At 41.4% G+C, this 223,816-nt stretch overlaps 4 protein-coding genes across 7 annotated transcripts; 2 read left to right on the plus strand and 2 right to left on the minus strand.

Annotated features, from left to right (window-relative positions):
- The first annotated feature begins 16,384 nt into the window (after nt 1-16,384).
- aldh1a3 (aldehyde dehydrogenase 1 family, member A3) lies at nt 16,385-41,619 on the plus strand. The gene is made up of 13 exons (XM_071489137.1): nt 16,385-16,542; nt 16,679-16,783; nt 17,195-17,335; nt 20,329-20,458; nt 24,181-24,242; nt 30,371-30,499; nt 32,330-32,443; nt 33,525-33,627; nt 34,995-35,179; nt 35,476-35,640; nt 38,208-38,365; nt 39,679-39,753; nt 39,854-41,619. Exons 1-13 carry the CDS (start codon nt 16,450-16,452, stop codon nt 39,921-39,923), a joined length of 1,530 nt encoding a protein of 509 aa, XP_071345238.1. The 5' UTR covers nt 16,385-16,449; the 3' UTR covers nt 39,924-41,619.
- A 4,147-nt stretch (nt 41,620-45,766) lies between these two features.
- lrrk1 (leucine-rich repeat kinase 1) lies at nt 45,767-127,722 on the plus strand. 4 transcript variants are annotated; one of them, XM_071488373.1, is made up of 38 exons: nt 45,767-45,895; nt 49,700-49,844; nt 62,843-63,033; nt 68,146-68,317; nt 68,683-68,862; nt 74,110-74,246; nt 76,531-76,757; nt 76,850-76,977; nt 77,686-77,849; nt 78,421-78,558; nt 80,580-80,692; nt 81,802-81,872; nt 84,469-84,598; nt 85,730-85,842; nt 87,527-87,741; nt 89,017-89,181; nt 90,998-91,170; nt 91,366-91,486; nt 91,876-92,035; nt 93,282-93,460; nt 93,590-93,687; nt 95,154-95,325; nt 95,419-95,594; nt 96,275-96,414; nt 98,794-99,091; nt 104,422-104,591; nt 105,773-105,970; nt 106,063-106,202; nt 106,497-106,634; nt 113,475-113,669; nt 114,697-114,848; nt 115,568-115,685; nt 116,258-116,374; nt 117,573-117,770; nt 117,915-118,129; nt 120,311-120,754; nt 121,910-122,011; nt 125,253-127,722. In XM_071488373.1, exons 2-38 carry the CDS (start codon nt 49,775-49,777, stop codon nt 125,428-125,430), a joined length of 6,096 nt encoding a protein of 2,031 aa, XP_071344474.1. In that variant the 5' UTR covers nt 45,767-45,895; nt 49,700-49,774; the 3' UTR covers nt 125,431-127,722. The 4 variants fall into 4 exon arrangements, with proteins under 4 accessions (XP_071344474.1, XP_071344472.1, XP_071344475.1 ...); XM_071488371.1 differs by lacking the exon at nt 45,767-45,895 and adding an exon at nt 46,078-46,241; XM_071488374.1 differs by lacking the exons at nt 45,767-45,895; nt 49,700-49,844; nt 62,843-63,033 and having other exon boundaries at nt 68,151-68,317; nt 68,736-68,862.
- Nucleotides 127,723-141,593: 13,871 nt separating this feature from the next.
- On the minus strand, nt 141,594-208,170 carry chsy1 (chondroitin sulfate synthase 1). The gene is made up of 3 exons (XM_071488067.1): nt 207,387-208,170; nt 203,691-204,186; nt 141,594-144,764 (listed from the first exon to the last, which is right to left on the minus strand). The coding sequence occupies exons 1-3, from the start codon at nt 207,695-207,697 to the stop codon at nt 143,172-143,174; spliced, it is 2,400 nt and encodes a 799-aa protein (XP_071344168.1). The 5' UTR covers nt 207,698-208,170; the 3' UTR covers nt 141,594-143,171.
- A 2,632-nt stretch (nt 208,171-210,802) lies between these two features.
- Nucleotides 210,803-217,877, minus strand: selenos (selenoprotein S). The gene is made up of 6 exons (XM_071488069.1): nt 217,602-217,877; nt 216,752-216,874; nt 214,084-214,190; nt 213,901-213,990; nt 213,102-213,174; nt 210,803-212,781 (listed from the first exon to the last, which is right to left on the minus strand). Exons 1-6 carry the CDS (start codon nt 217,696-217,698, stop codon nt 212,702-212,704), a joined length of 570 nt encoding a protein of 189 aa, XP_071344170.1. The 5' UTR covers nt 217,699-217,877; the 3' UTR covers nt 210,803-212,701.
- Nucleotides 217,878-223,816: the final 5,939 nt, after the last annotated feature.

A 223,816-nucleotide genomic window follows, 5' to 3' on the forward strand; every position in this document is an offset into this window, starting at 1 on the left:
ACAAGACATGGAGACAGGACAAAAACCAACATGACCTCACCGCGGTGTGACAGAACCCCCCCTTCTAGGGCCGACACCTGACGGACCAGGCAACTCTGGATGGCTCCTATAAAAGTCCTCAATAAGGGAAGGGTCGTCTATATAACTCCGTGGAATCCACTGTCTCTCCTCTGGACCGTACCCCTCCCAGTCCACCAAAAACTGTTTTCCCCGGCCTCTGTTGCGCACAGCTAACAGTCTCTTCACTCTATAAAGTGGACTCCCATCAGCTGCTTCCAGAGGCGGTGGGGGCTTGGTGGCCGGGACCATGGAACTCTCCTTAGCGGGCTTGACCTGACTGACGTGAAAAGTGGGGTGGACACGGAGGGTCCTGGGCAGACGGAGACGGATGGCAGCTGGACTGATGACCTTGGTGATGGGGAAAGGACCCACGAACCGCGGGGCCAGCTTCCTAGAGGGAACCTTGAGGTGAAGATCCCTGGCTGACAACCACACTCTCTGCCCGGGCCGATACTCTGGTGCGGGACGGCGTTTTTGGTCCGCTGCCCTTTTGACTCTGTCCCCCTGACGGATGAGCACCTGGCGGGCAGCGGCCCAGATGCGGTGGCAGCGACGAACCAGGGCGTGGGCGGAGGGAACCGACACTTCTGGCTCCAAGTCAGAAAACACAGGAGGCTGGTAGCCATAGGCACACTTGAAGGGGGAGAAACCAGTGGCCGAGGTGGGCAAAGAATTGTGGGCAAATTCCACCCAGACCAGGTAGGTGCTCCACAAAGTCGGGTTCTGGGAAACCAGGCATCGGAGGCCAGTTTCCAGCTGCTGGTTGAGGCGTTCGGTCTGGCCGTTGGCCTCTGGGTGATATCCGGACGTCAGACTCGCAGTGGCACCGATGAGTCGACAGAACTCCCTCCAGAACCGGGAAACGAATTGGGGCCCCCGGTCAGACACGACGTCCTTAGGAAAACCATGGATCCTGAAAATGTTCTGCATCATAATTACAGCAGTTTCCTTAGCTGAGGGCAGCTTGGGCAAAGCGATGAAATGTGCCATCTTGGAAAAGCGGTCCACCACAGTCAGGACTGTGGTATTACCTTTCGAGACCGGGAGTCCCGTGATGAAGTCCATAGAGATGTCTGACCACGGTCTGGAGGGGATCGGCAAAGGTTGCAGGAGTCCCATGCGTGACCCGGAGGACGATTTGTTGCGAGCACAGACCGAACAAGCCTCGATGTACTCCCGGACCCCCGCCTCCATCGAAGGCCACCAGAACCGTTGGGAGATGGCGAACATGGTTCTCCGGACTCCCGGATGGCAGGTGAGCAGCGAGGTGTGAGCCCAATGAATTACCCGTGGGCGCAATTCAACAGGGACAAACAAACGATGTTCTGGGCACCCACTGGGCGGAGGCGTCTCACCATTCGCTTGCTTCACCTCCTGTTCTATCTGCCAAGTAACCACTCCAACCACACGGTTAAGTGGGAGGATGGGTTCTGGTTCCTTGGCAACAGGCTCCGGGTCGTAGACGCGTGACAGGGCGTCTGGTTTGACATTCCGGGACCCCGGCCTGTAAGACAACGTGAAGCAAAAACGGTTAAAAAACAATGCCCACCTGGCCTGGCGTGAATTTAGTCTCTTGGCCTGTCTGATATACTCAAGATTCTTGTGATCGGTCCACACAATGAACGGATGCTGGGCCCCCTCCAGCCAGTGTCTCCACTCCTCCAAGGCGACCTTGACCGCCAGCAGTTCCCGGTTGCCAACGTCATAGTTCCTTTCCGCGGAACTCAATCGCCGGGACAGAAAGGCGCAGGGATGCATCTTGCCATCCACCTCTGATCGCTGAGACAGGATTGCCCCGATCCCTACATTAGATGCATCAACCTCCACCACGAATTGACGCTGTGGATCCGGCAAGGTGAGAATGGGCGCAGAGGTGAAGCGGCGCTTGAGGGCCTGGAACGCCTCCTCCGCCTCCGGGGTCCAGATGAATCGAACCTGGGGAGAGGTCAGAGAGTGGAGAGGAGCAGCTATTGCGCTAAAGCCCCTGATAAACCGCCTGTAGAAGTTAGCAAACCCCAGGAACTGCTGAACCTTCTTGCGGCTATCCGGCGTCGGCCACTCGGCCACAGCGCTCACTTTAGCCGGATCCATCTGCACCCTTCCAGGGGCTACAATGAAGCCCAGGAAGGAGATGGTATCGGCATGGAACTCGCTCTTCTCAGCTTTGACATACAGGTGATTGTCAAGAAGACGCTTAAGGACTCGGTTAACATGTTGTTTATGAGTGTCAAGGTCTGGTGAGTAGATTAATATGTCATCCAAATAGACGTAGACAAACTGGTCGAGAAAGTCTCTGAGCACATCGTTGATCATGGCCTGAAAGACAGCAGGGGCATTAGTGAGGCCGAAAGGCATGACTAGATATTCATAGTGGCCGCTGGGAGTATTAAACCCAGTCTTCCATTCGTCCCCCTCCCTTATTCGAACTAGGTGGTAAGCGTTGCGTAGATCAAGCTTAGTAAAAATCGTGGCCTGCTGAAGCTGATCAAACACAGACGACATTAAAGGGAGTGGATAGCGATTCTTTATTGTAATGTCATTGAGGGGGCTGTAATCAATACATGGTCTTAAGGACCCATCCTTTTTGCTCACAAAAAAGAAACCGGCTCCAGCAGGTGATGAGGACGGGCGGATGAGCCCTGCCTTCAGTGACGACTCAATATAGTCTTTCATGGCTTGACGTTCGGGCCCTGACACTGAGTACAGACGCCCCTTGGGAATGGTGGAGCCGGGGATAAGCTCGATGGCGCAATCATACGGACGATGCGGTGGAAGTGACGTGGCCTTGACCTTGTTAAAAACCTCCCTGAGATGGTGGTAGCAGGCAGGTACGGAGGTCAGATCCGGGTACTGGGACTCTATGTCAGGAGGAACAGAAATACTGTTCATAACTGTGGTAGCCTGTCCAAGAGTCTGGTCCCTCAGGCACTTCCCCTTACAGTCTTCCCCCCACCCCAGGATCTTGCCCGTAGGCCAGTCAATGTGGGGGTTGTGGCTGACGAGCCATGGATGTCCCAGTACCAGTGTGCGTGCAGGTGAGTGATACAGGTAAAAATTTATCAGTTCAGAGTGATTGTCTAAGGTAAGGGCCACCGGTTCTGTGACGTCTGTAACAGTGAACAGTTCGGTACCATTCAAGGCCCTAGCCTTAATGGGTTGTGAGAGGGCCTTGGTCTTCAGCCCCAACCTCTTTGCTAACTCCCAGTCCATAAGACTTTCATCAGCCCCAGAGTCAATTAAAACATCCAATTCAAGGACTGTGGTGTTGTGTGTTACCTTGACAGAGGTCAAACTACGTGGAGCAGACCCAGAAGCTGTGGATTGGCGCCTCACCTGATCTGCCTTAACCGGGCAGGCGGCCACAAGGTGTCCGGGCTCCCCACAGTAGAAGCACCGCCCCTCCTTGAGGCGGCGTTGTCGTTCCGCCTGAGTGAGCCGGGCCCTGCCCAGCTGCATGGGCTCCTCATCTCCAGCAGGAGGAAACTGCCAGCGCTGATCTGATGATGTTCGGCCGGGACCAGACCAGGGAACAGCGGGGATGTGCTGTGAGCGGTCTGGCAACCGCTGGCACCCTCTCCGGAGAGCCTCAAATTCCCGAAGGCGGTTATCAGTTCGGACCGCGAGAGCGATGAGGGAGTCCAGGTCCGGCGGCAGGTCTAGGGGCAGCAGACGCTCTTGAACGGGGTCAGCCAGCCCCTTCAGGAAGACGTCGTAGAGGGCCATGGCGTTCCACCCACTCTCCGCAGCCAAGGTCCGGAAGCGTATGGCGTAGTCACATACGGACTCTTGCCCTTGCCTCAACCCACTCAGCTCTCTTGCCTTTTCCCGTTCAGTAGAGACCGGGTCGAAGGTCTTATGAAGGGCCTCCTTGAAGTCCTGGAGGGAGCTGCAGAGCGGGGACCCCCTTGCCCACTCTGCCGTGGCCCACGCCCTCGCCCTTCCCGCCAGGTGGGAAATCATAAAAGCAATCCTGGCTCGGTCTGTGGGAAATGCGTTGGGGGAGAGTTCAAAATGCATTTCACAGTCCACAAGGAATGACTTACATTGTCCTAGTTCTCCTGAGAATCGCTCAGGAGCTGCCAGCCAGGCACCAGCTCCGGCGTAGGCGATGGTGGGAGCGGGCGGGGGTTCGGGCGCAGCAGACACAGTCTCCGTCTTCTGAGGGTGACTGAGGAACTGCTCCATCCGCTCGGTGAGCTGCCCTAGCTGGGCAGAAACGACAGCCTTGAAGTCCTCATGGCTATGGGCGAGGCCACTGACTCCCTGGCCCAGAGCAGCCACCTGCTCATCCTGACGGGCGAGGCGAGCTCCCTGTGCCCGAAGAGCCGCAGTTAGTTGCTCGGATCCTGCTGCGTCCATTCTGGCCAGTGTGTACTGTCACGACCGGGCAAGGACTCTGGACGCAGGTGCAGGATGGTTTCAAAAAAGGTCTTTATTTTTAAATCAGGCTCAGCAAACAAAAAACGCTCCTGAAAACTGGAGGGACAAAAAATCAAGGAACTAGAAATAAAACCAAAAGGAACAAGATAGCGATAGGATTCTGCGCTGTGGAAGGCTAGATCGTTGTGAATGATTGTCGACATAAACGACACACTGGCACCAGACAAGGGGAGACGCAGACTCTTAAACACATGGTAATAGGGGACAGGTGGAAACAATCAAACAATCAAACCAAGACACACAAGGGAGGGCAAGTGACCTGAAACGAGAGGAGGATTACTCTTTCAAAATAAAACAGGAAATGACAAGACAAGACATGGAGACAGGACAAAAACCAACATGACCTCACCGCGGTGTGACACTCTTAGTTTAACAACCAATTTCCTAGAGGAGCAGGTCTGACTTTCTTCCCCAGCTGTGCAGTTAAATAACTGAGATGCCATCAGGTAGGAAAGTTAATCTAGTGGCCATTATAAAAAGTGATGAGAGATTCTATATCTAAGCCCCTTTTGTTTAATACTGTTCATGAATGAACTTGCAAATTGGTCTGATCTGAAAACACAAAGCACTCTCTCACTCCTTCTAACAGACCGGGTAAGTGGCTGGAGTGATGTGAATTGGTGAGAAACAGCCAGGAGTAAGAATCTCTCTCTGACATCAAAAGGCTGCCATCTCACTTCTGTCAGCTTAGGTAGGGAGGGATGACAGAAGGCTGCTAGGCAGACACATATCCCTCTGCAAGCTGAGCCCACAGAGCACTCTGCGCTGAATGGATGTTGATGCTGAGACCTGCACCGGTGATAGAGCAAAAGAAAGCTGAGAAAATGTCAACAGTTTTCCATCCCAGCAAGTGAATTCTGGTCCCAAAAATCACTACCTGCAACATTTTGTTCAATTAAAACCTAAAAATCTTCTTGATATATTTGAATGATACACTTTGTGCATATGCAATTAATTTTCTGCAGGACTATCCACTGCTACCTTTTGGTTTTCAGTTGTATGTCTTATATTCAAGGATGGAAACCTCTCTCTGACCATCAGCTGCACATTCACTAAGGACTGTATTAATGTAGCTACACATTTTTTATCATGTAGATTTTCACGTATGAGGAATTTGCTTTGATGTTTTAGTGTAAAACAATAAACATAGTACGAAAAAAAAAATAGAAAGAAAGATCAAAAAGTCAGGTAAATATATATATTTTTTTTTTTCACTGAAATATTTACAATAGAAATGTGAAGAAAAAAAATGATGCATACAGTGTGCAGTAGGAATGGGGGAATGTGCAATATGTCACTGTACAATACAAGAATATATATGAGAAATTTAATCAAAGGATGGAATCCGGGGAGGGGGGCAGTCATTGTCAGTGGGGGAAAATGCCACTGTATTCAAGAATGTATACATTACACATTATGATTTCAACACATTAAATGTGTGTTCATCTTGTCTGCAAGAGCAAGTTATGTCCACATTCACTGCCAACACATGAAGCTGTGTAATGTTCTGATAGTGCAGTAAAAAGCATGAAGAAGGAGGTGAGGGCGTCGTATCAAGCATTTGTTTTGGATCCCAGGGAAACATCCCACCTTATTCTACACGTCAGGAATGTATGAGGTGTAGTTGGCAAAACCCTTTAGTTGTTGCATGGACCAATAAACTGAGCCAGCAGATTAATATACAGAGTACACAGACAGATAAACCTTGCACAGAGGTCAATAACCTCAAGGGGACAAAATGTTTTTGTAAACAATATATCAGCCAAGCTCCATTCATGGGACATCTCACCTTCAAAATACAAGGTTAAGATCGTTTTAAAGAAGGGTAACAAGTTATTTATAGCCACTATTTAAAAGCATATATTAATAATGTTAGAAAAATAGAATCCGTATCCTTGCCTGCACACTGTGTCTAATAGACACTATATGTTTGATTATTGATACTACATTCATATGTGAAGATAAAGTTCAAGTCAGGAGAAGTATTTCACAATATAACTATCAAAAATCAAAGTTTACTCTATTTTCTGATTGTCAGTGCATTTTTATTTTGTGCATATTTATACTTTCCTATGTATCTTTATTTAAAAGCTCAGTGTCTATTCAGATAACTGTGATTCAGTTTTTGTTCAATTCAAGCTCAAGTCTTATCATTATGTGTAGTTTTTGATTAAGTCTCAGAAGTTGAATCAAGTGTTACATTTATCCAGAGTCGTAGGAGGTGGTCACGGTCAGTGGCTGACAAACAGAACGCAGAACTTTAACAGCAAGCAGGGACCGGTCAAAAGGCAAGAGGGCACAGGTTTACTTTTATTTCACCCAAAACATTTCAAAAATATAAATGAATCAAATTATGTAGTTATGGTAAACAACTTAGCTCTTTAAAGTTATAATATGTAACTTTTCTGCATTCATATGTCTAAAAATGAATGCACCTATATTATATTTTTTTTTAGTTAGGTACTTAGATCATCCCAAATGTTTCCAGCAATCCCCAAACCAGAGAAATAATGATTTTAATCATGGTAACACTCCGTGTCATTTGGTCTCCCATCTATCATGTCATATCCCCTTTGTGCATGCATCAGTGTTTTGCTTGAAAGATCCCTAGTGGCAAAAGTTATATACTGTGTGTTTTAAAAGAGGTCAACCAAACGGAAATCTACTCAAAAAAAATACTGCCAACAAAACAGAACCTTAACTTTTGACCTAACAAAATGAGACAGGAGGGAAACATATATACTGGCTGATCAACCTATTTGGTCCGGCCATCACACACCACAGACATGTTCTGTGTGAAAGCTTTCCCCAGCCTTTCCTAACTGCTGTGAGTGTCCACACATTACCATGGAAACATTTAATAATGGTGCACACACTACGCATATATTCTGCAAACAATACATTTTCAATGAACATTTTACTTATAGGTTGTATCAACGAATCAATGAATCCCCTCCCAACTGGAGTTCCCCAAGGATCGGTACTGGGACCCCTCCTCTTTGCAATATATATACCACCTCCATGGGTCCAATTATCCACTTGCATGGCTTCTCATATCATTGCTATGCAGATGACGCCCACCTATACCTGTCGTTGATGCCAGACGAATGATCTCGGCCCTTCTCTCTGAAATATCCACATGGATGAAGGAATGCCACTTTCAACTAAACTCCTACTCATCCCAGCCAAGCAGTCTCTCCATCACAGTATCAATATCAAAATCTGCACCCATCTACTTGAACTCAATCAAACAACCTGATGCTCCTTCTCAATTACTGCATTCCTCCAAGGAGTGTTGTCTGGCATTGCCATCCCTGCACACAAGGCAACCTCAGCCCAGACTGTATTCATCTGTGGTTCCCTGACGGGGAAACAAGCTACCAGCTGCTATCAGAGAAGGGTCATCCTTCTCTTTCTTCAATAATCTCTAGGAGACTCATCTTTTCCAAGACCACCTCCTATCCCAACATACTTCCTATCACCTTTCGGTGCACTTGATCCCCTTGCAATTATTAAATATATGTAGTACTTGTGCCAAGCTCTCCTACTGCACTGAAGCTTTAGTGATGTCCCTCACTTGTAAGCTTTTGGATAAAAGCATCTGACACATGAGTAAATGTAAATGTGACAGTAATTGTCATCATTGTAGTTGTAGGAGACAGTGTTGAGTGTTTTGAAGCCATATTAAAATTACCCCTTCCTCCTACTCCTGCTTATTATCTTACAAACTTAAATTCTGGACAACTTTCAAACAAATTACACTTACTGCAAGTGCAAATCTAACACAGGGCACTGTTATTGTAAATGTTCACAGTTATGACTGCAACACTTTCCTCGTGTTCACTGGCAGCAGTGAGGCTCGTGTAATTGGGACCGTCCCCCGGTCCATATTTTGGTACTGTAACAGACTATAAGCTTCTGCCTGAGTTGTGCTCTTTTTTCTATCTTGTATATTTTGCAACAAGTGGAGGAGCAGTGCGTTCTCATCACGGTCTGAAAAGAGCCTTTGTTTGGCTCTGAACACCTGGACAGAGTTATCTCAGCAGTTCAGACTCTCCCTCCCTCCCTCTCTCCTTCTCTCTCTCTCTCTCTTCTCTCTATCTGTCATTCTTTTTCAATCTGAATTGTTCTCACCCCCCACCCCCTCTCTGTTTTACGCTGTGTGTGTGTGTGTGTGTGTGTGTGTGTGTGTGTGTGTGTGTCCAACTGCAGCAGTGTAACTCAAAGTGCAGACAAATAACAGACAGGCATGGGAAAGTGCTTTAAGTTTACAGGGAAAGCGGCACAAGGTAAGAGGGATATTTACAGTCCAGGCCATTTTATCATATCTAAGGTTAAGACTGATCCCAGACCAGGCCCAAGAGAGTCTCAGTTAAATGATGACAGGGATCAGGATAGTCAGGAGTCCTGCTCAAGGACTTAAGTTTTAGTTTTAACCATGATGCTTTTGAATTTAAAATACTTGTTGGTTTAAAGTAAATGTATACAGTATTGATTTGTACCCCTGCCTAAATAAACTTGTTTCTGAGAATTAATCATTTGTGCCCTGAAGTAATGGTCTCAGCTGCTTCAGCTGCAACTTAAATTGCAGTGTTGGGGAAGCTACTTTGAAAATGTAGCTTTGCAAGCTACCAATTACTTCACACTGGAAGAAGTTAAACTACAGCATAGCTACACAAGGTAGAAATCTAATTGGGTTAAGTAAGACTACTAAGAAAAAGTATGTAAAAATGTATCAAATTGACAATGTACATGTGATATGAAATTATAACAAAATATAATACAAAAAAGGCACATACAATTTTGTTGCTGTTCCTGTTCTCAGGTCATACATGAACCAGAAAATAAAAGACCCCAGTGTTTATGGGAAATAGCTGGAGCATCAACTTTGGTTTTGTAAACAGTAACTCTGGTCATGGTGACTCTTCCTCAGGCTGACATTCAGGAGGTTTATCCATGCTGACGTTGTCGCTGTGTGAGCGCTGAGCAACGCCAGCTCTTGGTACTGTATGTGGTGGTGGATGGCAGACAAATGCATTGTGACAGTATGTCTTCACAGCGGAATCACTATGTACACGTGAATGTAGCTGAACTACCAACAAACTATAGTAAAATGTTGTTCAACTACTGGTTTAATTAGTTCAGTACTCCCCAACACTGTTAAGTTGTTTGTCTAAATCATTTGAATTACAATGGATTTTATTTTGAGGCTGTACTTTGTCTTGGTGTTGTATCAGAGTGCATTATTGTATCATTCGTTCCTTTAGATGAATGAGAAAAAACATCAAAGTAAAACACCACATCAAACTACAAGCTAAAAAATGAAATATATGCATTTTGTTCAGTGCAGAGGAAAAAAATAAATGATAAAAAATAACATACAGAGGTTGTGCAACTTTACAGATGTTCTGTATTCAGTTGTCATGGCTTGTAGGTGTTGTAATTATGATATAATATATACATATATGATAGTGTGTTTTGTCAGTATTATTTTTATTGCTCATCTTCCCCTGGCTTGTCTCTTGTGTCATATTCGCCCGTATTGACCATGTACACTTTGTCTTTATACACTGTATTAAAGCTAAAACACAGACAGTGAGAATTAAACTGGGTGTGCAGGATCTGCTTGTGCTTCTCTTCAGAAAACAGAACAAACAGGGTCTGAACATCAAGTATAAGTCTTCTGCAGTTGTTTGCGGTGTACAATGAAAGAAGTGTGTGTATGCAAGCAGCCTCATCCCCACTTTAATAACCAGATACAGTCCACTACAGTTCTTTATTACTGAGGACAGTTTTAGAGCTCATCACAGTGAGCTGTGTGAGGGCGTGGGATGGTTTCTCTCAGTGACAGAGGGGGAAGACACTGCCTCCTCCTCTTTGTTTATGAGACATTGTTGAGCTCCTACCTCACTTCTCTTGAGGACTCATCAAACATCCTCACAGGAACTTTTATCCCTTCAGATAAATTATCAACCTTTTTTATTTTTTCACCAAACAAAAAGACATTTTGAAACTGGTTTGTTTCTGTGGGTTATTCTAAGCCCATGTTAGATGATGTGGTGGCTGTGCAGTGTTCCTGCAATGTCTGATTCATAAAATTGGTTATAATTTATTGTTGTTGTATGTCCTTTTTGGCAGACGTCTTTGTTATTCATTTGTTTTCATTATTTCCACACCTGCCAGCTGTTATTTGTTATTATTTTATTTTATCATTTTATGCGTTATTATTATCATTTGTTATTATTTGACTTTTCATCATCTTATTGGTTTAGCAATGTGGTTGTTATCATAGATTGTCTATCTACCTGTATGAATGTGATTATATTCTATTATCTGTCATTATGTTTTCTATGATAGTTTGATATATGGTTTTGTCCAACTTGTATGTTTTAGTAGTTTTATACTTTTAGTAGTATAGTTTCGTTTTAGCACCACATAAAGCTTGGTCATGTGACCATGATGCATGTGAAAAACACATGTAATTTACCATCATGTATAATGTCCCTTATTTGCTTTGATGTGCTGTATTAATTTGCTGCTAAAACACCACAGTTTGCTCACTTTAGTTTTCTTATATCTTGTCTCTAGTTTCATTTCATCTGTGACTGAAACAAATGTTAGATGATCCTGTGTCTGTACCGTGAAATGCTACTTAACCAATAACTATTATCAACAAGACATAATGCTGCAATTAGCTATCTGATTCTAATTGTCCTTGAAGCCTGCTGATGGGAGAACACTTGACCACCATTAGAAGGTGTGCAGTGCCAATTAGCCTGAGCAGTCAAGCCTGGAGGAAGAGGTCACCTGCCTCCACTTTCCCACGACAGGATGCTCTCCCAACTCTCCCTCAGCCAGAGGAGTGAATGTTCTTTATATACACACCAAGTGATCACATACCTTGTGTCTGTGTTCAGGACGGGCCATATGAAATCTACAGAGGCAGGATGTGCAAAGGTCCGCTGCAGAAGTTAGACTGGATTTACTCCACAGTATCACACGATGGACCAAATTTTCATTATTTTTACCTCGTCCACCAAAAATAACAACTTCTTTTAGTTTTTGTTAGATTTCAGAAATTCTTTTCACTCAGTCTGGTGTGAGAGCATAAAATTGTCTTTTCCTCAAAGATTTTACATCAATGAAAAAATGCATCTAACACAAATGTATTAGAAATTATGTACAAACAATACAGCAGTACTACAAAGCAACACCTTACAATATTACTTATTATGTACAATAATAAGTAATAATATATATGATAATACATAGGTTACCCTTTTTATATTACCTTATAGGTAATCGTCTCATGTTCTGTATTTTTTATATTCAAACCAACCCTGTATGAATCCCACTAACTGAGCCACACTGTTGCATCTCGTCACTTGTACAACCACCGAAAAGTTGGGAAGCTGTGTAAAATGTGAATAAAAACAGAATGTGATGATGTGCAAATCATGTAAACTCATATTTAATTGAAAATAGAACAAAGACAACATATCAAATGTTGAAACTGAGAAATGTTATTGTTTTATGAAAAATATCTGCTCAGTTTGAATTTGGTGCCACCAACACATTTCAGAAAAATAGGGACGGGGTCATGTTTACCACTGTGTTCATCACCTCTTCTTTTAACAACACCCTGTAAACGTTTGGCAGCTGAGGAGATCAGCTGCTGGACTTTTGAAAGTGAAATGTCCCATTCGTGTCCGATACAGGATTTCAGCTGCTCAACAGTTCGGGGTCTCCTTTGTCATATTTTTCATTTCATGATGCTCCAGATGTTTTCAGTGGGTTCAGGTCTGGACTGTGCAAACTGCCCAAGCCATGGGCATTAATGCCCCCCCACACCATCACAGATTCTGGCTTTTGAACTGTGCACTGATAAAAAGCTGGATGGTTCCTCTCCTCTGTAGCCTGGAGGACACAGCATCCATGATTTCCAAAAAGAATGAGAAATTCTGATTCATCAGACCACAGGACAGTTTTCCATTTCACCTCAGACCATCTTAGATGAGCTCGGGCCCAGAGAAGTCAGAGATGTTTCTGGATCATGGTTAGATTTGGTTTCTTCTTTGTATGAAGATGAAGATCGTTTCAGATTTCTCTGGTTTCTCTGAATCTTTTAATGACATTATGAACCGTAGATGCTCTTTGCAGTTTTACATTGAGGAACATTTTTCTTAAACTGTTGCACTATTTGCCCGTACAGTCTTTCACAGAGTGGTGAACCTCTCCCCATCTTCACTGCACAGAGACTCTGCCTCTCTGGAGCCTCTTTTGGTGGCATCAAATTCAAATTGAGCAAATATTTTTCATAAATCAATAAAATTTCAGCATTTCAACATTTGATATGTTGTCTTTGTTCTATTTTCAATTAAATATGGGTTTACATGATTTGCAAATCATCACATTCTGTTTTTATTTATATTTTACACAGTGTCCCAACTTGGAACAGGGTTGTATATCAGAGAAGTACTTCGTCCTGGGAACTTCCTTCTGTTAGAGCAACATTTGATAATAAAGCGTTTGGTTGTTTTAGGAAATTACTGAGCCTTTTTTAATAAAACTATATATTGCTGAGGCATTTTTGAAGATGTTCATCTTCAGTAGGAACCGATGGGCCTGGTGCTGAGCATCATAGACAGTCGAGGGAAATCAGAGGGTCCTGACTCATTGTTAGTTTGAAAATGAGAAAATTATCCTTTAATGATTTAGAAGAATCACTGTCACAGTCAGATACTTCTTGTCTCCCTCTGCCTGATACTCTTAAAAACACTTGTGGAGACAGTGTGGATGTGTGCTTGGTCTGCCCTGTTGATCTGTCACTTGCAGTTAATCCCTCAACTGTTCGATAAAACCAGCTCATCCCTTCAGAGCAGGTTCCTGATTATTTGCATGGGTCTGGGCCCATGCTTTGCATTTCACACGCACACACATCATATCCTCTCGCTCCCTCTCTCTCTCCCTCGCTCTCTCTCTCTCTCTCTCTGGGTCTCCCTCCTTTCAGTCAATCCCTTTGAGTCTCTCTCTCTCATTATAAAGTGTTAGAAACTTGCTGAAGTGAGAAATGAGCCTGTGAAAGCTCGTTGTCCTAATTAAACTTTGACATAAAGAGTGACAAGAAGCGATGAAGGGGAAACAATAGCAGACTGTGTATGAGTGCAAGTCTGGAGCAAGCAAGCAGCTTTGTCCCCAAGAACAAAAGCATTTGTTTGCATGTGTTCAGCTCCATTCAACTTCACCAGGCCCAGGTGCAAAAACCAACTTTGCGAGAACATCACAACTGATAACACCTTTGCAAGGCTGATGAACAGGCTGCAGTCAGTCCAAGTAGGCCGACAGCAGCAGATCAAAGCTGCTGTGTTGCGATGTAAATATTGTGCAGCAGAATGAATTCAGTCTAATTGCTTTCATTGCCTAGACTGGACACAGCCAAATAATTCAGCTATGAAATTTTTACTCTTGACTCTCTTTGCTATTTGAGAGATCTCACACACACACACACACACACACACCTCCTGAATGCATGCTCAGCCGTATTCCCACCAGTAAGAGTGAAAATTAAAATGCACTGCCTTTATTCAACATCCTCATTACTGGAGATGATAGCTATTACTACAGCAAAGTTCAGTCTGAGGAGGCACAAACCATGGACCAGCGACCAGCTGCTGGGGCATGTGGGGGAACAGGCATGATATGCGATGGCCCTATGGAACTTAAAGGTAGATGTCCATGTGTTTTTTGATTATAAAGCAGGTCTAGGTTCTATATTAATTCTGTGAAAGTATCAAAGCCTCAGTCCACAGAGAAATGTACACAGCCTGTATTCAGAAACTGAGCCTTAAAACCAGTCGTCAGGACTTCTGGAACTTTGTGATGTCACAACAGAGCAGTCACTGCTCTCAGCCATGCCCCAAGCCCTGCCCACCTGGACCCGCTGGCCAGACTTGCAGTTATTTGTCTCAGAGTGGGCTATTTATCTGAAATCTGCTCTATTGTTATTAAATCACTCAGAAAACTGACCTGTTGTTACCAGAGCTCCAGAGAGAAGGCTGAGAGAAGAGATGTAAAACTACGCTGAGGTGGTTTTTGGTTCTTAAAACCACAAATACAGTGCATCCGGAAAGTATTCACAGCGCTTCACTTTTTCCACATTTTGTTATGTTACAGCCACATTCCAAAGTGGATTAAATTCATTTTTTACTTCAAAATTCTACACACAATACCCCATAATGACAAAGTGAAAAAGGTTTGCTTGAAATTTTTGCAAATATATTAAAAATAAAAAACAAAAAAAAATCACATGTACATAAGTATTCACAGCCTCTGCCATGACACTCACAACTGAGCTCAGGTGCATCCTGTTTCCACTGATGATCCTTCAGGTGTTTCTACAACTTGACTGGAGTCCACCAGTGGTAAAGTCAGTTGATTGGACATGATTTGGAAAGGCACACACCTGTCTATACAAGGTTCCATAGTTGACAGTGTGTGTCAGAGCACAAACCAAGCCATGAAGTCCAAGGAATTGTCTGTAGACGATGATGAGCACAGTGGCCTCCATCATCTGTAAATGGAAGAAGTTTGGAACCACCAGAGCTGGCCGCCCGGCCAATCTGAGCATTCGGGCCAGAAGGGCCTTAGTCAGGGAGGTGACTGATGGTCACTCTGACAGTGCTCCAGCGTTGCTCTGTGGAGAGAGGAGAACCTTCCAGAAGGACAACCATTTCTGCAGCACTCCACCAATCAGGCCTGTAAGGTAGAGTGGCCAGACGGAAGCCACTCCCCAGTAAAAGGCACATGACAGCCCACCTGGAGTTTGCCAAAAGGCACCTGAAGGACTCTCAGACCATGAAAAACAAAATTCTCCGGTCTGATGAAACAAAGCTTGAACTCTTTGGCCTGAATGCCAAGCGTCATGTCTGGAGGAAACCAGGCACCGCTCATCACCTGGCCAATACCATCCCTACAGTGAAGCATGGTGGTGGCAGCATCATGCTGTGGGGATGTTTTTCGGCAGCAGGAACTGGGAGACTAGTCAGGGTCAAGGGAAAGATGAATGCAGCAATGTACAGAGACATCCTTGATGATAACCTGCTCCACAGCGCTCTGGACCTCGGACTGGGGCAAAGGTTCATCTTCCAACAGGACAACGACCCTAAGTTGAGAGGTTCTGCAAAGAAGAATGGGAGAACCTGCCCAAAAATAGGTGTTCCAAGCTCGTAGCATCATACTCAAAAAGACTTCAGGCTGTAATTGCTGCCAAAGGTGCTTCAACAAAGTATTGAGCAAAGGCTGTGAATACATATGTACATGTTATATTTTTGTTTTTTATTTTTAATAAATTTGCAGAAGTTTCAAGCAAACCTTTTTCACTTTGTCATTATGGGGCATTGTGTGTAGAATTTTGAGGTAAAAAATGAATTTAATCCACTTTGGAATAAGGCTGTAACATAACAAAATGTGGAAAAAGTGAAGTGCTGTGAATACTTTCCGGATGTACTGTATATGGATATCAACTCTTCAATAAATATCTGCACCAGAAAAGTGTAAAATATGGGACCCGGGCACCCTCACAGGTGTGTGGGGTCCCTGACTTGGCTGGTTGGACCTGTCTTGACCAGCATCATCTAAGAGAGAGAGGTCATAATGTGTTGGCTCATCAGTAAATAAAGGAAGAAGGTGACATGAAGTAATCCTAGTCGTGCCACACAGCCACACTATTTACATAGCATTATTAATACACATGATACATGTTGCAGGATGTTTCCAAGGTGCCGCGAAAACAAGATTCCCCTCAGATAAGGGCCCTTGATATTTGATAGGGGCGGAGTTGGGCTCTCCTCAACCGCTGTGTGAGGAGGGAGGAGTCCCACGTTCTTATAAAAAACCAGTGGAAGAGTTGACACTGTTGGGTACACGGAGCCGTCAGCGCACTGACCTAGAATGGCACAGAACGGAATAACAGAGAACGGAGAGAGTGAAGGAATCCCAGCTCTGCCTCAGCCCGCCAAGGTCCAGGAGATCAGACACACCAAGGTAATAACCCGGGTGCAGCTGCTGCAGTGAGTGACAGCAGTCACAGCTTTTACCCTCACTGTGTTTTTAACTGTGGTGATGTTAGAAACCATGTGTCAGGTGTGGAGGCATCACAAACACTCTCCACTCTCCACAGATTTTCATCGACAATGAATGGCACACATCCTGCACAGGGAGGACTTTCCCCACTTTCAACCCAGCCACAGGTGTCAGGATCTGTGATGTGGAGGAAGCAGACAAAGTAAGACGGCATTATTTTAGATATATATAACATTAATAATAATAAATAATTAAACATGGTGCATGCTGACCACATTAACATGAATTGTTGCTTTACCGCTTTGGCTCCAAATGTTTGGGTTTTTTTTTTCTTCTGCCAAACTTCATTTTAAAATCTGGTAATTTAAGGTGTTGTGTCTAGTATAAGGGATATCTGTGGATTACATGCATAAGAACTTCATAAAATACATGAGAACTACAAAAATGGGCCAATATGTAATCTGTAGGCCTACAGTAGATAGTAAAATATATTTGACAGTAGACTTCACGCTGCTTTACACCGCGGGGCATTTTTGATAAAGAAAGGCAACGTCTCCTAAAGAAATGTAAGTCTCCTATCATTACCACCTAATTTCTTCATTTCTCCGTGCAGGAGGATGTGGACAAGGCCGTAGCGGCGGCCAAAGCGGCCATGCAGAGGGGCTCTCTGTGGCGGAGAGTGGACGCGTCCAGCCGGGGGAGGCTGCTGCACAAACTGGCCGACTTGATGGAGAGGGACCGGCTGCTGCTGGCGGTGGGTTCATTGCTCCCGGTCTACCGCAGTTTCATGTGTCCTGCAGCTGCTGCGTAAACAGCGAGGAACAAGCGCGTCTGAGTGGATCGTAGGATGCGAACAGTTCAGCTCCACATTCAGCGACTTCAGTACAGTTCTACCTCCATAAAAAGCAGCGGATTGTGGAAAAGTAGATTTTGCCTTGAGAACATGATGGACGTGAACAGTTCAAGATTTACAGATTCATTTTAAACTGGTACTGTTACAGACGCGCTGCTCAGTGTATCATCCTCAGTTTAATGATCCTGAAGATAAAAAAGTTAATTGATAAAAATAAAAAAATTAAATACATTTTTAATTATTGAGCTCGAGGTCCATCATTACATTGACTTCTAACTAATTATTAATTAATTACAAATTTATAAACTTATGAACTTATAACATTTAAAATGATATATCGATATTATGTGATTATGAATTGGACAGTGTCACAGTGACAACATGTTACTGACTGACCATGATACACAACATAGGCTGATTTTGTTAGGCAGCAAGTACCAGGCTGACTACAGAAACCTGCCCTGATGCCCAGCAGCTGAAAAAGTACCCTAATAAGTATTCAGTTCCTGGTATCTCCACCCCTGAGCACAAGTACCTAAAAGACTTTTATTTTTATTTTACCAAGGTAAAAGCTCAGGAGCATTACAAGCAACATACACTTAAAGCATCAAAGGTATAAGTCATCATTGTGTAGCAGACTGGCCCCTGTCAGAGAGATATTATCTACTGTATTATGGTTGAGAGTATTTTATACATTTTACTGTATAACAAATCATTATATTTTACAATCATTAGAGATTAAAAAAATCTTAATTAAATAGCTAGAGTAACTGGAGCCATCAGATAAATGTAGCAGAGTAAAAAGGACGTTGCAACATCTCCCTCTGAAATGGACTGAAGTAGAAATAGCATTGAGCAGCACAGTAAAGTAAACTGTATTTTGGTGTTTGCAGAACTTCAGTAAATGAAATTTCTCTCCAACTCTGCTGATTTCTTTCTAGAGAGAATAAACTCATTGTCAGATGAGGACAAACTCTGTGCAGTCAGATAATGACCGGTCCCTAACTCAGTCTGTATGTTTCCACTGAATGACAGTAACACTGGCTGCAGTTCCTGCGTCTGTGCTTCAGATATTATTCATAACAATAGATCTTAATTATAGAAACAAGCTCTGTTTCATGATTAGCAAATCTATGGGATTTTCCTGCAGCTGTCCGTGTGCTGTCATGACAGTGACTTATTCATATCAGGGACTGGTCTATATTATTGCATGACATCATGACACTGTGGCCCCACCCCAGTCTCTCTCTTTCTGTCTGTAATGACTGCTGGATGTTACTCTGCCTCCCTTTCAGATATTGTTTGGAATGAAATCCCCGTTGCTGTGCCTTGCTCACTCTGTGTAGCTGCCAGCTTGCAGTAAGACTTAGATCTGTAAATGAACCCTTACAGATGTGAGTGAAGTAATAATACCAGATTGCATGTGACTGCTAATTGCAAACATGCTCTGGAGTGGTAGTGTGCAGGGTATGGCTAATTACACTAAACTCCCAGCTATGTTTGAGGAAATAAGGTCCAGATTTGGGCCATTTAAAGGTACAGTAAAGTGGTACAGTGGTTTCAGTGTCAGCTTGAGCCGCAGAGCTTCACTTTCTTCTCATTTTTCCTTTTACAATGAAATAAGACTAACTCCAGTAACTGTGGTATATAGGTTGGAAAGGAGTGCAGTACACAACATGGTGTAACTCATGTCTGACAGATTCAAACATCATTATTCTATATCATAATCAATTATGAACTCAGTTTTGCTTGTCTCGGCTTATTTCCATGTATTTACCAGGACACCGTACACTGCAGTGGACCGCTGTGGCCGACATCCCACTGCACCACCCTTGGCTCCGCAGAGAAATGACCTCGCCAGCTATTTCAGGCTCATACAACTCACTGCCTTTGTTAGGCCCTAAATTAATTCACCATTATTATAGTGATTATTATTATTATATCTGGAACCAACAGGCATAACATCATATTAAATTCCTGGTAATAAAAGTGTTTGCCGATGGCCAGCAGTAACTTTATGGGCAACCTGCACTGTGCAAGAAGAGGCCTGGGAGGAACCATAGATTATAGATATTTATTCAAAGATTACTCTGCTTTATTACAATTTTTGCTCTTATTTTATATTGTTTTGTCCAACATTTCGATCATATGATAACACTGTACTCCCCGAGGTAATGAGTTCTGTAACACATCACTGCAGTGCAGTCTGAGCAGTCAGATGGTCAGAGAGACTGAAACAAAGCGACAGTTTATCTTGATAATCTAAATCACTTCATTTGGAAGTCACAGTGAAACTGATGCTAATCAAAATTGTGTGTTCGGCTACAGTGAGTACAGTGGTTCAAGGTTAAAGGAGGAAGTAGATTGCAAACTGTGAGGGACATTTCTAACAGAGACATTGTGTAATAATTTTGCTGTTGGCAAATAAGTTTTATTAACCTGGGAGTTTGTTTCCAACAGTGGTTTCCAACCTGCTGGTTTAATTCATTTTATTTTTGTTATTTTTGACTTTTCTCAACACTGTATTTTTTGCTTCTTCAGCCCTCTAAAATTATTCAAATCAAACAATATTGAGATGGTAAAGTCACCCTAGTTGAACGACTCACAAATCATAGAAGTTGAAGATGCTTCGTCTTTAGAGATAACTGGCAGAAATCTTGTCCATTAATTGGAGTATGAGGACAAATTACTGAGAGGAATAATGGTGAAAACTACAGAAATAAGAATCAAGTTTTAATAAATTATAATAACTGTTTAAGTCAAAGCTAGACAATCATCCTGAAGAATTTCTATTTTAAGTGAGACCCCTGCAACATCTGCAGTTACATGTCTTTAGTTCAGATTTCAGGTTTTTCATGTATTGAACCATGAAGCTTCTTTTCCTGACTCCTCAGACTCTGGAGACTCTGGACACAGGGAAGCCTTTCCTGCAGTCCTTCTTCATTGACCTGGAGGGCAGCATCAAAACCCTTCGTTACTACGCAGGCTGGGCCGACAAGATCCACGGCAAGAGTCTGCCTGTAGGTGAGTGTGTGCGTCTTCTTCTTTTAACTGTCAGGGATTCAACAAACAAAACCCTCATCCAACAAAGATCCTGTGTGGTTTCAGAAAGGCTTTGGCCAGTGTGGTTCTACAGGGAGGACAGCTCAATTTACAATCTCTGTAGCTGTGCATGTAAACCTGGAAAAATACCTGACTAGACCGTGGGTTCATGTGAATGAGTGAAATCTGAGCCATTAACAAACAGCTTTATCGTTTGAAATATTTGCATGTGTTCTGACAGATGCACATGAGCCTGAAGCACACAGCTGAAATGCCTCTTGATAGTTTGTAATGTAGTTTCCAGATCGTGTCTCACACACAATTCCAACATCACAGGATAATCTGTAGTGAAAACCAATTATAGCAGTTGCAGAGCTTAGTGAGTGTCAGGGGTTTTTTTTTTATTGTTGCTACACTAATTTGACAGTAATTTGATAGAATGAATTTGTGCTCTCAAATTAATAAAACGTGCACATAAATTAGTCATTTGTTCTCCTGAATTACTTCATTCCTGGCATCACAAGTTAATTAAATTGTATTGTCAAATTGCTGTTGTGTTAATGTAGCAGCAGGAAGTGAAGTTAAAGCTGTTAGCAGCAGTCTTTATTTCTGTTGTGGAGCCTTTAATTACTCAATTCATTTATTCACTTGTTTATTCTATTTTACATTTGAAAGCAAAAATGGTTAAATTTGAGCTCACAATTTAATTTGTCTGCACATTTTGAAATGAACTTCATAAAAAATAATGGAAATTTTCTATCCATGATTAAATAAGATAATTAAAAGTGGCACTTATAGTGATTTTAAGTGCACAAGATGAAACATAGGGGTAGTTTTTGCACATGTCAGGGAATCCATGACCAGTTCACCACTGGGAAACAAGTTAATTACGATAGAGCAAGTGACTTGGCATGGCTCAGGCTTGTCCTGAGCCGTGGGTGGTTTCTCATTCAGCCTCTTAATACTTCCCCCTCCTGTCAGAGCCTACTTTGCGTCTCCCCTGCCTCTGCAGGACAGCAGATAGACAAAACAGGCTTGCCTTTTCCTCCCGATTAGATCCCAATAGAGTGGTGAGAGACAAACAGCATGGCGGGACAAAAGGAAGAGGAAGAGGCTGAGATAGTGATCAGTGAGGTGCAACAGTCTGTGAGGATTAGCAATCAGTGCTGGCTCAACGCCTCGCCAAAGCAGCAGCCACTCAGCCACTAAGCTCCACTTTTATACTGGAGTAGTCTCACTACAACTACCGTCACTGTTCTGTAGTGGAAACGTCAATGATGATCAAAACCCTCTCCTTCGTTCTTAATTTGCTCACTATCAGCTGACTAGTTCATTGACTTAAAAATAAGTAACACAACAAATGTACCTGGCAGGTGAGCACCACCTCCAGCCTGCTACAACAGTAGATATAAAGATAGCATTAACTGACAGACTATCTTTATACCGACTGCTGGTGGGCACAACAAGAAGTTCAAAATAAGAGCCGACAGGTGCAGTCAAATGTAACAGTGCATTTCCAGTCAGAACTCTTAGAAATAATGACTCAGCCACTGAGGAAACCCATCACTAGACACCACTGGAGACAGGTATAATATTTTCACTTTTCATTTCACTTATTCTTCTTACCAGAAGAATTAATGTCATGCTGACAGTGGCTGAATCATCAGGACTGCAGACATGAGAAGTGGCTGCTTTCATTTTCTATTTTACAGAAATTGAAATTTCCACATAAGCTTAATAAGCTTAGCTCATTCTCAAAGAAAAAAGAATACTATGATAAGGAAAAAGAAGAAGAGTTTAGTTTAGTTTGCAGTGGTTTACTTGATTTACCATCAACATTAAAAAAGCAGAAAAAGCAAAAAACACTTGAGAGGATCAGGTGGCCCAGGTGACCACAAACTACCAATAAACCAACACAACAAACACCAATGTTATCATGGGTAAAATCACTTTAAGACAAACAACAATAGTCTGTGATAAAACACAGAACTTATTGTGATTTTAATGTGCAAAGGGAACTTATTCTAATTATGGTGCTGCAGAATCTAAAGAAGCAGGGAATGGATAAGTTTATATTAAACCACAGGTGGTCTTTGAAATACTCAGGAGCTTTGTTATAAATAAGATGTACCAGACTGAGTTATAGGTTTAGGACTCAAATGTGCAAAGTTAATCTGTTTCAGTTTCTGTTTGGGTTGGCTGGTGTGTTCAGAGCCAGCAGAGTTAACATTTTCTGTATCAATTAATTCAACTTCTCTGTTGTTCACTTCCTCCTGGCTCTTTAATCCCCTGATCTCTGCACTCACACGATTGTCTAACATTGTAGAGAAGTAACCGAAGAAAGAAATCAGACCATCCAGGACAACACTGGTCCAACTTCTTTATCCGAATATAACATTTTCTAAAAAGACAACTCTGACCTAAATGCACCTTTAGTAATCTTTATTTTGCGCTCCTTAATAGAAAAAGCCAAAATGACTGAATCAGCTGATAAAATCTTTTTTTTCACCTATAGAGTATGAATATATAATACAAATATATAATGAATAACAAAAACAGTTGGGGGCCTTGACCACAAACCTCAACCCACTGAAATCTGTGGGTTAAATATAGAGTCGACCGTTTCAGTGCTGACAAACACACAGAACTAATTGCCGCCAAGCTTCTTGTGAATCTTATGTATCGTGGCCCCCCTCAGCAGGGTCTGAATGAGGACTGTCCTCCCCTCGGAGGGGGCTGCGGCTGAACATGAACTCACCCAGTGACTCAAAGATAAAGGAGGCAGGAGATGAGTCCTGCTGTGGGGGAGTCACCCGCTCTGTGATCAGTCACACGGGAAACTAGAGAAGGTCAGGGTGCTCAGCCTCTGACACGTCCATGCACAGCGTTGATCTCACCGTCAGCATTGTTGGTGCAGTCTAAAAGGATTAGCGTGAAAACAGCTCAACAATACAAGAGAAATACTGCACTTGTACAGTAAAAATAAAAAGTTAAAGAGCTCAGTGTAACCGAGCGACAATTATTCACTTGATTTTCTTTAAGAAACATGCTTAATGTTTTTTCTTACACACTTCCTGCTTTCCTTACTTTCACTCCAGCCATCATGTGAAATTCCTTAGTTGAAGAAAAGGGCATTAAAGAGCCAACAAGTCCTCCTAATTAAACGACACACAATGATGATATCTCTCTGCGTCTTCTAACACATTACAAATCCATCAAATGAATCCATTTAAAGATGTGACAGTGGTACAGTTGAGGTTTGGGGTCAAATTACTTCTTAAGAAACCTTCTCAACATTGTTACAATGATAAACACTTGGTTAAAGTTAATGGAAAAATGTGGTTAAAAAAAAAAACAACAGGAAGAGAACAGCAGTCGACCTCCTTCATCATGACTCCTGTGGGAGTGGAGGGCTTTGTCACTTGAATGCAAACATGTCGTTTACTTTCAGAACTTTACACCCCCTCAACATTTTTTTTTTTTTGCTGACCTTAAGTGGTTTGACTTTCCACCTTGCTGCTGTACAAGTGCACTCCAGGACTCTGTGACATCACTGTTGGGTCCAGTTACAGGTGAAACAGAGGACGTCTCTGACCAACCAAACCTTCCCACACCCACCAGTGATGCTGTTTGTGACCTCTCAGTCCTCTCTCACTTGTCATGTAGTTTATCAAACTGATTGTGCTGTTTTGTTTTTTTTTCAGATGAAAGCTTCATGTGTTTAACTAAACACGAGCCGGTTGGTGTATGTGGAGCCATCATTCCTGTAAGTCAACATAGTGTATAATAGGAATTCATTACTGTTCATATTACCTTTGCCTCGGTGTGACAAACAACACATTATATTGCTGTTGGTGTGTGTGTGTGTGTGTGTGTGGGCCTGTAGTTCTCATGTTGTGGGGACATAAATCTGTTTATACATTGTGGGGATTCAATTTCCTCTTGGGACTAAAATCAAGTCCTCACATGTAAATCACTGAGTTTTAGGATGAAGTCTGGTTCAAAGTTCAGATAAGTTCAGGTTTAGGTTTAAGCGATAGTTCAGGTTATTAAACGTGACGTTGTGTGACAGAAAAAAGCCAATATCAGTTTAAATGTAGACTTTATTTATCAATATTTTTGCTGCTTTATTTTGCCGTCAAAGAGCCCTTTACCTTGGAACTACGTTTTTTTCAACCATTGAACTACCATATTCCTATAACACAAGCATGGTTGAAAAAATGTAAACTCTTTAGAATTAAGTGTATGCCTCAACCAATACTAGTTTTTTTCGGTGGCCATTTTCCAAAAGTTTTCTTGCTTTCTCCTGGTTGCTTCTCTAATCTAGTAGCATTCTGATCTGAATCTACTACAGGTTACACTGACTGTGTATAAGTACTTCACACAACCCCACGTCAAAAAATCCAAAGTATCACTTTAAGGTTATGGCAAAGGTTGAGGTTAGATGAGAAGTGGTTATGGTTAAGTCTGCCATATGAAATGAAATGAAAGTCAGTGTAACGTCCTCTGAAGTGATGAAAACAAGTGTGTGCGTATGTGTGTGTGTTGTTATTCTGCAGTGGAGATCCAGTAAAAGGTGCCTGAGGACGTCTGATTCTGCTGTAATACAATCTGTTCTTAATAAGCCTTTTAAAAATCGACTTTATAACCTGAGGACACAGAATCCAACACACTGCTGTGATGCCAACTTCTTTCTGCTTACTGTATATCCACATATGGATCATAATCATCATACATGTGTTTTTAAGTATGTCATCAGAGAGTTAAAGGCATGCTCTGACATTCTGGAAAAACCATTATTCTTGTCTGCTGTCTTCTCCACAGTCAGAGAATATGGATATCTGTTTCATCCTTGTAGATCAGTGCAGAGATAGAGCCAAGCCCCAGGAGTGGAGCCGGCTGTGTGGCAATGTTGGCACAGCCTCAGACACATGACACCCTGGGACCCAGAAAAACTTTTTGCCATATACATCCATTCCAAGAGAAATTTTTTCTGATCGTGATACACATTCGGAATTACTCGTTAAATTTTGGAAATTTGAAACATTAGGTTAAAAAATATGGGAATTAATTTTTTTTGGCAAATCTAGCTCTCACTGGAATGACTGGACTGCTGTGTTTGGATTCATGATCCATTGTTGTATACATCCATGGACTGGTCCTGGAGACTTAGCTTAGCAAAAAGACTTTAACAAGGGGAAATTGCTTACATAGATCAGTCAAACATGTGAATGGTATTATTTAGTATCTTGTCTGTTTAATACATGTAAAACATTGTGGTTTTACGAGCTGTGTTCACTGACTGCAGGCAGGTTTGTGTTCTGTCCTAACCTGAAAATGAGAGTGTTGGAGCTGCCTGAAGGTGTATTTTTTAATAATAATTCAAACTTGGGTGGACGGATGGGTCAGCAAAGTGTGTGACACCGCTAAGCTCAGTACCAGAACTGACCCATTACCCACAATTATGTCTAAATCAAATCTGGACCCAACCAGTTAATGCCAGTCCCACAGCCTGACCCGTAATGTTAATTAAAGACAGAGGCTACACAGCCACTTACTTTAAAACTCATCCAGGTTGTATTTGAGCTGTGCGTGCACGATGACTGCTCTGAGTTTGTCTTATTTTATGTAATGTGCTGTTGTACACAGATGTGCAAAGCACTTGTTCAATCAGCTCGCACTTCTTGATGTAATGCAAACTGACCCACAGATAACTGATTTTGATCTGTCCCAGTGTCCAATGTAACATTTGATCCCCACTGGCCTGAAACGCCCATAAATCGGAGTTTTACTGGCCCGTTGTATATCTTCACTGGCCCAGCAGCCAAAAACTGAAAATAACTAACTAAATAACTTTTTAATACTCTTTTTTGCCCCATAATTTTATGATTTAATAATTATAGGGGCCCTATACTTACAGTAAAAAGACATTTAAATTATTCCCTTACACTACAAGACATTAGGTAAATATTTACATAATCAATGCAGACATGCAGCTGCAGACACCACAGACACTTAGTTTTTCTTATTATACTTCTCTCTACTCCACTTTCAGTTGACTTGGAGGAGCAATGCACAGTTTGTGTCCTTGTGGCTGTGCAAACTGGCACAAACTAGTCTGTACAGACACACAAATATGCATGCACCCCCTGATGATGAAATTTACGTAACGCAGAGCCCAGCGCACCCCTGCGTGCTCGTGAAAATGGAAAATAGAAACAGATATTTGAGACGAAACCCTCAATAACAGTCATGTTTTGGGTCTAAACACTACAATGAGCACAGTAGTTCTGAGCTTTAATTTGCCTTCGACACATCAATGATATGTCCCACGTCCACTCTGTTCTGATCAGTTCCATCAGCAGTGACTGGTCCTTTGGGCTGTCGCTCATGTTTCCACAGTGACACTGTGTTGTTATCAGTCAGCTGCATTCTCAGTTCTGCAGTGGTGATGAATTGAGGAACACAGCACAGCTTTAGACTTGGTAAAATTATGCTTTATTTTGATGTCTGTTTTTTGTTTTTATATTTATTTAACCAGCTGCCCACCCACATTTAGATCATTCTGACCTTCACCTGTACCTGTGAATTAATATAAATGTATTTTCGTGGTTTGTCTGACCTGGCACAGGACTCCGCTCCAAGATGGTGCCCATACATTCCAGTGACAGTTCACCCACTGCATATGTCAAATAAATAGCTCTGTGCACTGCATATGTTCATTAGAGTCTCTACAACCTTGCCTCTATTGGAATGACATCATACTCATAGAAATAGTTTTTTTTTTGCTGTGGAGAAACTTTTGCAAATATAATATTAAATCATAACTGATCTTGTGCACAGTTCAAGGTGTCCTGTCTAGAGTTTTACAGACATCTATGCGGATTTTTTTTTTTTTTTTTTTTGGGTTGCAGGGGATTTTCATGTTGCTGTACCACAGTTCTCCACTGGGACAAATTAGCATCAAGGCTGAGTTGCTGCACTATATCCAGCTCTATTAATCGATTCATGTTGGACACAGAGATAAAACAGAGGAAAACCTTTCTGACACTGCATGGACACAAGTGTATTTACCCAACTCACAGTGTTCCTTTAATGCAGCAGGGCCCTTAAATGTCAGCATGTTTTAGTTTTAAGTGAATGACTCTATTATATACACTGCTAACATCTCTGGCTTTCCTGGAACTACATTAAGTCTTAACTGGAATCAATACAGACTGACCTTAACTTTCCAGAAAAACAGTAATCATAAATGTGTACTACACAGGCAACTGCACTCATTTAACAGCACTGTCTGGACGAGAGGATGAAATGAAACCGTGTGTACCAGAAACCTTATCTTAATCTTTGCTCTACCTAAACAAGACCTCCTCGCCGCTAATCCCTTTAGGGCTGTTCTTACAGGATCACACAGCCGCAATGCTGTACTTCTTGGATTTACTTTCACACATTGGAATCTATGTTTTTTTCCCTTGATAATAACTTCATCAGATTCAGGGTGGGGCAGTGTTTGGTGTTTTGCCGTATTGTGTTTCACTTTGTCGTAGATCCAGACAGACACATGAGCATAATTTCGACATCATGACAGAATACAGCCATTCAGTTTTTATCTCTGAGCATAAGCCTATAACCTCGAATGTTGCTTTGGCAACAAAGGAACAAAACGGCTGTTGTTTGACATGGGAGATTATATCATAAAAGTGAAATTTATACTGAAGAACGTTATGTAATTACTGAAAGTACTGTTGGCACACACGCCACATGAGTCATTGTCAGAGGAAAACAGGAAACCTTTCTCCCGACTTGTGATCCCAAGATCCCTTAATGGCACTGAGTGTTTCCAAAGTGTTGTAAAAGTTAACAATGCCTAAACAATAAACATGCAGCACTCACATATATTGCTGTCTAATTTGGGTTTGAGTGCCCAATTATTTGTCCATTGGTTTCCAACATGGAAATGAGCAACTGGAAAATAAATGTCCTCTTTTTCGGACTTCATTTACTTTGAATATTCTCCAGTCCTGGTACTTTAGAGCTCATTTTATTGTCTTGTATATTCTCTCCACCAACATCCAAGTGATAAAGTGGATTTAACTGGGAAAACCAAAGTACTGATGATGTGTGTGTTTCTTGGATTAACTGTGCCTCTCATGTAGTTGTTATTATTTCCATTGGAGATAGATTATAACAGAGTCACAGAAATAAGCTACTGTTTACATCAAAAACTAACTCTAGGCTCTTCCATCCTCCATGTACACAAAATGAAAGAATGATTTGGTTGTAGCTACCAGAAATGGCACCTGTCTACTGCTTTGCTTAAGTTTTCCATGTAGCCAAGGCTACATGTCCAAACGGACAAAGCAGGCAACTGCCCAGTGCCCAGGTTCACTGTAAAGCAATTGGTCTGTGGTACTATGATCACTTGTAACAGGAATCCATCCATCCACTTTCCTCTGCTTATCCATGCCCTGGTAGCAATAGCAGCAAGCTAGGCAAGGTAACCAAAAAGCCCCTCTCAAAGTTTTCTCAGGCTGGACTGGATAGATTACCCAACCGGTCGAGGCAGATGGCCACCCACCCAGAGCCCGGTTCTGCCTGAGGTTTCTGTCTCTTAAAGGAAGTTTTTCCTTGCCGCTGTCGCCAAGTGCTCTTGGTGGGAATTGTTGGGTCTCTTTTTTTCCTGTACTTTATAGAGAAAGTCTTGATCTCCTCCAACTGGAAAGTGCCTTGAGATAACTTCTGTTGTGATTTGGCGCTATATAAATAAAACTTGACTTGATTTGATAATCCTTTCAATGTGTTCTGGGTCTGTATCAGGGTCTCCTCCAAAGAAATCTCTAAAGGAATTCATCCAGGAGGTGTCCTTACCGGAATCACCTCAAGAACTCTCAATGTGAGAGAGCAGAGGTTTCTACTCCTATATCCTTCTGGATGTCCAAACTCCTCACCCTGTCCCTCAGGTGGGACCCAGTCACCCTGCTAAACAATTTAGCTGCCATTATCATTCACTTTTTCACCACTTTTTACCCAGAGCTCATGACACTGCCTCAAAACCCCAAGGATCCAGAGATATCCTTCTTAGGTTCTTGCAAGAATCTGGATCATATCTGGAGCATATCTGGAGATTTTTTTTTATATGACATTTTGCTTTGAACATGTCCAGTCCAGATTTCATCATATATGGGTCATAGTTTGAAATATCTCGGCAACCACATCTCTGGATTCTGGGGTATTTTGCGCAGTGTAACCTGAGGTGAGGATTGGACCCGATAAACTGGTAAAAGACTGTCTTCATCGCAACATTCTGGTACAATGCCTGCACCATTGCACAAATAAGGGTATTACAGATATTAATGAAGTGGGCTAGTGACCATAAAGTCGCAGAGTCTATTCCTGGACTGGCAGGATAAAGCTGAATGAGGATAGTAAACCACTGAGGTACCCTTGAGTGAGGCCCTAACCCTAACTACCCTAGTTGAGCTGCTCAGTGGTCAGCAAATCAGACTTCTTGGAACCTGCTGGTTTTCAGATGTGAATGTGTGAGTGTCAGGGTGTTGGATTTCAGCAACACTTCCCTGAATAAATGAAAGGTTTTGTAAACAAGGGAAATTTGTCACAATTATTTCCATACTATTAGGGGCTTATAGTATTAATTTATCTAATTTATGGCCCTTACATCCACTAACCCCACTGATTGTCTAAACCATATTCTGTTACTAAACCATGTCATAAAAAGCACATTATATATCCTGATGTTGTACATCTGACCTCAAGGCTTATCTAGCAGTGGTCAATTGAATGAAAGAGAGAGTGCTCCACCATGATGACGATTTGCCCTGCTGTGCCACACATTCAAAAAGTCTTGGCTAACATTTGTTCTTTTGTTTGTTTTAGTGGAATTTTCCTCTGCTGATGTTCACATGGAAGATAGCGCCTGCCCTGAGCTGTGGAAACACAGTGGTCATCAAGCCAGCAGAGCAGACCCCCCTCACGGCCCTCCACATTGGATCGCTCATCAAAGAGGTCTGATGTTAGGCTCAGCATGTACAGTGGGATTGATCCAAGATGTGGGCTTAGACAGGTTTAGACTTTAAACCTCTGATAGTCCTCAGATTCTGGGCCCGTATTCTTATAGAAAATCCTGTTTCTGAGTGATTAGCCCACTCTGCCTGTGTTATGTATTGGTTGTGACTATACTGAGTGGGGAGACACTCTGGACCTGAACAACTCAACTGTGGTTTCTAAAGTGTGGGTAGGAGACTCCCAAAGGTCCCTGTCCTTCTCTAGCCATAATTACAGTTTAAGAAAGGACCAATTTGACTGTTGCAGTGGTAGGTTTTCACAGGTTTCTTAATCCAATCCATCATCTGTTAACTTCTTCAGCACATAAAACTTACAGGCTTAGTTTTCAGTCTGATCTTTTCTTTTCAGACTTAATCCATACTGTATAACATTTAGAAAAACAGATTCCTTAATCCTTTATAATCTGTTTTTGTTGGCCTAGAGGTAGTAACATTTAGATATGAAATACAGGACTCAGCTTGTAAAATCCCAACCATAAGTTTTAGTTGTAGAATGTTAACTCCTCCATACGTCCCTGAAATCCTCTAATTCCTTGAAAAAATAGAGAAGACATGACATCATTCTCCTCAATGGCAGATACAGTCCTGGTAATCTGTTGTTGTACAGAAATACTAAAATTAGAAATATCAATATGTTACAATTACAATTATGTCTTAATTCAAACTCAGTAATCATCTAGGGCAAAGCCTTACAATGATATCGAGCAGATACAAAATAACGAAGATACAAAATAAAAGAAGAACAATCAATTAAAACAAACATAAAAATGCAATTAATAAATTACAAACTACAAAATCAAGCATAGCAGGAAGTTAAAAGGTTTGAGATGATGGATTTAAAATGACCAAAAGGTACCAACAAATTGATTTGTAAACAAATTGAGTTCCAGGTGGATGGTGCAAAGAAGACAAAAGCAGTTCTCCTAAGCTCAGTATGAACTCAAGGGACATGGAGCATAAGCCAGGCATTAGTCCTGGTGTAATGTGGTCCAGTGGATGAAATTATAATGGAAGTAATATATGAAGGCAGCTTTCTAATAAGAGCATAGTAAATACACAAATACATATTCAAATCACACTTCTCAGAGAGAGAAGAGCTTTTTGTACAGGATGCAGTGATGAGTGTTATAACTATCAGCAGTAATGAACCTGAGAGCAGAATGGGGAACGGCAAGTTTTTACAACATTTACACATCTCCCTCAGAGATCAACACACTTCAACTTAAAGGATAACTCAGACACTTAAAACCTTTTTTACAATGTTTTTGGGTGTAAATAACTGATGAGAAAAATGTTTTCAATCTGTGCTCTGCTGAGCCACAGATGCATATCACGAAACAGCTGCTGCAATAAACAACAGCGTATTTGATCAGTGTGAGTATACGTCTGCTGTAGTGCTTGTTTTTCCCGCTGACAGGTACAGATTGTTATCATAAGTGTCTGACAGCATTATGGACAGGATTCCTACAGAGATAAACCTTTTTGGTGAAGAATAGGATCCTTGTTTAACCAGAAACAGCCTTTTTGTCACGACTGTTGCTGTTACTGTCAGTGGAGTCTGCTGGATTTGAACAGAGCGATAAAATGGCTGTTTCTGGCAAAGCAAAAAGGATCTTAGGATTCAAAATGTCAACACAAGCACTTCTGGCGTCACTGACTTATGGGGTTAAATGTTTTTTAACTTCACATGTGGGGTCTTTTGGGACATTAAATCAGACATACTATTACAGTGATTCCCGTTACTAACGTGCTCTCTGTGTTGCTGTTTCAGGCGGGCTTCCCTCCTGGAGTTGTGAACATCATTCCAGGGTTTGGTCCCACAGCAGGAGCAGCCATCGCCAGCCACATGGATGTTGACAAAGTGGCATTCACTGGCTCTACAGAGGTATGTTAATATATACGTAATCATCATTTTGATGAATGATAAAAGAGAAATAGTCTCACATACTTTGGTCTTAATATATAATCCAGCAGCCATCTGAATGATGATGTGCTGCTCTTAACGAGATCAGACCAGTTTTCTATCTATTTCTTTGTTCTTAAGCAAAACAAGTTTTAGTAGAAAACTGTAAAGTTAATATTTGACTATGTGATGCAGCCATTTATTCAGAGTTGGTTGTGTTGGTGAGTTATGATTTAAACAAGCTGGGAAAGCCACATAAAATAGCTTTTAATGTTAAACATTACAAGACATGTCCTTCCCTCCATCCTAATATTGATACTCACACTGCTCTGGTTTTAAATGAAGCAGTACAGTACACAAGTTGAAGAAGCCACAGTGTCTGTGTTTGACCAGTCAGTATTAGACATCCCTTAAAATCCACCTCAATAGTTCCAGCAGAGACTCTTTTTTTAGATCTGGAACCATTGTAGCGGAGCTAAATTCAGTCCTTGGATCCTCGGACTGAGACATAAGTAAAGTTCTTGAGTTCCCCAAAAGGTTCTTGATCCCTTCCTACCATGAAAAGACCCTTTTGAATGCAAAATACAATAAAAACTACATGTAACACTTTATACTCTATGTCAGATGCTGGTACATCTTTATTGAGCTGTAACTTGTTGAATTTTAGCTCATGAAAATCTAATTTGCCATCAGGTCATTTACAAAGATGTAGATGAACCATGCTGTAAAAAAAATTCCAAAAAAAATTCTTAAAATGAAATGAAAAAATGAGTAGTGTGAGCTAGACAGAGTAAGCTGTAAGATGGAGTTTCCCTAAATTTGTATGACAAAGTCTACTTGACTTTGTCATACAAATTTAGGGAAAGGACCCTGATTATTCGTATTTCTCAATGAAAAATCAGTTTCATTGGGAAATATGGTCAATGATTTCATCAGCATGTTAGTTAAAAAGAGATACCCATCAGTATATTCAAACTCTCTTGTTTTGTTACAAAGTTTATGTCAGTGAGTTCATTTTTTCAATATTACCCATAATGCATTAAGGTATGACTCCTGACTGCAGGTCGGCCAACTGATCAAAGAAGCAGCCGCCAAAAGTAATCTGAAGAGAGTGACTCTGGAGCTGGGAGGGAAGAACCCCTGCATCCTGTTTGCTGACTGTGACTGTAAGTGAACCTGGTCTCTCTCTCTCTCTCTCTCTCTCTCTGTCTCGTTTGATGAATGAAATGCAGCTTCAAACTGTTTTATAATTTCAGGATGAGTCACAGTATGACCGGCTGTATGATCACGTCACAGCCTTGAATTTACTTCACTACTGAACTATGAAGCCTGATGCTATCATCACACAACCACACTGTGTGGTGAAGATGTCGCTGACTGTCGCACTATTAAAAAACTGTAACGTGTAGCTGAGTGCTAGGTCACCAGGGGACGGCAGAGAAGCCACCAGGCTTCAGTTGCTGTGCTGCTGACAGTCCTGTCATTACAGAGCAGCAGCAGGGGAAACCGTAGCCGAGTGAACTGACCAGTACGACACATCCACAGTTTGTTGGGCTGATAAACACTCTGCTGTCATATCCTTTAAACAGCACCTGTTAAAATATCTACTATCTACTTCTACTTTATCTACTTTACAGTCCCAGGTTCAGTTTTGTGTCTTGGTGTTATTGCTTTCCTTGCTAAATATGGATAACTACAAACAACCCTCATGTTGTATGAAATACAATGGTATGGAAGTATTTTACAGCAGAACGATGTTCTGAGGTAAATGTGATGCTGCCAGGGTCAAGTTTTTCTCATACTGAAAGTCCAGTGTCTGGAATTATTCACCCCGAGTCTGCACATGACAACTAAGACATTATTAAGGTCAGGGCTGTAGACACCACTGATCACACTGAGGCAGATCCTCAGTTTTTTTTTTCTGGGAATATGAGAGGACTTAGTGGCCTTAGTGGAAGAGAGTATAAAAACCAAACAAAAATAAGAATTAACCAGTCAAGTTACAGGAAACATGGTCATAATCGCCTCCTTTGTTCCTGGGTTGTGGCTGGAATGTCAACTCTTCATCATTTTATCGACATTTGTGTTAAATTGTGTCATAATTAATGAATTATTGAGCTATGGATTTTGTGAGGTCACAATGACCTTGAACTTTGACCTTTGACCACCAAAATCTAATTAGTTCAGGCTTGTGAACATTTGTATCAAATTTGAAGAAATTCCCTTATGTGGTTCCTGAGATGTCACATTCATGAGAATGTATCGGACAGACTGTCATTCCACTCTCTGTCCCCATTCCCCTCACTCTACACTGTCTTGTCTAATAAAGGTGTAAAATGCCCCGAAAAAAGATGTCAATTACAACCTTTATTAACTCATCGTCAGTCGCTGACAGGCACCGAACATCACAGACTGATGACTCATGAAAATCAAAACTTTTAATACAATGTCAGAGCTGTTCTTAGTTTTTGCTCTTATTAAATGTGTATCCGCGCGCGTGTGTGTGTGTGTGTGTATGTGTGTGTATCTACAGTGCAGCTGGCTGTGGAGGAAACCCAGAAAGGAGCCTTTTATAACCAGGGTCAGTGCTGCACAGCTGCATCACGTGTGTTTGTGGAGGAAAGTATTCATGAAGAGTTTGTGCGCCGCAGCATCGAAAAAGCAAAGAAGATTGTCATAGGAGACCCACTGGACCCCCAGACGTCACAGGGGCCACAGGTAGGAATACACAAAGTCATAGAGCACTACACCAAAAACTTATTTGTGAACATGACAATGACATATTATTCTATTATAAAAATATCAACTCAAGTCTAATATTGAAATACTTTTAGTGCTATACACCCACTTTACTCTACAGAGATTTTTAGATCACTTAGTTCAACTGGACAAACAGAAATGAAACTGACTCTGTTTAAGGATGGAAAACAAGTACATTTCCCCAAATTTGAAATTGTTCCTGTGTTATTAAACTATCTCCTTCCCTTATCCTGTCTGCCTGGCACTGGCTGCAGATTGACCGACAGCAGTTTGACAAGATTATGGATCTGATTGAAAGTGGGAAGAAGGAAGGAGCCAAGCTGGAGTATGGAGGAGCGGCTGTGGGTGAGAAGAGCCTCTTCATTCAACCCACCATCTTCTCCGGGGTCAAAGACCATATGCGCATCGCCAAGGAAGAGGTTACAACTTGATTCAGTACATTACAAATGAACCTGACACAGACAGGGTGGGGGTGGGGGGGCAGGGTCAGTGTGTGAAAGTGAAGCCTGACACCCTGTGGATCTGTGCTGTCATTACATCACAGACAGAGCAGGGAGCCAGGCTGCTGAACACATAGCAAACACTTTAGACAAAGAATAACATGGGTCACAGTTTTAGTTCTATGGACACCTGTTCCAACATTTAAAATTATAAGACAAGTCTACTTAATAATTAACCTTATAATTTCAAATTATTATCATAATTTTGACTTGAGCCTTTTTTTAATTTTATCATTCCTTTTCTTAATCTTTTTGGGTGTAACCCTGTAGTAACTACTCCAGTAGTTATACAGTATTTGTACACTGTCTCAAGTTATGGAACATGTGATTATTCTGTAATTTAGATTACCTTATATCTCAGATATAAAACGTATAAAAAGAACAACTACCCACTGTCACTGTCACTGTATATGAGGACTGTCCTGCAAAAAACAAGCCCATAGGTCGTCTGTGCAGCAGGTTATTAAGACCTATAGTTACATTTTGTTGCTAGGCGACATCTAGTGGTTGTAGTAATTATGACAGGAGCAAAGGGAAAAGTGTGGTGTTTATATATAGTTTAAGTTTATAGACCGACAAAGTCCTCATCAGGAGGAGGATGGGTCAACAAAACACAGGAATATGACACAGGACAGCGGTGTTGGAAAGGGTTGGAGGGTTGGAAAAAAGCGACCCGTATATGTTGTTGGTGCTCAGGTTGGAGGCCTTGTTGTGTATATGCCAATGCCATCGCTGCTCAGCAGGCACTGGACATCAATGTAACGTCAGAAATATGGTGCACTTGTTGGACATTGGACATTCAATTTTTGGTTGAAAATGAAAATCAGGTTGACAGCAAAATCAAGTGGCAACCCACTGTGACATCACCTATTGGTTTGCAAACAACTATTTTGAAGCCTTGAGTTTGTACTTGGTTTTTTGAAACCAGAAGAAACCATATTTGGAGGAGAAGGTGGAGCTGTGGAGTGAGGGGTGGATCTGACCTGCTCTGTCCTCTATCCTGATTGTCAGGCAGGTCGCTGTGTGTTACAGGCTGTCAATCACACAATAGCCCCGCCCTAATACATATCGTACTTTAAATTCTATTTTCCTCCATAATTTAAAAAATGAACATCATTTTGTATTGAAGGAGACTTGAAACTAGAGATTGAGACCATAAACTCATTAGGAAAACATTTACTGAGGTAATAAATCAAGTGAGAAGTAGAGACATTTTCCCATAGACTTCAATACAATCAGACTTGTTTTTACCACCAGTTGAGTCGCCCCCCAGTGGTTATTGGCGAGAATGCCGTTTTAAGGCTCTTCTGATTGGCTTCACTTTTCAGACCTGGAGTCTACGTCCAGGTTTATATACAGTCTACAGTCTATACAATCAAAATTAAACATTGTCTAATTTACATTGTGACATTTCAGAGACATTGGATTTTGTTCATGACAAGAATGTTGGTATTTTATATGTCAAGATGGCTTTGACATGAGAGCTCGACAGTTCATTTTGCATTAGGTCCAGAGGTGGTATATAAAGAGAAAGAGAGAAAAACAGAGGGCTGAGAACAGAGCCTTGGGGTGCTCCATATTTCACGTCTGAGAATACTGATGTAGTGTTATAGGAAACACACAGTGTTCTTTCAGATAAGTGACACTTACGAACCTCATGAGAGCCTGGCCAGAGGCACCAGATTGGTTTTCCAGTCAGTCTAGGAGCACACAATGTTCTTTGGTGTCAAAAGCTGCATTGAGGTTGAAATTTCAAGTGCAACGTTTAGATTATATCTTTATTTTTAAACCTTCACATAACAAGTGTGATTAACCTGTCAAATAGATCCTGTCTAATATTAACCTGAAAATAAAAAAATTTCCATTTTCTAAAAAGGTTGCGTAAAGTTCTAGAGAAGCTCTGTAGCAGCTCTTCAACAGCTAACCAAACAAACCAAATGAGCCATTAAGAATCATTATGTGCTCAGACAAATAACATCAATAAATAACATTTTCCATTACATACTGTACAAACCTGAACATACTCATTTGAGCTGTTCAAGAAAGGTAAAATCTGTCACTTTAGTTACTTTCAGGAACTACTACACATCTGATCCTCTGCTGATCCTTCTCTTGTAGATATGATAATACTATTATGTAAATGCATTAGTATTATGAGCTGTGCTTTCCTCACAGGATATCATTACAACTAATGGGCTGACAATGGTTCTGTTGTATGTATTCTAATAAATAATGGAAATAATAATGTTAATACATTTGTGCAAAAGCACATCTGTCCTACAGCAAAGAATTGTAGGATTGTTTCATGCTGGACTGTACAGTTCTTCCTATATTTATTTTTTAACAAGTCAAATTGTTCTTTACTCAGTTTTTTATATTTTATTTTTTATGTTTTCTGTTTTATATGGATGGCAGGGAGATAAACAAACAAAAAAAAGAATTTTATTGCACAGGGTGAACTACTGCTGATGTCTCTCCCCTCTCAGATCTTTGGTCCGGTGCTGTGTATATTCAGCTTTAAGAGCCAACAGGAGGCCATAGAGAGAGCAAACAGCTCACAATATGGCCTGGTGTCAGCTGTCTTCACAACAAGTATGGACAGAGCTCTGTCTGTGTCTGCAGCCCTGGAGACTGGCACTGTCTGGTAAGTCCCAGTTCACAGTCACTTCCCTTCACTGGCTCCCTATTACATATAGAGTCCAGTTCTCACTCTTACATACAGAGCACTGCACCATCAAGCCCCTGCATATTAAACTGATGTACTCCATCCTACCCATCAGCTCACTCTCACAGGTCAAATAAGTCAGATCCACTGCCTGTTCCACACACCAGTTTTAAGACTTGTAGTGATCGAGCTTTTGAGGCCACAGCAGCCAGGTAGTGGAGTGGTCTACCTGCACCTTTAGTGTTTGCTGATTGTGTGGAGTCATTTAAAAAACGCTTATTAAAGACTTATCTGTTTAAAGAGCCTTTCAGATAAACTGTGCATATTTTACTGGATACTCTACTGTATCTCTGTGTCATATGTTTTCTATGAATCTGCACTTTCATCTTAATTGTTTATGGTTCTGTAAAGCACTTATATGACTCAGTATAGTATTTTCTTATCTGTGTTATTGGATACATGTTATTGGATACATGTGTTATTGGACATCCCTGTGTTGTGTGTTTTATATGTTTTTTTGCAGTTTGACTGATCTTCACTGTTTTTGGCTGTGTATAGAACTTTGTGACTCATGTCTGTGAAAAGTGAAATATGATAAACTTTACTTAATCACAGTCCTGACACCAGAGGAATTCTGGACAGACATTTATTTATCTGTTTATTTTTCATTAAAAATCACATTTATGTTTTATTTCAATAACATTATTGCATACAATTAAAAATTCAGCTGATAAAGTAAATGTTGTGAATGACCGTTATACAAGATCCACAACGATTTCAATCTTCTTTTCTTGCTTAACAGTTTCTGTTACATATGTTCACATCACAACCATCATGTACATTAGAAACACAACAAACTAGAGAGATAAAGGACAGGGAGGGTGACTGCCCCTGACTCTCGCAACCAGCTCTGTAGTAAAGGATACACAATGTTTCACTCCTAAGTCAAGGGTTTGGTTACAGGACTGTCCATGTAATTAATCCATTTATCAGCTGTAAGGAAACAGCAAATTAGACTCCACAGCATGTGAAAACCATGAGAATCAAATAAGATGCTGAATTTCCATCCAAAACCAAAAGTTACAGCTGACATGGAGGTGGCAGAACCTCAGTGAAATGAGTAGGAGGCGGTGTGCAACTATCCTAACTTATCTGGGCACTAGCCCACCAAGATACAATATGTTAATTAGCGGCCTTCAGAGGTGCCAGTACTGCTAGGTGCATTTTTATGCTGAGCTAAAGGTAGTGGCAATGACCTCTCTCTCTCTCTTTCTTTCTCTCTCTCACTCAAGGATAAACTGCTATAACGCCCTTCATGCCCAGACACCCTTTGGAGGGTATAAGATGTCAGGCATTGGACGAGAGCTGTAAGAGCCATCGCTGTTTCTTCACATTTCATAATCTTCAATCATACGTGTCCACTGTATGTTCCCTAACCTGCCTCGTGTGTTGTCTCTGTGCCCTCAGTGGAGAGTACGCTCTGGCTGAGTACTCGGAGGTGAAAGCAGTGACCATCAAGCTGAGTGAAACCATCTGAGGAGAACCGGGAAAATCCAGTGCTCTGCACTTCCCCTCACACCAGGCCACAACACAGTTCTCTACAACACCCACACTCCCCTCTGTCTGTCTTGTTTCAGTCATGCTCATGATATTGACATTAGGGTTAGTTCAGTTTATCACTCTGTCTATACATTAAATCAGAGCCCTGAAGAAGTCATTGTTTCTTCACTTTACACTGTAGGTGAGGATAAAGTTTTACTGAGCAGTTTCAGTAACTTCAGTTTATAAAACTGGTAATGTTCTATTTTGCAGGTTCATATTTTCCAACATTTACCAGACATAAGTGTGTTTTGATGCTACACTAACTATCTGGGAAATAAAGATAGTGTTGAGCGGCAACATCAAATAAACTAATAATTAATTCCAAGAAACTGCCATCTTAACCCACAGTGCACAACAGGTCAGCTGAATATGCACAAATGTAAAATTTGTCTACAGCCAAGTATACAATGCAACATATATAAAGAATAAGTTTCTAATAATAAATTAATAATGATTGAATACATACTTGGCTTTAAAAGGGGCAGTTCTTTGAATAAAATTCAAATTTTACCTATAGTTGGTATGAAATTACAGAGTAATAAAAAATACGGTGGCCCTGAGAGCTCAATGCACTGCAACTTAAGAAAACACCTGGAAACACTTCCATTGTGTGGTGCGTATTTGCAGCACATTCATGTTGTGTTTGTTTGTGTATTGTCTGTTTGCATGTTTTTTCTAAGTTGCAGTGTGTTGAGCTCTCAGGGCCACTGTAGAAAATACAAATACTAAAAAGATACAACAGAACATCATTTAACAAAAAGCGCAAACATTCAGGATCACTTGTTGGGACATTTTTAGAGGTTCCGGCTACATTTCATGGCAGATAGAATTTACTCACTTGTTTTGGACACCTTGGTCTGTCTCTGGCTATCCAATGACACAGCATCCACTCTGGTGTTGGAGCTGGTGTTGCCAGAAAGCTAATGTTGTCTGTGTCTGCTGACCATTCACTCTAGTGTCCAGGGTCCTTGCTATGTCATTGATGTAGTGTTCCTGTCCTGTTCCTTGCAGTATACTGCTAAGATCCACCCTTGTATCCATTGTCATTAATTAATCAGTGTTTCTTTTAGCTGGAAAGTTTTAAGTGTCCAGTGTAACTTCATTCATTATCGACCCCTGAGCAGAACTCAATGAGTGAGGAGATTACAGCCTGTCTCTGAAGTTGTTTTCTGTCCTGTCAGCTGTCTGGGTCATCCCTCAAAAGAGTGTTCAAAAATACTTAAGTAGTTACAATGACACATGTATTGTCAAGCCCTTAAAGCAGCTTTATTACACAAATGCACAACACATAGTGATTATACAACAAATATAGAATTTGCATAAGAATTTAATTCGTCAGTTGTGTTTGTTCATCAAATCTCCCGAGGTGGGACAATGTGTGTTTCTAATTGTGAGCGCTGATTCTAACCTGGTGTGATTTAATATGACTGTTCTCTCTGCTGAGGAGAATGTGCCTTCTCTTTCAAATGTTGGAAGGAACTCTGTGTATACAGTATATATATAACCAACGTGTGTTTGAGTGTTTGTTTATTATCACATATGGAGAATGAGTCTATCTCCACCTTTTCTCACATTAGTTTTGTATTTAAATAGAAATTCTGAATAAAGAAAATCAAATATACGAATATAAATGTGTCATTGTTTGCAACTGGTCTGTAGGAATATATCTTTTATACAGAAAAACCCTTTAATGCACTTTTTCAGTGTCTGCACACACAAAGGGATTTTGGGGAAAGGTGAAGAACTTAAATGTGTCATGAAATTACACACTTTTTTAAATTTAATGTCTATTTTTATTACCAAGATAATGTAGCGAAGACCAGTGCCACATCCCACATTATTTACACCAGTGAACAGTGTATTTAAATGGTGGCTATTCAGGGCTAAAAGATCAGAAGAAATTGCCTCATTGGAGAAATTTTGCCATAACTTAGGTTTGAATATTATCACAGAACAAAGCAGCTCATGTAGCATTTCACTAATAATTCAGTGAAACTTGGAATTTTTACAGAGTTAACAAAATGAACTAATTAAGATGTTTTGAAACTCATGTTTATAGGTTATCAATTTACATTGCAATGCTCCAATTACAAGTCTACAAGTCTTCTGAAGCACTTCCTTTAGAATATGAAAATCATATTCATAGTGAGGTCAGTGGCCATTCAAGTTAGATTTAAAGAAATTTAAAGTGATGAGATCTCAGAGACAGTAGCCTGCTAGTTACTCTGATCCCAGTTCACAGCAGAGATCCAACCACATGTGTCTATCAGTGCTTCTAGGACTGACAGGATCATTTCCCTCGTTTCAATTCTAGAAACAAGACTAGCTATGAAACTAGTTTAGGGCTGGACTATGTCATCTGACCATGGTGTTGTTCAGTTATAGCCGACATTAGCATTTTACTTCTGATTGTATTTATGCTTCAAAAATCATGAAGTGGTGTTCACTCAAAACGTGCAAGTATCACCAACTTTTGTTTGTCACAGATCTTATTTTCTGCCATAATCCAAAAGCCAATGATCTGAGTGTTGTGGAGGGAACCAGGGTGATGCTAATTTCTGGGTTGGCCTACAAAAATACTTCATCCTTGCAGCACTCTGTGATGTAACTTTGTCCCTTTGTAGATGTAGCACTGGCCATCTGAAAAGGGACATGGCAAATTTATATACAAAAAATAAAAATAAATAAAGGATAATAATATAACGTAACCTTGTAGGTCCCCAACAAACAGATCGCACACAAGAAAAACCACTGTTGATCTGATATTTTGTAAAACACCAAGTGAATATTCAAATTTCAGATTAATCCAGTTGTCTTGGACAGATCACAACATTATGTGGATGACAAAATTTACCAAAGTGCCAAAGCAATAGCAATAAGGAGAGGCCTCAAGCACAAACACAAACTAGAAGATTATCAGAGAGACTTGGCTGCTATCCCATGGGACCTTGTGCATCTTGAAGAAAATATTGATTGTGCACTTGACCGTTTTACTAAGCTTTTTAATGACATTATAGGTTATCATGCTTCAATAAGGAAAAATACAATTAAAGTTAGACTATCTTGTTGGATTGAACAAGAACCTAAGAGAGTAATGTGCAGCTCCAGACTGGATTCTGATTTTATGTTATATAGAAAATGCTGAAATGTTGTGGTAAAGTTAAATTGCCAGAAAAAGATACCTTATAAGGCAAAAGCATTTGAAGGAGTTGTAAATAAATCAAAACATGCCAGGAATACGGAATAGGGTTTACTTAGTGTGTGAAAACATGTATGTCCTGTCAGTACTGATATATGGACAAATCTAAACTAAACCAGGAGATAGCATTAATTTTGGAACAAAGAAACAAGATATGTCTAATGTGAAGACTTTCAGAGATATTTTCAGACATAGTGGAGAAAACGCTGACCTCACTTTCTGAAGATAAATCCACAGGACAAGATCTAGTTGATCACTTGAATCATTCAAACTTATTGCTCTGTTCATTGCAAGACATATTGAGCACAGGAGACAGCAATTCATTTTACTGCAATAACCGTCCAACCAGTCTTCTCTCATCACTGAGTAAAATTACAGTGATGGAAATACATGAAAGACGATCATCTTCTAACCTCATGTCAACATGCAAACTGTCGGAGTGTGCACCCGTTGAGAAATGTACATATATATATATGTAATGCTGCCATATAAGCCACCTAAGGGCTGTGATATTAATATCACATAGATCCTATGGATATATGAGGATTATAACATTATACCTATAGTAAAATTTGTTGGCAATATGTACAAATATTAAAAATACAATATATACCTATATGACAATATATATTTAATCTATATGAGAAGGTTTATTAAAATAACATAAATATAAGAATTCAATATGCTTACGTGTGTATTTCTTATTAATTTCTCAACAATTAATCTCCCCATTCTGAGAAAGTGGTCTCAGACATTTGGACGCTACTGTATATAATATCAACATATATTGACATGTCTACAATATAAGCATACATACATAGACATATATATTTGTTGTGATTTCGAGTTTTTTCAATTTCTAACACATTTTTAATATACTTTTTACATATACAGTGCATCCGGAAGGTGCATCACATATACATATGTATTCACAGCCTTTGCTCAATACTTTGTTGAAGAACCTTTGGCAGCAATTACAGCCTGAAGTCTTTTTGAGTATGATGCTACAAGCTTGGCACACCTATTTTTGGGCAGTTTCTCCCATTCTTCTTTGCAGAACCTCTCAAGCTCCATCAGGTTGGATGGGGACTGTTGGTGCACAGCCATTTTCAGATCTCTCCATAGATGTTTAATCGGGTTCAAGTCTGGGCTCTGGCTGGGCCACTCAAGGACATTCACAGAGTTGTCCCAAAGCCACTCCTTTGTTATCTTGGCTGTGTGCTTGGGGTCGTTGTCCTGTTGGAGGATGAACCTTTGCCCCAGTCCGAGGTCCAGAGTGCTCTGGAGCAGGTTATCATCAAGGATGTCTCTGTACATTGTTTCATTCATCTTTCCCTTGACCCTGACTAGTCTCCCAGTTCCTGCTGCTGAAAAACATCCCCACAGCATGATGCTGCCACCACCATGCTTCACTGTAGGGATGGTATTGGCCAGGTGATGAGTGGTGCCTGGTTTCCTTCAGACATGACGCTTGGCATTCAGGCCAAAGAGTTCAAGCTTTGTTTCATCAGACCTGAGAATTTTGTTTCTCATGGTCTGAGAGTCCTTCAGGTGCCTTTTGGCGAACTCCAGGCAGGCTGTCATGTGCCTTTTACTGAGGAGTGGCTTCCGTCTGGCCACTCTGCCATACAGGCCTGATTGGTGGAGTGCTGCAGAAATGGTTGTCCTTCTGGAAGGTTCTCCTCTCTCCACAGAGCAACGCTGGAGCACTGTCAGAGTGACCATCGGGTTCTTAGCCACCTCCCTGACTAAGGCCCTTCTGGCCCGATCGCTCAGATTGGTCAGGCGGCCAGCTCTAGGAAGAGTCCTGGTGGTTCCAAACTTCTTCCATTTACGGATGATGGAGGCCACTGTGCTCACTGGGACCTTCAATGCTGCAGACATTTTTCTGTACCCTTCCCCAGATCTGTACCTCGATACAATCCTGTCTCGGAGGTCTACAGACAATTCCTTGGACTTCATGGCTTGGTTTGTGCTCTAACATGCACTGTCAGCTATGGGACCTTATATAGACATATGTGTGCCTTTCCAAATCATGTCCAATCAACTGAATTTACCACAGGTGGACTCCAGTCAAGTTGTAGAAACACCTGAAGGATCATCAGTGGAAACAGGAGGCACCTGAGCTCCATTTTGAGTGTCATGGCAGAGGCTGTGAATACTTATGTACATGTGATGTTTTTTGTTTTTTATTTTTAATATATTTGCAAAAATTTCAAGCAAACTTTTTCACTTTGTCATTATGGGGTATTGCGTGTAGAATTTTCAGGTAAAAAAGGCTGTAACATAACAAAATGTGGAAAAAGTGAAGTGCTGTGAATACTTTCCAGGTGCACTGTATGATTTTATTTTAAATGTTCATATGTTCATAATTCATATATAGAAATCAATTATATGTATATTACATCACATTTGCATATGGGCCAGGCAGCAGGAATCAGGAATAATATCAACAGGCTAAGAACCCTGAGTCCACTGTTTACTGACTGTACAACATGAACAAATCCTGAAGTCCCGAAGACAACATTGTCTTCGGCATTCTTCGGCGTACAGGCTGCACTTCGGCGTGTATACGGGAAGTGTGGAGGAAGCGGGTCTGTGCGAGTGCGAGAGCTGGTAACGGCAGCAGCCGAGTCGAGTCGAGTCGAGTCGAGTATTGTGCGCGTCTTTTGGCCTGAACGGTCTCTGCAGCCAGTACAACAGTGACGGTAAGAGGCGATAAGGGGGTAAACACGTATTAGTCGGTCAGCACCTGCTAGAAGGCTAAAGTTTTAGCCAGTGTTGGACTAGACTGAGGGCACCCGGGTGTTTTCTGGAGGAAGCTCGGTTTGTCTGGAACTCGCTGAACTAGCGGTAGAAAAGATTACTTCGTTCACTTTGGGACAGCACGGACTTTACAAAGCGTGCGCATGGATTGGAAAGTTTGCATCGTGGAATCAGGAAGTCCAGTGAAATGTTCGTGTCACACAGTGAAGCAGTAATCCGTGTCTGCTCCTGAGGACCCACAGCTTTCCAAACCGTCCCGTGGTGCTGGCTGGAGCCCTCAGGCCCGCGGTGAGTTGGCTGGTGAAAAGCGTTGTGTCCGGATATTTAGTCCAGAGTTTCAGCCGCAGCGATGAGCGCAACTGCTCTTCACGTCTTGCTTTGTTAGATTTGCGACGTGACGTTGTCATCAAAGGAAAAACAAACCATTCATCTAAGCAATAAGTTTTTCCTTAATTGTGCATAAATAAGGTTGGGACTTATAACTCAGTATATTTTCCACACTGTCTTTTTTTTATTCTAGCATCATTAAAATCCAGAGAGAATCACTGACTTTAAAAACGTGTCAAGTTTTCAGAATAAGTTCCAGACTGCTGCATGGCGCAGCAGCCCACTCACCATCTCACTGTCCTGTGAAGTGAGATGAAGACATAGGAATAAAATCCACATAATGGGTAAAGCTGTATTTTGTGAATTAAGGGATTTTTGCATCAGCTAATAGCAGTGAGCTGAGTGTGGACTGACACTGGGCGACAGGCAGGAGACATTTAGAGTCTCAGAGGCGCAGTTTTGAAAATGTCACTTCCACACCCACTATACTGTCATGCCTCCCCCTGATACTGGCATACTAGGCTGTATGACATTTCTATCCAAAATACACACACACACACACACACACAGTTTGTGTTTAGGTGTGGGTGGATGAAGCACAGATGAAGATCTAGGCTATGTTTAAAAGAGAAAGCTGAATAAACAATACACTTATGCGCTTAACACATCTTATTCTGCAGATAATTACAATTATTTGATCATGAACTTTGACATTTATAAATGAATGTCTCATACTTATGTCTTCCTGACCTGCTGTTATTGATGCCATTTATTTTCTTGTCCCCACCAGTTTTGAGAGTGAATGCACAACAGAGGTTGTGGACACAGCTGATGTGGCTTCAATGGTCAGGAGCTGAATGGCCACTCTTATTTAGGCATGTACAGTCCAAACCATAACTATTTGGAAAATTACATAGGTTTTGTTCTTCAGGCTCTGTGCTTCAGCCTACTACATACTACATTCAAGTCAGCTATAATTTGAGTATGTTCACATCAGCACTTGAAGAACTGTGTGAGATACAGCTCTGTTAACACAGAGTCCCCACATTGCAAGGCTTCAAAGGTAATTGGACACTTGGCTCACATGTGGTTCAGAGGTGGATGAAAGCTGTCATTTAGATTGAAGTGGATTTTTTTCTGTCATTGTGAGGAGGTAAAGAGGGGACCATGCAAGTGAAGGCGATAATAACAAGGTTTCAAAAAAAAAAGAGAGTGGTATCAAAGGTTGACTCACCAAAATCAACAGTTGAGTACGTTCTGAAAAAGGAGGTGTGCATAGGAAAACTAGACAACTGCAAATGAGCTGCCAGACCAAAGTCTTTAGAATGACCAGAAAATCATTTGGATGGTGAGGAAAGACCCATTTATGATGGCAAAGCAAGTCAAGAATGTTCTCCAGGATCTAGGTGGACATGTTTCTTTGTCAATAATACTTTGTGACCATAACCTCAGTGGATTCAGTACAAGAAGCAAACCTCTGTCCAGCTGCAGTTAGCAAGAGGAAGAAACTGTTAGAGTTCTCCAACAAAGGTCTGTGTTCTCATGCAACACAATGTGGACAAAGTGTGGAGGAAAAAAAAAAGGAACAGCTCATGACCCAAAGCCACCATCTCATCTGTCAAACAGGGTGGAGGTTCAGCTACATGTATGGCTGTTAATGGAACCATTGCACTGGCGTTTATTGACGATTTCACTGCTGACAGATGCAGTGAGATGAATGTAGACATGTACAGCAGCATTCTGTGCTCAGATTCAGCCAACTACATCAAAACTCACTGGACAACATTTCACCATTCACCAGGACAACGATTCTGAACATATGACAGAAGCAACCCAAGAGCATTTTAGGGTGAAGAGGTGGATCCTTTACTGGCTGGGTCAGCGACCTCATCTCAGTCTGAGCAGAGGAGGAGACCACGACAAGCAAGAGCTGAAGGAGGCTGCGGTGAAGGTCTGGGGAGAGCATCACCGGGGACGATACAAAGTGTGTGCTGATGTCTGTGGGTCGAAAACTTGAGGCAGGTGTTGACTGCAAAGGATTTACCACAAAATATTAAATATGAGCATTTTGTTTGATTTCATCTCTGTCCATTTAGCTTTGGACCACTAAACGTTGTGCTGTATCTCACACAGTTCTTTCAGTAGTGATGTGAAGATCCTCAAATTAAAGCTGAGACACACACCCAGACGAACAATAAATATGTAACTGTCCAAATACTTATTGTCTGGACTGTCCGGAATATGCAGAGTGGGAGAGGCTGAGTTTAGTCTGCACTGGTCCTCCTCCTCTTCAAATAAAACTCACAGAGAGTATGAGCAGCATTTTGTTCTTACACATTGGAGTCGTCAGGCAGAGCAGTGGCAACAGGATGTTTCTGTGTTCCCTTTTCCTTGAAAAGTCTCTGAGTTCCTAAATTACTGTGTCTAGAAATGTGACGTACGGCCTTCTGCTATAGCCTTTCCCTCGCTCGTCTGTTGTGGATGATAAGAAATATTTCGTTTTAGTTAGCACTTTTCAGCGTCTTTCCTGCCTAGGCATCGCATCAGGAGCCTCAGTTTCTGCTGTGTCAGCTTGAGTGGTGGCGTTTCAAATTATCTTTGTCTCATGTCTCATATCTCACGTGGTACGCGCCCTAACCACTCCGCCATCAGTTGCTTCATGCTGCTCAGGACACCATCAACATAAGCATAAGCAGCTTCCAGGGTCTAGATTTTACTGCTGGAGGGCATTTGAGGCAACTGTGGTTTCCATGAACACAGGTGATGTGGTTTCCAAGCATAGGATGAATTCTGAGAGTTTCTGTGGTTTAAGGATCCAAGGATTTGGAGTCATTTTTCGCAGATACTGCGTGGTGTTTTTAGAGAGCTGGCAACGAAGGTTAGCTACAATTTAAAAAAATAAAAAAATAAATAAAAATCCAAAAAGTACAAGCTCAACTCTCTACTGTCCTCTAAAACAAGATTCAAGCAATGTGTCCAGAAGTGGAAATACAGTGCCACTGATGCTGGATGTCTTCTGCCTGCAGGTGGTTTTGTCTTCAGTGCATTCATCTCTAAGTTTTTAATCTGCTCCTGTGTTGTGCACTGTAAATTGATGGATGGATGGATTATAGATAGAATGAGTGTACAGTTCTATTGTCAGACAAACTGAGCAGAAAATAGAATACTAGTACAACCTAATGGACCCCAACATGTAAGCTCTGCAGTAAATCCTTCCTGTATGAAACGTGACAGTTCAGTGTTTACCTCCTCAGGGGGGTGGTGATTTCAGTCCAGTTTGTGTTCATGCATATCCAATGAAATATCAGTACAGCTCATCAGTTACTCAACACTTTTCAAGATCGAGATCGTACCATTTGGGCTGTACAGATAATTTGTCTGTATTTCTAGTTCATCACTGCCGCTTTGTTTGTGTGCAGGCTGACCGCTGAATACATGCCTCCTCACTGTGAAGGACCCCAGCTCTGATAGCGGTTATTCAGTGACCGGTAGGAATGTCCTACTGGTCTGTTGGCCTTCCCCAGGACTCTGGAGACACTCACAGCAACATGGAGCAACAAAGTGGTGAGTGATCCTCCTGCATCTCATCCATCCCTCTCTGAATGCTGTTACTGCGCCTTGCTTTCTTGCTGTGGCGTTTGAGGCGTCAGGCAGGTTCAGGAAGGACGTGGCTGCAAACTGAAATGTATTGAGGAGTGGGATGACTGCAGCTCTGCTTAAATTTAGCAAAAACAGAACTGAAACTGTGATTGTTGAGAGTTACAGGCCTTATCTGTTACTGTCTGAGTGTATGTATGCACCAAAGTGTTCTCACTAACTCACAGAGAAAGTTTTATTTTTAGCCTCATAAAACTTCCAGTGCCACTTCTTTGCAGTACAGTTGTGTTGTTCTGAAAATGACAATGCTGTCAATGATAGCTGGTGATGGATTAAAGCAGGAGGTGGAGCAGTGGAGTAGATTAGATTACAGTAGGTTTACTATATCTTTTTTTCCTAGCAAAAGCGGAAGCTGCTGTGATCTGCCATTATATTTTGTCTTTTGACTTCCTGTCTACGCCAGGAGGTAGGGACATGTCTTGCATTGGTTCACTTTTTCTGGCTGTGTCCATTAAGGCTGAACGATATACAAAACGAAAAACAAAAATCCTATTGCGATTATCTTAACAGCTGCAATTTTAGTGGGAATATTTGAATTTCATTTTCACTAAAAAGAATATAAAATGTTAATGATGTGATTTTTTTTTTCTTGCGAGCGTGTTCCCTTACATCTGGCCAGTATGAGGCTAGGCTAGGACGTTATTATAATTTTATGTTTTGACACGTTCTACCTTTATCCAAAGCTTGTGGCTTCTTTGATTTGGATATTGCACTTGGCCATATTGTGATTTCAATATTTTGATGAATTTTTCAGCCCTAGTGACCATCTTGTTCCTGTATTTTAACATGTAGTAGTAGTAGCAGTAACCAGGGCTGAGGTGGGCCAACAGAAAAGCCGCAGTTCCACTAATGACCACCAGAGTCTGGCTCCAACAGTGAGTCAGTCCCCACAGACTCCCATGTTCAAATGTCCAACTTTACAGCAGAAATAAACATGTTTACAGCCTGGGACAAAAACTGTTCTGGTCTCTAGAGCTAATTTCCTCCTCACCTGTTTACATTTTATTGAGACTTAAAGTTATGTGTAATTGAGGGGAGTGGCCGCTTTGACTGACAGGTGGATGAGCAGATGCCACAGACCAGCATGCACTGAAGTCTCAGCTCCACCTACCTCTTTGCCCATTTTATTGATTAGACGGGAGTGAGGGGCGGAGACAGGCACTGCGATGGTGACGACAGAGCAGCTCACTCTGAGCTTCAAAGTCGCTCCTCAGGAACCTGTGGGTGAAGTCACGAAAGCTACATCCTTGTTTATTTACAGTCTGTGGGAACACATATTGTTTAAGGTTTCCAGAGCTGGTAGACTGAGAGACCTTCTTCCACATCCGTCTTACAAACATCCACTGCTCATCACCTCAGAACTCCTGCACGGTGTCGGATCAACTTGATCTTTCTCCAGTTGTCTGTTGACTTCTGGTCAATGACATTTCACCTCTTCCCAGCGTGCTGTGAGGGGTTTTGGTCTTGTGTTCATTGACAACTGATGTTTAACAGTTTCTGGTGTTCATTCAAGTCTTTCAGGCTCTTGTCCAGGATGCTGATGTGAACTGTCACATGTTAAAGTCATGGTGATTGAAAACAATAGTAGTTACTGGACATACCTGCTGTTGCTTCGAGCGGGGTGCCTCGGGCATGGTCTGAGGAAGGGCGACATCATGGACACGGTGTCGTCACCGGGTGTGGTAATAACACTTCGGTGGGTGGTGCTCGAGCTGCAGGACGAGGCTCATTTTTGGTTTTTCTCTTGCACAGTCAGTTGCTGGCATTTAGGGGTCAACTAATGAAGCCCATTAGAGGGAGAAGCACGAATGAAAAAGGAACAGGAGTTACTGCATGTAACTTCAGTTCTATGAGTATCTGCGTAAAACTCTAAATCTACATTGGTGCTCTCATGAGTATTTCTGGCTGGGACACATGGGAAAAAAAATCCCAGTTTGACAGACTGATGGAACATTTTCTCACCCAGTGCAATGGTGTGGCTCCCTGCTGTGTTTTAATATTTTCTGGAGGTCATTTATAGGGCTGAAAATTTTGATTTATTGATTAGTTGATCGTCAAAAACCCCCCAAAAAACTACCGTATTTTCCGCACTATAGGGCGCACTGGATTATAAGGCGCACTGTCAATAAATGGTCTATTTTCGAACTTTTTTCATATATAAAGCGCACTGGACTATAAGGCGCATTAAGCGAAACAAAACAGTCAGATAAGTCGAACTTTATTAAACGCGTTCACAATAACTCCCAACCTTGTTCAGTTGTAACACGTAAAAAAAAGCACAGTCTGATACCGCTAAATCAAACGTTAGCGTATTCACAATAACTCCTTATAGGTCCTTATACACACACACTGTAATATTATGGTGAAGCACAGTATGTATTACTCCGCGACGCTCCTGACTACGATAGCCGTAATGCTGCAAGCGGTGCGGCTTTGTAGTTTACCAAAGTCGTACTAAAACATTTTGACAGAGCGCCGTGAGCGCCGTGTACCACACAAAATCGCTTCGAGGTCAGTAAGCACAACCAGAATTTATCCATATATAAGGCGCTCTGGATTATAAGGCGCACTGTCGTTTTTTGAGAGAATTAAAGGTCTTTAAGTGCGCCTTATAGTCCGGAAAATACGGTAAGCAAATATTTTGATAATCGATTGATCATTTCAGTTGTTCTAAAAACTGTGAAAAATGCGACACTGTTCTCAGCTTCCCAAACGGCAGGACTTCCATTTATAATAATGATAAGTGATTATCCTACACCTGAATGTCAAAGGAAACGAGACGTCACCCTGGATCCTGTGAAGTTGTGATTGGCATTTGTTTTCACTATTTCTGACATTTAGTAGAGCAACAATTCATTGAAAAAAAATTATTGCCACAATGATCAATAATAAAAATAATGGTAATTGCAGAGAGAGAGAGAAAGAAAGTGTCCTTGCGTGGGAAAGCAAGAGGAAAAAAAGAAGAAACTAACTTAAATTTGAATAAGAAATTGAAATTTGAAAATTTATTTCCATATTTGATTAACTGAGTCATTTATCAACCAAAAATGCGAATCATTATCTTGCTGCTTGGTCGTTTGTTTGCAGCTCCGTTAATGTCCTCCATCACTTTTATATCATAGTAAACTGATTATCTTTAGGTTTTTGACTTTTGGTGTCTGTTGACATCACTGTGGATCTGCCAACTGTGATGGGAATTTTCCTCCATGATCAATCTAATAATGGATCCACAGAACAGTGTGATAGATCAAAGCAGAGACGGAGCGAGGGAGAGAGAGACAGGAAGCTCAGAGTCTGGTGTGGCTCTTACACAAAGGAGCATCATTCCCTGCTCCCTCTCCCTGCTACCTCCCCCCCTCCTCCTGTTACACTACCTCCCTCTCCCTGCCTCCCCCGTCCTCAGCTCGTCAGAGGGTTAGAGAGGAGGGAGATCATCCAGGATGCGTGAGGATGCTGGGCAGAAGCCGTACAGCAGTTGAAGGGAAACCATGAAAAGAGAACAATAAGCTTTATATGTGATGGTGGCAAGAGGAGGAGGGGGATCCGCTGTTCCACTGTAAGCAGGTTAGTGGGGGAGAGGAGCAGGGGGGCAGAGCTACATGGTGACTGGAGGCTTGTTTATATGCTGCACATGTAGGACTGACTGAGCCTTACAGCTACTCTGCACTGAGCTCTGGCTACGGCAGCAGTCCACTGACATCATATCTGGATCAGCCAGTGTGGTGTGAAGATGAGACAGATCTGATGACTTCTACACTGTGGAGCTCAACACCGCAGCAGGCGTCGTTTATGAGAATCCCTTCACCTGGTTTTGATGCATACTCATATGAATACATGTCACTCGTGCTCATGTGTATGTATTACACTAGCTTATAATGGAGGAGGTTTTTTTTTTAAACGTTGCTTCAGATGCTTCAAGAAGAAATTTCACATTTCAAAGAGAAATGACAGATGGTATAATTTGTCCACTGGCCAGGAGAGAGACACTACTGCTGGTTGTTGGACCCAAGGCGGCGGCCAAATATTTTGCTCGTGTGCCTCCTCTGAATCATTCACCATGATTAAATCACACAAGCTTGCCACTGTAACAGGACAAAATAATAGGGAGCAGTTATGGCTGCATCCACACAACTTTACTACTGTGCCTCCAGGCGATATTTCATCCCAATAACAACCCAGTATCATGTTTCAGCAGCTACAGAAATCTCATCTTGCATATTAACAGAGCGGACTGTAGGCTAAAGGCTAAAGTAGCTTTACATTCTCAAGTCTGTCTTGAAACAACACATACATGCCACACTTACATTGAAAAAGTTCTTGGTCTTATCAGTTTTAAACCCGCCTCCTGACAGATGTTGGATCGACCAGTCAGCATGTTTGACTTGCAGGTCTGCACAGTGCTTTGTGGAGATTTAAGAGATGGGCTCATCAGCTCCTCTGAGAGCCTCTGTGAGCTACTGTTACACATGACAGCAGCTGTCTCTCTCTCTTTCTGCTGCTGCTGCATACCGCTGGTCTACACTGAAGAAAATGAAGGTAGCAATGACAGTGGTTTGGTTTGCTGGATAAAAGTGTGTTGATATTTATAAAGATTTAAATTCTGGTTGATTTAGTGAAACAAGAGGTTACTGGTCAATATCCATAATCAATAATCTGCCATCAGGCCAAATGCAGCTATGATCTGATCTCATGCAGCACGTTGAGTGAGTTGTCTTCTACACAGTAGCAGGACGCAGTGAAAGGAGTTGGTTTCCTTTATGAGCAGTTGGAGTTGTGCAGCCTGTCGCTTCCTGCTCTCTGTCTAACAGCTCACTGTGGCTGCTCCTTCTTGTCCCATTACTCCTTCGTAATTTTGGAAATACAGTTGCTAAACATTGTGATAAACGCATTGCCTTTCCTGTTACTGCTTCACAATAAAAGCCACACTGTGTTTTGCCAGTGGAATGCTTTTAATGTTAACCAGCCACAGTCTTGAACTGGTGTTGTACGACATGATGCCTGCCTGAGTATCTGGATACACTGAAACAGTATCACAACCAAAACCTAAAACAAATAAAGTTCTTTGCTAGTTTATGTAGATTATAAACTACTTTTTTATTCTCATTTATTGTAATTTCTTAAATCTAATTTGACTAAATAGAAAACTAGTTAATACACTCAGTATAGCGCAGGTAAAAAAAAAAAAAAATCGCACTGGTTTGTCTTATATTTGAGTTAATGATATAATTTTGGATCAACATTCACAACCATTACACTCTTTGAATTCTTTGAACACGTTGACATGTCTGTCACGAGATGCTTGGCCAAGTTGGACGTGTTCCCTCCCTTGGTCTGTGTGGGTTGAAAACATCTGACGGACAGACTTGGTGGTGACCATGTGCTCGTCCTGGCTGTCGCCTGTGAAATCTAGAAAATGTCAGATTTTGTTTTCTCTTTGCTCTGTCAACAAGCTGTGAACTGTCGACAAGAGCATTTGTGTTTGTGGCCATTGTTTTGTCACCATGAAAGCAGAAAACAGTTTGCTGTCCACTTTGCTTGCAGGCAGTGGAACGTCCCACACTCTGTCCCCCGTCCCAAATCGACTCAACTGAAATACAGCACTCATTAAAACAGTTATTCCTCAAGTATCTGTGCTGATCAAACTGTTTTAAACAGCAGGGTATGGTGATACCTTTCTAGTGTCGTTATACTGTGCAGTACTATATTGAACGTTGGGTTAGCATTAGCAGTAACTTAATACAGCTCTGATTCAGCCTGAGCAGGATGAACACTGAGCAGTGAGGCTGTTATTGATGAGTTAAATCTGCACTGTTCCTGTGACTCCCCTCACTCACGGCAGGTAGTTGGAATCCAGCACGGTAATGGTGGATTCTGCCACTAATATTGAGAACTAATCACAGAATGGAAATACGCTCAGTGGCTACTGAACAAAAAGACATTTTTTTACACATGTAACTTGTAAAAAGTGATGTGATTTATGTAAAACAGGCACCATCCTTTTACAGAACTACGTAGTGTAAGTGATCCCTCAACTGCAGCGTTTGTTTAAAAGAGGAAGCCTGTGGTGTTGTCTGTGGCCTTTAGGATCACTGGGTCAGCAGGCACAGACAAGGAGACAAAGAGCGTTTTGTATGTGTGAGAACCATCTGACTTAACAAAGCAAGTCAGACACATACCTTATACCTCCTCAGCAGTAGAATGGCTCCACTGGTTTGATCCCATTACAGGGTCAGTCCATTGTGTTCTTCACCTGTGGCTGATTCTCCTGTGCAGCAGACTGAAGGGAAAAACAGTTTGTCAGCTGCCATAGCTTTAGTGTGACAGCTGATTGAGTTGGCTTGATGTATGTGATGTTGCCACCAGTGCGTGTTTTGCCCAGTTGGACTGAACAGAGTCCACAGTGGATGTGAAACTGGTTCCTTCTTGTGGTCCAGCACTGACGGAGGGAAAGTGAAAGTTAATAAATGTTTGGTGTCGGGAGGATCAAGGTGGAAATTCCACTGAAAGCTTCACACTGTCACTGATGGCCCATAATCATCGAGGCAAGACTCATTGCTGTTTTTCTTAAAAACATTAATATTTTTTTGGCATTTGTGCTTTTACATTTACATTTATTCATTTAGCAGATTATTTTATCCAAAGCGACTTACAAGTGAGGTTCAAAACTGCAGCTTCAGTGCAGTAGACCTTGATGTAGGTACTAAGTACTAAATCTGTTCAGTAAGTGCAAGAAGATCAGGTGAAGAAGTTCACCAAAAGTGCATAGTGAGTGCTAGTTCTGCATGTCAGGGTTATGTTAGAGTCCCTTTTCCAATTAAATGTGTCTGAAACTAAAGACATGATAATCATCTTGAGTCCAGTACTGACCAGCATCAGAGGTGGACAGAACTGGAGCTGAAATGATTCCTTGAGAAACTTGATTAATTTGATTAATAAAAGTAATTGAGGCAAATTCTTCGCATTGAAGCTTCATTTTAATCCACATGATGGCTCAGTTACTGGTTTCATGCTAAATCACAGTAGAAATGGCAGACGGTTAATATTACCATTAAAATTTTAATTATCACTATAACTGTTTATTACTGTGGTTGATTACTGTGGTTAATTTAACTCATGTTAGGTTCTGTAGCACCAACCAGCAACAGTCTCCCAGATGCATGTGTGGCAAACAATGTGAGTTTGTTTTGTGTCAGTTGTTGCTCTGGAGATTTTTCAGCCTCTAAAACCTTATTACACCAAAGTTAGTGAGTAAAAGTGTTTTTTTTTTTAAAATGTGAGTTTAAAAAAAAGGGCCGTTGTCTCCTCCTGTCTCGGCCAGATGAGTTTACCCTTGTGTTCTGAGCGATGTCATCACAGCACACAGACTCAGGAGAGAAAGACTGAGCTGGGTTTAGTTTTGACAGATATTGATGCAGTTTAATTAATAAAGATGTTTTTTTTCTGAAAAGGGGACCAATTAGTCGTTAGTTTTAAGAGACCTGTGTTCTTCTCTCTTTTTTAATATTTTCTCTTTGTCTTAATTTTTATTTGCTCTATTGTTTTCTTATGTCTTAAAAGACATAAGACATAAGTAGTTCTTATCTGATTACTCACTGCAGCCCTATATTGAACCTCATGCTGCTTCCACAACAAATAAGTCTGCTCAGAGATGATGACTCTCATCTATAGAAGTTTTATTGGATCAGTTTTAATGTTCTGCACTGTTGCTTGGTAATCTGACCATGTCCGACAAAAACAGGCTTGGTAGCCTCATCAAACTGGTGAGTAAAGTTTCAAGGAAGAATCACACCCAGCTTACAGACCTCTATAGCAGGCAGGTGGTCCCACAGGCTGCTTCCATTCTGCCTCTTCAGACAGAGTTTGAACTGTTACCCTCAGGTTGTTTAGGGTGTTTAGGGCGCCCGCTGTGACAAACAAGAGAAGTTCTCAATAAGCCTGTGAATATTCTCATTTGTCCAGGTCATAGTATCTCAAAGGAATTTTAAATCGAAAGCAACTGGACTTGGTTATATAACCAATAACCAAGTCCAGTTGCTTTCGATTTAAGAGAAGTTCTCCCTTGTTCCTGCTGCTCTTCAGTTGTTAGATGGCAGATAATATTTTACTGTTGTCTGGAGATCGCTGACCTGACTTTTGAACTCTGACCTTGATGAATGAACTCTTACTCTGGTCATCCTGCCATACTGCACTGCCTGGCTGTAAATCAATTTCCCTGTCAGGGACAATAAAGAAAGTTGAACTACAGTGTTAGAGGTGTTAGGAGAGGAGGTGCTCTCTGAAGAGATGAGTCTTTAAGAGATTCTTGAAGAGGGAGGGACGACCCTGCTCTGATAGCATCAGGTAGCTTGTTCCACCATCAGGGAACCACAGACCAGAACTGTCTGGACTGAGACTGTGTTGAGTGCAGGGATGGCAGACGACACCCCCTTGTAGATTTTTGAAGTGACAAGCAGAAAACTCAACCTCTGCAGAAAGCAGACATGAGAACTGAAAAAAAAAATCGTGATCGTGGCATGTAGAAAAGTTTGGGCACCTTACTAAGTTAAAATGAGTGTTTTGCTTTACCTTTCTGTCGAGCAGATGTGCAGTTTTATCTGAAAGTTCTCTTCATCAGTTAGATCCTGTCTTGACTTTCACTGTTCCAATAACTGCCATTTCTTAACGACATTTCTCACAGTGGAAATTTGGATGAGCTTTGATATGTCTTTTTATAGCCTTCCTCAGCCTTCCTCAATTACTTGCTTTGAGGAGCCCGTGGTTGTGGTAGTTTTACCACAAGGGTTGAAGAGTCTTGGTGTTCTTGGTGTTCTTGACCTCCCTCACTGGGCCTGTTGAGTCAGTTAAGACATTAAGGAGTTAAAAGCCTCTGAGACTTGAGAAGTAGAGGAGTGCCCAACCTTTTGTTCAAGTGAAGCCAGTGCTGAAGAGCCTTAAAGCTTTATTCTATCTAATGAGCATCAGGGGGCAACTCTACTGGTTGTAACAAGAAATCTGATTGTATTGAAGTCTATGGGAAAGTGTCTCTACTTCTCACTGATTTATTACCTCAGTAAATGTTTTCCTGATGAGTTTATGTCTCAGTCTCTAGTTTCAAGTCTTCTTCAACACAACATGATGTTCATTTTTTAATTATGGTCCATTTAGAGGAAAATAGACAATAAAGTAGGGTGTGGCTACTGTGTGATTGACAGACTGTACTACACACAGCAACCTGCCTGATGATCACTTGAGGCTTCAAAACGGCAGATCACAAACTAATGGGTGACGTCATGGTGGGTTGACACTTCCTAATTAGACTGTGGCGGAGGACCTCAGTTGAGTTGCAGGTCCTTTTAACGTGGCCCAACACTCATTTGTGTCTGTTGAATGGAAGCTAGGTGGGATTCTCTTGAAGGATGCCACAGTGTGCAGAGTGTGAGGGTCATGTGTGTTGTTTTCTTAAGAATGTGCACAAACTGTACATGTCAAGTACAGGTAATCCAAAAATGGGCAAAGAGGTGGGAGACTTTGTGGCAGTTCACTAATTATGCATAACTGTAAACTTTAACATTTTAAATTGGTGAGTTATATAAAATTCACCCTCTCTAGAGGAAATTATCTTTAGAGACCAGAACAGTTTTTGTACCAGGCTGTAAACATGTTTATTTCTGCTGTAAAGTTGGACATTTGAACATGGGAGTCTATGGGGACTGACTCACTGTTGGAGCCAGACTCTAGTGGTCATTAGAGGAGGTTGCCACTTGATTGGCATCCATACTGATCTTATTAAGTGGACTGGGTATTGGCCATGACTTCATTAATGCACCTTGAAAATTTTTTTTGACAATAGAATGTAAGTGTTTTCATTATCACCTACATTCATTCACTCAGGGCAGGACACCTACTCAGTTTTTAGTGCCATGGCCTGTTGTCCCTGGCCTCATGTTACCTGATGACTCAGATGAGTTTCACACATTAGCCGGGTTTCCATCGCAGTTCTGCCAAAATAGAAGCAATTTATTTTATTTTTTTGTAGAAAAGTCGACAAAGCACAATTGGGAATGGTCTGTGTTTCTGTGTGAATAAAGCCTCTCACAGTATCCTTCCAGATGAACGTGATGACAGATTGCCAGCGGTCTGCCTCTCGGTTGGAACTGGCTCGCTGGGGGATGATGCGATGGGTGCCACGGCTTGAATGTGAAAAAAAATTCCAATTCCAATTTTGCGAAGCTTTCTTGAATCGTCTGAAAAACCATCTCATGGGAGCATATACATTTTTTTTTTGTGACATTTGAGTTCTTTTTTGAAATTCACGTGTTTCCATGACTCGTTTTTAATGTGGCAGTTGTAGATTGTGTAGGTTAAGCAGCTTAATGGTGTTGTGTACAGACTACACATTGGGTAAAGGAGAGCACCGGTATCAGGTCTTTACTTTACTTTACCGTATCAGCAGATATCCTGAATTAAGGACATTAATTAAAGATTGATATCAGGAGAGAAGATGTTTTGGTTGGTGCCTCTTCAGCTGGTGTATTAGTATTCACTTGAGGTTTTTAGGTCTGTGTGGTGTCTGTGACATGAGGCTGTTTGATTTCTGCCGTGTGAACAGATGACCCTCAGCTCCCTCTCATTTGTCTCAAAAACAAAGTCTCCTCCTCCTCTTTCCCTGTTTATCACACCGATGTTTAGTTGCTGCTATTGTTTGTTCCTGTAGCAGAAGTCAGGAGTGTATGTTTCCTTTCATCTCTAAATCAGATGGACCGGTGAAAGGGGAAATTGAGTAATGACGGGGATGTTGGCAGCCTCATCCCTCCTCAGGTCTTCTTTCAGCTTTCCCAGACGGGTCGGGAAAAGCTGTGAAAGGGGAGTATTGATCGTGGATGGGAGGCACATGTGGGTCTAATGGTTTCCCTGCTCAGCCTTTCTCATATAACCTCAGCAGGCCAGTCAGACTCGCAGCGTCTTAATTATTCATAGAAACCCTCTGGTCTGCAGGAAGCAGGCACATGTAGCTCAGACTAGGCTAAAAGAGGAAACAAAACTACTCGCTGGTGAAACGAATAACCACTCTGACAAACATGAAAATAATCCAACGCTTGAGTTGTGAACAGAGGTTTCATTTACCAAGAGATGTATGGAGAATACACACAGTATGTTGTCCAAAAATAGCCATATAAAAAAAAAAAAACATGCAGTCAACCAGAGAGTCCCAACTGCCACCTGGTTTACTGTGTGCAACAGCATTCAGGTCTTACAGTTGAAAACCAGGATCCACTCACTGCGCAGGACGGATTTAACCTGAGGAAGTGCACTGATGCCTGAAGCCATGATCCGCCTGATCTTTTTATAGCACACCAAGTGTCAGAGTTGTAAATGAGTGAGAAGTGACAGAGGAAGACCCCAGTCCAGTGCAGGTCCAGGCCTGTCCTGTGGTGCTGAGGAATCCATCACTCAGAGGAAATAAGTGTCTCTGTGATAACTTTTAAAGTTATAAAATCTACCACTTAACATTTTCTGTCTGATAAACCTCATGAATCCATCTCTCCAGCTGGTCTTCAGCAGTACCTGAAATATCACAGCTTTTAGCATTTTTGAGTGCTGATCTGTTTCTGGTCTGAATGCTCAGTTCAGCTGTTCAGAGGAAAGCTCATCATTGTCAGTCTCTGATGTGATTTAAGCATAATCAGTGTGGGAAATGAACATCTTAGATTTAATGATATTGATTTGTACAGTGCGTTCAGAAAGTATTCAGACGCCTTCACTTGGTTCACATGTTTGTTATGTTGCAGGTTCATGCTGAAACCATTTACATTCTTTTTTCCCTTATAAATCTAAGATCGATACTAGGACTGAACAATTAATGGAAATATGATCAAATCGCAATACGGCCAAGTACAAGAGCTGCAATTTTTTTTACCAAAGGTAAAATTACCGTAAATGAAGCTACAGAGACTCCCCAGCCTACAAATCATATTCTCCAGAAGTAAAGAAACATTTGTACAAGACCCAACAAAAATCACAATATCATAAATTTTTTAATTAAAAAAAAATGACCAGTCCTGTTTAGTTTTTTTTTTTGTTTGTTTTGTTTCTTTTTTTTTTGTTGGACTCCTTACCCCATAATGACAAAGCAAAAACCGTGCAGCGCTCTGAAAAGGTTGATGGGTGCTTGATTTTTTTTTTTTTAACAAATGCGTTTTTTTTTATTCTGTGCTTTTGTTAATGATATCAGCCACGATCACTAGGGCAGATGGTAGCCTGTAATGATTTCCATGATTTTATTTTGGTTATTATCTAGGTCAGGAAACTGTTGTCAGATCCTACTTCTGATATTATTATTGAAATAAATATCATTCCATTGTATGTACAGATTATATCTCTGTGTCACAGCCACATGCAGTTGTGTGTTTGTGTTAGTTGAACACCGAGTGTCTTTATTTATTGTTTAATTCACATCCAGTTATCAACCCGTATTACACAACAGTGTCTCAGTCTCTTCAGGTACTGATGTATTCACCGTGTTTTTACACAAACCAGTCTCAATACTCACACAAAGTCTCATTTTCCATCATTAGATACTGAATATTGACATTTTAGTTGACCAGTATTAGTATTAGTATTAGTATTTCCCTTGAAATACTCATATCTCTGTGTGATGTGAGTTCAGTGTGAAGTGCTTTCCTGCCACCAGAGGCTGGTACTCCTGCACATTAAGTGCTAATCCACTTGTACTGCTGCTGATGCCATGAGAGCATTCTTTAATAAGATGACCTAGTTCTGGGCGTCTGCTGCTAACAGAACTACAGTAACACGGTGTGTTCAACCTGCAGTTTGCTGCCATATGATCCAGTTCCTCCTCACAAACGCCCTCTCTAACTGCCATGTGACCACTGTTTTCCCTCCGGCTCTGTCCTCTGTCCTGCCAGGCCCTGGGGAGGAAATGGGAGCCAAGGTGTCGTTGGTGGATGGTATGGGCCACGGCTCCGCGCTCGTTCCTTCTCTCACTCTGGAGAACATCCAGGCGGCATATGAAGATGGAGAGGAGGGGGCTGCCAGGGAGCTGATCCAGCAGGCCTCCTGTGTGGAGTGCAGCGCAGGCACGCCCCGCATTGATGGGGTGAGTACACCCAAAATAGAAAACGACATGCACACTGTCAGCTGTGCTGCTGGTCGGGCTGGATGGTCATCACTGTAACAATATGTTTTATGCGAGGTGGAAACCAGGGTTACAGAGATATGCTGGTAGATTTATGATGAGATTATATACTGTGAATCATCAGTGTGGCTCTGTTAGAGTGTGTATGAGAAATGCCTCGTGAGTCTTGTAAAAGTGTGTGTATCTACAGTAACTGGTAATTAAAATGTTAAAATGTAACCAATCCAAATGTAAAGTGAAAACATAAGACTGAAACCTGCTCTCACCTGGTAACAGGTTTTTAATTTAGCAACCAGATGACCCTTCACACCAATTGTATTACATACAAGTACAGTATGGATCTAAAGCTTAAAAAAAAAAGAATGAATAAACTTGGTGGCAGTGACCTGGAACCCCACAAAGGGCTGTAAGATAAAACTAAGGAGCCTCAAGATAATCATCAATTTAAAAAAGCAGAAACAAACATATTTCTCAGACTTTTTTCTAATCCTTGTTTATTTTTTTTCTGAATTAGTGGACAATTTTAGCTTCTAAAAACTATTAACATAAAACAAATTCAAATAAAAACTGGCTGGTTGAACTGCTCGCAAGTACACATTGTTTTGTTTGAAATGGTTCAACCAAAATGTTTGAGAAGCACTGATCTAAAGGTCAAGGATTGAGCCACAAGGTTCCCAGTTCAATCCCTGGACCTGCAGAGTGAAAAAGAGGGTGAGAATGACAGACAGTCTGCTCTTTAGGCTGCAGTCAGTCTCTAACATAAGGTGTGTGCATCAAAGAGAGTAGTATAGTAGTAGTTTAGATGACGAAAAGAAAGAAATAGAAAACTGAACAACAACCTGGCAGAGTTTTGTCTGAATGCTGCAAATTCTGAGCCCTCAGCTTAGTGGCTCTGGCTTAGTGAATAAACTTTGAACACTACCAGGGCAGCCAAAAAAGAGAGGATTGATAATATGAACTCAACCAAACGCCCCTCCCTCATTACCTCCACTGAGGTAGAGTGTAGAATAGAGGTGCCCCTAACCTGCTCAGACTGTGGGTGTCTGGGGCAGCTTCTATGTGTGAGTGTGTGTAACTGTGAGTGTGAACACACACAGAGTGACTGAAACAGGACAATAATACTTTAGATGAAGTATCAGTGTTGAAAACAGCAGAATTATATTGTTGAATTTTATTAGATGAAATAAGTAGAAATGTTCATTATATTTAACTGGCATGATGTGACAGGCACCAGGTTTTATCCACCAATAACTGACTGCTGGTTTTATTTGAGGAACTATGCTGCATTTCAGATGTAGTATTTGGACATTAAATCTGAAATAAAGTCATGAATATTACATTGTGCCAGGTCTCATGTTTAATTTGAGTAGGTTTACAGAAAATAAAGGTCTATATCTCCCCCTCAGTTCTTCAGTGGTGATACAAACCTACAGACGTTAAAGCTGACACATAAGAACAGAGACTGAACAAAAATATGCAACTGTCCAAATACTCTTGTTGTTATGGTGACTTCAGTCTGTACTGATGGCTTAGATAATTCACTGAATAAGATGTGGACATGGAGTGCTTTTCTTTTTCTTTGCAGTTATTCTTTGTCATAGTTGTATTATTCACTTACAGAGGTGCAGAGTTTCCCCTGCTGTGGTGCAGTGCTCTTTGTCACAGTGTTGTGAGGAGAGATTGAGTGATTGTTTTTATCTGAGAATCATCCTCTCCAGGCGCCAGCAGAGACATGGCTTACTTCTCCCTGTGCCAGTCTAACAGATTGGGCTGTTGACAAGCTCCAGTCCTCCAGGACAGCACAGGATCTGAAGGTGATCCTATCAGGAAAACAACAGGCATGAAGACATGAGACATGAGGTTCTGGGTACATCTACACATAAACATAACTAATATCACAAAACCAGTTAGTTGCACTTACACAAAAAAGTCTGTTAGATTAACTCATTGAGTTTTGATGAAGCATGAATCACTGTTTGTCGAGTTAAAATACCAAATGTTTGCTGGTCGTCATTGTGAGTATTTGCTCTATGGATGACACTGTCTGCTGATTGGTCCACTACTTTGGTTGAGACTGAAATATCTCCACAGCTGTCGGATGGATTGAGACCAGTGAAATGAGTGAAATGTTTCCGACTCCCATGAAAATGAAAAAGACATTTGCATCTTCTTTGGTTTATAACTGAAAACCAGTGACATTCCCATCAGCCTCAGCTGCGCTTTGAGTTTAGTGCTGATTAGATAATATTAGCACGCTATCATGCTAAACTAAGGTGGTGAAGATGGTGACATTGTCATTATGAGCATGTTAGCATGCTGATGTTAGCATGTAACCGAAAACACGAATGAGGTGAAGTACAGCTTCACAGAGCTGCTAGCCATGACATTATATCATGATCAGTTGTTAGTTATTGTTTGCTATGGCTTCTCCCAACTGGTTAGTTAGTTAGTACGCAGCTACCGGTGTCATATTTGTGTGTCCTGTAACATTAAATTACTGTATTTGCCCATGGACCTTGCCAGGATGTGCTGTTGGTGTGATGTTAGCTACAGTAGCAGGAGAGATGTGAGTATCTCTGTCTGCAGCCGCTGCTCTGCATGTTAGCCTTGCAGCAGGAACAGTTCACTGTATCGTTGTTTGCTCTGTATCATGGTATTCATCTGCACAACCTGCGAAGGGTTTTATAGCCACGAAGACCTAAACACACAAGTTTGCTAACAGAGTGGATTTGAGATGCTATACCAGATAACGTTACCTTCCTTCTTAGCTTAGCTAGAAACCTGTAGTCCTCTCAATCTAAACTATTAACTCTCACTATTTTTTCCTCCGTTGTGTTTTGGAGGCTTTGTTTTTGTGCATGTTGTTTATTTTAAGATGTTTCATATGATGAGGTAAAGAGTATTCACTTGGTGCTCTGGACATGGACCTTGACAGTGCGGGTCCATTTGGGGGCGGAGCCTCTGGGGAAGCAGTGAAGGAAGGCAACTGGTTGTTGTGCTGTTTAGTTCAAATGTCAACAGTCTGTCTTCAGAAATGTTTGTTCCTCCTTTAAGTGAAGAGGAAATAAGAAAAGTGTAGTTTTATTTTAGTTTTGATTCAAAGAAAAATGTGGGTTGTGGTAGTAATATTGGATATTGTATGAGTTCTTTTCAACCCACTCCTTTCTCAATCTCCCATAAACAAATCAAGGGTTGTTCAAACAGTGCCGGTCCATGTGTCCTCTGTTAATGTCTAACGCCTTTATAAGGTTTGGCAGATGTTGCGGCTGAAACTCTCATTTTAATGCCTTTGTTAATTATCTTTGATGTGAGAACATGATATGTCCACACAGTCATAGAAATAAAAAGTGTGTGTCCTGGTCATAGTTATGAAATCCTATTACACTCAATATAAAATGTAGAGATGAATGACAGCCAGGGTCCAGCCAAAAAAGTAAGGAGTCTGATATACAGAGAATCACCTTAATGTAAAACAGTTGAATGAACAAGATTTCTTCTTGATGCAAAGAAAAGGTTCTTAAAATTAAATTAAAAAAATAATAAATAAAAAAAAACTAATTCAATTTCTGTTTCTTTACAAGTTCATCAGATTGGAGAGTATGGAAATATAATTTGTCATGCAGCCATTCATCCATCCAAGATATTTGTTTGCAGAAACTTTTTCTAATTCAGTTCTGTCTAAAGATTTCTGTTATCTTACTTTGGTACAGCTTTTTGCGTGTTTAAGGTTAATTTGTTAATTTAATTGGTAAAATGACATTTGAATATGTGAAATGTGTAGTTTTGGTCTGTGAATGAGTTTAGTTGTGTTATGGTGTTTGTTGGATACTGTTGTTGAGCTCTTGTGCAGATGGACACAGACCTAAAATACTTGACTAAAATAATTATTCAGTGTCTCAACTGGTTGAGAGAAAATACAAAATACAGCATGATGAAGGTCACGTCTGGCATCATGCACCAAACTAACAGTGCTGAGGGAAGAAGCGTGAAACCTTCCCTGTGTTAAACCTGAAAAACCAGTCCCCCACACCTGTGATCAGTGTGCTGCTGGTAGTCTACAGGACAAAACCTGTTCCTCTTAGAACTAGTTCATTCTCCATTTATGTTGGAGAAATGTATATTTGTGCCCTTCTGTTAAAGTACAAGAACAGAAAGTATAAGATTACTTTTTTCACTTTTTAAGCTCTAAACTTTGTCACAGAATCAACAAACAGTTTCCTCTTTTCTTGTTTTACTGAGATTTATTCATCTGGTGCAGCATATGTGTGTTTGGAGATAACTTTAAGTTGGCAGATTAGGAAAGCTCAGCCTTCTATATATAGTGTTTGGACTTATGAAGGGAAAATTTAGCCAATAATTAAATGTAGGCTGGAGTTTCCTGTTGTGATCAGCCACAATAATGATAATTGTCACAAGACGAAAAAAAACATACAAAAAAAGCAAATGATAAAGCTGAACCCTGGACATATAGACCAGTAGAGGCCTAAGACTGAGACCTGAGCTCAGCCCTTAGCCACATCTATAGAGGAACCTTTTTGTAAGTTTTGCTATTGCTGCATGGCCAACCTTAGCGCCAACAGCAGGGGAAATGTTGCAAGTTCAACATCAGACTTTATTCCCTTTATCATTAAAAGCTTCCTCCTGCAGTGGAAAGTAACCGTTTGCTGACTTGTTGTTTTAAGTTAGCATGCTAACCAGCTAGCCCAGGTCCAGCCAGACCATCCCGTCACTCTCTGATACCAAGTCACTGTAGCGTCCACAGGAAACAGGACACACTGATTTTTGCTCTTTCTCTTATACCAACAATTAACCTGTGTATTTATTTAGTAGCTTTGAAGATTAAAAAACAAATTGAATTACTTTAAAACTATTTTTATGGTCAGACACCCACTTATTGTTTCTATAAATGCATATTTACCGAATAAATCTCCAATTCATTTTTCCTCTTACAGCCTATTAATGTGTTTGCAAGGAGTGCTGTGCAGGTGTAGTGTGTTGGATGTTGATCACGGCTCCCCTTGTGAATAGTGCATATTTTTATTAGTCATTGTGTGTGTGTGTGTGTTGTTGTAGGTACATCTCCTGTGTGTGGCCACTCAGCATGGTGATCTGGAGAGTGTGTGTTACCTCCTGAAAGAAGCCCGTATCACTGTGCCCCAGGAGCTCTCCAACAGCAACCCAGCCATCCTGGCAGCGTACTACGGCCATGCCAACCTGGTCAAAGAACTGCTGGATTCAATACCAGGTAGGAGGGAAAGAAACAGAACAGAAACATTTATAACATCTTGATGACCTGCAAATTAAATGGTTTATTTTATTGCATATTTGTTACTGTTACTGCAGTGAAAGTTGATGTTTTTACACCTTATACGATAATTAAAGAAGAGGCACTCTGCTATTTTCATGTCAAAGTCAGTTCACTAATTGTAGTTAGAGCTGTTGTTGTATAATGTCCCCTGTGGCTCTAAAGGAGCTGTGTCACCAGGGTCAGCCTGGACTTAGAACACATTTAGAACAAAAACTGCAATGGATTTGCATTTACCAGCCAGACAGGGTCTAATGAAAAGATCATGAGGGTTGAATTATGGGAAGTCTTTGGCTCCCTCTCAGGTCCATGTCTGAGGAGAGACTTACTGAACTGGATGCTGGCCACATCTTGCCAGCAGGGTCACCTGGAAGTGGTGCGGCTGCTGGTCCATGGCTATGACGCTGATGCCAAGGACTGCGCCATCCACAGCGATGAGTTTCCTGTTGTCACTGGACTGCCGCTGTATGCAGCCGCACAAGCAGGTAGGGAGACGCACCTGAACACGCTGCAGACATCATCTGTAGGTGGGAACATGGAGACCACATGTTGAATGCTTTAGTGATACACAGTGATGTTGAATAACAAATATTATTTCTACAGTGTCTTCAAAAACAATCCAACTCCTGCATTTGTGTTCTGCAAATACAGAGAAATATTTGAGTGTTTTCCCAGAGGTGTGTTCATTCAGCTGGTGTGGCTCCTCACTTCCCTCGCTCACGTCTCACGTCTCACAGGATGTACGCCTGTGGGTCCTTGCTCTGAGCTCCTCTGGGAGTCTCCTCTCTCTCCCCGCTCCTCGTCGCCTCTTGGGCTGGAATGTCTTTGATAATGGCTGACCTCGATCAATTTCCAGGTCACAAACTGTACGACTCAGTACGCTGATAAGTAAACTGGCGCTTGACTGACAGGTGCCAAGCGCAGAGAGCGTGGTGCACAGGTGGGAGGAGAGGGTGTCATTCAAATGAGGCAAGGCAAGGCCAGTTATGTTATCCGGTGGAAGTTAGGTGTTAGACTGTAGGTCTTAGACGTTGCACTGAGAATAGCCACAGCAGCACCACGTGACGAGACATAGATTTTAGTGGTTAAAGGTGTGTGACCTCACAAACATGATTTTGGCCACGATATCTCAGTAACACCTTGAGGGATTTTCTTTCAATTTGGCACAAATGTCAACTTGGACTCAAACATGAACTGATTAGATTTTGGTGGTCAAAGGTCACTGTGACCTCACAATATATGTTTTTTTTCTCACAAATTCATACAGTAATTATAACACAATTTAATTCAAATGTCTTTAAGGATAAAATGAACTGTTGACATTTTATATCCAAAAGGTCAAAGGTCAGCTTCACTGTGACGTCATACTGTTCTGTAAAAACATTTTTGGCCATTATTCAATGCTGTAATTCAGGAAGGGGAGATTGTGACCATATGTCCTGCTACTTTACGAGGCAAACAACCATGAGGTGGAGATTCAAGTTTTTTTTTAGGTTATAGGCCAAAAACAGTTACTTGGTTTAGGGGGTTGTGGAGTTGGGACCATCCACCAGTGGGAAGGTAAAAGTGTTTGGTTTGTTGGTTTGTCCTGTTATGCTTCAGTGATGAATAAACGAAATAAATAAACCATTTAATAAATCACTTTCCAAACAATACTTGGAAAAATAAAGTTCCTGTGGTTAAAGCAGCAGTCTACATTTATCTCACTGATCGGATTCTTCCCGTGTCTGTTGTTCACAGTGGCTTTAGACTTCATGAAAAGCTTCTGCTTCAGTTCATTAAACCCTTCAGCCTCATGAAGGCAGCAGCACAGACAACACAGTGACTGTACACAGATATCAACTGTGTTTGTCTTAATTAAGTCCAGACTGCTACAGAAACTCACATATATTTCTTCACACATCAGAACAGTCTGTTATTACTCAGTATTGTGTTGTTTATGCAGGAGACGGCTCCTCATCAGTCATGTCTCACTGACTCCTGCCCAACTTTCTTTTTAGCTGAAGTATCATTTCAAGTTTTCTTCTTGAAATGAATAATGGAGTGAAACAACACAATGTGAGTGTTTACGATGTGAGAAACAGTGGAATTAAAACTGAAGTAGTAGTACACAGTAGTGTCACATTGATGTTCACATATAAACAGTTTCATCAACAGTTTTTATTTGTTTAAGTCACCATCACCATCGTTGTCTTGCTTCCCTGTGATGGGCGCTGCTGTTGCAGAGTGATGAGGTGATGTGACTGGCTGAGAGTGTAATTATTTATCACCACTCTCTCTTCATACACCTCAGCCAGACTTTTGCACTTTGAGCTGCTGCACCTACATGAACAATGATAGCAGGTGCACTTAGAGACGCCACGCAGTCTGTGCACCCAAGAGCTACAGTTAAACCCAAAGTCTTACACCCCAAAATGGAAATGATCTCAGAGAAAACCCATCATACACCGGTTCAAGCCTGAAGCTGGGCAGGCACTACAGATTAAAGCCTAAACTGTTTGCCCTCGACTCGTCGTAGAATCAGGCTGAAGTGATCGGTTGTCTTTTGTCGTTCAGTTTGAGGGGGGTCACTGTGCCTGAACCGGGGGGTTTTAAATCCTGACACTCAGATAATAACTGCATATTGATATTGAAAAGTTGATATCAATGGATTTTCACTACTATCATGACTCTTTGGTTTACTTGTATTTGGAGAATAATCTATTCATGGTCTGTTATCTGTGTGTAAAGTTTGACCCTGTTTGTTGTGACTATTTGTTAAAATTTTGGGACCTTTAAAAGTTTGCTGAATTAGCTATTAGCTGTTCCTTTTTCCAGTGTACCCATGAATGTACAGACACATCTGACTGGATTACTCTGAGCAAAAAAAGTGATGATTCACAGGAAGGTTTTGTAGTTAGAAGGTTTTGTAGTTATATTATTTTTATGGACTTACAGACAGCTGTTGACGCAAATAGCAGCAGTTGTGTGCTCAGGGTTTTAAAATACCGTAAGTGTGTTCTTGAGCCGTGTGCTGGTAAGAGGGCTAAATCAATGGGCCAAACTACAGAGAGTAACAACTGTAATCATCCCATTGTTTTCAGAATAGCAGCTCAGACCTGTCTCTCAGTAATTCTGATCCGCTGTCTATAGTTGAATCAGTTCCAGGGTCTGATTTCCTTCATGGCTGCTGTCAAACAATCAGTAATTAACTGTAGTGAGCCTGTGTTAAAATTATCATTATTATTATTAAAGTGTCAACTTGATGGAGACTGATATGAATGTGAACAGAACAGACACCATCTTCTGCAGCTCTCTGCAGCCCCATGTTTTTACTTTTTCTTCTTAGTTTCTGTTCGTACTTCGTACTTCCGTCCTTACTTCCTGGGATTTTACAGAGTAAATCTGTCTTCCTCTCTTCCTGTAAACATTGTTGAGGGCACATTCACTTTGTTGAAAATATTTCATTGGACTTGTTACTGGAAAAGAAACTGACCGGGGGGTCAGTTGATCTGTACAGTGTGAACATAAGAGCTGCAGCTTGTGGCTGCTGATTAAAATTTGCAGCATGGGCGGCCCGGTAGTCGAGTGGTTAGGGCGCGTACCATGTGTGAGCGCAAGACGCTCTTAGCTGGCAGTCACCGGTTCGACTCTCGATCGGTCTGACTCTTTCCTGCATGTCATTCCCTTCTCTCTACCCCCTTTCCTGTCAGTCTCCACTGACTATCATAAAGGCACAAAAAGCCCAAAAAAAAAAAAATTGCATCATGAATTAACACAACGTACAGGATTGATAAAATTGTTGCTCTGTCCGGGTTGAGATGTCACTTTAAAGCACTGCATCAACAAACACATCAGAAAGCCATCAGGACTGTGGTGCTCTGCAAAACCTTAGAAATCTCTTTTTAGTTCAGATATTTCTGTTCCTCTTTTTATTTATGATTATTTTTTTCTCTCGTGTGTTGTCGTTGACTTTGTGCAACTTTGTACGAACCAAATAAAGAAAAAAACGACCTTTCACAGCTTTGTTGTCCACAATGACGACACATTGTCTGTAAATGTTAACGTTTGCTGCTCCCTGGAGAGTGTTTGGTCTGTCCTGCTGTGGTTGTGTTGTCCTTCTTTAGTAATACCTGAAGGCAGCCGTGCTTCCTCCTGACTGAGTCCTACACAAAGAGATAAAAGAACTAAAATGATTCAAATGAATTAGACTTATTTTAAGGCAAACTGTGTTAGTTTGACTGACCCATCAGATCCAGAGTCTGTGTGCTACACTAAATCTATAATAAAATGTCGTTGTGTATAAAATACTCGTTGGTGCAATAGCGTCACATTGATTTTAGTGTTTAAACCACTGTGCTATTAACTGTATTGATCCAGCGATGTAAGTGATGCATTTAGCAACATTTCACTTTATAGAAACTTGACTCTGTGTCTGATTCGGTTCATCTGAAGAATGAAAGCAAAGAAAACTGGACACTGGATGAAAACAGACACACAAACACCTGCTGCAGTGTCACCCTCAGAGGAATCTGAGTGAAGGTGCAAAGATGAAAATACTTCACTTCAAAATAAAAAACACACTTAAAGAAAGACCAGTAAACATGTGTAGCATGACTGTTAATACTTCCTGAGGGCTGTGTTTGCTGCTCACAGTTCACATCCTCTGCTTCCTGGGGCACAGCTGGATTCACAGTGACAGTCCCACTGTGGCAGATGTTGGTCTGTGTGTCAGGGTCAGATTTCACTCACTGATGTCACTAACACGACATCAGACACATGAATTGTACCAGATCAGGCTACATTGAGCTTTAATTATGTTCCCCACAGTGTTTACATCCTTTCATTTACTTTGAGATACAGAGTGATGTTGGGCAGATTTGCCTTGTCTCACTGAATAGGAGACCACTGCTGTGCAATCACCTCTTTATGTTCTTACATTCACTGTGACAGAGAGCGAGGATCCTAGTGAGCAGAGGGTCTGCAGGGGAGAAGTCTTTCTTCAGCTCTCTTCATCTTTTTTCTCCACCACCATCAGAAACTTGTAGCAGAAAACATTAACAGCAGCAGCAGCAGCAGTAGCAGCAGCAGTGAAGGTTGACCAATCACAGTTCAGTCACAGTGAGCTACTGTGACTATGTGCAGTGTTCATAGGCTCTGTAGCTCTGCTGTAACCCCGTCATACATATGTTTCAACTCAGAAATGCTGAACAACTCTTAAACCCAAACAGAACAGCACAGAGCTCCAGTCGAAACAACCCTGCGATCAGATACAACTCATCTGAGGGCAGGGTTGTTGTGGGGAGTAGCAGGGGCAGGCATACTGGGTCTTTGTGGTAATGGAAGCAATAATAATAAAAGTGCAGTTAAGATTATGGAACCGTCTTTGTTTGGTTAGGTTCAGCCACTAGAAGTACTTGGTTAGGCTTTGGAAAAGATTGTGGTTTGGTTTAAAATCAGTACTTTCTTCAGTCATCATGGTTACAATAATAAACATGTGGTTAAGGTTGTGGAACAGTTGTGAATGAAAGAAACAACACTGACTATCAGTCTGAAACAATAAACAAACAGCGGTCTCCTGTGTGTGTGTGTGACTGTCTGATTGACTGACGATCTGTGGTGTTGCTTTTTCATCTCTTGCAGAAGTGCTGAAACAAAACCGGTGAAAGATACTGAGTGAACACTGTGAACACTGTGTCCACCCTCTGTGTGAATGTGCACAGACAGAGTGAACGTTGTGTCTTGTGCTGCAGGTAACAAGGAGATCGCTCTCTTCCTGCTGCAGAATGGAGCCGGGTTCTCCTCATACACCCTGATCGACCATCCGGCCTTCAGCAAACACCTCCTCAGGCTCAGGCTGCAGGAAACATCCAGCAGAAGAGTGAAGGAGGTGGGTGTGTACTCTGGTGGTGTGTTTGTGAACCAATGGGTGTGAGGCTGTCAGATGAGATGAGATCACCACTGATTCATGTCCAACATTGTTTCTCATTCCTGTTTAGCTTTTGAGCCCCGCAGGAGTTTGTCAAACTCTAGGAGGTAGCATGTGTTTTCTGCTGTGTGTGTGTGTTTACTGTAAAACAACAATTCAGACCATGTCTCTGTAGTAATAGATCGGTTTCTGGGGTCTTTGTCAGATCCTCATCCATGTGAGTGGTGGAACAATCCAGAATGACTGATTCAGATTTCTTTTAATGGTCAGACTTTGCAGTGAAACACTCAAAAAAGAAAAATAATAAATAGAGATAATAAATATAGTCACAGATAAAAGATTGTTTGAATAAAGTGCAGTTATTTGAAACCAGATAAAAATCAGTTCATAGGTTCTGATTCAACAGTCTGGTGGCTGTGGGGAAAATGTGTCCTTGAGTGGATGCTCCTGTTCCCCAACTGCATGAGAGAGATCAGTCTGAGAGGGATGGGAGGGATCATCTATGATGCCGACTCCTCTGCACTTGTAGTGGATGACCAGCAGATAAGGCAGCAGGGCACCACTGATCTTCTCTGCACCATCCTGTCCAGTCTCTGTCTCTGATCTGTGGGGAGGTCCGCCCTCTTCAGTCTACGGAGGAGGTGGAGGCGCTGTTGGGCCTTCTTGATGACGGCTGTAGTGTTGTCACTGGAGGTCATGTCACCAGTCAGATGAACCTGAACTCTCTCTACCACAGACGCACAGATGGTCAGTGGAGGGTGATGACTGAGTTAACCCTCCTGAAGTCAGTGATCATCTCTTTGCTTTTCTCCGTGTTGAGAGTAAGGTTGTAGGCAGCCGCTCCACCTCACTTCTGTCTGCCGACTCATCTTCGTTTGATGAGGCCTACGGCGGTGGTGTCACCAGTGAACCTCATGATGTAGTTGGTGTTGAACCTTGCAGAACAGTCATGTGTCAGCAGCGTGAACAGTAATGGGCTCAGGATGCGGCCGTGGCTGACAGCCTGTAGTATAAGGAAATGTTTTAGTCCAGGTGTGAGACTTGGTGACAGCTGACAGAGCACAGGTGAGTCAGGAGCTGCAGAATGAGATTGTCTGGGATGTTGAAGAGTCAAAGTTACACAGAAAACTTGTTATAATAGTACGATCACACGAGGACATTAATTAATTAGCAACGTATGGTCAATGTCATATCCTCAATATAATTAAAGCCACGATAACACACAACAGGGACGTTTTTACAAATAACACTGATTACATGATACAGATCAGAAGTTAAGTGAAGCTCAATAATTAAATATTTGAAATAAAGAAATGTTATAAAACTATCATAAAATACTCTAATGAAAGGATGAGTCCACTCAGGGGAGTGGTGAATGTCTTGCCTGGTCGTGCTCTGGATTAAAAACACATCACAGTGTTATGATGATGTTATGATGGTAGAGTCAGATTCAGACAACTTTATAAATCCCATTTTACCCAGTCCATATACACACCTTCATAACTCAGGCTAACTAGTTACAGTATACGTCAGAGGCAACATGTGGGTCAATGCAAGGGAACAACAAGTAAGTAAATTAAATTAATTAAAATATATATTTTTTGTCACAATTCATGAAGTGACTAAATGATTTAAATAATAAAATGAGTGACTGAATTAAAAAGTTTAAATTTAACCATAATTAAAATGACAACTGTCAGTGTTACATACATACATGTATGTACGTGTACATGTATTTTGATGGTAAACAACAGGATTTTCATAAATGCACTGTTCTGATGCCAATGTTACTTTTGTAAGTGAAGCTTCTGTGTTCATTAACTTCTGCCTGTTGATGGATTTTCTGACCACATGCAGAGCTAATTGGATGTACTCTGGGTTGGTGATGTCACTGCCTGGAGCTGCACGTGTCATGTTTGGTAGCCAGAGCTGACAGATGCCTCTTTAATGTGATCAGTGCTACAAACAAATTTATTTCTAAAAAGTTTTGAATGAGTGAAATTTTTTTTTTAGGAAATTCAAAATTAGTTTCTAAACATGACACATGACATAAAAATGTCCAGATACAAGCTGATCATGATACTTTGGTGATGAGTTTCGTGTGTGTGTGTGTGTGTGTGTGTGTGTGTGTGTGTGTGTGTGTGTGTGTGTGTGTGTGTGTGTGTGTGTGTGTGTGTGTGTGTGCGTGCGTGTGCGTGCGTGCGTGTGCGTGCGTGTGTGTGCGCGTGTGTGTGTGCGCGCGCAGGCTGTCGCTGTGTGTTGGAGTGGTCTGCAGCTGCCCTGGTTAGACCTGGATTGGTTCATGGATATCTCCTCACGTGTCACCCACCTGGATCTGTCCTCCAACAGCCTGACTGCTCTGCCCTCTGTGGTTCCCTGGGGTCTGATCCACCTGCAGACTCTGGATCTGTCTAACAACCTGCTGAAGGAGCTGCCGCCTGCTCACAGCTCCCAGGAGGTCATCTGCTCCAGGTACACATGGCAGGAGGGTGTCGGGTTTGTTGGATGTGTTCAGACACAAAAGACTGTAACTAACTCTCAGCCTCCCTGTTTCTCTACTTCAGTTTACAGCAGGTGAATCTCTCTCAGAACCAGCTCTCCAGTTTACCACCAGGACTTCTCCATCTCACCAACATCCAGAGAATCGCTGCTACCAAGAACCAGCTCAGAGTCCTGTTTGACATCCCTGCCAGTACGTTCTAACTCTGTTATACCTAGTTGCATGTCAGGTAATGTTGATTTAGTTTGCTGTGGAGCTGCCAGGATGACAGTGAGTGTGGAGACCTCTGACGTTAGCATTAGTGAAGAGCCAGACTGAATAGGGCTCTGTAGCTAGCTGTTTCAGATGCAGAGCAGCTGGAGGGATGGAGGGGGAGTTTAAATCAATCATCTTAGACATTAGTCACCTAAACCTGCACGGCTGAAGCGCAGTACTGACTCAGTGCTACAAATTAAAAAAAAAAAAAAAGGGGACAAAAATGGGGGCAGATAAAATAAAATTAAAAGGATTTAGCTGCAAATAGTATTTTTAAAATCAGATTTTTATCCAAATATTTGTCTTTATGATGTTCTTTAAAAACTAAAATAAAAAATAATGAGCCTCGGCTACATCACAACAGGCTGACATGGTTTCAGAAACACTGTCCTCTTTTCTCTGCCTATGGTTCATACCCACATAAAAACCCTTCTGTTCACACAGGCATTTAAGTAATATATTATTGATTTTAAGTTACTGTCGATCACTTAATCAATTCATTGGTTCAGCAGTTTTTTCTTCCTCACAGCCTGGATCTGTTGCTAATAAATACTTGTAGGTTATTACAGCCATTTAAATAATTATGGAGTTTTCCATAGACATGTTAGACATTAAGGTCTAATTCAGACTTTTTGTTCTTTCCAGCAACAAACTGGATCGGCCTTCGTAAGCTGGAGGAGCTGGACGTGTCTGATAACTGTCTGACCAGTCTGTCTACGGCAGTCATGCACTGTTTGAAATCCCTGAGCTTCCTCAATGTGTGCAGGAACAAACTGAGCTCCTTCCCTGACCCCTGGGCCTGTCCACTGGTAAGAAACCAGCACCTTGACTCTCCACATCACTAGTGTTGTATGGACTGATGGAGCTAAGGTTGAATCGTTAGGGAGGAACATGCAGCTCTATGTAAAAAGCTTCACTGTATGCCAACATGAAAACATCCTCCCAACAGTGACGTTCAGTGAGGGAGCATCGTGATTATGAGCAGCTTCGCTGCCTCTGGGCCCGAACAGCTTGTTGTCATCAAGGAGAAAATAAATTATCAAGGTCTCTTCCAGGACACAGGATTATGTTAGTATTGACATATGCAGTGCCCTGGTAGAGTTCATATCAAGGCTGAGTTCTTACTGCAGCAGACTGGGCCCCTCTCTGCTTCCTGTTTCTCTCTACACACTGTCAGTAAAACAGAACTGCAAATGAAATTGTGTTAGGAAAAAAATTCATATGATATTTAATATATGTAAAGATATTTACTGTTGAAATTTGCATTCTTCACTTTGAGGCTTTTTTGTTTTTGGGGGTTTTACTGGAACAAAATGCATAATTAAAAGAAAAACGGACTGTTTCCAAATATTAACACAAGATATTCCTCTGCCCCTTCAGAAACAATGCAAAGCTTCTTCCAATGTGATTGAGAGTCTTCCAAACACCATCTCCATCTTCTGGAGGACTAAGCTGCAGGAGGTGGACTTCTCTGACAACAGCCTGAAGGAGCTGCCCTCATACATCTTTGAACTGGAGGTAGGAAGTAACATCTGGGTCTGTTACTGTACATCTGTATGTGCACCAGGCTGGAGTAAAATCATAGTTAAAAAATCTCTGGATTAAACAAAAACAAGTTTATTAAAATCCAATGATTTGGTCAGACTCCAGTGTGTGGTCTGTTAAACAGCCTCCAGGTGGAGCTGCTGCTGTGTGGATGGCTCCATGTGTGGGGTCATTGACTTAAAACACCAGGAGTTTGTGCTCCATTATATGCAGAGATATTTAGCTCACTTTACATTGTATTACATTCCATTGTACACAAGAGTTTTGTTCATGTCCAGCTTTTGAATGTACCAACACAGGCAGAGAGATGCAAGATCAGATGTAAAAATGAATAAACTATGAGGCAGAATTGTACACAGTGGGCCTCATGCATGAAGAGCTCATACTCATATACTCATATATTCTATATATATATTCATATATTATATCAGTTTTCTCATAATTTTTTGCAAGTGGTCCAAACGTATTGTAGGAGTCATGTACAGTCTGTCTTCCTCCACAGGAATTATGATGCTATAATCTGAATATCTGAATGAATTTGAAGTTTAAATGTGATACGTAACTCAAAAAAACAAAAAACAAAAATAGTACAAATAATTTTACATTGTGTTCACTGAATATGTGTAATGTACATCATGGCTGTGAGTTACTGAGAGGTTTGACAACAGTTTCTTATTTTTTAACAGTTTAATTGGTATCATACAGTTTAGCAGTTGTCTGGAAAATTTTGACAGTCCACCAACTGCAACAGCTGACGTTCATGAAGCAGAAACAAGCAGTTTGTGTAGTTAAGAGAGTTTGTTGAACACACTGTGGAACAAACCTCACAGACAAAAGAAGGAGGATTAGGATGAATGAAAACACAAACCAACACAATACACACCTTCTTGCATCAAGCCCAGTGACTGACAATCAGTCCACTCAGTGATGTGAGAACAGACAGTAATCCATCTGTGTGTCCTCAGTGTTGGCTTCAGTGCTCTAACCTTGTAATCCAACCAAAACCTTGCTTTACATGCACGGAAATAATTTAATCCTTCATATAGAACAATATATTAAAAATAGACGTGATCTCAGTTTTCCTCCTCGCTACCAATAATGTGTACTTTTGAGATGATGTCAGGACTGTCAGTGTGAAGTACTATCTCTGCCTTCCTCTGTGGGTAAGATCTGGTGATTGCAACAATTAACAAAAATTCAGTCATTTCCCAGCAGTATTTTGTTGAAGTGTAGACAACACCATGCGATTTAGACTTTAACCTCTTTATTTAAACTCCATCTCTCCTTCAGTCATTTTTATCTGATGCCTTTGATATTTTCACTTCTGATATAATGACATCTTTAGGCACTATTTGCCTATAATCATTGTTTTATGTCTACACTGATCAATATCTGTCTTCATTATGTAATTATTTTGTTACCGCTATCGTAGTTTTTAATCAACCCTCCAAATGTGTTAGAAAAGGGTTTATACCTTTAGTGTTTGAATTCAAAAAACGTTAGCATTAGTGAAGAGCCAGACTGAATAGACTCCACTATGCTAAGTAATAATATACAGATGTATTTATTTTTGATTTATATTAAACAGGAGGCTACATTAAGATTGATTTAAAGATAAAGACTCCTGACCACCTTTGTTATACAACACTGAACCAACACTGAAGAAAAGAAAAAGAAAAGAATAAATGAATTAAAATACACTACTGCTGCTTCAAAACTGTATTATAACGTCTCTGTCATATTTTATTCATGATCTAGACTTGGCTGCTCTGTGTTTCACATCAATATTTAGCTTCTTTATTCTCTTAGATTCGAGGCGTTGCTAATGCTAAAGCAGAATTATGAGCTTGGAGCACCAGAGGTTTTCTTTGCAGCTCATGTTCTCATTATCACAGGAAAACTTACCCATGATGCAGTGCTGCTCTGTCCTCATCTGCCCCTGACAGGAAAATGTGAATGTTTAGTTTACAGTATCTCGCCCCTGTTCTCTTCAGGCCCTGGTCTCACTGAGACTCTGTGGGAATCATATTGTGACGCTTCCAGCCCCCAATAAGTGGAAGTGCTCTCAGCTCAGGACCCTTGATCTTTCCAGGAACCAGCTTGGCAAGTAAGTCAATGCACATACGTACACACATGTGTGCATATACACTGTCTGCTGGAGCTCACTGACTTTGCTCATCTAATTATTCACAAACTACTTGATCCAAATACAGGACGTCCTGATTCAGACTTATACTTAATGTATAAAGGTTTAGTTGGAGATTCATTTTAGCCTTTGGGCAAGTTGCAGCATTATTACATTTGTTTTTTCAACCATCAAATAAAAGTGAAGCTGCTGCCTGAATGTTTTTTGCACTTTTGCTTTTTATAGTTTCTACAGCCTTATTCATAGAATGTTTTACTGCACGAGATGCAAGTTTGTCCTGAATATTACAGTCACTGAGCACTTTATTAGGTACGCCATATTAATACAGTGTAGTTCCTCCCTTTGCTCTCAAGCAGCCTCAGGTCTTCATGTCACTGCTTCCACAACATGTTGGAAACTTTCCTCTGAAACTCTGCTCCACGTTGACCTGACTGCATCACATCATTTCTGCAGATTCATCAGCTGCACATTCAAGCTGCTAATCTCTTGTTCTACCACATCCCAGAGGTGTTGAACTGGATTCAGGTCTGGAGACTGTGGGGGGGTGGGGTGGGGGGTGGGGGGAAATACTCCAAAAAGGAACTCACTGTCATGTTCATGAAATCAGTTTCAGACGACCTTAGCTTCATGACATGGAGCATTATCCTGCAGGAAGTAGCTGTTAGAAGATGGTAAACTGTGGCCATGAAGGGATGAACATGGTCAAGCACAGTACTCAGACTGTGATATTCAAACCACGATTGGTTGGTATTAAGGCCCAATTCTGATGTTTGATGTGAACATTAATTGAAGCTCCTAACCTGGATCTGCATGATTTTATGCAGTGAATTGTTGCCACATGATTGGCTGATTGGACAATTACGTGAGTAAGCAGGTGTGGAGGTGTTCCTAATAAAGTGCTCTGTTATTGTATGTATCACACCGGGCTAAAGGTGGAGTTCCTACCTTCTCTTGGTGAATCCCACACAGGACACTTCCACCACACTCTGCAGATATGAGCTGGTCTCGTTCCTTCTCATTGCCGTTGTGCTCAGCATCAGTTGATTTCTCTCTGTATTTTTGTCTTTTAGAACAGAGGAGGGGCCCAAATCCAGGAAGCTGGCCTTCCTAACTACATGGAACAGGAGGGACCCAGACCCAGGTAGACCTGCTTTACATGCACGGAAATAATTTAATCCTTCATATAGAACAATATATTAAAAATAGACGTGATCTCAGTTTTCCTCCTCGCTACCAATAATGTGTACTTTTGAGATGATGTCAGGACTTTAGGGTCAGTGTGAAGTACTATCTCTGCCTTCCTCTGTGGGTAAGATCTGGTGATTGCAACAATTAACAAAAATTCAGTCATTTCCCAGCAGTATTTTGTTGAAGTGTAGACAACACCATGCAATTTAGACTTTAACCTCTTTATTTAAACTCCATCTCTCCTTCAGTCATTTTTATCTGATGCCTTTGATATTTTCACTTCTGATATAATGACATCTTTAGGCACTATTTGCCTATAATCATTGTTTTATGTCTACACTGATCAATATCTGTCTTCATTATGCAATTATTTTGTTACCGCTATCGTAGTTTTTAATCAACCCTCCAAATGTGTTAGAAAAGGGTTTATACCTTTAGTGTTTGAATTCAAAAACAAGCACAGAAAAAAACACTAATTATCATCCAGTAAAATATTTTATCTGCTTAAGAAACTTGTTATTCATCCATAACTATAATATATATACTTTCATTGATATTTTATGTAGCTTAGATCACATTGAACTTACAGAGTATAAAACATTTTTAGTTTTCAAATGGATACAATGATCTATTTCACTGCTCATGATTTTTTTTACTGTTATTTTTGTTTTGTTATCTTTGTCATTCATGATGGTTTTACAACATTTGCTGTGTATTTCTCTGCATAAAAAACCCATAATTGCTACGGGGTCAAATTTAACCCGTAACACCACAGATGTAACTTTTTTTTAATTGAGATTTTTAAAAAAGAAAAATGATCAAAATGTATTTAATAATATTAGGTTATTGTTGAGAATGTAATGAAGACTTGTTTTGATCAGAAAAAGGTATGTTTCCTACATCTAAATTTTAAAACTTAGGGTCAAACTTGACCCTAACACAATAGTCTGTATCGACCATATCAAATTTGTGTATTTATATTTAATAATGACCACCTGACAGAGTGTACTGGGTTTGTGGTGAAGACTTTACGCTGTTTAAGAACATGAAACATTTCTACTAAAATGGCCAAATTTGAACAATTACACCAACCTTTCATTTTCATGAAAGAATGATGAAGGTGAAAGAAGCCAGTATTCCATCAAAAAAAAAAAGAAATATGTTGCAGAGCAGTGTTTTTTCTTTTCCTGTCTCATTAATCATCCTGTGACTTCTTCTTGGTAGTCACTGCAGCTCACTCCCAAACTCTGCATGACTGCCAACAAACAAAGCACTTCATCCTCCCACGTGAATCAATTCTGACCCCAGACCTCAGACTAACCTTCAGATATATGGAGTTTGTTGGGAGTAAACGCGACCTGACAGGAGAACCCACCTCTCACTGAATTCAGGGCAGAATAAGTCCCTACAATGGCTCAACCTCCTGGTGAGCATTCCACCACCACGCTACCTGCTGTTGACTTTCACACAGGGGTGGACAGAGAACTGGAAAATTGTACATACTGAAATTACTTGTGTACAAGTACAAGTACAAAGTATGTCACTTAAAATCTAGTAAATGTTACTGCGTTACATTTTTAAAAGGACAAAGGGGATGGGTAAAAAATATGATAACGATAAAACATGAAAAAACTAGTAAATTAAATTAAAGAGCCTCTTTAGGCTACAAGCAGGTATTTCATTGCATATATACACTTTTGCAGCCTGTGCATACAACTGATAATTACATGTATGCACTCACACAGCTTATTGCTGTATATGCTGTACAACAGTTTTGCAATTTTAATGTTATTAATTGTCGTAGAGAGTTGTTGATTCAAATGTGCGCTGCCTCCAATCAGCTGCTTCTTCTCTGCCGCAGCTGCTGATCTGACTCTTTTCATTAGTTGCGGTCTCACACAGTAAATCATAACATCAGGATGTGACTTTTGTTTTTACTCTCTAACGATTTTGACTTTAAATGTAGCAAATTAAAATATTTACGTTAAGAAATAATTAGGTATGAGTAAAGGTACTTACTTTTAGAAATACTCCAAAAAGGACCAGTACACAAAAACCCCACTTTGTTACAGTCACAAGAATAAATGTAATTCATTATTCCCGTCCCTGCTATTACAACACAGTAAACTCTCACACGTACACACAAACATCTCTGCATGGTGACTCCACTGGATCTCATACCATATTATGATAATTGCTGAGTTCAGTAAACAGACACAAGCTCCTGCTGCGACTGATTAATGACCTGTGACCTTCAGCGTGGGTCAATCAGTGTTATCCATCTCCGATAATGGAGATGATGCGGTTTGATTAAAGACTTAATTACAGTGAAATTATATAATTTATTTGTATTAATATTGCATAATGTTTCAGAGGACTTGCCTCCTGCCAAGAATCCAGTTCTGTCAAAGCTGCAGTTTTTTTTTATGTTTCTGTGGAAATGTCTAAAGCCCAGTTCCAGTATTAGTTACATTCTTCTGAACCATATCCTCTGTGTGTTTGAGCATACTGTACATAATGTGACCCCCTGCATGACTCTGTCTTGGCAGTGTGTCCCATAGAGTTTCCCATGATTCTGCGGGATTCACTGGAAGTGCTTTACTTGAATGACAACCAGCTGGAGTGTGTTCCTCAGTCAGTGTGTGGCCTGCACAGCCTCACTGAGCTCTACCTCTCCAAGTGAGTCCCTGTGTCTCTGTGCCAGCCTTCACCTGCATGCTGTCCCTCACAGTCCTCCCTCTGTCACACTGATAACACTGCTGTATGTTTGTCTAGCTACAATCCCCAGATCTGTTTTTCAACCTCTCTGTCACTGACAAATGATGTGTGGGAGGTTGAGTGCAGTTAGTGGGATTTTTCTGTAGGGGGCATTCTTGTCCCTCTCGGTGCTAAAGATAAAGATGTAAAACACAACAGTATCTTGGTGCTAGAAAATTTTCCCAGACATTAGATTCACTGTAGCAAACACCAGGGGCTCAACATTTCCTAGAAGGAAACCTCAACTTTATAAGGCATTTATTCAAATCCAGACTCTGCACATTATTAAATCTTGTTCTCTCGTATTATTTCATTCAGCTTCCACCACCACCTATTTTTCAAGCACCTAAAATTTAATTTTGGCTCTTTTAATGAAATACAACTTGAATGTAACAAAATTATCCTTTGTTTCGACAATGTGCTGCTAATTTCCAGCACTTTTACTATTTATAAATCCTGCATTCCCATATGCAGTTTTGAATTTGGGTGGATGGAAACCACCATGTATTTCACTTTAAAACAATAACCATGTCATCAGTTTTCAATAAAATCAGTTGCAGTGTTATTATTTTTCAGCTTTAGACACTGAGGAACCACTTCTAACATTATATTACCACAACAAGTAAAATGTTAAAAGCCAGATTGAATTTTGAAAAGAAAACAAATAATTAAGTAAGAAAAATTACAGCTCCTCTTGGGTTTGACACAGAAATCAGTTCAGTCACTGGGAACCACTGCTTGGTATGCGGTCAGTCCTCCTGCTTCGGCTGTTTGCAGCTGTTTTATACAAACAGCAAATTGCTCTGTTCTCACACACGTCATGGATCCACATTTACCGTTGCAGCCAAAAACCAACCACATATCCATCTGGCTGTTTCTTAAAAAAGGGTTTAGCCCTCAGAGGCCCTTTCAATGCAGGCCAATGAAATTAATGATAATTTAAACCATTAAGTTATTAAAAACTGACACCATCATTTGGATGCTCGGTAGCTTTGAATGTCCTGTCTTTAATGTGAATTGTTGACCATGTTGTCTCACCTGCTCTGGGGACAGTAATCCTGGAATCCGGGAGCTCCCAGCAGAGCTCGGTCAGCTCTCCAACCTGTGGCAGCTGGACACCGAGGACCTCAACATCACTAATGTCCCCCAGGAAGTAAGAAAAGAAGGTACTGTCCAACTGTCTTCAGCTGACTTTTTAAAAGGAAGCTTGGCTGAAAATAAATGAATCTTAAAATAATTATCAGGTGCATATGTACCATGAAACAGTTTCTGACAACTTCCGGGGCTGAAAATTCAAACCAATACTCTAATGACCACCAGAGTCTGGCTCCAACAGTGAGTCAGTCCCCACAGACTCCCATGTTCAAATGTCCAACTTTACAGCAGAAATAAACATGTTTACAGCCTGGTACAGAAACTGTTCTGGTCTCTAGAGCTAATTTTCTCCTTCATGACAACTGTACGGGTGAATCTTTATATAACTCACCTGTTTGCACTTTACTAAGGCTTAAATTTACATATGATTGAGGGCGTGACTGTGCCACAAACAAGCATGTACCGAAGTCTTGGCTCCTCACACGCCCCACCTCTTTGCCCATTTTTGGATTAGCCTGGAGTTAGGCAGAGTCAGGCACTGCCAAGATGGCAACAGCGGAGCAGCTCACTCTGAGCTTCAAAAACACTCTTCAGATTGTGCCTGAGGTCGCTACGTTGATATTTATATAGTCTATTGTTCGTACAGGTCAGTAAGAGAACCCTTCTCACTGGGCTTCCATCGTAGGTGATGAAGGACATTTTAGCACAGACCTTGTTCTGGTCACTGTAGGTTGTGTTGCTGAGCTGGAGAAGTAGTAACAAAAACGGGGAATTTCCTACCAAAGAGAGACTGTGACTGAAAGATAAACAACTGATTTGTCTAACTTAGACCGTTGAAGGCTTATTAACTTCAGATAAACTTCACATGCTCACATGGAGGATTTTCTCCCCTACCACTTACACTGGAAGCTTTTATCAAAGGGTCTCTTAAGGGCCACTTTGAACAAGATGATGTTTATAGCAAACACCCTGAGTCATTGTCCATATGAGCACCTGACTATTGTTTTAATCTAGACCTGGTAAAACAGTGTAGCCGTCCTTTAAAGGAAAACTATAGGTTACAGTCTATGACGGGTTTTATTTTAGTGGATCATTTCTATCTATTACGATAAAACTACTGTGTACTCACCAAATTCATCCAGTATGTGAGACCTGGGAGCATCGTGAAACATAGTAAGAAACAGATCAAGAAGCATGAGCAGTCAGTTTATCCAGGTTCTTATCCAGGATCTAAACCACTTCATTTGGAGTCAAACTGAAATTGAGCACACCTGAAAAGCTGCTAATAGTCCCACTATGTACAAGATAATTATAGGCTCAGCTACATTAAATACAGTAGGTCAAAGGTGAATTAAGAAGTGGGTCTGCAATGTGTTTGGATATTTTACAACAGTCTGTGTAATAATTTAATATTGTAACTTAATTTTCCAAAGTGTATCTTACCTGGAGGTTTGTTTCCAACCTGATCATGTTTCTTGACCCATTTCTCACTTTATGTACTGTTGGGCACTTTAATTTGTAACATCTGTAATAATAATATTATATATATAATATATAATATTATAGTACATACCTGGTTTTGGATAAAATCTTTAAGTAAGAAGTGATGTACAAGTATGTAAAAATTGAACTTCAGTAAATGTAATGTGTAATGTATTTGGTTTCAGTGGTGACACCTGTCTGTAGTTTTCTTGGTACTGCGTAATGTAGTTTCCAACATCCTGAAAACCAGATTTGGACCTCTCTGGTTTTCAGGTCCTGCATCTGTCCTGGCATTCCTCCGGGCGCACCTTCGAAAGGCAGAGCCCTGTAGACTCCTGAAGATGCTTGTGATTGGTCCACCGAGGCAGGGGAAGACGGCCCTGCTGGAGACTCTGCAGACCGGCAGGGCATCCGCCTTCACCCCAGCAGAATGCAGCATCTCCACCTCCACCTGGGAGCTGGAGAAACCCAACTGCGGCAAAAACAGCGTGAGAAAAACACAGAGAGCACAGACGTATACTGTGTATTTAATGTACACACATTCACAATACAGCACATACATCGAGGTTTTAGACAGAACAACTATACCAATGAAAAGCAAAAATTGTATTGTACTGTGTCTATAATGTTCTACTTTTCAAACTAGTCTGAAAAACAGTAATCAGAGTCTTGTACCAGAGGACTGGTTAATTTAATTAGCTTTTTGATTTCTGTGGTTTTCTAGGTCAGAAATGAAACAGACTGGACAGTACTGAAATAATTTCCAACTGAAATCACAATTAGTAAATTCACATCAAAGGGATTTTTAACCATGGATACCTTCAAACTGAATGACATTCCTGTTAGCCTTATCTGTTAGCTTTCTAACACGGTGATCATTAAGAATATATACTAACAAAATTAAAAAAAATAAAAAATAAAAAGTTCCTGCATGAGCTGAGACAACAAACACGATGAGGATGTAGGTAAAGGGCTGAACAGGGAGCAGTGGGAGGAGCAGAGTGGTTTTCTTATGAGCTAGTACTAACTTGACTTCCAGGACCTACATATTGTAGCTTTAATGTAAAATCTAATGTGGATTAGTCGTATAGTTTTGGTTTTATCTAAGCTTCAACCTCCGAGGCTGAAAAATGAAGCCAACGCTGAAGTGGCAAAAACTGCAGTTCCTCTCATGTGTGATGTCATGGAGGCCACGTCCATCTTTATTTACGGTCTATTGTTCATACAGGTCAGTAAGAGATCTCCTCTGAATGGGCTTCCAGTGTAGGTGATGAAGGACATTTTTACACTGACCTTGTTCTGTACACTGTAGCTTGTGTTGTGTTGAGCTAAATTGGAGGAATAGTAACAAAAACACAGTGGAGCAGCCCACTCTGAGCTTCAGAACTGCTGTTTTCAGATATGAGACATTGAAATGAATTTCATTTGTGGAGCTCACAGCATTAAAAATTTACATTTAAAAAAAATCAGAGCAGTAGCTCCCTCCAGAAACAGTTTCTATGTTTCTGTGGCTAATCCAGGAAACACGTTGTCAGTTTCATAGGGATAACAGTCGCATCCAATAAAAACTATTCACAGTGAACAGTGTGGATTTGTCTGTTGGAAACTACTGAATTTTGGGAGTGGATCTACTAATAACTTTTTTTTTTCATATTTCCAGAGAACTGAGTCACCTCAGACTTTTTTTTTTTTTTTTGCTGACTCATCACATATTTGCTTTCCAGACCCCTAACTTCACTCAGATCTCGTCTTGTTACACACAGAAGGACTCAGTGGCATTCAACGTGTGGGACATCGGTGGTCAAGCCAGCATGTCCACAGTGAACCAGTGTTTCTTCACTGATAAGGCCCTGTATGTGGTGATCTGGAACCTGGCTCTGGGAGAGGAGGCTGTGGCCAGCCTGCAGACATGGCTGCTCAACATCGAGGTGAAATTTAGCTCTCTCTCCCTCAGACTCACCAGACACCCGCACACACACACACACACACACACACACACACACACACACACACACACACACACACACACACACACACACACACACACACACACTCTTCTGCAGACCAGGCCAACTGAGAGCCTGGTTCCAGCTGTACTTGAGTGTGAGTGGGTCAGAGAATGAAGGGTGTGACTGTGTGAACCAGACAGTCGTCAGCACCGACCAGAGAGATGGTTTCTGTGTTTCCAGCCGGAGGGAGGAGCGATCTGATTTAAAGGAAAATGATTTGGCTGTCTGACCACAAACCCACCACAGCCTGATTAATGGCATTTAATTGAAGCATAATAATGTGGAAAATGTTGAAACTGCTTGCATCATTTCACTGAAGTGGTTCATTGCATCCTAATTACTAACTAACTTTTAGTTAATGCCTTTCCTTTGCTTTCCTCTGATTAGTGGTTTACAGTATTAATTATTCCTGGATTTGTTTTTGAGGCTGAGCAGAGTGAATGTTGTAACTTTTTCATTGCCAGTCTCATTTTGACATGATCCTGTCAGTTTGTCAGTGCTCTCCACTGCCACCACTTCACACCACGTACACATGCCTGCAGGAACATATTTTCAGTGCGGGGGCAGCTCTGGATACAATGACATTATATACGTCATAAACATCTGACAGATGGAGTACATTTTCTATGGTTAAATCTGAAACTTGTGTGGAATGAATGCAGGATGAACAATCTGATCCATGTCATCGTGGATATTTAGCTGCTGTCGACTCAGTCAAAGCTGCAAAACTGAAAAGAAAAAAAATCACCCAGGTTTAACACTAATGAGCTGAATACCACTGACTCTATTCAAAATGATGCATCATGTTTCAGACAGATGTCTGTCTGTCTCATCTCTGTCAGTACCTGTCTGTGCCTTTTCTGCTTATGTTCAGCAGTCTACTGATGCTCTTGTAACCTCCACATCTTCATGACGTCTCACAATCTGGTTTTTTACTTGTTCTTCACCATGTGAAACCATATTAAGACCCACACTAGGCTTTGGCTGTGGAACAGATTAGAGCGAGCACACTGCCTACGTGACAGGCACAGGAGATGTACATTTCACCTCACAGCTGCGTAACAAGATCTAAAACTTCAGTGTTGCACCTATTTTTCATGTGTGACACTCATCTCACAGCAAAAGTAGACACAGAAAACACCTGTTGATGTGATATTGACATCATACCAGCAACATTGCACATGACCGACACCTTCCACTAGAGTTGTCTGTGTCTGGGCTGAATCTGAACACAACACAGACATGAAAAAATATTTAAAAATTTTTTTTAACCATTTTAGCAGCTGCATGTGGAGACAGTGGCATTTTTCGCAACATTTTCGGTCCATAAATGAGAAATTCGTTTAGAATGAAGAGAAATCCAACATGTATGTAATCCAACAAGTATCCTGCAAACTGTATGAAGACAGATGGAGCTGGCAGTAGCAGCGATGCACACACCACGTATCCATTGTGTTCCCTGTGTTAGACACAACCCAGGACAACTGAGAATGATCTCAGCGATGATCACAGGTTTTCTTTTATTTTAACATTTTTTATGCAAATAGCCTTAATTGGAAATCACAGGTGTAATCAAATTTGTTCCAGGTAAACTGACTTTTTTGTTTTCTTATTATATGTACAACATAAAGTCAAATAACCTACTCTTCAACTAAAAAATTATATATTTATTTTTGCTTCTGTTTATCTATTCTTCAATGCACACATAATAATTGTCAGCTCCTGTGTCCTGTAGGCACGAGCACCCAACTCTGCAGTGGTGGTCGTGGGAACTCATTTGGATCTGATTGACACTAAGTTTCGCACTGAGAGACTGGCCACGCTGAGAGCTTATATCCTGGCTCTGTGCCGATCCCCGTCAGGGGCTCGAGCCACCGGCTACCCTGACATCACCTGGAAACACTTGCAGTAAGCACATGTTTCACATTTTATTGTTTGTTTTTTTTATATTGATACAAAGCAGCTGCTCTGTTTGTATATGATTCATGTGAGTGTGGCAGGCTCACTAGTATCAGCCTCACAGAACATCTGTTAGTCTGTGGAGTGTATTCAAGTGTGTGTGTGTGTGTGTGTGTGTGTGTGTGTGTGTGTCTTGGTGCTCAGTGAAGTGTCCTGTAAGACTCTGGAGGGTTTGGAGGGGCTGAAGAAGTTGATCTACCAGGTGGCTCTCTCCATGAAGGACAGCAGCAGCTCGGCCTGTGGCAGTAAACTACTGGGCAGACTGGTGAGTGAGGCCAGTGGCAGCTGAAGCTCTGCAGCGCGTCTGTGTTTAACTGTGCTTTTTAATCCACTTCTCCACTTCTGCATGTTTCATATCAGTTTATCAGTCAGTTTAAACATCATAGTCACACAACAGTGAAAATACAACACAGTGATCTTCATGTATCGAAAATTACACCAACACCAGGTGTGGGTTATTGTGGCTGTGAGATGTGGTTAGAAGTCAAACAAAAGATTTACTGAGGGAACTTCTGCAGTGATTCTGAAGGTTAGTTCCTTCAACTGCTTGGTCAAAAGATTAGTTTACATCACAAACCTGTTAAATTATTAAGTACTTCAAATTGTCTTTATTCTAAAGCACAGGCAGATTTTTACCTTTGTCTCCTCCATCAGATCCCCAAGAGTTATCTGAAACTTCAGGAAGCAGTGATAGCAGAGAAGCAGAGGCGAGATGCTGAGAAAGACGTCCAGTATTTAACTGATGCCCAGCTGGACTGTATCATTGAGCAGAACCCAGGAAGTGACATCAGAGACTATGAGGACCTACAGACTGGTAATGTTACGCCTGATATGTTATTTGCTTGACAGTTCAAACTACCTAAAACCATTTCCTTTAACTAAAGTATCCTTACAGTTACAGTTACTTTGGACTAAACCCAGGTGCATAATCTATGAGGGACAAGGAGCCACATTCCTGCAGTGGACCAGAAGGGTCAACACAATGCAGAAGCCACAGAAAATGCAAAAGACAGCACAAATACAAATGCAACAACATGAATGCAAAAGCCACAACACAAATACAAAAGCATCAACATGAATACAAAAGCATCAACATGAATGCAAAAGCCACAACACAAATACAAAAGCTTGAACATGAATGCAAAAGCATCAACATGAATGCAAAAGCCACAACAAAAATGCAAGAGCCACATCAAAGGCGCTTTAAATAAATGATCTGCACCCTCTTATTGTATCATTTCCCTTTAACACGTGTAGAAACAGAAAACAAGATATTGTGGTTTAACGAGCAGCTAGCTGAGCCTCAGTGACTGCACACAGCTCTACAGAAGTCCTCACCTCAGAGAAACAGTTACATTCCCTGCAATATATGTGACTCCTGAATGTGTGTGTACATGTTGCTAACATTAGTAACCCAGCCAGGAACACTAAACATTTAATTAAGAAAACTTAGGAGTTACTTGAAGCTTCTCTTTCTGGTAAAAGCCCCCCCACATCAACTCATGCACCAAGTTAGCATGGCCCTGAGCAGTGTGTCCACTGAACACATACAGAGACCAAGCTGATATCAAGCCCTGTTGAAGTCCTAGTAACACAGGAACAAACACAGCTGATATGTAACACAGTGTTACTGGGATTAATAACTGTAGTGTTATCAACGAATTTGTAATTGTAATCCCTTACACTACTCACCAATGAAAAAAGTCACATCATCAGTTCCTCCAAAAGCTGAAAGAAAGTTTGCTGCCATTCACATTAAAAATATATAATAGATAACATTCAGAATGAAGTTAGCATTTGTATTTAATACTGAAAAAATAGAAATACATAGTGTTTAGGTACAAAACAAACTCATACACAGATTAAGTTTGGATACAAAGAGGTGGCTGACTGAGCAGTAAGGTGATTAGCTGTCTATATAAGGAGCCAAGTCGACCGGCTGATGCTACTGGTGTGGCAGAATACTCCCTTCATTTCCCAGATCAGCAACATTGACCATTAGTTATGAAGTTACCTCATGCACATGGCTCCTCTCTTTTTTCTTTTTTCTTCACATCCAGCCATCAGCTTCTTGATAGAGACGGGGACCATGCTGCACTTCCCGGACACCAGCCATGGCCTGTGTACCTTGTATTTCCTGTGTCCTGTGTGGCTGTCAGAATGCCTTGAGAGGATCGTACACCTCAAGTCCTCCCGCTCTGTAGCCAGGAACGGAGTGATACGAGCTGAAGACCTCAGGGTGAGACCCAGGAACCAACTGGGAAGACAAGTAGCTAAGATATCAGAAGTAAAGTTTGGGCTTTGTGAGTTGTTTGTGTGTTAAAGATTCCTGACCTCGCTTCCTTCTGTGATGATGTCTGTTGTGCAGATGCTGTTGGTAGGGACGGGGTTCACCCAGCAGACAGAGGAACAGTACTTCCAGTTTCTAGCCAAGTTTGAGATTGCTCTGCCTGTGGCCAACAACAGGTAAAATATTGTCTATATACAGATCTGTACTCAGATGATACCAATGTCGATTCCCTCTACATCTGAGCTTTCCTTATTGTGTGTGGTTGCTCCGCAAAGCAAACCAAGAATAGCAGGCTCCATTTCTCTTTTTTTGCTGCAAGCATGCAGAATCACCACAGTAATCATCCCAAACACCTTAACATCTGCCAAGCAACCACATTATGATGCCCTAACAAACACCCATTAAACTCAATCAACTGGAAAGCCATAGCAACCATGTAATGTCCAAATGAAAATGACTAGTAACCATCACACACACACAACTAAAAACCTTAACACACTCTGGCCACTACCTTGAACACAGTTATCAACCATACAAATGCTGAGCAACCTACTACCCACTGTGAAGGAGATTTTTCTCACTCCAGCGTTCTTCTTGTTTTCCTAAACCTCACTAACCTTCAGAGAGTTCAGGCCATTAAAACCTTCACATTGTGAGACAATGTTTCACTGTTTAGCTTTTAAAGTGACTGTTTGTGTCTAGATAGAGCCACAACTACCTTCTGTAGCTGGAGTATCCAAGGTCTCATAAATAAGGGGGTAGAAGGAAAGCACAAACTTAGAATCTAGTTATTGTCAAGGATGAGCTGAGTAGGTGAAAGGACAAGACATATGTAATATTAATCAGGGTTGTGTGTTGTCCAATAGCATCTTCACACATGAATGTTTAGGATAAAGTTTACCATATATAGAGTAAGGTGTAGTAAATCAACAATGTGAGACCTGGGAATATATACCCACTGTCCGACAGGATATGTTGACATGGCACTACCCTCATTCACATGCTCACTGTGTACAGCTCATCATCTTCTCCATGGCGCCAAGCTTACAATGAATACTTCTGCCTGAGACCTCTGAACTCCTGGTGATCATCTCTTTATCCAGCTCATGAGATTCCCACTACACCTACCCCACAGGAAAGAATTCAAACACCTTAAAGTACACAACTAATGTTAGCATTAGCAGCTGTTTACTTGCCAGTCTAGAAGATACATTGTGAGTTCAGCATCAAACTTCATTCCTTTACTCGCCAACAGCTGTCTCCAGAGGTGGAGACAAACACCAGTGTTAACTCTTGTCTCTATTATGTCTTCTACTGCAGATAACATGCTAACCAGCTAGCCCGGCCTGTCTTGTCACTGTCTGTTAGCGACTCACTGCACTGAAGATGTAGCGCTGCGCAGAGAACATATTGTAACCTCTTGTATTATAAAGACAACAACGGCTGAAACTCTCGTCAACTGACAACACCACCTGCTCTTGGCAAAATACCACGTTCAGCAGCACAGAAAACTTATAAATGGCTCCTTTAAAATACAGATTATTAGCTAATGTGAAAGCAAACCTCTAACAACAAAAAAAATTCTGGCAATAGCATCGAGCAGAAAGCATATCTAAAGTTTCATTGTTTCCTCTTTCTGTAGCTATCTACTGCCCCATCTCCTTCCCCCCAAGCCAGCTATGGACATCCACGGTTTCCGCCAGCAGTTCAACAACACCCTACAGCGCCTTTTCAAGATGAGCTTTGTTCCTGCTGGATTTTGGGAGCGCTTCATTGCCAGGATGCTCATCAGCCTCACAGAGATGGACCTGCAGGTACTGAAACCAGCAGATTCTCATCAGTCACCTGTTACAATTACACACTTTTGGAGCTTTATATTTATAGCCTGACATTTTGTGTTTGTGCAGTCATTTGAGCTCAAAAGAAATACCAGGAGCCAGCACAGCAGGGGTTCTGTGATCTACAGCTTTGCTGGAACCCAGCAGAGGCAGAGAAACCGATGCAGCACCTTCAGAGTCCGACGCAGCCAGACCATCTACTGGAAGGAGGGGCTGCTGGTCACTTTTGATGGAGGTTATCTCAGGTCAGAGCTCAGGCTAGAAAGATATAGGCAGTAATTAAAGGAGCCAGACTAAAACCAGTGGAGGCAAACAGCAGGTCAGAACTAATATTCAGTCAATTTCAAAGGCATTCAGGTTCACAGGAAGTAGGTGGGTTTGTATGTTCCACAGTTTAACCTGGACATTACAGGGGATTTCTGACAAATGTGGCCTTTTTGAGAAGATCTTAAACAACAAGAACAAGTAATCTTTGCACCAAATGTGGAACTCTGTGTGTCTGCTGATTTTCAAAAGATTTACTTTCATTTTCAAGTTGCAGTATTTTCATTTCATTGCTGATAGTTCCAGGTATTCAGTGTTTTCCCTACATAGGGTTAAACATCTTTAATATAGATAGAGGAGACTGTTCTCTCATTATGCTCACCTCCCATATCTATTGCAGCAGTTTTAGTAATTTAATTTATTCTGAAGCGTAATATACAAAATGAGAAGATAACACTGAAGGTGAGCTATGTCTCATGGCAAAAAAAATCTGAAATAAATGGAGCTGATTAAAGGGAAGAAAAAATTAACCTTGAATTGCCTCAGCCGAAGCTGGCTGCTCCACGTCAGCCGCTGTGGACAGGCTGAAGGTTGTGACATGGTGAAAGCAGATAAACCCTCCAGAGAAATGAGGCAGTGACATGTGTTTGTGTCTCTGCAGCGTGGAGTCATCAGATGTCAACTGGAAGCGGAAGAAGAGTGGAGGCATAAAGATCATCTGCCAGTCGGAGATGAGGGATTTCTCTGCCATGGCCTTCATCACAGACCACGTCAACTCCTTGATCGAGCAGTGGTTCCCTGGTTAGTGCAGGGCTCTCTGTTCATGTGGGCACAGTCAAAACTTGGTCAGATTGTCATGATGCATTTTTATCTGAATTGGGAAATCAGACAAAACAGGACACATCAGCTAGTAGTCATAGGATGTCGATCTAAACTTTAGCCACACATTAAATATGTGGCTTTTGCTGTGTGATGTGGTGCATCTGCTCTTTCCCACTGAAGGTTAATGTTTTGTGGAAGTGTAATAATTTCCTCTGACATTTGCAGAGGTGGTCTTTATGTCAGGCAAGGTAAGATGTAGGAGGAACTCTCCTTAAAGGAGCTGAAAATCAAGAACAGCAGATCCCATTCTAGGGTTTCTTTTTTTCACTGTGAACAGAAAGAACCACCACAGCAATCATCCCAACCACCTTAGCAACAACCTAGCTACGAGCACGACAGCAGTCACTTGGACGCACACATACAGAGATTGCTTCACAAATACAGAGATTGCTACGTGACCCAGGGTCACTGTTGCCCACTCAATCACAGATTTGTGTGTGCATGTGTGGGAGATTTCAGTACTGGCTGTATGGACACATGTTTTTCCAGCAGATGTTTCATATCCACAGCAGCTGGAGATTCAGCAGTGAAGCAGCTTTCTGTCAAATACACAATACTTACAAGGTACATTGATATGGCCCACATCACGCCATAATATTGTTTTAGATGAAATTGGAAGATTAAACTGACTAGACTACTCAGCACCCCGGTGCACACTGCCAGTATGTGATCCAGCCCTGGACTGCGGGGGCTGCTTCCTCTCTGTCTGCAACAAAATCTCTTTTGATTAATTATTTTTCCTCTCATTAATGAGTGATGATGTGTCAGAGTTTGGTTAAGTTTTCCGCTCTTATCCGGTGTAGTTCAGGATAAAATGAGGTGACATTATGAGTGCTTAATCTTTTTTATGCACTGATTTGAATTTGGTGGTCAAGGGTCACTGTGACCTCACAAATTCATTAACTAATTATGACACAATTTAAGACAAATTAAGAAAATTATGACGTGATGACATTTAATATCCACATGGTCAAAGGTCATATTCATTGTGACATCATAATGTTGCAAAAATTCTTCTGGTCATTATTAAATGCTGTGACTCAGGAAGGGGATAGTGACCATATTTTCCACAGCTTGGCTGGTTGGTGGAGGGATACAACCATGGGGCGGCACTTCTAGTTCGACAAAGTGATGGAATAATCCAAATTCAAACATATGTATACACATTATTATTTGACAAATACTCATATTTATACTATACAATGTCTTAAAGGGACACTACCCTTCATTAAAGGATGACCTTCCTTAACCTAACCTTCATTTTTCTGTTTCTGGGTGTAAACGATTTATAGGGACCAAAGTCTTTACATTCAGTTCACTACTGAGCAGGAGCAGTTTACCCGGGAATAACTGAACAGCTTTTGACAATGGAGTCTGGTGTCTTTGAACTGTGATATAACAACTGTTTCTGCTTAAACAAAAAGGATCTCACTCTTTAACAAAAAGGTCTGTCTCTGTAGGAATCCATAATGCTGTCAGACATTTATAATAATAATATCATAACCTGTGGCAGTTTTTCAAAGTTAGTTACTTTGAGCAGACCAATGCATCGTTTGATTATTTGACTGTTATAGACAGGTGTCTGTTTCCTGAGTTGTTTACAAATTAAAACAAAGAATTAACGAATTAAAAGTATTTCTTATTGTGCAGTTTTCACCTCTCAGAACTAATGTCACCAAGTTTTATGCTGCATGACTCAGTTTATCATAGAAGTGTTGAACTCCAGGCCTGGGGCTCAAACCCACAAGAGAATGTGTTAGTTCCACATGAAGGCACACCCTCTTCACAGCCTGAGGTCATCCTCTGTAGATGTGGTGAACGGCAGCGAAAAAAAAAAAAAGAGGGAAGTCCTGTGCAGACAAGGGTAGTCCAACAGAGGGAAGCAGGACACCACACATGTCATTTTTGAATGAAATGTCTCATTTTTAAATAAATTCATATTTAATCCACAGATTGGCTGATTGGCTGCACCATGCTCCATCTGGAGCACATACAGATGTGTGTCTGAAATATTGTGAAATTTTAAATATATTTTTAAAGGTTAAAGCTTATGGAGGCATCCAACCACAAGTTGGTCATAGCTCTAAACATGACACTATCACAAAACACAGTCATGTGACCAAAGTGCAAAACCATAAATGTATTGTTATTATTATTATTTATTTGTTATTATAACCTTAAAAAGCCACTCACTTGCATTAGAGTAGTAATCTTGAAACTGTCCAACCCTGTAAACCAATCTGTTATGAAACACGTTCAGACCATATATATGTCTTGTCTCTTTGTCCTCACCTGTAGCTTTGACAGCCAGTGAGAGCGATGGGAGTCTCCTCATAGAGCAGTACGCCCCCTGTCCTTTCTGTGTCTCACTGGGCCAACAGAAGCAGATCAAGCTCCCAGCTAACTGGCCCGGAGAGAGAGGAAATCGTGGAGATGATGGAGGAGGAGGCGAAGCAGGAGTTCATTATTTTAACATGGAGGACTGTGTGCTGGCTGCAGTGGAGAAGGAGCACATCATTTGTCCCCAGCATCCTGACCAGCCAGTCCCCCTTCAGGAGCTGGTCCCAGAGCTCTTCATGACTGACTTCCCTGCACGGTAACCTCTCACTGTTTAATGGACCATTTCATTTTACCTGTGCCAGGGCAGCAGACTCCACCAAATCAGTCAGAAGATGAATCCGGTTTAGTAAGTTTAGCACAGTTTCTCTTTCTATCTAATCATTTCTATCAGTTATGAAAATGCTGTAGACCCAAACGAAAAACTTGAGATCTGTTGGATCAACAGCAGGATATGACAGAGCTACTTTACATTTTGACTGTTTAAAACTCAGTGGGATGTTTTACAGTGAAAAAATCAACTAGTCAGGGCTCTCTGGTGGGCAAACTGTCTGATGGAGACAGCCTTCTAAGGTTCTCAAACCTTTTCACATCAAGGACCCTAGACTGACACAAATTAAACCACAGACCCCCATATGATAGAGGAGCCAGTGCCTCAATATGTCTATGACATTTGTCTTTTGACATTTCTTGGTATTTGACACGTCAGCTGACGTGTGCTGATAATAATATTGGTTGGGCTTGAAACAGGCACGAAACTGAAACATCCATGCGACTTGCATGTAGTGTGGAAACAGGATGCAGCAGCTGTGTGTGTGTGTGTGTGTGTGTGTGTGTGTGTGTGTGTGTGTGTTTTAACAGCACAGAGACCACATAAGCTGTTAATAACTACATGTTCACCAGCTGTGTATAGCTCCTGTTACAGTTGCCATGGCGATGGCACCAGCTTCTTTCTCCCTGAGTTGGACTCAGACTTTAGTGACATTTGGCTCAGCAAACTTCAAACTCCTGCTGTTCAGTCACAAACCATAACTACTATGGCCGCAGTTCTTACACCATGAGTGCGGCTGTGGCTCAGGAGGTGGAGCGGGTCGTCCACTGATAGGAAGGTTGCTGGCCATTGGAATATGTGCGTGTGAATTGGTGAATGTGGCGTGTACTGTGGTGTAAGGTGACCTGAGTGGTCGATAAAAGCGTTACATAAGTACAGTCCATTTGCCATTCACAAGGCTTTGCTGCACACATCTGTGCAGATTTGTTCCTGGTGTCAACACTGTGCAGTCTATGGGGCGGTTGTATGGTGCTCCTGTCTCTCAGAGGCTCATGGAGCACAATGTGTCAGTCTTTTTGTTTAGGTGGTTAGACTGTGTGAAAGGAGACAGATTTGCTGACGTTCTGGCAAAAAGAGATGTATGAAGAGTGAAATTGTTCAGAACAGTTTAACACCTTCTCCCACTCCGTCATTTTAGCCTCTGAACAATAACTTCTTGAGACTGGGACTCATCTGTTCATTCAGTACTTTTGTACACACACTTGCATTCATAGCGTAAGTGTAATCTCTCCTACTCCTTTTGCACAAATGCGGCCCCATATCAGTAAACTCCCACCTCCATGTTTCACAGTCAGCACTGTGCAGTCACTGTGGTTGTCCTGGCCTGGTCCACACCAAACATGAAGGGCTCCATCTGATCCAAACAAATTTATCTTGGTGTCTTCTGACCAAAGAATGAGCTGATTCATCAGGTTTCTTTTCATGTTCTTTGGCAAAGTTTCATCTTAAACTGAAGCACAGGCGCAGCAGCAGTAGATCTGAGGGCAGACAAACCAATTGGAGCAGGAGCAGAGAAAATCTGCCCTGGAGCAGGGGCTGTTTTAGAAAGGAGGAAGAGTTTTGAGGGAAAGCATTGGAAAATCTGAAAGTGAAATGAAGAAATAATGCCCTCAAAATGAAAGAGCATACTCTCGACTAAAGATGGGAAAGAAACTCCATATCACAGCTCAGTGGACTTCAGACTGTTGGTCCCTCCACCAGACACATTCCACAGGAGCTGGATGATTCACACAGTATATACTAACTATTACACACACACACACACACACACACACACACACACACACACACACACACACACACACTGACAGTCTGCTGTTCTCCAGGGCTTTGGCTGTGTAATGAGTTTCAGCTGATTTGTTGCCAGTGACAGCATCTGTTGATGTATTGTCAGGGCTCAAGGGTAACCACCACTCCTTCAACTATTGGAGTAAACATGCAGTCTGTCTCTGTGTCCTACGCACATAGAAACACACACACACACACACCATGGAGTCCATGAAGTACTCTGAAAGACTGTGTATGTGGGGTTAGGAGTGGGGGGTATTGGGTGGGCGGTCAGTTGCGAAAGCAAATCTCTGTCTGTGTAAAATAGCACAGGCCCATGGAAATGTTTGCTGCAATAGTTAAACAGCCCCTTCAAATATTTGTGCAACTGCAACTGCAAATGTGTTGTACTGGAGCTCTTAGAGAATCTCAGATGGAGGTTGGTATAAACACGAGTGCCACCAACTAACATCATCCACTGTCACAGCTGGAGGGAGGCTCGTACATTCAGGTTAGACCGATCTATTAGCCGTTGCCAATATAGGTCATAAAAATGTGGCAGCACAGAGTTGGTGCTGTCCACCCCCAATGTGGAGCTCAAAGAAGATCAATAAGATGTGAAATTAGAGAGTCTTGAACAAGTTAAATCACTCTGCTTTGACTTTAACTCTAAATACTGGAACACCTGAGTGAACTGTCACTTATACCATGGCCACCATTCAACCAAAGTAATGCCTACTAGACAACTTTAAAAAGACTTTTAAAAGACAGAAAGTCTGACACCCTCTCACATCTAAAGACAACATGTCTTTATGACATGAGTTTTTATTCATTCATTCATCCATTAGCCACGCCCCTTATCCTTTTATGGTCATCGGGGAGCTGGAGCCAGTTTTTATAAGATTTTGTGAAGATTGGGGATCTTGCTGGGTCACTATTTGCATCATTATATCTAATTTACAGGAAATAGAAATTTACAGGAAATAGAAAAAAAAACTCTAGACGTTTTTGATCTTTGAAATTCTATATTATTATTAGTAGTAGTAGTACTAGTAATAGTGTTATTATAAGTATTAGTATTATTATTTGCCCCCCTATTTTGAAATGATTTGTCTAACCACCCTTGCCACCCTGATGTATTTAATGCCGACCTTTCACCAACATTCTTGCTCCTCCCCTTTGACTGTCACTGTCTGCATGAGCCAAGACTAAAAACTTGAAATAATATAAACATGTTTGATTTTATCAGAACGTCCAGAACATTGGAAATTTGTCTGTGACGGTGAGATTTGGTGTGAGGCCACATAAAGAGAAGTTTGAATCACCCTCTATTTTTATAGTGTTTTTGGTCACTTTAACTGATCAGTTTTGTTACCAGGGTTTCAATGCAGTTTAACAAACCATAGACACTGATTTAAAACAACGGTCAAACTGTTGACTGGAACCACACTGAATGTGTGATAAAATAATGTAATTCTGGATCTCAACCACATACTGCAGTCTTCCTCAGGAGATGATTTTGGTCAGCTGTCATGGAGACGACGGTCAAATAACCAATGAATCTCCATGACAACTGAAAATTCTTTCCAAAGTTATCAGAAAATAACAAAATTATGACACAATTCCAGCAATATCTAATCAAGTAGAAAAAAAGACTCAAGTTATATTAAATTATATCATTTAATGGGACCGTTTTCTATACTCATCGGTTTCAGGCACATCTCTGTCAGTTCTCAAAAAGTAGCCCAAAGTAAGTTGATATAATATATTATAGTGTTTGAACAAAGAGCAGTGAGGTTAAAACAGATTTAAAATTTGCTGGGTATCTCTACTCTGGACCCTTGGATGATTCCGCTAATTAAAAAGATTAAGTAGACATTTACTTTTAATTAATGTTCCTGCAGATTTACACCAAATGTTTTGCCTGAAAGGAAACCATTCCCAGAGTCAACATTAAATTGTGTCACCGTTCAGACTCGTAGGCCAGAGCTCATTTAAGCCACCATCTTGATTGGTTTATGTTGTCCCTGTGGTTAAAGCAGCACATCAAAAGGCCTGAGAGCAGAGGGTGACATAGGGATTTGGGGGGGGGGGGGGGGGGGGGGTTCTGTGGATGGGAAAAGAATGCAGCTCTACTGTCAGCCTGTGGGGCAGCTGATATAAGAGGGGCTTTGTTTCCCAGATGTGACCAATGTACAGCATGGTTAATGTTGAGGTTGGCATTCTGGATAATCTGAGTCTTTGTGGTGTGAATGTTTCTCCAGCTTGGTTTTAAACTATCTGTTGATAGCTTGCCCCGGGTTAGCCCGGGGTACCAGAACCTGTATTAAAGTGCATGTGTGTGTGATCCAGAAAAGATGTTTAAAGCCTTTAAAATGTAAATTGTAAGAATATAATTTTTTTTTCAGCAGTTCTCTTCAGGTCATTTCCCAGCATCCTCTGGGTTAAGGTCTGGGCTCTGACTGTGTCACTCCAGAGGGTGGATTTTCTTGTTCTGAAGTCAGTCTGTAGTAGATTTAGTTTGGTGTTTAGGGTCATTGTGCTGCTGCATCACCAGCTTCTCCTGAGCTTCAGCAGGAGGAGCCACCCTGACATTATCCTGTGAGAGACCCTGATGAACTTGGGAATTAATTTTCTCCTCTGATGCTGAGCTGTCCAGGCTCAGAGGAGGCAAAGCCCCAGATCACGATGCTCCCTCCACCGTACTTCACCTTCAGCACGTTTACATTTCACGTACATCATACTCATGTTCCTCCTGAACAATTCAACTTTAGTTTCATCAGTAAATTGCTCTTCAGTGATGGGTTTTTTTAGAGAGCAGTGTCTTCCCTCATGCTCCATGATCTGTGTATGTTTGACTCATGAAGAGATGTGAACCAGCTCCAATGATTCCTTTAAGCTGTTGAGCTTCTTTGTTACATTACTGATCATCTGTGTTGTGTTTTTGGAGTCATTTTATCCAGTGAGAGAAGCCACAGAACTAAATCATCTCCATTTACAGACAGTTTGTGTGACTGTGGACTGATAAAGATCTAAACTCTTTGACTTTTTATGCCTCTAACAGACACCTCCAATCTTCTTCTATTGATTGGCTCTAGGTTTAATTACTGCTGAATCCTACTGGCTTTTGTTGATGTCATTAGCTGAAGGCTTCACATACTTTTTACAACCTACATTGTGAATGGTTGTAATTGTGTGTAATTAGTTAAAACAGATTGTGTTTGTTAATAATTGTAACTAAGATGAAGATCTGACCATGTTTTAATAAAAGTTCATACATGGATGGATTTAATTCAGAAGCATTTACTTCCTCTTTCGTGCCACTCTCTGTAATCTTTGTTTCATCTGTGTAATGGACCTACACAGATGAAACCCACTGGCTCTGGTTAAAACAGCAAACAAGCAAATTACTCAAAATGTCAGTGCTCCAGGTTTGGGACACAATAATAAGCAAGTGTGTGTTTGTGTGTGTTTGTGTGTGTTTGTGTTAGGCTGTTTTTGGAGAGGGCCCAGCTGGAGTACTCTGAGGAGGAGAATAACATCCTTGGCCAGGGGGGCAGTGGGACCATCATCTACCGAGCCCGCTATCATGACCAGCCGGTGGCTGTCAAACGCTTCCACTTCAAGAAGTGTCGACAGCAGACCATCAGCAGCGACACAGGTACAGAGGCGTGGTCCTCTTTTTAGTGAAGGGTCTAGTTTTTAATTAAATTGTTTGATGGGTTTTTGAAATCTGACACTAATATTCTGAACTATAGTTAGTGCCATTGCTAAATGCAACCGAGATGTTTTGACTCTTGAGGACAGAAAAGCTCCCAAAGACACATTGTGAAGAACTGCACTAACAGCCGGTATTAAACAACCCATACCCATAACCCTAACCCTAACTGTTAACACTTATTTACAACAACATTTACATTTACATGTTACTAAACTGTGTTTGAAGAGTTTTCCATAGGATGCCAGTCAGTCAGAACCAAAGGATCCATACCGGGATCATTTTCTTACAAAAAAAAAAAAAAAAAAAAAACTGAAAATGATCCTGCAAATAAAGATTTCTCACTGACCTTTCCAGAATCCAGAGTTTTCCTTATTAAGGAATTTTGCAAATTTTGGGATCTATACAAAAGAATTTATGTGTTTCCAGAAAGTGTAAAGCAATGACACGGCAGTATGACTCCCTTCTCTTCAATGTTGCTGCCACCCACCCAACAATATTATCCTTAAGACTAGTGGATCCGTTTCTCGCTGCAGTAGGAGCAGAGACCAGCTGATCACTCCACAGGAGTGTGGATGTTAATTCTTGATGTTATGTGACATAATAATCTCAGCTCAAGGTCCACCGAGCTTTTGACAGCATCCCATGGTCTTCCTCAGATAATGGAACTGTCTCAGACATCGACCCACATGTGTAGATGCTTGAAGACGTTTCACGTCTCATCCATGTGCTTCCTCTCTTCCACCTCTGGACGGATGAAGAGGTGAAACATCTTCAATCATCTACAATCAAGTCCAGTTGCCCTTGATTCAGTCTTTCCTGCAGTCAGGATCATTTGCCTTCCAGACTGTCCATGTCAATCAGATCAGCCCCATCCATCAGCTCTTTAAAATCTCAGCTCAAAACATATTTATTCTCATCAGAGCCAAGATTAGATGGCTCCCTCATTTTGTTTGCTCGCTGTTTTGTTGTGTGCTATGTTTGATTTTCTGTGTTGATCTGAATGTAAACTTTAGTAGTTTAGTATGAGAGGGTTTGTGAATATTATTCAGCTGGAGCTCAGCCTCAGATCTCTTCTCTGTATGTCTCATCTGTAAGTTCCCTCTCATCCCTCTTCTCATTAGACACCATGGTGAAACACCTGCAGTCTGCAGATGCCTGTCGGAGCTTCTCTGAGTTTCGCCAGGAGGCCAGTATGCTGCACTCTCTTCAGCACCCCTGCATCGTCTCTTTGGTGGGCATCAGCATCCACCCGCTGTGCTTCGCCCTGCAGTTAGCCCCCCTGGGCAGCCTCAACACCGTGCTGGAGGAGAAGCGCAAAGGCACGTACACAGATACTCATTGTGTGTTTTCCCTCTTCAAGTGTATCTGTTTCTGTGTCAGTGGAACATGAAGTTATTTTTTTTATTTGTAGGCTCCAAGTACATGCCCCTCGGTCACATGCTAACCTTCAGAGTAGCCTATCAGATTGCAGCAGGACTGGCATACCTTCACAGGAAGAGCATCATCTTCTGTGACCTTAAATCTGACAACATCCTGGTCTGGTCTCTGCAGGTCTGTATGTGAATCACCAGAAGAAAGTCTCAAATGTTTGAATTTAGTTTATTGACTGTCTTCAAATGTACAGTCAGACTTTGTAAGGGGGCGAACAGTGAAGGCCTGAACTTCTTTGATCTGTTGATCCTGTTTTTACATCCCACCAACCTTCATCAAGACAGAGACATTCGAAATACCATATGCAGAAAATTTAATCATATGAACAAAGATAATTTTTCTAAAGGAAACAGACCAGCTTTGTGTTTCTTTCATCTGATTCAGCTTGTTAATCATTTATGTGTCTTCTTCCAGGTGCAGGATCCAGTCAACATTAAACTGTCTGACTATGGCATTTCTCGACAATCCTTCCATGAGGGCGCGCTGGGGGTCGAGGGCACGCCCGGTTACCAGGCTCCTGAGATCCGACCAGGCATCGTGTATGATGAGAAGGTACTGACCCCTCCTCTTAACCCACATTAATTGATGTGTGCAGCATTTTTATGAATCTTGTGCCTTTGTTAGGCTGATTGAGATGCACTTTGTGAGCCTCAGCAGTTTGCGGAGGACAGTAAAACTGGTGATGTCAGTCTGTTGGTTCATACATACATACGAGGTATCCTGGGGTGCCCCAGTAGCTCGCCTGTTGGAGCGTGTACCATTAAGGCTGAGCAGTGGTGTCGTCTACTCTGAGGTTTTTTGAGAATGTGCTTTTAAGCCAAAATAACAAAAATATCAAGGTAACAAAAAATGTAATACTGATTTTTGTGCATAAGCACTGTTATAACTTCTGTTGTGCTTAACAGTGTGATTGATACTTGGGTCAACTCTGCAACTGTTACCTGGAGTCATTAGATTTAGATTAGATCTGACATTAAATACACAAGGATAGTTTGATACTTATTTTTTCCTCAGCTAGAATTTTTTTTCTTAAATGTGTTGGCTGTTTATGAATTATACATGAGAGACTGATAAAGTTATAATCTAGACTATTAATCATATTTATGAATAAAATAAATATCTCAACCTTCAGCTCCAAATCGAAGTGAATGGATGGAATATTAGTATGATCAGTTTGCTGATTATTGCCTTGTTACCTATATTGGTTATTGTATAATATAACCTAACATTGACTATAATATAGGCTACAGTTGACAATATACAGTTAATTAAAGAATAAACTACATTGTTGGCCCTGGGGCAGCACCTGCAGTGTAGGAGCCAATATTGTTGTGAAGAGAGTTGAAACCTTTATTATAAGTTAAGTATGTGTTGTGTTAAGTTATTGTTTTTTGTTGCATAGTTGTGAAAGGTCCTATAGCACCTGAAGTAAGCACGGTGCATGCCCCTTTAATTAAAGGACTAAAGGGCAGGGTCAGAGGTCAGTACGGTGATTAGCGGAGGTGCTATAGGTACAGCACAAAAAGGTTTTTTGACCGTTTACGTTACTTTAAGACGTTATTGACAGATGTTGCAGTTTGAAGCATTATCTGACCGTTGTAAACCCAATAGAAGATTGGATGTGTACCAATGGAACGTCAAAATAAAACTCACAAAAGGATGACCTGGCTCCGGTGTTTTGTGAGTGTGGAAGTAACGTGCATGAGTCAAGCCAACTGAACCTTGCCTTCCGCTAAAACTACGAGTGGCTTTAAACGAAGTTCAGTCTAAAGTGTTTGCCACTACATGCAGCATGTGTAAGCTCAGACCTCCGAGGGGACTGAAAGAGTGTGTGTCACCAGGGACAGAGCTGACACCCCGATACTCTGTCTCCCATTCAGCCCAGTAAGTCTACAGCCTGTTTCTTTACTATGATGGCCACAGTGAGAGAGAGGGGGTGACCTGCAGGAAAAGGCCAGGGATGGATTCAAACCTGCACCAGTGAAGTGGTGGCTTTGGGTCATGAGCTACACACTTTTCTCTTTCCATCATGTTGATAGAGGTCGTTTTTTTAAGTCCACACAACTTTGTTGCAGATCGGTTTCTTGTGTATGTGTTTTTTCTCTACAACCTGGTCTTTCTGCTTTTGAGGCTGACCAGAGGTTTGAATCTGTCACAACCAGCGTGTGAATCGCAGCAAAGAAAGGAGACACACAGACATACACACACACACACACACTCTACACAGGACCAAGGCTCTGGAGCGTCACAGCATCTTGTATTGAATCCTCAGAGGTTCTGATCGTCAGGACAGATACAAAGATTGATATACGCCTACATCCTGGAGACCATTCTTGACTCAGGCTCCTTGGTCAACTCTACATGGTCATTTACCATTTCCTGTGTGCACCTGTTGGTTTTTTTTTTTTTTTTTTTAGACCTAGCTGTTGATTGAAACCAACTCCCATATACCTCTCTGATATATATATATATATACTATACTCTTCTTCATTTGCACGGTCACCTCTTTACTCCTTATATTGACAGACAACTCCACCTCAATCTAAATGGCACCCCTTAAGTCTTTTCTGTGCCTGAACTGATGTTGAAACAACACACAGCTGTCTAACAGACATTTAGTCGCCAAGTGTCCACTTGCTTTTGAACGCTTGAAATTTGGGCCTTTAGATGCTGGTGATGGTGTTCATTTTCACGTCCCTGTCCTCCATGAGCTGTTTTGTTTAGTTTATGTTCATGCCTCTCATGGTCTGCATTCCTAACTGAAGACAGGAGGATTATCTCAAAACAAACTCAGCTGGGGTTTGTTTCATAGGGGATCCTCTGTCCTGCTGCTCTGCTCTGTGCCTCCGTTTGAATGTTGCTTCATCTTCATCACATCTGAAAGTCTTTATAGAGGCACTTGATCCTGACATGTTGAATGAACAATAGAGGGTGATCACTGAAGTTGGTAAATTAGTTTGATCCACTTGCTGCAGTTGATGCACAGCATGGGGGAGCCTGATACTGCAGCAGAAATCAGTTTGGACTCGAAGCTGCTGGTCTGCAGTCTCCTGTCTGAGCAGAAGGTGTTGGAGCAGCTCCTGCCTCAGTATTCATTTTACTTGTCACATCAGAGGATTTAGAGTTAGTGGCAGATAGTTTTGACTGTCTGCTTCCTCTCTGCAGCATGTTGCTGTCTGATTAGTCCCATATGTTTCCTTTAATGGCAAAGGAAGAGGAAAAGCCAGAGACCCATGCAGGTTTTACCAGGGCTGGAGACTGGTGACCTTTACAACCACACAAAAACTTATAGCAGTCTAGGGTCGCGGTCAAAAAGTCAAAATAATCTCCTTGCCTCACCGCTTTTCTTTGACCTGGATGGAAGACGTCATAAGGTCAAGGACAGATGTGAAGGACTTAGGAAAAGACACTACAAACACAAAACAAACAGGATTGAAATGTTGAAATAAGATAAAATTAAAGAAATGTAAAAAAGTAGAAAGATTTGAGCCATTAAAGATAATAATTCAGTGAAAATAGGGAACTGAAGGGCAAGAATGAATTATTAGAGTTTTGACCCCCTTTTTATACATTTATTAGATAAAGAAAATACATTTATAGTGCATTACATAATGTGGGGAGGAAGGGGTGAGGGTGTGTTAGTGAAATACCATTCATGTATATAGTACGTTGTTATGATGTTAACTATAAACTCATGATGACTCCTAACTGGATATAAAGACAAGAATCATACAAGGAGATTTCTGTAAGTTTTGGATCATGTCACAAGCTTAACGCAGCTGCTCTGTTGTTTCTACATTTGTGTGGGTCGTCTGTGGTGAGACTACAATGGTGTGTTTTTTGTTGTAGATGTCGTTGCAGCAAGGCTTTGTGGGACAGCATTTCTCCTTTCCTTTCTTACAGGAGGGTCCAGTGTACCTACGCTAAAGGAGATAAGATAGGAAGCATTGAATCTCCTTATCACGGCTGCCACTTAGATGCTTCCAGGTCATTTCACTCAGTTAGGAACCTTCCCATGAAAAAAAAACCTAGGACTGTAGGACCTTGGACTAATTTAGAAATGTTTTAATACTAGTGCCAGTACGAGTTTCATTACAGATATCAAACCAAAATTTTGACACCTTAATTTGCAGAATATAAATATGATTTATTTTCAGCTAAACCTCTTTCTTTCAGAGGCCAGAGGTCTCAAATGTTAAAACACAAGCAGAGACCTGAGCTTCTCCTTAAGAATAGTCTGAAATAAACAAACTTTTGATTCACATCAGGAAATATCTGAGCAAAGAAAAATGTGATCAGACATTTGATGCCAGCTTTCAGCTTTTTGTGCTCTACAAACACATTCATGTTTGCACTCACTTTCTCTTAAATAACTTCAATGATGAAATCAACAAAAATGAACAAAATCGATTAACTCATATTGTAGCAGTCAATGTAACTTACTCACAGCAGAAATATCAGTCTGTTATAGCTGTTGCTGGTCTGATATGGCTGATCCAGGCTGTTCTGAGCTTCTCCTTTCCCCATGGAAGCTAGTTTTACTGGGGTTTATTGTTTTACTGGTCCCTGCCTCTGTGGAGGAAGCTTTCAAAGAGCAGAGAAAACTCTGCACAGAGTTCGCTGACCTCAGCCAATCAAACAACCGTCTCTCTCTTAGTGTTTGACGAGGTTTAACTATTTTATTGTGATGGAGAAAGAATAAATGATGGAGAAAGTGGGAACAGAATGACAAAGATAATAGGAAAATAAATGAAAAGCAGCTTCATGGTTGTTAAATTGGTTGCCAGCTGTGAAGATCTTAGGAAGTAATGAAACACATGCAAGTATTTGTCAGTTGAGGTCTGGACTTCATGCAGTAATACTACTAGAAAGTTACAAGCCATTTGTTTATAAGCCTGGATAATATCAACATTGCTCAGTGACAAGATTAGGGATCCGCTACACGGATTGTTTATTGAGGAGTTTAATGAGGAGTTGTAGGGCATTTTGTGGGTGCAACAGTTCTGGAGATCAGAAATGATTCATTTCATTAAGTAACAGGATTTAATTTATATTAAATCCACCTCGGGGCACCACCCTTAAAAAGGGAAAGGATAACTTATTCACTGATTTAGTCTGTTGATCTAAACTATCAATTTTGAACTCATAATTGATAATGAAATTGATAACTATAACCAAAACTACTACGTGAATGACTAGTAGTGGTTGAAGAGTCCTGCAGATTAGAGGTTGGCCACATTCACCCTTGTGCATCAGTAAATAGACTAGCAGGTTTTTTCAGAAGCATTTATTTAAAAGCTAAATATGTAATCTAACACACAATACCACATGCAGCTGTGTGGGTGTGGGTGTGGGTTAGCGTGTGCGTGCAGGGAAACAAACACAAAATGGTTTACTCAAAACGATGGCTGGTTTAAACAAAGGAAACTATAATCAAGATGGTGGAATCAAAGATGGCTGCTGTGGGATAGAGAGCAATACAAAATAAATCCATACACTGGCAAAAGTTAAACTGTGCTGTGCTGTGCTGTGCTGTGCTGTGCTGTGCTGTGCTGTGCTCCTTGCAGAGTTAGCTGCTCAACGCTAACTCTGCTCTGTGGCTCCTGTTGCTTGTTAAATCAGCTGGCAGACTTTGTGTCACAGCCGCTGGCTCTAAATTAAATGGATTCACTGTTGGGTAATCTCAGGCCAGCTCTCTCGTCACTACTGTTGAGACAGAGCTCAGCGCGGCAGCTCGTGCTGCAGGAAACGGAGCCGAGAAGAGACAAGCAGTTGTTAATGCTTAAGTATTAACATTGAACTTAGACCTGATTTATGATCAAAGACGTGGAAATCTCACTTTACACAATATGGGAACTTTAATCCAATGCATTTTCCATGTTGAGTGATGTTTTTGTTCCTTTTTGACTATTTTTGGTCAGTAGTCTGCAGACGTTTGATGAATTAAGATAGGAGTGACTTCTACTCCAGTGGCTGAGGCTTTAGTCATGGTTCAGTCAGTCAGTAAAGAAACAGGTGTAGTGGCTGTGTCAAGATTTATTTTTTGTTTCTGATGTCATTCTGTGGGAGAATGCGGGGGAAGTAGGCGTCTGAAATGTTGCAGATTTCAGATGGGTAACTGTCAGGTCAAGGTGATTTGTTATTCGCTCTATGGTTAAGGACTTTGAAAAGTTTGCCTTGGTTAAATGGTTTATTCCATTTGTCATCATTATCTTTGGGCAGAAGTGTAAAGGCCATGCTCATTCTCCTTCAGTTAGCCCTCATGCTCTCCATTAGTTATCTTTATCCACTGTTACGCTTTTTCCTCTAATTTTGTAGATAAAACAACATGTTGTCATGCTCTAGTATTAATAAAAAAGATATACCACTGGTTCTGTCTTATCAAAGGTTTTATGTAGCACATGAATTTCAGATATGTCGTTCGCCAAGGATGAGAATCGAGTCTCTTTGTCTCTTCTATCAAGAATAAAAACCATAGAGAAAATGAGAGAGTGAGAAGGTTCTTCAAACGGAGGTCAGGACGACTTCCTTATATGAAAATATCATAGTCCTTGAGACACCATACCATACCACAGACCTCAAGTGTATCTGGAGCCACTACCAAGTGATGTCACCTCAGAAGTAGCTGAGTGTTTTTGGCATCACAGTAGTGTTTGCTTCTACAGCTATTCTGGGAATTCCTACGGGGGCCGACTCCCTCCCAGACACTATCTGTGGATGTCCACAGACAGGAATCCACTCAAGTATTTTGGTCCTCAGATATGGGTTTCAAGGATGAGCTGAATGAGGATCTTTGATCTCTGTGTTTTTCTAATCACATTTAATGGCCAAAGGTGCTCTGTGGAGGAAACAATCCAAATCCAGCCCCGACCCCTGAGGATACAGGATGAGTGAGCTGTAGGAGATAAGAGAGAGCAGGAGAGGCAGAACTGTGTTGCTGTGGAGTATCTGTCAGTCAGTGTCTCAGTTGTCATTATCAGTAAAAGCCCAGCTATTATTGTCATTCACCTCCTGCCCTGTATTCACCTGCTGATAAGTACAGGATTGTAGTTTCCTGTTTTCTCACCTAAGTGTGGTAAGTTGTGTGTTTTACACCTGTTTTTATTGTGTATTGTCTCACTGTGATTTGATGACGAAGTGTTCCCATCTGTCTCTGTGCTCCTCATATTCATGTTTACTTCTGCTGTGTATCCACTGGGACCATATCAGTTTCATCTTTTTCTTACCATCCATTTCATCAACAGTGCCGACGTGTGTTACATAACCTACCTACAGCCACACACTCCAAAGCTGCGTTTCATTTGTGACAACGTTGCATGCAAATCTGACTGATCTGAATCACCTCCTCAGATGTAATTCTGAAACCTGACCTCCATGTTTGGCCGCCTGCAGGTGGACATGTTCTCCTATGGTATGGTGCTGTATGAGCTGCTGTCTGGGCGGAGACCAGCGCTGGGACAGCACCAGCTTCAGATAGCGAAGAAGCTCTCCAAAGGCATCCGGCCGGTGCTCGGCAGTCCAGAGGAGGTTCAGTTCTACTGCCTCCACAGCCTGCTGACTGAATGCTGGGACACCAAGCCTGAGAAGGTGAGACTCCAGATCAAAAACACACAAGTTTCCTTGTTTGTCCTGTTTTGTAGGAAATAGAAAAAGACACAGGGTGATTACCTACAGCTTGGTTTTTGGTGTAGTGAACAAAACTGGTTCTGGGTCTTGTCACAGTTGGACAGTGTGAATCTTCCACCCTCTCTACATTTGTCCCATGTGAGCTGATCACCAGTGGACAGCTCTAAGTCCAGGTGTGAACACACCCAGGATGCATTGAAGACACATTTGAGATCTGCTCACTCAGACCACATGTGGCCAAATTCTTTTAGCAGAGTGAACGTAAATGTGTCCTGGGCCACACACTGAAGGACCGCCTCCTCTCCTGACGTCCTCTGACACAGTCTGATTAGTCCCAGCAGAGTTTCATAATGAACTGAAAATGTTTTACTATTTCAAATGGATAAAACTGTATTTCACTGTACGGCTGTTAGCAGTGCAACTGCTAACTCAACCCCACGATGTCCTGCTCCCTCTCTCTCACTTTCTCAGTGGGGGGGGCAGGGGCTCAATGCCAGGTGTGCCTGACGTACTTAGAGCTGTCCATTTGATTGTATCACTGAAAACACATTTTGCTCTTTGCTGGCAGGAAAAAAAAGCTACTTGCAATACAGGGAGGGAGCATGTCTGTCTGCAGCCTCCAGGACAACAGCTTTAGCACCAGTCCAGAGAGAATTACAGAAATATAAATTGGACATTAAGTAACAGCCAGAGCTGACCTACACTGTGTTACAGTTGTATTACATAACAGAAATGTAATCGTACTAACTGCTGGCCAGAGGTTAGTGTGGTGCAATAATGTCTCTGTTTTGTCAACTAGAACATCAGATCAAAGTTGCCTACTACTGTCTGTGTGTGTGTGTGTGTGTGTGTGCGTGTGTGCGTGTGTGCGTGCGTGTGTGTGTGTGTGTGTGTGTGTGTGTGTGTGTGTGTGTGTGCGTGTGTGTGTGTGTGCGTGTGTGCGTGTGTGCGTGTGCGTGTGTGTGTGCGTGTGTGCATGTGCACGCAGAGGCCGGTGGCCATGCAGTGTGTGAGGCAGATGCAGGAGCCCAGCTTCCCCTGCCTCAGGTACATATTGTCCTGTGACAGCCACTCGCAGCTCTTCCTGTCCCAGCTGCAGGGATACAGCGCTGTGTTCTGGAGCGGAGACAAGGACGACAGGTTGGTTTCCACTCTTCAGTCTGATAACATAAGATAATGATGTTTTCATTTGTCAAGTCTTTATCTTTTTAGCCAAACATTCTGGAGCTTCTCTCCATTCACAGATCTGTCCTACTGAAGGCTTCTCACACATTTCAACAAGTGTTAATATGTGGTGGTCGGCCTCACAGAGTAATTCACAACACATTTCTCACGATAACGATGGTGTCATGATACTTTGTGTATTTCTGTGATGTTTGATACATTAAAAAAAATATTCACTGTATTGTGGCGTGCATAGAGCTGTAGTTTAGAGCCTCTTTAACACCACCTGCTCTCTCCACTGGAGGAAATAGAGCCTGACTGCTGACACAGCACTGAGTACTTAAAGTGTATTTGTGTGTGTGTGTGTGTGCGTGTGTGTGCATGCGCGTGCGTGCGCGTTTGTGGAGGGTTAATGTTCTGTAGTCTTTATCGATTTTATTTGTGCCATGAGCGTTGTAAAAGCTGAGGTCTGTCCTCGGCGTCCTCCATATTCCCTCTGTAAGTGTCTTCTTCTTCACTGAGAGTTTACCGTCGTTCATTTGATGCGCGGCACAAAAATATTGATATTTGGTGCCAGTATATCAATAATGTATTACATGAGGAAATAATACAATATATTCCTGTATAGATAATTTGCCCCACCTCTATTATGTGTGGGGATGGAGTCATCTGTCTTTGCTGTGTGTGTTGAACAGGAACTACAGTGTGGTGAATGTGGAGAAGGGCCAGGTGGAGGTGAAGAGGATGTCGTGTCCAGGCAGCAGGATCAGCTGTCAGATGAAGATGTGTAACACTCTGTGGGTGGCCACTGAGGTACGCACCACCCAGCCAACACCACCCAGCCAACACCACCCAGCGACCTTTATCCCTATTTGATTCCTATTTAGATAAAACAGTTCTTCTTCTCAAAGTTAAAATGGACCAGAGTATCCTCCGTGGCAGGGACCACATTTAATGCACCTCCCAGGAAATGTACAGAATTCATAGAAACAATTGAGACTGTATTTTTCTAATTGTCTATAAATAAGGCAGAGATTTTGTTTGTATCCACAAACATCAGGACAGTGTTCAGGGATGAGAAAACATTAAAATCACATGGAGACAGTTAAGCTTTGTCATGCTCTAATTCACTGGAGCAGTGTTTGCAATTGAACACCACCTGTTGGTTAAGTCATCTGATATTTAAAGAGAGAAGAACCTGGTGCTGCAGCGAGTTTGAGACTGTGACAGTCGTCACTTCAGATCGTGTAACAGCTTCACCACTGTAACCACAGATTAACAACAGATTTCTGAATCTGCAAATAAAAAATACCTTCAGAGAGTTATTCCTTCGTGCTGCGTTCACTCTTGTTAATTTCTTTGTGTGTAATGTGTTTGTCTGACAGGAGCAGGAGGTGTTCATCTACAGTCTGAAGGACATGTGTCCTCTCAGTCAACCCCAGAAAGCGCTCTCCTGTCCAGCTGTCATCACCTGCCTCTTCCCTGTTCCAGCAATAGAACAGGTCAGTTCACGTGTCCACACACACACACATACACACACATACACACACACCTGTGTTGTCATTCATCACTGTGTAGGCCACAGGTTTGACAAGTTAACCTGTCAGTCAGAACTGCCCCTAAACATCTCACAGCAGTTAGAACGACCGTGAGAGTTAATGTGGTCTGTGCTGCTGCTCCCCCTCTGACCTCTGAACTCTGACCTCTGACCTGCTACCAGTCTGTATATAAATGCTTTGCCCTCGTTACCTTTTGAGACTGAACTGTACATCTTAATGAGCCCACCAGAAATAAAACCAGTTCTTATCATCAGATAATATCTTGAGACTGGTACTGGATGATACATATGTATCACACAGGGAGTTTCACATTACAGTGTAATAAGGGGAAATTGACATGTCACAGTAAAACAGGCAATAGTTTAAAGTGGAAACTGAACTTCAAATGATGTAAATGAGGGAAAATATGAAATGAAGGAAAATCATCAAAGGTGATGTAAATATATAAAAGACTTTGAACCTGACAGGGACACACCTGCATGGACTTGCACTTGCATATTATGATACATGTAAAACGTGTATTATATATACATATTGTATCATAATACACCCATGTGCACTTATTTTTCAATGCTTTTACCTTACAACAGCCAGGTTCATCACTGTTTTGTGTCTCCTGGAAATACTTTGATTTCGTGTTGTGTGTATTTGCAGTACATGTGTTGTCAAATTGATGAAGATGTTTTCTGAATTTCTTTGTGTTTTGTCTGCTTGTCTGTGTTTTCTTTAGTAGCAGTGTGTTGAGCTCTCAGGACCCCCGTAAATTTGCCCTATTTGCTGCATGTAGGTTTATTGCAGGTGTTTTTTCCTGACAATGCAAGTACTGGGACAGATCCCTCCACTGTGTCTCAGCAGGGAAACACTGTTGAGGGAAACATAAACTGGGCATTTTGTTCTAAAATGAACACAACTTCAAACTACTTGTTTTTGCATAAAACAAGGCTTGTGAAGTTTGTGCAGTTTGTGTTACTGGGTTTTTCCTGACTCAGGCAGTCAGGAGCTACTTTTCTGGCTGAGAAGGTTTATAACACATCTGCAACAACATTTAGACAAAGAGACACAAAACTTTTCATTGCAAGAGTCTTAGAGTGTGAGCTGATGAGTGAAATGTAAGCACATGATCTCTTCCTCACCCGTTCAGAGCCTGGCCAGAGTGTTTGCGGGGATGTCTGACGGCCTGGTGGCAGTGTACAGCCTGGTGGAGGACCTTCCTCTGGAGGGGGAGACCTACCTGTGTTCACACACCCTCAACAAAACGGTGTTTGGTCTGAAGGACTCGGATCCCAGGCAGAGACCCTACCCAGTGAGGAGCATGGCTCTGGTCAGCAGTGGCTCCCAGGTGAGCAAATAATCAGTTACGTTTGATAATTCACTGAGGAAGATGCTGAATAAAAGGACGGCATTGACTCCTCAGGTCAAACCAATGTCTTGACATCATGTTAACACCCCCCCACCCCCTCACTGTGCTGTCCCTGTTCATCAGTTATGGTTCTCCAATGGTCCGGGTGTGCTGGTCATTGACTGTCTGAGCCTTCAGGCAGTTCGACGGTTGGAGCCCTACAGCCCGCCATCTTCCATCATATCCATGGCAACCAGCTTCAGTCTGTGGGGAGAGGAGGCTGTCTGGACCCTGGACGACCACATCAACACCCTGCTGCTGTACCACGCTGCCTCCTATGAGCTCTGTGCCAAGTACTGGTGAGTGGATCTTTAAGGTTCAGGACGGCCACAGGGGGGTCATCATGTACACATCACATGACAAACACACAAAGAGGTAGACATCTGCTTGTGTTAAAGATCAGATGAAATGAATCGATACTTTGACTTCCTGTCAGCGAATCAATAGACTCGCTTCTGCTGGTATTACTGACCGACTCTGGAATATCACAGATATGTACTGTTCATGTGAGCTCATTGATAAGACTGTCAGTGCAGAAATAACAAAGATACAGTATTACCTTCACACAGAGTAGTTTGTCCACTGACAGGTTCTTTGTTATACTCTGACCTGGTCCACTCAGTACATTTGGGGGCTGCCTGTAAACACTGATGATTCTGTTCATCAGTCTAATGTGTAAAAGTGTCACCTTGTGGTTTTACAGATGAGTATGTCCCAGACCTTTTCTTGGCTCAGGGCAGTAACTTCCTGTCTTATCATCGAGACTCCAGGAAGCAACTGAGAGGTGTTTTCATGTTTTCATAGGCTCTGCTCAGACCTGGCATTAACATGCGTTTCCACATGTCACACATCCAGTGACAACTTTTCCCCACTCTGTATGCAAATAAACGTGTTTCCTGAATGCCTCTTGGGTGCAATCACTCCTGACCTTCTACTTATCAGAGCTGTGTACCTGTGATGGGATCACCTGAGATGCATGTTAACGCCGGGTCTGAACAGGGCCACAAAGAAGGCTCAGGCCTGCCTGTGTTCAAACAGCCTCGCAAACTCAACCTTGGCCAATGTGAACACAATATCTCAGTAACGTCTTGAAGCTACTCATTCAAATTTGGTACAAATGTCCACTTGGTCTCAAGGACAAACTGATTCAATTTTGGTGGTTAAAGGTCAAGGTCACAAAACCCTTTTTAGCCCTTACTCAAGACTTCACTCAGCAATTATGACAAAAATGGTTAATATTTTATATGACTCTGGATAAACAGGGATGTAACCGGAACCTAGTCGCGGAAGGCGGTAATTCTAGTTTATAAATTTCATTTATCTATTGTCTGTACGTATGTTCACTTCACAGTGCAGCAGGACATAGGAACCTATGGGGTAGGAACACAATGTTTCAGTCTGACAGATTGACTGTACCAATGACTCAGCCTGAGATGAGATGAAGCTTAGACTGTGGTCGAGAAGTCGTTTTTCTTAGGAAGGTTCTTGAGTGAAATGACCTGAAAGTGTCTAAGTGGCGGACATGATAAGAGCTGATCCAATTGTCTTATCTCCTTTAGTGTATAAAACACTGAACCTTCCTTTACGAAAAGAAAGGAGAAAATGCTGTCCCACAATTACTTGCTGCAGCAATATTTAAAATTACCATTATAGTTTCAGCATGGCAGACCCAAAATAAATAAATGAATTAATAAAATAAATGAAGAAGAGACAGAGCTCTCCAGTTAGGAGTCGTCATGAAGTATTTATTAAAAAAAACACTATATACCTAAATGTCATTTCACCAAAGTCCACTCCCATTTTCTCTATTTAACAAATGTAGGCTATAAAAATGTCAATAGTGCCCATGCCAGGAAACTCTGTATACTTATGTCCAAATATAATTTATTCTGACCTCTTACTCAGTTCCTTGTTTTTATTGAATTATTATTTTAATGGCTCAACTTTGTCTACGTGTGTATTCCTTTCGTATTATCTTAGTTCTCCGTTTAAATCCTGTTTGCTTAGTTTCAGTGGTTAGGAAAGGGGGATTTATTATTCATGTGTTATAAATAAAGTTTAAAAAGAAAAGCCCAGTGTAAGTTCAGTTGGATTCTCTCCGCACCGCGGTTGTCTTTTCCTAAGTCCTTATGAATTCTCCTTCACTTCTTTACTGGACTTCATGACGTTTTCCATCGAGATCAAGGAAAAGTGGTGAGGAAAGGAAATTATTTAGACTTTTCGACCGCAGCCTTCCCCAAACTAATCCTTTAAAAAGCAGAACCATCTCTGACCTTCCTCATGACGATTTGAAGCAACATGATACCCGTGTTACTTCAGGTTGGCTAATGCTAATGCTAAATCAAAAGCTGTGCTCTGACATTAATGATATGATACAGCTGACACTCACAGCTGCTCTTTAACAGCTGAGCAGAAGAAAAAAGCTGCTGGTTTAAGTCTCAGTTGCTGTTTCTATGTCTGAGTTCATGTTCTGGTTTCAGCTGCAGAGACGTCAGTCCTCTACGAGACATCTTCACTGTGCAGCGTCCTTCAGCAGTTACCACAGTGACAGCCACTGACCTCAAGACCACAGACCAAGACAAGAAGCTGGAATGGGCTAATGGAGAAGTGACACTGATCTACAGTGAGGAGGCAGGAACTCAGATCATCCAGCACCAGGACTCACTGACAGACTACTGCTCCATTTCATCCAACTGCTCCCTGGAGCCTCTGGGGTCGGTCTGTTCCAGCACCGCCGACCTCAGCTCGTTAGCCTCCCACAGCACTGTGCCTCTGCCAGCAGACCGGGACGGCCCGAGCAGCGACCAGGACCAGCAGGCATCCACCGGTCCTGATCTGGACTCTGCAGAGACTGCGAACTCCACAGTGCCTCAGCTTCAAGCCTTCAAGGTGCTGCCAGTGAATGGGACTCTGTGGATCCCCAGGTAGACAACACCTAAACACCACAAACAGAAACCAGCTCAAACACAGAGGTACTGAGTTACTGTTGTAGCAGGAGGTGAATATGAACATGATGTAGTGTAAACAGAGATGGAGCAAATAAAAGTATGAAAACTCAGATCTACAAGTGTAATGTAGTTTTCATGTGACTGTGTCTGAGTGACAGTAAATGATACATGCAGGGTGTGTGAAGTAAATGCACAGAACATACTGAAAAAATATTATAAATGAATATACATAAATTAGGGCTGAACAAAAAAAATCATATTGTGATTATTTTGACAGATATTGTGATATGAGTCATTTTGAAAAAAACAGAAAAAAAAATAGAAAAATGATGATGGTGTCATTTTTGTTGTGTCCTGTACCAAATAAACATGTTCTGTTACGTCTGGAGAATATGACCTGTAGGTAGGGACAACCCTGTAGCACCATAACGCTTCATGTATGGTCTGTTTTGCACTGTTTTGCAATTGCAAAAATGCAAATTGCAGCCCCTGCAATTTGGATATTTCACTTGGCCATATTGTGATGTTAATAATATTTAAATTATTTGTTCAGCCCTAATATAAATCAGTAAAATAAAAGAAAGTAAAATAAAAACAATCTTACAAACTCTGCTGTGAAAGCTGATCTACATACAATCATACAAAGTTCTTGCACCAATAAAACTTGAAGAATGTATCAGCTTGTGCCAGGAAGCATCTGTAGCACCACGTTATCGAGAGCAATAAACACTGTGAATAGGAAGTCAAGGCTGTGTCCCAAGCTGTGACTTAATTATCACAAACAGGGTCAGGCTGACAGTACTTTCCTAATGTAGCTGTTTTATTTGTACGAATGTACACATTGAGAAATGTGTTATAACATATACATTTTTGGCAAAGGTAATGTTTGTAAATTAATTGTTAGTTATTGTTGACATTGATTGTTAAATTAAGATCAGTGTTGATGCTCATTGTAGTTTGAGTTTACCTCATTCATTTACAGTAGTTCAGTATTGGGTCAGAGAGGTCCACCTGTTTTAAGTTTAGTGATTCACATACCTTCACTTACCTTCACACCATAACACACTGTTGCTCATGTGCAATGAAAAGAGCTTATTTATGCTCATCATGTACGGTTCTGTCGTCTGGCAGGCGTGGAGGTGATGTGATGATCATCGAGATGCAGTCACACGGCGATCAGCTGAGGGGGCGTGTCATCGCTGTCCTCAGTCCACCTGGATGTTCCTCTTTAGGGTGAGTTCATTTCCATTTAAGAGCAGTGCTCATCAATGACATTACTCTCTGTTTGTTTTTGCAGCACATTCTTGAATCTATAATGATGAATTACATCACTTACGGATTCATGAGCCAAATATTTGTATCTGTATTTAAATGAATTTGCAATATTTGTGTCTTGATTCGTCTGTTAAGTTTTTGGGGTTTTTTTTCTCATCTTTTTCCCTCAAAACATTTTTTATTTATTAATTTAACTGATCTATATTAGACTTGCAAGGTGCAGAATTTTTTTTTTTGTGAAACCTTAATGTGAGAGATTCACTATTCACTGTGCATTTTACAACATTGATTTCCAACACTTGCATCAGCTATTTTTAAAACAGCATAAAAGAGCTGGAAAAACAACATGAAAAACAAAGATATCCTGATGAATCAGTCAAACCTCGAGGGTGTTTGTGGCATCATGTCTCTGGGCTAAAGTTCCCAGCAGTATTTGGTATGAGGAGAGCGCTCCATGTTAATAAAACATAACAGTTTCAGGGCTCTCAGTGGCCTCTGCACTGTGGAGGAGATACAGGATCACCATGTTCAGTGGGGGCTGCGGGTGTCTTTGATACTCGATGAAATGTCACAGAGATGAATCAAACACAAAGTGGCTGCAGCTCTCTGAAAAGGTACTCTGGGCCAATCTGAGATAAAATGAACCCTGAGATAAAAATGACAGCGAGACAGGATCGAGAAACAGTTTGCTTCAGCCTCCAAACCAGAGAACTTCTATCATGGCTAAAAGCTCATCGTCAGCCAGAGCACACAGCAATCTGTGATCCACAGGGGCAGTGCAGAGAGGACCTGTGGCTGCAGAGCATATACTAAAATAACACGTGAATATAAACAGGAAAATGTTTACTTAGGTAATAAATCAAGTGAGAAGTAGAGACATTTTCACATAGACTTCAGTACAATCAGACTTGTGTTTACCACCAGTGGAGTCGCCCCCTGAAGGTCATTAGATAGAATTCAGGTTTAAGGCAGAGATTGGCTTCACTTTTCAGACCCGTAGTCCAGGTTTATATACAGTCCCAACCCTAACTGCAGCGTCGTCCACTCCTGTTTGGTTAGCCACTCCCCATGTATGACACAAAGCTCCACCCCTAGGGGTCGCTACGGCCACTACTACACTCATTCCAGATGAAATGCACATCACCTGATGATAAGTGGACAAAAAAAAAAAAAAGGACAAGGTAGCTGGTGACTTTTTGCTGAACTTGCATGTTAAATCAGAGCACTGTTTGTCCACATTAGCACTGAAGCTACAGCGCTGCTCTTTGCTGTGTGCGTTCACCAAGCAGCTGCTTAGAGATGCTAGTTCGGCATTAGCATTAGCCTCAGATAGCTGAACAGGACAACACCTCTGTGGAGTTTTCACAGGTTACTGCAGCATTGTTCACAAACACAAGGACCACAGTGAGCACAGAAAGCCACACTGCCACTTATCTCTTCCTTGGATGGCGAGGAGGAGCGTTTGTTTAAAAATGTGTGTGACTCTCATGGTACTGCATAAAAAGACGGCTAAAAATAGTGATTCTGTACTCAGGAAACAAACAGTACAACACAGACCGCCTACTACCTTCCAACTGTGTGTGTGAACACAGCATTTTCACAAGGCAAAGCAGTTGGTTATTGTCAAAATAAGATTCAGCTGAAGGAAAAATCGCTGAAAGCAGTTGAAGTGTCACATGAAGTTTTAGCGATGAAAGCAGTAGAGACACGTGCACATTAATGTCAAACTGTGTGAAATGGATCTAATGACAGAGGAGAGAGGTTCAATGTGATCCGTTAAAGAATCACATGTCAGTCTTGAAGGGGAGGGTTTGAACTTTCTAGCCACCGTTCACCTCATATTAAAAAACACATTATCTAATAATGATGATAATTATAATCGTTCAGTCTGCATACGGGAAACATCCAGGCCTGTACCATGCAGATAAAACTGTCTCAGTGTAGACTGTACAGGTCATCTGCTTATTGGTTTTAACTCATTATATTTATAATGTAATGTAATGTTCTGTGATTTGTCTTCTGCTTTAATACATTAAGAATAGATTTTTCTCCTCTGTCCACTTCTCATTTAAGAACTTTCTGTGTTTAGTTTTAAATTGGCTTCATCTTATTTTGAACTGCTCCAGAAATAAGTTCTTTCTAACATGAAAGGGTCTTTTTCCTCCACCTGCATGGGGCCAGTTTTTTGCCTGAAGCGGCAAAAGAGCTACATGTGAATCCACTGATGCAGCCTCAATAAAGCGCAGCAAGATCCTTCATCATGTACTTATGGCGCTTCGCTGAGTCTGTAATTATTTCTGTAAAGACGCCAGCAGCTGCTCCGACAGAAAGGACTTCTGTGTGAGCTGCAACAAAGAGGCCTGGCCTTTTAGCAACAGGCAATAAAAGAGCCACCTAGAATAGGGTCCTTAATAAGCAGTTATTACATGGTGCACCTGTAACGTAGGCAACACGTTGGGAGGTCATAGCTGAGGTCAAGGGAGGGGTCATCAGGCCTGCAGGCTGTCATTTCCAGCACAGAGCTGCTGCTGTTGTTCTTCAGCTGTAATGATGAAGGGCATAAAACTGCTGCAGAAGTTTCACTCCTGTGTAAACATGATGTTTAAACCCCGAGTTGATGTTTAATGTGTCAGTTGGTCCATGTGTGGGCTCGAACCCTCGTACAGCGCAGCCTCACCAGCCTGTACCTGTGATCCTGAGGCTGTTCATCACAGAAGGTGAACACCAGCAGAGGATAATGATGCACCTCAGAAAGATGAAACAACAATGGAAGAACATAATTCAGGGTTGTTCTGCATGATACATGGGTGTTTGAGCTCAGGGTCACCAGAAGCCCTCCTTCCTCCCACAATGCTTTGTGTCACAGGCTTCATAAATTAGACTTAGAGTTCAAAAGTAGATCGCTTTGTCTCATTCTTTAACGTCAGACTTTTTTTTTTGTCCAGTTGAAGTGCAGGATTTTTCTTTAGCAGCTCTTAAACAAACAGTAACCTCTGTGCTAACAGTATATTCAGTATCCTAGTGGCTCTTCATGGAGCTGCTTCCTAGAACTGCCCACCAGCTTCCAGGAAAAGATAATTACAGTGCACAGAGATGTCCCACCAACTTTAGCTCCCTCTCCGCTCTGCATCCCTCTTTCCCTCACAAATCGATCTCCTTGTTTCCCTCACTCCCTCCCTCCTCTCTCCTTTTCTCTCAGGATCCTGGAGGAGGCAGCACTAGTGGCAAAGGACACAGTTGTATGTGGCTTTCATAAGGAAAACATGCAGTGGTGCCTGTGTGTCTGGAGGGGCTGGGGCTGCCGCGAGCTGGAAGTCTTCTACCAGTCCTACGAGGAACTGGGCCGCTTGGAGACCAGCATGAGGAAAAGAAGGTAGCTGTTGTGCTGCGACAGCGAGGCGCAGAATCGCAGCTCTGTACGGAGGGCGAGCTAAGGGGAATACACACCGACAGACTGCCAGTGTTCGGAGCAGGGGGTGGCCAAATGCTGACATCAGGGCAATGTATGAGGGGGAGGAGGTCGGCCATAAGGACTGAGCCTCAAGCTGTGCACAGTGGTTATATCCCCTCGCTACATACCTCAGCACCAATAATATGTTAAGACCTGAAAAATCAGTAATCTCCCCACAGACATGAAAAGCCACGAAGCTGAGTCACAGATGGAGGTTGCCAGAACGAAACTTTAGGAAGTGACTTTACTTCTGCGCAGAGGGCTTAATTGCATTTTCATATTGAGTGCTATATGCCATATTTGGCTACTGGCAGCCGTCGGTGGATCCAGTTCAAGATGTGGTGGACTGAGTCTGGTCCCAGCTGCTGCAGTCTATTGTTTATTCTTTGTCTATTTCAGTCTTCCTTCAGTTAACTAGACCAACTGTATTCCCTTGTGGAGGACGGGGACGTTCTGAAGGGACAAGTTGATCTGACTGTTTTTACGTGAATTGATGTTGGAGTTAAGCTGGTGGTAAACAGCTGTGTTGCAGAAACAGACAGCAGATAGTAGATGTGCGGATGGCAGTGACATTAACGCTCTCTCACACACTCAGAACACAGTGTTCCCCTCTCTTCCAGTGCATTTTAGTGGCTGAACTGTGCCATATGAATCTGCATGCCAGCCGCAGCTCCCACTGTTACCAGAGTTGCCTGTAAGCAACAAACTAACATCTGTGTTCTGTGCAACATTATGCAACAGACCAGTTGTTCCCAGCGTTTGCCATTCAAACACAGTGCTGTTGGCAGGTCTTTGCAGATAAAACACTTTCTTTTAAACAAAGCTCAGACTGCACTGTGTTCCTCACCTGCCTCTGTTCCTCCAGCGTCATTTTCATGAGGAAAACATAAAACATGAAACGTGTTCATGGGGATTCACATTACCCTCACATGCACAGAGGATTCACAGTTCACAGGAGATGAAGCAGCACATACTGGACATGATGCAGGAGACAGAGGCTGGTGCATATGCACATTTTACATAATGTTAGTTCAGCAGAACCACGTTCCCCCCAGCTGCAGTCAGTCTGGCCGGGCTGTCACCAGATGCACCGGTTGTTCTGATCCTGTTGTATTTTAGACAGATTATCCAAGGAGTGTTGGCTAACCCCAGTACATGTGTAATTTTAAACTGAACTGTGTGACCTGTTTTATTAGAATATATGTTACTACCAGTAAGTGTCAGCAAATAAGTCAGGACAGTCAGTGGGACCAGAACCTTCACAAAGTGAATTTAATTCAGGATCCATGAGGCTTTGACTGTGTGTCAGTAGCGTATCATGGGAGTGTTGTTGCTGTTGAACAACAAAGTGATTTTTGGTTAAAATGACAGTTGTAGATACCAGTCCAGTGCAGTCAGTTGACAGGAAACACCAGGAACATTTTTCAGCTTCAGAGCTAATCTTATCTGAATTAAACCCACTCAGTTACAGATGTTACTGGAACAGGGTTTATCTTCAGGAGGAGGGAAAGTCCCCAGCTCTGTGTGGGTTGAGCTGTAAAAGACCTTTAAAATGCGTCATACGTGTGTAAATGCATTTGCTCCTGCTTCCTTGCTCCCTGGTCTGTTCACACAGGACTCGTGTTACCTCACGAGATACAATTTTATCCACCACGTTTGTGTTCACACAGGACATTTCATTCAGCTGTTCGGTCCAAAACATCCGGATCACCACCAAAGATTCTACCAATTTGACAGATCAAATGTTTCTCAGAAAATCATATCAATAATTTCTGCTGTGGCAGCAAACGATGTGAGGAATTAATGAACCTAAGCGAATGAAATGCTGAATCACATGGAGCTAATGCTTATTTTATCAGATGAAGTCTGTTTGTCATTTCCAAAGTCATTTTTATACGACAGATTAAAGATTCATGCAGGAATAAAATTACTGAGCTCCACTGACAACAGGATGACAGGATGAAACCAGTGTGGGAGCTCATTACTCCCCACATGGTTTTACAGATTTAAAACTTTTTGCTTCCAGACAAACAGTTTTGTTGACTCAGACGAGCACGTTTACAGTTCATCAGTGGCCAGTAAAGACGTGTATATAGTCCATAAGGCAGAGCTTATTTATTTATCAGGATGTATAATGGAAGTTTATTGCAATAGAGGTTGTTGTGTACCTAATCACTGTACAATATGGTTCTGAATAAACTTCTTATAATTTGTGAAAGTTTTCTGAGTCATCTAGACAGAATGAAACTTCAATTCTCTCCTCACAAACCCTTCATGCGCTGTTCACCGTTGGATAGAGGCACAGACGCCTCCTGTGATGAGGTGACGATGACAGATGGGAGGAGGAAGTTGATAACGAGGCTCCTGCTCAGCACGAGGGACACAAGAGGAGGCGTCGTGCTTTCTGCTGGCTGACTGGAAGAACCGCTTGTTGATGTGACAGGTTGTATGATAGAGTGTGTGTCTCAGCTGATGATAAAATAATGTCTGGAAAAAAGTCTGGAAAGATGCAACAACAGTAGTAAATCCAGGGGCCACAGTGGCAGAAATGTGTTGGTGGTAGTGTTGTGTCTCATAGATTAAGTGTTGATACTAGACTGTACACAGAGTATTTAGAATCTCTGCATACAACACAAACTGAGCCCCAGACGCTGGTTACTGGTCAATAGACTTGATCAAAACCAATCTTCTAATCTGCCTCAAACAGACGACACTGAGCTGAGATGGAACCTTTTCAAAATCAACAGGGCCTTGATATCAAACATGTATGACTATTAAGTTGCATGTTCTTTAGCATGAATCACACATTCATGCTGAAGGCTGACTTCTCATTGCGGCTAAATCCCCCTCTGCAAGCACTGTAGCAATGTCCCATTGTTGTAAGTTGCTAATACACCTTCCAGCACTGCCTTGAGTAGTTGGATAAATATCGACTGAAATATTGATTCATTTTTTCCAACTGTGCCCTACTGAGCATCATGTTCTTTTTCTATCACCATGTGTTGTCTGAAGTGTCATGTTGTTAACAAATGAGTCGTTCAAAAGAGCAAATCTTTTGGGTGAACGAACTCAATCACCTTCTGAAACAATCTGACAATTTCTTACGAGCAAACATACAGTAAACACTAGTGAATGTGTTTCATTTGCAGTGATTCGTTCATATGGAGGCCTTTCTTTTCTCTGAGCTAACAGCCAATGAAACCAGGAGTTAGCACAAGCTAATCGATGGCCTAATCCCTCACATGGTTACACAACAAAGCCACATGAACACAAATGCACACCCTTAAGTTCCCCATTGTTAAACAGACTTCCGCGATAAACTTAAAATGTTAAGCTGGCCCATATGAGAGCAGAGTGTAGAGACTCACCGGTGCTGCTGCGCTCGGGCTGCCAGAATCAGGCCCAAGAGTAATACCAACCTGTGGCTCAGTTAAAAAGGCCTAGGTCTTTAAAAACCAGCGCTCCTCCCAAATATTCAACAAGGAAACTTTTAAAATATCAACTATTATAAACAGAGTTTGTCAAAGTGACAGCACTTCCTGTTCTGGAAGCCGGGGACCATGAGGAATAAACACTGTTCAGACATGATTCAGCTCAGTGAGTGAGACGAGCTCTGATCAGCCACTGAATGATTCAGTGAACAAATCTTTTGAACAAACTGATTCTAGTGATTTGGGACTTTAAAAAGAACTGCTTTGCGCATCAGTGGTTGTCCAAGCTCCTGCAGTCATAGCATCTCCACACCCAAACTCATATTAAGTGATGTGCTTGAAACAGTTCAGCACGAAGCATCTCTGTTTTTCCCTCTTTTCAAAGGTAGAATGAAAAACCTGCCGTCATTGTCTCGTTTGTCAGATTTATTCCCCTCAGGAAAGTTTCAGACTGTGTTCGACGATATAATGAGCACCAAGTTCAAAGTAAAACTGACCCTGATGACATCATTAGGGGTTGAATGTTTAACCATAGCCAGACCAACCTAGGCTAAATATGTGCATTTCCATGGCAACAAAGACAGTACCACTGTGGCAGTAGTTCAGTAGAACAGTAATCTGATTACTAACCAATTGCATGAAGTAGACTGGTTTCCTGCCTGGATTTGTCACAGTACTCTGGTTTCATATATGTATGTAAATACAACCATTTTAAGCTAAAAAAAAAAACATGACTTATCAGACAGATTGATCTCTTTGCTATAACTCTGTAATACCTTAAATGATCCAGAGTCCTGGAAAGACAAAAAGCTACAGAGACTTTCTTGGATGTACATTCAGACCCTCCTGTAAACAAGACGACAGGCAGCTGCCAGGAGTTTACTCAGTAGCCAACATGGTGGCACTGCAAATATCATGAATGATGCTCTTGTCATTTAAAAAGACTTGGCCCTCAGTTGGACTGATATGAATAAATCATGCTCAGTCCTTGGGCGCTCTCATTTAACCTCTGCTCTGGCCAGAGTACCCACAGCAGCCCCGGCCTCGCAGACCCAACCAGCAGCCATTCAGCTCCTCACACTGCACCGGCCCTGCTCAGGATAACGCTCAGTCTTATCACTGCTGCATTACTAACACAGACACAGGATGTACTCATCTCCCTGTTACTGTGCAAAAACCAATTTTAAGCTTGTCAAATGGATAAATGGTTCATAGTTGTGGTTTGTCCTCAGATCACCAGGCAGCAGAGGGCAGTAGAGAGCAGACTTGATAGATGCTCTGCTCTCTGATGAGCTGCACTGATGAGTTCCTGCTGCTGTCGGCATTCTGGTGGGTTTCTCATCTTTTCTTCAATTGGATTAGTTTACCTTTCTAATAGTCTGTTATCATAATAGGTCCAAATGACCATAATAGTCATTTGGGATTCTTATGACATCTTCTGACTGTAACAACAGGAATCATGTGAAAGCACTGGTGAAGGTTTGTTTGTTTAGTTTTCTGTGAAAATTAAATGCAATTTTAATTTTAACCTATCAAACAACATGCAACATTAATGGTATACTCCAGAAATTGTAATATTATACCTTCCGTTACCTTCTGTACCACATGAGCACAAAGTGCTCCTCACAGGCGAGTCACCAGTTTGACTCCCAGCTGGCATGACTCTTTCCTGCAGGTCATTCACCCTCTCGCTGCCCATTTCCTGCCAAATAAAGGCATAAATGCCCCAAAAACATCTTTAAAATCTTATGTTATTTTTAAGATGTGTATGTATGTATATATATGTATGTATATACAGTTGAAACCAGAAGTTTACATACACTATATAAAAAGGCACATAACCTTTTTTTTCTCACCGTCTAACATTAAATCAGATTAAACTTTTCCTGTTTTTGGTCAATTAGGATTACCAAAATTATTTCGATTTGCTAAATGCCAGAATAATGAGAAAAGGATTTTTTTAGACAATTTTTATTACTTTCTTCAAAGTCAGAAGTTTACATACACTAAGATTACTATGCCTTTAAACAGTTTGGGAAAGCCCAGATGATGTCATGTCTTTGGAAGCCTCTGATAGATTTATTGACAACATTTGAGTTAATTAGAGGCACACCTGTGGATGTATTTTAAGGCACACCTGAAACACACTGCTTCTTTGTGTAACATCGTGGGAAAATCAAAAGAAATCAGCCAAGATATCAGGAAGAGAATTGTGGACTTGCACAAGTCTGGTTCATCCTTGGGTGCAATTTCCAGATGCCTGAAGGTGCCACGTTCATCTGTTCAAACAATTATACACAAGTATAAACACCATGGGAATGTCCAGCCATCATACCGCTCAGGAAGGAGACGGGTTCTGTGTCCCAGAGATGAACCTGCTTTTTGGTATATATATATATATTACATACTGCATTTCCCATAATGCAACCAACATTGTCTTTTTGTTAGCCATTCAGGTAAAGGCCAACATCTTTCAACCTCCACTCCTACAGTTTGTTAAGCTGCCTTTCTGTTATGTTGTTAACATAACCCTGATGACATCATCAGGAAACTGGCCCTTTAACGTTGTTTAAAGAAAGAGAGCTGATAAAGCTGCAGACCCACCGAGTCCATGAGGTGTCTGAGACACGCACACATCACCAGACGGGATGCCTCTGTGAAGAGCACATCAGCTGTCTCACTGCTTTATCTGACAGGAAAACAATTACCAAGCCAAACAACAGGAAGTGAAAAGATATGATAATGTAAGACGTGTTCCTTCCTCTTCCTCTGAGTCTCACATGCAAAGTAGAGAGTGGTGTTTACAAAACTTCATGTGCTGTGATCATCACTTAGCTTCATCACCAAATTGCTTTCATATTTTGCTGCAGCTGCATCAGTCAGTCTGAGAGTTTGCATGAGTGACTGGGAGGATGTCTGGTTGCTGAGTGTGAGGTGATGAAGTGTAAAGAGCAGAGTGTCAGAAGATAACAGTGCACAGGGAAAGTAAAAGCATTAGCAGCAATATGTGAATGTATATATAATTGGAAACAGCAAGGACACAAATCTAATAAAACACAAGAAGAAGAAGAAAACAAAGACATAAATATATGTGATCAGTGGAACATGCGTAGTTCATTAGGACACTCAACCACAAGGAAAGAGTGCAGCAAATCATGTGTCACATGTCTGCAGGAGCTGCAGCCTTTAACATATGAAGAAGAAATACTGGGGTTGCAAAACTGAGCTGAAGTGATCAGAGGTGACATCAAACTCCAGGTTGTCTAGTGTCTCATGTAGATTAAATCTACTGGGGGAAGGTCAAGACAAAAAAGTTTGTAATTAGAACATACAATTTTCTATACTAACAAATCCTTTTGTATTTTGACTGTATGAGGAGTGAACATCAGTTGATCCACCACCTTCTTACTACTTCTCTTGTGGTCAGTTGCTACTTGTTGAGTGTGAGAGCATTTCTTGATCTTGAAAGTTGATTTTGGTCTGAAAAAAAAAATCTTGGTGGTAGGATGTTTTGTTTGTTTTTGTACTGTGATGATTTCTATAGGCTTTAAACCTCAAGTTAGGGTCAAAATGATTATGAACTTGTAATGTTCACAAATAAATCCAAAGTTTGTAGTTTGTCAATCAACCTTTTTAAACCTGTAAAATAAATCAGCATGAGACATTTACAGTTGTACATGTGCGGGAAAGATTTGGATTTGTAAGAAAAAACAGGTTTGTAAAACAGTGAGACTGTGAATAAATGATATCAGTGGTAAGGTCACACAACTGACTGACTGACTGATGAAGTTACATGATTTGAAAATGAAAATGATTTTGCCTGAACAACCAGTCATCTTAGCACGTTTGTCGCTAGATTTATCGACTTGTCAGACTCTGTTAGTGACTTTTTTATCTTTCAAAAAAGCACCTATCTAGTGACCTTTCGGACAAGCTTTAGTTACTTTTTGTAGTCACCAGTTTTACCCCACGATTGCGAGGTCGTGCTTTCCATCAGTAGACATACCTCTCTATGCTGACAAGAATAAGACTCTAACTCTCTCTGATCATTTTACACTAAATCCACTTAGCTCAGCCTTTGTCTTTAACTGATGCGTTTGGTGGTTTTGTTGGATGACATTGTGGTTATTAAATCAGGATTTTAGCAGCAGCTTGGAAGCGACTGCTGCAGATACAGAAAAACATGTAAATGAGATCAGTTTTGTTGTGAATTCAGCTGTATTAAAATACTGTGTATGTGAGCACAGAGAGGAGGAGAGAAGCAAACAATAACGAGCTGAATGTAAAGAGTCTACCACGTGGTCCAGCAGGTTTTGACCAGGTGTGGTTTCACCTGAATCAGATTCAGGCGACTTTATTAATCCCAAGAAGAGCAAGTCCTGTGTATCTTACCCAGTCCATACACACAACTTCAAAACTCACAGGCAAATTAGTTATTTATATGTCAGGGGCAACAGATCAACATGGAACAGATGAATAAATAATGTAAATAATAAAAATACATGAATGCCTGAATTAAAATATTTAAATATAACAGTTTTAGTAAAATTTTTTATCTTTTCTTTTTTTTCTTTTCCTTTCTTCACCTGCCACGCTTCTCTTCTTTTCCTGATTGGCTCATGTTGTTACCACCCTTCATTTACCTGATTGAGTTCACCTGGTCATCACAAGGTTATTTATAGACTTCACTCTCATTCATTTGTTCTCTATTCAGTTTGTTAATTTAGTTTTTACTATGTCTGTGTCTCTGAGAAGTTTATTTATCCTTATATCTTTAAGCAGGACATGAAACTGCTTTGATTTATTGCCTTAGTTAAATCTTTAATGTCCATTTGTGTCATTTCAGACTCAACAGCCTGTGAGTTCTTCCTCATGGCTTTTTTTCATGCATCCTGACTTGATGTCATTGATGATAGTTCACCTTTCACTTTGAACCTTCTACTTTACAACAGTCATTTCAAATGACAGCTGTCAGCATTTAGCAGCCTGATGAGACAATGACAGTCCAATCATGAAGCAGAGTCCAGTCGGAGTCCAGGTGGCTCTGTGACCTTCAGCTCCACCTCAGATCCTGAGAGGTGAAGCAGATTCTGAAGAGGGACGACGGTGCAGGCTCCTCCACGACACAGCACATATGGTCCTAAAGAAATCTGTAACATTAGGTCCAGCAGAGCTCTGAGGTCATTATCAAGAGCAGCTACACATGGCAGCACAACACACACACACACAGAGAGAGAGAGAGGGTGGTGTGCAAAGGCTATTCTTTAGAGTGAGCCAAATCTCCTTGAGACACTGAACAAGAAGCAAATGTGGTAAACAAGAGAGGCATTGTCCCTCTCTGAGGGGGAGTTATTTATTTCATAACTCAACCAACCAGCCAAACACCCCCCAACTCTGTCTCCCATCCTCCCCCTCTGATCCTATTTAGTCATGCCCAAACTCTGATTGCAGATATGAATTGTTGTTCACTGCAGCACAAAACGTGAGTGAAAGACTGAGTGAAATAGAGTTCTTTAGGAGTCTGAAGGTACTGAGGGTACTGAAGATACTGCAGCTCCAGTTTTTAAATTATTTTCTGTTTAGGATTTTTTTTTTTTTTAATAAATTCAAATGTTTTTTAATGTAAAATCATTAAAGTAGTTCGTTACAGCTGCCAAATAAAACTAATAGAGTAAAAAAAAAAGTAAATTAATACATTTAAGTAGTTGTACCAATCTGTGCTTGACTGCAGCAGTTGAGTAACTGCCTGTTGCCTGTGTGTGGTGTTGTTCTCCAGTCAGAACGTCTTGTTCCTGCAGGTTTGTTGGAGCAGATCATCTGATCTGAGAACAGACTGTGTCTCAGACCATGTTGTGCTGGGTCCATGTGGCTCCAATGTGACAGGAGCAGAACCAGCACAGTGAGGCTGAGACGAGGACTGGGCAGCGTCTGTGATCAGCTCTACGCTGTTGTGTGGGTGAGTATGTGGAGGGCATGTTTCAGCAGATTGGGTTATGGCAAAGCTAACCTCAGTTGGCAACAGACTCAGACACACTCAGATCCCAGCAGGGAGCCCCCCAACTCTTTTCAGCTCAGTTCACCCCCTGTTGAGCAGCCACATTACACCTAATGAAACAATTGTGTGCCTGCCGGTCCCTAAGGCTGCACTCCTCCATCATGACTCCACCTGCAGTTTGTCTGTCCAGGGAACAGCCCAGTGCATTTTTAATATGTTTTCTTTAAATGAAACTTCAACAAAAGTCCTGGCATCATTGTATCTGATCTGTCTGCTCATGTTCCTCGAACAAATGAATTACTGGCTGGTGTTCTTTAAATAACATAGTAATTCTGACCATCCTTCTTTAAGACCTACCATTCCTCAGTCATGCTACGGTGTTTAAAAGTGTCATCTGGATGCTGGATTCTGGCAACTTCCTGCTCATTTATACATCAACAACAGATATCTAATTGTCTCAGAGTCTAATTGTCCCTGAAAAACTCCCTTAAATCAGCTTCAAACATAGATCCAGTTATCTTGAGTCTTGAGTTGAAGATCTCGCAGCATCTGCTGTAGCCTGACAGCATGAAAGGAGAGCACTCAGCCATCACGCCCGCAGGCTGACAACATCCCTCCAACACAGTGCTGTAAAATCTTTTAAGGTACTAACCAGCAACCCGCAAGCTCTGTCCAGCACCTCAGAGGACTGAGGTAAGCCAACCTCTGTGTCCAGACTGGTCTCTCCTCTGGCCTTCAACCTCCCTCTAGCTTTCATCACACAGTAACATCTATGCGCTTCTCTAGCCTTTGTTGCGTGCTAACATCTCACCACACTGGCCTTCGACGTCATTGCACAGTGAAATCTCTTACCGTCACTCAATGGCCTCCAGCAGAAAGTCCCTCTCTGCCCCTTTTTAATCATACATCCTAATAAGTTCCTTTACAGGTGACATGACTCTTTGTTGCACTCTACGATTACTGTTTTATTGTTTTTCTTGTGCATTGTTTCACAATGTGCTCTCTGTCTTCTCTCAGAGTTGAATCACCTTCGTCAGAAGAAGAATCTTCTCTTCATATGAGCTTACTCTTAATGAGCCTCACACTGATGGAGTCCAATTGTCAAAACTCTGTTTGCTTACCTCAATCATTTTTCTTATTCGCGTCCACTTCATCTTGAACTGGAGATTGTAACACCCTCTATGATACAAGTGGCTTTCATGTGTGCCTGACAGATGTTGTGAGTGTTTGATTAGAAATTATATTCACATAGGACAAATATGGTTTCAAGCCAGTGAGAGCAGGTGGATGCCGAAGGAGCTGATCACATGGATTTGTATCAGCCTTAAGCCAGAAAGTCCAGATCCCTGGTCTGAAACAAGGGATCAACAAGTTCCACTTTGCACCTGGCTGCACCCAGAAACCATCCGTCACACAGGAACCAGTGAAGAGCCTGAGAGCCACAGCACCCATCTGAACAACTGACCGAGAGCTGGAAGCCTGGTGACCTGCAGTGGACGAGTCAGGCCTTCCTGTCAGGTTTAAAGTGATCGCTGATGTGGAGATGTGTGAGGAACTTCTCTATAGTCACTGCAGTAGAATTGGATCTGTGCCCTCTCTGTTTGGAGAAGCAGGCAGGACTACTGGCACAGAAGCTGAGCAGAGTGCTGCAGTAGATGGGGATGGGATGGCAGAAAAAACAAAGTTTACCCACCTAAAGAACAAATATCAGTTTAAGTGTATATCTTGAATATTTTCACTGCTTCATCTTGTTGTCAGCCCTTAATGGCTCAAACAGATGATCTGCAGCATAAATATGCTTATGTGTAGGAATATAGCAGTTCAACAGTTCAGAAAATGTAGTGCCATATGGAGGGGCTGTTTGACAAGGGATAAAGCAGTGAAAAAGTATAATTCAACCATTATTCACACTTGAAGCTTGGCACATTTGAGTAGACAGTAAACAAATATGCTGGTGACACAAACCACTGGAGATAAGAACGTATTGGCGTTCATGCTGGCTTCACACCATCTCAGTACTGGTGAACAGACACTCAAATACAGCAAGTAGGTTGTTTTACATAACCGTCAGCAGGTCTGATGGTTATTGTGGTGACATAAACACAGAGTGAGGCTGGATCCTGCAGAGCTATGTTGGAGCACAGCAGTCCTTAAAAGGCAGAGGCGGTTTTCACTGAGTGTAACAGCTGACTGAAAGAGAAAACATTAGGCTAAGATGTGTTTGAGCGTCTGTAAAGAAACACTCCAATATTTTAGTACATCCTGTCATCTGTTATCTGTCCAGGAGTCAGATGAAAAGGTTAATGTCTACTTCATGCTCAGGACACAGTAAACCTTCAGCTCCAGTCACACCTGGCATTAACATGGGTCTCGGGTGTGAATACACTCAAGACACATTGAGGAAGCACTGAGATCTGAAACCAATGTTAACTTTTGTCTCCCACATTTTTTCTTCTACTGAAGTTAGCAAGCTAAGCAGCTAGCCCTGGCCTGTCTTGTCACTTTCCAACAGCGAGTCACTGTAGCTTCCAATCACCACACCCGCTCCTGGCAAGAGAAAACTTATACTTATTAAGGCATGACAGTGGGCAACAACAACAGGCAAAATAGATTCTCATGGATGGGCAGACTCACAGAAACTTTTTCAAAAAGCCCATAGAGATATTTTACAAGTGCATCAGATATCTTTGGGAATTTAGTTTGCCTGGAACACACCAAAGAACAGACCTAGTCTATTGTTTTGTTTTCTGCTTCTTTTAATTTTAATGGTCTAATTTCCTCTAAATAGGACCATAGTTTAAAAAATGAACATCATGCTGTATTGAAGAAGACTTGAAACTAGAGACTGAGACCATAAACTCACCAGGAAAACATTTACTGAGGTAATAAATCAGTGAGAAGTAGAGACATTTTCCCATAGAGGAACCAGTGGAGTCGCCCCCTGATGATCATTAGATAGAATTCAGGTTTAAGGCTCTTTTCAGCAGTCTATGTCCATTTTATTATTACCCAAGATGCATGTTAATACCTGTCAAGTATGAAGAAATCCAAATATATCTTCAGCTGTAAACAAGATTTGCTAAAATATCTGTGTGTGTGTGTGTGTGTGTGTGTGTGTGTGTGTGTGTGTGTGTGTGTGTGTGTGCCCTACGCATTATCTCAGTGGTGCCGCAGCTGTCCATGAAAAATGAGAAATAAAAAGTTCTCTCTGCTCATCAGGATTGATGTTGGAGCTTCAACGGAGCCCTCTGTGTTCTCATCCAGCGCCTATCAGGCATCAGACATGCAGATAAGACAGAGCTTCTGCTTTCATTTCTACATCCTGCTGCGTTTTCTTCATGCTCTCCTCTGAAGAGCCGAGGACAAAGCTCTGCTGCTCGTAATCTGGAGGATTTAACTAGATCCTCAGTCCCTCAGTCTTTGATGAAACAAACATCTCTGAAGAGAAAGATGGATGCATATTTTCACTCATCAGTTGCTCATGAATTGAAATGATTCTTTGATCTCACACGCATGAAATATGTGTGATGATTTCATTTATAATCAGTAGTTGAACTCAATGCACTATTAACAAAATCATCATCAATAAATCATCACTGAACAATCTGACTGAATAATAACGTTTCTTTTCATTTTTCCTGTTTGCTTTACTTCATTTTACCAAGCATGAAGTGTTTGGTATTCAAAGGCATGTCCATTAAGTAGCCCTTTATTATGTGTGTGTGTGTGTGTGAGTGAGAGAGAGAGAGAGAGAGAGAGAGAGAGAGAGAGAGAGAGAGAGAGAGAGAGAGAGAGAGACACAGAGATGATAGACAGCATGTCCCTGAAGTGAGTGTGTATGCAGTAGAAGGAGATCGTTGTTGCTGGTTTGTTGAGTTCAGAATCACATGTTGTGCCCAGTGGTGGTTGTGACGCTGTTTGATTGATTATATGTTTATTACAGAGCTGATCATTATCTCACCGGTTGTTTGTGAGAGTCTCCTCTGTAATTTTTTTAAATTTCAAGTATGCATGAATAAATCAGAGCAGTTACCAAACAGATGTGAGGTGTGACTGATTTGTTAACTACTGTTTCCAATTTCAGGAATGAACATTGAAGCTCAATGAATAAATGCATTTTATAATTTTAAAATGAAGTAAGTAACTGTTATTATACCAGCATGCAATTCCCATCCAGGTACTAATAACACACCAAGAGAGCAGGCAGAGAAATAGAAACTGCTGCAGACTGTAATTTAATGTATTACAGAAGTTCTGTACAGACTGTCTCTGTGAAACTTATCATTTTAGACACTGGGGGGGTGCAGTCTGAGTGCAAACAACCAGTGATGCTTTCATGCTTTCATTCACACCTATGGGCACTTTTAGGATCACCAGTTAACCATGCATGTCTTTGGACTGTGGGAGGAAGCTGGAGAACCCGGATGGAACCCGTGCAGACACAGGGAGAACATGCAAACTCCACATAGAAAGGCCCCAGGCCCCGGGTTCAGACCCAGAACATTCTTGCTGTGAGGTGAGTGTTAACCACCATACTGCCCTGATCCCCATTCTTCTTAAAGATATTCCCTCGTGTTTTGATGGTGGTGGAGGAGAGTGCTGTCTACACATCCAAAATCTTCTTCAGGTGTTCAGTTGAGATCTGGCGACAGTGAATACTCATCAACCCAGACAGTGACCCCTCATGCCCTGTGGATGGAGCCATCATCATCCTGTTTCTCTGTCTCTGTGTTAATGATGTGACAGAAAAACTTTCTAAAACCACAGTTCCGTTGGGCAGGGCTGTAATTTGCAGGACAGTGTCTCTATTTATTGGACACTGCAAATAAAAAGAGATTGTTGGTCATGTTCTCTGAGGAACTTAGACACAATAACAACACATACTATTTTTAATTTGGTATTCACTAGAAAGCCTTTAGTAACACATGTCATTACAGCTACAGTATTTGCTGTGGCTCAGAAGGTACAGTGGGTGGTCCACTAATCAAAAGGTCTGTGGTTTGATTCCCAGCTCCCCCAGTCTGCATCTCGAAATCTCCTTTGGCAAGATACAGAACCCCAAACTGCCTCTGATGGCTGTTCCGTGAGTGTGTGTGAGTGAATGTGGCATGTATTGTAAAACCCTTTGAGAGGTTGACACAACTAGAAAAGTGCTATATAAGCCCAGTCCACTGACCAAACATTTGTAGAACTGTTCTTTTCATTTTTCCCTCATTCCCACATCATAAAACATAACGACAATTACAGCTGTGATCTTCTGAAGTAAAAAAAACAGTGAATGTGAACAAGTGAAAGTTGTGTAAATATGTACTTCAATCTCCAAAGCAGGTTTCACAAATAGTATGTACAGTCACATGTAATGTGTCTATGTAGTAAAAGCAGTGAAGACGATCACCCCCACTGTTTGTCTTTACTGCCCCGCTGCAGACAGAAAAGCAGAGTATTTACTTATCCCAGCACTCGCTTCAGAGGCCCTGCTTTATTGTCCCTGCAGGGGCTTCCTGACAGTGGTGATCCGGCCTCCCTCCACACACTCTCCCCGAGCACAAGCAGGAGTGTGCTTCACAGTGCTGCTCAGACACAGGGATCACACAGAGCACACACAACCTTCAACGAGCTCCAAATCAGATATGCAGCACTCTCCCTCAGGATTTACTCACAGCTACTGACTGAGGAGATTTATTGGTCTTGATATGACGTTGTTCTTGTTTTAATTGCACAATCTCAATTCCTGAGGAGCCTGCAATGACTTTCCATTGAGGGTTATGAACACCAGCACAGGAATGTCCTTGAGGCAAAGTGGGCAACTGCTCCAGGCCCCACACACATTCAGGGGCTCTGACGACCCCTCATTCACTGTTACGACAGATGAACTGCATTGGCAGTAAGCACCAGTTAAGAGGCTGGTACACTCTATCAGAACTGCTTATCTCCTGAAACCACGTCCCCCCACACCTTCCAGTCTGTCTGACCATTTTGTCCGGGTTACACTAAGAGTGGTTCAAGTGACGTGATGTGCGACCACTGACAACAGTGGAAAGCAGAGTGAGAGGCCTGATGTCACAGAGATGGGGGAGACACGCTGTCATTTAAATAAAGGGGATAATGACATGAGATTTCAGACAGTGTTACACACGGGGTGTGTAACAATGCTGAAAAGAGCCTTTAAGCTTCATTCTATCTAATGACCATCAGGGGACGACTCCACTGGTGGTAAAAACACGTCTGATTGTATTGAAGTCTATGGGAAAATGTCTCTACTTCTCACTGATTTATTACCTCAGTAAATGTTTTCCTAATGAGTTTATGGTCTCAGTCTCTAGTTTCAAGTCTTCTTGGATAAAACATGATGTTTTTTTCTTTTAATTATGGTTCATTTAGAGGCAGGGTATGCATTTTATAGCAGGGCTACCATGTGATTGACAGTCTGTAACGCACAGAGACCTGCCTGACAATCAGGACAGAGTACAGAGCAGGTCAGATCCACCTTCTCCTCCAAATATGTTTTCTTCTGGTTTCAAAAAACCAAGATGGCGACGGCCAAAGTACAAACTGAGGCTTCAAAACTGCAGTTCATAAATCAATGGGTGACGTCACGGTGGGCTGCCACTTGGGTTTAGCTGAAAAAGTAACACACTGAGAAAAATACCACAAAAGCAGCAGTTTGATCATTTTCCCCCCATTTTATTTCTTTTTTAAATAGAAAACATTGCCCAGTCGGACAGAGTTGAAAGAACAAATATTACAAAAGTCAAAGAAAAAAAAAAACTATGATGACAGCACAGTCACTGATCCTGTTGCATGAGTCTTAAAATTAGCCGTTCTTGTTGTAACACTGAAAGAGGAGCATTGACCTGATGGAGTGCTACAACGTACAGTACCTGCCGATAAGCAGCACAGGTAGGAACAGGACTGTGATTCAGGCCTGCCATGAGAAAATGTTCTGCCCTCAAACCTGTAACACAGGACCAGATAACGTGGGTTTTCACATCACAGCTCAATGGATTCAGCACTGAAGCCACACCTCTGTAGACTGGGACCAGCCACAACACTTTATTTCAACATAAAAGAAAGTCATTTATAGAAAGAGACAGCAATGCGTGACTTGAGCCGGCCGACCAGAGCGCTGCTCCCATTTCAACCCACTGAATAAAGGCCAGACTGGTTCCCGCTTCGCCCATCAGAACCATCAGAAAGGCCTGGGATAGATAGGGCTTTTGTGTTTAGTCTCCATTATACAGCCAGTTTCATGTTTGTACCTGCAAAACACCACCCAGCCACCTACACACACATACACACAACCACACAACCACCCACACACACACACACACACACAGACGGAAGTAGGCAGGCAGGCAACATGATACCTAAAGCAGACTGTGCAAAACTCTTTGGTGATAATGAGTTTAAGGAAAAGGAACATGAAAACTATCCCACAACTGACATGGTTATACAATCTTTCCAATATACATATTTAAACAGTCAGAGAGTAGAAAATGGAGCCTGCAAATTCAATAAATTAGACAGCAAAAGATGAATTGCAGATATCAAATCCAGCAGTTGGGTTCACAGAAATTAATAATAAAAGAAAAATACAAAAACAGTAACAGTGTTATGTTGTATTACCAAAACCATAAAAAGCAAATGGAAAAGTAAAACCACTGTGAATCAAAAGTAATCAAATGAACCGGCCTTTAGGAATCACTCTGGTAGCTATCATATGAGTTTTCATTGATGAAGTGTTCTGTAAACATTCACAATCAAAGAGTTGAGTTATGTTTCGAGCACTGCTGGTCTGAGAGTACATGGACACATGTTCGTCTGTTTTATGCATACAAGACAAATGGAATATTTAAGGGCCATGGCAGTGTACTTCACTGAGGTACACATGAATAATCCCTGCCTCTCCCCTCTCCCACCACCCTGACAGATCACATTTAATGGGCTGGAGGAGCCTCTGGCCCCGGTGTGATCAGGCTCACACAAGAATATTGGTTAATATTCATCCTATCATCAATCAAAACATGTACAAGGGCCCAAACTGTCTATGAATTGTTCATCGTGGTGTTTCTGTATATTTTCTTTAAAAAAAAAAAAAAAAAGACAAGGATTCAAGAGATCCATGTGAAGTCTTTCATTTCAGTAAAAAATAAATTAGGTAGTGAAAACACCACTAAGAGGAGGAAATGAGCACAGAGAGGGTTCAGGTTCAGTTTGCGACAGTCTGCAGCCCGGCCTCACTCACACTGTCCTGACTGAGCCGTTATTGCTGGCCAGTCTCCTGAAGCTGAGGTCGTTCTTCTCCAGCCAGAGCTCGGCCAGCTGCTGGGTGGAGCCGTGCGATGAGGCTTTGGAGCCCAAGCACATCTTATACTGCTTCGCCTCCAGGTTGGGATCACATACGACCTGGTGGTGGACATGTACTATCCCTGTGTCTGTACTTCTGAACAACTTAATCCCTGACTGGACAAATTTATTAAAAAGGTCCACGTCCTCCAGTCCCCACCCCTGTATGGAGGTGTCGAAGCCTCCAGCTTTGACCAAGTCTCCCTTGTGGACACAAACAATCCCAAAGCCGTAGTTCCTCCACAGGCCCGTCTTGGAGGTGAAGACGTAGTGGTTGTTGCTAGGGACCTTCCCAGCGTACACCACCTTAGGGTCATACTGGCTGAAGATGATGGGGAAGTAGGTCTGCTCCCCGAGGGCAGTGTTGCTCCGACATCGCTTGAGGAAGTCGCTGGTGAAGAGCAGATCCACGTCACAGTAGAAGAGCAGTGAATCATTGGAGAAATGCAAGGAGCCGACTTCCAGAGCCAGAGCCCTGGAGAAGGAGCCGGCCACAGGCTTTATCTCCATCTCGGCCCGGGGATACTTCATGTGATACTCCCTCATGAGCTCCACCTGTTTGACCCGCTCTGTGTTGTTGTCTGTGCTGAAGAGCAGGATCAGCAGCTTGACGTTCTGGTTGGGGATCAGACACACTCGTTCAAAGTTGGCCATGAAACGCACGAAGATGTCGTAACGTCCCGATAGAGGTACCAAGATGTTGACCTTCTTCTCTTTTGGTTCCCTCTGGTCCTGACCTGAAGTGGCCAACTTAAAGGGAACCAGCATCTTGAGGGAGTTGGACAGAAATGAGAGGGAGTCAGACTCCTTGTTAATATGGCTGGCCAGAGCTCTGGCATCCATCTCCTCCTCCTCTCTGAACTGAATCTGGCTGAAGGTCTGCTGCAGGTAGGCATGCCTCCTAACAGGAACCGTCATGGTCTTTCCTTTGTGCTTCTTGTACAGCAGCAGCAGATCCAGCACGTACTCTGCCCCGTATAATGGATTGACCCTCCGGTAGCCATACTGGATTTCCTTGAAATCAATGACCCGGCCCCGTGTCTTGGCATTGGCATTGATCATCTCCATCACTTGCATGATGATGTCATCCAGGGCTTGTCTCTGGGAGGAATCCATCCCGCGGCGGGGTGGCTGACCATCAGATGATGAGAACAGGTACTTCCCTGTCAGGAACTCCCACTCCAGAACCTCCTCCCTCTGTCGCGGGTGGAAGCGCATGAATGAAGGCGGCATGCCGAGCTGGAGGTCATCTCGACTGGGCTCAGCCGCTCCGTAGCGTCCCATCTGGACGATCTCCCGGTGGAGCTCGATGGTTCTGTGGCGCAGGTCGGCGATTTTGCGGCTGAGCATGTAGCTGTGCAGGCGATACTGGTAGGGGGGGTTCTTGTTGGGGTGGAGGGTGATGGCTCGATGGATCTTGCTGTTGTGGAGATCTCGTATGTAGCCTTTCTTATTTGGCTCGTAGTTCTCATAGAAGAGCTGCTGCATCTGTGGAGACAGGAGACAGATCGGTGTTAGTGCCACTGGAACACTGGACCTTCACTATTACACGTTTTCTGATCCAAATGCAGATAGTCACACTAGCAGCAGTTTTTGTTCTGAGCTGCAGCTGCAGTCAGACCCATGATGTTTAGGGACTTGCTGCCTTACCATTTAAGTTCAAAAAGTTTCTATAGGATTTGTGTGGACCACCTATCACCAGAGATTTAACATTTAACAAAGTGGACTTCCTTTGTTCAGTTTTAGCTTGTAAATACAATGCTGTTTAGCAGTCAGCTCCTCATTTATAGACTGTATCAGAAATGGGGATGCACATTATATCATCGGCTGATAAGTAAGAAAATTAAATTATGGTATGGTAACTATTTTAGGCCAATACTGTAATTACATCCAATAATAAGGAGCCTTGACTGAGGATTAAAGACGCCACTCGAAACCTGCCTCTGAAGAGGGATTTTTGCCTGTTGGCCTCTCTCCCCTCCTCCCTGCCTGTTTACAAGAGGGCGTGGGTGAGCTGCTCCACCACACACACACACACACACACACACACACCAGACAGCAGTTGAGAGCGGAGGCCACAGTAGAGAGAGTCAGACACACTAAAGTCAATGAGGGCAATGCTCGGTATCCTCGAATGCAATGAGCTAAAAATTATGACTGTGAACAGACTTTGCTATTTGTCTGAGAATGAGTTGAATTCTTGTCGACTCGGAGGCTGAGATCAACCCGTCCCTGCTGCTCTCTGTCAGCAGTACCTGTCCAGCAGCTAGGCTCCTCACATCAGGAGGAGGAGGGAGGAAAGATAAGGGGATGAATGATGACAAAGGGCTGTTAGCCAGCTTATTGTAGATGGCTCTTTAGAATGGAAAACAATGGATTTAGGGAACCATTAATTAGTCCAGCGGTGTAAACGTGCTCCAATGGTTTTGCCGATAAGGAGATAAAGTCCAGCATTAAACACAAGTTGTTACAAAAAATTTACAATATATCACTGTGTTCTTCATTTTGAAGGATCTCTAAATACTGGTATTAGACAAAATATATAATACATCCATATATAATTATACATACATACATATATACATACACACACACACACACATATATTATATATACAGTATAAATATATATATGATCTATCTTATGCACTGCTCAGCACTTATTTTAAATGCTGTTCTGAGTATTGATGTCTTACTGATTTTATGCTCTGTGTAATTAATTTTTTAACTTATTTCAATTATTTATTTATATTTTTATATGTTTTTTTTATTATTCCATCTCATTTTACATTAATGTTGTTAAAATGTTTTGATGTTCATTTTATGTCTTTTGTGTGATGCACTTGCTGCATATAATTTCTTTATTGTAAAGTACACTGTGCTGCATTTCTTGTATGAAAGGTATTATTTAAATAAAATGTATTATAATTTTTTTCACATTTAGATATTGGTTATTGTTATCTCAATCAAAAATATTACATAATGCTGGTTTATGTGCATGTAAAGACACTTAAGCTGTTTTCTCCTGGATTCTGCTTTCTCACCAAATGAAGGGGTGTGCTGTACAACACACACTGCACAGTCTACTGTGGGCAACTAGCAAGTGAGTGAGTACTGCAGACCTGCTGGAGCTTTACAAACCTACTGTTCCTCAAATTGGAGGAGGCTAAAAGTGTGAACACTGAGACAGCTGTTTTGGAGCCACTGGCAGGATCTCAGCCGTGGTCAAGAAGGCAGGGTTTGTGCTGTCGCCTCTCGGTGAAGGGAGCATCAGAACGGCTGCAGCCCCCAGAAAGTCTAATTTGAGAGGAAGGCTCTGGAATGCAGCCACAAGCATGATCCCCAGGGAAAGGCCATACGGGGAATGAGACAGGACGTGCCTAAGAGCTAAGGAAAATGATACCTGAAGCTGAATGCGATCACAGGAACTACCAGAGCGACTCTTGGCTTTTCCATAGCTTTAACCTGTGTTCCTGTGCACGTAAGAGAGGGCAGCCTGCCAATCAAAACACACTGTAACCTTGTCATTAATGGAAGTCTTGAGCCAAGCTGTGCCTTCAGAGGTGAAAGGTCTGAAAACGAGGCCACTGCATGTGCAGCGACTCAGAAACATCCATGTAGTATTTCTTCAGACAGAGAACAACGCCTTCTTCATCTGTCTGTTAAAGTGACGGCTCCTCAAATCACTGCTCCTCACGACTTCACTCAGGTGTAACAGCACATTTACACAAAGAGCTGCATCCTCCTGTGATTATTTAGCACTTAATGTCCAACCGGAGCAGAGAGAGAGACAGTGATGAGTTATAAATGCTATGATTACAGCTGCATCACTGCATCATGAATTAAAAAAAAACTTGTTTTACCTTCACCATTGAAGCCTTAATTAATAACCACTGTGAACAGTGGGACGCTCACCCCATCTCTCATGGTGAATCCACTGATACATTTTCACACCAATTTCATTAGTTAACGTTATTAGACAGCAAATTCTGCTGCAGCCAGTTTTATAACATCCCACAGCGTACAAGCATCGATTGACAGGATAACAGGTTGGAACTTTAATTCCTTTTTGCTCACATGCTGTGTATGAAGTGCTCTGCTGGATATAAGAATATTAATCTGTGCAGTTGTCATGAAAAAATACTGGAAATATTTGGCGAGACTGTTAGACAGATTTTTACTGTGGTTGTGCAAGAAAAATTGTTTTATACCGATCTGATTTAAGAAGAAAACCTCAGAGTGCTTCCTAGCTAACAAAATGATACTGTGCTCAAAAGATGATGATTGAGATAATAAATGATGATGCTATAATTATTAATTAATTATATAACTAATAGAATTTGAAAAAAGTTACTGCCACATGCATTTGCCTGTATTTACTTTATTTATGGGATGAAGTTTGATCAGTTCGAGTTGTCTCCCTCCCATTCCCACAGTATTTTTCCAGGTAGCTCAGCTGATAGTGATGGTGGGGGAGAGCTCTGTGCCGGCTCAGACTGTATCCAGCAGGTTAACACCGGTGGTCATCAGCTGACAGCCAATTGGTCAGGATGTTTATGTCTCTCTCCTGTGGCTTCACCATCATTAGCCCGCTTCTTAATTATATGACCTCCACTTTTGTGGTCACCCGTTGCAACTTACGACTCATTAGTGCGATTTCTTCACAGTCATTAACCTCACTCCATCAACTGAAATGGTTCTCTGACGAAGGAAAGACAAAGGTAAGTCACAAGTTGCTGCTGGAAGCTGCTTCATTTCAAGCCCAGCTGTTGTTGAGATAACTCTGGGATGATAAGCACAGTGGCTGCTCTGAGATCTCAACTTCAACACTGAACTCATTTTAAATAAGCTGTGTTAGACTTGGCTTGTGAAGGCTTGTGCTTTACATTGAATCCTCAGACACTGCAGATCTATGTATGTTTTCAGTTTGGTAATGTCTCCACAACCCTCTTACATAACCCATACTTTTAACTGAGTCAATACAAACACAATAATCAAAGCAAAGCAGGAGAAACAGTATTATCAAACCAATAACACAGTCAATGACAGAGGACAACGTTATCTGAAGTGAAGGGAGATGCCAGACCAATGAACACAGCCCGGGCCCACGCTGTGACTGCACTGGTGAAATGATAGCATTATCCTGCAGGGGTTCACAACCTAAATAAACACACTCTCACACACCACAAGCAAATTGATTCTCTGCAGAGAGTTGCTCTTCAGTCTGGCAACACTCAAGACAAGAGATCCTGAAAAACCAAACACCAGAGGCCCACTTGGTTTATTATTTACTACACATTAAGACACAGGAAAGGTGATCTGTGACTGGGATTGGCTGCCTGAGTAAAGCCACAGTAAATTTCAGCTGCTAAAGTTTTCTTTCAGTGGTCTCCTCAGTGTTCTCAAAGACAGAGGGTGCTGCAGTGACGTGCAAAGAAATGACACTGACTTTAGAGCAAAGGGCTGAAGGAGAGAAGCTGTGAGAATCATAATTCTGAATAAAGTTGTCATTAAATGACACAATCACATCCCAGTGAATTTACTCACTCACTCATTATGCAACACAATTTTTATAATGCTCTGGGTGACTTTTGGAAAGTCTGAAAAAAGTAACTTCTGATGATGTCATAGTGATGTCATCAGGGTTATATCAGCTTTGGCTTGAGGGCTACAAATTAATAACAAAAAGCTTGCAACACTTGGATTTTAAAAGACAAGGGCATTTACTGGGCAGAGTACACTGATGCTGAAGAGTTTTATGGTTAATGTAGTGATTAAAGACTAAAAGAAAAGATATCTCAGCCTCTGTTGCTTTACTTTGACCACTGCTTTTCTTAATCTGTCTCCTGAGTTTTCTAACTTTATGGAAGTGCAGCACTAAACTTATTTTATGTTTCAAAATGTACTAAATCCATGGATAATCTCATTATGTTTGTCTGCATAGTAAATGCATACAAGCAGCCATCCATCAGTACAACAGACTGTGTGAATGTGTGTGTGTTTGGATGTAAATATATGCTTGTGTATGTGGTGCTGGGAGGCTAGTTACAGCAAGGGAGGCATGTGTAGGCAGTGGAAGTGAAGCCTGAGGCTCACTCAGAGCAGTAGGTGAGACCAGTGGAGCAGCATGGCTCCCGCTCTGGCTGGGTTTAATCTGCAGGACAATAGGCAAGGCCTGCCTCTGAGCGGGCCATGCAAATCTAATTGGAGACAGCATTATACTGCAGTAATTGGTTCTTCTGTAAACGAGGGCGGTCTGTCCAAACTAATTTCTCAACTCAGGGGAAAGCTTCTTACACATAAGACAGCTCAACAATAGGTCTGGTATTGATCTGTGTGATGGGATGTGGTTGTACCAACAACAGTCATGACACCAGATGACTTCATCAATATTAGCTATCTAACCTGTGGGCTGCTGGTGAACTTCTCTGTACAGCCATCAGACAGCTGCTGATTAAGACCAGTAGTCGGCAAATGGTGGCTCAGGGCCAAAACTGCTTTAGCTATAATTTCCAAATAGAGAATTTCCCCCACCTGAAGATGCTTGTAATACTTTTCTCCAGCTGCAGCTGTAGTCAGTGAACAGTGCCTGGTGCTAAAATAGATCTTTGTCATGGTGGCAACAGTTACCCACAGAACCACTTCCTCTTTAGTGATTTTGCCTACAAAATAATAGCACAAGAAAGTTTTTTTTGTTTTTGCAGCAATGTTTTAGTTCAAACTATTGTGAGCTTTAAATCTGATAAGTTCTGACAGGAAGTTCCTAACTGCTTACTGCTGCTTCCTTGACACACCACTGAAATAGCAGACATATGATGTGTGATATGAAAAATATAAGAGCAGTTCAGTAAATCAGTCAAACGTAATGTGTTACCTTTGATTACATTTGACTGTAAAGATGTGACTGTGGGCCACAGCACCACATGTGAAATGTAACAAAGCAAATTCCAGTTGCATTCTTATCAATCAATTTCTTAAATTAGCCTTTGATTATGTTATGGCCCACCATCTAATGGATTAGAAAAAAACTGGCCTGAGGCCAATTTTACTTGGCAACCTCTGATTTAGACTTTGGAGCTGAGATCTACACGGGCCCGACTGTGTTTCATCAAATCAGAAGTCTGCTGATTCAGAGCTGACTGGCCCCCACCAGCTGCTGAATCATATAGATTGTTAATGGCACTTTGATAAACTCTTCATGTTGATATTGAAGTTTGGGGAGCAGTGCTTTGATCCCTGTTCATACATAAGGAGTCTAAGACTTGGGAAACGATGGGATGCCAGTCATTGCAAACTGAATGTTGATCCTGTCCCTGTTCTCTGGTGTGGAAAAGCTTCCAACCCATTGTGTGGCCTGGTCTGCAATCATCCCTCCAGACTACAAACTGGATTTGAGCCCTGGCTCCTTGCAGGCCTGTGTGTCACCTCCAACTCTGCTGACAGGGTTAAACAATACATGATAGTAATAAGGGACTCCCTCATCACCCACAATGCTAGATTAGCATGGTAAATTACTATCTACCCAGGGCCAGAGCTTCTAACACTGGGTGCTGGCATCACACAGGGAGAAACAGGGAACCCAGGCACAGTCCACCACCAGCTTTAGCACCACTGTAATCCATGTCAGCACCAATAATGTGAAGATGAAGCGGTCTGAGATCACAAAAGAAAGCCTAGTCAGGACGTTCTCTCTCTCCTTTTGTGTGTCTGCTTCCTTCTCCCACACGTGTGAATGATGTGCTTGGTTTTGCCTCTTGTGTGTTTGTGTAGTCTGTCCTCTTCCATGGTCTTCATGGTGGAGAGGAGGCCGTGTGGCTCTGGTCCTTTCTGTTGGCGGCACGTGGAAGTTGCTCAACGTCCTCCCAGATCATAGGTTTCAGTAATGTTTATAGTCTATAATGTTGTCATCCTGATTGTCCATACTGTCAATCTATTATGTTACTCTATTAACTACAGACAATATCTACTGCAGGTCTGTCCACCCTGGAGGAGTGATGCCTCCTCACTTCTCTTCCTGAGGTTTCCTCCTGTTAAAGGTTATTTGGGGATTTCTTCCTTATCTGATATGAGGGTCTCAGGACGGAGGGTGTACATATTACAAACCCAGCGTAGGTGGGGATGTGTTGTTTCATGTACTGCTGAGACACAGAGATATGATCCTGAAACTTCCTCCTGAGCTGGAGGAACATGCACGTCTGCGGCCAATGCATCACCATGCCAATGCCGTCACACTGTGTTGAAGCACTTCCCCCATTCAAGTGAATGAGTATGGCTGTGTTTTTACATGCACAGCAGATCTCTACATGAACATGGCCTGAGACTGATAAGGTGCCCAGCAGGAGGACGTGTGGAAGTTGAGAAAGGTTCAACTTTATGCAAATGTGTTCTGACCTGTAGGAGCGTCAACCAGTCGTGGGTGTTTGGATTGTGACACAGAAGGTGTTCTTTTCCCAAGAACTACAACCAAATGGAGTTGAATGAATGAATGAATGAATGAATGAATGAATGAATGATTTAATGATTAAAAACATATAACACTGCACTGCCATCATGTTAAAAATCACAAGGATGAAAATACAATTAAGTGTATGTCTGCTGTGGTCCTATAGTTAAAGATGAAGTGTTAAGATTGTGGACACTCTGCTGATTAACTGCAAAATCTTTGTACTGAGGGGGAGTTTGAGATTTCCATGGCAGTGTAATAAATGACTGAGAACAAAGAGTCATGGCTTGCTTCTCTGTGAAGCCTCATGTAAAAGCTGTTGGTCTGAAAGTGTGCGGCTTTCGCACAAACCAATTACAGACTTTATTTACTTTATAACTGCTCCAGCTGTTATTTCATGTCTGTTTGTGTTTAACTAGAAAATGTATTTATGTTTCTGTTTAAATCATCTCCACCAACATTCTGTGACACAAACAATAGCAAACAATAGATCCTGGGGGTCTGGGCTTATATAAGTATGTGTGAATTGTGTAGAAAGTCCAGTCATTTTAATGACAGAAGAATCCAGTTCAAACCACAGACAAACACACAGGGTCAGGTTAGTTTCAACAAGAGAGAAAACTATAATGCCCATTAATCATAGAAAGCATATGGCAGGAGGAGAGATTCAGTCGATGACTCTGTGTCAGCACAGGAAGTGACTGAGCTATAAATTGCTAAATCAAAAATTCCACTTACAACATCATCTCCCTTTTTTCCTGCACAGAGAATGGCTGCCTCTGTCAAATTTTGTGCTGCCTCCAGGTCTCAATAACCTCTGACAGGTGTCTTCGTGGAAACACTATTTTCTAACTGGATTTCTGTCATTAGTCACTGCAGTTCTGAGATTGCGCCAGTGCGGTGGCGATGTATTGTAATCAGCACAGTGCACCAGGAAAGTTGCTGCCAAAACTGTAGATGAAGAATTTTGGAAGAACAACAAAAGCCTAAAAAAATACAATAAAAATCAAAAGGCAGCAAAGATTTGTTTTCATTCTAGTTTGATCTGTTGATTATTTTTTTCAAATGTCATGGTGTTGTGTCAAATTCATGAGCTGATATTGTTATTATTATAAATATTAACACACTTTTGGATATTCACCACAACTCTCTACAACTCCTCATGTTTTGCTTGTAAAAAGTCTTAGCTTGAGCCAGCTGAAAGTGGAGCAGACGCAGACATGATCAGGATGACACCACCTCCTGGTCGGTTCGAGACTCATAACACAAATTGATATTAAATTACAACATAGTGACAGATGCTTATCTTTTCAAACCACTTTCCCAGAACAGGGCAGCAGTGTGAGCAGTCTGAGCTGTTGTTATGGAGAAATGCCCACAGGGATGTGACGCAAGCACTAACATGTTCCTGTCGGTTCACTGCAGCACAACCAGAGGTGTCGACTTATGCAAATCACAATCACTCTGTATAAAATTATGCAATCCTGCTGCTCTACACTGTGAACTGCATCTATCTACCCATCCAGCCCTGTGTGGCCTTTCCTATATTTTTGCTGATTAATATCATCATGCAAAGTAGCTCAAGTTCAAAGAGGAAAACGTTTATCATTTCAAGCCAGTGTATAAAATCTTTGACGGTTGAATTTACTGTTAATTTCCTTTACTCCACAGTCATGTTGGATCCCTGCTAGTTTTGATGATTCATCACTCTGGCTGAGATCCCCAGTTTAGAGACCAGCTGGAGAAATCCGGACCAGGACACTGAGTAACTCTCTCCCCTCCTCCAGCAACTCCGCTGTTTCCACAACACCGAACCTTTGGGCCTGTGTTTATCAAACTGCTAAAGTTTAGCACATGAAGTGAAGGATCAGGACTTTTTCCTTAAACTCCAGCTTTCTCACTAACAAAGGATTTTAGGTCTTTTAGGTCTATTACTCTGCAGTCTTAAGAAGGTAGCATAAGACGCACTTTAGAAAGTTTTGTACATGAAGACAATTACAACATAAAATGCTGTGTCAGTTACTGTGACTGAAGTAATTTCAGATGGATGAAGACTGACAGACTTTACAAGATACTGAGTCATCACAGAAACTTTTATAGAAAACCACTCAGGGTCTTTTTCAAAACCTTAAAGCATAAGACGTTCAGACCAAGACCAGCAATTAATGTATCCCACTAACAAGTATTACGTGTTTATCCACAGCCTCATACATCTTATTCCTCTGTGCTGCAGCCACTGGGTCAAAAAACTATTAAAAACACATCAACAGGCCACACACAAGTATCTTCATTACCCCAACAAGTACGCTGTTTGGTTAATGTTTATTAAAAACTACAGTGATTGGAATTACTGAACCTTTTTAAAAATTCATCTGTGAGGAGTTTTCAGATATGAACCTCTTCAGTAGGAACCAGCCTGGGGCTCAGTGCCACAGAGGGTTTCGGGAGGTCAGACTACCATGAATCTGGTCAGGCTTCATGTGTTGATCATCACAATAATAAGATGATCACCTTGATAAGTGGCATTATCACTGGACATGAGCTCTCATTCATCCAGCGCACTGAGAGCAGTAATGAAGGAGAAATATGAACTGTAGTTTGTGTGTCCGCTGAGAGTCGGACAGACCTGGGTGACAGGGAGCAGAAAGGGCCCTTTGTTCTCCACAGCTGGTCCCTCAGTCCAGATGTCTTCTTCAGCTCAGGCTCCCAGGGAGGGATGGGGGATATGCATCATAACTCAGTGGGGTTACATAACTCAATTACAGAATAGAATAGAGTTAAGGTCACAAAAAAAAGGTTTTCTTACAGTTCTTAGAAAAAACTACTTGAAGAGATGAAGTCTTAGATTCTCTCTCAGACTTCACTTGTTTTGTATCACTAAACCAGGAGAGATGTGCACCGCTGATTCTTCAACACCTCCCCTGTACAGTGGTTTTGAATATGATTCTGTTTGCATTAAACACAATTGATTACATTTGAAAAACTAAAAAGCAACACTACTTCTTCACACCTTCAGATAAAAACAGTTTCTACTGACATCTACTGAGAGACGTTCTGAATTAGTGAAAAAGGCATTTTATCTGATTTTATAATGAGACACTGGTCACACATCACAACTGGAGCTTAAACAGCTGCAGAAGCAGATTCCCTCTCAGATGAGAGACACTGTTTTTACTCCTGTCCTGATCCTCATGGCTCAGTAACATTACAGATGGACAGCTGACTCTGAAGCTCTTGTGAAGCTCACTGCTTCAACACTTTACGTTAGTGCTTGGGTCAAATGAAAGATATCACGTGACTAATGGCATCTGAGGATTCAAACATCACTGGTGGGTCAGACAGCGCTTCATTCAGTGTGATGAAAGTTTTTCAGCTAAACTCAGTTGATGGACTCCAGTAGGATGAGAGGAAACATGGTGATGAACAGTGGAAGCTCTTAGAAGTGTTTCACTTTTCCACTGCTACATCACAGAGCTGGTGTCATTAACTTGTTCATGCTGAGTGTTTCTGACAGCCTGGATTATAGAGTAATGACGTGCAGCAACACAGAAACAGGCATTGACTAACTGTGGACATGATTCTTCATTTTTTAACTGCCCCTCAAGTATCGCCTACAGTATACTCTCTGCAATATATACAGTGTATTGCATTGCATTAGTGAACAGTGATTCACTGTGACGGGTCAGACACTACTGATTCTTTGTCCACATCAACCAGTTAAATCTACAAAAAAAAGGCAGCTCACCAAATGTGTCACAACACTGTCTTTGTCAAGACCTGAACTCCCACACAGAGACGTCCATCAAATCTCTTTCTATGATCATGAAGTCGACTGGAAAAATAAACAGTGAGTTAAAAAAAAAAAAAAGTCAATGACGACAGCTGCTGTTGTTGTGAGTGTGCATCATGAGCTCATTTCAGAGGAAAGGTGGGTGTACGCAGTGAGAGTGAAGAAAGTTTAAGATCTGGATCACCACCCCCAGATCTTCCTGTAGCAGCAGGTAATGTTTTGAAGACAGAGGAGCCTCAGGCGTGAATGCTCGTCTCTTTTTCTCTGATTGTTTGTTAAATCAGATTATACAACACTGAGGGTTGGGCAGGATGGTCTGTGTTTTCATAATAATATAATAATCCATCAAAATGATGTCTGCTGCAACAGCTGGAGAGTCCTAAATCTCTGTGTCCTGTCAGTGTGTTTCAGCTGGTCACACCCACTTAAGTATGATTCAATCACATCTGCAGGATCTGATTTAAATCCCTCTCTTAACTAAACCCCGCTCACATATTCATTTCACTTGGAAACACGTCACACAGCTGAAGCTGAAAGACGCTCTACCATCTGTCTCACTGTGACCTCAACCGTCAGAGGACAGACAGGAGGTCAGAGGACAGACAGGACACCAGTGGAGGCCTGATGGACAGCTGACATTATATCAGCACAGTGAGGGCGGTTCACATAAGCATAAAGCTTTAGAGAGGGAGCCCATAGAAAGCTCATTTCTGAAGTCCCGGTTAATAATGAAGCAACAGCTCTATTTATAACAACTACCATCACCTGTACAGGACAGAACACCACCTTAATGTTTTATGGTACAGTCTGATAAGGCTGCATGAAAAGAGCCTTTGTAGAAGCAAAGTGGAGGTTTCATCTTCTTCCAAGGTGCAAGGAGGAGGGTGAAAACATCGAAAGAGGTCAAATCTCCAGCAACACTTGTCGTGTTCAGAAGAGCTTTATTTTTAGACCGAGGCGTTTCATCTTGTGGCCTTCATCGGGGTCGCTTTGAGTTCTGACCTGTTTAAAAAGAGCCTTTGCCCCAAAGTCATGATCTCTACAGTGTCTCTCTTATTTTTTATTTGATCTCAGGAGTAGCTCAGAGGAGAATCTGAAGAGACTACACACTAAACGATCATATGGAGATAGTCATTATCTGTACCTTATCTCATGAGTCAACAGACTAAAGGGGCCAGTTTGCTTCTTGGTGGACGAATGACTTTCAACACCTTCCCGATGCTGGATTAGAAGGGGATACTTTCTGAAACTGACACTGACTGGTCAGTTGTGTGAAGATGAGGAAGGAGCCATGGTTTAAACTCTCTCCAGCTCTCTCTTCTCGTAATTTACACCATTGTTTTTCTAACTTTTCATGTCTAAAATAATTTGAAACCTCATTTACACAACACTGTCTCTCCCCTTTCTCTCTTTGATGATCAGTCTCTCTCTCTCTCTCTCTCTCTCTCTCTGTGGCTGTTTAGATCAGTATAAACACTTGATTTCTAATGTGTTTGGACAGTGTATCACTCAAACCATCTCTCTTCTATCATAACGCTACCCTAAGGAAGGCATCCAGCCGAGCACATGGCAGAAGCACATCCACAGTGTCACATATTAAGAAGAGCCAAAACACAGGAAACAACACTTTCTTCATGGATTTGTTGGATCCTGACTTTGTGAAACAGCAGCAGCCCTATGAAGCATGAAGTCACCAGCAGTAATAGCTCAGAGCGATGCTGAGCGTGTGTGTTGTATTAACAGTGAACATCATTAGCTCTACTCAAAGTGCAGTCATGTATACAGAACATAGGCGGAGATGTGTAAAATTTTCTGCACGTACAGGGAAACCAGTGGAGAGGGCAGCAAAACCACAGTGACCTTACACAAGATAAAAGCAGAACTAAACACTTCACTGAAGTCTAAATAAGGCTGCACTTTAGCAAATACACTATGTTCAGCCACTGTGATGCTTTAATGACCCATCAGGAACCAGAGTTCACTGAATATTCACCGTTACTAACAGGTGACTGCACAGAGGTCTGGATCACACTGCACTGAAATGCATCTGCATTCAACTGCATCTGTTAACATCAGATATATCCTGCTTTGAACAGTGAAACTTAATGCATAATTCTAGGAACTTGGTGGTTCTGTAAACTGTGATCAATGTTTACAACAGATTGTTTGGAGAGGGGTTTAACATCCACCTTAGTTTTCCTTTTTAAATAAGTTTATCTGAGCTGTAGGTTTGTCTGTGACCTGTCTGATTGTCTGACTGCTTGCATTTCTTCACCTGTCTGAATTATTCACTGTCACTATTAACTGGATGACTACAGTGTCACTACTCTTCACAGAAATAGGCTGAACTATCCTTTAACATTCAACATGCAGATGGTTTTGTCTCCTTTTCACTGGAATACCACCCAGAGTCAAAAATCTTGCTACTAGCCACCTAGTAATAACAGAAGTTATACTATAGAAACTGACAAAAGGTGGGGGTCTATACCAGAGACTGTTCCCACTCTGATCAACACAAACACCAAGAGTCAAACACAAAGTCAGGAGGCAAACACACTTTCATCAGTATCTTCTCAAAGAGAAACACATAAAGGTGAGTCCCTAAAGGAGGGGTCAAAGCCCACGCTGAAACTCTTACCCTGTACAAACACTGATGTGGACTTCAATGAGAAGCAAAGAGAGAACAAACCGGTGTGGTGACAGTGAGAGGATGGATAGCAGTTCATTCTGAAAGCCTGTCTTTAGGTCAGAGGCAATATGCTAGAGTCTTGAGGACTCAGGACTGTGAAGCACAAATCAGTGATCGAGAGGGGCAGCAGGCCAACAGGATGAGCATGTCCTCCACCGTACTCTGGCACCACAACAGAGGAATACCACCTCTTCCTCCCTCTCAATCCCTCCTTCCTCTAAAAATACCAGTCCACTACCAGGAGAGACCAGGATCATCCCATTCCCTCTCATCAGCCTCTGACACACCTCCACTTTTGTTCATGAGGCTTTTAAAGAGGATTATCACTCTGAGACCGATTGTATATATGAATCACACAGAAGCCCAGTTTAACTGAACCTAATATAAATCTGACATGGGCAAAAATTCAATACGATTACATGCAATACAACACAATGTATGTTAACAACAAAGTGCCACCAGTGTAGTTCCTCACTACTATAACCTGGAGTACCAGACTGAATGGTGTTTCCAAACTTTGATCAGGTGTGATGTGGATGAGGCCGTCCTCTCTCCTCACCCGTGGCAGTCACTCATCACTTTAAGAAGAAGCCCACAGCTGACAGCTGCGTCATTAATGTCTGACTGCCAGCAGAGAGGCTGACCATGGGCGGATCCGCAGCATGAACTGCTTTCTGACATCAAAGGAAAGGGCTAAATTAAAACCTTCCATAAAAGCGAAGGGAAAAACTACCCAATATTGGTCAAATTTTTCTCTCTCTCCTTTTTTTTTTTTTTTTTTTATTGTTGAAGGTAATTATAGCCATGCGGTGGGGAGCAGCATACTTGTGGATCCCTGGTGGTCCGTGGAGCTAGCATTTAGTGAGCGCCGCCCAAGGAAGCTGGAGAAAGAACAGGAACTGGGACGTGGGTGTAGAAAAGCTTGGTGACAAGTGTTTCTACTCACACATCAATGACAGAAAGTGAAGATGTTTATGTAAACTGTAATCTGCACCTCAGTCCCTGCCCTAAACAATCCCTCCACTCCAAACACAAACCTCCTTAGTGAGGGAGGGAACAGAAACTAGGCAGGGTTCAGTTAGGGAAACGAAAACTATTAGTTAAAGTAAGGGGAAGATCATGGTCATGGTTAGAATAAACCAACACTGGCTGCTGGTAGTGAATAGGAACTGAATTGCGGTCTACAGTGTAAAAGTCAGACAGTTTGGGCTTTTCCATCAGGCTACTTCCCTTTCAACTTCTCAAAGACAATAGTCATTATTCACACAGCTATCAGACGCGTCCCGTCAGTCAAAAGGCCACACAAAGGCCACACAAGGACGTCATAAACAGACAATGCTGTGGTTGAGACAGACTCATCTCACTGCAATCAGCACAGAGCCATTACCATTAAAACACCAACTCCAAACTTTAAGAGCAGGTGCTTATGTGTTCTCCCACATGTGTAATGAATTCTTCCTCTGACAGACCAACACAGAATCTCATTTGTAGTAAATACTCATTAAATAACTGAGCCTTTACTGTGTCACAGCACCTCTGTCTTTTACCCATGAAAGTTTATGAGGCTTTATTAGACAGAAGAGAAAGAGGAGAAAGTGAACTATTATTTTTATGGCAATGTGGAGGTGGTTATTAAGCCAATTTACTGGTCAAGCCGGGCACCTACTGTCTATGTGTGCATATCCTTTCCCAAGGTGGTCACAGAGGTTGTGGTGCTGTGTATTGGAGCACATTATATTTTATAGTCCTGCTTACATGTATGTCAATGTTAGAAAAACTTATTCTAATATTCAACATCATAATGTACAGCCTGCTCTGTGCAACTTGTAAAGCCTTCCATAAATATTTTATGTCATAAGTTATTTTTTTTTGTCATTTACTGTATATGCTCCATGTTAGGGTTGACTATGCAGCGTTAATGCAGGCACACTGTATACAAGAATGCAATGTACTTTACAGCTCTACCACCAGAGAAGGCATCTCTGAAAAGACATCTGGAACTACATTTTTCAAATAGTAAACTATATGTTCCCAAAAAGAATTATTGTTTTCTGAGACTGCATCATGTCCATCAACATGCAAATGAAGCAAAATGTCATTTGAAGGCTTGAGGTTTTACTTGAGTCATTCGTCATGTTTCCAGTGTGAATGCAATACACCCTCAAAACAACACAGCCAGGCCCCAGAATCCTCTTCTACAGCGAGAGCAGGGAGTTTCAAATTTCCACTTTGTTTGGAGTATACAAAGAAACTGAAAAAAAACTGGTTTGCTAATATGTGAGCATTACACAGAAACTCTGAATAGACAACAGAGCTGCCCACAGAAACGCTCACTTCATTAGCAGAGAGTCCAAGGAAAAACAATGCTCTGCACGCTGCAGTGCAAAGACAATCTTGCAGATGATATGTGTTTCAACCAGTCCTTTAACCAAATGTTTACAAGACTTCCTGGTGTAAAAGAAGGTTTCTATAAGACAAATTCCACTCTGTCATATTTTTTGTAAAATATTTCTCACTGTTCCTCATGATGTTCAACAGTGTCACTGATGTGCTTACACATGTAACCCATTCATAGCTGTGGCTAAGCTGAGGGTGAGTGGCATGTATTTCTCCACACAAAGATGTTACTGTGCTCCAACATCCAAGCAACACCATGCTTCATAAGAGCAGAGCAGAGGTATAGGTGGGTGATGATGAGGAGAGAAATCCTGGTAAAACTGCAGAGCAGTGAGGTGTCGCAGGCTCTCAAGGTCCAGGAGTGTTTGGGGAGTTCAGCTGTGGAGCTCAAACATGCATATGGTGATCAGTCCCTCCCCCCAACCCTGTGGCCTGCCCAGGAGGGGATGGTGGGAGTAGGGTACTAATTACAACCCTGTCTTTGTTTGATCCCACCGACAGCATGGTCGCCTGACCTCCAGGTAAACGGGGCAACAGCTGTACACTGATGGTTATGGGTCACGGTCCAGATGTCACCACTGACACATGCAGCAGCAGCAGCAGCTATCTTGGATCACTTCAGATTCCTCCCAGAAGCCATGTGACAACTGCCATGCAGAAATGTCAAGTCTTGGCCTGTGAACCCGAAGGACAATAAGCTGCCTTTGTAATGACTCCACATGCACAGTCCAAAGACAGACATCCTGACATTGGCAGTGTGGGGAGACATAGAGGAGGCCCGGGGTGAGAGCCAATTTATGGTCTCTCAGAACTAGTTCTTAAGACATGCTGTCTACCCTTGCCTGAAATCAGATGTGTGTGAGAGTACAAATGCTGGCTCCTGTCTAACCTCTGCACAGCTGGCCAATCACAGTGTGAAGTGGGTGTAAATGTCTGATTGTCAGTCCATCCAACATGCAGTTTGGAGGGAACATAATCCCTCTGAACACTGTTACATCAGAGCCCAGGTGAAGGGCAGCAGGTCGCCTGGCAGCACTTATGTATGACTGTGGGGGGTTGGGGTGGATGGTACTACCACTAACTGGATTTACAGAGCTTTGTACTATCTTGATGGTGCCAACTAAAGAGCCCATTCACACACACAAACACACACACACACTGCAAGGTGCAATGGTACAGAACATTTGGTGCGTGACTTGTTTTGGTCTGGTACACCCAAATGGGTTGGCTTATTAGTTTGTTAGCTTGATACAATCTAATTACAGTCTACATTTTGGCAAGTGGCCAAGATAAAGTGAAAAGTGCCAGTCCCACTGACCACACATCATCTGTATTAGAAGCCAGGGCTGGACGAGCGTCCCCTTACATTTGGATCCCCCATTTAGCAGCATTAGGGTTTTCTACTAAATTACAGTATAGTGTCAACATTGTTTTATTTACAATGCTTTATTTAAAGGTCCCATATTTTACACTTCTCTTGTGTTTTATTTGAAGAGTTGAAATCCATTATAAGATATATTTGTGGTTTTAGGAACCAAAAACCATCTCTATAGTTTTACATCTCCTCTCTCAGGCTTCTCTCTGGAGCTCTAGTAACAACAGGTTAGTCAGCCAATCAGAAGAGAGGATCTGAGCCTCTCTTCTGATTGGCTGACTGTTTTCCGAGTAATTGAATAAAAATATAGCAGATTTCAGTAAAACACTCAGAGAAACCAAATCCTGCAAGGTTGGATGGTGGGTCCAGGTGGGTGGGGCTTGGGGCGTGGCTGAGAGCTGTTGTGACATCACAAAGTTACAGAAGTCCTGACGGCTGGTTTTAAGGCTCAGTTTCTGAATACAGGCTGTGTGCATTTCACTGTGGACTGAGGCTTTGATACTTTCACAGTATTAATATAGAACCTAGACCTGCTTTATAATCACAAACACATGGACATCTACCTTTAGACTGGATGAGAGCTTTATGCCCCGTTGTGTATGTAAAAACAAAGATGTGACTGTACAATGGAAGGACAGACAGTTGCTTCAGGAGGGAATTCAGGGTATTTCACTGAGTTGTTAACATAAAAGTGAAAGGAACAGTTGTGTCAAAAATGAAAAAAAAAATAGTTTGAGAGAAAAATTCAAACACTGGCTACTTCCTCATCTCTGCACAGCTGGCCAATCATGGCAGAAGTGGGTGTGAATGTTGGACCATCAGTTTTTGGAAAGTTACAGAGATGGTTTGACACAGCTCTTTTGGGAAATCAGATTCATTTGTAGACACCAGTAAATATTCAAAGCAAAAAATATGTAAATAAACAAAAATCAATAAATAATTAATAAGTACATAAAATAAAATTTGGGCAATTATTTCCTGTCTACAACAGAATAAAACAGTACCACAGATGAATTCTAATGAAATCACTCCAAACATATTCAGATGTGTTAAACAGTTTGATACTGGATGATAAACTGTTCATATGACACCACATTGTGGGATCACTGGTCCCTCTGCCTAATAAGCTTCATCCACATCCTCATTCAGAGTGACCACAGTATGTTCAGAGTCACAGCTACAACAGAGCACAGTAAACAGGCAGAGTCAGTTCACTGACTGTAACGAGGTCTCACACTTCCTAATGAAATATTGTTGTTGGAGGAAACTTGTGCAGTGCCAGGGAGTGCATTAGCCAGGGCTCAAGAGAAAGAAGCGTCTTATTGTTCTCAGTGGAAACATTCAACAGCCACAGTAAATAAACAGCAAAGCATACTGCACACATTTTCATTAGTGTGGCTGTTGATCAGTTCAATATGTGCAAACACACGTCCTGTCTCTTATCTTTTACACTTCCTCCTCTAAACTCTTGTTCTGCTACTGAGCAGAGCTAAATGACTTTGATGAAAGCTGGCTTACATGATATGTAGCGCCAGTGTTTGCCCTCAGAAATGGCCAGTAATAGCTGTTCCACTTTTATCCTGATGACCAGTGTGTCTACCACTAAGTAGCACTCGTGGCAGACATACAGTCTCAAATACTACAGATGTGACATGATGCCATTCACTGTAAAGCAAAAAACCTGCTGGCACCACCCACCACAGCTCAAACACTGGGAAGTCACCCTGTGTTGCAATGTGGAGAAAATCAGACAGGCTCAATTGCAAAAGGCCTCCGATGCACATGAGGCAACAACCAGTCATGTGTGTTTTGATTCTATTGTCTTGTTTCCTTCTCACGTAGAAGTTCTTGAAACAAAATGAAGGTAGAGCTGATCATTACAGTCAACAGCAGTCCTCTACGGCAGAACTGAAACCTGCAATTACTGACTGCTTAGGCCACTTGAGGCCACAGCAGCTGTGAGTGTAGCATTTATATACTTGTTAGCAAACAGCTCCTTATTTACACATCCAACAACATTATTATTCATTTGGAATTTGTTTCTCCACTTGATGAATGTAAATCCAATCTTCACTCAGCTCAACTCAAACTAAGTCCATCATGGAAATGTACTTTAATGGACAGACAGCATGCAGAGGACACACTGCACTCACAGCAGCTCAAGTCTGAAGCACAAATGAAGCCTCTAAATTCACAATGTGCACCATCAACACATCACGCAGGTGTTATTCTGTCATCAAATTCCCATTCCTGAGCAGATCTCTCATCAGAAAACTTTCAGGCTACAGAAACAGCACTATGTATTCATTTTAACACTGTTTTAAAATGAAAATGATCTCTGTCCATACAATAACACCTGAAAACGCATAAATACATGACCATTCAGGTACACAACAGGAAGGAGATTGTTTACTCTACAGTTGTTTAGTTGCATAAAATACTAAGAATGAGGAGCAGCAAAGGTAGCTGTAGCATTAACATGCAGAGTTTAACTGCACAACAGCTGCTAGCAAAGACAACAAGGTCAGTAACACTTGTATTTCATTATCCATGCTGCAATCACCCTTCATTTTTTGTACAACTTACTGCATAGTAGATTTAATTTGATTTTAAATGAATAAAATTGCCATTTTATATTTAGCTTTAGTTATCCTTGAGATCTACAACTCGACTGACTGGATATAGCTTAGAAAGCCACACAATTGTTTATGTAAGAGCCCATAATTCACATAATGGCTTATTGAGTGTAGACTGATGGGCAAAAATTGCAATTTTATCCATTTAAAAACATCCACAACACAGTACGGTGTGCAAAAAATTGAAGAGGTCTAAAGGTTTTTTGAAGCCACTACTACTACTAAAGACAATAAGAGGATGGAAACAGAAAAACAAAACATACAGAAAAGTGGAATTTCCTACAGATGACGTAAAAAACAATTTTCTTCATGGTGCAGTTACAAATAAATTATATACTAAATCTAATTAATTCATGTATCCTAAACCTTTAGCCACTGAAGGTGCAAACACATGTGCTGTCTGATTGATGTCATTAGATTTATTTTGAAAAGACATGACATCCCCCTTTTCAGAAACACCGTGCAAGTTAAGGAAGAGCTCTAAAGATTACTTTTAAGATGATCTTAGCTTTTAGAAAAACAGGGCCCACATGGAGCCCGGTGATTAGCCTCCCACTGAGTAACCTACTGCACTCTGCTTCCTCCTGCTCTGCCTCCAGCAGCTAACAGCCAACAGGGTGAAGTGCAGCTGCCCTGGCCGTGCAGACATGGTAGAACTCAAGCATAATGTCACACAAATGGTTTAGGTCTGCTTCCATTTGGCACACGAAGTCAGTATCATATGACTCTCTGCTTGGTTCTGGCAGCTTGGAATGATGAATGGCAGCAATGCATCAGTGTGAAATGGCTCTCAGGAAGAGAGGCACGAGAGGAGACTCAATATGTGATCAGCCACTGAAACGGACTGGCCTGAGGTGACGTGTGGCATGCAAGACTAGTTCTCAGCGGCTGTGTGTGTGTGTGTGTGTGTGTGCTCTATTCCAGCAGGAGTCCATTTAACTTGTTCATTCAAAAAATTACAAATTACAGCAATTAGTCTTTAAAGTCAAATCCTTTGATATGAGGCATGAATTCCATGAAGCCTCTACCACACACAGAGTGCGAGGGCAGAGGGAAAAGGAGCTGGAGGAGCTATAATGCAGGTCTGTTTTGCACTTGTGGTTTCAGAAACCAATGATAACCCTTACCCAATAGATAGAGGTAATAATGCAATAAAGAAGCAGCCTCATTGCAGGAGAAAGGAGGGCACTGGCAGCTAATGAAAGGGGAGTTTGAGTCCCTGCTTTAAAGGACCAGCTGCACAGGGTTTTATTTGGAGTCCTAGCCACAGTAGCATATTCTTCCCAATGGATTAGCAGTTGTGTCTGGGCTTTCTAAAAAGATACTAGTCATGTCTGGGCATTCTGAGGCAACAGCACTTTTCCCCCATTTAAGAAAATGCCTTAAAAATGGCAGTGATGGGTTAAGATTTGTCAGTTGATTTGTTGCCACTCTCCTTAGAAAAGAGGCCACTTCTCCCATGGCAATCATACTCATCACTAAGTCTCATTAAAAGTGCCTCAGTGTGGAGCTGATTAGTCTGAGAATATCATGTCTTGCCTGAGGACACACTGACTTCTCAAACCATGCACAAAGAAAGTGATGCCTCACACTGAAGTCACCTTCAGACACATTCTTATCTGCTCCACACTCTCACACACACACACACACACACACACACACACACACACACGCACACACTCTCATGTAATCACCACAATAACTGGCAGTGTATCATCCACCACAGATGAGGAGACTGAATCCTATCAGAACAGCGTTGGACTCAAGATCCATGTAGAGTGCAGCAGGGAAAGTTGCATATGCCACATTTCATCACATCAATCACTGCTGGAGGAGGATCACTTGACTTGATGCATATGACTTGGCAAAGAAAGTTGATTCCACAGCAAAAAAGCATTTGTCTTTGAGACTTGGACTTAATCTTGAATGATTTGAATTTTCCCTCAAATGCTTAAAAACAATTCTAGACTTGAGACAGATGTAAAATAATATCCTAAATAACTTCTTTATAGTAATACTAATAATTAGAGATGAAACGGTATAAAAACATCACTGTTATAGTGACCAAAATGATCACGGTTATCAGAATTATCATGAAACAGTTGAAATGTGCTGAAAATAAATTAAGTAATAACACAAACTGAAATAATTTCACCAAGTTTGATCATGAAAACCATAAATGGATAATTAGCAGCACTTTTTTGCATTTAAACATTAAAATAATAACACTGCCAACACATCTGTGCCACAGATGAGAATAGGGGACCAGCAGCAGTGCTGAGTTCGTCTGCTGCATGTCCACTCTGTAAACAAGGGAATAGCATATTTATTATTCATATTATTATTATTACTATTATTATTATTGATCTCTCTCTCTGTCTCCCTCTCTCTCCCTCTCTCTCCCTCTCACACACACACACACACACTGTTAATTACACCTGAAATGAAGAATAGCCACCTGAAATCAATGTGGTGAAGTTCACTTAAAAATGCCTTTTTATTTATTTGTTTTACTATTTGATATTTTTATCCTAATTTCGAGGCAACAACTGACTGCTTGGTTGTGAAATTAATAAAATGAAGGTGGGTGTGAGGACACCGGTGCTGCTGCTACTGTTCTTACTACATCACCACCAACACTATAACTGTCAAGTGTCTGTGCGGTCACCACTGATCCAGTGGCTGGATTTCAGGGCCTGATAGTACTCTCTCTCTCTCTCTCTCCACACAGGAACAGAGAAGAAAAGGCAAGAAGTGGTAGGCTGGGAAGCCTTGGACTCAGAAACAAGCTCAAATGTTGGGTTTGAGGATTTGCCTCATCATAACCTGTGGATTTGGTGAGACGACTATTTCCGCTGAGGAAAGCAGACTGGAGAGAGAGAGGAGTGAGGAGATGGAAAAAATGAATCACTTCTAGACGGTCCGCACAGGTTGGAGAGAAAAGAGTGGAGGGAGCTGACGAAGTGGCAGATGAGTTAATTTGTGGAGTGTGGGAACATGTCATGATAGATGTTACTTTAGAGTGTTGAGGTAAAAAATAAAAACAAAACATATTATTCTTCTGCTGTTTATACAGGCTGCTTTTTTACATCACTCTCTATTAGCAGTGGCTTTGAAGGCAGGCAGCCTGAGGCAGCTGCAGTCCTTGTGCTTGGTGCTGTCCAGTCAGTGATACTACTGCATTATTAAACAGCAGCTTATATTGACATGTCGGTAATGGAAGATTCGCTCTAGAGCTGCTGAAGGAGCTGCAAGGTGACTGATGCCTCGGCTAAAGGTCAGTAGAGCTACTGTCTGTTCAAGGAAGTAAGAGCCCCACCAACATAGAAATGACCACAAGAAATGATTGAATGAAATGAATCAAGCAGCAGTAGGGTATCCTTTGCCTGCTACAGCTGGGCACCGCCTGCATCTGAGTCAGCACAGACTACTGGGGGACGATGAATTACCTCCTCAGACCCAGCCAGACCAAGGCAACGACATTAGGGACAGAATCCAGTCAGCACAAAGTCAGCCCCGTGCTCCTAAAGCCGTAATGTGTTTCCAATGGCCTTCTTTTTCTATGTGACAGCCTCCCTCTGTATCCTTGAGACCATGTGCTCTGCTTAGCAGCACTGCCAGCCTTGCACCTCAACACTTCAATCAATCTGCACTGTGCTACTCCTGAAAACATGTCGGCACCCAAGTCATTCAGTCACCCTCTGCACCAGTCAGTGACAAATATGGCAGCCGCTGGTTATTCATTAGACTTAGAAGAAGCTCACCTCCTAAAATGTATGTGACTTACTGGTCATGACCCCCATAAAACCCTGTTTCTGGGGAAGTCTGCCTAAATTGAAACAGATTAATTTGGACCTATGTGGCAAGAAAAAATTAATGAACACTTTGCAGTGCAGTGCTTTGCATTAATTGGTTACATAATGTGATCTTCATCTAAAGGTCACACTACCACAAAACACTATAAATCAATGGAGCTATTACCGCTCCAAGACACTTATACATATACAATGTGCTCAAGCTAATAACACACAATTATCTTTTGCAATAATCTTTTGTGTCTTTATTGAACAGACCCATTAAACTTTCAGAGTACTGGTGAAAAGTATAAGTGAACCATTGGATTTAATAACTGGACTGCAGCAATAACCTCAACCAAACTCTTCCAGTAGTTGTAGATCAGACCTGCAGAATATTCAGGAGGAAGTTTGGCCCCATGTTTGTGATTGGCTCTCTTCAGGTCATTCCACAGCATCTCTGCTCTGGGTTCTGACTGTGTCACTCCAGAAGGTGGATTTTCTTGTTCTGAAGTCCTTCTGTAGTAGATTTACTTTGATGTTTGGGGTCATTGTCCTGCTGCATCAGCCAACTTCTACTGAGCTCCAGCAGGTTGAGCCACCCTGACATTATCCTGTAAGAATCTTTGAGAAACTTCATTCTATCAAATAAAGTTTACTTTACTGTTAGGATGATGTTTCCATGTCAGTATCTTTTTTATCCCATACACAGTGTTACTTATTCTTCCCTAACAATTCATCCTTGAGCCCCCTTTCCACTGGTCAAAAAACCCACTAAGACTCGCTAGCATCAGGTTTTTGTCAGCAATGTGAAAGGGTACAGTCGGCATTCACTCGTGGGTCAAATGACTCGGCAGTAGATATGGGTATTTATCAGCTCTGACCCTGATGGGCATTTATGTAAACACAATATTTGGGTGAGCACTCAAATTTCTCACAGCCCCTTTTCTGTGCTGTGATGTCTTTCAGAGAACAAACACTGTAAACAGACCTGTCACCTGTCCAGCACGATGCTGTTAAACAAGAAAGACTGCAGCTACACTGCGCTAAGTGATAAAAGATTGAGCCACAGCCCTGAAAGAAGTTTTAAAAACACACAATCACAGGTCGCCTCACATAGAGGCTCTGACACTTACAGGAACTCTAACCTGGGGATGAGAGTCTGCATGGCAGCTAACAGCTCACTCTTTCTCCCCTGTGTCTGTCTGTGTGCTCTGTAACTTAATGTGCTGCAGTTGCACACTGCAGTTGTGTGTGTTCTTTCCAAACAGAGACAAACTCTGTGCAAAAGGAATCAAGCGCAGGTTTACCCATGTTTCTAAAAAAAACCCACTTACACCTGCTAATTTTGGTGTAAAATGGATGTTTCATCAGTCCAAACAAGTTTACCAGTAATGTTGTGGAGTGTCAAGCTGCTCTTTGGCAAACTTCAGGTGTTTTTTTTTTTTTTTTGTCCTGCCATGCACACCCACTGTTCAATGATTTGCATATGATAGACTCATGAACAGAGATGTTAACCAGCTCCAATGATTCCTTTAAGCCTTTAGCCGTTACTCTGAGGTTTCTCTTTACCTCATTGAGGATTCTGCCTTTGGAGTCATGTTGGCTGGATGCCCACTTCTAGGGAGACTAGCCACAGAACTAAATTGTCTCCACTTACACACTATTTGTCTGACTGTGGACTGATCAATATCTAAACTCTTTGAAATGACTCTGTAACCCTCTCCAGCTTTATGCAAATCAACAATTCTTGATCGGAAGTCTCATATCTCTTCTTTGCAAGGCAACATCAGCAGATGTTTCTTGTGAATAGCAAACTCAAGATGTTTGAGTGCTCTTTTATATGCTGAACCAGTGATGTACTGCAGTCTTGGTGCCAACAATGACTGAGTCTAGTGTGATTTGCTGTTTGTCTGCTTGGAGCAGGTTGAAAGCTCAGCAAACTTGTGTTCTTCAATATTTCTGTCACTTTACTTTATGAAGGCACAACTTACCTTTCTCAAATCCCACAAAACCCTTTATTCACGTTTTGCTTTTATTCTGATTTAATGCCAGCCAGACAAGATTAGAATTAAGAAGTGATGTGATTCTTGCCAGTTCTATAATCAACAACAGTTAGAGGCCTTTACTCTGGGGATCTGCTCTTTACAGCCATCTGACAGCAGCTAGTATCTGTTCCATCTCAGTCTCATTGGAGTGATAATGCATTCTGTGAAACTACAACTATGCACAGCCACAGGTAAACTTTGATGAGTATGTGCATGTTAAACTTAATGTTTTGCTTAATTATTCTACACAGGTTTTACTGCAGAGTAAATCAACAGACGGGTTGGAAATGGTCTCGCTGAAAACAGTTAACAAAGTTCCATGAAAAATCGAACACACCCACTTATAATTTATTGTTTATGGTCTCACCCCATATCCCTGGTGACCCTGGCCATGAAAATAGCAGAGACCTGCTTGGCACACCTCCAATGCACTGGGAGGAGTGAACTGAAATCTGAGTGGTGCCACCGGATTCACTAAATAAAGTCAAACCCTGTCAGTAATTTGTCACAACATTTTATATAATATAAATAATAATATTTTTTGACAAGTGTTACTAGTGATGAATCATAGTGTAGTGGCTAGTGATCAAACAACCTGTCAACTGATGGATTAGTTGACTGATGGAAAATCAATCAACTGTTTTTTTTTTTCAGGACAAATGCCAAAAATGTATAATAATAATAATAATAATAATAATAATAATAAAAACAAAATATAAGCAAATAATCCTGCGTTTGCAGTCCTAATAAGATCACATTTGCACATAAGAAATAACTGTACTGTAGAACACTCCTGATTACTGATTTCATAGCCAATCAGAGGCAGCTACATGTCTTGATGATGGTTTAATCTGTAAACAGTAATTACACTGACATCTAAAAATGAATGTGGTATTGATTGAATGCTTTGGAAATACTGCACATAGCACCTTTGAGGCATGCCTGAGGACAATCGTCCTCCTGTCTCTGGGCCCTGGTCCCTTCCTCTCTCTGAGGCATCCTCACCTCTCCCCTCCAGCCATTCCTCCAGCAGCAACCTGAGCCCTCCACCCAACACCAACCTGCTGCAGCTCACAGACAAAGGCTGCTTTCTAATCCCAAAGCCACACATGGTACTTTGCATAAGGAGGAAGGAATTCCTTCTTCAACAGCGTACGCATGAACACACATCTTACACTCTCAACCCCTGTAACATACTTTTTTCCCCAATCCTGACACACTGAGGGCATCTATCTACCTAATGTGACCTTCACCCCTCAGCACAGGCGTTTCTAGGAACTGAAAAGATCTGGGATTGAGCCAAGATCATCCAGGGCTCCTTATTTTCAGTGAAAACAAATGTTCTGTAGTGACAAACAACACAAATGAAAAAAATATATCTATCCCTCTCTTACTATGGTTTTTATGAGAAGCATTAAAAAGTTATTATGTGTATGCTGTGTATACATCACCTGATATAAACTAATTAAGTATGGTAAAAGCACCAGTGACACTTTTTGTGAATGTTCTTTGGTTTAAATATTAAATATGTATTTTTTTGTGGTTTCACATGTATGGTCAATGTCAACAGTTTGGTTATTCTAGTCATATTTTGGGAGAAGAATCAACCTAACTAAACCAACAGCACCTGGATGAATAAATCCACTGATGGAACAAGGAAATTTGTATATGGATGTGCTTCTATGAACACAGTAATGCCAACACTACACTACACTACTGGAAGCTGTAATAATGAACTTGGCTGGAGAAATTTTTTCTTTGACCTCAGAGGAGGCCCTCACAGCTCTGGTGGAGTTCTGGATTCATCCTGAGGATGACAGACTTATTCCAAATAATTTTGAAGGTTTAAATTTGGTATCTGTGTGTAATATCTTACCTGTCTGATGTGTATTAACTAACTTAATGATGTGCAAATGTACACAGCACTCCTCAGTTTGGAAATGCACATGTTGTTCCTCCTGCCAGGCAATGAATACAGGAAATCAAAGGAAACAATCCTGCATAGTTGTGGGCTACAATTAGAACATCAGTATTATTATTTTAAAAAAAAAACAGGATTACATTCAGGGACAAGTCAACAACACTATTGATTTGTGATTTTTGGGGCACTCTGTGTATTTGCACTGCCAGCTAAATGTTTACAATGTTTATGGACTAATCTTGGTTCTAAAAAACACTGAAAGCGGCAGCTGCGGCTGCTTTGCTTGTTGTCTGTAAGTAACTTTACTCACTATCTGCATGTGCCTTGTCATGTGCAGCACTCTGCAGTCTGCTCTGCTACATTAAAATGCCCATCTTTAAAGATCAAAAATAGCACTGGGCTGTAATGTTAATCTGTTGATCTAAAGGATATACCACTAACTTAAGTGGTGGGCTTCATTTAATGGTGAATCAAACAACCTTTCAGAAGAAGCCATCAGAAGTACATTAGAAGTACTCTGGCGTGCAAGGATGCCATGGTGCCTTCACTACAGCAGGCTGTGTTACAGGTCTGTAAGCAAATCCAGTTTGCTCCTACACTCAGGAGCAAAGCTAGCCCTGTCATCAATTACCTGGATACTAGACATGCTGATGTTCTCGGGGTTTCCCAACTGGGTTGTGACAGGCTTCTCTATCTGTGACCACACACACCCACACACCACAAGGAATTAACCATAGTGCAACTCTTGATTCAACAAATGATTTAATAGTTTGTCAGCTGGATGTTGGGCCTCAATCAGCTCTGAGTATCAAAAACTGAATGGTTTTTTTTTTACTTCTTCATGTGTTTAACACATTCATATCCTGTTCAGGGCTGCAAGGAGCTTGAGTCTGAGCTGTGAACAAAAGGTTCAAAGCTCAAATCTTTTTCCATTCTTCACACAGCTGATGTCACATTTCAGCATCATGCAAAACCATGAACATGTTCGAGGAGAGACAGAAAGTATGAAACTTTGGGTGAGGGGCTATTTGACCTAATTATTTCACCTGGCCTCCTCCTCCCATCACACACATCAACTGTCATTAGTTAATCATCATCTTGTGGACAACATTGTTTCTCGTACTTATCACATACCAGAGAAGAACACCAAGAAAGAACAAAGCCGAATTATGGGATTAATTTGGTTCCTGTAAGTGAGGAAACTTGGTGTGTAATATATGGATGTAAACCATCGCTAATAAAGGAGGAAGAAAAACCCTGGCTAATTATTGCCAATCACCAATTTAGTAAATCTCCTGTCTGCCATCATGTACATCTGGTTTAGCAACAAACCCACTACTGGACAAAATGTGATAATTATCAGAGTTGGCAAAATATAAACGTTGGAAGCCTTACCTACAAATCCCATTATTACAGCCTTTGTCTGTGGAGTATGTGGCTGATGGCACCTCAAAGTCTAAGGATCTCGCAAGTTTCATTTCTGTAAAGTCAACAATGACCTAAACATCTGTGCACAGATGTTGTGTGGTGACATTACACCTAATGTCCACAAGACCCAGCTGGGTCACATCCTGGCTCTGCTGCTACTGTTGGAAAAAAATCCATAGCTGTTATATCCGCTGTGTTTGTTTATTAGGGCCCCCATTAGCTGTTTCAATCCAACAGCTCCTCTTCCTGTCTGTCTATGTGTGTGTGTGTGTGTCTGTGTGTGCGTATCATGACCGAAGGATCTCATGCTCTCTCCCCTGCACTACTATTTTTATGTGCCAGGTCTATTTTTGCTGCAGCTTTCATCTCTGAAGCATGAAATTCACTTGTAGATGTAATATTCATTTAGTGTAGCATTGTCTACTTGTGTTCTGTTGTCAGCTGTGCCAGACTAGGACTTCATACTGTTGATCTGCCACCCACTTTAAACTTGAGGCCTGTATTTGGTTTCAGTGATTTGTTGTTTGGGACTTGTGTCAGTTTCTGTCAATGATAACTGAATTAGCTATTGTGTTGCTAACTTCTGGCTTGGGCCTGCACAGCTAGCTCAGGTTTAACACACTTTCAAGGTGTGTCTGAACTGGAAGGTCAGGATTCCTTCACTTCACTTTGAGCTGGCTGAGTACACTCTCTTTTCAATAGGTTTTTATTAGTGGTGCTGTGACCTTGTCAGTGGTGTATTGTGAAATGCCTGTTCAACTACTTTCAGTTTATTCAATTACCACTGAAGAGTTGCGTGAATTGCTACATAGTCTGAATTTCTGTCTTAGTTAAGTTGACTATTATTTATTTGTTCATTTATTTGGTGAAGTGATTTCTACTTGTGCATTGTTAGTCAGTGGTGCCAGGCTAGAACTTAATACTGTTGACCTGCCACCCACTTGAAACTTGAGGCCTGTGTTTGGTTAAGGTGACAGCACAACTGGGACTTGTGTCAGTTTCTGTCAGTGCTAATTGAATTAGCTTTTGTCTTGCAAACCTTTGGCTGGGGTGTGCACATCTCCAGGTTGTAAATCAGTTCAGGTTTAACAGACTTTCAGGGTGGAGGGTCACGATTGCTGGACTTCACCTAGAGTTGGCTGAGTAGATTCTCTTATGAATAGGTTTACTCAGTAGTATTCAATCTGTGATTGGCAGTTGTTCTTTTTATACACACACACTTGAGAGTATCATCTGGTTTGTCATAGTGAACTACACTCCAATACAAAGGTTTAGAGGCTTCAGCTAACACATTTCAGCTGACCTTACTGCACAGCCAGTGCCTGTCACATGGCTATACTGACAGCCCACAACATGGATAGAGATGTTGACAATCTGGTTGATTTTGTGCGGTAATAATTGTATTAAATGTTATTAAAACAAGATGGCTGCACCTTCAATGTTGACTAAAAGAGTAAAAGACAGCAATAAGAAGAGAAAAAGAAAGACAGAGCAGTATATGCAGACAATATAGTGTCTACTCTTCAGTGAAATTCAGTTTAACATATGGTAGTCTCAATCAAGATGACAGATATAGCCAAATGGTAACTACTACTCCAGTTTATTACAATAGGCTCACCACAGTTTATAAAAGATCTTTAGACAGCAGCCATGAGGTAAATATGACTACCGACCTGCTCAAACTGCAAGATGGCTGACCAAAATTTCTGACTTGCCAGAAGTCCAGTGAAATGCATAACTTTTAAGTCTTAATAAAATTTAAATGCTATCAATTTATAAATTTATAAATTTAGCTATAGAGACTAAACCCGTTTTTGTACCAGCCTGTAAAACTATTTCTGCTGTAAAGTTGGGTATTTTAACATGGCAGTCTATAGGGACTGACTCACTTTTGGCGCCAGCCTCAAGTGGCCATTTGAAGAACTGCAGTTTTTACCATATGTTCATTTTTCACCCCCGGAGGTTACCACTAGACCTAGACTTTAACTCTATTTTTGGTCGTATCAATCAGATATGAGCTGTGTTACTAAGGAATATAATGAGCAATAAAACATTTATTCTAGTTGTACGCTCTTATTCTAGAAAGCAGACAGGATTAGAAAAGACTTTTGAAAACCTTTATTGTGAGGATGATCTGTTTAAGATTTAGTTCTCTAACAATTTCAAAATTTTTGAATTTTGTTACTTATAAATCTCAAAGGAATTTTAAATCGAAAGCAACTGGACTTGGTTATTTGTCTAGGAAGACGTTTCGCCTCTCATCCAAGAGGCTTCATCAGTTCTTTCTCGCACCTGACCAGGCTGGGACTGGTCCAACTATCTGGTGTGGAGATCCAGGTATTTTTAACCTCTGGGAGGGGTTTTCACAAGGCTGATGATGTCACTGGTTCCCTTTGTGCTCCATGTGCCAACGACAGTCGTTAGAGTGACTGTCTTGGTGGAGAGTTGGTTTCGACTTCATTAGTGCCCTATTGTGTTATAACGACAGTCGTTGGAGTCACATGCCACTTGTGAAAAGTTGTTTTTCTTAGAGGTTAAATTGTTGAATCTCCTGGGAAGGGATGAAAGGGCAGCAGGACAGGAGCCTCCACACTGGGGTATACAGAAAACCCACACATACAGACCAATATATACTTTTCGACTCACACCACCCCCTGGAACACAAGCTTGGTGTCATCAGAACCCTGCAACACAGAGCTGATACCGTACCCACCAGCTCACAGGCCCAAAGGGTAGAACACAAGCACCTGAGAGGCGCCCTCACAACTTGTGGTTACCCCAACTGGACCTTTGTGAAAACTGCTTCTGCTTCCAGAAAGAAAACCAGCAAAATGGTTGAGAAAGAAAAACCAAACAAGAGAAATAACATAGTCATCCCATATGTGTCTGGGGATGAAAGGGCAGCATTGTAAATTGGAGATAGGTGGTGTCTGAGGCCTCCTCCCCTGTTGAGGGATGGTTTCTCTACTTTTGCATAGATGGCTTCTTTCACTCCTCTTTCGAACCACCTGTCCTCTCTGTCCAGGATGTGAACCTTGCTGTCCTCAAAGGAGTGGGCTTTCTCCTTAAGATGTAAATGGACAGCAGAGTCCAAGCTTGAGGAGTTAGCTCTCCTGTGTTGGGCCATGCGTTTATGCAGTGGTTGTTTTGTTTCTCCAATGTAGAGGTCTTTGCATTCCTCATTGCATTGGACTGCATACACCAGATTGCTTTTTCGGGTGTGTGGTGTTCTGTCCTTGGGGTGTACCAGTCTCTGTCGGAGTGTGTTGCTGGGTTTGAAATACACAGGGATACGGTGTTTGTTGAAGATCCTCCTGAGTTTTTCTGATACCCCAGACACATATGGGATGACTATGTTGTTTCTCTTGTTTGGTTTTTCTTTCTCAACCATTTTGCTGGTTTTCTTTCTGGAAGCAGAAGCAGTTTTCACAAAGGTCCAGTTGGGGTAACCACAAGTTGTGAGGGTGCCTCTCAGGTGCTTGTGTTCTACCCTTTGAGCCTGTGAGCTGGTGGGTACGGTATCAGCTCTGTGTTGCAGGGTTCTGATAACACCAAGCTTGTGTTCCAGGGGGTGGTGTGAGTCAAAAAGTAGATATTGGTCTGTATGTGTGGGTTTTCTGTATACCCCAGTGTGGAGGTTCCTGTCCTGCTGCCCTTTCATCCCTTCCCAGGAGATTCAACAATTTAACCTCTAAGAAAAACAACTTTTCACAAGTGGCATGTGACTCCAACGACTGTCGTTATAACACAATAGGGCACTAATGAAGTCGAAACCAACTCTCCACCAAGACAGTCACTCTAACGACTGTCGTTGGCACATGGAGCACAAAGGGAACCAGTGACATCATCAGCCTTGTGAAAACCCCTCCCAGAGGTTAAAAATACCTGGATCTCCACACCAGATAGTTGGACCAGTCCCAGCCTGGTCAGGTGCGAGAAAGAACTGATGAAGCCTCTTGGATGAGAGAAACGTCTTCCTAGACAAATAACCAAGTCCAGTTGCTTTCGATTTAAAACTCCTTTGAGATACTATGATCTGGACAAATGAGAATATTCACAGGCTTACTTATAAATAAAATTGTAAGTCACATTATTCCACCTCATGACTAAACCACAGGACAACTTTATAACCAGCAGTCATCTTATTGCTTCTTACAGTTACAAATAAGTGGTAAAGTTAAAATGAGTGACACCAAAATACAGTTTTTAGCTGTTACAATCCACAAACTGAAACGTGCCTCCAACAGCCAAGGTAAATCCCCTGTGCACTGCAACATATGGCATGCAGGTAAAAGGCTATGTTGATCTGAACATGAATTGGTATCAGCGCCAGCTCCTCTGTGATCCATGTATGAGGAGGAAACACATGGTGAGGACCTGCATGGTCATTGTAAGACTCTTAGAGTGTAATCTCCTCTAATTGGATACTGGCAGCTTAACAACACCACTATGATTGACTATGATGGGTGCCATGATGCATCGAGCACGGTGAATGGACCGGCCTCAGTGCTCCTGCTGCAGCTCTTCCAGGCCCCGGTCCTCCATGTGGGTGAAGAGTTTCTTCTACTCTGCTTTTTTTTATTACAGTTGTGTCAGCTGGTGGTGGAGTTGTCAGAGCAGAAGGTCAGACTGTCCATCCTGTGGATGACCTAAGGTGTTGTCCCACCCACCCATACAGCGATAACTTCCTCCTGAAGTTCTTTCATACTGTTAGGAGAGTCTGTTGGGTCCAGGAACTCCTCATCTAAAATTAATGTCATAAGGTGACTCAGATAATCTGTAAAACAACAACATTCATATCAAGACTGTTTCATTAGGGTCGTCAAGGTACAACTGCAGATACATTTAAATGAAGAAAAAGCATTTATTTAACAGGATGTGTGGTTCTAATGGTACTATACAGTATGCAACCTAAATGACAACAAAATTTGTAAACCAATAAAGTGAGCAGTGAAATTATCAAATCTGACTTTCAAGGCATTCGATATATTTCATTTCTAGGTGATCTGGTCATGATTATTGACAATTAAATATTTCCTTCTTTAATTCAACTCCTAAAAGGGCCACTGCCAGTGTTGATATAAACTGATGAATGTGATAAAAGTCTTATTAGATTTGGAAAGTTGCTTTTATTTTAATTTTAGTATTTACAGTAGTTCTAGTGGGAAAACGTTTCCATGATTTTAAATTCTGAAAACACTTTCCCTATATTTTCACGAGAATTATATTACACATCTTTAGTTTAGTATATGCTGTTATCCATATTTTTTGAAAGAAATCTTTACCTCTCGACATCTTCGACACTTTCTCTGCTTCCATGGACACCGGTTCACCCACAGATGCTGCAGGTGCAGGACATGTTCTGATCTACTGAAAGAGGAAAAGAGTGCACGACTGACTTCAGTTTCACAAGCTGTAGCCTCTTCTCCAAACAAAGAGGTCATGTCAACATTACATTAATCAGTTCACACATATTGTTTACACAGAGTTTCTCGCAGCTCAACAGTGAAGCAGAGTGAAACGAGGATGTAGGAAAAAGTGGGTCACATCCAACTTTTTACTGATGTGAAACCCGTCAATGGTTCTTTGAGATAAACTGTTTGAAATCATTGACTAACCTCATCCTCAATTTCTCATCTGTGCCAAGATTAAAAAAAAATCACACCACTCCTGTTACAGGTATAACCTTATGGTAAGAATCCATATACACCGCTAGACAGTGTTACCCTCTGTTAGCCACTTTACAAAAAACACAGAAGATTTCTTGGTCCCACAGAACTCATTAATGTCAGGGCCACACCATTAGAATGAGAATCCTAGATCTGAGATAACATTATCTACTGTGCGACTAATATCAATAGCTAGGATACATGCTAACACATGCTGCTAAGACTGCTGTCAAGACTGGCCTTTGCTTTACACGATGACAAGACTGAATCGAGCTGATATACATCTGAAATTGTTGGTGAAAACTCAAAGGCCAGCAAGTTAGCAAGGTATCATAACTTCAGGCAGTGTTCAGAGTAAAAAACAAACCCACCACCACAGTTGCTCACTGAAATAGCTAGTAATGTGTAGGCTGATGACAATAAACCACAAAGAAAACAATATTTTAGTGATATACTTACAGTTTGGGTTTCTGAATCGACACACTGGCCCAATAAAATAAGGGCTGCCTGTCCATCAGTAGCAGCATAACCGACAATCATGGTAGGCCTGCTGGCAGGTGGTGGTTGCTGAACCTGCTCGTCTCGTGAAATGCAAAGTCCAGACAAAAATGTGAGGGTTGTGCTGCTGTGAGAGGTCCAAAAAATACAAATGATATCCACTGGTGTCTGATGTTGCCTTCCCTCCACTGCAGTAACAACAGAAACACTTTCTTCCTGACATTGTGGTGGGTGACATAGCAGTCCCTGCAGCCTGTAATTTGCTGTAATGCTCCGGTGCTGGGGCATGCTGAACCCAGAGCTGAGGCCCAGAGCGGTGATCTGTTTATGGACTTAGGTGATGTTCACACATCAGAGTGTTGGGAATGTATAAAAAAACGCTGGAACAAAGTATTCAGAGCAGACTAAAAACTTTTATATTACAGGGAACATTTTAACATAAGTTCAGCTCAATTTTGTTACTTTGACTGTGTAACATGGACATCCAACATCACAAGAGTATATAAATGAGAGAAATTCACCAAAAGCATAATATGTCCACTTTAAGTGAGTAACCACACCAAAAGAAAAAAAAAGTCAAGTTTGACTTTTCTGTGTGTTGGGGGGGTAGAGATATACAGAGAAACAGAGAAAGATCTCCTTTGAACCATTTTATGCATATTTTTTTTAAACCTACGGAGTCTCTATGGAGACCCTGAGTATTAACTGTTCTTCCAGTGTATGTAGTGATGGGTTGTGCGGGGGGGCAATTACTGGTGGACTAAATTCAGTGAATGTCTCCTCATGGTCTGTTAGCTGTCTGTTCTGTCTGTGTGCTGAAAAAAAAATTGGGTGTTCCTACACAGCCTTGGTTCTGTAAACGGGATATAAGCAAACTGGTCCAGACCAATTCCAGCCATTCACCAACAGGAAAGAAGAAGAGAGGAGGGGAGATGGGGGAAAGGGGGCAGTGGGAACAAGAGACAGTATTTCCACACACTAACAGATAGTGCTAAGTTAAGGATTACCAGGGGAAGAAGAAGGAACAGTTTACCCTTCCATCGCCGCCAGAACGTGTGGAGTTTTGAATGGGATTGAACGGGACTGCACACTGACGGTGATGTTAAGGTGAGTGAATGCAGGAACGTCAATATATACTCATCACATTGTTGGGAAGGAGAGATGGCTGAGGAACAGCCAAAGAGGAGAATGTCAGAAAAACAAAAATTGAAAAAGAGGTGCTATGATCAGCCAAGGGTGCAGAGCTGCGTAAACATCGATGAGGCTGCACGGTCAGAAAGAAAGAAATTCAGCCCTGGATTTAGCCCTTTTTATCTGCACCCCGAATGACAGGCGCATAGACAGGGCTGCTAAAGAGGCTGACGGGCCCAGTAAAAACTTCAAAGACTTAATGGATGTTTTGACAGTCTACCAGCCCACTGCTGTGGCAGCCAACCAAGATTTGTCCTATGATGGCGATACCTCAGAGAGTTGAAGGGCATGAAGATGGATGTGGAGGTTGCTGTGTTTCCATGTGGGTAACATTTGATTTGCTATGTTTCACAGAGCCAATAGGTCATACTGTGCTGTGCATGTTGCATCTTTGATGACAGTTTGGTTTGCTTCAGCTATGAGAAAGTGTATCCACTTCTACACCGTATAAGACATCGTGTTGAATTCAAATATCAACAGCCACTCTCCAGCATTGCCTGCTGCACCTTTAACAGACAGCAAAACAGCAATGGCTTCTGAAAAATCATCATTAAATAAGTTGTGGGGGAGGAGAGGAGTTACCGGGAGGAGTGTGGGGGTGGTGAGCCAAGATATCCTGAGTTTACATAATCCAGACTCCATTCTGCAAACTCAGTTTCCAATCTGCTCAAACACAGAGCCAGAACAAGCGAGTGGACTGGCATACAGACAGACAAATACATCCTAGCATGGATGGATAAAGATTATGGCTTACTGGTCAGTGCACAGCCCCTAATGTAGGCCAACGTCAGCAGCAGAGCTTAAATCTGGTTTATCTGCTGGGTAGACGAGGAGCTGTTCCTCCGGTGGGCAAAGAGAGCTGCTCTGAAGATGAGGAGAAGGAGCCGCTTCACAACAAGTCACAACCAACCAGTGCTGCAACCAGACTCCTTAATTCTACATCCTTCTCAGACATGGAAAATGCAACATTACTGCATTCATCTATCTGTTAAAGCGATGCTATTCAGACATAGGTGTAGGGATGGGTATCATTAAGATTTTAATGTACTACTCCCCTGACCAATACAGCTTATTGATCCGGTACTTTAACTTTACTCCTATCACATCTTTTTGTTATTTTTAAGAGGAAAAGAAACAAATTAAGAACAGAATTACATTGCTTTATTTTTCTATATGCACTATAAATTAAAACAAGCAAACTGCAACAGCATTGTTTTGAACAATGATGTTTCAACAGATTGCTTGTGTTTCCGCCCCAACATGCTCGTTGCACTTGTAATATCGAGCATAATTACACTTCACAGAGAGAGAGAGAGAGAGAGATTATGGATTGTGAACAGTGAAAAAGCATCACAGACGAATGTCTAAATCATAAATGAAGGTGGTGAGATAAAATGTGCAACTGAACTGTAATGTAGTAACATTGAATAGAAAAACTATTTTCTTAGTTTCTCTAGTACCGAGAGCAGAAGCGACCACTTCAGAGCTTATAGATACTACAGCCTTTAATAATGTATCACCAGGGCCTGTTTAATAGCAGGTTTATGTACCCATCCCCACATAGATGTGAGTGGCAGCCTTAATTAAACACTGTTGTGGATGCTCACCTTCTTTTCACACAGCAATCCACTCAATTTTTACACCAATCCCATAATTTAACATAAAAAGATGGCCGACTGTGCTGCTGCCTGTTTTATAATAGCAAAGTACAGGTTGAGAATCTCATTTAATTCTTATTTGCTCACATGTCGTATGTAAAAAATGCAGCTTCATTTTAATCCGACGGCATTCATTTCAGATTTGCGCCATGTTGGAAATAATGGGAAAATATAAGTCTGCCCTTGTAAGATTGCCAGCAAGACTGTTATGTAAAAGTCAAGGACTGAGGCACATCACAAGTACCTGAGATGCCTGTGCTGGGACAACTAACATATTTAACATTCCAGGCATGATGCACGTCCCTGGACATCCTCCAAACAAACTAACTATGTACTTGGAAGATTCAACCACAACAAACATTGTCCACAAAATTATGCAACTGTGAGAATTATAAAGGGCAAAAATTAAAATACATAAATAAATAAAACAATTACAGAACACCCCTGAACTCCAAAGGAAGACATGCTGCTCTCAATATTTATGTTACTTGTTTTTTTTTATTCTTCTAAACATTTTAATTAATGGTGATCAGTGTAATTTCCAGCATTTCATTTCAATTTCTCCAGTGCTGAAACACACAATGTTCAAAATAGGCCCTACCTGAAATAGTGGGATCAGTAGCAGTCTTTATACAGTATAATGTCAGCAGAGTGCAAAGTGGCGAGATAAGGTCTTTCTGCAGCATTAGCACAGACAGCTGGCTGCTCTGTTCATGTCTATCCACGTCTTCTCACCTTCACACAGCCAGGACAACTAACAAATGTTGTTTTGCTCTTTAGCGTGTTGCACTACTTAAAGAGAGGAGCAGTGTGTTTAACTTGATTTCCCTCAGTGTGATGTTTCCAGCCAGAATCCAAAGTGGCAACGTTCCAGTGATCCTGCTGTTGCCCCAAAGCTGCTGATAACTACAGTTATCAGTTTATACTCAGTGATCTGAGACTGTGCATTTTAAATGCACACAGTTTGTAAAACTACCTGCCAGGCCTGTTCCAAACAACATGTCTGTATCATGTGGAAGTTGTCACAGGATCTGGGTTGCAAAGATGTTTTACAGGAGCTGCAGTCCTACAGTGTGATGTGGATTCAGCTGAGGAGAGCATGTGTTTCTGAGGTTTCAGGGCAGAGGGCTTTAATGACACCACTTTACCATTCAAGTGAATGGTTAAGTTTATATACAGCTGTTTGTGTTTAGACAATATTTAAGAAGTTTTGCTCCTTTTCTTACATGAGCATATTATGTACTTCAAGGTAAGGTGTTGCATTGTTTCAGTGTCTGAAAGTCAGACATGATATCGGTGCTAGTTTTAAATTTAGACGTGGTTAAAACGTGGTTAGAAATGGTTTGCTGAGATTTTAATTAGTGGAGCTTGTTGAGCGTCATAAACAAACTGAGAGGAAAATCTGGCTTTCTGAACAGAGAACAATGGCTCATACATCTGCCGACTGCTGTCCAAACCTGTCCAGGACCCCCTGCCTGGCCAGGGATTGAATGACAGACACACACACACACACACACGGCCAGAGGAGATGTAGACCCCCACCACATCCATGAACAAACTTACAACTGCTTCTGTTGATGACACATTCACTCACTGCTCTAGAGCACCAGATGTGTAATCAAAAACACACACACAAAGAAAAGCAGTTGCAGCCTTCTGGGTCAGACGGTGTAGGACTTTGAGCCTCTTGTAATGTTCACTATGGATCACATAAAAGTTATCCACATTCAGATTAATGCAGGTTTTCTGCCCTCATCTGACTTGAGCTTGAAAAGTTTGTAAGTTTACTTTCTCCTCAGCTGAAATGTGGCTGAAGCTTATCTGATAATCATCTTCCTCTGGGTGGATGTATTCCCACTGGTCTGATGACAAACAGCGGAAAGGCTGAGCTTCCCTGTGTCAAAGTACCCTGGAGTTTTCAATGACGTTATGTTTTAAAGGATATCAATGCATTTGACAGTTATGTAAAACTTTCTCAATTTTAGTGAGGTATCAGCTAACACTGATGATATGAGACATGTCCTTTACACCTCTGTGAAACCATGGGATGCAAAAGACAGCAGTCTCTGCATGGAGTATTGGCACTAGGCATAAGATTGACTAAGACGCCAACAGAGATTTGTGTCTTTTTTAGACACTAAAAGCATCTGATCTTCTTCCTTGGCTGACAACATGCTATTCAGGTTAATACACACTTTCAGATCTCTCAGACCGATACGCAAGTTCAGCAGCAGGAGAGATTTTCTTTTATTCTTTGTTTTCAAGACACGCACAACAGTCTGGCATCAGATCTTATTTGGTAGCATTTCATGCAAATCACATTAAGTGTCACTGAGCTCAGTTAGATTTTGAGTCTTTGTAAATGCCCCACTAAATTAAAAAAATGCACCGATGCAAATTTTTTCCCACCTGAATGTCATTTGCAAGATGCTTAGTAAAAATCCCCCTAAAGCACTCCTCTCTCCACAGGAAGAAATCTCCCGATCTTTGTTGACTGATCAGTGGCTGAACTTTCCTTATTTTTCATAGTCTTGCATAGAATATCCTGAAAAGTATGTTACTTTACATGCAACATGTAAAGTATCATACATTTCAGGGCTTCATTTTACCAGTGCAAAACTTGTATAGCCCAGCAGTAACTATGGCAACCTATATTTAATGCTAAAAAATGTCCATGATTCCTTAGTAAATATGGTCCCATAGCACTTTGGGGATGTGATAGAAAAAAAAAAAAAGACCTGAACCTGACATGATTTTGACGAGATCAAGAACCTGAAGTTGTAATAGGTCAAGTTACCAGAATAGGTGATACATGCGTCATACTACTGAGATGAGTTTTACAGATAAATAAGTGCTGACTGCTGGTATCTGTATGTATTTTCAGTTTCACTGACGTTTGTGGCGCCTGAGCAGCTGCAGAAGAGTCATCAGTTTGGGTTCAATCAGAACCTTTTAGAGATGTGGTTCAGCTCACCGCAGGCGCTCCATATTGTTTTAGTTGTGTTAATGCCCTTGACATTAAAAGCCTGACACAGAAACACATAATGAGGAGTAATGGCAGCCAGGCCGAGCCAGCAGCACGCTGACAACTGCTCAGCCCAATTAACCAAACTGAATGGGCTAATCCTCCCCACACCAACACTAGGAGATAACTGCCTGCTTGGCCAATCTGCACATATTTCTACAAGAAAATAACGACTGGCTTTAAAATGACAGTAGTGATTTGTCAAATCAGAGGAAATAGATCAGTCAGATCCAACACACAGGTAAATTTAGTTTAGAGTCACATGAAACAAAAGGATGAAAACTATTTCCAGATAACAAATACAGGTAAAATTAGCTCTGGTGAATAGTGCGATGATTTAGTTTCTAAATACTCTACCTGTCAGATGAACATTTCAGTTCCTAAATGCAAAGGTACAATCTAATGATTTGAAATACTGAGGGGATCCTACAGAATTTTATTCATTCTTGTTTTTTTGTTTCTTTTATTTAATTTTTGTTTGTGATGTCATTTTGTCAAGTAACTACATTATCATACATGTTATGCCTATACCTCGCCTGTATTAAATTAGCTAGCTCACTATATTAAACTTTAGGCTGTGCCTTCACACACATACATGTTGCCAGGCTTCCGATGCTTGTTCCAAGATGAATGTGCACATTCAAATGTAGGGTATACTGCATGTTGGTTTGAGCATGCTAGCTAGCTAATGCTCAACAAGACTATTTCTGTTTACGTCTTATGAAGATTCATGTCATCAGACAACTGCAAATGGTAGGACTGCAGAGTTTGTCATGTCATGGTTGAAAATACGCTGCACTGAAGATGTTTGTCTTTTCAGGCAGTCTCCCTGTTCAGATTTATCACTCAGATGCTAATGGAAACAGCATTTCAGTCATAAAATGGTAGTTACAGTAACTGTGTCAACATGCTTTAAATAAATAAGTTTGTGTGACATGTCGTCTGACCATATCCACAGTCAAAACTGTTTCTACTGGAGCAGGTATTCACACTCAAAGCCTGCTGTGACAGAGAGGGCTGAGTCAAGATGAACCATACACATCACTCATCTACAGTTGCCTCTGACAAAGCCTTCACTGTCTGCTTCAGCTTCCTCCACAAACATCCAACCTGCTGAGCCACCTCACTCCGCTGCCTCCGACAGCTCAGCACACCTTTCTTAGGCCACATCTGATGCATCTTTCCACATCGCTGAGAGCTCCACAAAGAACAATCTCTGCTGGGACTTGGAACCTGTTTAGCCTTTGCTGTATAGAAACTGCAGAACAGAAGACAGAAGAAATACTAAACCAAGTTGAGCAAATGTAAACCCAGAACAACCAGGAAAAAAACAATATATGTCAAACAGAGTTGTTAGACTGGTCATCTGATCGACACTCAGCTTCATATGTTTAAATCTGGACTTGTGGCCAGTTGGAATCAGCTGTTATGCTGTAGATCTAGACTTTGGAGCAAACAACAGGAAAATTATTACATCAGACACTTAACAGACCTTAAATTTGAAGGATAAGGCTGCAGATTTTATATATTATATATATATTATTTACATTACTGTAAAAAAATGTATTATAAGGCAAAAAACAACAATGATTGTTTGTTTAGTTGTCTCTCCGTCTGCGCCATAGAAACACATAAATGCACCACGCAAGGCATTAAAATCATCTATCTGTATAACCACTGCTTCATTTCTGTGCATCACATCTTCTCTTTGAATACAGGAATGTGAAAGGAAGAACAGGGCCACCTGGTTCTGGGCAGAGGATGACTTTGCAGTCAGCAGATGGCAGAAAGAGGCTGGCCCTCCCTCTGGGCTGCTGGCCAGGGTTTTAACAAGCCCATTTACCAGAACGGCTTGATCAAATCGGCCCTGGGCTGAATGTGGAGATGCTGTGAAGAGCAAACCCCTCACCATGCTGGGCCTTAACTGTCCCTGCAGGACAGCCTGCAGCCTGGATCGGAATCACTCTGTGGACTGTGTCATTAAATTCACAGTTTTTGTCTTCTTTTTTGTGCTTAAATTCTCTGTAATTCTCCTCAATTTCCCAGCAGTCAATGCTTATTCTATGGTTCATTCTTGTCAGGGCTTTGTCAGAGTTGAAGGAGGAAGAAAGAAGAATGTTATGAGGAAGGAGGAGGAGGAGGCGGCCAGGAGCATGACTAAGGCCTACAGTGGCACAGCTTTAGAGAGCTTTAGAGTGCCAGTAAATGCCAGCAGCTTTGGCCAAGCAGACAGGAAAGAGGAGAAAGCTGGCGCGTACAAGAGATGCAAAAGGGTAGGAGGAGAAAGCAGACAGTCAAACTGAAGCAGCACAAAGGTCTGAGGGAAAAGAGGGATGTGTGAAAAAAGGAAGAGCTGTTTAAATACGACTGCAAAAGCTTGGATTCAATATTAAATTTCATGGACGGGGCAACATATTCACTAAGTGTGTTCTGAATCTGTCTCCCTATATAAGGTATATACTCACTGTGGTAATAAAAAGATAAAAAACTGAAGAGGAGGAGACGCAGGCTGTCTCTGACAGTGCACAGCTACAAACACGACAAAGGCTCCATTGACACTTATCATTCCCTATATGCCACATCAGATAACACGTTATTTCACAATTAGCCACATTTAACTTGTCTCATTTAGCCCAGCAAATCTCACTGCCCGCACCCGTCTAATAGTTGTGGATAACATTCAAACTGTTACGCTGGTTACCTAAAAACTCAAAAACAACAGACACAGACACATATACAGACTCCAACAGATGGACTGCATGGGTGGCAAAATTGGTTTTTTTTCCATGCTTTGTGGTTGCAAACAGAAAGGAGAATATTTAGTACTCCAAAGATTATCATAGCAGTATTCAGAGTGTCATCAGAGTCTGTAAATAGTAAGTCTGTAAATAGTAAAATAAGCTCTGTGTTGTTGTGTTCCTGATCCAGTTACACTTTTTCTTTACAGCTTATCAACATCTGGTGACAATGTGTCTCAAACCTCCTCCTCAGGTTGTAGAGGAACAACTGGACTAAATTTGGTCTTGGTTGCATTTACACTTGGATTTTTCTTTATAGCACATAGCCGAATCATTTAAATGAACTAAAGACTCAAACAGTCCACCGCATTTTAACTGTATCCTTTCACCTAAACTGGTTAACCATTCAACCAGTTTTACACACACAGACTTTGTATAGAATTGAAAATCGTGGCTTTGTGAATGGAGAAGAGGAAAGAGGAAAAATTCAGCTTCACCAGTCCTGGCAGAGTTGGTAAGCATACAATTAGAGAGGAAAAAAAGGAGGTGGTGTAAAAAAGGAAAGAAGAAGCATGAGCTGGCAGTGGGCTGGACACAGAGGAGGAGCCTGGCTCAGCTCTGCAGCTCCTTCTCTCTGGCTGCACCGACTGGGCCAGCCCTGCCCAGCGGGGTTAACCTCAGCTTGGGATTAAGGAACTGGCCTGGAGGCTTTTCAAGAAGAACCAGACACAAGGGCCCTCATACAAGCACATTTTCATATTCTTACCCCGAAACTCACTCACGTGTTTCTGTGGGGTTTGACTGTTTTAGTCAGAATCACCAAACACTCTGAACAGGACAAGCTTCAGACTTTAGTCAAGCCTGATGAAAACCACCATAAAATTGCAATACCGGCACATGATTTAGTTGCACCCTTTTTTTGGTACAGCATGTTATTACTCAATGACCTTGCATGCTGACAAAGTTGTTTTTGCATACCCTAGTTTTAATTTGATGTAAAGATTGACAATGATTCCAGACTTGATTTTGGCTCAGTCAGTCTCTCCCTGCAGCCCACACTCTCATCATCAGTTGGGTCTGAGTCAGGACCCTCACTTCGGCGCTACTTCTCCACCAGCCTCCTCCTCCTCTCTCTCCTCAATTTGTTTTTTCAAATAATCAGCTTTGTTTTTGGAACATGGTAACAGCCATGGTCAGACTGGGACAGAAATTCAGCTGTGGACTTATTCACTGGGACCAGTCTGGGGTGGGAGGGACAAGTCGGTGAGGGAACATGCAAGTGGCACACCCTCATGCACAAAGGACTGGTAAAAACTCTATGGATTTGTTTGAGGTCCCCTGGCTCACTGGGATTTGTCCTGGTCCCAGTGGCCTGCCAGACAATGGTGACAGCTAAATGGACTGTTTAGTGTGTTAAACTGCAGGTAGGGAGAAACAGACTGAGCTAGTGAAGAAGAAAAAGTTCTGCTTTCATCCCTCCGGCACAGGTACCAAACCAGCCTATGATCACCATACACTTGCACAAAATATGATCAAGTGAAATACTGATAAACTTCTGGACCATTTTGATAAAATACAGTAATGATACCTATCCCCACTAATAATATGAGAGGTTGAGGTGTTTGAGAGAATATCATACCCTACAGTATGTGATGTTTCACTGAACCGAGACCTGCATAAAGACCATAAAGAGGCAGCTGTCAGAGTGAGACAATTTTCCTAATAGATATTGAATTATGAAGTTGCTGTGTCAAAATATGCCAATAAAACTCAGTGAATTGCAAAATGTGATATTGATGATATGATGAACAGAATATTAATATGGCATCAAGTTTGTCTTAGTTAGATATTTCATTTTATTGAATTTCAGTATCATTTTTAAACTGCACCTTCTTCAGATTAAGGCATAATGGTTGCAGATCAAATGAGGTAAACTATCTGTACCTGACTCATACGACAGGTCTGGGCCACTGGTTTATTACTTAACCCATAAATGTAAGTATGAGAAAACTGGTAAATGCTACAGTTTCTCCTGAATCACATCCATGCCACTGAAGAACTAATTTGTTCACACAAGTTGATCTTGAGTGAGGCGCAGTGACAGCTGCTGATGCTTTCATCTGTTCAAAACATATTCCCATGGTGCACTCTGCCACATCAAATAGACAGTGGCTGGGAAGTGGGAGCCAAGAGCTTTGGAAAAAGACATTTAATATGCTTTATTTTACTACAGATGGATTATATAAATGAACAGAGCATTTTTATGGGGGACACAGTGTCTTCATTCTGAGCAGCACTCTTGATGCTCACGTAGTCTCTGTGTACCTGTTTGACACTTTATAACAGCTTGGCTACAGCTTTGGTTTTGTGTCTAGAACAACTTCACAACAGACACTTTTTTCACCAACACAAAGTCATTCAGCACTTTGAAAACCAGATACTCTCCACAAGATACAAGAACAATGAAACTGACACAATCAAAGTGGCACCATACTGATCTGATAACTTACATTGTACCAGACTTTAAACCAGGCCAGGCCCCAGTCGATGTCCCCACCTTCCATTCACTCCACTCAAACTGTCCACATCACAATAAAAATCATTCCACACTAACCTAATTTACCCTCTTTATTCTTCAGAAAATAAAGACAGTGACTGAGCACACCTCTGCATTTATATTACAACATATTTAGATCTCCTGACTTTGGCAGGCCCTTGTCCAATCAGCTGCTAGACCTTACCTCTCTTTAAGTAACTTACATTACTTACTTATGTACTTTGGTGGTGCTATAAATGCATCTACTATTGGCCCTGTATTGGCTGGTATTTGTTGTCCACCTGCTGTTGCTGGCTCTAACTCTCACCACAGGAGAGCACAGCTACAGCCATGAACAACTTAAGCAACTGAGGGAGTATGATGATCATAACAATGTCTCTCTGGAACTGCCAAGGGAGTGTAGGAGAGGAGCTAATACGTCAGGAAAAGGCAGAGAGAGGGCGACATGCTGGGGTATGACACAGGCTCCAGGCAGCCACACCACTGGTAGGAGGCTGCATCTATCCACAGTGATCCTTGCATATATATGCTCCCTCCCCAGACAGAGCTTCAGTCGGCTGTGTGGTGTTTCACTGAGTACAGGCACAGCTGCCTGCTGTGAGTAACTGAAACATGGTAAAAGAACAGAAGAGATAACTCCTCAGTTTAATGGTCCTGTGAGTTTAGGCTGTGATCCAACAGGGGAAGAAGCTGGAGCAAGTCTGTTTACTTTTAAATGAGCCATGACGCAAAATAGAGCTGCAACTATCAATCATTTTCATTATCTATTCATCTGCAATTGATCATTTTATCTACATAACTTGAAAAATGTGAAAATGCCTGTTAAAATTTCCCACAGCCCATAGTGATGTCTTCAAACACATTTGAAGAAGTTGTGTGTTGTGCAACCAACACTCCTAGAGTCCTATTGTTCTGAGTGTATTCAGCAGCTTCCCACGTCATTGACACCTTTTTAACAGAGATGCACCAACTGAGATTTTCTTGGCTGATTCTGAACTATAACTGATAGCTACACAAACATTTTGTAACTTTCCTTTAATGGACAATTCAATTGTATATTCATGATAAAACACTGACTATTAACTATTAAATAACTAGGTGAAGGGCTCTCCCTCTCTATTTTCTGGTTACAAGGATTATTATTATTATTGATGGTCATTAGGCACAGCAGCAACGCTGGACACGTGTGTGAACCGCAGCAGCAGTTCAGCAGGGAACCTTCACTCACTGGTCAGGTAAACAGTGTGGTACCAGTTTTAGATGTTTGCTAGCTTCTTTCAATTAAACATGTTCAGCGGGGTGATGGTGCTTTAAGTGTCTGATTAAATTTGTTGCCGCCACTGTTTTAGTAGTTGTTCCTCCACTGCTTACAGCTCTCATGTACGCACCAATGGTGTGACAAAACTGACTTGTAACTGTCACACTTAGACAGGAATAGCTATTAACAGCTAAAACAAACGATCTTCATTTGTAATAATCAGATGATAAGCTTCTACATATCAAATCACCACGATATAATTCTGATATCAAACTCAACAACAGCTTTATATTTTTAAGCAGATGAGCCGACTGAAAGATTGTGTTGTCCTGTTCTGCATTAAAGAACATTGTATGTGTTAGTGCAGAGGAGCAATCAAACAACCCATCAACTACATGGAAGCACTGTTAATCATCTTACAAATGTTATATTCAAGTAACAGAAGGAAACTGCACTATCACTGTCTCAAACAGTGAACTAATACAGGTACAGAGGCACGTCGGGCAGAAAAGAAAAGTTAACTAGATGATTGAGTTGAAAGGCGATAAGATGACATCACAGTGAATGAAGGAGCAAACTAATCTGTGCTGGTGTGACATCAGACAGGTAGACATGATGTGAGGAGCTCAGACAGATGGCTGCTTAGAGCGGGTTTGTGACAGACACATCAAACTTTAATGATGCTGCTGCAAATGATCTGAGGCCAGTTTGAGGTTTATATTTATAGGCCCTAAATCTAACTCACTATTATAGTGGGGAATTAGAAAAAGTTTATAAATGCTCTTTAATTCTTTGCCTTTGTAGGATCTCAGGAATCTGGTCTACATTGTGACTCCTGAGCCACAGTTCCTGCTGATTTACTGCATGCTTTCAAGGTCGTACTTTCTAATATGCCAGAAACTACCAGGACTCCTCACCTGGTAGCACTGAATGGTGCTGACTAGGCAAAACCTCCTTTTTAATCAGCAGCCAATATGGACTCCAAATTTCAGCAAACCTGGCATGGTTAATGTCAGGCCCAAGGCCAGGCTAATGGCTGGGAGAAGGAATTGTGATTGGACTACAGTTTGCTGTGAGGACTGATTTCCAGTTACAGAGCGCGTTAACTTGGGGTGCTTCATCATGCATGTGTGTTGTTATCCTCTTATGCAACCAGGGCATGAACATGTTGGAAGTAGAAGGTGTTTGGGCAAACAACTGAAACGTTAAATGAACCCGTCTTAATCAAGCAAGTTTCAACTCCAGTTGCAGGAACAGCATCATGCCTGGACAGCCAGTCTGAATGGGGGGAGGCACTGCTGCTTTCCCTCATGCCAACCACCACTGATTCAGCCTGAAAGCATTAGTCAATCAGGGAAACCAAGGGCATGAGAAAAGTTACTAGAGGCATGCATGCAAATGTACACACACGTTGTGAGATGGACAGAAATCATAAGTACTGCTCCTGTTGGAAAAAACAAAAAGACAATCAAAAACATTCAGAAAGATTTGTGCTTGTTCTCTGGGCTCTGTTTTTAACATGGGTCACCTTGCAGCACTGCAGTGAGGAAGAAACCCATCAGATGGAGTGATCTGCAGACTTAAGTCACATACAGTATACGTGTGAGGCTTCCTGATTCTTGAGAGATAAACCCAAGAAACAGTGACCTCTTAGTTATGGCTGCTAATGGCTGCTAACGTCATGTGATTGTGTGATCTGAGCAGTATAAGGACTGATTCTATACTGATTCTGATATCAGACAAAATGTCATTGATTTACAGTAACCAGAACATGCAACAATACTGTAAAGCTAAATACCTATGTTTTTAATCAAATGGAAATAGGCAATAATAGGCAATAATACTTTCACTCAAATTTAAGCTGGCAATGTGGATGACACGAGCACAAACACTGAGCCTCAGGTTACGCCCATACTCACACATTTTAGTTTTAAAATTCATCTCTTTGGCTACGTTTACACCTGCCCTACACACTGCTCCAGAGTTATGAGCTCCTAATGGAGACTTTTGGAAACAATGATTGGGCCTCATCAGCATCCACTACCAGACTGTGGTGAATGCAACATGGATAGCAACCAAAGGTAATACCATCAATTTGTTTAATCCCTTGGAACACAATCATATTGTTGAATATGAAGCGTGCATGGCACAAAAAGGGAGAGGCCAATGAGTGCCAAAGTAATCAATCATCAATTGTAATGGAAATAAAAGTTTGTGATATTGTTTCCCTACTGCAAATACAAATTTACAAAAACAAGTTTAATTTAAAATATGTTTTTTGCTTGAATGATTATTTTACTGCTGCTTCTTCAGGTCTTTGCCGAATATCCCCTTTAATAGGAAGTAACACAGGCAACACATTTTTTAGATTACCGGTAGACATGTAGCCATGTGTAGCTCACTCTGAAAGAGAAACCAATTAATATGTACACATTGAAATGAGATAGATCGGGAGAAATGGGGAAGCAGTTAGTCCTGAAGGAAAGTGTTATTAAGGCAAGAATACAATGGTGCTGTTGTTGGCAAAACGAGAGCACATGCTGCACGTGCACAGTGAGTGGAGCGGCCGCAGGTTTGGCAGGCCTGCAGGCCACTCAGGAGAAATTAGGATTAGGAAGTGGACCCATAGCTCTCAGCAATGCAGCCTTGTGATTCCCATTAGCTCTGTTGGAGCTTGTTTTTCAGCTGGCATGCAGGGTGCTGATGGAATAGTCTCAGTGCTGCTGAGGAAAGCAGGCTACTGCTCCCCTTACAGCAGGCTTCAGGCCTCTGACATTCAGGTAGGGCTGGGCTGGATGCTATGTCTCTGAGTGATTTTCTTATATATCATGGATCACATTGAAGATTCAAGAATTTATTTATCACATACACATATTTCAAAATATGTGCAGGGAAGTGCGTGGGTAGAACACTCTAGAGGATGTGCTCAAAGGTTAATGTGCAACAGTAGTAATAATAATAATTATGATAATGATAATAGAGATAACCTGTCTCAACCTGTAGAACACAGCCATGTATTCCTTTACATCTTCAACAACAAATCCTGAACTACAAGCAGCAGCACGCCCTGACGGCACAACTGGATCCATCAATCCCTGGTTTCTGGTTGGGAAACGTCTGTACAGTCACAGCAGGGATGATGTCACTGACAGAGTTGCTATGAAGCTTGTCACTACTTCCGTAAACTCAATGATGTCAGAGTTTGACTGGAACAAATTCCAGTTAATGTCAACATCTGGCTGCATAGACACAGCAGAGATAACGACCACTGAACCCCCGGCGAAGTGGATGGAATGAGACTAATTACATCAATTACACTAATAGTTGTCCATAATGAGACAGACTCCACCACCTTTTGACCTGTCAGATTCCTGCTCTCCATCCACATACAGAACACAGAAGACCACAGACGACTAAGTGGGGAAAGAGTCATGTTTCAGTCAGACAAAGGGTTTTACATTTTCTTATGTACCGCTGGAATTTGACTTTGGCCTGAGATCATCCATCCTGTTCTACAAGAGCTTGCAGAATCCTAGCAAAATGTGTGCCTGTCAGAGAGACGTGCTAACACTGTCTACACGAATTTAAACTGAAATACACTGGCATCATTCAAAGACCTCTGCATAGCTATTTTATACTTTTGATTTTGCGTAAGAGCAGCCTCTCATCAGAAAGGAAGTATGGTTACTCATCTCTGTGGAGGTTCACAGAGACATTTGAGTGTGTGCATTTACGCTGGGCTAAAATTCCAGGTTTATGCTTATAAGCTCAGCTGATTTTTGTTTTTGATCTTAATTATGGTATCTGTACTAAAAGTCAGGTGTACAGTCAGTGATATCAAATATTTTGGATGATAATGGGGCTGCAGTTAATAATTACACTTATCATTATTAATCATTAACAATTGATTAATCATCTGTTTGTTTCAGTAACAGTTGATACACTTTTCAACTGTAATATAAAGCATGGGAAACTGCCATGAAGCAGGCAGTAGTACAGCCGAGCTGAAAAAGAGTCACTCATCTTCAGTGTTTTGTGGTTTATTAATATGAATTCATTTTCTCTTTGACTACGAGATAGTAATTAAGTCATACATTTATTACAGTGCTCTTAGAGGGCAGAACAAGAAATGCACTTAGTGTACTGTGCTGCAGCCTTTGCATTTATCTGACAGTATTCAGTTCAGTGTTCAAAGTGCTACAAAGATGTTTCAGATCTGACCTCATTGCCTTTGTAGCTTTTACCTGAAAGTGACCGACATGTAAAATTGCTATTACCTTTATCGAGCTGGGTGCATGACTGATGAGGGCTCTAGAGCTCGCAACCTGGTCAGAGCAGTGCTCTACAGTGTGCTACAGTATGTGCAAAACACCAAGGACATAGTCAGTCAGTTATACAGATAACACAGAGGTAGGTGCATTGCACTAGAAGAAGCAAAATCTTAAACCCCTCTACAGAATGAGATATGACTGAACTATGATAGTAGTAATGAAGGCTTTCACAGGTTTCAGTAATTACTACTAGACCTATGAAAACTCTGTCTTGTTAACTCAACCTCCCCTCCCAAAATGTCACCATCCTGCATACCAGTTCACTGCTGCTGCAGCCACACACACCCTGCACTTCATGCTGCAGTGCTGTAATTCATGCTAATTCAGCACTCTGGCTTTCCATTTCTGTTTATTTTTGAATCTCGAGTGTAAACATTTATTTGCTCATTGGGCCTCACTCACGGGGGCCTACTTTTAGCACGATGCAGAGAGACAGAGGAGGAGCACACAGAGCGAAGGCCGCAGGACTTCTGAAAATACACCAGGATCACCACATGTTGGGCTGTCCTCCACAACAGGAGAGAAGAGACATGTTCAATCCACAGACGCAGACCGAACAGTCAATCCTCTAATTATCAACATAATAGTAATACTGACGATAAAAATAAAGACATAATAAGAAACATGTCAGTGATATGTGCAGAATAATTCTATATTAAAACTATTTAATTTAGTCATAAGTTGGTGAAAGAATACCATGTGTACAGTGGAGCTGGATCAATACATCGACGGACCGGTTTTATTGACCAGTAAAAGGTGACTTCAGATGAATCTGTATCGGCGATTAAAATGGCTGATAAGTTAACAAGAAATCAAAGAAGTTCTATAGGTGCATGACCTATTTTATATAAGCTGACATCTGCTACAAAAACACATGCTTCTACTTTATCTGCTAAATTACTTACCACAAAGCTAGCTAATGCCATTGCTTGTTAGTGGAGGAGAGTTAATGAACCGTTAATATTAATTGTTGTGCTTATTCTGCCTGAATGATGTAATAGTAAGTTTATCTGACTCGTCAGAAGTTACACTACACATCAAATCATTCAATGGCCTTTGTGCCTTAAAAATTTCTGACACCAAATGCCAAATGGCCTTGCCCTTAAAATGAAGAAATTCCTAGGCTGTTGGGTAACTCTGAGGAAAGAAACACTGCACTGAGAGTTTACAGTGGAGAAAATATTTTAAGAACCAGTGGTTTCCCACATTAGACTCGACTGTGTGACAGCAAGAGTGTGTGACAGGGCTGGGGGAGAAACAGTCAGAGACAAGAGCATGTTGAGGCTTTGCTCATGAGTGTGGGCGGCTGACTTCCTGTGCACTGTTCTAGCATTAGCCAGCATGACTAGTCTAGAAATCTAGGTCCTCTTAAAGCTAAAAACTGGGACCTAAAAAAAAAAAAAACTATTAAAAAGGGGGGAAAAAACAAAGAAAAACACTGTTCGAAAATACTGAGGTGTCACCATCCTGCTCATCATGTCACTTAACTCGCCAACACCCTTTTCTGTTGTGTGATTCTGCCCTGCAGGTCCCCAGGTTCTCATGACTAACAATCAAACATAGCAATATGCACTGTGAATCTGACAACAGCATACACATACAGCATACTTATGTTTTCAAAGACAACGGTTGTGTTGTCTTTGTTTCAAAACAGTGCAGCATGATGATGAATTAGAGAACAATTTAATTTTTGTATTAAAACATTTGAACTAAGTCTTAACCAAAGTTAACCAAAGTCTGAGCCTTGACCCTTCTAAAACCACGGGGATCACCAGTGACACCGCGGCGCATGTGTATTTCAAATTACCGTAGCTAGTTTGAATTAGATTTTTGCAATCTCAGAAATGTTCAATCTGCACTTTTCAAGAATTTATAAAAAGAAAGTTAAAGAAAATTCAATTCTGTTTTTGTCCTTTTCTTCTTATAACACACAGTTTTAGGTATTGAATTACATAAGAATGGTAAATACTTGACAGATTTTGAAAGTTCTACTTCTCCTGGAAAAAGGGTGTAAATTATTTACACATAGGGCATTTTTTGACACAGTTATTGACAAGAATAGACAAAAAAGACCAGGCGTTTTAATAAATATATCTATTATTATGGTGCTAAAAGGGTTAACCAAAGTTAAGACTCAAACATGATCCGTTTTGATTCTCACAATGACCAGCATCAAACATTTAACATAATTTATATATCTAGTTGCTCTAGTTCTATCATTTTGACTAGCATTATGTCTTGTAACATGTCATCAACACCAAGTGAGCTACAGTTTGACTAAATAAAAAAAAAAAAAAATCAGTGGCTAAGCTTAGATCAAGGCAAGGGCTGAACCATTTCTAAAGTTTGAGAGTTACCAGGAGTACAGTGGCCTCGATAGCTGTGAAATTGAAGAAATTTAGAAACACCAGGACTTTTCCTAGAGTTGGCCGCCCAGCCAAATTGAGTGACTGGGCAAGAAGGGACTTGGGTCAGGGAGGTGACCAAGAACCCAACGGTCACTCTATCAAAGCATCAGTCCTCTGCAGAGATGGGACGACGGTAGAGTGGTAGATAGAAGGCACTTTGAATAAAAGGTATCAGCCCACTTGGTGTTTGCCAAATAACATTTGAAGGACTGAGTGTGAGGAAAAAGATTCTCTGATCTGATGAGACAAAAATGAACCCTTTGGGCAGAACTCCAACTTTTATGTCTAGCAAATGCCAGGCACAGCTCGTCACCTGGCTAATACCAACCCTATGGTGAAGCATGGGGACTGAGACTGCCAGGGACTCAGAATGGTCAGAATTGATGGAGGGATGAATGCAGCCAAATACAGAGAGGTCCTTGCAGAAAACCTGCTCACACCTGGCCTGGGACTGCGGCAACAGTTCACCTTTCAGCACAACAATGAGCTGAAGCAAACAGCAAAGAAAACACTGGAGTGGCTTCAGGACAAGTCTCTGACTGCCCTTAAGTGGCCCAGCCAAAGCCCAGACTTAAAACCTATAGAACATCTGTGGAGAGAGCTGAAGATGGCAGTTCACAGACACTTCCCATCCAATCTGACAGAGCTTGAGAGGATCTGTCAAGAAGAATGGGATAAACTGTCCAAATCCAGGTGTGCAAAGCTTGTAGAGACTTGCCTAAGAAGACTCAAACTGTAATTGCAGGGGTTCAACAAAGGCTCTGAATACTTTTGTAAATGAGAGATTTCAGTTTTTGATTTTTAATGAATGTGCAAAAATTCCTAACAATGTGTTTTTACTTTGTCATTGTGGGTCTGGAATAATGAGCACAAATGGCAATTTTATAAGTTTTAAAATGAAGGGGTCTCAATATTTTGTGAAGCCACTGTACATGTATGAAATCTACCATGGATATACTGAAACATCAATTATCAGTAAAAAAAAATATTGTGATTTATGCTGATTTAATGTTTATTTCATTACAGTGGCTATAATGTTTATGTTCACTACAAATGTATCAAATGGCAATGAGAAGACAGTGTGATACCGTGAGAGGGGTCAACTGCACAATTCTTGGACTACCTGAAAGTTATGTGTTACTGACACTTACAAGAGTAAGGGTTGTAAAGTCATGACAGACATCAAAAGTGCTTCTACCTGAACCTGTACCTGAAAAGCCAGCTGTCATTCAGAGGAAGGAAATGTGACATCATTTAAAAATGGGGACAGCACACACGTACTCTCACAGCCTCTCCAGGGAGTCATTCATAGTGTTGTACTCTATAACACACACATACAAAGTTCCACAAATTGTTGTGCAACAAACGAATAATAGCTAGAGAGAGAAGTTCCATCCTTGGTTCTGCATAGCTGGCCGATCACAGCATGAAGTATCTGTCATTATTGGATTGTAAATTTCAGAAAGTTACCAAAATGGTGGGACAGAGACCCCTCCCCCTTATCTGATGTCAGAAAGGATTATTGGGAGGGCTTTTTTCAAAGCTATCCAACAAGCAGTTCAAATGGAGTTTGAAGCCAGCTTAAACGTGTCTGGGTGTTCACCCCATAACAGACAAGCACCCATTCCAGGGTTTCCTGCCTCACTCTAATGCCTCTGATCCAATGCATGCTGGGATAGAGCCCTTCATCCTGCAAGGTCTCAACCAAGCTATGATAAGAGAACCTAAAGAACCATTCTATGTTTCTATATATAGAAAACTGCAACTCTCCATCATGACAGTGGGACATGGCTACCATGGCGACAAAAAAAGATGAAAGGTAAAAAAAAAGCTTACTGAACTATTAGAGTTTAAATTAAAATGGTTTTTAATAAAACTGAATATTTAATTTTGCTCCTCGATTCAGTGTGAAACGATGAGATACACATGGTACACAGTCAGGTTTCACCCTTACACCACTTCTCACCACCTGCGTTTGCAATGGAAGCACAAAGACCCCTTTGTGTGTCATGATGACATGACCAGTGGTTCTCAAAACAAAAAGGGGAGTAATTTATTTTTGCTACATTTTCATCCATAAGTAACTCAATGACAGAATATATGGTGATTTTAGTCATGGGTTTCAAACACTTTCTGTAATAAAACATCTAAAAACAAAAATCTCATCTGGTGGGGGTCTGTGCTCAAATCTGTATCAGTTTATATCCTTGATGTGAAAAAGTTTGGGAACCACTGTGATAAACACCAATCAAGCCAAATGAACCAACAAGCGTAGGAGGAAAAGCTTTGACCCATCTTGGCTGTCAGAGAGGAAATATTCCCCCTTGCTCTACATGACCAATACTGCTAAGGTTCAGTGCAATAGTAAATACAAATGTACTAGTAATTCAACTCCATACAGTCTTGTAGCACTCAGACCCAACCCCCCAAACCCCGAACCCAGGGAAACCCTGCCTCTCAAACAGTCACGTCATTAAACCTCCACATTTCTGTATAATTTACTTTACTTTGAAAAGGCTGAGATTCATGGGAAGAGCAGTCATATGAGCTAAAGGTCTGTGGCACAGCCGAGTCTAGACATGTCAGAGAACAGGATAGTTGGAGGAAACATTTAACTAAAGCACACACGGACACACACTCATGACTGATGATGAGGCTGCGGCGTTTCTTTTTTAACTTTGTACCAGCATGGGACCCTTGTTGTGAACTGATTTGGTTAGCACTGTTGTCTTCATATCTTGCCTGACAAGTTATTGATATGGCCAACAACTACAACACTCGCACAACTCTCAACAATGACTGAATGCCATAAATTCCAGCTGGCACGGTGCAACCATTTCAGCTGCCTACAATGAAACCTCTCAATGAGTAACAAGCGTTGAGAGTAAGGGAGTGACTGCTCCTTTTTCCACATGCACAGTCACAGTGTATGCACTTTACTCTTTGAATTGAACACATGCCAGTTTAGGCTATTTCCACCCTTAACTAATATTATACCACATGTGGATTTATTTCAGCTTAATATTTGTGTTTGTAATTGCGCGTGTCAGCAGTGAGCATTGTGTGCTTAACAGATTTATGTGTGAGCAATCAAACCACTTAATAAGATACCCGTGTGTCACAAGCTAAACCAAACAAAACATTGTCATGTAAACATCACACAATACTGCAGGCAGGACACAGTGTACCAGCCTGTGGAATGCTATTCTACAACCCATGACTCAGCCAAAGGTCAGCCCACAGGTCAGGGTCCACACACAGGAACAAGGGTCACTGTGACCTTATAGTGACCTATAACTGGTCTGATTTCTCTTACACAGAGATTAAAACAACCACTCTTTGATCTGTTATTCCACTCAAAAACACACACATCTTTCCTGTAGGGAAAAAATGCTGCACTCAGAATAATGACTAAAAAGGGGCTGATCACTCAGCTTTGGATGTTCGCAGCCAAACTGACGGTGCAGCCAATTTTTTAAAGAAAATTGAAGCACGCGCTATTGTCCTTCAACATTATTGAACTGCTTGCTGGCTCATCACTGTAGTGAACAGGGATGCAGTTTTGTTGGAAACTGGTCGTCTTTCTTAGGCCGCCCTGACCGGCACAAAGCAGAGAGCTATTTTATCTAGATACAAGCACAGGTATGCAATGATTAAAGAGCCTTCTAGGTTTCTAGTAGTGTGAATCTGAAGTCCACCGGGTTAGCTAATATGTCTACCTAGTGCAGAAAAAATGCAAAAATCAAATAAGATCAATTCCGATAGACAGTGATTGAACCTCTGTGTTTTTCTTACTTGACATCAACATGGCCCCTGACACCATAGATATCAGCATAGATACTCCTGTACTGATTGGAAAATCATTTTGCTGTCCCTGGCCTGGCATTCATATGGCTTAAGTCTTAACTGAAAAAACACAGTATGTTTCCCTATAATAATATCACATTAAAAACTTCTGATGTGAGGTGAGTGAGGAGTACCTCAGGGCTCTGCTCTTGGACCTGTATTTCTCTCTTTATGCTTTACATCTGAGCTAAATTATATGCATTCATTGTATTACTTTCCACTCCTACACTGATGATGCTCTGTGTGTGCCTATAAAGTCTGGTGATCATTCTTAAATTATTAAATTAGAGGCCTGCCTGTCTGCAGAATGACCGTTAATTTCCTGTTCCTAAATTCTGATAAAACTAAGATGACTGTTCATTTTCCTAGACATTATCTGAGCAGTAAACATTACCTCTTGACAACTGTGTGGTTTCTCAACGTCTGACAGCCACGAATCTCAGTGTTACGTTTGATCCTACCCTCTTGTTTGATCAGCACATTAAAAACATCACCAAGGCCGAGCATTTTGTTGTCAGGCCTGCCTCATGCTGTTACTTAAAGTCTTCAAATGGTTCAGGAAGCTGCAGCAGAATTTTGAAAATCTCTGGTGTGGACAGTTCAGTTTAAGTCTAAACTACAGTTGGATTCTGCATCATGAAATGTTTGTGTTTTAGAGTTAATGATATAAAAACTGAATAGAAACTGAATTAAAAACAAAATGCAACCATCTTACCTCATAGGACCAGACACACTGGACCCCGGCAAACCTCCTGACACACCGGCCCACCTCCACATCTTCATGGGTAGTGTACATCTCCTGTAGACACTCTCGAATGTGGGGCACCATCCTCTTGAGGACCTCACGGCTCATGATGACCCCTGGCCCCCCCATGCAGAAGTTTTCCCCAGGCTCCAGGGCCAGTTTCCCTAGCTCATCCCGGGCCCCCATGCCTGTTTGGCCAAGGAAGATGGCTTCGCTACTGTTGAGGCTGCGTAGGAAGCTCTCGAGCTTCTCACTCTTGATGTAGACGTCATCATCGGCCCTCATGAACCACTCATACCTGTCCAGATAATGGTCATGCATGTACTTGAGCATCATGAAGGACTTCTTCTGGGGTGGGTACGAGTCATCCACATTCCTAAGAGCTACAATGGGAATGGGAATGGAGGTGTCAGAGCCCTCACTGGAGAAGAACTCCACGTGACCTGGAATTGTCTGTGCCCAGGTCCTGTAAATACACACACACACAAATGGATGGAGTCAGAAAAAGAACAGGTAACAAACAAGTAGGATTATCTGTAAGATGTAACAACCTGCTTTTAAAACAGTGGCAGACTTTGGATGCTCAAGCAGTGCTGTGCATATTACAGCGCTGTTGGCCACTTTAAGGTGAGTACACAGTGGATGGCCATAAATTCTAAACAATGACATGAACAGCTGATTAAATTCATGTTATGCAGAACCTCTTAAGTCCAGAGAGTCCTGATGAACGGTTAGAGATGGCTTAGCTTATATAGTAGTCTACGTTGGAACAGGACATACTTATATTTCTCAATCAAACATAGCGCACATGCTAAACCATCATCTCTCCATAGGTCCAGGAGTGAAACCTCTCATCTGCAAAGGCTGCACCACTAAAGCAGCCTGTGAGCAGCAGCTGCAGTCCTCTGTCAGTGTCACACTGGATACATTCTGCCACTGTAATTTATTGCATGTGGTGGTGATCCAACAGATCCACAGACAACTGTTGTTGTTCACTGTATAACAAATTACTGAAAAGATAGTGGATAGTAGCATTAGGCCATTGTATCCATAGTCAGATTGACCTATTGTCACCCTGTGAAATTGGAGGCTTCCCAGGCAGTTTTGCGTGAAATAGAAGTGATTTTTTCAACAAAAATACAATTGCAAATTGTCTGTGTTTCTATTGAGTTATGCAAATAAAAGCTGGGTTTTTTCCTCTTACGATATTTTTCCAATTAAACATGATGATGGATTTCCAGGAGCCTGCCTTTCAGTTGGAACTGGCTCCCTGGAGCATGATACAGCAGGGGTCACGACTGTTTCCATTTCAATTTTGCGAAATATTGATTTGTCAAATTGTCTCAGAAAACCACTTCATGCGAGCTTACAAATTCTTTCACGAGATTTGAGGGATTTTTTTTTTTATTCACATGTTTCCATCACTCATTTTTAAGTTCACAATTTCAAATTGTGCATTAAGAAGGTTAACGGAAACACACCTACTCTCTCTCTCGCTCTGTCTTGGAGTGGACACGGTTATAACATAACAAAACTGTCTTCACAAACAAAGCGTTAATCATTTACATTTAATAATCAATCACTTAAAATCACGAGGGGGAGGCGCACAGAAACGGGTGTTTATGTCTTGCAGCTCTCTCTCTCTGGTGAGGAAAGCAAAAGAAAGTATCCCCTGTTATTCAAAACCTTTTCTCAAAACAGTGCTTTATTCCTTTATATTCAAATTTTAAGAAAACGAATATACAGTAATACCGTTCCCATCTGTGCTTCCAATTATACCATGATATAATTTTTAGGCCATACTGCCCAGCCCTAATTGCAAGCACATTGGTCATAGAGGGACAGTGCTATCTGTCCCTGCAATTCCCTCCCTCTTAGCCTGTACTATAATTCCATTAAAACCTAAAATGAGCATTCATTCTAGGCGTTAGGCAATCTGGTGGAATTAAAAGAATACACGATGATAATCCTTTTAGGGATCCACAGGTTTGGATTTAGGCCCAAACTCTTGTTTAAGCAGAATAAACAACCAGTCTGCCTCTCCTGCTGATAGACTTTCTGTCAGGTACAGCGCAGTGCAGATGGATTCTCATTGAAATTAGACGCCCGGAGGAAAGGCATTCACTAGACAACGATCTGCTGCACAACATCAATGGAAGTGTTGGCATCCTTGGAAGAAGGTTTAGGCCTAAATCCAAACCTGTAGAGCCCTTACAGGATTATTATACTGTTAATATTAGTACCTTTTTCTACATCATCGCACCTGCATAAAAAACAATTCTAGTTCTTTTACTTTATTTTTAGATTTTGTGAATATAAACAGCATTTTAATGGAGATCAAACCAGGCTTTTGTTTTCAGATATTCCAATTTAACACCTTTTCTGCAAAGCTCTCGACCAGCATCAGACCTGTGTCATGACCAGAAAGCCTGCTCCTCAATCCTGTTCTGAATGGAGACAGAACCTTAACCCTGTTTTCGTTTGTTTTTCAGTGTTTCCCACATAGTAATGTGAAACTGAGGAGGAATTAACTTACATTGAACAATGTGTTCAGTCTTGATCCTTTATCAACTTTTTATACCTTGAGATTTAAAAATCTACTTCACACAGGAAGGAATATTTTTAGTGGCAGATTAAGAGACCCTTCAGGTATCTGCTTCTCTAAGTTGTACATTTGATTTAAATTTGAGACAGGCATCGGTTTATTTCTGGGGCTTGAAGATGTTATCACCGGTGCCAGAGTCAATAATGGCCTGTCTATGGGCTGAGGTCTGACATGTCCAAAGAAAATGTCAGAATGCCTCTCCAGAAACACACCAGGTTCTGACTGACTATAGTGTAGTGAGGAAACTCCACTACTCAGTGTGACCTCTGATGTCATTTGATCAGGTAGCTGTTGAAATGATAGGGTTTGAGAAGCCCTGGTTTGTCTCAGTAGACCTGTAGCGCTCATGCAGGACAAGCACACATCATGTTCTGCACACCAGAACAGGGTTGACACCTGAAGTCACCCAGGTCAACCTCTGAGACTTAATACACACCCATCCCATTCAGCTGAACACTGTTCAAGGTGCTGCACTGGTTATGCAAGTGGAGATGCTACAGTAGAACTGAAAAAAACAGTAATTTAAAAATGGGTTTGAATGCTTCACTGTGTGTTAACATCACATAGCTTCCATGAAAATGCACAACACAGTTCAAAATGTTTCTGTTACTGTCAGACAGAGTGGACTGAGAATATTTCACCCACTTTAAAAGGTCCTTACGGGGACATGATGGAGAAACTGGATCTTCAAGGGTTTTAATGGCGATTTTACAGCACATTGCTAACAGTTAACTGGTGGCACGTAACTTGTGATTTAAACAAATCACTGGGCTGCTCTAGTAATTTCAGCTTATCAGTACATACACTACGACATAGACACTGTGAGCTGGGTGGTATCAGTCCGTGTGGGTCACTGACAAAGGCTGAAAATAGGATGAAATAACTGCTGCTAGCTAGCTACCTAATAACAGTGTTTTACCCGGTGTCCTTCCAGGTAGAATTATAATGAGTGCTACCGCTTTACATTAAATTGGTGGACCGTTACCTTCCACAGGAGAGATAAAGCGGAATGGCAGAGTCGTGGGGGAAAAAACCACATTCATGTCTGACACATCACATACCTGTACGCTGCCACGGCTCGGCTGTTCAGGTACTTCTGGGCAGTCATGACACCAACGAACAGGAAATTGCTGGACCTGGAGCCAGGTTTCTCGGTCACCGGTGAACCGTTATCTTGCGGTGGCCATAACACTCCGCTGTATTCCTTTCTCAGACCCCCGTTCAAGCCACAACCGGCAGGGTTTGCTTTTCGTTTCTGTCCAGCTTTCTTTAACTCGGTCGCCTTGGGTAATATGAGTCTGGAAGCCAGGGTGAACCCGACAACCAGTCCCAACAGAACACTAAACCATGCTCTTCGGCTTCGACCTGCCATTCCCCAAAACTTCACCAGCTCGCTGTGTATCTTCACTGTATCCTAAACGACGAATAACAAACCAATAAACAAAATAAAAAATGAAATTAAAACAACAAACACCGGGTAGGTAGAGCTCCTGTGTCTCCAGAAAACCGGGCTCACACACACTCTCTCATGGTAGAAAAGCCCTTTTCTTCCAGTTGCCTACGTAGCATCACAGCAGTCTCCTTGAAGCCGCCACCTGAACCGTTCTCTGTCGCTTCTCCCTCTGATCATCAAACTATACGTCGCGATCGACCAACGGCAAACTTCAACGCCAATCGACAAAAGCAGCACCTCCTTTCATTGCCTTGAAAAGCGGACCCATTTTCGCCATTATCTCGCCATTGGAAGGATGTCAGACATCGAGAAAGCTGTTCGCGAAGGCTTTAACATTGATTTGACCCAACGGAATTTCCGTAGCAGAGCTCTGACTGGCTGACTGGGTGAATCCCTTCGAGCCATTGGATCTAACGATGCAGCGTTCAGGTGGTATGGGAAAATTCCGCTGCACAGGATCACTGAATACATCTGCAGCGTGAAGCTAGTTATCTAAAGTAGGGTTGCTTTCTCTGACAATTATTGAAACTTTTATAAAAACAACAACACCAATACAAAAGCAACAGCACTAACACCACCAATAATAGTAATATGTTACATATATTCAAGCTGCATGTGCAATGGGGTGTTTTAATGTCCTTCCTGAAACAATTTTTTAAATTGGGGGTGGATACATTGAGAGCAACTAAAAAACCTAAGTCAAATTCCTAAGCCAAAAAGAGCTGATCATTAATTATTATTACTATTATAACAGCAGAAATACTTATCCTTGGCTCCTGCTTTACCAACTAGTGGGGCCCCGAAAGCTAAACTGGCGAGCGGAAATTAAAGTTAATTAATTAATTAATTAAAACCCAGACCTGTGGAAAAAAGCTGCAAAAACTTAAACAGTGGAAAAAACATCCTCTGAAACAACTAAGAAATGTATTGTGATCATTTAAAGATGCAGTATAATTCAAACAGTTGTACTAAAATTGTTCTTTTTTTATGTGTGAGGTTTAAAGAATGTATTTATTTGTTTGCTACTTTTATCGACCTTAATGCTACATGAGTAACGTCCGCAAACGCAGCACGTTTCTCAGCTAGCTCTCAAGTCTCGAGCTCCACCATGTGGTTCTCGGCTTGTTGTTGTCACTTTTTTATGGGTTTTTTTTAATAAACACAAAATTATACCAAACCCGTCAGATTATCTCATAGGTGATTTTTCATCAGACTTTGAACCTGAGTTTAGAGGGGTTACAAAGTTAGTTCGTGTTGTGTTGCTCAAGTTTTCAATGGACGCTAAAGTTGATGAACTAGATCAAACTGTTAGGTTCTCTTCAAACCGTTTTTATATTCAGTCTATGTTGTCAACACAACAGTTTGTTGATATCAAGGATACACTTCCTTTGTGGTCCGCGCTAGAATGGCCAGACTCTCACTTCTGTTTTGACATGTTTTTGTGTGCAGAGTGAGCGTGACCATGAACATACAAGAGTATATGAGTTGATTTATTTATTTATTTATTTATTTATTGTGTAATTCTCTTTAATAGCATGCCTGGCAAAAATGTTTGCATGATTGTATATGTGCCGTCATGCACAATCATAAGCACTGTTTATACAATATTAAAGCTTGCATCTGAATGAAAGTTCTGAAGAGGCCCATTTTATTATTGCATAAAATATAATTTATAAAAAAATATTCAATAAAATCTAACACAATTATCTTAAATAGGACAATAGCAACATCATTTAAGCCACAACATTCTTCTTTTTTTTCTTGATTGTGGCCATCAAGTTATTAATCATAAACCATCGTTTACTTTTAAGTTTTGTTTGATGTGGTGTATCTAACATTAATAATGCCAGATAAACTTAGGCAGGTCAGGACGGGTCAGTTTTCTTGTCCACCCCAGCATCTTGAGACCAATCACAGTTGTGTTACTGACTTAATTCATTACATTGGGCTAAAAAGTCACAGTTAATTTTTGAGGTTTTATTTTTATAGAATTTTACCTGAATGTAAATCAAAGAGATGAAGACCTTAACTTAAAAATGCTCAAATATTTATAGCACCCCGGAACAACCCGAGAGGCACTTTTGGGAGGAAGTCTCTGACAAATTGGAAGGTACAATTAAGACTGTTCAAAGTAAACTCAGACGAGACGCAGGGTATATAAGAGGATCGCAAAGTGTAGAGACCACAAAGACTACAAAGCAACAGGGACTCTCTGAGTAGGTGAATTATCGACACCTGGACTCTTATGAAGCAGCCAACCATGGCAAATTGTGGGTTATGCTCGGAAGAGAACCGGGTAAATATACATCAACTATGTGTTATGTGTACACTGTGTTGGCATTTCTCACAGGTGGGTCTCACTTGTCTGCTTACCTGCTGACACATGCATTTATCAGTGTAAGACTGGTGTTATTGCATATTTTTCCTTCTTGTCATCAAAGCCCATGTGTAGACACAAACCAGCATAACCAGCTGCAAACAAGTACCATGTCTGATGAAGAATTCCATAAACTAAAAACAAATTAATGAGCCAATATGTTGCACTGGCTGAGATTTTTGTTCATCACCATAAACATACATTGTAGTTTATCTTCACTCAATCCCACACACACCGTCCTGCTGCCAGAAACACTGTCTAGAGGACCAAATGTGGATTAATCAGCTGCTGAAAATAATCCCCAACAAATGCACAATTTCCTCCTGTTGAAATAAACTTTGCTGAAAGCTACTGTGTCCAACATTTTAGGAAATGACTGAGTTTAATAATGATAATAATAATAAATGTATTTGTGAGCTGTTCCTAAAGGTTTATGTCTTTATTAGGAACCAAAAGACTTTGGTGCTGAGAGCCACAGACAGGGTAGGGAAGCCAGAAAGGACTAGCACATTGTTGATTTTGGACTTTTCGTGGCATTTGTTAAGTTTTGAAACTGAAAAATAGAAAACAAATACCATCTGTAAGACTACATCTGTGTACATCTGTGAACAGTGGCTTTGTCTGATGAAACAGAAGAGAAACCAGAACAGATTTTATCTCCCTTTTAATAAGAGAGAAATCACAACACAATTTACTATCTCCAACAGATTATGGAGACATCCTGGATGCTCACGCTGCTGCCACCACTCTTAAATACTGGGACATCATTTAACTGAAGTTATTACTGACATCTTTGTTTTCATTTATAAGGTTTTGCCATCTAAGTTGCTCGGATATTAAACATCCTTGGTTGAGTTCAACAACCATGACCAGACCTCAGGATGTGTTTGCTTTAAAAGTTCTTCATACCATCTCTGGACTAGGACAGCCTGGCTTCCAGTAACATGTGCCTCAACACTGAAATGAACTGCAACATAAACTGAAGTTAGAGACACTGACTGATCTGAGGACCGTCGGTACTAATATGCACAATGGTTTTACTTGGTATATCATAGTCTGTATCAGTCTGCCAGGGTGCACTCAGTCCAATACACTTGACATCTTTATATTGCTCGGCAGTGCTGGAAAACCTTAATTAAACTCACAAACAATCTGACAAACTGAGACTGGGCTTTTTGCCCTGAGCCACAAAGAAGCAGTTGTTCTTCACTGAAAACTCTGGTTTCAGATCTGTGAAATAATGAGGATCTTAAAACTAGATTTTCTTACTAATTCTGCCTCCTCCATGAGACAGGGGCCCAAATTAGGAAATAATGCAGGGCGTGCCGTAATGCCTTCATCATTTCAGTACACATTGTGCTTTAGTACCAAAGGTTTTAGAAACAAATTATCTTTTGGAACATTTGATGCAATTTCTTAAATGTGGTTCCTCATTTTTCGTGTGCTTTTTGTCACTGATCCACAGGTGGAAGTAGTGCACTAAACCAAACACAACACAGCGTTGACAACAAAAGCAGTGAAAAAGGGAGATGGCTATCTTGTAAACATAAGTGTGGAGAAAAAAAAAATCAATGTTTCTAACTTTTAAGAAAAATCAACTTGTGTGCAAATGTTTTATGAGGAAAGAAACACATTCAACATATTTGTCAGACCTGAAGGACACACTCCCAGTGATCATGTTTTTATTGCATAAAAATGTGTGTAACTCTATAGACAAACCTTCCTCACATTTAGATACAGACGGGTGACAAATGAAAGAAGTAGTAGTCTTAGTAAGGTGTTGGGCCAGAACAGCTTCACTACTTCACAGTATCTGAGCTGGAGGATGAACACCATTGCTCCTCAAGATTTTTGGTGTTTGATGATGGTGGTGGTGGTGGAGGGCACTGTCTTACACTGCCGGTCCAAAATCTCCCCTAGGTGTTCAGTGGGCTGAGATGTGGTGACTGTGGATGCCACATACTCGTCAGCCACTCAGTGACTCTTTGTTCCCTGTGGATGGGGGCATTGTCTGCTCCTCCACTCATTTTTCAGGTTTTCCCTTTAACTTGTCACTCATCTGTAGATCACAATGTTCGTAACTATATAACCACAATGCACTATTTCTTGTAATTAACCATTGGCCACCAGCTACAGTTGTGGTAGTAATAGAAGCTCTAAAGCTATGGTGGTGCACATAGATAAACATATTAAAATATATGAGAAAACACACTGACTGTGAAATTCATCAGCCAAACCTAGTGGTTAAAAACCATTTACAGAAATGGCTTCATTACAAGCTTTCAATTCCACAATTTATCCAAGATTATCATATTATCTTTGATCCTAATAACACAGCACAGAGAAATCAAAGAGTGAACACCAGGAAACCAAACAGGAGAGCAGGGATGTGCCATTCAATAAGATAATCGATCAGTATGAAGCCAGTTACAAAAACTAAATTTGGGCTTGGTGACATTGTCAGCTTGGTTCAGTCAGTCAGTGTGCACATCAGGATGTCAGAGGTCAAAGGTCACACAGACCGATGTCTCTGACCTTCTTTAACCTCATCCACCAGATGATGGCCCCCTCCTACCAGGTCTCCAGGAGCAGGAGCCTCCCCCCTCTCCAGACAGGGGATTGTAGTCTGAAAAACACACAGAAGAACAGGATGCATACTGCTAGTATAGGACACACACTCACACTCACACTCACACACTCACACACTCACACACTCACACACTCACACACTCACACACTCACACACACTCAATATTTTTTGAAAATACTGTGTTATGGCTACAGTTCAAGTTGTAATTGGAATATTCATGTCAGATATTTTTTTTAATGAAAAACTTAATTAAAAAACATATTATTATATATTGCTATCAATATATAATTAACAGCTAATTAAGCTCTCCCCCTGCTAAATGTTTAATGCTTCAGTGTGTCCTGTGAAGTACATACCAGAACTGCGAATTGGCTTCTTGTCCGTCTTTGGTTTCAGCACTGTTGTTGATGAGCTGGCCTCTTCGGTGGTCTGCATCGAACAGCACAAACAGACATGTACAGTATGTCAGCGTGTGATCAACTATAAAAGAATGCACTAACGTGATGTCAGAGAAATCTGACCTATTGGTTCACATTAAAAGCTTTCAACTGGGAAAGCCTGAGGTTTTCTATTGGTCCAACACAACAGTTAAAAATATTGCATGGAAAAATGGAACAAGCAGCAGCGGTTACATGAGGAGTTGCAGATGACACACTGCATACCTCCAACTCCTCGGCGACCTAACAAACCCTTATTAAGGTGTCCCTGGAAAACTGCTCAGGCCATGTGCAGCATGAAATCAGAACTGACTCCTGTATTAAACCTGAGTTTGTTTGGCTGCACTGGAAGAAGATAGAAATGTATCAGCTGCTCTTCTGTAGTATTTCTGACAAGTAGCTGATCAAGGAGGAATTTTCACTGACATAAGTTTATTTTCATTCTTTTGTTCATGTACCATGAATGTATTCAATCATGGTCTCTATCAAGCTGAAATGTGGGCTGACTGTGTCATTATACCCTGTCAGTGCTGCACATTCTGTTGTTTACTGCTTGAAAGAGGTAAAATTAGGGAATTTAATTTTGAGTTTTTCACTTTTCACAAACTTTCACTTCTGAAATTTGAGAGAATGATTTAAAATTGATAAAATGAATTCTGGTCAGTAATTATTCATTTTTTAAAAGACAATGTTACAAAGGAGTTAACATGAAACTCACCTGAGAAAGTTTTGCAGATCCTTTGTAACTCTTTCCCTGTTGCATGCTCTCCCATATCTCTATTTTCTGCCTCCTCTTCTCTTCTTCTTGCTGTTCAGAAAATAAATCTCACATTCAGTTCAGGTCTAAAATTGTGAGCAGATCATTGTCTCTCTTTCAAACATTTCTGTTTCACTTCTGCACCTGTTTCTGTTTCTCTCTGAAGATGGCTGCTTTGGCATTGAGCTCTTCTTGCATCTTTCTCCGAGCTGCTTCCATGGCCTCTTGTCTTCTTGCCACTAATGCAGCATCTTCACACACGAAAAAAAAATCATTACATCTAGCCTTCACTAATAAGCAGGGAATCATAATGCAGAAACTCTTAGCTGATAGCTAACAGACAGGAAATTAATGAACATTGTTGAGACATTTATGAAGAAAAGATGTTAAACCTCTGTGATCTGAGCTTCTCCAATGTGATGACATGAAGCTTTTCTCTGCTTTATATCACAGGAAATGGAATATCTTTGGTTTTATTGTTGGTCAGATATAATTTAGAGACATCAACTTGGACACTGTGATGAATCTGTAATGGACATTTCTCAGTATTTGACATTTTAAAGACATATATAGTTTCTCTCAGTGGCTTTGTTACAATTGTTGAATGAAAATCAAATTTCTCTGTAGTACTGTGCTGCAGCATCTCACATCTAACGATCATTTTCTCTCAATAGGACATGTATTTGTTGTTGCTTTCACAAACAGTGGTTTAAGTATTCAAACCCCTTCACTATATTTTGTTGTGGATTTAATTTAAAATGGATCAAATTGCCATTTTTACCCTTCAATCTACAACCAACTATGAAAACGTTTTTTAATTCATTACAAGTCAAAAACTCTAATCTCTCATTCACAAAATTATTCAGACCCTTTGCTGTGTCACTCCACACTGTGATCAGGTACCTCCTGTCTGCTTTAATTATCCTTTCCATGTGTGTAGAACTTGACTGGCTGGCAAACTGAAATGACCAGACATAGTTTAGTAAGGCACACACCTGTATATATAAGGAACCGCAATTCACACTGCATGTCAGGACAAAAACCGAACCATTAAGTCCAAGGAACTCTCTGTAGACCTCCAAGATAAAATTTTGAGGGGAGCACGGATCAGGGCAAGGATCGAAAAGGAGATGACCAAGCTCTAACAGAGCTTCAGAGGTCTCTGGCGTAGCTTCAGGACAAGTCTCTGACTGTCATTGAGAGGCCCAGCTAAAGCCCACAGTGAATACCCATAGAACATCTGTGGACAGACCTGAAGACGGAAATTCATAGACACTTCCCATCCAGTATAACAGAGCTTAGAAGTGGAACGTGATAAACTGCCCAAATGCAAATGTGCAGTTACATCAATTTAAAATAAAATCTACAATGTTCTGAAAATTTATTTCAGGATCAAACAATCATGTGATGTGTGAGTTAACCTCTGTGATCGATAGGGTTTAACCGCTCTAAAGATTTTCAAACCAGTTTGATATTAAGCCAAACACTGGATGGGACAACAACACCTAATTTTACCACTAGGTGTCACACTTGACTCAGCAAATGCTCCTGAGTGAGACTGAGACTGAAAGGGGCCATGCATGAATCCACTTGATGGTGGTAATGAACCTGTGAGCCACTTTGCCAACTGCAAGTACTGAAATCCGATGCCAGCTTTGGCTCTGCAGTGAACTGCATACGGCTCGTCAGACAAACATACATGTAATGTCCATCACATAGTCATATTGCTTATTCCGAATCCAGTAGCAGTTGGATTTAGCGTTGTGATGACATGCACAGGTTGCTGATGTAGGCGACTTTTTAATTTACCAGAACACATCATAATGACAAATGTAGGTTCAGCTGTAACACATAAAATCAAACCAGTCTAAGATCCTACGTGGACCAGACCAGCAAAACCAGAAGTGGACCCAACTCTAGTGATCAAAATTAAATTGAAGTGCTTTTCTATTGAACTGAATAACTTTTTGATTTGTTAATCAACATGTTCACTATATCTGAACCGGATCCTGAAACCTTTCAAACACACATGTATCAGCTCAGATTTCAGTAATCTGGTACTGTTATAAAAACAGTTGATACCAGGTTAATCTTTAAAATCAACCATTAACATATTCTTCTACAGTTGTTGCAGTGATGCAACTTTTCAAATGCAGTTTACAGGTGCAACTTCTGACTTCTCAAAACAGTAGGCAGCACAGGCAGACCCCAGAGAGGCTGCTCTTACAGAAGGGAGACGGTGAAGATGTGCTGTATGTAATGTGCTTAGTCAGAGGTAGAGGTCCTGGTCCTCAATTCCCCCGCACATGACCACCAGGAGGAAGACATCCACTTAATTCAAAGCCTCACATCAGCTTCAGATAAACTTTGAAATGCATTTTTGCAGAGAGTGAGGATGGAGTCATGTTACAAAAGAATCTCCTCACAGAAAGTATGAACGGCAACAATCATTAGAGCCACAGATAACTGTGTCTACACGCTCCCTCTCCTGTAATAGCGAGGCCACAACAACATTCACACTATTTCCAGAAAGAGTTTCCCAGTTACATTGAATCATCCAGGATTATGCTACAGGAAGTATTTATCTCTAACTGGTGCTGCAGTTATTAACAGGTGCATCAATCTGAGATACTGCAAACAACAACACTAGCATTATTTCTTTTTTTGCAATATTGTTCAGCACCACACTGTGCTTACAATGTACCTCTACAATATGAAATTATTTTTGAATCCATTTATTTATTTTTTTTTTATGGATCTGACCACTGTCTTGCTAACTCTGTGTAAGGTATTGGTAAATGCCGGTGCTGACCTTGGTCTGTGTGGGGGCGTACATTGTGGCTGGATCTCCTCTTGCTCAGGTACTGGATGAGCACGTAGACCAGCACAGTCACAACCAGCAGGTACCAGCCATACTGGGAGAGAAGCTCTCCTACTGTGGGAGGCAGGAGAAAACATCACATTTCTTTTACATATTCAAAATATTAAAATATTAAAAATTCAGGGGGTAAAAACACAGATCACATTAATAAAAAAAAAAAATGGGAAGATGGAGGATAAGAGTTACAATATCAGAAACAGATAATAATTCTTGAATTCATCAGTATAAGTTGCCTCTTCTTTACATGTATGAATATATTTACACATAATGATGATCATATTTAACAGATATGTTGTTTGCGAGACTGTTTGTATAAATTAGACAAATTATGGAATGGACCAAAGGATGAAACATAAGTTTTCTTCAGATTGTAACCATGTTTCTCACAGTAATGAATACATGTACAGGTACACAGCTTTATAATAGAGAACTAATTATCACAACGTAGTGAATCTATTACTGATCACTGTGTACTGATGAGGGGAGAAGTGAATTAGGTGGAAGTGCACAGTACTAAAAGTTAGATATTAGATTTCAGTTTCATTTGTTTTGGTGTTTTGACCTAATCTAGACACAGACATAGCTACATAGAGACAAACTACTCTAGACTCACAGTATACCAAGCTGGTAAATCAACTAGCTAACTTACAACTGGTGGTTGCTTTTTTTTGTAGCGATATCGATTATAGTAGCCAAATCGTTAATCTTGTTCGGCTAGTGAAATCAGAAGTTACGTGGATCCTACAGTAAACACGGTGCTCATGTTATCATGTCAAGTTACCAAACACGCTCAGGGAACTCAGGTCCTGGTTTTTCAGGGGCCGTTTCTCCACCTGAGGGCCGCCGTCATCCACATCCGTGATCTCCACATCGTCCATCTCAGACAAATATAAACGCTCCGGTGCTGAAGAACAAACGTTATCGTCTCTTAGGTTAGTTGTCGTGGTGGCGACTACTTCCTGTGTCAGCCATCTTTGGTAGAAGTGTACGTGGAGCAGCACATATGACGTGTTGTTGGTTGGTAGCCATCCGCGGCCCTGTGCTGTGGTTGTGGGTCATCATCTTCTTCTGTGGTGTTTATTAGCGGTTAGCACAGCAGCGTATGTGTGTATCACCGCCACCGACTGGACTGGAGTGTCGATCAGGAGATAATGCAGAGAAAAAAGAAATACAGATATACAGTACACAAAAAAATCTCTCCGTTTCGTCTCATACCATCATTTGCTTTTAAGGAAGTAGAAAGTGACTTGATTTGTCACATTGTTACATTGTAATGATCATTTAAAAAATCACTTCCTGCCAAAACAGCTCAGTGCTCCTTGGCATTGCTTCTTCAAGTGGAGGAGTGAACACCATTCTTCCAAGAGATATTCCCACCTTTGGTGTTTGGATGGTGGAGTGCTAACACATCAGTAAATCTCCCATAGGTGTTGGACTGGGTTGATATCTGGTGACTGTGAAGGCCAGAGCAAATGGTTCACATCATTTTCACAGTCTTTCAGTGACTGTGCCCTGTGGATGGGAGCATTGTCATCCTGTTTCTCCACTCATTTTCAGCAAGGCTGCAACAGCAGAGCAAGCCCCATAATGTGAATGTCCATCACAACGGAGTGAGTGAGTGATAGAGTTGAGTGATCAAGTTCCACATTACTGAGTCATGATGTTGAACCGTTTGTTGACCAGATGAGTATTGGAGTTTCCACACTGGCACTAACACTTTCTATTTCTCTTGGGTGGGTCCTTTCCTGCCCAGACTGAATAGACGATTCTTGCACACATGAATATAGACGGGAGCTTTTAGTGTGGACAACAATGCAACACCCAGGACATACTTCCTGTGCACTGCCTCTGCCTGTGTTGCGTGTGCATGGTGTCGGCATCACTGAAGTGCTGCAGCTTACGTGTGTGTATTCATACTGCCTGTATGTCTGCTGTCACCACTGCCAGCTCTGTCTTTCTACATCGAGTTTGCCTTGACCTTTGTTTGACCTTGTTCAGACATTGAAACTGTAGTATGTAATTTGACCATAAACAGATGTTTTCCTTATTTATTTTGGCTGGGAACTGTGTCACATAGAAAACAGTTTGCAAAACATCTTACACAAGTGCAGATTTCACATGGGTGTCAGATCTGGTTCTGTTGTGTCGGCTCATTCACTGTGTGAGAATATTTACAACCCCGTTTCCAAAAAAGTTGGGACACTGTGTAAATTATAAATAAAAACAGAATGTGATGATGTGCAAATCATGTAAACCCATATTTAATTGAAAATAGAACAAAGACAACATGCCAAATGCTGAAATTTTATTTTATGAAAAATATCTGCTCAGTTTGAATCTGATGCAGCAACACATTTCAAAAAAGTTGGGACAGGGGCAACAAAAGACTGGAAAAGTTGTGTAATTCTAAAAAAAAAACCACTAGGTTGAATATCTCATAATTAATGAGGTTAGTTAGCAACAGGTCAAGACAATGTCAAACCACGTTCTGAGAGTATTACAACAGCATGGGTCCGTAGTAGACAAGTCCAGACACTAAACTGACCTGTCTGCAGGCCAGACCTGTCAGACCTGAAAACATCTGGAGCATCATGAAATGAAAAATATGACAAAGGAGACCCCGAACTGTTGAGCAGCTGAAATCCTGTATCAGACAAGAATGGGACATTTCACTTTCAAAAGTCCAGCAGCTGATCTCCTCAGCTGCCAAACGTTTACAGGGTGTTGTTAAAAGAAGAGGTGATGAACACAGTGGTAAACATGACCCCGTCCCAACTTTTCTGAAATGTGTTGGTGGCACCAAATTCAAACTGAGCAGATAGTTTTCATAAAACAATCTAATTTCAGCATTTCAACATTTGATACGTTGTCTTTTTTCTATTTCTAAATTAAATATGGGTTTACATGATTTGCACATCATCACATTCTGTTTTTATTTATATTTTACACAGTGTCCCAACTTTTTTGGTAACAGGATTGTACATCTACATTTACATGTATTCATTTGGCAGATGCTTTTATCCAAAGTGACTTACAAGTGAAGGACAATAATCAGTATGAAGAATAATCAGACTGCAGAAAATATTTCATTTTCAATTTTGGTGTTTTTTCTTTTGTAGATAGAAATAAATCAATACAAGAGAAAATCAGTAGAAAATCAGGTCATTCAGCTCTGTAAGAAAAGATCAGTGCCCACACGACATACAGTAGCTCTGTGCATACATTTATTTTTACATTGTTTACATTATATTATCCAAGAAACTGTTTGACATAAGTTGCTTTTGAATAGGGCGCGTGGTCATGTGCATGTTTCTCAAATAACCTCAGTAGCTTTTGAGCCTGGGATGTGTTAAACTTTACACAAGTCCACATCTGTAGATTTATTACCCACATTACCCATTTGTTCACATATAGACCATGGTTCTAGTTTTATTATGTTTATTACTATTAACCAATTTTTTACTATGTATTCCAAATAAAGTTGTATTTCATCAAATTGCTACAAATGAATTTCAGTTAAGGAGGACTGGATGGTGGATGGGGTCGTGGAGGCAAGAGAAGCCTACATACAAGAGAAATGTTTTGCCCCATAACAGGTCAATGACCGTTTGATTTGCTCTTTGAATAAAACTGTAGCAGGGCTGCTTATACACCCACACTCATCAGGAGTGGTCCATGTAATGAACTTTTTATAGCAGAGAGGTAGGAGGAAGACTCAACATTGTATAGTTAAATATGAGCTTGAGCTCTGTCCTTTACTGTCCAGACAGTTGATGGATGAAACCTGTCCAGGTGAGAAGACTGTCAGAACCGACGTGTTATTAGAACGGACCTGAAGGGTCCATGGTTGCCATGTTTGGTCTCCAGGTGCATCATTTAGACCTGATCATCATTTCAAAAGTACACAACGTTCAGACGGCCAGAAAAAAAACGATTTCTACCTTTCACTCGACGATTTCTTTGAAAAGCGACATGGAACCTGCGACTTTTGGACCTAAACACCGACTGAAGACCGACTGAAACCGTCTGAAGGACTTTTTCCCAGGAAGCAGTGAGGTTTTTTACACATTTTTAACACTTGTTGTTTTCAATGTGTTTTGCCGTTGAGACTTTGAGAACGTTCATCATTAAGCGACGTTACTGTCAATGTTTGCGAGATTTCCGGCTAGCAGAGCAAACTAGTCCAACTGACGTTTGACTGTTTTGACATAAGGTTGAATAAGGAAAGCACAAGTTGCTCTCTGAATTTGTTTTGTACAGACTGTCCCCTCAAACTAACCTTAAACTATGAAATAAACAAGCACAAGTACTGTTTAAAAACAATGTTTCAATTTCTTTTAATTTGTTGCTGACATAGCCTCAAGTAGTAGACCTACATGTAATGACAACAGTATTTAAGCCTTATTATTTGAATAGCCTGTGTACTCCTAATGTATATTATTTATTTATTTTCCTATCTATTTATATATGGCTTCTCAAATATGAATATTTCCCATTACAATAACAATATGTTGAATATGTTAACTTGGGCTTCAGGGTATAATGACAGAGATCTCAAGGTTTTCTTTGTGTTAATTGCTTGACACACACTAAATTGGAGAAATTTGATAAAAACAACTTTTGAACAAATGAGCAGTGAATAAATATATTTCTAAAATACTTAAGGTTTTAAAAATATTTTGACAGTTATTTAATATTTTTAGAAATTCAGCTTATTTGGAGTCAAAGTTCAGATGTTCACAAAACCAGTGATATATAAGGCTTTGACATTTAATCTGGGTGCCGTGTCTGCATCTGCAGGACAATATAAGATGTCCATTAAGAACAGCCTGGTCTCTCATATGCTCATTTATTGTAAATAATATGATACATCATATTAATCAGTTGTAAATAAATTCTGATTGACTGTTCTGTTACAATATATTGTATTCTCTATTTCAACTGTATTTACTGTGTGTAAGGCCCTTTTTCAATACAAACAATTAACCATTTTATTTACTGCAGATAATCATGTAGTTTGTGACATGACATTTTTCTTTTTTTCGAATTCAATGACGTGATGACTTTTCCATTAAATTATTATATTAAAACAGTTCATGGTTTGTTGATATGATGTTGAGCAGAGGTCTAAGATTGTATTTGTTTCCACCTTCAGATGGAGAAACATGACAAGGGGGCCGCATTCTTGGTTCCAGACCCCAACTGTCCAACCAGCCCCGTCATCCGTAGGGTTTTGGTGCCACCATCCCACAGTGGCTCCCCACCTGCCTCTCCTTCCTCCCCTTGCTCTTCTTTTAGATCATTTTTTCCTATTCTTTCCCCTAGCTCTTGTTCTTCCTCTAACTCTTGTTCTTCGTCTACATCCTTTTTCCCTAGGCTTTCCACTAGCTCCTCCCAGAGCCCTCGACCGAACTCCCCCACTGCAGAGGCAGAGGAGGAACACAGGGCTCCTGTAAGACCTGAGGTGCCCAGGGAGCCTGCGGCAGTGTGCCCGCTCAAAACACCTGAGGTCCCCAGTCAGCCATTGGTGGCGTACCCCCCCGTAACAGCTGAGTCATCCAGTGAGCCTGGGTTGTTTGGAGACTGGCCTGAGCCGGAGTGGGCAAGGAACGTGAGGCTTGTCATGGAGAGGAGAGACCCCTTCGACAGACGGGGACGCAAGAGACCTGCAGATTTCTTTTACCTGGAATCTATGACAGATGACCTTCTAGGTAAGTCTCCAGGTAAGCGCTTTTGCCCCTCATCTGAGTTTCAGTTCAAGTATTTTTATTGATTTGAATGAATTTCTTTGAATTACTCTAAATTGAATTTATTTGAACTGAATTCATTTGAACTGCTTTGAATCACTTGAATTTCGTGGAAGTGAATTGATTTTAATTTCTTTGAAACAGTTTTTACAGAATTTATTTGAATTACTTAGAATGAATTTAAGTGAATTGCATTGAATTTATTTGAATTTAATTAATTTCATTTATTTTAATTGAATTTCTTTAAATCTTTTTGAATTGAATTTCTTTGAATCTGTTTGAATTGAATTTATTTGAATCTATTTGAATTTAATTTCTTTGAATCTATTTGAATTTAATTTCTTTGAATCTGTTTGAATTTAATTTCTTTGAATCTGTTTGAATTGAAGTTCTTTAAATCTTTTTGAATTTAATTTCTTTGAATCTGTTTGAATTTAATTTCTTTGAATTGCTTTAAACTGAATTTAAATGAATTTCTTTGAATTTATTTGAAATGAGTACATTTGATTGATTTGAATTGAATTTATTTGAATCAATTCAAGTTTAATTTATTTGAATGACTTTGAACTTAATTTAAATAATTGCTTTGAATATATTTGAATTGAATTTCTTTGAATGAATTTATATTGAAATATTTTGTGGTGAAATTTTTGGAATTTATTTACTTTGAATTTCTTAGAATTTGTTTGAATATAATTGAATTAAAATGTTTGAATTCAACTTAATTATATTAGATTGCATTAGATTAAATGATGGTGCTAGTTGCTGCACCACGACTCAGGCAGGGTGTCTGCACAGAGTGAGTGTGATCTGGAGGGGATAGCGTGAACCTCCAACGTGTTTCGACCTCCCAGTGAAGCTCGTCTGTGACAGAGAAATAAAAGGATGGCAACACCATGTCAAGGAGGTTCATATGTCTGTCGACACCCACCCTAGACCAACTGGAGTCTGCAGTGACAAGGACCTGAGCACAAGGGAAGACATGGTTGTAATAGTAACAACAGGAACATGTTTATAGGGGTCTAAACTGTAAAAGAAAGTAAGTGAGGTAATATAATGTGGAATGGAGAGGAGAGGAGAAGAGAAGTGAAGAGAGAAGAGGAGAGGAGAGGAGAGGAGAGGAGAGGAGAGGAGGTGGGAGAGAAGGAGAGGAGGAGAGGAGAGGAGGTGGGAGGGCAATATGTCCTTCAATCCCTCTCATGTCAAAGGTAAATATTTCATGTTCTTATCAGATTTCAAGCAGTGATGA

Source organism: Trachinotus anak, unplaced genomic scaffold (assembly GCF_046630095.1).
Source record: "Trachinotus anak isolate AG129_WGS33_773 ecotype Australia unplaced genomic scaffold, CSIRO_AGI_Tana_v1 ptg000011l, whole genome shotgun sequence".
Classification (NCBI taxonomy): domain Eukaryota; kingdom Metazoa; phylum Chordata; class Actinopteri; order Carangiformes; family Carangidae; genus Trachinotus; species Trachinotus anak.

Excerpts from the sequence above, each read along its gene's own strand:
- aldh1a3 (XM_071489137.1), top strand. The coding sequence starts at position 16,450 with ATGGCACAGAACGGAATAACAGAGAACGGAGAGAGTGAAGGAATCCCA. Across the intron at positions 38,366-39,678 it reads CTGGAGACTGGCACTGTCTG|GATAAACTGCTATAACGCCC; the intron begins GTAAGTCCCAGT and ends CTCTCACTCAAG. Across the intron at positions 39,754-39,853 it reads TCAGGCATTGGACGAGAGCT|TGGAGAGTACGCTCTGGCTG; the intron begins GTAAGAGCCATC and ends CTGTGCCCTCAG.
- lrrk1 (XM_071488373.1), top strand. The coding sequence starts at position 49,775 with ATGTCCTACTGGTCTGTTGGCCTTCCCCAGGACTCTGGAGACACTCAC. Across the intron at positions 49,845-62,842 it reads CAACATGGAGCAACAAAGTG|GCCCTGGGGAGGAAATGGGA; the intron begins GTGAGTGATCCT and ends CTGTCCTGCCAG. Across the intron at positions 68,318-68,682 it reads ACTGCTGGATTCAATACCAG|GTCCATGTCTGAGGAGAGAC; the intron begins GTAGGAGGGAAA and ends GCTCCCTCTCAG.
- chsy1 (XM_071488067.1), bottom strand. The coding sequence starts at position 207,697 with ATGGCAGGTCGAAGCCGAAGAGCATGGTTTAGTGTTCTGTTGGGACTG. Across the intron at positions 204,187-207,386 it reads CGAGCCGTGGCAGCGTACAG|GACCTGGGCACAGACAATTC; the intron begins GTATGTGATGTG and ends GTGTATTTACAG. Across the intron at positions 144,765-203,690 it reads AGTGTGTCTGGTCCTATGAG|ATGCAGCAGCTCTTCTATGA; the intron begins GTAAGATGGTTG and ends CTGTCTCCACAG.
- selenos (XM_071488069.1), bottom strand. The coding sequence starts at position 217,698 with ATGGACGATGTGGAGATCACGGATGTGGATGACGGCGGCCCTCAGGTG. Across the intron at positions 216,875-217,601 it reads GAGTTCCCTGAGCGTGTTTG|TAGGAGAGCTTCTCTCCCAG; the intron begins GTAACTTGACAT and ends TGCCTCCCACAG. Across the intron at positions 213,175-213,900 it reads GATCTGCAAAACTTTCTCAG|ACCACCGAAGAGGCCAGCTC; the intron begins GTGAGTTTCATG and ends TGTTCGATGCAG.